This window comes from Megalobrama amblycephala, linkage group LG3 (genome assembly GCF_018812025.1).
Source record: "Megalobrama amblycephala isolate DHTTF-2021 linkage group LG3, ASM1881202v1, whole genome shotgun sequence".
NCBI classification, from domain to species: Eukaryota; Metazoa; Chordata; class Actinopteri; order Cypriniformes; family Xenocyprididae; genus Megalobrama; species Megalobrama amblycephala.
Window position 1 is genome coordinate 41262078 of NC_063046.1, and position 288358 is coordinate 41550435.

General features: G+C 37.7%; 17 protein-coding genes, 1 long non-coding RNA gene and 1 pseudogene across 28 annotated transcripts in view; 12 read left to right on the forward strand and 7 right to left on the reverse strand.

Moving 5' to 3' along the window:
* Positions 1–23114: 23114 nt before the first annotated feature.
* LOC125264165 lies at positions 23115–24538 on the forward strand. Its single transcript, XR_007184006.1, has 3 exons — positions 23115–23243; positions 23338–23443; positions 24427–24538. It is a non-coding gene; the product is annotated as an uncharacterized LOC125264165 (long non-coding RNA).
* A 292-nt stretch (positions 24539–24830) lies between these two features.
* Positions 24831–29461, forward strand: btr04 (bloodthirsty-related gene family, member 4). Of its 3 annotated transcripts, XM_048183381.1 has the most exons (5): positions 24831–25606; positions 25697–25930; positions 26016–26154; positions 27308–27334; positions 27458–29461. In XM_048183381.1, exons 3-5 carry the CDS (start codon positions 26070–26072, stop codon positions 27736–27738), a joined length of 393 nt encoding a protein of 130 aa, XP_048039338.1. In that variant the 5' UTR covers positions 24831–25606; positions 25697–25930; positions 26016–26069; the 3' UTR covers positions 27739–29461. The 3 variants fall into 3 exon arrangements, with proteins under 3 accessions (XP_048039338.1, XP_048039339.1, XP_048039337.1); XM_048183382.1 differs by having other exon boundaries at positions 25697–26154; XM_048183380.1 differs by lacking the exons at positions 27308–27334; positions 27458–29461 and having other exon boundaries at positions 25697–26233.
* Positions 29462–30165: 704 nt separating this feature from the next.
* htatip2 (HIV-1 Tat interactive protein 2) lies at positions 30166–34329 on the forward strand. The gene is made up of 6 exons (XM_048185430.1): positions 30166–30384; positions 31178–31361; positions 32095–32202; positions 33387–33524; positions 33639–33700; positions 33862–34329. Exons 1-6 carry the CDS (start codon positions 30269–30271, stop codon positions 34079–34081), a joined length of 828 nt encoding a protein of 275 aa, XP_048041387.1. The 5' UTR covers positions 30166–30268; the 3' UTR covers positions 34082–34329.
* A 1647-nt stretch (positions 34330–35976) lies between these two features.
* prmt3 (protein arginine methyltransferase 3) lies at positions 35977–105732 on the forward strand. 2 transcript variants are annotated; one of them, XM_048185432.1, is made up of 16 exons: positions 35977–36090; positions 36352–36472; positions 37479–37561; positions 37644–37693; positions 37787–37892; positions 39941–40097; positions 43487–43631; positions 45539–45604; positions 46123–46244; positions 55241–55340; positions 72326–72404; positions 80113–80300; positions 83842–83928; positions 93667–93717; positions 95566–95653; positions 105369–105732. In XM_048185432.1, the coding sequence occupies exons 1-16, from the start codon at positions 36075–36077 to the stop codon at positions 105476–105478; spliced, it is 1569 nt and encodes a 522-aa protein (XP_048041389.1). In that variant the 5' UTR covers positions 35977–36074; the 3' UTR covers positions 105479–105732. The 2 variants fall into 2 exon arrangements, with proteins under 2 accessions (XP_048041389.1, XP_048041388.1); XM_048185431.1 differs by having other exon boundaries at positions 36048–36102.
* A 4311-nt stretch (positions 105733–110043) lies between these two features.
* On the forward strand, positions 110044–125403 carry slc6a5 (solute carrier family 6 member 5). Of its 2 annotated transcripts, XM_048185434.1 has the most exons (16): positions 110044–110507; positions 111325–111777; positions 113133–113286; positions 113785–113916; positions 114065–114238; positions 115039–115186; positions 115279–115411; positions 116963–117097; positions 117296–117399; positions 118127–118251; positions 118415–118527; positions 119927–120058; positions 120338–120437; positions 120706–120806; positions 120970–121137; positions 123207–125403. In XM_048185434.1, exons 1-16 carry the CDS (start codon positions 110505–110507, stop codon positions 123363–123365), a joined length of 2334 nt encoding a protein of 777 aa, XP_048041391.1. In that variant the 5' UTR covers positions 110044–110504; the 3' UTR covers positions 123366–125403. The 2 variants fall into 2 exon arrangements, with proteins under 2 accessions (XP_048041391.1, XP_048041392.1); XM_048185435.1 differs by lacking the exons at positions 110044–110507; positions 111325–111777 and adding an exon at positions 111846–112995 and having other exon boundaries at positions 123207–125402.
* Positions 125404–130874: 5471 nt separating this feature from the next.
* nitr12 (novel immune-type receptor 12) lies at positions 130875–146462 on the reverse strand. 2 transcript variants are annotated; one of them, XM_048185437.1, is made up of 6 exons: positions 145620–146462; positions 145162–145515; positions 144703–145080; positions 131613–131741; positions 131234–131277; positions 130875–131140 (listed from the first exon to the last, which is right to left on the reverse strand). In XM_048185437.1, the coding sequence occupies exons 1-6, from the start codon at positions 145687–145689 to the stop codon at positions 131069–131071; spliced, it is 1047 nt and encodes a 348-aa protein (XP_048041394.1). In that variant the 5' UTR covers positions 145690–146462; the 3' UTR covers positions 130875–131068. The 2 variants fall into 2 exon arrangements, with proteins under 2 accessions (XP_048041394.1, XP_048041393.1); XM_048185436.1 differs by lacking the exons at positions 130875–131140; positions 131234–131277; positions 131613–131741 and adding exons at positions 143791–144032; positions 144118–144161; positions 144512–144640 and having other exon boundaries at positions 145620–146459.
* Positions 134914–137609, reverse strand: LOC125265309 (T-cell surface glycoprotein CD8 beta chain-like). The gene is made up of 6 exons (XM_048185443.1): positions 137361–137609; positions 136840–137193; positions 136686–136733; positions 136384–136533; positions 136218–136252; positions 134914–135631 (listed from the first exon to the last, which is right to left on the reverse strand). Exons 1-6 carry the CDS (start codon positions 137401–137403, stop codon positions 135524–135526), a joined length of 738 nt encoding a protein of 245 aa, XP_048041400.1. The 5' UTR covers positions 137404–137609; the 3' UTR covers positions 134914–135523.
* Positions 146463–147882: 1420 nt separating the features above from the next.
* On the reverse strand, positions 147883–150518 carry LOC125265308. 2 transcript variants are annotated; one of them, XM_048185441.1, is made up of 6 exons: positions 150452–150518; positions 149900–150256; positions 149704–149775; positions 149460–149612; positions 149209–149240; positions 147883–148465 (listed from the first exon to the last, which is right to left on the reverse strand). In XM_048185441.1, exons 1-6 carry the CDS (start codon positions 150492–150494, stop codon positions 148358–148360), a joined length of 765 nt encoding a protein of 254 aa, XP_048041398.1. In that variant the 5' UTR covers positions 150495–150518; the 3' UTR covers positions 147883–148357. The 2 variants fall into 2 exon arrangements, with proteins under 2 accessions (XP_048041398.1, XP_048041397.1); XM_048185440.1 differs by having other exon boundaries at positions 147883–149240.
* LOC125265307 lies at positions 150271–155052 on the reverse strand. 2 transcript variants are annotated; one of them, XM_048185439.1, is made up of 7 exons: positions 154971–155052; positions 152893–152958; positions 152396–152746; positions 152200–152247; positions 151861–152016; positions 151691–151731; positions 150271–151146 (listed from the first exon to the last, which is right to left on the reverse strand). In XM_048185439.1, exons 2-7 carry the CDS (start codon positions 152933–152935, stop codon positions 151039–151041), a joined length of 747 nt encoding a protein of 248 aa, XP_048041396.1. In that variant the 5' UTR covers positions 152936–152958; positions 154971–155052; the 3' UTR covers positions 150271–151038. The 2 variants fall into 2 exon arrangements, with proteins under 2 accessions (XP_048041396.1, XP_048041395.1); XM_048185438.1 differs by having other exon boundaries at positions 152200–152292.
* An 8776-nt stretch (positions 155053–163828) lies between these two features.
* Positions 163829–166343, forward strand: nitr9 (novel immune-type receptor 9). The gene is made up of 4 exons (XM_048183383.1): positions 163829–163951; positions 164045–164389; positions 164625–164969; positions 165053–166343. The coding sequence occupies exons 1-4, from the start codon at positions 163915–163917 to the stop codon at positions 165253–165255; spliced, it is 930 nt and encodes a 309-aa protein (XP_048039340.1). The 5' UTR covers positions 163829–163914; the 3' UTR covers positions 165256–166343.
* A 128-nt stretch (positions 166344–166471) lies between these two features.
* Positions 166472–172011, reverse strand: LOC125265310. 3 transcript variants are annotated; one of them, XM_048185446.1, is made up of 10 exons: positions 171757–172008; positions 171505–171657; positions 171069–171194; positions 170869–170924; positions 168994–170646; positions 168566–168913; positions 168146–168469; positions 167959–168057; positions 167830–167862; positions 166472–166730 (listed from the first exon to the last, which is right to left on the reverse strand). In XM_048185446.1, the coding sequence occupies exons 5-9, from the start codon at positions 169049–169051 to the stop codon at positions 167858–167860; spliced, it is 834 nt and encodes a 277-aa protein (XP_048041403.1). In that variant the 5' UTR covers positions 169052–170646; positions 170869–170924; positions 171069–171194; positions 171505–171657; positions 171757–172008; the 3' UTR covers positions 166472–166730; positions 167830–167857. The 3 variants fall into 3 exon arrangements, with proteins under 3 accessions (XP_048041403.1, XP_048041401.1, XP_048041402.1); XM_048185444.1 differs by lacking the exon at positions 166472–166730 and having other exon boundaries at positions 167852–167884; positions 171757–172011; XM_048185445.1 differs by lacking the exon at positions 166472–166730 and having other exon boundaries at positions 167852–167884; positions 170869–170958; positions 171757–172011.
* Positions 172012–177806: 5795 nt separating this feature from the next.
* On the reverse strand, positions 177807–180030 carry LOC125265311. Of its 2 annotated transcripts, none has more exons than XM_048185448.1 (6): positions 179939–180030; positions 179401–179751; positions 178914–179270; positions 178589–178705; positions 178457–178490; positions 177807–178264 (listed from the first exon to the last, which is right to left on the reverse strand). In XM_048185448.1, the coding sequence occupies exons 1-6, from the start codon at positions 179967–179969 to the stop codon at positions 178243–178245; spliced, it is 912 nt and encodes a 303-aa protein (XP_048041405.1). In that variant the 5' UTR covers positions 179970–180030; the 3' UTR covers positions 177807–178242. The 2 variants fall into 2 exon arrangements, with proteins under 2 accessions (XP_048041405.1, XP_048041404.1); XM_048185447.1 differs by having other exon boundaries at positions 177811–178264; positions 178457–178503.
* Positions 180031–225397: 45367 nt separating this feature from the next.
* Positions 225398–229626, forward strand: LOC125265314. Its single transcript, XM_048185449.1, has 6 exons — positions 225398–225447; positions 225941–226297; positions 226445–226486; positions 226630–226767; positions 226956–227008; positions 228944–229626. The coding sequence occupies exons 1-6, from the start codon at positions 225405–225407 to the stop codon at positions 229058–229060; spliced, it is 750 nt and encodes a 249-aa protein (XP_048041406.1). The 5' UTR covers positions 225398–225404; the 3' UTR covers positions 229061–229626.
* Positions 229627–230983: 1357 nt separating this feature from the next.
* Positions 230984–233328, reverse strand: LOC125265312 (annotated as a pseudogene).
* A 3993-nt stretch (positions 233329–237321) lies between these two features.
* Positions 237322–240528, forward strand: LOC125265315. Its single transcript, XM_048185450.1, has 7 exons — positions 237322–237426; positions 237746–237824; positions 237969–238316; positions 238412–238765; positions 238996–239103; positions 239202–239236; positions 239388–240528. Exons 2-7 carry the CDS (start codon positions 237785–237787, stop codon positions 239505–239507), a joined length of 1005 nt encoding a protein of 334 aa, XP_048041407.1. The 5' UTR covers positions 237322–237426; positions 237746–237784; the 3' UTR covers positions 239508–240528.
* Positions 240529–244511: 3983 nt separating this feature from the next.
* On the forward strand, positions 244512–253976 carry LOC125265317. Its single transcript, XM_048185452.1, has 8 exons — positions 244512–244606; positions 245186–245280; positions 245366–245707; positions 245800–246159; positions 246243–246341; positions 246449–246483; positions 246597–246680; positions 252684–253976. The coding sequence occupies exons 2-8, from the start codon at positions 245238–245240 to the stop codon at positions 252735–252737; spliced, it is 1017 nt and encodes a 338-aa protein (XP_048041409.1). The 5' UTR covers positions 244512–244606; positions 245186–245237; the 3' UTR covers positions 252738–253976.
* A 68-nt stretch (positions 253977–254044) lies between these two features.
* Positions 254045–257987, forward strand: LOC125265319. The gene is made up of 6 exons (XM_048185454.1): positions 254045–255892; positions 256002–256346; positions 256456–256794; positions 256924–257028; positions 257171–257178; positions 257340–257987. The coding sequence occupies exons 1-6, from the start codon at positions 255853–255855 to the stop codon at positions 257475–257477; spliced, it is 975 nt and encodes a 324-aa protein (XP_048041411.1). The 5' UTR covers positions 254045–255852; the 3' UTR covers positions 257478–257987.
* A 19671-nt stretch (positions 257988–277658) lies between these two features.
* LOC125265318 lies at positions 277659–280941 on the forward strand. The gene is made up of 6 exons (XM_048185453.1): positions 277659–278229; positions 278339–278683; positions 278789–279127; positions 279278–279382; positions 279497–279519; positions 279698–280941. The coding sequence occupies exons 1-6, from the start codon at positions 278190–278192 to the stop codon at positions 279818–279820; spliced, it is 975 nt and encodes a 324-aa protein (XP_048041410.1). The 5' UTR covers positions 277659–278189; the 3' UTR covers positions 279821–280941.
* A 4185-nt stretch (positions 280942–285126) lies between these two features.
* Positions 285127–288358, forward strand: part of LOC125264052 — a 3470-nt gene continuing 238 nt past the window's right edge. Inside the window, exons 1-5 of the mRNA XM_048183297.1 lie at positions 285127–285324; positions 285500–285593; positions 287060–287446; positions 287542–287871; positions 288016–288123. Coding sequence (XP_048039254.1) covers positions 285127–285324; positions 285500–285593; positions 287060–287446; positions 287542–287871; positions 288016–288123 — 1117 coding nt within the window. The remainder of the gene's footprint in view (positions 285325–285499; positions 285594–287059; positions 287447–287541; positions 287872–288015; positions 288124–288358) is intronic.

Below are 288358 nucleotides of genomic sequence, written 5' to 3' on the forward strand. Positions count from 1 at the left end.
CTTTCTCAGGCTTTAGTTCTGCACAAGTGTGCTGAAGTGGATTTGAAGTTGGTAATCTAAGTTTTATTCAGCACAGACACTGCAAACGTTCTTCATGCCTCTTCTTCTAATTGAAAATTCCAAAATACTGAGAGCAGGACAGTTGCAGACATCTTATATCTATTGAGTGCATTTACATGCAACAATGTGCTGATAACTTTTGATTCTTTAAAAATCTAACTTAAAGCGATAGTTCACCCAAAAACTGAAAATTCTGTCATCATTTACTCTCAAGTTGTTCCAAACCTGTATGAATTTCTTTGTTCTGCTGAACACAAAGAAGATTTTTCTGAAGAATGTTGGTAACCAAACAGTTGCTGCAACAGGGCCCAGCAACTGTTGGGGTCCATCAACTGTTTGGTTACCCTTATTCTTCAAAATATCTTCTTTTGTGTTCAGAAGAAAGAAATTCATAGGGTGACAACTATTGATGATAGCTGCCAAAAGTCAGAGCCAGTCTGTAGATTTTGGACAGTCCAGCATGATGCTACACTCTTAAAAATAAAGGTTATATTGGCATCAATGGTTTCATGAAGAACCTTCAACACCTATGAAACCTTTCCACTGCACAAAAGGTTCTTTATAGTGGAAAAAGATTCTTCAGATTTTTTAAAATGTGCTTTACACTAAAAAAAAAAAGGGTTCTTTTAAGAAATGTTCACTAAAAGGTTATTTAAGGAACCAAAAATGGTTCTTCAGTGGCATCACTGCAAAAAAACCCTTTTGGAACCTTTATTTTTAAAGGCCCACTGAAGTGCCAAATAATCTATCCAAATAAATACTATACTTACATGATCCGACGCATGCACGCAGCATGCATGACGAACATCTTGTAAAGATCCATTTGAGGGTTATATTAGCTGTGTGAACTTTGTAAATGCACTGTATTATAGTTGAGAGCTCAGGGGGGCAGGGAGCGCGCGATTTAAAGGGGCCGCAGCCTGAATCGGTGCATAGTTAATGATGCCCCAAAATAGGCAGTTAAAAAAAATAATAAAAAAAAATCGATGGGGTATTTTGAGCTGAAACTTCACACACACATTCAGGGGACACCTTAGACTGATCTTGTAAAAAAAACATTCGATGGCACCTTTAAGTAGAGCAGTTGTTGGTAATAATAAAAATACTTAAAGGGATAGTTTACCCAAAAATGAGAATTTTGTCATTAATTACTCACCCTCATGTCGTTCCAAGTCCATAAGACTTTCGTTCTTCTATGGAGGGACAGAAAGCTCTCAAATTTCATCAAAAATATCTTCATTTGTGTTCCGAAGATGAACAAAAGTATTACGGGTGTGGAACGACACGAGGGTGAGTAATTAATGACAGAATTTTCATTTTTGGGTGAACTAACCCTTTAAGTGAGTGTGCAGTTATACTCTGTCTTCACTAAGTTAAGCATTTAACAGAGCACTTTTTTACTTCTTCGTTTCATGTTTGGTGTGAAAATTTCTTAATATTGTAGCCATATCTTTTCACGTGATAGAATACAGATAACTTAGAACTGTAACTAGGAGTTGAGGATGGAAATTTAAAGAATGCATCTTCCACGCTACATTTCTCCTTTGTGTATTTTCTTTGTGTATGGTCATCTCTTAAACATTTTGTTCTCAAACTGCCAAAGGTCTTCCTACTGTACATAATGATTTTAACAACACAGCTGATCTCAGAACATCCTTTTGAGCATACATTGTTTTGCCTTTAAAGAAATAACTGATCACAGTTTGTGTGCGTATCCGTCTGTGACTGCATCACTTCACTCTTAGCCCGGATTTTATATTTACTTAAAAAATATAATTACAATATACTTAAAATATTTAAGTTTGGTTGCATTACTTATAAAATATAAGTATATTCTACTAATTTGTGGGTGTATTTGAATGTGTTAATAAATGTAAGTTAAATGCACTTAAATTATGAAGTTTTTCTCCTGGCCACGCCTCCTTCACACTGGTTTGCGGCAGGTAATGACGCCATTTTGTCGTGGTGTGTATGAATTCAAGGAGCTGTTGATTAGCAGTTGGAACATTTGTTTTGGCTGTTCTACAGACATTTTTTCCTAACATTTACCTTATAGTTTTTCACCAAAGGAGAAAATCACAATTTTTAAGTTACCATCATCGAGGGTCAGTGTTTGTTTTAGTTGAGCTCTTGACCCTTGACTTTTTAATATTAGATTTTGTTTGGGCAGTTTTAACTGTATTAAAACCAACCAGACAAGCAAAGTTAAAAGATGATCAGGTGATGTTGGTTATGTTTTCACATAATCATTATTTCATCTGAATCACTAAACTCATTTAGAGCCCAATCTCTGAGTTAGATTTACATTATTGATTACAGCAGCACTGTGATTCTACAGCGGAGGATCAACTTCTACAATACAATTTTTTTTTTTTTTAAAGTTGTCCTTATCACAAAAATATATATATATATATATTTTAGGCACACACAGACATCAAGAATCAGCCTGTGAATCTCAACGACGGTGACAAGCAACATATTCTGATAAACAGATCAACTCTGAACATTAGAAAACAAGCTACTAAAAAGTCACAGAAAAACAGCAAAATTTTAATAGTGAGAATAAAGAAAATTACTAAGACAATTCAGCTCATAATTTATTCATGCAGCAATGCATGATGGGAGGCATGGATGAATTTTGATTGGTGGCAAGTTAACTTGCTTAGTACATTGAACTTAAATATACTAGTTGTAATAACTACAAAGTAATTAATATTACAAAACATTTTAAGTTAAATGAACTCGAATTATTAAGTTCACATTACTTAATCATTACTTAATTTTTTTAGGGCAACCAGTTTCCTCAAATTTTTTAAGTAAATTCAACTTATCCGGGCTAACAGTGTTTACTTTCATAAGTCAGATAGGCTCAATCCTCAAAGCACAGAAGAACAAGGGGTCTCTGGGACATCTTTGGCTCTATCATGCAGGTTGGGGGATTGGATTAGGGAGAGAGTGGCTGGGAGGCGGGCCGTCAGGGGTAAGTCTATTCAGCAGCGTCTGAGGACCGCTATTGTGGACTTGAGAGTGAGTGTCAATAAGGGGGCAATCAAGCATGGGGGCAAGGGTTATTTTAGAGGAGCCATCCCTATTTTGCTCTACCTGTGACAGGCCCTCATGTGCCTTCCTGAACCCTTGTGGAGTTGCTGAGGACAAAGAGAGAGAATAACAATCCTGCAATGTGCCGCTTTTCTCAAAGGATGTCCGGGGAGAATGTGACCTCCCTCACATTTATACAATACATATATATGCTCATTACTAAACAGAGCCTAAAAAATAAGCTGATCATGTGTAGCACGACACTTTCCTGACTGACCCCTGTTTAAAGTTTCATCATTTACTATAATTTTGAACACAAAAAAACTACACTCTTAAAAAAAACAAACAATTCATTTGGGTTCTATATAGAACCCTGGGGTTCTTGATGTTTTAAAGAACTCTTTATGTCAAAAAGGTTCTGAAATGTCTTAAATGATTGCATAATTCTTTCATGTTTAACGGGTTATTTACTTTTTTTTCTAGTGATAAAGTATGTTCATAAGATGTTTAATAGTTAAAAACTAAATACATAAAATTATCCCATGTATCTAGGGGTGCATCCAGGGTCATAACTTTTTATTGTGACTTTTTATTGGCCTGATGAGTGAAATAGGCTGATATATTTAAAGGGATAGTTCACCCAAAAATGAAAATTTGATGTTTATCTGCTTACCCCAAGCGCATCCAAGATGTAGGTGACTTTGTTTCTTCAGTAGAACACAAATGATGTTCAAAAAGACAGACAAATCCAAATTAAACCCTGCGGCTCGTGACGACACATTGATGTCCTAAGACACAAAACGATTGGTTTGTGCGAGAAAACGAACAGTATTTATATCATTTTTTACCTCTAAAACACCACTATGTCCAACTGCGTTAGACAAATAATTATTTGAAATAGAAATAATTATTGATTACCATATTTGGACAAAATTTCCATAGTGTTTGCATCACTAGTGTTTTCCTCTTGTGTTTTATGCTCATCAAGTATACAGTAAATACAGTAAAACAGTAATAGTATTTCAAATTTAAAAGAACTGTTTTCAGTTTATTACATTTTAAAATGTAATTTATTCCTGTGATAAAGCTGAATTTTCAGCATCATTACTCCATTCTTCAGTGTCACATGATCCTTCAGAAATCATTCTAATATGCTGATTTGCTGCTCAAGAAATTATGTTGTACTGCTTAATATTTTTTTTTTTTTTAGTGTTCATTTTAAAAATTATTTTTTCTGTTACAGTTTTCACATTTATTGCTTATGAATTTTGGGTACTGTAATGTCTGAATGATATTGATTGATTTTATAATAATTTTTTTATATGAATATGAGCTCTCCAACAGAACTACCCATCTATTTCTTGAGTATTATTCAGTCAACATGAAATTCTGCTTTGATAATATTACGATTATCCAGTGTTGACATGACAGTGACAGAAAGTTTAATACACCTGTGCATATGACTTGATTCCTCTCAGTTGTGTTACATCTGGTGTTGAGATTGAACCAGTTTAACTGCGTCAAAGCAAGCGAATCATTACACACCACCAGCTACACACACACATTTCTCTTTGCCCCATTACTCACAAGCCAGCGTGACCAATCCTGCTTTGTCACCAGTGGTCAGGTCATTCAGTGCTGGGCTGTATTTCTCTCTCCCTCTCTTTCTCTTTTTTTCCAAACACTCACTCGCTCAGCTGTCGCATGAGAGGAACGTAAAGGAGGGAAAGACATAGCTTCTCTCCCTTTGAGTCGGGTCACCGAAAAGAGTCACCGAGACAAGAGCGAAAGAAAGAAATGTGCGATTTAAAAGAGATTTAGAATTTAAAAGAAACTGTTGAAAAGTGTGTGTGTGTGTGTGTGTGTGTGTGCGAGAAGGGAGGGGTCTGAATTCATGTATCATTTATTTATCGTCCCAAGAAGCAGATAGTTATAATCTTATCAAATATTTATAATCTCAAATTCATGGTTTGCGATCTAAAGTTCTCACAGTTCACAGTTCTGGTTCATTGAACAAAACTTTACTCATTTATATGCATTTATGTGCCTTTTTTACCAAACATTGATATAGATTTTTTGTTTGTTTGTTTGTTTATGCCAAAAGAATAAAGTAGACTGTACGTGAAAAAGTGCCAAAAGTTCATAAGTCATATTGATTCAGACATTATTTATTTTGAATAAAACCAGTCATTTTTTGTTATCTGACCATCTTCATAGTGTATCATCATTAATTATGTATAATTTAATTATGTACATGTAGGTATATATACTTTATTGAACTGAATTAATGTTTTTATTTATTCCTTGCTTAACTGAGGCTGTAAATTGTTTTGTCAGGTAACCTAAAAATGTTTTATGTGGTAAAAGCTACATGAACTAGTTTTATTCCGGTCAAAAACTAGCAGAATTCAATCTGAATCCATTGTGTTTAACCAACAAAATCATTTTCAATGTCCAGATTAAGTAGAAAACTTGCAAACAACTCTCAGTATGTTCCCTTTACAGTGTGAGTAGTTCTTCTCTCCATATGTCGTGTTCCCTGTTCTTGGGATGAATGGACATCTTGCCACCAAGCTGGTTCTTAATTCTCCATGTCAAATACAATGGCAGCAATTATATGCTAATCAGCGCTGGCCTGCCGTAGCCCTCTCGCTGCAATGTGCCTCTCTGTGTGTCTGAGCTGGTACCCGTGAGCGTGTTTAGTCACGGCCTATTACAGCACCATTACGACGGTCACGCTTTAAATCAGGCTTTCTCCACGCAGACACCAGCGCTTTCAGCCTCTGTGTTAAAAATCATATTAATGATAATGATATGTAGTAATGATAGGTAATAGTCATTATTAGGATGATAGTGAATGTAATTGTATGTAATGAATATGATTTTTACAAAAGTGGTTCTTGGCCTTCACATCCTGGATTTGTATTTTTATGTATCAGTACATACACACAAATTGGATAGCTCAGTAAAAAAAGTCACATTTAGTTTCATGCCATGTGTTTTTAAGTTTGAATGGGTACAGTTTCTTAGAAGTAGAAAATTAATACAACTTTTATGTTTAAGAAAGACTATTTTCACTTTTAAATTCTATATTTTTTCACAAACCTTCCTCTATTATTTTCCTGACTTTTAAGCTAAATGTTAAATAAAAATTAGTTAAAGGGAAAGTTCACCCAAAAATGAAAATTCTGTTATCATTTACTCACCCTCAAGTTGTTCAAAACCTGTATGAATTTCTTCCTTCTGCTGAACACAAAAGAAGATATTTGGAATAATGTCAGTAACCAAGCTTTTTTCTCTCTCTCTCGATACTATGGAAGTCAATGGGGTCCATCAACTGTTTAGTTACCCATATTCTTCAAAATATCTTCTTTTGTGTTCAGCAGAAGGAAGAAATTCATTGTCACAGTTTTGCATGTCTTTAGTTTCACTTTAGTAGACACTTTACAATAAGGTCTTATTGTAATGCATTAACTAACATGAACTAACAATTAGTAAATATGATTTACAGCATTTATTAACCTTTGTTAATGTTAGTCAATATATATGTTCATATTGATGTTAGTTCAGTGCATTAACTAATGTTAACAGATACAAAATTTGATCTTAAAACATATTAGTAAATGTTGAGATTGACAAAGATTAATAAATGCTGCTGAAGTATCGTTCATTCTTAGTTCCTGTTAACTAATGTAGTTAATGTTAACAAATGAAACCTCATTGTAAAGTGTTAGCCTATTAACATACTAGCAATTTCTTTAATTTAGAAGAAATCTAATATATTATTTTAAAAGAATTCATTTTATTTCTTAGCATGATTTCAAAAAGTGGATGTTGATATGTGAAATAATATTTCAATAGTGTATATTTCTTGTGGATATATCTGTAGACCAGCAAATGAGTGAATATTATAATGCCTTTAAGAGGTCATATTATTTGGTTTGAAAAACAAAAAAATTCAGCAGTGATTTGCATCCAGGATAATGTAACTCCTTTTAGGGTTTTACTGAAAACTGTATGTTTCATCAGTATTTCTAATTCTGATGGTAATTAGGGGAGCAAATTGCTGTTCTCACAAAATGCAGGAAAAGCAAAAGTTTGTGGATTAGCATATGTGCTGCGTGCTGGCATCTCCGTTACTCTCTTCAGTCATCGAAACAGCGCAGCCCCGCTTTTAGTCCGGCACACACCCACAAACGCTTCAGTCGCACAAAGCAGAGGCCGCTCTGAATGGCCACTTTGACAAATGAATTGTTTTAAAATGAAGCTCCCTGTCTGTCTGTTGACTGCACCTACGCCCCGATCTCCCCAGCACCCCCTGCAAAAAAAAAAAACTTTAACACACCCTCAGTGGCCGCACCTCCCACCCCCTAAAAGCAAAGGCCCCTTTTGTTAACCTAATGTGCATTTACCAGTTGCTTTAGCTGGAGACATCTGCTGTGTGCAACCAGTCAATATTGTGAGGCCAGTTCAAAGCAGCCAGTTCATTATTCCTGTCAGCTTAACAGGCAAAAGGTGGCAGACTGCGGGAGTGCTGGAGCACAATGCCAGGCACAATGAAGGGCTCATTACGGCATGATTTATCAGGACAAGATGCCCGTTTTCACCTCGGGTCGGCACCGGTCTTTAGGTCTGGCCCCTTTCTGCGTCGCCACCCCTCACAGTGAGATCTTCAGAGAGAGATGATATTGTAAAAGGTCACACTGAAGTGGAAAGCACAGTGGCTATGCTGAAGTGTGTCCTTCGAGGGTGGCAGCTCAGTTGGAGGCAATGTCAATCTTCAAATGTTTTATATTGTGCCTGTGTTTTTTATGACATCTTTGTACAAGACTGGTTCTGCTTTATAAGCATTAGCTGTACATGTTTATCTTTTTTATAAGTAGCAAACAAAAACTTTGTGGCATGTAGTCAGAAATATATATGTATATATACATATATACATATACATACTTTAACTTTTGCCTTTTGTTTGTGATCATTTCTGTCATGACAACTCTCAGAGTGTTTGGCATTGTAATGGATATGACAATGTTGATATGTTTGTTCTTGGTGGAATAGATCTGTGATTATGCTGCTGTGAGCAATAAGACATGTTGCTGCTGTATAGCATACATGAATTACCCATAGCAGATCTATACAGGTGGAGCTGGGGAAGGTGGAGGGTTTCTGAAAGCACTGCAACTGCTACAGCAAATGCTCACCAAGTATTTGAAGGTTGAGCAGTAAGTTCATTGGTTACTGATATGCAGGAACCAATCAGCTGTGCCCTATATGATGTGACTGCAAACAGAAAGGGCAACAACGGAAATAATAGAAATAGGCAAACGGCAGAATAGATGGATACAATTTTTGACAAAATAATCACACTACTATGGCCTCCTCCGCCATGTTGCCGTCAAATAAAAAAATTACCATGCCAATTGCCAACTTGCTGCTGTAAACAGAAGCAATGCTCGCCCCGCCTCAGAGTTCCTCTGATTGGTCCACTGTTTTGGAACTGACATTGATGAGCTGCACTGCATGTAAAAGAAAATTGAAATTACTTTAACGTGACACTGCAAAATTATTTTAACGTGACACTGCGTTTTAAAAATGCGGCCCTCATGTTTGAGGCACTGCAAAAGACGTGAGACACGAGGGTAACAGTCATACACGTCCATCTAGCATGTGTTTACACAGAAAAACTATGGAAAAGTATTGCATTCACAGCAAAATCTCAAGAGTTAAATCAACTCTGCTCAGAGTACTAATTTGTTTTAAAACACAAAATTAGCGTTGTAACAATGTGTTGACATGCATGAGAAAGTTACATTTATTTCATATTTTAAATGATTTAAATGAAATATATTTCATATTTTTTCTTGCTCAAGTTAAGCATAAAAGGCATTGCTAAATATTTTGTTCAGTGCAGATGTATTTTTGCACATTAACACATTATTGCAGGAACCATTTAAGTTTAAGTTGCCTTTTGTTTAGACAGACAGCAGCTACTATAATACATTTGAGCAGGACTTTATTCCACAGAAAGTGGGACAGGTAATGGCTTTCTCTCTAGCCATCAGTATGGCTGAAATAACATGCTAACATTTATTGTTGTAATTAAGACTCCATCAAATTAAATTGTTGAGTATTTGACCTTTAAGCCTTAATATTGTAAAATTTAAGACATTTTAAGACTAAAAAACTGCAAGAAAACAGATAATGCTTCAGCAAACATGTTTAAGAAAGTTTAATAAACATTGAAAAATGTTTCACTGACTATATATAATTAAACATATTTCACATTTTAAATATTTAAATTACTTCAACTACGCAACAACTCGTTTTTTACCAACAATGTAAAATTTAACTTAACTTTAATTTAACTTTAATCCAGTGTGCCATAGCGTATAGCTGTATATCTACATAGTACATACAGCTCAGTACAAGTACACTGGATGGATCAAGGTTAAAACATGACCTAATATATACATAACTTTCCCTCGTATGACAATGACATGACTGGAGTAAAGCAAATAAACTACAAAACCCGAATCTATCCTCTTAATAGCACTGCTGGCTAACATGGTGTCAAACTGAAAATAACTCCTCAGCAATCAGATACAACAAAAGACACAAAAAGACTGAAATTCCCTGGAATCTGGGCTGCTGTCATTGACAAGATCATAAATAAAATAGTCGATCATGAGGTTTATTTATATATTTAATTATTATTTTGAAAATATGTTAATATCTGTTTGTGAAATAGCTTAAAATCAGTTTGTATACCACTTTATATTATATTAATATATCACTAGATTAAAACAAGTCTTTGTCCCATTGACTTATTTTAATTTCATACACTGGGCTGAACCATAGAAATTGGTATTTAAAGACATGATCCACCTCTGCCCTCTATGAAAGCCAAGTATAGGTCTCATAATGTTCAGAGGAGATGATGTGAGGTGATCAGTATGGCTCATTCATGCATATGCAATGAGATCATTGCACACTGCACGCATAGAGAGCCTAATTGCTATTTAATATATGGAGGAGACTAAATAGGGAAGAAGAGAGAAGATTCAGTCTCGACTCATGTGGCGTTTTGTTAAGACTCCACGGCCACACCTCTCTCTGAATCCATTTGCCTAAATCACAGCGTCTCCAGAGGCCCGCTGGATAATGTACCAGCCAAGCCTGGTAAACTGTTTTGTTAACAATGCATTATGAAGGCAAGAAAGGGAAGACTAAAAGAAAGAGAGAGGCAAAAAAGAGGTGGACACTTCTGAATGCCAAACAGTTGGGTGGGTGTGATGGGCCTCTCTATTCGGAAGAGCAAGAGGTGACACCCCCGTCTCATCGCTCTACACACACACACACACACATATATGCACGGCCCATTTGCGCCAGGCTCTGCTTAGTCACACCACCTGCTCTACCCATTTTTCGAATACACACTCATATACAACCACGATGGCAGCGACAGACGGTGTCCCGCTCTCCCCAACCGCCCCCACCCCAGCTCTGTGTCCCGTTTTTACCCATCACTTTCCATCCTGCTCCTCCCCGAGCGCAGGGTTCAATAGAAGATGACAGCGAAGATTGAATGGCCGTCACAGAAAAAGCAAAAACACATAATGAAACGATCAATAACACAGAGATCTGAGGACTGCGTGTGTATGTGTGTGTGTCTGTGAGTCTGTGTGAGTCCGTATGGTTCATCCGTCATGGTTAGTGTTTCCTTGTCATGACAGGTTATAATAAACACCCTTTATTAGCTCAACATCATCACCCCTGTTTCAAAGGAAGATTAAATGTATCCCAATCCAATCTGACACAGAATCATATTAATTTTATGAGAGCCAGCAAAGCCTGAGGGCTCTGATGACAGTGTATATAAATTTATAAATATATATATATATATATATGGACACTGTCATCACCAAAAGTGATGTCTGGTCTAGGAAAATTGACATCTCCACTTTTTTCAAATATTATAAAAAATGGGTTAAAGATTTTGTAAGATTTTTTGTAAGATTTTCTTTGTGATAATGCAGTGAAACATGCCAAATTGTGCAGACATAATTTTTGGCCAGGCTGTCTTACAAAGAAATTATGAACACATGCAAAAACGAGAGAACAAATTTTGTTGCGTCCATTACGCTTTTTTTGTAAGTTGAATACGGAAGGCGTTCGGGTGGAAGCTAGATATTTTACTTTATAACTTTTTAAATATGGATATTTTTCTTACACAAATGCATCGCTTTGCTTCAGAAGGCCTTTATTAACCCCCCTGGAGCCGTGTAGAGTACGTTTAGGATGGATGGATGTACTTTCTTGAGTTTCATACTCGTTGGTCCCGTTCACTGCCATTATAAAACTCAGATGCGTCAGGATATTTATTATTATAACTCAGATTGTGTTCATCAGAAAGAAGAAAGTCATACACCTAGGATGGCTTGAGGGTGAGTAAAGCTTGGGGTAATTTCATTTTAAGTACATTAAAATCTTAAAGTTGAAGGATGCTTGTAATGCCTTCTCTGTATACACAACATGTTTTCTTTTTTTGTCAAAATTCTGTGCGTTCTCTTGTCAGATCAGTACAACATCCGATTCAACAGCCACCATTTAGCGCCTCACCATGTTCCACACTTGCGGTCTCCCAGGACAGCTATCCCCAAAAGGATTTAGCAAATCCAGCCACTATGAAGACAGTAAGTCCCTCTCTGATTAGCCATTAGCCCCTGCACCAGTGGGGCTTTAGTGCCCCAGCAGTGCAGCTTCTGCCCCACACCCCTCTCATGCCTGTCGTTGTCTTTCGTCCTTTCTCTTGACTAATTGGCACAGAGGGGTATCTGACAGGGTTGTAGCCTGTGGGAATAGACATTGACATCTGATCTGATGCTCACTTAAAATCAAAATCAGACTAAACTGCACTGTCGGGCCTTTTGAGCTCCCTGAGGATCGAGGTTTTGACAGCAGCGGCTCAAGATTTGGGACACTGATGTCAACAATGCAGACAGCACATGAAAGATGAAAGCATGAGGACTGACAGTTTTTCTTGGTTTCACTTTTATTATTTGGCAACATATCAGTGTCCAGATGATGTACAGTAATTGAAGGGGGAAACCTTGATCTGACTGTCAGCTCTAGATGTGAATGCCATCATATCTTGCATAAAAGCTTCAATGTGTTTTCTTACCCTCCACTTGCATGAAAGAAATCCTCCCAGTATTGCCTGAAATGCATTTTTCTGAAATTGTTTTTCCTGTGATGGCGAAGCTGAATTTTCAGTAGCCATTTCTCCAGTCTTCAGTGGCACATTAGTAATCATTCTAATAGGCTGATTTCTGAATTTTATCAATGTTGGAAACAGTTGTGCTGCTTAATATTTTTGCGGAAACCGTGATACTTTTTGCTTTCTTCATCCTTTGATTAATATGAAGTCTGAAAGAATAGCATTTATTTGAAATACAAATCTTTTTTTTCCCTTTTTTTAACATTAGAAAAGTCTTTACTGTTACTTTTGATCAGTTTAATGCATCTTTGCTGAATAAACACCCCAAACTCCCTAAACTTTTGAATGGTAGTGTAGCTTAACAGTATAGCTTCATTGGGTTATGTAGGTATAGTTTTGTATGTGTGTGTGTTTGAGAAATAGACCTTTGCATTTACTATCTCGCAAAGTAAGACCCTTGCATACTATCTTTATCTTCTCAGTATTAGATTGCTGAAAATTCTGTCATCATTTATACACCCTCGTGTCGTTCCAAACCTGTATGACTTTTTCTTCTGTGGAACACAAAAGGAAATATTTTGGAAAATGTCTCAGTATTTTTTGTCCATACATTGAAAGTAATGGGGTCAAGAGTAATTAAAGAACACAACCACGTAGAACATCAGGCCTTAAAGGGATATTTCACCCAAAAATGAAAATTTGATGTTTATCTGCTTACCCCCAGGGCATCCAAGATGTAGGTGACTTTGTTTCTTCAGTAGAACACAAATGATGATTTTTAACTACAACCACTGAGGTCTGTCAGTTGTATAATGCATGTCAGTGGGAACCCTGTGGCTCGTGACGACACATTGATGTCCTAAGACACGAAACGATTGGTTTGTGCGAGAATCAGTTTTATCATTTTTTACCTCTAAAACACCACTATGTCCAACTGCCCTCCACATCTGGTTAGTGAGGTCTGAATGCGCTCTGATAACGTAAGTGATCTCTCGCACTCATTGAAGCAAAGCACGAGAGATCACTTCCGTCATCAGAACGTGTTTTTTGACATCGCTAACCGGATGCTGAATGCAGTTGGACATAGTGGTGTTTTAGAGGTAAAAAAATATTTAAATACTGTTTGTTTTCTTGCACAAACTGATCGTTTTGTGTCTTAGGACATCAATGTGTCGTCACGAGCCGCAGGGTTTAATTTGGATTTGTCTGTCTTGTTTTTTGATTATTATATATGGAGTTCCTATTGACACGCATAATACGGCTGACAGACGGCAACGGCTGGAGTTAAAAATCATCATTTGTGTTCTACTGAAGAAACAAAGTCACCTACATCTTGGATGCCCTGGGGGTAAGCAGATAAACATCAAATGTTTGGGTGAACTATCCCTTTAAGAGTCTCAGTCTCTAAGGCTAACCCCAGCTAACAAAAATTAGTTTTAAGAATGCTTTGCTAATGTTCCTAATTAAGTTATATGAACATTATTTTTGAATGTTTTCTGAACGTTTAAAACGTCCATTATATAAATAAATAACGTATAAATAATGTCTTTGTGCTAACATTTTGAGAACACCAGATAACTTTGAACGAACATTCTATTAACATTTCTGGAAGAATGTTTGTTCATAACTTTGAGAGAACCTTGTGAGAACTTTATTCAAAGTTCTGAAAATGTTCCCTGTTAGCAAGGGGGGACCCAAGAACCAAGTCATACACAAATTATTGATATCACAATTTGTTTCTTCCAAATTACAGGAGGCTTATACAGTAAATACTGTGGCTAAAAGCGTATGCCAAATAAAATCATAGGCTATATAGGCTTTATAGGCTTTGTATAGGCTTTTTTGTCTATATAAGTCAAAAAAGACTTAATGGCCTATTTTTTTCCCCAGCATCTTGCTCTTTTTATCTGATTCGTATCCATCTGAATAAGATTTGTAGGAAGGTTTCCATCCCATCATCTCTATCATCCTTTCTGAAAAGAAACGAAGAACAGAAACCATAGTGAGGCTTATATCACAGTCGGTCAACTCCTAAGCAAACAGCTCGGGCCTAATGACTTGCCCATCTTCTCCACCTCTCCAATTAGGTTCAATCATGGGGGTGAAAGAATGTAGTAGCACACAGTCATTCTAATGCCTGTTAATCTCTAACACACACACGGCCCTCGCACTCACTAACACGGGCTGGAGATAATCATCGAACCACCCAGGCAGCGAGAGTGTGAGTGTAGAGGAATGAAACGTTCCCAATCCCCACAAACCTTCTGCGCTAGGTTCCTCATCAACCAATCAATGGAGAATATGCAAATGCTGATTTGGTAGGAGGGGTACTGTTGGGTTTATAGGGATTAGTGCTTGTTCAGCTCAGCTCCCTGCCGAGCAAGCACACTAATACAGGTGTTGGTAAATTGTTGTTAGCCTCCAGCTAATTTGGTTTCTTTCACTGTGGCATTGTGTCAGCAGTCTGGCCATTTGTAGTTGTGTTTGCTCATTGGCAGGGAGATATCTCAGTTCTGTGGTGGGTCTGATATGATCCTCGGCTTGGTTCAGAGTCCACACTCTGGGCTACTTTGGATCATCTTAATAAGGCTTTTAAAACCAGAGTCTTGCTGCGAGGCCACTGCAAGTCCTGTAAGATGCAGATTCAGATAAAATCTTCCTGAATTCCTTCTAATAAGGTTTGTTTAGTATAAATTTTGAACATACTCAGAAGACATTATGATAAACAATAATGCTTGCATTTTGTATTAAGGAAAACTGAGATGCCATTCACACTCAGATCAGTCATGACTGATGTGGGAAAGAGTGTAGAGGTTAGCGACTTAGCATGTTTCCAGACGAAAGGTTGAGTTGCACACAAAGCTTTACCTCAGAGAACATCGGCAGTTCAAAGAAGTCATTAGGATAGTCCAGACGTGCAACAAAAGGGAGATTTGAAGTCTGCAAACAGGACTGATGGAGAAAACCTAAACCAAACAGATATCCGCTAAGAAGCTCTCGCTTATTATAGTATTTCATAGAAAACAAAAGGCAGTGCTTACTTTTTTCTCTTGGGAAAATCTGGGATTCACCCAAACCATGATGAGAATAAAACATTGTTCAGTTGATTCTACACTTCTCTGAACAGCCTATCTATCTATCTATCTATCTATCTATCTATCTATCTATCTATCTATCTATCTATCTATCTATCTATCTATCTATCTATCTATCTATCTATCTATCTATCTATCTATCTATCTATCTATCTATCTATCTATCTATCTATCTATCTATCTATCTATAAGTTCAGATCTCTGAACAGTTAGTTTCTGGTTCATATCAAATTGGAATTTATTTATATGATTTAAGCAAATTGCATGTGTTTTGGGACGTGTGTGCAAAAGAGTAATTAAAATTGTCTACAATTTGCACAATGCACATGGCTTGTTGATCAAAACTGATGAGTTGATTCTCAGTGAAATGGTCAAACTCTTCACAACTTCTAATGATTCTTTCATCATGTGAGCCTCCACATGAAAATGATTCATTCAGTTGTAAAAATGAACAAAGCAACTGTAAATTTTCAGTTTACACGTGACACATTTATGCAAAACTAAATGTACTGTATAAATACAAATGTTCATTTTCTTTTTGTTTACTACATGTTTTGTCTTTTCCAAGTACATTCTTACCTGCTGTTGAAATCTGTATCTAAAAAGCTCAGTGTGACACACTAGACCATTCAGCTACACAATACTGACATTTTTTATAGTATAAATTATACCGTTTTTGTATAATAACGTGTATATAACAAATATTTCCATGGTGAAAAAAACATTTTTGGGTGAGTTACTACTATGCAGACATGCAATATAGTTACTATGCATACATGCAATATAGTTTTAATGTTCCAGCAAACAGTTGTGACAGTTGCACTTACAGTTTAGAGAATTGCCAAAGCTACTGAGATAACTGTAAGCTTTATAGTTCACTAAAAAGCCTCTATTTTCTGGAGTTTCAAAGAACCTTGGCAAGCTTCACTTTACGGTAACAGAACTGAAGATCTGATGAAACATAAACAAATTTTCTCTAAAGAACCATAGAAGCTCAAACCTAAGATACTGAAAAAACCTAAAATACCGCAAATAACCGTGAAAGAACCTTTATTCTTTTTTTTTTTTTAATTCTTGTTTTTAAAGGGTTAGTTCACCCAAAAATGAAAATTCTGTCATTAATTACTCACCCTCATGTTGTTCTACACCCGTAAGTCCTTCGTTCATCTTCCGAACACAAATTAAGATATTTTTGATTAAATCTGATGGCTCAGTGAGGCCTGCATAGACTGCAATGGCAGATCCATAAAGGTACTAAAACATATTTAAATCAGTTCATTTGAGTACATTGGTTCTACCTTAATATTATAAAGTGATGAGAATTTTTTTTTTTTTTTGTGCACCAAAAAAAAAAAAAAAACTAAATAACATCTTTTTATCAATATCTAGTGATGGCCGATTTCATAACACTGCCTCTTGAAGCTTCGGAGCTTTACGAATCAAATCAGTGGATCGGAGTGCCAAAGTCACATGATTTCAGCAGTTTGGTGGTTTGATACGCGATCAGAATCACTGATACGACTCACTCAAAAGATTCATAATGCTCTGAAGCAGTGTTTTGAAATTGGACATCAATAGATATTGTTAAAAAGTCATTTTGGGGTTTTTTTGACGCACAACAAATATTCTTGTCGCTTTAAAATATTGGACTGATGGTCCTCACATGGACTGATTTAAATATGTTTTTAGTACCTTTATGGATCTTGAGAGAGGAAGTATCATTGCTGTCTATGCAGGCCTCACTGAGCCATCGGATTTTATCAAAAATATCTTAATTTGTGTTCCGAAGATGAACGGAGGTCTTACGGGTTTGGAACGACATGAGGGTGAGTAATAAATGACAGAATTTTCATTTTTGGGTGAACTAACCCTTTAAGAAATAGCTTGTTTTGGACATTAACTGGCGTATTATACACCCCATCCTGATTAGTACTCACTGAGATCTCAGGTCTCTCGATTCCTATTTGATCCATTTGTATGTTATGCATATATTACTTTCTCTCTAAATTTTGTAGAAGTCATGTGTCAGTCACTTTCAATTAACTGTGTAAACTTTCTTTTAGACAAACATTTTTCAGTACCTCCCCCACTGGAGTGTAAATTCATTGATGAAGCCACCCCTACAAGAAAATATGGCCAGCCCTGTTCTGTAATACACTTCACCTCTCTCCTCCCATTGTGAGCTAACGTATCTGTGCTTTACACAGCAGGCCGGACAGATGTGCTAATGCATTTCCAAGTATTAGCTGATCCTGCTGTGTCCTGGCAGGGGCCTCATCTACGATCCCATCACCCTCTGTGTTGGGCTGCTCTAATCTGTTTGTTCATTTAATTACGGCATTGTTTTGGATGAGCTGGCAGGAAGCCCGTCAAAGCAGGTCTGAGACCAGCTTAGCTGATGGCATTTGGGCCACAAAGCCGAGTTGAGCTGCATTGATACTAAGCCTGGATCGGCCACTCTGCCAGCATAGAGACTCATGGGGCATTTACACGACACCTTTTTCAACTTAAAAACAGAAAACTTATGAGTCATTGGCCATTCATTTACATGACAACGCCGTTTTGGGGGCCTGAAAAAGCAAATTTTTGAAAATGGGTTTCAAAGTGCATGTTTTTGAAAACGATACTACTATCGTCTCCATGTGAACAATAAAAATGCAAATTTGTTAATCGGTGACATCATGCGCATGCGTATTACATGTTCAGTCTATAGGTGCATAGTTTCTTTACAAAGTGACATCGCCAACAATTGGCCTGGCATGAATAATATATGAATATGAATAATATTTGTAGTCATTTACACGGATCCGTGTGAATGGGGATCATTTTGACAACATTGTCGTCTGTAAGTAAAACTTTTCAAAAACACAAAAGAAAAACTTTTCATTTTTTAGTACATTGTTGTTATGTAAACGTACCCTAAGACCTACATGGATTAATAGACTAATGGTTAGTTATGCAATTAACTTGACAAAAACGGTACTAAAAGAGCCACATACTAACTTTGATTTTTTTTCCCCCAAACCTACATGATGTCCACATGAATAATAGATGATAAAATTAAGAATAAGGATAAATACATGGTAAAGAAATTGCTTCATTTTACTAACTGGATCAAATGCTCATTTAACATTTTCTTCTCCTTCTGATTAAATTTAATTTTTCATGTGATATAATAAATTAATGTAACGTGGACTGAAATATGATACATTTGGCATCAATTAAACATGTTGCAAAATAAATAATGCAAAACATTCTTATAACCTATTCTATTTTGCAGATCTTTACAATAAGGTCTCTTTTGTTAACTCAAAGTAAGATATTTTTGATAAAATCTGATGGCTCAGCGAGGCCTCCATTGACAGCAAGATAATTAACACATTCAGATGCCCAGAAAACTACTAAAGACATATTTAAAACAGTTCATGTGACTACAGTGGTTCAACCTTAATGTTATGAAGCACCGAGAATACTTTTTGTGCCCCAAAGAAACTAAATAACGACTTTATTCAACAATATCTAGTGATGGCTGATTTCAAAACACTGCTTTATGAAGCTTTGAAGCTTTACGAATCTTTTGTTTTGAATCAGTGGTTCAGAGTGCCAAAGTCACGTGATTTTAGTAAACGAGGCTTCTTTATGTTATAAGTGTTTCGAAATTTCAATGGTTCACCACTGGGGGGCGTGACTTTGGCAGTTTGATACACACTCCGGACCACTGATTCAAAACAAAAGATTCATTAAGCTTCGAAGCTTCATGAAGCGGTGTTTTGAAATCGCCCATCACTAGATAACATTAAGGTTGAACCACTGTAGTCACATGGACTGTTTTAAATATGTCTTAACTTTCTGGGCATTAAAAGGGTTAATTATCTTGCTGGCAATGCAAGCCTCACTGAGCCACTGGATTTCATCAAAAATATCTTAATTTGTGTTCTGAAGATGAACAAAGGTCTTATGGGTGTGGAACGACATGAGGGTGAGTAATTAATGACAGAATTTTCATTTTTGGGTTGCAGTAACTTACATGAACCAACAATGAGCAATATATTTTCATAGGATTTATTGACCATCATTCTGATTTTGACAAATATATTATGATCCCTTGCCGGTTTTGGTCTGATAGGGTCAGGGCGTTAGGCCAGTTGTTGTTAAGATTATCTGACATGCAAATGAAAAATATAACAAGGCAAACAGTCAAGTCTAATGATGTCACTCCTGTTCAGCTCTGGGATTGTGAAGCTTGTGATGCCTGCACCTCTGGGACTACTGAAGAATTAGGCCCGCATTATTGGACAGTCGTTTTTTTGACAGTAACTGACAGTTGCATTTGACTATAAAGGGTATTGAGGTCTAATTAAGCTAATCCTCACCCGGGGATCAGCTGGGATCGGCCTGCAATCCGTAGTCCCTCTGTGGCAGGTCTCCAGTTCTGTTCTTGAAACCTCCCCGTCCCCGCGCAACCACTTGCCACTTGATTCGTCCTGACGTCCCCAGCCGCCGCCTCCTCTTTGGCCCCTTGCAAGCTGCAGATCCTGCAAAGGTGATACAATGAGGAGCAGATTGTGCTGTCAGGCTCCATTAATGGCCATCATTAGCATCACACTCAAGAGTCAGTGGCTCTGCTGGCTAAGCCCTCTGTGTCAGTGGGCATGTTTCAATTGGCCAGGATATGGGACATATTGCACTGCAGTGGGGCATTAGGCCTCCTGTTTCTGTGTATTCTGGATTAGACATCTATTTTTTTATATTATTTTTTTTTATAATACTTTATTTGTGAAAAGGCTACATTATGAGATTTAATGTACAGTGGTATCCATAAGTCTGAGACAAATATTATGGATTTAAAATCGAATTTAAACAAATAAACAAGATGTTAGGGTTTTGAAACATTTTATGTATTTATTTATTGTGCATTTTTTGCATTTAGTGACTTTAGCCATTTGGGACCTACTGCTGATGCATATTCAAACTTTCTGTTGTGATTTAAATAAATTCTAATTTATTTAGAAAGAAAAATCATTTGTTAACAACAAAGCAAAAACCTATAGAAAAAAAACCTATAGCAATTTTTTCAGGTGTTTTTTTTTTTTTTGGAACCCGTGGTATAATACATATTCAAATTTTCTGTTGAGATTTAAATAAATTGCAATTTAAATTACGATAAAATAAATATTTATAAGATAAGAAAATATTTTGACAAAAAACAAAGCAATAAAAAATACATACTTTTCCTTTTTATTTATTTTTATTTATTTAAGACAGTTTTTATTTTATTTTATTTTATTTTATTTTATTTTAAATATGACATGTTTGGCACTGCTGGTTTTCTTTAACATTTTTGAATGGACCCCGCAATGTGTCACCTTTAAAGTGTCAGTCAAAAGATGTTAGAAAGTTTCAATAAAACATGATAGCATAAGCTTAACATTTACATTTAAAATTCTTTATTGCGAAGTGTAGTGAAAGATCTGGTTTTGCTGAGTTATAATCAGAAGTAAAATGTATGACTTTAAGAATTCAAGTCCACATATCAAGCTGTTTTGACATTTAAACGTGTGGCTTTAAAAAGTGTTTTTAATGACACTGTGAATGACAACCCTCCCCTGATCCTCAGCATGGCCTCAATCGCATTTCCTACATACGTTCATCTGATCGAAGTCAGGCCACAATGACTCAACATGTGTGTATGACAGCGGCCTACACAAAGCCATCTCTCCTCCGCAGGCTGCCACAAACCCCCACTAAGAGTGGACAATAGGAAGCCATTTTGATTCCACTCAGTGGTAATTAACAGACTATACTCCGCTGGCATCTCCGGAACTCACCGCGGTCGCCCTGTTACCTTCAAGACAGCAAGATCGAAGTCTTTTGTCTTAAGCTGCGAGGGGGATGTGGATTCATTCATGACGCATTTTGTCATTCTTCCCTCTCCGCGACGAGATTGGTTTAAGCTCAATAATAGGAAAAGAGCAGCTTTTCAGAGAGAGGCTTTAAGTTAAAAAATCAGCAGGGCAAATTCATTCATTGCATGAGGAGATCCAGATGCACTGTGGGTTGCTTTCTGAATAACACTTCCTTACTTGTACTTTACAGTCATTTAGTTCTACAAGAATAGTTGCTGAACAAACTCACTCTTAGAAGAAAAGGTTCTGTCAGGTGCTTCATATATTCATTTTTTATTTTCATTAAATTTTATGAATTAAGCATAGGCCTACTTTATCTCTAGAAAAAAAAAAAAAAAACATTAACCCATCATTTAAGACATTTCTCCTTATACAGACACTTTTTAGTGTAAAGGGTTCTTTAAAACTGAGTCAAGAACCCTAGGACTCTATATAAAACCCCACTGAACCGTTTCTCTAAGAGTGATATGGCTGCATATATTTATATATGGTTTATTAGACATGATGAACTCATGCAAAAAAAAAAAAAAAACATGATTCTATCTTTAGAGCTATTTTGTGTTTTTCTTAAAGATTTAAACAAGGAATAATGAAAGCTGATATCCATAGCCAGCAAGACCCTTCTAGAAATCTCCACTGCATTTGTTCAGGAACATCTGAAAGCGCAGGATTGTCAGCTGACATATGGGTCTATTCATACTAGCGGCCAACAAACGTTTGAACAAGAGGTGGAATTTAAACAGTTGGAGTCTTGTGCACAGACAATAAAATCTGCTTTAAAGGATTGGCACATATGGTGTGGCCTTGTTGGCTATACAGGAAAATAGTTTAATTCACAATTTTAATATGTTTAACGACACAGTATGATGCAGTTTTGAAATGCATGTACTGTATTAGTGTCTTAAGGACTTGAATCACATGTTTCTCTTTAGTAATACTGCAAAATGTGTTTATGTTTGAATTGTACTTTCTGGTAGGAAAGCCCTTCCACAGCTTTACAGACATGAAACACAAATAAAACATTAAAAAGAAGGAGATAACCAGTTTTGGGCCGTTTGCATGCTTCCTTCCTTCCTTCCTTCCTTCCATCCATCCATCCATCCAACCATCAAAACCACAGTATTGGAAGAGAAGCGCCAATAGATCTCAGAAACAGTGATCTTAACTTATACTGACACCTACTGGTGAGGACAGATCATCACACAGAATTGTGTTTGTCACAGATGGCATTGTAGAAATAGTTGAGTAGAATTTGTCTGGTTTATGTGATCTCAACATGTCAGCCAGCATTCCTTGGAAAATACAACTTTTTCTTTAATCATTGATATGACATTTTAAACATTTTTTATTTGAATTTTTACGTTATATTTTACTTTTTTTCCCAAAAGTATAAATTAGCAATGAATGTATTAATTATTTTGTTAAAATATATTTCTTTATGAGCAAAATGTTTTTAATAAAAAATACTCTCAAAGTATAAAAATGAAACATAATTGGATGATGATAAACTTTAAAATAAAAAAATAGATAAAGTTGCAATAATGAGAAATAAAATTGCAATTGTGAGATATGAAATGTAAATATAAAATAAGTGATTTGAAAAATGTAAAATAAATTTGCCATAGACTTTCTTGACAGATATATATATATACCTCTTGGATTCCTTGATTTTATTTTTTATTTACTAAATATGTAATCAGCATAATACCTACATACACTGTGTGTCATTCTTTCCTTTAATTGAACTCTTTACATTCTTTTTTAACTCTTACACAAATTTTGATTTGTTCCATCTCCAGAAAAGAATATAGGAGGAGTTATGGTATCCCTGACAGTTTTCAAAGTGAAACTAAAAACTGGAAGCCTTGGAGCCAGATTATTTGGGACATCAAAAGTTCTGTGAGCACAGTTGATACGCACTCACAGGTAGGTGATTAAAAATGGATGGTGTTTAATTAAACAGGACAAAAGTTACACTTGGTCTGACAGGTGCTCAGTTTGTCATTTTTTTATGCCACAGAGACATATAAGACATGCTGCTCTTGAGATTATGAGAACTCTGAACAAGAAAGAAGTGATCCAGAAACAAGTCAGATCTGTTAGTCTGTGAACTCCACAACTGAACTGTAAGCAGCATTACACTGTTTTGACTGAAGAGCTTGAATAAACCAAATATGTTACATTATTTCACATTTAATGTTAAAGGGATAGTTCACCCAAAAATGAAAATTTGATGTTTATCTGCTTACCCCCAGCGCATCCAAGATGTAGGTGACTTTGTTTCTTCAGTAGAACACAAATGATGATTTTTAACTCCAACCGCTGCCGTCTGTCAGTCGTATAATGCAAGTCAGCGGGAACTTGGACTATAAGAGTAAATAAAACACGACAGACAAATTCAAATGAAACCCTGTGGCTCGTGACGACACATTGATGGCTCTGACAGCGGCAGTGATGTCTCGCTCTCATAGAAGTATATGCGCGAGACATCACTGCCGTTGTCAGAGCGCGATCAGACCTCACGAATCGAGTGATGAATGCAGTTGGACATAGTGGTGTATTAGAGGTAAAAAATGATATAAATACTGTTCGGTTTCTCGCACAAACCGATCATTTCATGTCTTAAGACATCAATGTGTCGTCACGAGCCGCAGGGTTTCATTTGGATTTGTCTGTCGTGTTTTATTTACTCTTATAGTCCATGTTCCCGCTGACTTGCATTATACGACTGACAGACGGCAGCGGTTGGAGTTAAAAATCATCATTTGTGTTCTACTGAAGAAACAAAGTCACCTACATCTTGGATGCTCTGGGGGTAAGCAGATAAACATCAAATTTTCATTTTTGGGTGAACTATCCCTTTAATGTCTTCAAATATGTATTAGTTTATTTGTTAGAGTGCCTCACCTTCACTCACTTTCCCATACCATTTTACAACTTGTCTGTTTCATGCAGTGTGCATTAGCCTTATAAAAATGAACTGATTAAGAACAATTAACAAATTGGCTACTAAAACGATGCAGAAATCTTAAGGGTCAGAAGCATGGATGGATGCTTCAGCTCTTGGCCCATGTTTCATGTGATATGACATAAGTGATGTGACTTTTAGGAAGAGAAGAGGATATGGCAGGATATTACCAACATCGCTAAACCCAGGAGAGCTCAGGAGACGAAGTCTGGAGGCACCTCCATGTCAGTAAACCAAAGAAGGAATTATTGAATTAACAAATGCATTCAGCTGGTAATAACACAGTTTATTTCCCTCTGCTGCAGAACTCAGTTAAGCAATCAACACTTTTACAATATTTTTTAAAACTACAGTACATACACAATGTCTTGAAGCTCAGGCGTGAGATGCCAAAAAAGCAGAGTCAAAATTGCCATTTAACCCATGATTGTACAGAACAATCAAAAAGCTCATTTGTGAACTGCCAATAAGAACACTAAAGTCTTGCATAATCATTGCAGTGCGCAATATTAATGTTCCATGGGAAAACATAAACTATTGTAAAGTCATTATTAGAGTGCTTAGAGTAACATAGAACAACAATTTCTTGACTTGTTAATATTCCTTATTCCCCCTTTTTAACTGTAGTTAAATAGGATTTAACTATATAATTCTCTTTTCAGCTCTGACATCCTCAAGTGGTGCTTTAGATGAACTTCCAAGTTCTGTTGATCTGGATGTGTTTACTGATCCAGTCTCCACTGAGATATGCCTGAAAGAATGTCTGGACAAAAGTCAGCACTGCAGCTGTTCACTGTGTAAAAAGAGATACAGTAAAAGATCTGACCTTCAAATGAACACGTGCCAGTTTGTGTCAAATGTTGGCCTGAGAAAATCTGAAGTTCTCTGTGACATCTGTGATGATGGAAAGATGAAAGCCCTGAAGTCCTGTCTGGTGTGTCAGACTCACCTGGAGCCTCACCAGAGAGTCCTGAACTTGAAGAAACACAAACTGATGTGACCCTGTGGACAATATAAAGGACTATATATGCCAGAAACATGAGAGACCTATGGAGTTATTATGTAAAGATGATCAGACATATATATGTGTGTTTTGCACTGATGGAGACCACAAAACTCACAACACTGTTCCTCTAGAGGAGGAGGGTAAAGAGAAGAAGGCACGAGTTACTAACAACATTGAACATACTTTGATAACATGGTTTCTGACAAGATATTTTATCAGGAGATGAAAAATCTATGTTGATTGAATCAAATGTGTCTGTGTGTTAAGAGAATAAAGAAGATTCAAGACATCAAACACTCAGCAGAACTCAGAAAAGTAAGTTGAAAATGTTCATTATTTGAGGGATGATGTGTTGATTTACCTTATAATTAACGCAGATTGGTTAAATGAAACCTCATTTTTTAGAAAAGCACAGAGCAAGAGAAAGCAACCAGTGTTAAGCTCTTCAACGTTCTGATGCGCTCCATTGAGAGATGTCAGGCTGAGCTGCTGAAGATGATGGAGGAGAAGCAGAAAGCAGCAGAGAAACAGGATGAAGAGCTCATTCAAGAGCTACAGCAGGAAATCTCTGAGCTCAAGTTGAGAAACACTGAGCTGGATCATCTCTTAGACACTGAGGATCACCTCCACCTCCTACAGGTCAGTGTCTCTCTGTCTGCTCACATCACAACACAGGACAACACTCACACTCATGCTAAGGGATTTCTCCTCTCTCCTACTGTAGATTTAGCCCTTCCTGTGCAGCCCTCCACACACCAGGAACTGGCCTGAGATCAGTATGAGCACTGATGTGAGAGTGGAGACTCTGAGGAGAGCTCTGACTGAACTGCAGGAAACTCTAGATGAGAAAATCAGTCAAACTGGTATATCAATATTACAGTCAATATTACAATATTACAGTACACAGATTTTATTTTGTCAGTAACTGCCTTCATCGAGGAAACATTTATTAGCTTCATCGCAAGAATAATATAAATAATCATAAAATATTTTTCACTCTTTACTCTGATTACCAATTGTTTCTGTGTAAACTACAAATTTGTGAAAACAGTGATGTTATGCGCATGCGTATTAAGTGTTCAGTCTACAGGCAAAATTATTTTCATCATCAGTTATTTTCAATTAGTTGTTGCATGCCTAATTACCCTACAGCAATACAGTATATACAGTATGACTGTAATAATATATCTTAAAGTCTCCCTGTAGTTAATAATGTTATCCCTTAAAACTCATCTTTGATCACCAAAATGACATTTAAAAAAAAAAAATATGGTGAAAAAAAATCCTCATGCCTTAAAATAGCTTGAATGTAAATCTACATCTTTGCTTCATTTAGTATACGCGTCTCTATGAATATGCTCATTAGCCCGCCTCCACTCAATCTTATGAGCTCAGAGATCCACTCGGTCAACTTACTGAGGTAAACACTGCACAATAGTATCGCTTTTTACAACATCGGACACATAATGGGGATTAGTATGATTAGCCTTTTGCTTGACTACATTATGAAACAGCTGATAATGTGTTGCTAATGTTACATGACTCCCTTGTTTCAGAGCAGTTATAGTAAATGATATGTTAAAGCCCGCCCGCACGTTGACGTGATTGGTTACAAGGTAGTTTGTGACGTCAGAAACACCAGCGATTTCAAACCACATTTTTGATACTGTCTTTAGATCACTAGAGTTTTAAAGACAAAATACTTAGCAATTATGTTGACTAATGAATTTGCACATGGTTTGTCTTAAAACATATTAAAAACACCACAGAAAAATACTGAATAATTCACCTATTAAAATATAACTATAGCTAAATACTAATGGTATAGGAGAGATCTTTTTTAAGAGAAAAAAAAAAGACTTTGGCACACAGTCATGACGGTCTGTCTCGTTTATGTTTTGTTGTTTTTTGTCACATGACAACAAAATGGCTTCCTGAATGTTTCTTCCCTCCACCCTAACTTAGTAGACATGATGTTTTTATTTATTAATTTTGTGTGTGTGTGTTTGTTCACAGTGTTGAGAAGGATGCATCAGAATGAAGGTGATCTGTTCTCTCACATTCACAGATATAGTTAAATATGATAGCTATACATATAAACACATGTAAATCTTTGAATGTGAAGATTCATTGTGATTCATATTCTCTGATCTCTCTCTCTCTCAGTGGATGTGACTCTGGATCTTGATACAGCTAATCCATATCTCATCCTGTCTGATGATGGGAAAGAAGTGAGTCATGGAGACATTAAGCAAGATCTCCCAGATAACCCAGAGAGAATGGATTACATTGCCTGTGTCCTGGGAAAAGAGGGATTCTCCTCAGGGAGGTTTTATTTTGAGGTGCAGGTGAAGGAAAACACTGACTGGACTTTAGGAGTGGCCAGCGACGATCACAGTGAGTCCTCAGAATGGATACTGGACTGTGGCTCTGAGGAAAAGGAATGAATATTGGGCTTGTGCTGGACCTTCTGTCTCTCTGTCTCTGAGAGTGAAACCACAGAAGGTGGGGGTGTTTGTGGATTATGAAGAGGGTCTGGTCTCCTTCTATGATGTGGAGTCCAGATCTCATATCTACTCTTTCACTGGTCAGTCTTTCACCAATAAACTCTATCAATATTTTTGTCTATATAGTAAAGGTGATAAAGGTCAAAACTCTCCCCCAATAATCATCTCACCTATTATTTACAATTAATAAATGTACGCTCCAAATTTGCAGATTTTTACATTTTATGAGGGAACTGTCAGTACTTGCCCTGGCAAAACTCACTGCCATGATGTTGATCTCCCAGGCCACAATAGCTATATTTCCATCACCTTGTTTTTATGCGCATTTTGAAGTATTGCATCAGAAACGAGTGATGGAAACACCAGATTTCGAGGAAAAAAAAAAGTTGTTATGCTCGCTCGAGGTGGTTTTTGACTTGTGCGAAAAAGTATTAATGTGAATAATGGGAGATGGAAATGCATTTGCTGAATAAATTCTGACGTAGCGAACATTAAACCCACTTGACTAATTGTCTCTCTCCACTGATGGCGTTTTGTTTACTGTTGTTTGCTAGGTTATCAATACTACCATCATCCACTTGAACAACTTGTTGGAAACGCACCTAATTCGCATTTGTTTGTTTTTTCTTCTTTTGTGAACTTTAAAAAGATTCACTTCACGTTGGAATGGAAACCCAGATTATAAGGAAACTGTACACAAGGCATCTTTATTTAAGGCTGCTCTGTGCCTGCTTAAAATACTGTGTAAATGCAGCATAAAAACCAAACTAAATTCTGACCCACCTCAGCCTTTAGTATAAGCAGTTAAAATTGTTGTGTAAATGCATTTATGCCACCTCTGAGCAGCATTAAACAGTCTCTGTAAAGACACCTAATTCCACTTCAGAAGCGCTTCTGTGCAACCTTTGCAGTGTAAATCTGGCAGTAGACAAGTTAAGGTTGCTCTGTGCCTGCTGACAATTCAGTGTAAAGATGCAATGCCACATAAAAGCCAGACTTAATTATGCCCGCTCTCACCCACCTCAGCCCCTAGAATTAAAGCATAAAGTTGTAATTACTGTATAAATGCATTTATGCCACCTCTGAGCAGCATTAAATGGTGTGTGTAAACTGTAAAGACACCAAAATGCCACTTCAGCACTACTGTCTAAATTTGGTATATGATATTCTTGTGCCTAGAAATGGCAAGGTTATGTACCACATGATTATGTACTTTTCTGATGTTGTCAGTGTGGCCAGGTCAGATCAGTTTGTTTTTTATAGTTCTTTTTTACAATACCTTTTTGTTTTAAAGCAGTTTTTTAGAAAACAATGATGTTGATGTTTATAATATCTTAATATCTTCATGCATTATAGTCACATTCAGCAGACTAGAGCTGGGCGACAATATAGTTTACATGGTCAGTATTGTTGTGGTTACTACCAGCAAAGACTGTAAATACTGTAAATATTTTATAGCTATACTGTAAATAGCTTTATTGACTGGGAGGTTTTGAAGCGGTGGATGCTCTTTTCTGTTATTTTCTTTTGTTTGTAGACAACAATGAATGTTCCATTGTTTCTTTCCTTTTAAATTATTGTATTTACATATTTAAATAACATTTTGTTTGTTTGTTGTTTTGGGCCTGTGCTCATACGTGAACACCAACACTGTTTACCAAAATAAGAGCATTAAAATAAATTATTTATTCATGCAATCATTTGGGTAACTGGATCAGTGACAATTACACAGTGCCATCCACTAATACTGGCACCCTTGATAAATATGAGCAAACTGGAAATTCTTTCTTGTTTATCATTTTGGTGTTTTGTTCAAAATATGATATGTGGTTAAGGAATTTATTGATTCATTATCTTAAATATAATGAATTTTTCTTAGTTAATTTATATAAAATAATTCAATTTCTAAACAGCTGGCACTATTATGTAAATTCATAAATAGAGATTATAAAAATTATTCATTTATTTTATTTATTTACATTTGTAATGTCCAAATGTGACTAGTTAAAACAGCAACAAAGGCTTTTTTTTTTTTTTACTTTTTGTACTAGATGAAAGTGCCTTTTTTTCCCCTTCCAAGTGGATTTTTTTCTTCCAATTTTTTTATTATAAAAAGTCTCTTTTTTGCTGAATTTCAAAATTCACACATGACCACTATGATAACAAACACATTTGACAACTATGATATCAAACTATTGAACTATAATATATATATCATATATATCACATAAATAGGGACACTAATATATGGAATTATGCACAGAGAAAGAATGTAGAATGAGCTCAGAAAAAAAAAAAAAAAAAAAAAAAGCCAGACTCAAACCTGCACTACGCACAAACGTGCTCGTGCATATCCGTTTCAAAATGCTGTGTGTGTGTTTTGCGCAAGCGCAGTGTGAAACGAGGACATAACAAGGAAGAAGCTTCAGTGTGTACCAACAACCAAAGTCCTCTGTTTATCGAGCCTGGCATGAATACATTTCAGTGTAACTGGGGTAAAACCTTAAGCTTCTTCACTGTTTTTGTTGTGGCCCTCGCCGCTGTTTTTCAGTATCTGGAGAATTCAGAGACTGTCGAGATCCCAAGGTGAAGTAACGTTAATTCATTACAGAGTACAACTGTCATTTCTACAATACAATATAGGATACTGTATCATGATCAGTGTTGGGTTACTATGCAATACTGGTTGCTTTGATGTAATATTGTTGCTTTGTCTTTTTTTGTACTGATTGCATTGTATCCAGTATTTTCCTGCAGTACGTAATCTTTCTGATTCTCGCTCATTTACCCGACACAACCACGCCTCAAAAGCATGCCATTTCCCCTCCTCTTTATTGTGTCATTAACATGGTCAAATACAGAATAATAATAATAATAATAATAATAATAATAATAATTAAGAGCATGTGCAAAAAAAAGAATGTGCAATAAAATAATGAAAAAATAGAAATGAACAATAATGGGAAAACATTGCATGCATGAAAAAGTCTCTCAAATGTCTGGTTTAGAGGTTGAAAGTAATTATCTTATATATATATATATATATATATATATATATATATATATATATATATATATATATATATTCAGAGTTAATGTTTCTCAGACTTATTATTCAGGTAAATTATTTACCACGCCCCTGCTGAAACTGCTGTACAAATATCACCAGTAAGACAAAAACATCCTGAGACTTGAATGCGGCTCAAGGGGATATTCAGGATTTTGAGCCACTGTTTGTGTTTTGCTTTGAGGAACAAGTTGATTCACAAAGCAGTTATAACTAATAGCACACCTGTTCATTCTAGCACACCTGTGCAAATTCTGCAGTGTCACTGTGATGTTGTGAGATTCAAATGGTTATGCAATCATTTCATTACAGAATGGATCTAAACGCAATGGAAGAGAATTACCGGCAGAAGAACAGAACATGCTTCATTCTCGGTGCTTCTGGCGAGACTGGAAAGGCGCTCCTGAAAGAGATAGTGGAGCACAACATCTTTTCCAAGATCACTCTCATTGGACGAAGGCAGTTGACCTTTGAGGATAAAGCCTATGAAAATTTGGTAATGTGCCAAGTTCTGTTTATGTACAGTAGTCCAAAAAGAATATCATTGCATTGCGTAACAAAAGATCTGAGACCAGAGTTGTTGTTTGCAGATGCCATTTGGTGTGATAATTTGTTGTTTAATGCAATTAAATTTTGCACATACACTGCCCTCCAAAAGTTTGGAAACGCCCTAGAAAAGTGGGGTTTTGGACAATATGGGCATGAATCATTTTTAATTTGTGATAATTTTGCACTGATAAGGGACAACACAAACTACGAAAACATATTTTATTACATAAACAGTTTATACATAGAAAAAACTTAAATTTTAAATTCCTCAAAATATCCACCATTAGCATCTATCTGACCTAAACTGGGTTCTAATTGGTTCATTGTATTCTAAACTTAATTGGTAATCAATTGTTGAAGCTATTAAGGTGTGCTGACCCAAAAATCTTTTACAAACCTGGGCCAAGTTTAAACCAGTAACCAGGCATCACAGCTGACTTTGACATGTATATACTGCCATTATTATGTAATCAAAATGAAAATTATTATTGCTGGTCTTCAATGATAATGTCAAGTTACTTTAATGTATTTGCACCAAAAAATGATAAGGATTTATGCTGATATCATCAAAACCACACTTTGACAGGGGTGTTTCCAAACTTTTGGAGGGCAGTGTATTTTTAAATGTTATCAGGGATTCAGTACTTAGCGTTCATTGGCCTTCAACCTCTTCTCTTCAGGTGCAAAAGGTGGTTGATTTTGAGAAGCTGGAGGAGTACGCTGAGGCTTTCCAGGGCCATGATGTGGGATACTGCTGTCTAGGAACAACCAAAGCCAAAGCAGGAGCTGTATGTTTCAGATGTCATCTGTTTGGACTGTGTAAATGGACTCTTCTCCTGAACTTTAGTTGCTAATGCATGAAATTAGGGTCTGTTTCAACTAAAAAAAATATTAAACATAAGCAACCTTTTGTATAATAACAAAGATCATTATTGGGAATAAATGCTGAAAAATTGGCAATGTAAGTAAAGATGAAAAACACAACTCAAAGGATTAGTTCACTTTCAAATTAAAATTTCCTGATAATTTACTCACCCCCATGTCATCCAAGATGTTCATGTCTTTCTTCAGTTGAAAAGATTTTTGATGAAAACATTCCAGGATTTTTCTCCATATAGTGGACTTCAATGGAGCCCAAACGGTTGAAGGTCAAAATTACAGTTACATTGCAGCTTCAAAACGTTCTACACGATCCCAGACGAGAAATAAGGGTCTTATCTAGAGAAACCATCACTCATTTTTTTCTAAAAAACAATTACAATTGTATACGTTTTAACCATAAATGCTCATCTTGAACTAGCTCTCTTCTTCTCTATTTGAATTCCAGCAGTGTAGACTCTGCTAAGTGTATTACTGCCCTCCACAGGTCAAAGTTTGAACTAAATTGTCATATACAATATGCTAGTGCAAGTATATAACAATTAGTTCAAACTTTGACCTGTGGAGGGCAGTAATACACTTAGCAGTGTCTACACTGCTGGAATTCTAATAGAGAAGAAGAAGAAGAAGAGAGCTAGTTCAAGATCAGCATTTATGGTTAAAATGTATAAAATTGTAATTGTTTTTTAGAAAAAAATGAGTGATGGTTTCTCTAGATAAGACCCTTATTTCTCGTCTGGGATCGTGTAGAACGTTTTGAAGCTGCAATGAAACTGTAATTTTGACCTTCAACCGTTTGGGCTCCATTGAAGTCCACTATATGGAGAAAAATCCTGGAATGTTTTCATCAAAAACCTTAATTTCTTTTCGACTGAAGAGAGAAGGACACAGACATCTTGGATGACATGGGGGTGAGTAAATTATCAGGAAATTTTAATTTGAAAGTGAACTAATACTTTAAAAAGAAAATAATTTTTTATTTTTGAGAACTCCAATGATGCTAAGATGCATCCATGCAAGTCCATTTCCTCTGGTAAATGTTGGTAATTGCATGATAAATAACGTAACTTGTTCCATTTTGAATGGGCTACAGGAAGGGTTTGTTCGGGTGGATCATGACTACGTACTCAAGTCTGCAGAACTTGCCAAAGCAGGAGGTTGTTCCCATTTTCACCTAGAGTCCTCTAAAGGTGCAGATAAAACAAGCAGCTTTCTCTACCTGAAAACTAAGGTATTATGAAAACCAATGCAACATATGGTCAGCCTAGCTTTGTTTACTTTTTTATGGCTAAAGAAGGACAGTTTTGTATTTAATGTGCTTGCAGTAACACTGGTTTATTTACAGGGTCAGGTTGAAGCAGAAATTGAAGACCTTGGCTTTGAGCGTTTCTCCATCTACCGGCCAGCGTGAGTCCTTCTACTTTTTTTGTTTCTGAATTACAGATCCAAGGAATAAAATCTGTTGTTATTTCTGAGGTCATACATATTTGTGTTGTGCATGTCTGCTTGTTCAGATATTTTGAAACCATCACTTGTTCTGTAGCTCATAGTTGGTTGTTTATTTGTAGGGTGCTCCTGGTGGACAGACAGGAGAGCAGGCCAGCTGAGTGGATGGCCCGGAAATTTCTTGGTGCATTCTCCTCGGTATTCCCTACCGCAATGTCCATCCCCATCACATCCGTCGCTAGAGCTATTTTTGTCAACACACTTAAAGATGGAGAGCAGAAAGTGGAAATTCTTGAAAACAAGGCCATATATGAACTTGGTAGAATTGGAGACAAAAAATAACACTTTCATTTTCACATTTTTTTAAACCAAGTGCAATTCTGGCATGGTGTGATTCATCAGCAAGATAAGCCAAAATATTGTTTTAATGCAGTTTACTTGGATTGAATTATCATATTATGTATTTTTACTTGTTTGTTCTAAATAAGGGTTATATGTGCTGTTTCTATGCTTCGCTTTGGATTTTGGTGCTTTTGTTTGGTATTTAATTGTTTATTGATCTGGAAAAAATAAATTATATTCATACTCGACCACAATTATTATATAGCAATATTATTCGTTGTGTTATGTCTGAAAAATGGGTTAAAACATTCACCTATTGTTGGTCGTGATCAGTGTTGGGTGTAATCAATGCATTACTAAGTAATTAAAGGTGCTAAAGAGGATGTTTTGTTTTATACATTTTTGCAGTATTACTTGAAACTGTCTTTACTAACTGATAAGACTATTTATTAGGTGCACTGAAATGAATAATATTAACTGAATGTGAATAATATTAATATACATCATCTGTGCACGAGAGGTGCGTTCACGCGGCCTCGTAATTCCTGTAGTTACGAGATTCTAGCTTGTAAAAAGCATTCACGTCCTCATAGAGCTCGTAATTACAGCTTGTAAGCGTGGCCGCGCTGTACCACCTGACCGCTGTAGATTCATTTAGGGGTTGATAGTGCTGCAATGGAAACGCATAATTCCCAGTTCAAGGACCAAAAGGACGTGAACAGCTCCGAATATAACGTCACGTGTTGTCATTTCAAGATTCCGGTAAATACAAGGTGACGTGAATGCAGCAAAAGTAGCCAATCGTTTAAGCGATCATCGCGTAAACGATTGGCCCTCTGGCTTGTCAATCACTGCCGTGACATTCCTTGTGAGAGACGCTCCAGTAACTTTCCACACTCCACAGGCGCTGCATGCAATGTTTTTGTCAGGAGACAGGAATAACAACTGCAGATTATGAGTTACCTGCGGTGAGTCCGACATAATGAATCCACTAACATGACACAGCGAATGCCGGTGGTAAACACTCGTGTTCCAATACTCGTGCACGAGTTTTGGGAGGCGTTCCCTTGAAATGAGCTGTGAAGAAAGGGGGTTGTTCTTACGCATGCGCTCATTTCAAAAACTCAGTAACAGTCTTTGGTTTCTCAGTCGACGAAAAGATCATCTTTAGCACCTTTAATTACTGTAATTTTAATTACTTTTCCTTTGAAAAGTAAAGTAAGCGATTACTCTTATTTTTCTGTAATTTAATTACAGTTATTTCTGATGCAATTGCACTAAATACTTTATATAGAGAACAATTCTATATAAAATATTGGATTTAACATCAAAATTTAACATAGTCAAAATTTAACTTAAAATGTATATTTTTAATGTAACCTCCCTGTAAATACTTTGGTCAGTTCATTTATGAATAATTTATATAGTTTTATATTATTTATTTGAATGCATTAAAAGAGCAGTTTCATGTCTATCCTTATACTGTTCAACTGGTCGAGGTTGATATGGAATTTACAAAGTAATAAGTAGTGCAATACTTTTAAAGAGAGTAATTAGTACAGCAATCACTTGATGTTTTTCCTTCCTGTCTAATTTATCCATGAAAATGCAATTCAAATTAAAGGTTTCTGAAGAAATTACACACAAAAGGTGAAGAAATAAACACAAAAGTTTGTGCACAATTCAAGCAAAAACATGAAATATATTTTTTATAAGCCTTACAATATTCATTCGAATTCAAAGTCCAAAGTTTTGACTGGTAAGTAGTATGTGTTATTCTAAACACAAAGAACGATACGTTTGGGCTAGTCAAAGGTGCTGGGTTGTAGAGGAGCCTAAATAAATCACTACTTTTTGAAGTTTTGTTATCAAGAGGCGTGCTGCATGTCATTATTGAGAAAACAGCGACCTCACATGGCGACAAAAGGAAAGTACACCTGAATAAGAATGACCCGGATGAGAAAAACTCGAACTCCAGAGAGACGACTACAACATGGCAGCGTACACAGGTACACGTGAATGTATGAAATGTGATGTATATATTTGCTTTAACTCATGATGCGATTTAAACTGCGTTAATTTAACGATTTGGAGAGTGTATTTAATCTTAGAGGAAATGTATTAAAGTACGGCATTTCCAAATGGTGTAATTATAAATATCCGCTACCGCTTATTATTTCAGTAGTTCTGAGCGGTTGTTTAGAAGATGTTGTATGAATGTGTTAATGATGTGTTAAAGGTTATGTAGCTAATTGTTTCTTGCCATGTAGGTGATGATGAGTGTGAGGTGTGTGATGATGTCCCCGAGCTGTCTGACAGTGATGATGAACAATGGCAGTCAATGGAGGAGGGATCTGAACTCATGACAGTCCTGTGTGTGCTGTGTGACAGGTGACATTCAATACAAACCTGATGGATCATGATGGATCTTCCTAAAATAAATCTGAAAGATTACTTACTAGAGACAGATTTGGACTGTGATCTGCTCATGTTTGTTTTGTTCAAACTTTTTATTGTTTGAAATCTCCAAATATGACAGCTATATTTTTCTATAAGTATATTATGAACCCATTTATACTGTGAGAACATTATTAGGTGTTATATAGGATATACAGCATGTTGTTTCCAAATTAAAATAATTGGCTTTTATATAGTAATAAATTGTATATATATTTTATATTTATATATACTTTTCTTATTATCTTTTTTTTTATAATAGTAATATTAGATGTATAAACTTCAAGAGAAACATTTTTATTTCAATTCAAATTTGTTTCGAAAGTAACAATGGTGATGTACTTCTGAACAGCACAAGAATGGATATATAAGACATATTATTTTATTACTATTTATATACTATTATAGTTTTGTATTAATATTTTGAATTATCCTTTTTATATTTTTCATTTTAAGTTTTGTTTAATTTTTATTAATTTTGTTTAGTTTTTTTGTATTATTTCTATTTAGGTTTAATTTATTTTAGTTTCAGTTATAGTTTTTACTTCCAGTTTTAAAACTTTACTTCCAAATTTTAGTGTTAGTAAAACACACAGTTTTTCAAGTTATTACTTCCAGTTAGGAACTTAAACTTTATTTCTGTTTATTTCTAAAGCAACATTTCTAGTTTAGTTTTTAAATGTTTTATTTTATTTAAACTTTATTTCAAGTAGAAAAAAAAAAAAATGTTTGAATAGATTTAGTTTTATTTTACAATAATAACCCTGATCTGAACACTATGAATATTTATTTATTTATTTATTTAGATTTGCATTGGGGGGGGGGGTCCTTTTAAGAGCTGTAATTATCTTTTTGTACAATTCAAGTCATATGCAACATATTTACTACCATTAGGATTAGTTTTTTTTGTACTCGAGTAACTGTGTCTCACTTTCAACAGGACTCTCACCTCTGTGTCTGAGACATTACAACACTGTAAAGCAGATCATAGTGTGGATATTCCAGAACTTGTCCAAAAACACAGTAAGTTTTCCAAACCAAAGACTGCTCAGTGTGCTGAGGGATGTCTGATGTATCTAAATATAATGTTTTAATTCCTTTTTAGAGCTTGATGATTATAGCTACATAAAGATGATAAACTACATTAGGACTTCAGTAAGTATCCCTTTCATTCATATGGTTCAAGTGGATATTGGTGATAAGATGACTTGAAGCTTGACTTGAAATGTTTGTTGTGTTGTTTTGTAGAAATGTTCTGCAGAGAATTTGTTACTGGCTTCAAATGGCCCACTGCCTTGGAACAGTGATGAATACATGAAACCAGCTATACCAGATGATCCATTACTGCAGATAGGTATGTGAATTATTGTTTTTTGTCTTATTTATAAAGACAAATTCCCATCTCTGTATGTTAACACACACACACAATTTGATCAAATTCAGTGACGCGATCTGAGTGTTGGAGTAATGTGATTTCTCATTTATAGAGCACGTTAGCATTCATGCTGCTGCATTCTGAACTCTTTGTGTTTTATAGAGCTCTTTGGTAACCCAACAAAAGCGTTATTGCAATAGTCAAGTCTAGATGTAACAAATGCATGAAATGCAGTTTCTCACTGTCAGAAGGGGAGAGGATATTACATACTTTTGAGATGTTTCTAAGGTGATACTATGTTTTTTTGTTTTTTTTCAAACTGAGGTCACTGTCAAACATGATTCCTAAGTTCTTGACCTGATTACTGGCTTTTATTGAAAGAGAGTCAAGATAATGGAGCAATAGATGTTCTCTGTGCATCATTACCGATAACAAGTACCTCTGTCTTTGTTTAGCTGTAGAAAGTTCTGTCACATCCACAACTTCATGCACTCTATTCAATCCAACAGGGTAGAAATCAAATTGTGGGCATCTGGTGCAATTGAAAGATAAAGTTATGTGTCATCTGCATACTAGTAAACAAGGATTAATTACACCAGCTAATGGAAGCATGCATAGCTTAAATAATAGAGGACCCAAAATTGAGCCTTGAGGAACACCCCAAGATATAACGTAACGCCTGGAGGTGTAGGTACATGCTTTACACAGTGTAACATAGTATTCTCTGCTACTTAAGTAGGATCTGAACCAGTCTAAGACAGGACCTGATTACTCAGGAGGACCTGCTTACCTAGTTCTGTAGTCAGTCAAGTAGAGTCTCATGATCATCAGTGTTAAAAGCAGTACTCAAATCTAGAAGGACAAGGATTGCCAATACCTGAGTCCCAAATAACTTGCAGATTGTTTAAAGGTGCCCTAGAAAAATTGAATTTACCTTGGCATAGTTGAATAACAAGAGTTCAGTACATGGAAATGACATACAGTGAGTCTCAAACACCATTGTTTCTCCTTCTTGTGTAAACCTCATTTGTTTAAAAGACCTCAGAAGAACAGGAGAATCTCAACATAACACTGACTGTTACGTAACAGTCGGGATCATTAATACGTATGACCCCAATATTTGCATATGCCTTGAACATGGGCTGGCATTACACAAGGGCAGGCATTATTAACGTCTGGATGTGCACAGCTGAATCATCAGACTAGGTAAGCAAGCAAGGACAATAGCGAAAAATGGCAGATGGAGCGATAATAACTGACATGATCCATGATATCATGATATTTTTAGTGATATTTGTAAATTGTCTTTATAAATGTTTCGTTAGCATGTTGCTAATGTACTGTTAAATGTGGTTAAAGTTACCATCGTTTATTACTGTATTCACGGAGACAAGAGCCGTCGCTATTTTCATTTTTTAATCACTTGCAGTCTGTATAATTCATAAACACAACTTCATTCTTTATAAATCTCTCCAACAGTGTGTAATGTTAGCCGTTAGCCACGGAGCACCATCAAACTCATTCAGAATCAAATGTAAACATCCAAATAAATACTATACTCACATGATCCGACGCATGCATGCAGTATGCATGACGAACATCTTGTAAAGATCCATTTGAGGGTTATATTAGCTGCCTGAACTTTGTAGATTCACTGTATTATAGTCGAGAGCTCGGGGAGCAGGGAGTGTGCGATTTAAAGGGGCCGCAGCCTGAATCGGTGCATAGTTAATGATGCCCCAAAATAGGCAGTTAAAAAAATTAATTAAAAAAAATCTATGGGGTATTTTGAGCTGAAACTTCACAGACACATTCAGGGGACACCTTAGACTTATATTACATCTTGTTCTAGGGCACCTTTAAAATGTTAAACAAGGCTGATTCCTTTGTAACATTATAAATGTCTTATAAATCTTACTGACCGCACAATTTTGAATGGTAGTATATGGCTACACATGGTGTAAGTAAGTGGTAAATTTTCTTACATGTTTTAAACACATTTGTGCTATTGGCTTATATTTTGTCAGATGTTGAAGAATTGAGTGAGGCCGCAGCTGTGACGTTGAGCCCTTCAGCTGGTGATCAGATGCCTGCTCTGCTTCAGAGAGCCAGACAGGCTGAAGACAGAGCTCAGAGAGCTGAGGAAGCCTTGGCCCGGGCCATGGAGGATCTGCACAAACTCAAGTCAGTATGATATCAACCGCACATATGCACTGGGTCACTGTGGTTCAGTTTTTAAGTACAGGGTAAGCAAATAAGAGCTTCAAAGTTGTTGAATAGTATTGACAGGTGCATCTCAATAAATTAGAATGTTGTGGAAAAGTTCATTTATTTCAGTAATTCAACTCAAATTGTGGAACTCGTGTATTAAATAAATTCAGTGCACACAGACTGAAGTACTTTAAGTCTTTGGTTCTTTTAATTGTGATGATTTTGGCTCACATTTAACAAAAACCCACCAATTCACTATCTCAATAAATTAGAATACTTCATAAGATCAATAAAAAAAGGATATTTTAAACAGAAATGTCAGGCTTCTGAAAAGTATGTTCATTTCTATGCACTCAATACTTGGTTGGGCCTCCTTTTGCCTGAATTACTGCATCAATGTGGCATGGCATGGAGGCGATCAGCCTGAGACACTGCTCATGAGTAATGGAAGTCCAGGTTGCTTTGATAGCGGCCTTCAGCTCTTCTGCATTGTTGGGTCTGGTGTCTCTCATCTTTCTCTTGACAATATCCCATAGATTCTCTATGGGGTTCAGGTCAGGTGAGTTTGCTGGCCAATCAAGCACAGTAACACCATGGTCATTGAACCAGCTTTTGGTACCTTTGGCAGTGTGGGCAGGTGCCAAATCCTGCTGGAAAAATCAGCATCTCCATAAAGCTTGTCAGCTGAAGGAAGCATGAAGTGCTCTAAAATTTCCTGGTATACGGCTGCGTTGACTGTGGACTTCAGAAAACACAGTGGACCAACACCAGCAGATGACATGGCAGCCCAAATCATCACTGACTGTGGAAACACTGGACTTCAAGCAACATGGTTTCTGTGCCTCTCCACTCTTCCTCCAGACTCTGGGACCTTGATTTCCAAATGAAATGCAAAATTTACTTTCATCTGAAAAGAGCACTTTGGACCACTGAGCAACAGTCCAGTTCTTTTTCTCCTTTAGTCCAGGTAAGACGCTTCTGACGTTGTCTTTGGCTCAGAAGTGGCTTGGTACGTGGAATGTGACAGTTGTAGCCCATTTCCTGAAGACGTCTGTGTGCTGTGGCTCTTGATGCACTGATTCCAGCCTCAGTCCACTCCTTTTGAAGTTCTTCTAAGTTCTTAAATCATCTTCGCCTGACAATCTTCTCGAGCCTGCGGTCATTCCTTTCACGTGTACACCTTTTCCTACCAAACTTTTTCCTTCCAGTCAAATTTTTTTGAATATGCTTTGGCACAGCATGCTGCGAACAGCCAGCTCTTTCAGCAATGACCCTCTGTGGCTTACCCTCATTGTAGAGGGTCTTGATGATCGTCTTCTGGGCAACTGTCAAGTCAGCAGACTTCCCCATGACTGCTGTTGGGATTACTGACCTAAACCCATTATTTATACCCTGAGAATGGTAATTTAACTTGAAATTAAATAATTATTCTAATAATTTGAGATACTGATATTTTTATTTTGATGAGCAGCAAGCTGTCATCATCAAAATGTAAACAAAAGTCTGGAAATATTTTACTTTGTCTAATAAATCTAGAATATGTTTAAGTTTTACTTTTTGAATGAAATTACAGAAAAATTTTTTTTTTCATGATATTCTAATTTATTGAGATGCACATGTATGTAGTTCTAGTCACTTTTTTTTAATTATCTTTAGTTCTTTAATTTTATTCTATTTTATTATTTGATTCTGTTCTATTCTGTATTGTTTTGTTCTATTCCTTAAAGGGTTAGTTCACCCAAAAATGAAAATTCTGTCATTAATTACTCACCCTTATGCCGTTCCACACCCGTAAGACCTTCGTTCATCTTCAGAACACAAATTAAGATATTAAAATCTGATAGCTCAGTGAGGCCTCCATTGCCAGCAAGACAATTAACACTTTCAGTGCCCAGAAAGCTACTAAAGACAGTTCATGTGACTACAGTTGTTCAACCTTAATGTTATGAAGCGACGAGAATACTTTTTGTGTGCCAAAAAAAAATGAAATAACGACTTTATTCAGCGATATCTAGTGATGGGTGATTTCACAACCCTGCTTCATGAAGCCTTCCGAATCTTTTGTTTTGAATCAGTGGTTCAGAGTGTGTATCAAACTGTTAAAGTCACGCCCCCCAGTGGTGAACCATTGAAATTTCGAAACACTTACGACATAACACAGCCTTGTTTACTGAAATCACGTGACTTTGGCACACCGAACCACTTCGAAAAAGATTCGTAAAGCTTTGAAGCTTCATGAAGAAGTGTTTTGAAATCGCCCATCACTAGATATTGTTGAATAAAGTCATTATTTTGTTTTTTTTTCCCTAAATATTTTGGGGAAAAAGTCACAGTGACAGCCAATGGGGTCCAGTGTTGTTTAGACCATTTATTTTTTATACATATTTTCTTTTGTGTTCTGCATTTGAAAGAAAGTTTTTAGGTTGGGAATGATGTGAAGGTGGGTAAATGAAAGCAGACTTTCATTTTTTGTGAAATATTCACCTTATTCTTAATGTAAGAGTTAGCACAGCCATTGTAACTTCATGGTGTCGAGGCTTCCGGTCTCATCCGCTTCCATTTTGAGCTGCACAAAAATATCCGTTATGCTACTTGATATTGCAAACTGTTATTTATCATATTTTATTATCATAATCATAAACTCACTGGTTTGTAGCTCAAATTATTTGACCATTTACTGCATTTTGTTATTCTTCAGGTTATTTACTATAGCGGCTTATGAATCATAAAGCTGTAGTCGTATCTGATTAAACCTTATTAACATCAAGTCAAAAGTTTTACAAAGATGCTTGAAAATCAGTTCAAATTAAAAAGGCTGATGAAAAAAACATAATCCAGTTTTGTACTCGTCATAACGCAAGATCACTGGCATTTAATTAACAGTAAATTTATTGTAACACATTTTTTTTCCCTCTTCAGTTTATACCTTCTTTCATGTTGGGACCAGATTATTATTCTTAAACTGAGCTGAACAAGCAGTTGAGAAAATGGCACACTCTGCAAACATTATTTAACTAAAAAAGTGAAGTTATGTTCAGTCGTGTGTCATGACTGATTTTTAAGAATGGCTCACTTGAGTTGTGCGACTCCTACAGATGTGTAATGTATAAGTGGGTCCAGCAGGGTGCAGCATAGAGTTCAGTTTCAAAGACACTCACTGAAGTGGATAGAGGTGCAAAAAAAGAGGCGGGGCAATAGAAGTTAGAGATGGGGTAAAATTCCACTGCAGTGGTTAAGATTTTGAGTGAGAACTCACATGCACATGCACGTGTGCTGGTGCACTGACCAGGCCTTCCTCTGTCTTAATATATATATATGTGTGTGTGTGTGTGTGTGTGTGTGTGTTGTTTGTATTGCCCCAGATTGTTGGCACAAGGTCTAGTGCTGAACGCAGACACAAGTCGTGGCCCTTCATGCTCGGGGGCCATTGCTGAGTTGAGAGAAGATGAAGACGAGGCCTACTTTAGCTCTTATGGGCATTACAGCATCCATGAGGAGATGCTGAAGGTAGGTCTGTCCCCATCTAACATTAATCTGTGGCCGTATTTGCTACTGGCATGGGTAGAAGGTCATAGGCAACTCATATTTTGTGCAAACTCCTTGCAAACAGATGCAGTAGTTTGCCCTATGCAGCAGATTTTTGTTATTCACCATTATTTATTTTTCCACATTGCAGTTTTCCAGATTTATGATTAAGATTTCATTGTTTGAGTGCTTTAACTGCAGTAAGGGAGGTTCAAGTGAGGAGCGTTTGGATCATCAGCTCTCATACCGCAGTACGTCCTGGAGAGGGCCAGTGATTGGTGCCTCCTCCAACTTGCATTTAGTGGCGATTTGCGTCAGAGTTGAAACTCTGCAGAGGAGAGGTTTAGCTGTATGGTGCAACGCAAGCGCTGACGCCTTTTACTGTCCACCGTAAAATGATGCCATTTACCGTCATGAGTCAGATGGCGCGATCTTTCTTTAACCCTTTTAACTAACGCACGACTGTAGGGAAAGTTAAGTGAACTTTTCCATTAAATTTTCAGTTATAGTTTTCTGCATTAGAAAGGGGAACTAAAATAGGTTTAATGCCTAAATAGTACAGCTTATTCATTTGTTTTCCCTTCAGAATATAATACTTAATGCTTAATGTTTTTGTGGAAACTGTGATACATTTTTTTTCAGGATTCTTCGATGAATACAAAGTTAAAAAAACACTATTTATTTGAAATGTATATCTTTTGTAACATTATAAATCATTTGATCAATTTAAGCCATGTTTGCTGAATAAAAGTGTTAATTTCTTCTTCTCATCTTTTTTTTATTTTATTTATTTATTTTTTTAAATCTTACTTACCCCTAACTTTTGAATGATTATGTATCATGGTTTCCACAACAATATAAAAATTGATTTTTGAAGGGTCACTGACACTGAAGACTTGAGTAATGATGCTGAAAATCCAGCGTTGCAATCTAAGGAAAAAAAAAAAAAAAAATATATATATATATATATATATATATATATATATATATATATATATATATATATATATATATATATATATATATTATATTATAAAAATAATTATTTTAAATTGTTATAATGTTTCACTATATTACTGTTTTGACTATTTTTGATTAAATTAATGCAGTCTTGGTGAGCATAAGAGACTTCCTCCAAAAAACACTAGAAAATCTTAATTATTCCAATCTTTTGGCCAGTAGTGTAAATGAAAAATGTCCAGAATAAATCTTAAAATTCAAATTTTTATAGAGTTATTTTTTTTTTTTTAATGTTCCACATTTTTAAACATCTATTAACATTTCTTTAGTTTTTTTTTTTGTTTGTTTTTTTTAACCAGTAAGACCTGAATGTTTAACCATTCCAAAAAGAGGCCCTCATTTATTTATTTATTGTTTTTAACCACGTTTAAACCGATATGAATATAACTGCTCTCGTCTGGATTGTAAATAGCTTTCGGCATCATGTATGTTCTGGGTGGTACTTGGTCTGACTGGCAGGTTAATTAGCCATTTCTGTCTGAAATTCTGCTGGCAAAGCAAGAAGTGTCAGGGTCAATTTCATTTAATTTTTCATCTCCACTCACAACAACTGCGACCTTCTCCCCTCCAAAAAAATATTACCAGTCACACATCCTTGGAATTGCTTTCTAATTCAATCTTGACTCTGTTAAAAATGAGATTTTTATTTCATGCTGCTTAACAATTGTTAATTTGATTTCTAGCGTGCTTTTTGATTGTCAGCTTTAACTGTGGGTAAGGCGTTAAAATTAAATTTTTGCTCTGAATAATTGGATCATGTTCAACGATTTCTCTCTCGCTGGGATGGGTGCGCTCTGTCTTCTTAATAGAAAGTATAATAGTGACACTGTGTCATTACTTAAGAGTTTGGATGTCTCGTTTTTCGACAGGACAAGGTGCGCACTGAGAGCTATCGAGACTTCATGTACCGCAACATGGACGTTTTCAAGGACAAGGTGAGCATGGGGCTCTTGAAGCCCAGCCACTCTGGCATTTTTAAGTGTTGTAGAAAAAGATACGATGGAGTAACGATTGCGTTGACAGGGCTGATTTAAAAACCCCTCACATTATTTCAAGCTGCAGTATTTTTTTTTAAAGGGGGGTTCTTATGTGTCAACTGCAGTGGGCTGATAACAGGGTAATGGTGGTTCAACGCGCACACACAATATACACCACAGCTCATATACAAATCATTAATTCTGCGCTGACATTGGCTAGATCAGCTTTTGCTGGCCGCAGTTGAACATGGATACTGAAGTACGTGCTGAGCTGGAAAGAAAAGGGTGTGGGGGTAGACGACAAGGCGCTTATCTCGGCCATCGTGCTCCAGCCAGTGGACTTTGGCAAATAAGGGTTAGACCCTGTCAGCATGATAAATGCCTCGAGTGCCATTATTACACATCTGCACACTCAAGATGGCACAGACAAGCTGGCATAGCGCGGAAAGGTCACACGCTGCTCCTTTAACCCGCAGGTGGTGCTTGACGTGGGATGTGGTACGGGAATCCTTTCCATGTTTGCCGCCAAAGCGGGAGCCAGGAAGGTCATTGCTGTCGACCAATCAGAGATTATTTACCAAGCCATGGACATTGTCAGGTAAGTCAACATTCAACTGAAGTAATGAACAGGTGTACGAGAAAGGCCCCATTGGGTTAAAGTATTAGTTCACTTTGAAATGAAAATTAGCCCAAGCTTTACTCACCCTCAAGCCATCCTAGGTGTATATGACTTTCTTCTTCATAATCGCTGAAATATTAATAAATATCCTGATGCATCCGAGCTTTATAATGGCAGTGATAGGCGTCAGTGAGTATGAGCTGAAGAAAGTGCTTCCATCCACATCCATCCATCATAAATATGTGCGTAGAACGTACGCAGAAAGTGTAAAATTCTTACAGTTCACAAAGCTTAAGTTACGTCCTACGCCTTCCCTATTCAACTTACGGAAAACGTGTAACTGACGTGACGCCAATATGGAAGGTGGTCTGGCGGAAGCTACATATTTTAACTGGTTTAAAGGGGACCTATTATGCCCCATTTTACAAGATGTAAAATAAGTCTCTGATGTCCCCCGAGTGTGTATGTGAAGTTTTAGCTCAAAATATCCCACAGATAATTTTTTATAGCATGTTAAAATTGCCACTTTTTGTGGTTGAGCAAAAATTCTCAGTTTCAGTGTGTGCTCTTTAAATGCAAATGAGCTGCTGCTCTCTGTCTAAGAGGGCGGAGCTTCGAGAGCTGATTCTTCCGTGACAGGAGTCAGTCAGGAAACACTATAATGTCAGAAACAACTGCGAATATATGCTGCATGGAGATAGAACAGGTATAGTTTAGTTTAATTACAGTTAGAACTTATATTGTCTTCTTGTTTTTATCTACTATATTAGTGCAAGCCTGTTGTACCGTCCGAATGATGGCCAAAACTTTACAGATGAATTTTATGACATTTATTGTACTTCACACAAAATAAGAAGTGTCTGTAGAAAATCACTGTAAGAGCTTAATAAAACACAGTACACATGTGCATTAAAATATTATCCATAAATTCTCTCTCCCTTGCATTATCATCAACATACATCGCGAATTACACAGAAACACTAGTTACAACTAACAGTAAACAAATATATAAGTCCTTATGCATTTTCGGGTGGTGCTTAATAAACTGGTACATTTTATATCAATAAATCAGCTCCGATGAACTGTAATAAAGCGCTCTCACCTTTATTACTGCCGTATCCAGTATCACTCTGGAGGCTGTAAGCTGGATCACAAACAGTTTGTACTTACATATTCTTGAGTAGCACATTTTTAGCACAACCTCTGTTTTGTATTGTCTCTTTGTATTGACATTCATTCCCAAAGCAGTCCGGAGTGAAATGATTCGCGCAGACATAAACGATTTTCTTGGAAAACAAAATTAATCCAACCTCGTCTTCAGCAGCTCAGATTTCAGGAGTAAATGGAGAGAGCTCTGTGGATTAAGCCATCTAGCTACAGAACACCTAAAACGCTTATGAGACATTCTTGTCAGTGCAGCAGTAGCGGACTGTGAACTCGCTCAGAGCGATTCTATGTTAAAACGGCAGTGTCTGTCATTTGAAAAAATAGTTACACCATATTTGGTATTTCCTGAACATCTCCTCTATCAATGTAAAGTTTTTTTAAATGGATTCCAAAGTGTTTTCCACTTTATTTTGATGCTGTCCCCAACACTGTTGGGAAAAGTTACTTTTAACTCTCTCCCTGCCAGCATTTTTTTTTTTTTTTAAAGTTGCCAGCCACCAACAGCATTTTTGATCATTTTCATAAAATTTTTTATTTTTTATGAATATATATATTTTTTTAATAAAATATTTTTATGAATTAGCCACCAACAGCATTTTTGATCATTTTCATAAAAAAATTGTTTTATATCTGAACATACAATATATTTAAAGAAGGAACAAATGTGCTTTTAAAGGTGCCCTAGAATCAGAATTTGAATTTACCTCGGCATAGTTGAATAACAAGAGTTCAGTACATGGAAAAGACATACATTGAGTTTCAAACCCCATTGTTTCCTCCTTCTTATGTAAATCTCATTTGTTTAAAAGACTTCCGGAAAACACTCTGATCTCAACATAACACCGACTGTTATGTAACAGTCGGGATCATTAATATGTATGACCCCAATATTTGCATAATGCCAGCCCATTCGAGACATTAGACAAGGAAAGGCAGTATTAACGGCTGGATCTGTGCACAGACAAGGTAAGCAAGCAAGAACAGCGAAAAATGGCAGATGGAGCAATAATAACTGACATGATCCATGATATCATGATATTTTTAGTGATATTTGTAAATTGTCTTTCTAAATGTTTCATTAGCATGTTGCTAATATACTGTTAAATGTGGTTAAAGTTACCATCGTTTCTTACTGTATTCACGGAGACGAGAGTCGTTGCTATTTTCATTTTTAAACACTTGCAGTCTGTATAATGCATAAACACAACTTCATTCTTTATAAATCTCTCCAACAGTGTGTAATGTTAGCTTTAGCCACAGAGCATAGCCTCAAACTCACACAGAATCAAACATAACCATCTAAATAAATACTTTACTCACATAATTTGAAGCATGCATACAGCATGCATGATGAACATCTTGTAAAGATCCATTTGAGGGTTATATTAGCTGTGTGAACTTTGTTTATGCAATGTATATATAGTCGAGAGCTCGTGGGGCAGAGGGAGCGCATCTCTTAAAGGGGCCGTGCTGAAAAAATCAGTGCATAGTTAATGATGCCCCAAAATAGGCAGCTAAAAAAAATTAATTAAAAAAAATCTATGGGGTATTTTGAGCTGAAACTTCACAGACACATTTAGGGGACACCTTAGACTTATATTACATCTTGTAAAAAAACAATCTAGGGCACCTTTAAACAAACAAACAAACTTCACACGTTCTTTTAATCAACTTGAATGTGGGTAAGTTTAAAAAAAACAAAAAAAAACATTTTGAACAAAAAGGCTACAACATCCATAAGTTATACTTTTATCACATGTTTCTGCTCCTTTTTTCCTGTGTTTTGATCCGGAGATTCTCTACTCTTTCAGAAGATGTGTAATAGCCCCCCTACTGTATAACAAATGAAAATTCTGAAAAACTGAAAATTCCGTCAGTGGTGGGGAAAGAGTTAAAAGTAATACATTGCAATATTGTATTACTCCCTAGTAAGTAATTGCTTTATTTGATGACAGAATTTTCATTTTTGGGTGAACATTCATTCATTCTTTCAAACATCTGATTCATTCAGGAATTAAGTAAATGCTCTCTTTATGAATGATTGGTTCACCCGATTGACTCGCTCAAAATGTGTATTTATTCCACTCAGAGAAGCACAATCGTAATATCTTCATGATATAAATATGAGACAAAAACTCATACAGGGGCATTTTTTGCCCTGATATCTTGAATTTTCGGGGCATAAAACTGCATAGCGGCTCCATCACGCAGTGAGTTGTTGCCTTGCTTCATGTTCGTCACCAATCAACTGTATGAAATGTAAGATGAACTATAGGTCTGGGGCAAGGCGGGTGTATTAAATGCGTTAATAATTTTAATTTTAACAAGTTAACTAATTAAGTTAACGTGTTAAATCCACAGCCCCCAAAAAAATATACACACACACACACACACACATACATACACACACATACATGAAAGCTCTGATTTAGCACTTTTGCTGGAAAACTTTGGCATCTTATGTAATTATTGATTGTTTTTTCAGTCTTCAAATCATTCTTAATGATGTTTTCAGGACTACCACAAGTCAATATTACACTTGATCTATGTCTAGATAACATTATATTGGTGACAAATCAGCAGAATTTGCAATAACAATGTGTAATACATCACAGATAACTAAACAAATGTCATAAAAATGGTTGTACAAGACCAATTAATCCAAAATGTTCAGTGACAACACAGCATTGGCCTAAAAGAGGAAGTGACAGACCTGTTCGCTGGCTCAAGAAATACACCAACACTGAGACTGGGCCAGCTGGCTTTATTACCCTGCAATTTCGTCCCCAAGCTAGTCCTCTTTTTATTTGTCTCAGTGGTTAACGTCAATGTATTTGCAGACTGCAGTCACGTTCCTAAAGGCCTGTCATTTACCTCTACCCAGTCGACTTCCAATCTCCCCTACTTCCATCCCAGCTCCGTGTCTCACACGCACGCTAAACATACAAATAGACTCCAGCCTGGCCTTTCTGCTTCCTTTTACGACCTATCTGCCCATTAAAATTACCTCATGTATCACCTCCGAGGGCACTTCTATTTCATCCTGAAGCAGGAGTATAGTTTTATTTGTTGGAGTTGAAATGTGTTCACCCCATGTGGTGTCTCTGGGAGATTTTTTTGATTATGGTTATTGTTATTATGTAAGTCTGAGGAGTCGAAGCAGGCAGAAGGATGAAAGGAAAATGAAGTTTAATTTTACAGCTCGCTGGGCCGCTGTTGGGCTGAGGCCTCCTACATGATGCCTGAGTGTGAGTGGGTTTTTACAGAGGTGATGTTTCTGGCGACCATTATGCTTTATGCGGCTTTATAGAGATGAGAATAAAGAATCTCAATTTATTTTTTAATTGAATGCTAAATACAGTATATAAAAGCAAGCAGTATTAAAGGAATTAAATAAACACTTTGACAGAAGTGCATGTACAATGGAGTTTTCGCCATAGTCTTTATTATTTACTTTTACTTTGAATAATTAAGCAGAAACTTTAAAGGGTTAGTTCACCCAAAAATGAAAATTCTGTCATTTATTACTTACCCTCATGTCGTTCCACACCCGTAAGAGCTTCGTTAATCTTCGGAACACAAATTAAGATATTTTAGTTGAAATCCGATAGCGCCGTGAGGCCTCCATAGCCAGCAATGACATTTCCTCTCTCAAGATCCATAAAGGTACTAAAAGCATATTTAAATCAGTTCATGTGGGTACAGTGGCTCAATATTAATATTATAAAGCAGCGAGAATATTTTTGGTGTGCCAAAAAAACAAAATAAAAATAATTATTTAGTGATGGCCGATTTCAAAACACTGCTTCAGGAAGATTCGGAGCATAAATGAATCAGTGTATATTAATATTAAACCACTGTACTCACATGAACTGATTTAAATATGTTTTAAGTACCTTTATGGATCTTGAGAGAGGAAATGTCATTGCTCCCTATGGAGGCCTCACTGAGTCATTGGATAACTAACTAAATAAACTAAAATATCTTAACTAAAATATCTTAATTTGTGTTCTGAAGATTAACGAAGGTCTTACTGGTGTGGAACGGCATGAGGGTAAGTAATAAATGACAGAATTTTCATTTTTGGTTGAACGAACACTTTAAAATGACTAAAAATGAGGGAAGTTGCAATTTATCCTGAAAGAGGAAAAGAATATTAGCAACACCTCAATACAGAGATTTTGAGATTTGTACAGAAGAGTAATTGCAGAAAAGTGTTTACTTTATTATTTATAGAAGCATGTTTTAATTATATTATAGTTTACTATTTTTTTTATTTCATTATGTGCTTTTGTCATTTTATTATTAATATTTTTTCAATATTGCTGTTTAGGTTAAATACTTTTTTCAGTTATAGTTTTAGTTTATTTATTTTCAGTTAATAATTTTAGTCCTGCTTAAAATTTTATGAACTTATTTCAGTTTATTGCCTAGGCAGCAAGTTTTTCAAGTAAAATTTATGTTTTGTTTTGTTTTATTTCAGCTCTATTTTAATTAACAGAAATGTTTTTAATAGTTTTGGGGCTGTTTACTTCACACCGCTTTCAACTTTTGAAACCACTTATGACACCGCTTTTCAACTTTTCTTTTTTTGGCCATTCATTTACACTACAGTGTTTTGAGGGCCTGAAAAGCAAAATGGGATTCGAAGTGCAAGTTTTTGAAATGTTTTGAAACAATACCGTTGTCATCTCTGTGTAAACTACAAAAACGTGAATTAGTGAAAATGGTGATGACATGCACATGAGTATTAAGCCCAGAACACACCAAAGCTGATGCTGACGAACTAGTGGCGACAAAAGCAGACTGTGGGGTTGGCCCACGTCGGCAGCGTCTGGGTCCAAAGTTGCCCTGTCACACCAAACCGATGCTTGACACCAAACGACCAAGTAGCAGGACCGTAGCATGTCGAATCAAGTGAAAAAAAGCCTACAACGACCAACTTCAGCCAACGGTGCGGAACACACTGAGAAAACTTAGTCGGCCGATGAACATAAACTGCCCGATGGCCGACCGTCGGCTTGGTGTGTTCCAGGCTTTATGTGTTCAGGCACAGAGTGTTTCTTTACAAAGTGACATCACCAACTACTGGCGTGGAGTGAATAATACATCGTTTTTAGACATTTTTCGCAGATCCGTGTGAGTGACGTTCATTTTGTTAATGTTGTCTTCTGTACACGAAAAACGTAGAGAAAAAACTTTTCCAATTTTAGTACAGTTGTACCTTTAGTTAATGATAATAACCATGCTTTGTAGGGGAGAGCGGGGCACAACCTAACACTTTTTGACTTTCTCAGTTTGTGTAAATCTACTTGGGGTTCAGGGAATTTCTTTTGTTCCACATTAATTTCACACATGTCTGGTACAAATATGTTGCTTTGTTTCATTAATACAGTGTATACTTTTTTCTTTATTTACCCTGAAAGAAGGGATGTGAAATGTGACAACATGACCATTTGACAGCTAAAAATGTTATGGGATTAAATTAAAAAATATACATGACAAACTAAAATATTTTGTCAATAAAAGACAATTTTTTTTTCATATAAAATAATAGCTTTTTTTTAGAAATTCAAATTTAAATAATTTTGTAGTTTGACAATGAACACTGCAAAACACCATGGTTTCTCAACAGAAATTCATAAAAGTTAATTATGCCAGTTATATTGTAACTGTATAGAATAGCATATTGTTCTAATAGCGGGCACATTGTAATGCAGTGTTACAACGAACCCTGTCTGCGCAACTGGACTTTAAATCTGGTTAGTGTCTTCTGATAGTTAGTGAAGTATTAAAGAACTACCCAAACTGCTAAACAAGAGAGTGGAGATTAAAATAATATCAGATTTGTCTAATTTTAAATAAAAACAAAAAATATAGATGAAAAATTTGCTTAAGTTTGAAAATTACTTTTGCTATTGTTAAATAAATATTCAGTGATATCTTCCAAAGATATTCAAATTTTTTCGCAATTTTTTCTCTATATATTGTCGATATGGCATCTAGTAAATACGCTAAGTTTCTTCATGCTAGCGTGTGTGGAAGTATTTAAACCACGTGTGTTACAACTAACCCCGTGTTAGTTTGTGCCCCGTGCTCCCCTACACTTTAAAGAAATGTTTTTTAGCATTTGCAAATAAAACAACGAAAATTTTTTACACAAATACCATTTCAATATTTCTACTAAAAAACTTCTGGTTTAATTCAATTGCTTGTTTCTTTGTAATTGTCACATTTGCTAGAAATTTTAGTAAAAATTGAGTGAAAATTACTACAATGTAAATTCTACATCTTATACTTAATGATAAAGTCTTTTATGACAAACAATATATACTAAGTATGAAGAATAATGGACAAAATGTTGATTGTCTAAAACTATTACATTTCTCGATAGATGTATGATAATGTACTAGTCTGTGATCTAAAAGTCGTTCTAAATGAAGACTCTTCTACAATCAAAATTTTTCACAAAATTTTGTGTTGAACTTGTATTATGTGTAATGTTGCCCTGGCTTTTTGTTCCATAAGTGTATTATTAATGTTTTAGGAGCATTTACTGCAGAAATCCATATAATCCCCACATGATCTCTACAATTAGATAGTTATTCCCTAGATTACACCATTTAACACCAGTCATGGTGCAGATTTGGTGGATAATCCAGTCTGTCATTATCACTTTACATCTTAAATCCAATCATTAGTCCCAGAGGATCAATATTCTTTGATCATATTCCCTAAATCAAGTACCATCCCGTGGAGGGAAGTATTAAAGTGTCCCAAATCCTCCCTTCCTCATCCTCCTCCTTCCCCCCCTATAGCTGACATTGTCCTCTAAATTAACCCAGTAATGAGATTAGCGTTTCCTTGCTCTAGACAGTCCGACAAAGGAGGGGTGGATAGAGGGAGCGCTACAATGGGATTCTGGAAGAGTGTGATAGCGCGAAGGTGCAGAGATAAGGATCGGTTGGGCAGAAATGCGCTCTGCAGTCTTGAGTAATGACTCTGTCCCTAGTAACATTAGCTGTCATGATAATGGAGTATTTAGAGAGATTGATGCCCAGGGTTACCGGTCAAAAAGGGAGCGATCATTTAAATGTGGGGGGTGGAGGAGGGGGGGTGTTCACGCACGTTTACATGCATATACACAAACACTCAGGTGAACAGTAGTTCGCTGACCCTTAGTGCAAAAGGTCATGGAAGGAGGTGCTGTCAAATTGGGACCGTTAGTAGTGTTGTCCCAGTGAGTCCGCTGTGGTGTGTGTAATTTGCATTAATTAGCAGCCGTTTTTAAAGGGATAGTTCACACAAAAATTAAAATTCTGCCATCATTTGCTCTCTCTCAAGTTGTTCCAAACCTGTATGAATTTTTTTCTTCTGCTGAACAACACAAAATAAGATATTTTGAAGAATGTTGGTAACCAAACGGTTGATCCAAACCATTTTTTGTCCCCTTTTTTTTCCATACTATGGAAGGAAATAGGGCCCATCTGCTGTTTGGTTTCCGACATTCTTCAAAATATCTTTTTTTGTGTTCAGCAGAAGAAAGAAACTCATACAGGTTTGGAACATCTTGAGTGTGAAAAAAATGATGACAGAATTTTCATTTTTGGGTGAACTATCCCTTTAAGGAGACTGACTCCTGGCCAAATTAGTGTAATTAACATTTGTTGTCTCAGAAGAAGTGTTCAAAACTAGTCACATACATTTTATAATTGAAGTTTAATTTTGGTTTCATTTATTTTAGTTAATCGAAATACCAAAATCTACTATATCTGTTTAAAAGTTTGTCCATTTTTGCTGTTTTCTAGATCAAATAAACTTGAAGATACCATCACACTGATCAAGGGCAGAATAGAGGAAATTGACCTTCCTGTGGAAAAAGTGGACATAATCATTTCAGAATGGATGGTGAGTCGATGTTTTTGTGCATTTTAATATATAAATATTACTTTGCTTTCTAAAGAGAGGAAAAATTCATTAAGCATATTTTTTTTTTTTGCAATGAAATGCACTGCTTATTGAAGCAAAATGGCTAACTTTGCCTAAAAAGCTCTGCATTTGCAGCAGTTATAGTTGGTTTTGACCCAGAATTAGACAAAGTAAGTGGATGTGTCAGCGTCTTTTTTTTTTCTGCCTAGTCATTTCCCTTTTCAAAACCTGCTCAGGTGTTGGAAAATGAAAAGGCTGAGATGATGTATTGTTGATTGATACATGATATATTGCAGGCGTAATCCATAATGGCATAACTTCCATGCTCATTTTAGAAGTCAAACGTCACTCCTCATTTATTTAGACATGACTGACGATGAATGTGAAAAGTAATGGTTTAAGAGACACATGATAATGATGGTTTTTATTCATCTAGGCTATTGTAGATGGGCAAGTAGAATTTTGTTGAATGCGTTTGGAATTTGTTTCTATTTTTATATTAAAGGTGCCCTAGAATTAAAAATTGAATTTATCTTGGCATAGTTAAATAACAAGAGTTCAGTACATGGAAATGACATACAGTGAGTCTCAAACACCATTGTTTCCTCCTTCTTATATAAATCTCATTTGTTTAAAAGACCTCAGAAGAACAGGTGAATCTCAACATAACACCAAATGTTACGTAACAGTCGGGATCATTAATATGTACGCCTTTATATGCAACATTTGCATATGCCAGCTCATGTTCAAGGCATTAGACAAGGGCTGAATCATCAGACTAGGTAAGCAAGCAAGAACAATAGCGATAAATGGCAGATGGAGCGATAATAACTGACATGATCCATGATATCATGATATTTTTAGTGATATTTGTAAATTGCCTTTCTAAATGATTCGTTAGCATGTTGCTAATGTACTGGTAAATGTGGTTAAAGTTACCATCGTTTATTACTATATTCACGGAGACAAGACTGTCGTTATTTTCGTTTTTTAAACACTTGCAGTCTATATAATTCATAAACACAACTTCATTCTTTATAAATATCTCCAACAGTGTGTAATGTTAGCTTTAGCCACGGAGCACCATCAAACTCATTCAGAATCAAATGTAAACATCCAAATAAATACATACTCATGCGATTAGACATGCTGCATGACGAACACTTTGTCCATTTTGAGAGTTATATTAGCTTTGTGAACTTTGTTTATGCTGTTTAAGGCAAGCGCGAGCTCGGGGGCGGGGAGCACGAGATTTAAAGGGGCCGCAGCCTGCATCGGCACATATTTAATGATGCCCCAAAATAGGCAATTAAAAAAATGAATACAAAAAAAAAATCTATGGGGTATTTTGAGCTGAAACTTCACAGACACATTCAGGGGACACCTTAGACTAATATTACATCTTTTAAAAAGACGTTCTATGGCACCTTTAATATTTCTCCACTTATCTGAACAACCTCATCAGCACTATTGAAAATTCAAAAGCTATTCTGAAAAATGCTATCAATGTGACAATGTGATCACACACACACGCTTGTATATGTGGTTTACGCGGGACTCTCCATAGACGTAATGGTTTTTATACTGTACAAACTGTATATTCTATCCCCCTACACTACCCCTACACCTAATCCTACCCATCACAGAAAACTGTCTGCATTTTTTTCCATTTCAAAAAAACACCATTTAGTATGCCTCTATTCAGGTGTGCATAATTTAATTTTTTTCTTTTACAGGCAAAATGAGCCAAAAAACAGATTTAGCTCAGATTTAGGGCTTATTAAATGCCCGTGAGAAGGATGCAATACTAATGCAATACTAGAAATTGCAAAGTTAAAGCATGACCAATGGACAGCAAAATGCTCATCAAATTACCGCCACTTCATAAGAATCACAACATGAAGTGTTGTAAAATGCATGAAAATGCATGCATTTTTTATGGGCTTTATAGACAGACAGATTGAGAGTGACTCTTGAAGAACCAGCACCACATCCTCTTGTACCACTGTTTGTAGAATACATCTTACAGAATCTGGCGGTAAGTTTTGAGAGTTCATTTTTAGTCCATCTCTGCACTAAAAGACCTAGTTCATTTTTCAGACTAAAAATGAACTCCCAAAACTTTTTTGCTGTCCAATGGTCATGCTTTAAAGGTGCTAAAGAGGATGTTTTGTTTTATACATTTTTGCAATATTACTTGAAACTGTCTTTACTAACTGATAAAAGACTATTTATTAGGTGCACTGAAAGGAATAATATTAATATACATCATCTGTGCATGAGGTAAGGCCTTAAAAACATCAGCCAATCGTTTACGCGATCATCGCGTAAACGATTGGCCCTCTGGCTTGTCAATCACTGCCATTACGTTCCTTGTGAGAGACGTGCGCGGATTGGCCCTCTGGCTTGTCAATTACTGTCATGACGTTTCTTGTGCGAGACGTACGCGGCTGTGCGCTCCACTAACTTTCCACACTCTACAGGCGCTGCATGCAATGTTTTTGTCAGGAGACAGGAGTAACAACTGCAGATTATGAGTTACATGCGGTGAGTCCGACATAATGAATCCACTAACACGACACAGCGAATGCCGGTGGTAAACACTCGTGTTCCAATACTCGTGCACGAGTTTTGGGAGGCTTTCCCTCGAAATGAGCTGTGAAGGAGGGGGGTTGTTCTTATGCATGCGCTCATTTCAAAAACTCACTAACAGTCTTTGGTTTCTCAGTCGACGAAAAGATCCTCTTTAGCACCTTTAACTTTGCAATTTCTAGTATTGCATTAGTATTGCATCCTTCTCATGAGCATTTAATAATTTTTTTACTTTTCAGAGTTAAATCTCTTTTTTGACTTATTTTGCCTGTAAAAGAAAACCTGCCTAATAATTATACACACCTGAATATAAGGCGTTTTTCATTTCCAGCCTTCATGAACAATTAGATATCACTTATAAGTGATTAAATACAAAATTAATAGTATTTATTAAGATTGATGTGGTTTGGAATTGGTAAAATGTGTCTGTAAAAAAATAAAGATATTTATTTAAAATTGGTATTTTTTATCATATTCCTATTACTGGTGTTTGAAAATTTAGGATGCTTCATGCTGTGATTGACACACTTTAAAATCATGTTAAAATGCCTGTAACACATGGTGTCTTGTGGATAATTGTGTTGATTTCTATCCTAGCTATACAGAAAAATTGGTGTTATGGATTTGGCAGTGAGGAAGGCTATAAAAGCTTGCACTGCACTGCACTCCTTGTTTAAGTTCTCTTAATTTGTAGTCTAATAGGAAAGGGGAAAAGTAGGTCATAACACTCGAGCCACCTAGCCACAGGCTCAAAAAAGGACATAAGAGAATCATTCTCTAAATTTGGAAACTTCCAGGACTTCCCATGCGAATTCGACCTGTATGCGATTTTCTGCTGCCTCTGAATTTTTTATCGCTTGCAGGTTAATTGTGAAATAATAAATGTTTTTTATTTTGTCCCCTGTTGTTTGCACATTGAGGCTATAATTCAACAAGCTCAGTGCCTGAGGCAGGGGCGAGCTTGTGTATGATTTTCCTGTATGTACCTGTGTTTGTATGTCTATGTGTATGTGTGTGTGTGTGTGCAATGCTTCTGACAAAGTAACCTGAGATTTGGGTCACTGGAGCACATTATTTTATGATTACAATTCTGGCTTGCTAAATGGTGTAAAAATCTTGCCCTTCATCATCTGTGCAATGTCGTCCATTTTATTCTGAAAACCTCTGAAGTGTTTGTGCATTGCCACCATTTCCTTGTGAAAGCAGGGGAGCGTACAGCCGTTTTCTGAAAATCATTTTTCAAAGGGTTATGGAACAATAGTTTTACAATTACCTTATTACACAGAGTGGTAGGAGACACATGTCCACAGAAAAATGCAGTCACCCTGGTCCACCACCTCCGATATCTACCTTTGATGTGCTTGTCAAAAGGATTAGATGCTGAATCAGGTCAGATGTTTGTGAGCAAAGGGTTGTTGGACATTGATCCATAAAAGCTTCCATACCAGACCATTAGAGTAAGGTGTAATATAAGATTTAATTTGCACTCACTGAAATAAAATTGGTGTAAAATTTACTTACAAACAATTGTTTTACTGCAAGTAAATTGCAAGTAAATTTAACAATTTTTGAAATAAAAAAAGACTGAAGTAGATTTTTTCTCCATTTTTTTTTTTTTCAGTGTAGTCATCAAGCTAACAGAAAGTACACAATGGAAGATTATGGAAGTAAAAAATAAAAAATTCATTGAGTGAGTACAGAAAACTGTTCTTGCCTTGTCTTATTGACTGCGTTAAACCTACACTGTAAAAAATAAATCGAAGTTTTTCAAAAATAAATCTTTTTTTATTAATGTATTAGTGTACTTTTTACAAGAAAATACTATTCAACTTCACAATTTCATGTTTAATTCTACATGTTACTGGCTGTTTTGAATTTTAATACTAATTTTTGTGTGAAAATTGTGTTGTTACCATTTTTTTGTGTACAATACATACAGCATTTTTATAATAATTTATATTTTTAATCATGTTTCAAATTTTGTAATGATTTTTTAGGGGTGTGACGATACACTTAGCTCATGAGACGAGACGATGCACAATATGTTGTTCATGAGAACAAGACTAGACAATATTTTAACACTATTTTTAAGAAATCTTCAATGATGAAATATGACTAGAAAACATTTGACAGTCACAAAATGCAAAACAATGCAGTTGCATTTTGAAATGTTTTAAAGGTGCCCAATCAAAAATTGAATTTACCTTGGCATAGTTGAATAACAAGAGTTCAGGTGAAATGACATATAGTGAGTCTCAAACATCATTGTTTCCTCCTTCTTATGTAAATCTCATTTGTTTAAAAGACCTCCGAAAAACAGGCGAATCTCAACATAACACCTACTGTTACGTAACAGTTGGGATCATTAATATGTACGCCCCCAATATTTGCATATGCCAGCCCATGTTCAAGGCATTAGACAAGGGCAGGATGTCTGGATGTGCACAGCTGAATCATCAGACTAGGTAAGCAAGCAAGGACAATAGCGAAAAATGGCAGATGGAGCAATAATAACTGACATGATCCATGATATCATGATATTTTTAGTGATATTTATAAATTGTCTTTATGTTAGCATGTTGCTAATGTACTGTTAAATGTAGTTAAAGTTACAATCGTTTCTTACTGTATTCATGGAGACAAGAGAGTCATCGCTATTTTCATTTTTAAACACTTGTAGTCTGTATAATGCATAAACACAACTTCATTCTTTATAAATCTCTCCAACAGTGTGTAATGTTAGCTTTAGCCCCGGAGCACTATCAAACTCATTCAGAATCAAATGTAAACATCCAAATAAATACTATACTCACATGATCCGAAGCATGCAAGCAGCATGCATGACGAACATCTTGTAAAGATCCATTTGAGGGTTATATTAGCTGTGTGAACTTTGTAAATGCACTGTATTATAGTCGAGAGCTCAGGGGGCAGGGAGCGTGCGATTTAAAGGGCCGCAGCCTGAATCGGTGCATAGTTAATGATGCCCCAAAATAGGCAGTTAAAAAAAATAATTAAAAAAAATCTATGGGGTATTTTGAGCTGAAACTTCACAGACACAGTCAGGGGACACCTTAGACTTATATTACATCTTGTAAAAACTGGTTCTAGGGCACCTTTAACTAATCATCTTGTAATGAATGTTCACTTCAGTTCTACTTTCTGAGTATGAATTATCATATGCGGTAAAAGACAGAACAAAATAATGCAAACACTGTAAAAGGTTTTGCCACAAACTCAACTCCGTCACAAGACAGCTTTTCACCTCGACAAGAAATAGAGATCTCGTGACATGCTTATTTTACGTGATCTTAATCAGCATTTTGTGTTGAAATCCACGTCTGGCTCCTAGAGAACGTTTTCCATTTTTGTCTGTTTTTTTTATGTTTATGGAAGCTAGTTATGAACTTTTATCTTATTTTCACTAGGTCAGCAAGATTGTTTTTAAACTTTTATTCTAAATTAAAAATAGTGTCAATTACCACCACCACCACAACAAAAAAAAAAACAACCTTTTGTGACTTCTTCAGTTAAAGTTTGCTGTTTATGAACATGGTGTCTCTTGGAAACTGGCATTGGTGCACCTGTAGTCCAAAATGTCTCATTCTCTTCATTTGCTCTCTTTGTGAGTGCTAGAGAAAGTTTCTCCCAGGTGGTTGACTGTCCTACTTTTCGGCTGTCTTGAGTTTGTGTGTGTACGTGTAAGTGCAAGAAAGAGGGAGAGAACGAATCGATAAATCAGAGGGGGTAATTTTCAGTAGGACGAGATGTCGTCTGGCAGGGAGAGACGGGTCTGAGCTGCCGTAATGTCATTTCATAACTCACACAATTGATCTGTACTTTAACACCCAGCAAAACAAACAGACTGGATTAGATTAAGGGGCAAAAAGAAAGAGAGGGATGGTTTTTGCCACTGGCTCGGTGGATGAGAGGAGAAGTGAATTAGAAGAAGGCTAAATAAAGGTTGTCACAGGACGATCCATCACATCAGATGCTATGGCTTTTCAGTTCTCAGTTACACCTTAGAAGCGTGAGAATGCCGGACAGGCTAGTGAGGGAAGTTTTAAGATCGTTTACAGCTCCAAAATGCTGAAATTAGATGATGTTTTTTGATGTCAATAACCACATCAAAGTATGTTTTGGTCATTTGGTTGTCTGGAGGTTTGGTTAATCTCTCTCGTATCTGATTATTGGCATTTAGATATCAGAAACAGAAATAATCTTACAAAATGTTTGCTTTTTGATTACCATATTTCAACCCAAAAGGAAAATGGTCACTATTTACAGATCTTAAATAGTTTCAAACCTATATGACTAACTGACTTTCTTCTGTGAAACATATAAGAAGATATTTTGAGATAAGTGTCAGTGTTTTTGTCTATACATTGGAAGTCAATTGGCTTCATTGTAGTTTGGTTCCCAAAGTTCTTCACAATATCTTACAGGTTTGGAACAACATGATGAACTGGACCATAAAACATCATAAAATAAGTCTCAATGGCATATTGAATTTTAAGTCATTATTCACTGAAATTATTGCTTAATAGCCATGGCCACCATTCAGTTTCATTGTACACAAAAGAGCAACTTTGCAATAAAAATGTCTTTGGTGTTCACACAGAAGAAAGTAAGTCATACCGGAAAGACATGAGTTTTTTTCCTGTCCATTTTTATCTAAACTATCACTTAAAGGAAAATTCAAGTTATCAAGTTGTTCCAAACCTGTATGACTTCCATAGTATTTTTTTTTTCCTACTATGGAAGTCAACTGTCTGGTTACCAACATTCTTTAAAGTATCTTCTTTTGTGCTTAACAGAACAAAGAAACTCATACAGGTTGAGGGTGAGAAAGTGATGACAACATTTTTCATTTTTGGGTGAACTATCCCTTTAAAGACCATTGCTGTGTCCGAAATTGCATACTATATTGTAGATACATTGATGGATGTCAGTAAGACATTGTTAATACCCCTGACAGTTCTTAAAAGGTTTCACCAGTCGTAGTTTGCAGTGCACATTGGGAATATGATGAGAATTTACTGCAGCACAGACAGTAGTCAATGTTCTACAAATTATCTTCTTTTATACTGGCAGATAATGATATGTATCCATCAGTGATTGGGACAAAGGTCTTGTGTAAATGCCATCACTAGCATTAGCCTAGTGGTTAAAGATCAGGGCTGGAGAACAAAAGGTTGCAGGTTTGAACCTCTCAAGGGGCAGATCTTGAGCTGTCATCACTGCGCCCTTGAGAAAGGCACTTAACCCCAGGTTGCTCCAGGAGGATTGTCCCTATAATAAATTCATAGTGGTTTTCTGTAGAGCTGTTGTGTGAAATTCATGGAAATTAATTATTCAAGCCATGGTCAAAAATGAAAATTCTGTCATCCTTTAATCACCCTCATGTCATTTCTTTCTTCTTTTTTTTCTTCTGTGGAACATAAAAGAAGATATTTCTGTTTTTTGTCCATACATTGAAAGTCAGTGGGGTCAAGTGTTGTTTGAATCCCAACGTTCATTCACCTTCTTTTGTTTTTCACAGAAGAAAGAATTTACAGGTTTGTTATGTCATGAAGACAAGTAAATGTATTTTCATTAACTAAAGTCACTCAACTAAGATACATTAGATTTCACATGTGGATGTTAGTTGTACAAACGTAAAGGGATAGTTCACCCAAAAATGAAATTTATGTCCTTAATAATTACTCACCTTCATGTCGTTCCACAACCGTAAGACCATCGTTTATCTTCAGAACACTTATTAAGATATTTTTTTATGAAATCCGAGCTTTTTTTTTTTTAATCTTCCATAGAAAGAAACAAAATTACAACATTCAAGGTCCAGAAAAATAGTAAAGACATCATTAAAATAGTCAAAGTGACTACAGTGGTTTAACCTTAAAGGTCCCGTTCTTCGTGATCCCATGTTTCAAACTTTAGTTAGTGTGTAATGTTGTTGTTAGAGTATAAATAAAATCTGTAAAATTTTAAAGCTCAAAGTTCAATGCCAAGCGAGATATTTTATTTAACAGAAGTCGCCTACATCGAACGGCCAGTTTGGACTACATCCCTCTACTTCCTTCTTTAATGACGTCACTAAAACAGTTTTTTGACTAACCTCCGCCCACAGGAATACACAAGAGTTGCGTTTGTAGAGTGTGTTTGTCGCCATGTCGTCGAAGCGCTGTTATTTTCATCCCGCAGTCCAATCACCGGGTCTGATTCCGGCTCAAATTGATAGGGTAAAATTAAAGACATGTTTACATTAACACTGAGCGCGTGCATCTCCACGTTATGGTAAGAGGCGTGACTTTTCCGGGCACGGTGCGCTCAGAGCTGTCGAATCACAACACAGGAACCGCTGGCACAATCAGAACTCGTTACGTATTTCTGAAGGAGGGACTTCATAGAACAAGAAAGTCATCAGCCCGTTTTTATGACAGTGGAAACAGCGGTATACAGATAAGTAAATTATGTGAAAAATACTGTGTTTTTTTACACGCGAAACATGAACACATGTTATTTTGCACACTATAAACACAATCAAAGTTTCAAAAAACCACGTAAAACGGGACCTTTAATGTTATGAAGCAACAAGAATACTTTTTGTGCGCAAATATCTATTCAACAATTTCTTCTCTATCCTGACAGTCTCCTACGCAGTTGACGCAGTGCAGCGCTTCCATATTTACGTCCGAACGGTGGCTCATTATTGGCCAACGTTCATGTAAGCAGCAAGACGCTTGCATGTGATGCTGACGCAGGAGCTGGCCAATACAGATTCGCCGTTCTGACGTAGAATACGGAAGCTCTGCAATTTGTCTTCAACGTAACTGCGTAGGATAATGACAGGGTAGAAAGGAAATTGTGGAATAAAGTCGTTATTTTTGTTTTGTTTTTGTGCACAAAAAGTATTCTCGTCACTTCATAACATTAAGGTAAGTCTCACTGACTATTTTAACAATGTCTTTACTACTTTTCTGGACCTTGAATGTTGTAATTTTGCTGCTTTCTATGGGAGATTAAAAAAAACCCTTCAGATTTCTTCAAAATATTTCAATTTATGTTTTGAAGATGAATGAAAGTCTTACGGATTTGGAACGACATGAGGGTGAGAACTTAATGACAGAAATTAAATTTTTGGGTGAACTAACCTTTTAAACTTGATCAACAGCTGTTCAAACCATCCCAACATCCAAAATGATTTAGTGTGTATGTCGCTGTTTATTTGGGACAGTGCTCGAAATTAACATACAGTGCATGTAGCTGTTTAAACTTTCAGCGTAGCAGTTTAAACTTTAAACTTAAGGTTGATTTGAAGTATGTTTTGATATTCAGCACATTTGGGAAACTATGAACTGCTGTGTGTGGTGATGGTCAAGTTGAATTAATGGCAGATCCCATCTTGGGCCTCATTATCTCTTGATAGCAGTCTTACCTGTCGCAGAAGAGGACAGCTGCAATCGCTCACTCCGTCCACAGCTTACAGCTGCCCACCACACACACACACACACACACACACACACACACACACATATAACAAACAAACCCAACGTACATACAGGTACGCATACTCTAAAATACCCAAATACTCTAAAATGGTATGCATCAAGAATCAATGTGTTGAGCTAAATTGTAAGACAACTCACTTTTTGAGCAAAATATAATAGGTTTTAGATTCTTAATTTCCTGACATTCTCAGATTTTGACGGCATCATGATTTCCCTTTTCTTATATGTTAGACTTTGATACACCCAACTTGTGTTTCCCACAGCGCTTACCTGGATCTGTCACAGATCAACAATGAAGCTTTCAAACATCTATTGTCCTGCTAAAATGAATCATGGAAACGTGGGGCTTGCCTCATTTGAATATGCTTGTACAATATGGTGCATTTACTACTCGTCTGTATTCATATGCAAATCTGATTCTTTCACACTCAAACCACATTGAGCAAACAGTTTTGCCCCTAGTGTTTAGATTTATTGCACAATCTGTGCTTTATTAACAGTAGTGTTTAGTGTAGTGTTATGGTCATTTATCTTAATGTCTTTTAATGGTTGCCCGCACACAACGCATCTTTTTGTTTGCCTTTAATTTTTTCTTTGGTAGGAGAGGTAGAAACTTTTTAATTAAGCAAAGGCTGTTGGTTTTATTAATCTTGTGTTATCTGTACTCTTCAAACAGTAACACTGAGCTAATTTGACATTTCATAAAGCATCAACATGATAAAACTCACACTTTAGTGCTGATTAGAGATACACCAATATTGAAATTCAGCTATTATTACTATTATTAAGAAGTGATGTTAAACAGATTTTTTTTTTTTTTTGGTTGACCGTGCAGTTTTGCTATCCTTTGCTATCAGTTTTCAGTGGTCTGTGTGTGCAACATTCCAACATTCTTTGATCCCGTTTCCACTTCTTTAACCTATAATTTCCTGTAATGTCTCTAGTCTGTCCATAATATTTAAAGTGGTCATGAACTACAATTTTTTTTATTATTATTATTTGATAATGTTTCCTGAGGCGCACTTATAATGTTGGTATGATTTTTACATCAAAAATTGTTTGTTTTGTTTACTGTTAGTTGTATTGAGTGTTTTTGTGTAATTTGCTGTGTATGTTGATGATAATGCAAGGGATAGAGAGAGTTTATGGATAAGACTTTGTTTTATTTAGCTCTTACAGTGATTTTCTGGAATGAAAACAGATTCTTTATCTTTTGTGTGATGTATAACAAACTTCATAAAACACATCAGTAAAGTTTTGGCCATCATTCAGGCGGGGTCCGCCACAAAAGACTTTTACTAATAGTGGATAAAAGCAAGATGACAACATAATTTATAACCGTAATTAAACTAAACTATACCTGTTCTATCTCTATGCAGCATATATTCTCTGGCTCTGTAGGCATCATTGTCCGACTCTGTTTCAAACCGAACACCACTACCAACAGTTTCGGACATTTTCAGTGCATGAGATTGTCCTGTTTTGCTGTTGCATGAGCTCCTGGAGCCCCACCCTCTTCTTGAAAGGGGGCCGGGAGCAGCAGCTCATTTGCATTTAAGGGACACACACTAAAACAATTTTAACATGCTATAAAAAATTATCTGTGGGGTATTTTGGGCTAAAACTTCACATACACACTCTGGGGACATCAGAGACTTATTTTACATCCTTTTACATAATAGGTGCCCTTTAAGGCATTAGTAATAGTTTACACTGTATATTGCATTGTGAAGTAATAAGGTTAGCACTCAGACATTGATTTCATTATACTGTGTAGTTTGAACCATTTCTGTATTTGATGTTTCTGGCTTTGGATTTGTTGAATTGAATGAGCAAGACATAGATTACACAGCCCCTGGGAGTTGGATTGATATCATAGTACTGTAATTGAGAGGATTGTTCATTGAATGCTCATGACGTTGGCACAGTGGCTGAATACTGCTGATGCCAGGTGTTTATAGAGCAGAGATAGCCACTGTGGACCAGACTAACACTATTCTCTGATGTTCACAAGAAATAAATTACAGCAGCAAGCTCTAAAACAGACTCTTGACATAATTGACTCATGTTTCTACCTTTTTTTTTCTTTTTTCAGCAGCGAAGCATTTAAAGGATTTAGGCAGAAGTCTTCTAACATTTAATTTATTGTTATACGAACTGTAATTATATGAATTCATTGCTCCATCTAGAAAAAATCTAAATGGTAAAAAGTAGCGTTCATCTGTGTATGTGTGTGTGTTTATGGGGTAATTCGTTTAATGTGCATGAATGCTGCTGTCCAATTTTCATTAGCATTTCATTAGTTGCATTCATGTAATTCTGCCCCAGCTCCACATGGCTTAATGAATCGATCTGCATTTTGGCCACATTCAGCCATTAATGTTGCAGTGACTCTCTAGTTGGGATTTTACCTAGTTATGCACAGATGCTGTGCCTGTGAATATACACATTTCGCTTGGTGGATTAGAAGTTGTGAGATGTCAGCTTGTGTATTTAAGGAAGCAGGCTATAAGTTTTAGGCTATATTTCAGGAAACAATAAGGGAAAACAGTGGATCCACGCGACATTTGATTGCATGGATGAGTTCTTTCGCTTCTAATAAATGTTTAAATGCTCGGTGGGAGAAAGAAAAATAACTTGGTTTTAGGATTAAAACAAACATTGATGGCTTGATACTAGCTAAAAGTAGAAATTCTACTAACTTCACTACATTTTTCAGTAGTATAATAGTATCTCAACTGTTTTCAAAACTGTGTAGCTTTCCAGTAACAAGCTACATGTATTTAACGGGTAGCTACAATGCTGTTTTTAACGTAACATTGTGCCTGGTTTTCAGATGGATCATGTAAAGATTATTAGTGGTATTTTAAGCTACATATTACTGTGTATTACTATATTTTTGATTCTGATAAATTAAGATTTGTTCTAGTTGTATTTAGTATATTAATTATCAGTTCAGTTTTGATACAGTCACCCTAATCATTTATTGCAAAACTCGCTATTTTGTGCCAAAAAAAACCCCAACTCTGATTAATTATATTTTGAAATTTAAATATATACAAGTATTTACTCCACAAGCCATTACTCCAGTCTCCAGTTTCAGAAATAATTTTAATATGTTGATTTGGTGCTCAAGAAACTTTTTTTTTGTTATTATCAATGTTGAAAACAATGTCGTGCTGCTTAATATTTTTGTGGAAACCGTGATACTGTTTTTAAGGATTTGTTTTATTAATGAAAAGTTTAAAAGAATATTGTTGATCCCAAAATTTTGACTGATGTGTACAGCAATCCTCCCCTTCTCTCTCTCTCTCTCTCTCTCTCTCTCTCTCTCTCTCTCTCTCGCCTCTCTCTTTCTCTCACTGCAGTGGAGGCAGCCGCCTGTGAAATTGGGTTCTAAATTACACCATGAAGAAGCTTAGCCATCACTCTAATGCTAAGTCTGTTTAAAAACGACCCAGAGAGATCCAGTATGATTCGCTGTCACATGGCTTTTAAGGGTGCTGGTCCAGTTGACCTCAGCCTATGGAGTACAGAAGTGCTCATTTGACCTTTTATTGAAAAGTCTGTTGTTGTAAATACAGGGTTTCTGCGGGTCAAATCAGAGCAGAAAGTCTTAAATTCATAACATCATGGCATTGCAAGAAATTCATTTCTTCCTCAGTATTTTTGTATTTTGTTTTAAATCAAGATACATTTACTGGAGATGCAAATAAAATGTCTTGAAAAATAGAACAAAATTAGGTTTATGCTTAAAACAAGAACAAATATCTGTCAATAAGTTATGAAAACTTCCCTTTTAATTAAGCTAATTTTTCTGAGCCCATTCTTGTTTTAAACATAAACTCCATATTCTAGTGGTTGGGAGCAGGGTGATTCAAGCTTTTTTGTTAAAAAAATAAGTAATGCATATCTGGTGGAAGTTGTATTTTCATACTCTGAAGTGTTGCTATTACTATAACTCATTGTGTTTCTCCCTAGACATTTACATTTAGAGAATATAATGACGTATCGTGTAAAATTTCTTTACCTGGTCTTAAGAAGGTCTTTAAGTCTTAAATTAACATCCATCCATACATCCATCCATCCATCCATCCATCCATCCATCTTAAAAGTACTGGGTTAAAAACAACCCAAGTTGGGTTGAAAATGAACAAACCCAGCAGCTGGGTTAAATGTTTGCCCAACGTGATGGGCAGTTTTATTTAACCCAACTACTGTTTAAAAATTGCTATATGGCTGGCTTAAAATTAACCCAAAATAGGTTGGAAATTAAAAAACAGACACAAAATTAATAGAAGCAACAATAATAATCAAAAAAATCCACATTTATTAATAATCAATTTAATAAATGTTTATTGTTTTATTATTAATTAAACATATTATTAGCATTAATATATTAATATTTGGGTTCATAGCAATCAATACAGTAATTTTTAAACAATAGTTGAGTTAAATAAAAATCCAAACAGTCGGGAAAACATTTAACCCAACTGCTGGGTTAAAACAACCCATTTGCTGAGTTTGTCCATTTTCAACCCAACTTGAGTTGTTTTTAACCCAGCATTTTTTCCATCCATCCATCCATCCATCCATCCATCCATCCATCCATCCATCCATCCATCCATCCATCGTTGTATCACATTATGCAAGACAGGCGCATGTACACTTTAGGGATAAACATCTCTTGTTGCTCTTACTCACTTTTTACTCGTTCACTTATAATTCCATGTAACATTTACACCAACTAGACACCAGAAGACCATGCTGAAGACTGTTACCCCTCATCCTAGGCACATCCATCACGCATGTCTTCTGTAATTGATTATGCCTCTTTTTTAGATTACTCCAAACAAGCATGAAGCAGCCTTGTTTCAATCTTGACTGTCTGTGCCGCTGTCCAGAATGGGTCCAGCGAGATGTGGTCGAAGCTGCAGTTGAGCGATAATAGAATAATTCAGGAGGTGACGTGCCAACTACTCATGCAAAACCAGTGTCAGTGAGGGGTCAGTGCAATAAAACGGGATGCTGGGTGGCCATGCATATGTTTAAAGATGGTGCTGTGTTAAGGTCTCATAAAATAAGGTCTTACGTTTGATATCGGTTTGAGTGTGATTGCTGATGCATGTGTGAGAGCCAGTGGGGAATGATGAATGCCAAATGTTACTCTTGAAACTAGTTTGTTTACATTTTCTGAAGAAAATGTGAGTTGTGTTTGTTCATGCAGAAGTCGTGATTGCCAGATGATCGCTAAGGGATTCTGAGGAGATGTTCTGTTGCTCAGGTGTTTCGGGTGGTTGCTAGGGTGTTATAGGTATTTGCTTGCTGTCCCAAGTCAAAAGAGCTTGTCTCTAACTAATTGAATATTTAATTTTAGCAAAAATATTGCAAAAACTATTTGCAAGTAAAACAGCATTTTTATCCAATAACATATGGGATAGAAATGCTGCTTTATTGAACACTTGGTTGTGCACCATTCAAAATTGAATTAAGAATGCATTTTTTTTATTATTTGAATTAAATGTGAATTGATGTCACAAACATGATTCAGAATTGCAATTTGAATTTAAGGAAGTATAATAAAAATTAACTGAAATTCAGAGAAATTCATGTAACCCCCCAAAAAGTGTTATTGTTAACTAGAAAAGTAAGGTTATTCATGACAAACTTTGAATGATTGCCTGACAAAGCAGAGCTTTAAAGGTGCCCTAGAATTAAAAATTGAATTTTCCTCGGCATAGTTAAATAACAAGAGTTCAGTACATGGAAATGACATACAATGAGTGTCAAACTCCATTGTTTCCTCCTTCTTATATAAATCTCATTTGTTTAAAAGACCTCCGAAAAACAGGCGAATCTCAACATAACATTGACTATTTGCCAGCCCATGTTCAAAGGCATTACGCAAGGGCAGCCAGTATTAACATCTGGATGTGCACAGCTGAATCGTCACTAGGTAAGCAAGCAAAGACAATAGCGAAAAATGGCAGATGGAGCAATAATAACTGACATGATCCATGATATCATGATATTTTTAGTGATATTTGTAAATTGTCTTTCTAAATGTTTCGTTAGCATGTTGCTAATGTACTGTTAAATGTGGTTAAAGTTACCATTGTTTCTTATTGTATTCACGGAGACAAGAGCCGTCGCTATTTTCACTTTTAAGCACTTGCAGTCTGGATAAGTCATAAACACAACATTCTTTATAAATCTCTCCAACAGTGTAGCATTAGCCGTTAGCCACGGAACATTTCCTCAAACTCATAGAGAATCAAATGTAAACATCCAAATAAACACTGTACTTACGCGATTAGACATTGCTGCATGACGAACACTTTGTAAAGATCCATTTTGAGGGTTATATTAGCTGTGTAAACTTTATGCTGTTCAAAGCAAGCGCGAGCTCCGTGGGCGGGGAGCGTGAGCATTTAAAGGGCCAGCAGCCCTGAATCGGTGCATAGTTAATGATGCCCCAAAATAGGCAGTTAAAAAATAAATTAAAAAAAATCTATGGGGTATTTTGAGCTGAAACTTCCACATTCAGGGGACACCTTAGACTTATATTACATCTTGTAAAAATGGCACCTTTAAAAGTCTTGATGTTTGAAGATGTTATAGGCCTTACAGAAAAAAAAAAAAAAAACAATTACCGCATGCACGCGCACACACATTTGTTTTAAATACATACATTTTATTTGAATATACAGTACATGTATGGTTTTTTAAAGTCTGATTGCTTAGAGAGATAATAGCACAGCTCTGAATGATTTGAGGTACAGTATCATTCAGGCTTTTAGCATAAAATTCTAAAATCTTTCCAAATTAAACCATCCCCTCGCCTTTTTTGTCATTTTCTAGGGGTACTTCCTGCTGTTTGAGTCAATGCTGGACTCTGTGCTCTACGCCAGGGATCGGTACCTTGCAGAAGATGGTTTGGGTGAGTCAAATGCGCATGTTTTAGCTTTTTTACTTTCTCATTCTGATATTAGGGGTATCTGGGAGGTCATTGGCCAGACCTACAAATTGTGTTCTTTACTTGTGGGACACTGTGAGCCCATCCCTCATAGTGGGGTTTTATTTTCAAGGTCTATCAAACAGACTTCATTTATTTTAATAGGAGGATTCCATACAGACTGAATCAGGGCTGTCTAAAACGATGAAAGATGAGTCTTGTTTGTTGTGTTTGTGTTTGTGTTTGTTTCCCCTGCAGGGACATTACAAAGAGGTGTTATCATGAAAATGGTATGGTGTAGAACATTACTTTGCCTCCCCCTTTATCGTGACCACGACCAATAAAAACATGAAGGTTTACGTTGGGAATTTGGTGGTTTTAAAGTGGCTTATACTGGCTTCAAAAGTTTTTTCTTTTTAATTTTTTCCTATGTACTTTTGAATTTATGTTTTTACAATGATCCTGTCTGTAATGTAGGAGGGAATGCCCCCCCCCATCTCCCCCCCCCCCCTTTTAAATTCATTTAATGTTTATTACAACAAAACTATATGTAAGTTGGGCAGGTGTCATGTGCGAACACATCAGATTTTGAAGCAAACACACGGAAAGCCGCATCTCAGACAGCTTGTGAATACTGAATTGAGTTCTCTTTCAAGTCTTCTTGCACTTAAAAGGACAAATTCACACACAAATTGTCAACATGCTGGTCTTGGCGAGTATCCTAGTAAACATAGTTGGATATGTCTTAAATGAACGTAAACAGTTGAGAAAGACACACGTGTGTATCAGTATATTTGATCCATCTTAAAGTGACAGCAGCCTATTGTTCCTGCTGCTGTCTGTGTTTTTAATGTTAATCAAAGTGCAAAAGACTTGTATAACTTTAATAAGGACTAATCTTCATTTAATTTATACAGTGAAGATTATATGCAGTGTTATTTTACATTTGATTACTTGATAACACTTTAGTATAGGGAACACACATAAACTATTAACTATGACGTTTCCCTTAATAAACTCCTAATTTACTGCTTAATAATTAGTAAGTTAGTTGTTAAGTTTAGGTACTGCGTAGGATTAAGAATGTAGAATAAGGTCATGCAGAATAAGGCATTAATATGTGCTTAATAAGTACTAATAAATAGCCAATATTCTAGTATGCATGCTAATAAGCAACTAGTTAAAAGACCCTAAAATAAAGTGTTACCTATTACTTTATTCAATTTCTGTACCTAAATACCACAATTATGATAAATAGTCATTTTTAGCAACATATTTTTGTGTCAGGAAAAAACAAAACCTTTTTTAGGTTTTTTTTTGTAACTCTATGACATCTATAAATTTTGATTTCATGTTTTCTGGGAAATATATTTATTTATGATTTCCAACTCATGTTAACTTTGAAATGATCAAACTTGCACTTTGAAAATATCCTCATCTAGATAACATTACCTTGGCAACTTGGAACAATTTGTGAATTTATATAAATATAAAGGATAAAATAATAATTAAAAGCTGTATTATGCTATGCAGCAGGAAACACTGCATTTAACACCGTATAATTCAAGGCAGTTTAGGATACTTTTATATTTGTTTTAGTCATGCCACCTCAACCTTTCTTTATACTGCAGTTTTGTAGAATCACCTTTCACACTTGCGTAGTTTACAGCATAATGCTCTGTATGTTTTCCAGGTGTTCTCTCTTATCTCACACCCTGCATGCTGCGCTGCCTTTTACTACATATTGATTTGCGTCAATAAAACATAAATTAAAGCAACTGATGAATAGCTAAGCAGTCCTTGGGCACTCACCTTCTAGATAACAGAAAACAAACATATTTTTCTTTCATTGTTCGGGAAACTAAATTCAGACAAGGTTCGTGGACAGTGTGGAAGTGGATGTTAAACATGCTGCACATGTCTTGTGGCTCTGCGTCATTTTCTTGTCCACTGTGGAGGTTTAAGTGAACAGATGCTGAGGAGATTCGGTGGTACGCAGTGCACACGCTGACTGGATGAATTATAACTTCAAGGATCCTGATACAGGAAATGTTACACTCTCCTGATCTTTACAGCATCGTGGGATTGAGGATGGGTAGGGATGGGAATTGTTAGGAATTTAATGATTCTAGTTATGATTCCGATTCCACTTAATGACTCCAGTCACTTTTTTATTCTATTAACTCTTTTAGTACTTTTCAGGGACCTCCAAATAATTGTTCCTAACTAATATATACAGTATGTATGTATATTATATGTGTGTATGTGTAGATAGATAGATGTCTCTTCTCTTCTCTGATGATGTGTTTACTGGCAATGAGGGTGGGGCAACCTGTCACTCACATGACATCACAGCAATAGGAAACCATATTGCTGTGGAAACTATCCAATCAATTCCCAGCGGTCAGAATCAAGTCCTGCCCTAAATTTTTTCCCTTGTTCGAGAAGCCACTTAAATTTATGGAAACCGTGATACATTTTTTTCCCCAGGATTCTTTGATGAATAAAAACACTAACGGAATTTACAAATAGAATTCTTTTGTAATAGTATAAATGTCTTTACTGTTGTATTTGATCAATTTAATGCATCCTTGCTTAATAAAAGTATTAATAAAAAAAAAAAAAACACTTTTAAATGGTTATATATATATATATATATATATACACACTGCAAAAAGTGTGGTTTTTGATGATATCAGCATAATTCCTTATCATTGTTTGGTGCAAATATAAAGTAACTTGACATTATCATTGAAGACCAGCAATAATAATTTTCATTTAGATTACATAATAATGACAATATATACATGTCAAAGTCAGACATGCCTCTTTGCCAGCTGTGATGCCTGGTCACTGGTTTAAACTTGGCCCAGGTTTGTAAAAGATTTTTGTGTCAGCACACCTTAATAGCTTCAACAATTGATTGCCAATTAAGTTTAGAATACAATGAATCAATTAGAACCCAGTTTAGGTCAGATAGCTGCTAATGGTGGATATTTTGATGAATCGAAAAGTTTTTTCTATGTATAAACTTTTTTTGTAATAAATTTAATGTAATAAAATATCTTTTCGTAGTTTGTTGTCCCTTATCATTGCAAAATTATTATATATATATATATACATACATACATGTGTATATATAATTTGTTGTAATGACAACGTATTCTGTAAACAAGTTAGTTGGGTAGTTATATATTTTTCATTAGTAATTCTATTATGTTTAATAATATTTTTTTATCATTTTTTATTCTAGCTTGACAGTAGTTTAAAGATCCTTCCTGTCAGGCTGTACTTTAAAAAAAAGTTAGTTGCACTACAAGAAATTTCTTGGTGAGCGCACTTTAGTTTCCTGTGATGGCACAATAGGCTTTATTTACGTCATAGCAATGGACCAAGATTTTATAGGGGGGGGGGCATTGTTGTATGCAGGTTGAGTCGACATCAGCAGTCTTCTTTTTTTTTCAGGAAGAGAAATGTTGAAAATTTTTAAATGCAAATATCTGGTAGGAAAACCAAAAATGTGAGAGGCACAGGCGAAATAGCTCTGAATCGTCTAGCGAGGCAGCACGTTTCTATTTTTCAGCTCAGTCGGAAAGCCCGCAGCCATGTATACCTGGTGTGAAGCAGATTGATATAATGGCCCATCATGTGGCAGCTCTGCACTGTGTCAGATCAACATTACTTACCCCTGCCACTATAACCTCGTTTCTCCCTCTCTCTCCTTTCATCTCTCCTTTATACCTCATATTATTAACCTTTCTCTTCATCCTGAAACCTGGTCTGTGCTTTCGCTCTCTCATCTCTGGATGCTTTTTTCCCCCACCCCCTGTTCTTACTACCCTCTTCTTCACGGCTGCCCTCAAGAGGAACTGGAGGGGGGTGCTTGACAAACGGGCCATGAGCACCGAGTCGAGAAGGACGCAGATGTCAAAGCTATGAATCTTGGGACACTGCCTCCCCCTCGCCCCCCTTCTCTCTCTTTCTCTAGCCTACACTCCCTGTTCAGGTGCGGGACGGTCCCATGTACCACCCAATCAGCGCTCACATGCGTCTCCCAAGACAATCACTCATAGCTCCACTAATCAGAGAAAATGAGGTGACAAATCCACTCCAGGTGTGTGTGTGTGTGTGTGTGTGTGTGTGTGTGTGTGTGTGTGTGTGTGTGTTGTTTTTCACCCTACGTGACACTCACAGGGTCACAACGAAGGCTTTAAGGTATAGGCTAGAGGGTATAACTTGCCAGTCACGATTCTGTCACACGGGAGACAGGATTTTGATGGCACACACTTTTTTGTGGCGCACGAGAGTGAATGTGCACCCTTAACCCTTGATTAAAGGTCAGACAAAGTTGGTGAGATATAGTCCATCATGGATTTTTCTCTCGAAGCTCGTCTAGGACAGAGTTAATGGTACTGTCTGCTCTGAAATAGCTGTTTTTGATTTTGTAGGTCTCACAGCTGCACCCAATATATCTAATTATAAGAAACATTCATATATATATATATATATATATATATATATATATATATATATATATATATATATATATATATATATATATAGGCCGTGGAAATTAACACGTTAATTCATTTTTACAATTTAATATTTAAAACAATTAACGCAGCATCCATTTTTTCCTGGCATTCTTCAGCTAGCGTTACATTATATAATGACACTGTCAGTTATTCAGCATACCATTCAAGTGCAATAAGACGCAAAAAAAATAAAGAACTCAAATCTGTACTGGCTGTCAGTGAGGCAGCTCTCTGTTAACAAACACCCGAAATGCGTTCACAGAATGCTGCAGAGTCTCAAATGAGTTAAAAAGTGTTAAATGAACGTAATGCGTTGTGAGTAAATCGGATGTGTGTCAGATCCACGTCATGTTTGACAGGTCTTTTTTAAAGTGTCATTAATGTTAATCAAAGAAGATCCCATTAAACAAATATACAAAAATGTCTTTATTTTGTTTCTACATTAGGATTCAATGTGAATGTATTACAATATAAAAATGTATTAAAAACTTTAATGCTAGATGCGGTTAATCTCAATTAATTGTGGAAAAATGTGATTAATCGCAATTAATTACAGAATTGATTGACCGCACAGACACACACACTCATATAATATATATATAGAAAATATATACACTCACACACACGCACACACACACGCACCAAAAAATATTCAGATGTTTTTCAGATTTATTTTTTACTAGTGGGTACAGGACACTATAGTTCATTTATGTGAGTGCGGATAGCAAAATAAAGTAAATTGTGACATATTATACCCAAAAATTCTTCATACAGTGGACTACCAGTAAAACTGATAAAAATTTGGGACCAAAAATTATTCAGACACTTTGACCTGACCATGTTTTGCTTAAGTGTTATCTGACATAATTAAGATTATTTTTTTCTGACAGTTTAACTCTGAGATCTTGTCATATTTTATTACCATTTTTTTAAACTATAGTGTATAAACTGTATTAATGAATGAAATATTCAAGGTGTCTGAATAAATTTTGTTTTGACTGTATATATACATATTTTTTTAATTTTATTTTTTAGCTTTAACTAGTAATGTACAAGATTCATATTTTCAGTTATTTAATTATATTATGTAATTCATTCAAAATAAAATAGATGCACTAATGAAATATTCACTACTTTTTTTTCATATGCATCAATTCATTTTTTTTTTGTAACAATCTCTGTAAATTATGTTGTAAATTTTGCTGAGATTTTCTTCATGATTTATGGATACATTTTATATTTTGTGCCGATTTTAGAGCACATATTGTTTAAATTCGTAGTTTGTCTTTTAGCAACAAGGCACATGCTTCAGTATGAGGTTTTTTTGTGTTCTGAATGACTTAAAAGTCTGGTAGTATGTGATCCTCAGTTGTCTACTTTATGATGCCCATATATTCCTGTAACTGTTTACAAGGTCGACAAGTGTAGGATGCTTAGTGTTTTAAAATATATTCACATTTTTTAAAGTTGTGTAGTGTATTCCAGCCGTAACGCACACATGCTGAATAAGGCTTGCTTGTAATTGAAAATGTATTTATTGTTACAATTGCCCTGATTTCTCTTTACACATATAACTAATATTACATAAATGTAAGACTGAGAGAAGGGGAAACAAATGATTTACACATTCAGGATCTCCTTATGGTAGTGTAGATATTAGTGATGTCTGGTTCTCCAGGAGCTTGAAATAAACGCACTGCAGCTTTGAGTTTGTCTCTCATGGCCAAATGTAATGGACATTAAGAACTGATAGATGCAGAGTTTTTATGATTATGACTATCAGTTGAATTTAGATTTTTTGCCAGAAGCATGTGCATGGTGACCATTAACATCATCACACAGAGACATTTACCAGTGCTGGAAATGACTGAAACATTACTGAAGCACTGTGGTTTACCATTTCATGATAGATGTGCTCATTATTGCACATTTATGTAAAGGATGAGGTCTAATACGCCCACACAATGTCCAGCCGTTCCTTACGCTTTAGTTATCAGTTATATAAAACCATGATTTTTTTTGTTTTTAGTTAGTTATACTGTTTCAGCTTTAAATTTGAATTATCTTGGCTTTTTTAATCTGCACATGTCAAACACATTTACAGAATGTAGGCTCAGTTTACTTGTTTGTAAAGTCTATTGATAGGTGCATTAATCTATTTTGTCTTGTCATAATTGTGGCACATTCAAACTGCTGTTTCCAAGTAGTTTTGAAAGAGTTTTCTTCTTTTGCCTTTTTTTCTTTGATTCATGTCAGTGAATTTGTTCAAACGTTCAGTGCTGGTATATTTAATGCCAACAAGTTAATATGCAGTCAAAGTTTACAAATGTAGGACATTTAATTGGAGTCATTTCGAGTTTAATGGACTCGAACCAGCATCCCTGGGAGCAATATGGCCCAGATATGTCTATATCATGTGAGCTAACCGCTGCACCAGAGATCTGAAAAGCTACACATAAATCCTTTAATGGATGTGACATGACTTAATGGATGAAGTTCTGGACTGGTAAGCCAAAGGTTGTGGGTTCAAACCCCAGAAGGTGCGATTCAGGAGCTCAATCTAAGTGTATGTTTACACGACAACAATGTACTAAAAACAGAAATGTTTTTAATTTGCTTTTTTTTTTTTTTTTTTTTGCGTACAGACGACAGTGCTGTCAAAATGATCCCCGTTCACAAAGATCTGTGAAAACGATCAAAACGCTGTATTACACCAGTAGTTGGCGATGTCACTTTGTAAAGAAACACTATGTGCCCATAGACTGAACACATAATACACATGCGCATGACGTTGCTCTTTTCAGAAATGTGTGTTTCTGTAGTTTACACTGAGATGATAACGGTATCATTTTCAAAAACTTGCACTTTGAATCCCGTTTTCAGCAGTCTACATTTTCAGGCCAAATTAACAGCCAAAACGCATAAAAAGTTTCCCGTTTTAAGTTGAAAATGGTGTCATGTAAATGGCTCCTAAGTCGACTGTAGTAAAATATGTACCATGAGTCACTTTGGCTAAGAAAGTGTCTGCTAAATGAATAATGTTCTTGTCATGTAAAGTATTGACTCATGAGGGCTTCGTTTGACTTTGTACATATATCATATGTAAGCCCTGCAGTTGATGTCTTTTACTCACTTTCATTTATCATCTTTCTTTTCAGTCTATCCAGACCGTTGCAATATCTGCCTGGCGGCGGTGGGGGACACTCAGAAACACAGTGACCGCATTGCATTCTGGGATGATGTGTATGGCTTCAAGATGATGTGTATGAAGAAGGCTGTGATACCAGAGGCGGTAGTGGAGGTGTTGAAGCCCGAGACGGTAATTTCAGAGCCTGCAGTGATTAAGGTAAGAGGAGTGACTTTGTTAGGGTCTTTCTAGAAAAGTCTGAAGGGAAATATCAGCGAAATGATTAGTTAATTCTGAATGTCCCCTTGGGGGTCAATGATGTGTGTCATCTATTGAGATTTAAAGTATGTCTTCAGGAAGAACATATTCTCTTTTGTGCTTGTGATGTTCCTCAAGTCTCATTGGATAAAAGCGTCTACCAAATGAACACATGTAAATGTAAATATTTAGTTTAGATAATATCGCAGCACAGATGGGTTGGGCTCCATACACTACTTTTCAAATATTTGGGGTCAGTTATAAAAAAAAAATAAAATAAAAAAAAAATTAAAGAAATGTATGCCTTTATTCAGCAAAGTAGCACGTGTTTTCAGTATTGATAATAAAAGGAAATGTTTCTTGAGCACCAAATCAGCTGATTTCTAAAGGATCACGTGACACTGAAGACTGGAGTAATGATGCTGAAAAGTCAGCTTTGCCATCACAGGAATAAATTACATTATAAAATATATTTAAATAGAAAACATATTGCTGTTTTATTATTAATATTACTGTATTTACTGTACTTACTGTATTTTCATCAAATAAATGCAGCCTTGGTGAGCGCAAGAGACTAATTAAAATTCATTTAAAAAATTATTAAACATTATAAAGTCTTACCAACCCCAAAAAGGGTTAGTTCACCCAAAAAATGAAAATTACCCTACAATTTACTAAACCTCACGCCTTTCTAGGTGTATATGACTTTCTTCTTTCAGACGAATACAATCAGAGTTATATTAAATAATTTCCTGGCTCTTCCAAGCTTTATAATGGCAGTAAATAGAGGATGAGATTTTGAAACCCAAAAAAGTGCATCCATCAATGATAAAAGATATCCACACGACTCTGAGGGGGATAATAAAGGCCTTCTGAAGTGAAGCGATGCGTTTGTGTAAGAAAAATATCCATATTCAAAACTTTAATAACTTAAATAACTAGCTTCCGGCAGACTGCCGTACGCACGTCGACTTACACCAAAAGAGTAACCCCTTATGCGATGTAGAAGTAGCATAGACTTTGACACCTCTTGCTTTTCAAACAAATAAGGCTGGGCAACAACCTCAAGCTTCTCTTCTCTTATATCGAAATCCTCTGGTTTTTCTTTTTAAAAATTAAAATTTTAGACATCTAATTCGTGACCAGTGTTTTGTTTTGCTCTATCATCCACGTTTCTGCGTTTGTCAATACATCATGCGTTAGGACAGAGTTCACTCTTATGACATAAATCGATGTGTACGACTGTCTGTCAGAAGCTAGTTATTTTAGTTTTTAAAGTTTCAAATATGGATATTTTTCTTACACAGACACATCGCTTTGCTTCAGATGGCCTTTATTAACCCCCCGGAGCCGTGTGGTTATCTTTTATGATTGATGGATGCACTTTTTTTGTGCTTCAAAATCTCATCCTCTATTTACTTTCATTATAAAGCTTGGAAGAGCCAGGACATTATTTAATATAATTCTGATTGTATTCGTCTGAAAGAAGAAAGTCATATACACCTAGAATGGCTTGAGAGTGAGTAAATCATAGGGTAATTTTTAAAACTCTTTAAAGTGATAGTTTACCCAAAAATGAAACTGGTCATCCTAAACCATTATTATTTTTCATAGAACACCAACAGCAATTTTTTGGAAATGGCCAAGCTGTTTTTTACATACAACAAAAGTGGATGCTGATTTATATACTGTCACTTTTATTTTTGGGTGAACTATCCCTACACGTCCCCTCTTTTTAACTATATAATGGTGTCTGTCTTATTGGATTTGTTGCAAATCATTAGATCACCTGAATCCCTAATTAATTGAGTCTGGGCCGGACAGAAAGCCAATTTCCTGTGTTGCGGCCTTGTTTTGAGAGAGAGGGAGGAGGGGAAGAGCGTAGGTAGGATCAGGCAGAAGATGAAGAGAAGGGAGTGACAGATTGTGAGCAGAGAGCGAGAGACGTTTGAGAGGAAGTAAAGCCTGTGACAGAATGGCTGATTGATTATTCTAATCATTGCTTAAAGTCCTCCATAGTAAACTTCACTTCACTACTTATCACTGCCTGCCATGGCCTTGTACAAACACACATATGCTTAACATTGTTCGTCCTGTGATATTTCAAAAAATAGTTAAGTGGAAGATGCCACCAATGAATCCGAGGAAAAAATGAACACTAATGAAGCTGTATGTTTGTGTTTTTTGTTTTTTTTAAGGTAGTTCCACGAGAGCTACTGTAACAGTAGATAGATTTTTAACAGAAAACAGAGTAGATTAATTTGCGTCTTCTCAGAAAAACTTCATCCAAATTTTAACCGTATGTTCAACCATTGGGTCTGAATTCCATTATATTCCCTGACCTTGATCATAAAATGGTTCAAACATAAGCAATAATGAAAATTCAATGCACAAATCCATCATTTCCTCTCTGTGCAGAAACTTTGTACATCTTACTTCCATTATCTCATTGACCCGCTCCAATAATGCTATTTAACGGTGGTCAGAGTTCCATTAAATTAACACATTCTAGCGTGGAATCCTCTTACCACATTTAATGACACGTCTTCCACTTAAACTAGCCACATTTACCGCTTTATGATATTTAAAGGGCTTTTATTGCATTTTTGTCATGTAGATGTTTAATTCCATTTAATAATCTTAAAGTATTAAAATAATTTAATATACTAATATTTTAATTTTCACATTATATTTAATAATTCTAATTGATATTCTAAAATTAGTAATCGTTATATAATTCCTCTTGCATTCCACCCTAATTACAAGCTTTTTATTTACAGCAAGTATAATATAATGTATAATTTATTTTTTGTATTGCTTTCTCTTAAATGTTTTATTCCATCAAGTACTTAAAAACTTGTGCATGTGCTCCAATATGTGACCTGGACCACAAAACCAGTCATAAGTTGCACAGGTATTTTTGTAGCAATAGCCAACAATACATTGTATGGGTCAAAATGATCGATTTTTCTTTTATGCCAAAAATCATTAGGATATTAAGTAAAGATCATGTTCCATGAAGATATTATGAAAATTTCCTACCGTAAATATATCAAAAATTTATTTCTGTGACTGTATATGCATTGTTAAGGACTTCATTTGGACAACTTTAAAGGCGATTTTCTCAGTATTTTGATTTTTTTTGCACCCTCGGATTCCATATTTTCAAATAGTTGTATCTCGGCCAAATATTGTCCTATCCTAATTTATTCACCTTTCAGATGATGTTTAAATCTCAGTTTCAAACAGTTGACCCTTATGACTGGTTTTGTGGTCCAGGGTCACATATATTATGTGTCCTTATGTTGCCAACTTGAGATTGAGTCTTTCATATTATTTTTCAAAAAAAAAAAAAAAATTTAAAACTAATGTGTTTAAAATTGTCTTGAATGGCTATTGATATCCACTGTTGGCTGTCCAAGAACCTGCTCCCAACTTTTTTAGTCCGCTCTGTTATTTTATAGAAAGTTTAAAGAAGTTTTGTCTGTTTGTCCCTCTCTAGACTATTGACTGTGGCACTGTGACTGTGTCTGAGCTGGAGTTCACTGTAGGCTTCACTCTGAAGATAACGGCCAGCACATTGTGTACAGTGAGTAGATCCAACACACACACACACACAAACACACATTTACCAACAAACTCGCACACAAACCGTGATTATTGACTGTTACAAACACTTCAATCTTCAGAGCTAATCAAGGTTGTCAGGTGTGAAGATTAATTAGTGGTGGGGAGATGGCTGGGATGGGTCAGGTAGCTCAGACATCAGTCTGGTTTGATGTACAGATGGGTTTCCTTACAGGTGAAGGTAACGACAGCCAGTGAATTTTCAAAGCCAGTTTATTTCATGGCCTAAATTCAACTGCATGTCTCCATGTGTGAGGTCAAATAGAGTGAGAGGGTATTAAAGGAGTATTTCACCTACACTCATGACATTCTAGTACTGTAAAATAAAAAGGTAATTCACCTGTTTTTTAAAAAAAAAAGGGCAGAACAGAGGAGCTTCTGCTTGCAAAAAGCAGAACCCATCCAAGTTAGTGCGCATACATTAGGAGTAGTAAGTAGTGAACACAAACACACACTGCAAACCATGGACACACACCTGGAGCAGTGGGCAGCCATTTTTGCTGTGGCACCCAGGGAGCGATTGGGGGTTAGGTGCCTTGCTCAAGGGCACCTCAGTCATTTCCTGCCGGTATTGAGAACTGAACCTGCAACCTTCGGGTTACCAGTCTGACTCTCTAACCATTAGGCCACGACTGCCCCCAATAGTCAGCGAGCCGGGACTCAAACTCGGGTTGCCCGAAAATGTGGGTGCGCTGCCCACGAAGCTATCGGCGCCAACAAAAGTTTGCATTAAATTGATCAAAAGTAACAGGTGAGACTTATAGGGCCCTATTTTAACAATCTAAGCACATAGTCTAAAGCGCACGGCGCAAGTGCACTTAGGGCGTCCAAATCCAAATGAACTATTCCTTTCAAGATAACATGTTTCTTTTGTCAAGCTATATTGTTTGCTCGGTCACCATTCGTGTCATGGTGTATTCTTTGGTGGGGGAAAGTGTAAGTGTGTGTGTGTGTGTGTGTGTGTGTGTGTGTGTGTGTGTGTGTGTGTGTGTGTATATGTGCGAGTGGCTTTGTCAGTGAAAAAGTGAGAGTTGGTGAGAGACGGAACAAAAAAAGCAACTGAAATTTCAAGTGTAATTTTTCTTTTGTCTCCGTTTTGTCCCAGCTTTATTGTTCCTGCTTCTTTGTTATAGCTTTTATGGATTAATCAATACTATATTATTATCTCCCTTCCCCTCTCAGAGTTACTCTGAATTTAATGGAGTTTGTAAACATCATCTCATTTTTTTGCTGCTTTCCAGTAATGGAAAAGCACATCCTGATTTCCTCCTTGTTAAAAAAAATTCTATTTTTAGATAGAAGGCAGGTATAACCAGTTTGCAAATTTTATATATCCTTGAGTTTATTGAAAAAACAAATCAGCACCCTGTTTTGCACTGCTTTGTCATGTAATTATGGAGGCACCCCAAAAACGGAGGGAAAATGCTGTCGTCCTCATGATTGAGTGCATGGACTTATTCTCCTGCCGACAGTCCATTCATCACATCAGGCTGCCTAACCTTGCATTAAATGAACAGCGCTACCCTGCGCTCTCGTTCTCGGCCGGCGGAAGACAAATAACGCTCGTTCTTACAGTTGCACTGGTCCTCGACTCACGTTGTCCACAGGGATGACAGTCTCTCCTCTCTCTCTCTCTCTCTCTCTCTCTCTCTCGCTCTCTCGCTCTCTCTCTCTCTCTCAGTATCTCTCTTACTTTCTCTTTCACCTCCCTCCAGAAAAAAATTTGTCACTTCTAAATGTGTCAGATTCACTTTGATACATTCAATATGTATCTTTGAGCACACATTTGAAAATTTGGCCCAAGTATGGAGAGTGGGGTAAGCTGTGCCACTTTAGTTTTCTTCTTGGAATTAAAAAATAAGATGGAGGTAAAACTAACTTACTGAAATTATATTTCAGATTCAGGATGTATTTCAGAATATTTCTTACAGTGGTTCTTAACCAGGGCCTCAACAAACTTTCAAGGGGGTCAAGATGATTCAAAATGATTTAAAATAGGACAAAACAAGCTAAAACAATTATAAATCATTTCATTATTTTTATGACGAATATACATCTTTCTAGTTATGGCAAGCAGCTATACAGGTGCTGGTCTTATAATTAGAATATCATCAAAACGTTGATTTATTTCACTAATTCCATTCAAAAAGTGAAACTTGTGTATTATATTCATTCATTACACACAGACTGATATATTTCAAATGTTTATTTCTTTTAATTTTGACGATGATTATAACTGACAACTAAGGAAAATCCCAAATTCAGTATCTCAGAAGATTAGAATATTACTTAAGACCAATACAAAGAAAGGATTTTTAGAAATCTTGGCCAACTGAAAAGTATGAACATGAAAAGTATGAGCATGTACAGCACTCAATACTTAGTTGGGGCTCCTTTTGCCTGAATTACTGCAGCAATGTGGCGTGGCATGGAGTCGATCAGTCTGTGGCACTGCTCAGGTGTAATGAGAGCCCAGGTTGCTCTGATAGTGGCCTTCAGCTCTTCTGCATTGTTGGGTCTGGCATATCGCATATTCCTCTTCACAATACCCCATAGATTTTCTATGGGGTTAAGGTCAGGTGAGTTTGCTGGCCAATTAAGAACAGGGATACCATGGTCCTTAAACCAGGTACTGGTAGCTTTGGCACTGTGTGCAGGAGCCAAGTCCTGTTGGAAAATGAAATCTGCATCTCCATAAAGTTGGTCAGCAGCAGGAAGCATGAAGTACTCTAAAACTTCCTGGTATATGGCTGCGTTGACCTTGGACCTCAGAAAACACAGTGGACCAACACCAGCAGATGACATGGCACCCCAAACCATCACTGACTGTGGAAACTTTAAACTGGACCTCAAGCAACGTGGATTGTGTGCCTCTCCTCTCTTCCTCCAGACTCTGGGACCCTGATTTCCAAAGGAAATGCAAAATTTACTTTCATCAGAGAACATAACTTTGGACAACTCAACAGCAGTCCAGTCCTTTTTGTCTTTAGCCCAGGCGAGATGCTTCTGACGCTGTCTGTTGTTCAAGAGTGGCTTGACACAAGGAATGCGACAGCTGAAACCCATGTCTTGCATACGTCTGTGCGTAGTGGTTCTTGAAGCACTGACTCCAGCTGCAGTCCACTCTTTGTGAATCTCCCCCACATTTTTGAATGGGTTTTGTTTCACAATCCTCTCCAGGGTGCGGTTATCCCTATTGCTTGTACACATCTTTTCCTTCCCTTCGCCTCTCTATTAATGTGCTTGGACACAGAGCTCTGTGAACAGCCAGCCTCTTTTGCAATGACCTTTTGTGTCTTGCCCTCCTTGTGCAAGGTGTCAATGGTCATCTTTTGGACAACTGTCAAGTCAGCAGTCTTCCCCATGATTGTGTAACCTACAGAACTAGACTGAGAGACAATTTAAAGGCCTTTGCAGGTGTTTTGAGTTAATTAGCTGATTAGAGTGTGGCACCAGATGTCTTCAATAATGAACCTTTTCACAATATTCTAATTTTCTGACATACTGAATTTGGGATTTTCCTTAGTTGCCAGTTATAATCATCAAAATTAAAAGAAATAAACATTTGAAATATATCAGTCTGTGTGTAATGAATGAATATAATATACAAGTTTCACTTTTTGAATGGAATTAGTGAAATAAATCAACTTTTTGATGATATTCTAATTATATGACCAGCACCTGTATATGAAAGGATCTTTCTAAATATATGGTCATGTGACAAAACGTATGCTTGGTTTGCTAGAATAATGCAGCAAACACTGAGGACCAACAGCTTGTATTTGAGGTATAAAATGTTCCTTGCAGATCTTATGCACTGCACTTGAAGCACATCTCAAGATGGTTGTGCATAATGTTTGTGTCGGTGGTGATTTGCCTGAAGGACACTTCATGTAACATCAAGCTGTGACAAGAAAAATACTGGTAATGATGGTATGTGGGGGACAGAATAAGTAGGGATAATGCTTGTTTTCTCCATATTTGTAAAATGTCAATGGAGTCAATGCAATTTGTATAGCAGCTAGTTATGAGAACTAGTAGTTGGCAAGTTTTTCTTGTAATTGGAAGTTATGATAGGATTTTACAATTAAAAAAAATTCTATTTAAAATATATGCCTTTCTTTTGAACTTTCTATCTGAATATAAATTAAATGTATCACAGTTTCCACAAAAAATATTAAGCAGCAAAACTGTTTTCGAAATTGATAATGAAATGTTTCTTGAGAAGCAAATAAATCAGCATATTAGATTCGGAAAGATCACGTGACACTGAAGACTGGAGTAATGATGCAGAAGATTCAGCTTTACCATCACAGGAATAAATTGTTTTAAAATATAGTATTAGTATATAAAACAGATATTTTAAATTGCAATAATATTACAGATTATTTGTGTTTTTACTGTATTTTTGATCAAATAAATGCAACCTTGGTGAACATAAGAGACATTTTTCACATTTTGAAGGATAGTGTAAAGGCCCGTTTATACCAAGGATGATAACTATAATGATAAAGATATAGCTTAAAAAATCATTCTAAATATAAAAGAACAGTCCACACCATAACTTTAACGATAACGACACAGAAAAACAATGTTGTTGGAATCACTTTCAGAATTTTTTTTTCCAGCTGATGAACAATAAAAACACTGACAGCCATTCGGAATCCATTCTGCTTTAAAGAGCTCGCACATTTAAAGCGGCAGACGACATGAACTGCAGCTCAACGATATCGTCCGCTGGTATTGACACTAATATAGTTACCTTTTATAGTTATCATTCTTGGTGTGAATGGGCCTTAAGTGGTTACGCATTAAAATGACACTTATTAACAACAACACTGTATTACTTACCCATTGCAAATGTTATGATTTATTGTTTATCATGCATTATGTTCTTGTTAAATAGTACAGTGGCTTTATGAAATGTGCCTGTTTTGCAATTCTGACGGCTTAAGAGACTGACATTTCCAATAAGTGAACACTAAGGGTGATGTTGACAGCGAGACAGCTCTAGATATGGCCAAATCCCTAGACCAGGGAGCTGAAACTCCTTGGGTTTCAGTATAGATGATTGGAAAGCAGTGTGGCACTTCACAAATGTTCACTACAAACAAGTTTATATATACAAACACTTTGACTTTGTTAGTTCTTCACCTCAGTAGTTGTAATTTATCAAATGCTTTTATACAAAGTGATCTGCCTAATTGAATCCTGAATCCAGTCGAGCTTATTTTTCACTTTCTTATAAGAAAAATGCCCCCAAACAATCAATTGTTACTGTACATATTTCATAGTTTATCAGCAGGGAATGAAATCTGAATACAAACAATTTTGCAATTCTTTCTCTATTTTGTTGCCGTTGCTCTGGTGGGCACATTATGTCTTTTCATTGGCACGATAAAACATCCAAGCTAAGTTGTTTTAACATAACAGTATGTACAGGGTGGTTTAAAATATCATTGAGATGTTTTTTGAGATTTTGTAAAGAGAAAGAAAGATGCTGATACTTTAGGAAAACAACTTCTCAATGGCTGTAGAATGAAATTTAACCATGTCATTGCCATACCAAGTGGCATTTGTGATGCATCATGTACGTATTGTTATAAATTTCCATGTACATGATAAATACACTTGTTAACATGCTCATATATTAATCTGTGTTTCGCTCTGTAAGGGAGACTAATAATTACACTAATGTGAGGCTATCTTAACAGCGCTAGTTCGGGCACACGGCGTCAAACTATAGCCGTGATGTCAGTAGTGTATATACCCACTCTGTTCTTGACGTCACATTCAATTTCATAATTGTTTAAGCAACACTGTAGATTTTACCAGGCTGGAGGAAGGTATCGCATGTGCCCAAACGCCCATATGGCTAATCCAGCCCTGGACTTTATAGTACATTTTATTGTCTATTTCAAGTAAAATTGTATTATATATTTTTAAATCTGAAAATGTTTTCATAGTAATTCATAATGTTAAATGCTCAAATAAGCAGTCATGTTTTCCATTGTTCATTAATGCTGTTAATAACTGTTTAATGGGAGGCTCAATTTTTGCCACTTGCTTCTTACAAATTACCTGAATTAGTGAATTTATGAAGTCTATTTTATAATTACAGCTTGGTGTTATTTTTGTATTAATATTTGAGGGTTCTAGAACTAAAACTAAAAGTGCTGCAATAATGCCTTTATAGAAGAGAAGAGAAAATTATATATATTTTTTTCTGTTTTAACTAATGATAGCACTTTTTACAGCATTCCTGCCTCAGTCTGTACTCAAGTTCACTTTATGTAGGTGACTGTGAGTGTTCCTGCAGTAGCCTAATGTCCTTCCCCTCTAATTAAATCCTGTATATTCGCTTCCAGTGCGGCGGAACACCAAACTCCGAGGGAAAAGCAGAATAACGGGAACGGGAACGGGAATTTCGATGGCATTGGTGCATGTTGTGCACAGAATAAGGGGAGATGCCGGGTGGAGAAAGGGGGGGGGGGGGGGGCAGAGCTCGAGGTGGTCGAGTGTGACGCCTCGCACGCGTGAATAAACCCCATCAAAAGCGCATTAGCTCTCCCTCCTCCGCAGCTCGCCGCATAATTGTATCTGGCTGCACCACGCTCTGCTCCGACATGATAGCGCTGGAAAGGGCTTGATGATGAATTGCTCCCCGTTGGTGTTAGCGATGATGATAATTATTAATTTTCCCCGGACCTGTTCTCCAGGTAGACTCGCTGAGCTGCGCCGTGCGCCGCCTCCTGGGCCGGGAAACAGCTCGCGCACATCACTTATCTCCGACATTGCCCGGGTGTGAAGGCTGAACACTTTGATGAGAATAAAAAGCCTCCGTTTCCACCATTTGTCCCCCTTTTCCCCACGCACCTCAAGCTTTTGTATCTGCTCTTTCACTCCGCCCCGGTGCGTTTAGAGGTGTGTTTTATTTTGCTTTATTTCTGGCAGGGAGTTATTTGGCTCTGACCCCCGTGTTTTCAGTGCGCGTCCTCTTTTGTCGGGTCCCGGTTTCTGTTGACATTTCTGGGCAATTTACGCTGACAAAAAGAACAAACCCGTTTGAAGGAAAGCGGCTTGGAGATGCTGCACTTTTTTGTTTTAAATAATTGACTCTCAGATTCATGGAAAATAAGATGGCAATCACTAGTTGTATTAATTTGGGGAAATGGTTGATTTTTTTTTTTTATGTTAAAACAATACCAAAAATATGTTACATAAACTGAACAATAAATAGAAAATATAAATATAATTTAAAAGGACTAACAACAGTATATCAGTCATCTCAATGGCAAAAAGTGTCCCAATCAACCTGAATTCACCCTATATATATATATATATATATATATATATATATATATATATATATATATATATATATATATATATATATATATATATATATATATATATATATATATATATATATATATATATATATATATATATATATATATATATAATTTGTTTTCTGGAGAACGTTTTAGCACTGTTTAAATCAGATAATAGTGTTTTGCCTATTGAAAAATAAGCCAATATGGAGGAATAATACTGAACACAAGTCCTTTGTAGATGTGCTACTAAACCCTTGATTATGTTGCTGTGGCTTTGTCCTCTTAAAGCTGTTTGAACAGAAGAAAGAGGAGGATTAATAGTTGGGAGGGAGAGGGACACACAGGCATTAAGCCAGAGCTGTATTTCTCCCCACAAGGTCTCTGGGATACTTCAGGCAGAATGGTTCACATTATCACTGCAGTGTCCCCTGGGAGTTCACAGGGTGACTGCGCTCTGTTCTGTGTGTGTGTGTGTGTGTGTGTGTGTGTGTGTGTGTGTGTGTGTGTGTGTGTGTGTGTGTGTGTGTGTGTGTGTGTGTGTGTATGTGTGTGTGTGCGTCCATCTGTGAGAAGGTGTGTGCCGTGACACAACTCTGCCTTTCGTTCAGGGAAATCCTCAAACTTCATGAATAACATTTCGAGTGGATTTCCGTGTTTTGCTAATTGTATTTAAAAACAGTTGCACCCTGGGAAATATTATACTTGGAAACAATCTGAGTCATCAAAAGTGAAAGTTATGACGCTTGTCCCCAATCAATCATATTTATGAGCTGTTGTCATCAGCGACAACAAAGTTCATCTCTGGCGTGGCAAATGACTCGCAAATCCACTCTTCCTAACAAATTCAATAAGCAGTTAGCTTGATTTGGTAATTATTGCTCCATATAATGTCTGATAACGTTCATTACAATCCATAATTACACTGACCTGACTTTTTTTTTCTATCACACCTTCAAGTGACATCTCTTGCTCTCAACTGTCATTTCCTATAAAAAGTGATTTGCTTGGATTTGAGATCTTAAAAAGATCTTAAATCAGAGCAGAAAGTCTTAAATGCAAAGTCATGGCATTAAATGTTGCATGCATTGTAAAAAAATATCTTCCTCAGTATTTCTCAGTACTGTTTTCCAATTTAAATATGTAAGCATCCCTACATTTACTTGAGATGCAAATGTACACTGAAGTAAAAAAAAAAAAAAAAAGTAACAAAATTAAGCAAGTTTATTAAAACAAAAACAAATATCTGTCAATGAGATGAGAGAACTTTGAATTAAGCTGGTTTTTCTGAGCCAATTGGCAGATATTTGTTCTTGTTTTAATCATAAACCCATTTCATTTTGATCAGTTTCACAGAAAACAAGACTTCATATTTTATTTCATTTAGCATTTCAAGTAAATGTTTCTTGATTTAAGAGTATTTTTTGTAAAATGAATTAAAAAGTAATGGATATCTGATGGAAGTTGTCTTTTCAAACTCTGAAGTGTTGCAAATACAACTCATTGTGCTTCATTTACATTTACATTTAAAGAACATATTGACGTATTGTGTTCCCTTCAGTTTATCCCTTAAATTTCTTTAGTTGGTCTTAAAACGGTCTTTAAAAGGTCTTAAATTTACCTGCAAAAAAGTTATTTTGTCTTGTAAGGTATTTTTGTAATGCTGTGGGCAGACTTTTAAAATTTTATTTTATTTTGTTTTATTTTTAGCACAAGTGTGCTTTATAAACAATAATACATTTAAAAAGTGTCAAGGCTGAAAATGCTTCTAGTGTGGCTAGTTAAAGACTCAAAAAGCATCTTATTTACAATTTAGTCACCTCTACTTTGTCCTTCCCTCTCTTTTTAAACATCTTTTTGAGTGTTTCCCTTTTCCCTCTATTGTTGTCTTGCTTACCTCTCTTCATGCCCTGTTTTCTCTTTATCAGTTCTCTCTCTCTCTTTCTCTTCTCATTGATTGCGCTCTTTGTGTGAGCGAGCAGACCCTCGTGTTGTCAGCTGCGTCAGGATTAAAAGCTATTAGTTCTGCATCATTGCCACTACAAGTATGCTGCTGAGATTGATAGAGTTGCTCCACTGTCATTGGGGGGGCAGGTTGGGACAAAAAAAAAGGGTAGCTTTTATTTCCATAATATTGTGTAATTTGCACTGTGTGTGTGTATTACCACAGAATACAAACAAAAAAATATATTTTTCATTAGTAATCTTTATTAAATAAAATGTTTCCACAACAGTGCGCTTTTTTTAATCACTTGTCAACATGCCTCCTTTTACCCTCTTTTGCTAATTACTTCCTGCTGGCCCAAACAAGTGTGAGCATTTACCAGAATGTCATGTTCTAACCGCTCTCTCATATTTCATTCCAGGCCATCGTGGGCTATTTTGACATTTTCTTCGACAAGAGCTGCGGAAACAAGGTAAGCAATAGTGCTGTGCTGTTTAACAGCGAGCAATTGCGGTCACGCCTTGCCGTCTTCTAGGCCCGAGGCAATCGGAATGCAATCGCCAGCCTCTCATACCTAAATGCTGAAATAAGCATTTGCCTTCCTCCAGTGGCCAACTGGAACAGGCAATGAAATAAGCTAAACCCATCAGCCACTGGGAGAACGATCGTGCGCTGGGTTCTGATAATGGGAGTTTAATCAAGAGGGGTCTAGTGCTCTTTTGTCCTGTTGTTGACGTTTAAACAGCATCATCTGAGTTTCTGTTAATGATCTGGTGGATAACCACAACAATTATGTTTGTTTTCTGACCATTTTATTTACTGTAGGCTAACACACTGGATACCCATTTTCCCTGACATCTTTATTCCAGCTTACTTTTAGCAGTGATCACAAATCTTTTTGACACCGTCAGTCCATCTAAATAATGGCACAGTATTCAGCAGGGACATCCCAAGCATGGGGCGAGTTAGAGGAAGCAGGGGTTCCCCCCTTGGTTCGTTCCCAATTGCCAACTAATGTGCACTATAAAATGTTTTTTTCACTGAACTTTATACTCCCATCTATTGGCCTGGATGCAGCATCACACAAAAGCAAGCATTTTTTATTAACAGAAAAAAAATAAAAAATAAAAATCTAATCACAGGTAATCAGCAATATAATAGGGGGTTACTGAGATGAAGTGAGTATTATTTGGTAATGTGATCTCATTATGGCGGTTACCATGTGTGGGCGACCAACCTTATATCACCTTTTTAACTCATTTCATAATTGATAACATTTACATAGTTATTGAACCAAACTGAATCAACACTGAACATATTTCACCGTAGGGGGTTTAAAGAGGACCTATAATGCCCCTTTTACAAGATGTAATATAAGTCTCTGGTGTCCCCAGAATGTGTCTGTGAAGATTCAGCTCAAAATACCCCACAGATCATTTATTATAGCTTGTCAAATTTGCCCCATTTGGGTGTGAGCAAAAACACGCCATTTTTGAGTGTGTTCCTTTTAAATGCAAATGAGCTGCTGCTCCCGGCCGCTTTCCAGGAGAGGTCAGAGCTTCAACAGCTTGCACTTCGGTTGTTCAACAACAACAAAGCTGGAGAATCTCACGCAGCAAAAATGATGATTGTCAGTAACGGTGTTCAGCCTTACAATGTTCAAACCGAAGTCGGACACTGATGGAGAGATTCAGGAAGAAGTTACAACTTTTAGAATGACCTCACCCCCTTTGTTGTGTGTTCCCAGGGCAGGGTTTATGTAAATTGTAGGGTTAGTGATGTCACTAACCTAGGAAAAAGCTCTTGGGTAGCCTTTTACCAGCCATTTGTTGTAGTCCTTAAACAGAGAATTCTTTAAAAGAAAATATCTCCCTTTGCATGTAAGTGTCGTAACTTTGCAGATGTTGTTTATGCTCTAACAGCAACATTACACACTAACTAAAGTTAAAAAGTTATCAACCACTCCTTTAAGAGCTGCTTTACAGCAGAATTGAATTGTTTGCATCATTGAATTGTTTGCATCATTGAATCATTATATTCCTGTTATCATTTTAAAGCTGCTTTGAAATAATCTGTATTGTATAATGCACTATATAAATAAAGTTGACTTGACTTGACTTATGTATAATAAAACAGCTTTTTTCTTTGCCAGTCATATGACTGGAATCTGAATATTTCCACTTACAGAATCAGTCAAGAAAAGTGACAGATATGAAAGAAAAGTTACTGATTAAAAGCAGAATTGAGTATACAGCAAGAGCATTTTCCTTATTATGTTAACATAAACTGTTTTTTAATGCAGCTGTGTTCTGAATTTTAGGTCATGTTCTCCACTGCTCCAGACTGCACTAAGACTCACTGGAAACAGACCGTGTTCTTACTGGAAAGTCCTATCCCTGCCAAAACCGGTTTGTACCCTGTTAACAAATACTTCTTACTTGTTTTAGCTGTCTCCACACCAGTGTTTGCATGCTGTGTCTGTGTTTAAACTGTGATGAGATCAGGCAAGTACATATGCAGCCATAACCTTTAAAAAAAAAAACGCACGCACACACACACACACACACACACACACACACAAAAAGATGTGTCACAGGGGATAAATCTTATCTTTCTTTAGCCTGACAGTTGATTCTTTGACGGTAACACAGGTTATCCGTCAGTCATTGAGAGATAGATGCATGATTGAGCGGTTCTAGGGCCAGTCCACATAAACCATGTAGTTTGTTCTTGCTGTTGATAAATATATATGATGATATATATTGTGTCTTGAGAAACATTCCTACAGTGTTTTGAGATGAAACAACACATCAGGTTTGTAGACAGATTTATTTAGGTGCATTATTATTTTTGCCATTTAACACGCTTTTCTAAATATGCCTACTGAGCATTTAAAAACATAACTGGGTAAGAGATTTTGTTTTTTATCAGGAAAAATCAGGAAATTAAAATGAAATAATTAAGTATCTATTCAATAGAAATAAATATTTAATATAAACAAGCAAAATAAAAGATAAACAAACTTTGTTGAGCCAAAACATTATGACCAGTCACAGGGGAAGTGAATATAGTTGATCATCTCCTAACAAGGCCACATGTTTAGTTCTGGGTAGATTAGATGGTAAGCAAACAAACAGTTTTTGTAATCAACATGTTTCATTGTAGGAGAAAATGGCAGGAATAAAGATCTGAGCGACTTTGACAAGGGCAAAATAGTTATGGAAAGGTGACTGGGTCAGAGTATCTCTCAAATGGCAAGGCTTGTGGGTTGCTCCCGGTCAGCTGTGGTGAGAATTTACCAACAGTAATCTGAGGAGGGACAAACCACAAACTGGCGACAGGGTGTTGGGCGCCCAAGGCAAATCGATGCACAAGGACAACGAAGGCTATCCCATCTGGTCCGAGCCAACTGAAGGCACTACTGTGGCACAAGTCACACAGAATTTTAATGATGGTTATTTGGAGGAATGTGTCACAATACACAGTGCATCGCACTCTTCTGCTTATAAGACTGCATAGCTGCAGACCAACCAGAGTGCCTATGATGACCCCTGTCCACCGTCAAAAGTGCCTACAATGGGCACACGAGCATCAGAACTGGACCTTGGAGCAGTTGAAGAAATCCGATTAGTCCCATTTTCTTTTAAATCAAGTGGATGGCCGTGTACGTGTGCGTGGTTTACCTGAGGAAGTGATGGCACCAGGATGTGGGACAATGACAAGCCAGTGGAGGGAATGTGATGATCTGGGCGATGTTCTGCTGGAAAACCCTGTGTCCGGCCGTTCATGTGGACGTAAATTTGACATGTGCTACATAGCTATTACTTACATTGTTGCAGACCAGGTACATCCCTTCATGACAGTGGTGTTCCATGGTGGAAGTGGCCTCTTTCAGCAGGATAAAACACCCTGCCACACTGCACACATTGTTCAGGAATGGTTTGAGGAACATGATGAAGAGTACAAGGCATTGTCCTGGCCTCTAAGTTCCCCAGATCTCAATCCAATTGAGCATCTATGGGGTGTGCTGTACCAACAAGTTTGATCCATGGCGGCTCCATCTCGCAACCTACAGGACTTGAAGGGTCTGCTGTTAACGTCTTGGTGTCAGATACCACAGGACACATTTAGGGGTCTTATAGAGTCCATGCCTTGGTGGGTCGGTGCTGTTTTGGCAGTATGCGGAGGACCAACAACATATTAGGCAGGAGGTCATAATGTTTTGGCTCATATGTGTATATATATATATATATATATATATATATATATATATATATATATATATATATATATATATATATATATATGCTTGACATGATTCAGCAAATTTAAGCAATATATAAACAGATTGTAATAAACACAAGTAGTAATAAATTTGCTAGCAATAATTTTGTAATAAATTTGCTAGCAATAATTAAAGCTTAAACATTGGAAAATTAAATTAAAATAATTAAATCATTAAAAACTATTTATTCGAGCAAAAATAAATTAGCAAAACAAAATAACCGAAAATCATATATATATATATATATATATAGTGCCCTGTATACGTATTGGAACAGTAAAGACAAAAATTTCTCTTTTAGCTGTGTTGTCAAGACATCTACAAATATGATTAAAGGTGCCCTTGATTCAAAAATTTAATTTACCTTGGCATAGTTAAATAACAAGAGTTCAGTACATGAAAAAGACATACAGTGAGTCTCAAACTCCATTGTTTCCTCCTTCTTATATAAATCTCATTTGTTTAAAAGACCTCCGAAGAACAGGCGAATCTCAACATAATAACGACTGTTATGTAACAGTCGGGGTGTACGCCCCAAATATTTGCATATGCCAGCCCATGTTCCCAACATTATGAAAGGCATTAGACAAGGGCAGGCATTAACGTCTGGAGCAGCACAGCCGAATCATCAGACTAGGTAAGCAAGCAATAACAGCGAAAAATGGCAGATGGAGCAATAATAACTGACATGATTCATGATAACATGATATTTTTAGTGATATTTGTAAATTGTCTTTCTAAATGTTTCGTTAGCATGTTGCTAATGTACTGTTAAATGTGGTTAAAGTTACCATCATTTATTACTGTATTCACGGAGACAAGAGCCGTCGCTATTTTCATTTTTAAACACTTGCAGTCTGTATAATTCATAAACACAACTTCATTCTTTATAAAACTCTCCAACAGTGTGTAATGTTAGCCGTTAGCCACGGAGCACTATCAAACTCATTCATAACCAAATGTAAACGTTCAAATAAACACTGTACTTACGCGATTAGACATGCTGCATGACGAACACTTTGTAAAGATCCATTTTGAGGGTTATATTAGCTGTTTGAACTTTTTTTATGTTGTTTAAGGCAAGCGCGAGCTCTGTGGGCGGAGAGCACGAACAATTAAAGGGCCAGTAGCCCTGAATCGCTTCATTTATAATGATGCCCCAAAATAGGCAGTTAAAAAAATGAATAAAAAAAAATCTATGGGGTATTTTGAGCTGAAACTTCACAGACACATTCAGGGGACACCTTAGACTTATATTACATCTTTTTAAAAAAAGTTCTAGGGCACCTTTAAAAGATTAATATGAGGCAGAAGTACAGAATGTCACATTGTATTATTGGCTGTTTCAACACAAATGTTTTACCAACTAAGAAGTACAGCACTTTTAGAGTTTAATCCCTCTGCCCCATTTTCAACGGTTGTTTGTTTTTTATATATAAAAAACTAACCTAACTGTGTGTATATATATATATATATATATATATATATATATATATATATATATATATATATATATATAATGAATTGTGAATGGAAAGTGGACTGAGCACTAATCACTAAAATGGACCAAAATTAGATCTGAGACTACTTTTACAACTAGGAACAGTGTGAATGCAAAGACATTCTGGCTGTTTTTCACTTTTTTGCTTTTATAAAGTGATTTGGTCATTATAAAGAAGACTAAAATGTGAAAGCACCATAAAAGCATCATTGATCTCGGCCTGAAAGTGATTTATTTATGATTACCTTTCCTTGTCATTTTATTTTAGTATTTATGTATCTTTTTATTATTTCTTTTAAATTAGCAATTTCAGAATTGCATGCATAATCTACTCTCTATTAAGAAGTAAATAATGGGAGGAAAGCTATAAAAAATGGAAGAGGGAAGTGAATCAGAACCTAAATGTCTTAAAAGGAATATTGCCTCATGTTTAGGTGTAAAAGCAATGCAGCATCTACACCTAGATCAAGGCTCCGTATGTCCGGAGATGGCGAGACAGTGTCACGGCCGTGCTAACAGATGAAGTGTGTCTTATCATAATGGGAATCGGAGAAATGTCATCTGATGCGCAGATGAATGAAGGTGCTTTAGCCAGTTTCTCTGATACAGCTCACCATTATAAATGACTGTGGCCTAACTGTAGCTGTCCACAGGCATTACCACAAACAGTCCCTGCAGGAGCCGTTCAATGATAAGAGTGCTGTCCAGTTGAAGGCCTGCTAACGGTACTTCTGCATTGCTGATGTCAGCGTCAGATTATAATCAGAAGGCACATTGGTCTGAGTATATTTTATGCCATATTTGACCATTTTGCTGTAGCTCCAAAAATGCTTAATCTATAAGCAGTGTCCCTCACACTGCTGATTTATAGTGACTAAACTTGATTAGGTATAGTTTATCTTTTACTTGCATGCCCACTCACCTAGCGGACCATATGTGCAAACGCATTTGAATGAAAACATGGGGAAAATTAGAATAAGAGAAACATGTTTGAGTGTTTTATGTGTTTTTTTGGGCATGTACTATCGTAATACTATAGTATAATTTGAAGTACCATGTAAAAATGCTAAATGACATTATATATTAGTGCTCTCAGCGTTAACACGTGATAATTTTTTCCAGTGTAACGCGTTAAAAATATTTAACGCAATTAACGCAGCATCCATTTTTTCTGTCATCCTTTGGCTAGCGTTACATTATATGAGCATGCTCTTAATCATCCAAATGCTTTTAAACTATTCAATTTAAGTTCACTTAAATTAAAAATTAATTTTTGAAGCCTAATAAATGAAAAAAAAAATTATAATAGCTTTCAATTACACTATAATTTTGAATGGCTATAATTAATTTTTTTAATTGGTGGAAAAATTATTTTCATAGAGACATCAGTAGCTGTATTAGTATCAGTGATGCTGGCAAATTCATAAAAAGATGGCATTAAACAAGTATTTAAAATTGTTGTTCTACATTAATTTGAAGATTAACTCTGAAATGATTACCTTATATAATATATAAAAAACTTTAAGTGTTTTTAATCACGATTAATTACAGAAAAAAAGTGAAAAATTACATTTACATTATTCTTTTATCAAAGAATCATGAAATAAATATACATAAATAAAAACAAATTTTCAAGCAGTGCAAATCAGCATATCAGAATGATTTCTGAAGGATCATGTGACACTGAAGACTGGAGTAATGATGCTGATAATTTCAGCTTTGGTATCAAAGGAATAAATCACATTTTTAAATATAATCAAAAAGATGTTTTTTAAATTGTAATAATATTTCATAATAATTACAGTTTTTACTCTATTTTTGATCAAATAAATGCAGCCTTGGTAAGAATAAGATACCTCTTTTAAAAACATTTTTCAAAAATCTTACTGACCCCACAACGGTAGTGTACCAGTGTATTATTTATTATCATCTACCATATAACTACCATGATACCACAGTACTTTCTTGTTGATAGCTGCTGTACCACAAAAAAAAGGAATGTTTAGAAATAATGTTAGAAATTATATTTGACATTCTTCACACTTACCTTAATGCATAATTTGTAACTTGTGAATTTAAATTGGATTTCTTTTCTAAACAATAACAGTAATGTGTTTTGTGTAGTATATCACAGAGCTGTCATTAGCATGAAAGAAATGGAGGGAAAAATAATTGTTAAAAGAAAAATGCATCCCTGTCAGCTCATTCTCAGGTTGCCTTGGATTCTTATCCTGTTTGTGTTAGTTTAGTAATTACTTTTCAGAGGTGTGATGAGAGGGGAGGTAGAGTATTCAACGGAAATGCAAAACGCCCTCCGAAACGCCCTCAGCTGGTGCAACATCAATTAAAGCAGCCTTCATTTGTCATGATTTAGTTGGTTTTGTTGATCATTAAAAGGAAAAGATGAGAACGTTTCCTTAAAGGGCTTAATTTGTCAAGCGTAACCAACCTTTGAGCTTAAATAAAAGAGGTCACCCTGTGTTGAGTGGTCTTGGGTCATTTTGAGGGTGCATTGTACGTCACGTCTGCTCTCCAGACAAGCTGTTCTGAAGCCGATATATTGGTAATAGACTTTAAGAACAAGGCTGCTTATTGAATCAACCATGCAGTGCTTTGCGTAGTACTTCAAACTCACAGGAAGTGCAGCCCATTTGCAGTGTGAAAAGGTCCTTGAGGTGTCAAAGCAAGGTTCCTTTAGGAGGAGGTGCGATTATTTGATAGACGGTGGCACTGTGGTGAGCTGGTGATTCCGAAGGCCTGTTTTATGCATCTCCTTTACAGGGGCTCCAGATTTATGAGGTTATGCGCTGCACAGCGTGTGTGCAAGAAAAGAGAAGTTTTATAATGCAGCTTTTGTATCTAGTGTTGCAGTATTTGGGAAGACTTTTTCCTGAAAACTGTGATAATGATTGAACGTTAGATACACTGTATTTCATTATAAGTTCATGCTGTAGAAATAATCTGTCCTTAGGGATAATTCACCCAAAAATGAAAATACTGTCAATAATTACTCACCCTAATGTCGTTCCACACCCGAAAGACTTCATCGTCGAACAACACAAATAAAGATATTTTTAATGAAATCTGAGAGATTTCTGTCCCTCCATCGACAGTCCACTTTGATGCTTCAAAAAGTTAATAAAGAGGTCGTAAAACTAATCCATAAGAATTGAGCGGTTTAGTCCAAATTTCTGAAGAGACACGATCACTTTATATGATGAACAGATTGAATTTAGGCTTTTATTCACATATGAACATTCATAAACACACACGTTAGATATGGTAAACAGAAGCTCAAGCATGCTTTCTTGATGTGCCAATGAGGTTCATTCACGTGTTATGCAGCGCATTTGAGCTTCCGCAAGAACCAATGAGGTTCATTCTTGTTACGCAGCATGTTTGAGCTTCTCCAAGAACCAATGAGGTTCATTCTAGTGTGCTACACAGCATATTTGAGCTTCCACAAGAACTAATGAGGTTCATTCTTTTTACACAGCATGTTTGAGCTTCCACAAGAACCAGTGAGGTTTGTTTTGGTGTCAAGCAACACATTTGAGCTTCCGCAAGAACCAGTGAGGTTCATTCTCGTGTTACGTGGCACATTTGAGCTTCCGTGGGAACCATTAAGGTTCATTTTCGTGTTACGCGGTACGTTTCAGCTTCCACAAGAACCAAAAAGGTTTGTTCTTGTGGGTCAAGCAAGTACAGTTGAGCTTCTGTTTATATTCATTGATCAATGTTTATATGTGAATAACAACTGCTCATGCTACATGTCTGTAGCATCTGTGTTTGGATCGTGATTAAAATGCAGTGGTTGCCTCTAATTTCAAATGGCTACATGCATATATTTTTTGTTTAAGGACAGTTTTCCTGTTGTAGAGCAAATAAACAACAAAAATCTGAAACCGGTTTTAGAAAAAAAAAAAATCGGCCATAAAAAAATATTGGTCTCTGCATGACTATTTACTCCAAATCAGTTCCAAAAGTGTACGTCTTTCTTTCATTTCACAGATATATTTTTTTTAAATGTTGTCTTTTTGTTTGTTTTTTAAAGTCCAGTGTTGTTTTGGACCCCAATGACTTTAATGTCATTACATAGACAAAACAGTGCTTCAAAATTTGTTTTGCACAAAAGGAAGTCATACAGGATTGAAATGACATGAGAGTGCACAAACAATATTTTTTATTATTATTATTTTTGGGTGAATCTCGCCTCATGTTCACATTCACGCGAGAGTGACAAAATGCTTTACGGTAATTCAAAAACAATGTATATATTATGACTTTATTAGCCTGGGTGCCAGCCCGAACCCCGCCCACAACATTTTTTGGACCGGAAGTTCGGTCTGGACTCGATCCATTGTGGAGTAATTATGCTCGGCTCCCAGAAGGCCGAGCCAATCAAATTGCCAGGGCGGGCTTTAATCGATGATGGACAGGCTATCTGCGGGTACATAACCACCCACGTCATCAAAGAGCGCTTGGGTTGAATTGGTTTTCACCAACGATGACTGCAGCTGGAGAAGTAAGATGTTTAGATTCCGCTATCACGTCTGTAATAAAAGAAATCGACAGCGCATTAATTTTTAACAAATACGCCCCATAATTCAAGTGCAATGGAGCAGTATCAGACTCACATTCTGCCTAGAATATGAGTATGACGAAGTCATTCTATGACTTTATAAGACAATTTCGAAAATTACCCACCTCCGTCAAGATTTCTTGTACTGTATTTGCAAAACTGCTGCGCTGGTGAGCGTTAGTCGTTGTAGTCCAGAGCTGCGCTTGGAGTATTTACGACAGTGTGATTCACTGAAGAAACCTGTAGGGGGAGCTTCGCAAATCTTACTGAGTTCCGCTTTAAATTAATGTTTGCTTAGACTATGATGCTCGTTCTGTATTATATTCACACCAGCTTGTTGATTAGCAGTCACATTTCTTCAAGAAATGCATCAAGATGTTTTACGTTGTCTCGTTGTCCATTTCTCGTTTCAGCCTCCGTCGCCCTTGGTTGCATTGGCATGTTTAATGCAAATGGCACTGTGATGTATGACGACTGCCTTGTCTCCTTCATTTAATTAACGTGCGCCAACAGCTTCTTTTTCATACGTTGCCAATCTTTTTCTCATCTCTGTAGTCTCAAAATAAAATCTTGCAGTAACTACATCCGAAAACCGATTTACCAGGAATTGCAAGGTCAAGTAATTTCACTCTCTGTGTCTCTTGGTTCTCTCGACAGACCTCTGTGTATCAAAGCCCATTGGTAGTAACTGGGATAGTATTTGTTATGAAGCATAGACACACACTAGTTTGATCACACTTCTGCTCAAAGCCATTTTCTGCAGGGCACTGAAGTTTAATAGATCTTTCTATCATTTGTGCTCATACTGGTCAAGGGAGAACTCACTGTGTGTGCTTTTTACTTTTGGTAGGCAGTATGTGATCTGTCAAGTCTTTCACTGCACAGTTGATTTTAATTAAATTTCTAGTAAGAAGATCAATTGTTTTATAAAAAAATTATGCTTCAGCTTTTTATTTGTGCTTTTTGCTTGTGAACAAACAGTTCCTGACACATTCTTGTATGAGTGCAGTTTTGTTTGCTTACAGCCAAGAATAACTTTTTTTTTTTTTTTTTTGGGAAAAAAAAAAGAATTTTTAAGGCTCTTCTACGGGGATCATTTGACAGTAAAACGTGCAACAAAACCAGTATGACAGTTGCACCGCACTGTGACGGTCACATCTGAATTCTTCCCATCTTCTCGTGTCAAAATGCTGCAGTCAGCATATTTTTTATCTCATGTAACCTGCAGCAAAGAAAAAAAAATGGCGGGGAGTGGAGGGCTTGTTTGCCAAATGGGTAAACATTCATTTACGCCTGGCAGTGAAACGTGAAGTTAATCAAAGTGATTATCTGGTGTAATCATCGTCATTGTCTTCAGGCCTTCCCGATAAAGTGTGCCGCCTGTATTCTTACTGTAGTCGTACTGTAGCGAGCAGCAGCTTTCTCCGCCATCTGGAGCCAAACGGCATGTCATCTTCCTGATTCTCTCTCAAATTCTTTTAATCACCTCTTTCTCTTCTCAGCTAGTTGCAATTGTCTTCAATGAGAGGCAGTAGGTATTTCCACTTTTGGCATTACACAGCACTGCGTTTTGACAGAAAAGCATAATTTGTGGCTGAGCTATGGTAATAAAAAGTGAACATTTACTCTTGCATGTGAACGCATGCCAGAAAAGCTCAAATATCTTATTTCAAACTGGTGTGAAGGCATGTCACCATGAAGATTCATTCTTGTCAAATCCTGTTTTTCCCACTCTCTCTATTTTTCCCTGTGCAGGAGAAGAACTTCCAGGTCAAATCACGGTGCATAAGAACAGGAAGGACCCCAGAGCGCTGCTGATCACACTTGACATCGCTGGCCGGAAGCAAAACTACAGCCTCCAGTGAAGAGATTGTTTTACTGGGGGGGAAAACACATACCTTGGGCAATCCATTGTTTAATAACTTCACTCATTCATGGGTTCGATATATAACTTGAGTTGTCATTTTTCCCAAGTTCTTTTCTCCGTGACAAATAATAGGACCATATATTGAGTCATCAACATGGGCTTTTGATATAAAGCAATGGAAGAAAAGCATTTCCTGTTTAAGTAATGAGTGAATAAACAAACGTGAATAAACAAGTATAAGCTACTATGGAATATAAGTGGTCATTTTTTACGTCCCTTTATACGGAAGGTTCTGTGTTTACCATAAAGTTAAGCCGGGCACACAATTAACGACTAGCTAAAACATTCTAAGACTGTGCTCAACATACAAGTGATTATTTCCTGCGACTGGAGCCGATTTAAATACTTACACATGGAATTTGAACACCGACTGTAATCGCAGACTGAATGCAACTGGCTCTGACTGGACGTGTTTGAGCGCGATCAGTCATAAGTATCAATTTACATTCATAATCGGCCTTACAATCGTTAAGTGTGTGTGCGGCTTTACACCTAAGTTCCAGGAGTCCTTTTTACCTCAGTTAAAACACAATATTGATGGAAAGGCCAATTATTTCATTGACGCATTGTGCAGTGGTGTCATTTGTACGTATCTAACAACTGAAAAACCTAGCATTCATGTAGCAATAGCAGACAGGTGAAGCAAGCCAAAACTGTGGGAGATTGGCAGCCATTCAAGCAAACAGTTATACAGCATTGCCATTGATGACTGTCATATATCTCACCTCTGAATGCCACAATTGACCAATCAGAATCAAGTTTTCAGGGAGCCTTGTATTTACAGAGCCTTTTCCCTAGGGGGAGCTTAATGCTTCCTTCACATGCTATAGGAACCTTGATAACACGAATAACACAAGATGCGTCACTCCTATTCTTTTAAATGAGAGAAAGTGCAATATGGCGGAATAAGTCCCACCTTCTAGATAAGAGTCATTTGCCAATTTACCCTTAGCAGGGAGTTTGAATGACAAGTGATCTAACCAATCAGAACGCCAAATCTGCCATTTTGTCCAACACAGCAGTCAGGAGTTAGATTAACCTTGGTGGAGTTAAACTTTAAAAATTGTGTATCTTTCCGCGTTTGAAACAGCATTCCTTCTCATGTTCATTCGTGTTTATTTGATGCTATAAATGAACCAGTAGGAAGAGATGATCGGTTTACGAGCCTCTTGAGCTGAGGCGCTACAGCAATCTGTCACGACCATGTTCACAACACTTTAAAGAGCCACAAAATGGTTTTTATTGTTTGAATTTCTTAAAAAACTACACAGTTTGAAAGCTGGGACTTTGTTTAATATCATAAGTAACCTGGTTTGTCTTGTCTGTCGACGTGTTGTCAGTATCCTCTTTGCTCCACGATGTATTTTTCATAGTGATGTTACGGTCTGTGCCGAGGCTTGTCGGACAAAGCAACAGTAACTAAGGGGGGCGGGTCTTTGCAAAGGGTCAATTAGTAAAGTCATCGCGTCACTGCAGCAGAAGCTGTCAGCAGTCAGACTTGCGCTTAGGACTGCGCATGCGCATTAGCTTGAGCCAGCCTGAAAGAAAAAAAAAATATTCTTTTGTCATGATTGGAGCATTTAGAAACAAAATTTATGAGACCGTTATTGTCAGAACAGATTTCATTGGTGATTTCAAATATGACATTTAATCAAAAGCTTGGCAAACAGCTTTGGAGAATTTGATGTTTCCCCATTCAAAGAGATAGGAGCTGCACTTGCATGCCCGAGAGGATTTTCAAAGATGGCCGCCGAGTGAAATGACTTAAAGGGACTTTGATAGCACACATATCGCAGAGACGTCTATTTGATGTGCGTGTTTTCAAGTAGAAGATGTCTTATAGAGTGTTTGCTCACCTGCTATACATCTCTAAGACGTTTCCTATCAGATGTTATATAGACATTTAGAAGATGTCTTGAAGATGTTTAGAATGTAACACTGCTTTTTAAAAGATGTTTATCAGATGTTTGTACACAACAGATGTTTTCCAGATGACAAGCTCTTTAAAAGGACATCTTGGAGACGTACGTGTGTTCTCTGGGAAATGTCATACTTCCCACTTCTGAAGACATGATTATGAGCTCGTCACATTCAAGCGCTTTGTTGTCGGAAAAAAATAGGAATCATGAAGGTCATCAGGTTTATTGCCTATTTATTGGGGAATTCTTGGGGAAAGCAAAAATTATATTTAGCGTCCATTTCTTTGACAGCCATATAAACATTCACCGCGCTATCTTGTCAGCTTGCTGGTGATTCTAGAAATTTTGGTCAAATACATGCTATTCTCTATGTATAAAACATACTTCAACTGGTTATTCATATGTAAATGTAAATATGCACCATTTTAATGAAAAAGACAAGAGTTCCATGTACTCATCCATGTAGTGCGTGAATTGTATAAGGTTATTTTGTCATTTAACAACGGAGTCTGATACCTTCTGCCCTTCCGCTACTTAACTAAAGCTGCGAGAGTTGAGTGCATGAAGTGTCCAACATTCCACACTTTGCTCGGAAACTCAGGTGTCACAATTATCTCCCAGTTTCCTATTAGTAAATACGACTTGGGAGGGCGTTCATGTCCAATTTCCTAACCAGGAAACTCGAATTTACGATCATTCCGATAGCATGAGAAGGCAGCATAAGTCAGAGGTCGGAAGAAAAACAAAAGCTTGTTCTGTTTGAATGGCAGTCAATGGAGCAAATGCCTCAGTAGGTTGAATAAACCGCTTTTGTGTGGAAAAGACTGGTAATATAACAAAATGACTGCCTCTCCGCTAATCTACATGTTTGGCATGACTTGTATTCATTTTGGAGCGAGCAAGGCTGTAGGGCTCTGCAACCAAAAAATGCAGTTTTTAAGAGTAGTCACGGACAATTTTACGACAGGTCGCTATGATTTATTATTACGGCACTACCATTTCACTTCCATGGGCTGATGGCTATGTTCCAAAATCCACGCTTGTGGTCTTGCCCACTTTACGTGCGCGTGCACGCCGCAGCGAGTAGGTGTGCAAGACTGTCCCAGGTCTGACAAATAAACCCCTTCATGCTAATATGAAACACGCTTGCGTTGCATTAAAAAGAAGAAGTTCAATGCAAAAACAGAAACTGATCATCGTTGTTGGGAGTAAGTCCCAAGTTGGGACTTTAAGCACTTAGGCTACTTGATTTCGTTTAAGGCCCTTTTATATTCTATAGCCTACGCGGGCACGCGTTTGTGTTGTTTTAACAACATAGCAACCAATAAGACAAATGACTATCGGCTGATGCATAATCTTATCTCATGTAATTAATTATAGACTGAAAGAAAGTGCAGAGAACTTCTTAGTTTCAACATTATTTATTCCTTATCAGACCCATTTCGTTCGCTGTCATTTTATGGCAGAAACAAAAGCGAAACGAGTCTGGGAAAATATCAACAGCAAAAAGTTATTTAACACAAACCAATTCCCAATTTGAAACTGGACTAAACTGCCTGAGAAATTGAAATATAGTGCACTGAAAGACCACATAGGCTATTCCTGTTGGCTATTTCCAAGACGCACTTTGTTTTTCTTTACCCTGTTTTAAAGAAAACGTATAAAGGTGACACAGAAAGAGAAGCAGAAATCAATTACAATTATTCTCTGTTGACAAAGCAATTAAACCCAGAGCGAAGAGCTAATCCAGCCGTATAGAGGCTTATCACCGGCGGCCGCAGATTTATGATGGTCACTGCAGCAGCGAGCATGTATAAAGTGATATCAAGACTGAGGAACTGAGGGGCCCTTAACATTGAATACAACTAACCATCGTTATTATATTGCTTGATTAACTGGTTGTGCACTTTATATCATATATTTAATCAAAATACATTATTATACAATCTTTAACAGCTCACTACATTCCAAAAACGAATTTACTTGTATGCACATGAACTATATTAGGTCTATTTATTGTAATGTGTGTTCAAGTTATTCATGCAAGTTATTATAATATTTTTCACAATAATAATTATTTCATAAAGATTCTATTTTCAATTCAGTGCTTCTCTGTTTAAAAATATCACTCCGGGGGCTGATGCTTGAATGCCCAAATGCAGTGTGCTTACATCGAAGCTAAAAATAGAAAATTACTCCTCCTTTGTCTTGCGTAAAAGTTTAACAAATGAGTACCTCCACTCCTCTGAAAACCTCGCCGACTTTTCACACTTGAGCAATATGTGTGGCAATGACGCATAAGGATATACGTGGGGCTTCGTTTGACGTGTAAACTAAGAACCATGAAATACAACATTGCTCAAATACTATAGAAAATATGCTACAAAAGTTTTCATTTATAGTGTAAAGTTAATTGTTTGATTTTAGTATGTTCATTCATTTAAATATAGGCTATAAAATCATATTTCCATGGCCTTATCTAAATAATAATAAAAAAAATGCCAGCTTTGACGCAGATCTGTGCATTGCTTGCAGGCTAAATAACTTGACTGCGATAAGATGTAATAAGAAAATATAAGAATGGGCCTGTTATCTATTTTTAATAATATTGCATGATGAAAAGTCGTTAGATAGGCTATCTATATGTACAGGACTCGGTCAGCTATGCAGTCCTCACGATGCCTGCGTCTGCAGAATCTTCTCCGTGCGTCAGATGAACATCTTTACATAGTCCTGAGGGACAAGTTTATTAATCAGTCACGAGCCAGTCCGTCCCCAAACGTAGTCTCGCGCTGCTTGTGTGTGTCACGAGCTCACGTCTTCGCTTGTTGCCCCTTTAAAAATCAGAATTGAAGGCCAATGATTTATCAAAGCCCTATTATCAAGAAAATGTCATGCGAAGGGTACTTTGCCATGCACTGACGCAAACCTGATCTTTCCCACGGAGATATAGAAAGCTTTGCACTTTGCACAGCCAAACTCAGTCTGCCTGCCGCCTTTCCAGCTGTTTTCTGCTATTAACCCACATTTGTTGACTCTGCACAAATGGTGAGTACAGCACATTCATTACTTTAGGCTTTGTGTGTTTTTGCTGTTAACAATTTACAAATTATTTAGAGTAGTTTTGGAAACGAAAAAGTATTTGTAAATGCGATAATTAACGAAGAGTCGCTGTCCAAGGTGCTGAAACTTTATTGCAGTTTTTTTTTTTTTTTTTTTTTACACAATTTCAAAGGAAATATTACTTGCGTATCCTGTTATATTATAGCATTAACATTTAATAAAAGATTATAACCTCAGTAGTAGCCTAGTAATAGCCTATTTCATATAGAATGACAGCCGAATTTATATATTTTTTGTTTGTATAGGTGTTTATATATAACCAGAATATTTTAACATATTTTAAAAAGGGTTTTAGGACTGTGTACTCCTATGGTGCAGTGTAATTGTTGGTGTAATGTTCCATGTTTGCACCCGGGTTTGCACTGCACACTTACACCGGGACTGGTGCCTGCCGCAGGGGGGAAAAGCCTCGGCCGAGCCCGGCAGCTTGTCTATTGCCCATAAAACCAGGGGATGTGCCGGGGTTGAATGACAGGAGGTAAATGAGGCGTAAAATTAAAGAATCTTTCTGTAATGGTAAAAGCAAGAAGCAAACAGCGACCGTCCGTGAGCTGAAAATCAAAGAAGTGGAGCAGACAATCGATCTAGCAAAAAACACATTGCAGAAGTTATAATATGTTAGCGTGAATATTTTGCTGTGCTGCCTGTGGGTAGGTTTGTATAAAATGTTGGGTCATTGTAGGTGTGAAGTAGCAATTATTCTGCTTCTGTCTAATGTGTATTTAACGTTTTAACGTTGCAGGATTTTTCCGAACACGGGGAAATGTTGAGACAGCCGTCAAACAGTATTCCGCCCCAGCCGTCGGGGGGAGCGGTTGGAGCTACAACTAATAACAAACCGGAGAACGGCAACCCGGTGCCCCAACCGCCGCCTGTAAACGAACGGAAAACTTTTTGTCCCTCGGAAAATAAACCGTGCGAAATGGAAGCCAATAAAGCATACGGGACGTTTAAAAACGCCGCACCTGGACCCACGTTTGCTCCCGTTAATTCTGCCGCGCGCAAGGATTCCGCCGGTAAAATGGATGGTTCGACCGGTAAAGCCACGTCGGACTTCATGTCTAACAATCAAAGTGCTGTAAGGATCGCGGCGGAGCATAACAACACCACCGGTGACTGGACCTCCATGAGCCAGACCACCATCATACTGGGTACAGATGGCAATACATCTGTTCTGCCTGGCACAGTGACCGGGGTAAGTGGTTACAAATGAACGTCTCAATAGGGTAGAATCAGCCAATCACCCCTGAGCACAAAGCTTTCAAACGGGGAGAGTCTTGAGCAAAAGAAAGCTGTGATGTTTTTTTTGTTTTGTTTTGTTTTGTTTTGTTTTGTTTTGTTTTGTTTTGTTGCATTGTTGAGCAAAACGAACTGCTACAATCAAGTTGCTGCTTTATCCGTTCCTTCCGTTACAGTTTAAATTCTGAGATGTTTGCGAGAACTTACCTAATTGAACTCACTTGCTGGGATTTTTTTGCTTAAAATAACCTAATAATGATTTAAAAAAATTGATAATAGCTTATAGAGGTTCGTCTCATTCAACAGAAACTGTCATTTGGTGCCACCACAAGCACAGTAAGCCTTAAAAATATAGTGTTTTATTGAGGCGTTTAACACTTTGCGGTAAGTAACGACGGTTATTTGGAGCAGCTTATTGTTGCTATGGTTACCTCCTAGCCGAAATCTATTCGCTGGCGTCTATTTGATTTTAGCGACATGTATAATATTCGCTGTGATGAAGTATTTTATCGTTAGCGACACGTTGCTGAAACATATATTCGCTTGTATGCTAAAAGAATATTTACTTTAAGACCCCTGAACCTTTTGTTTTCACTTTCGTAGCCTATAATTTGCACTTTTTTACGATGCAAGATAGTAGGCTATTAGTTTGGTTTTGTATTCTAAGTGTGGAAAACTAAAGATGTGAGACACGGTTCTCTTATTAGAATAAGTGTTTTGGACAGAAGGACGTTGTTCTTTAGTCTCTCAAAAGTGGACAGCGAAACGAAATCTGCTTCCAGTCTGGAAAGATTTGAACACTGATAGTGATTATTTCTGACAGCGCAATAATTACAGCAGATTTCACAAACAGGTCGAGTAAGAGGACGTGTCAAGGATCTGAATACATGAAATGCTGTAGGATACTGCTGCACTGCCTCTGAAACAAAACCCGCAGATCAAGAGTCACAACATTTGCTTTCTGATTGGAAATTAAGCTGCTGAGCTCTGCGTGTATGAGCTTTATCGTCCCCAGAGACTGGTTTCTGATGGCTGGTTGTATAGCAGGATAATGTGTTACATAAGAATCTGCTTATGGGACAATTCCCATTGGGGTTTTTCATCAGAGCCAAGGGCGACCCATTTATTCCCAGGTCACTGAAACGGCACAAAAAGTTGTTGGGGAAGCATCTGTGTAGGCTATTTGTTTTTTAAGTGATGAAATGTTAATACATGTATAATTGTATTGACCTGATGATGATTGTCATGATTGAATAACTATTAACAGCCCACAGCCGATAATACTAAACATTTAGTGGACTGTTCTTCCAGGATGATGATGATGATGATGATGCGGGAGGAGATGAGAATAAGGCCCGGGGGAACTGGTCCAACAAACTGGATTTTATTCTGTCCATGGTGGGATATGCCGTGGGGTTGGGAAATGTGTGGAGATTCCCATATCTTGCTTTCCAGAATGGTGGAGGTGAGAAATAATTAAGAGACAACACGCGAGAACTAAAGTAAATATTTTTGTGCTTGTACAAATCGATTTTTTAAATCGAAAACTAGTCGTTTGTCCGTTAGTAACGTAAACTTTCGTTAGAAGCAATTTAATTTTTTTTTAAATATAAATTAAAAATTCGTTTTATGGTTACAGGGATTCCATTTTAGAGTACGAATTACAAGGCGAAAGATTATTTAGGTATTATTCGCACACATTAAAAGTGTAGCCTATAATTAATGTTATATTTAATTTTATTATGTTTTAGTACATTTATTGTATTTATTTAAAATGATCTAATTGCAATAAAATAAAGTACTATTATCAAAATATTATTATGTATTTACTTTAATGCCAAAACAAATTAAAACTCACATTTAAAAATGGCGGGTAGGCTACTAAACTTTGGGAATTTGTTCAAGATGCACTACTATTGAGTCCTGACTTTTGTCCAATAGCAGCTGCTCTCTCTTTCTCTAGGTGCGTTTTTGATACCTTACCTAATCATGTTAGGCCTCGCCGGTATCCCTATATTTTTGATGGAGGTGTCGTTGGGTCAGTTCGCCAGCCAAGGCCCGGTGTCAGTATGGAAAGCGATTCCAGCTCTACAAGGTAAACTGACGTAACTTTATTAACTTCAGATCCTCAGATATGACGAGCACTGTTTGTGTTATATTAGTGTTTCCAGTGAAATGGTAATCGACTTTCCGCCTGCTTTAAGTGTAATTTCTATTATCTGGTTTTCATTTTGTTATTATAGGTTGCGGGATTGCCATGTTGATAATATCTGTCTTGATAGCCATATACTATAATATTATTATGTGCTGGACATTGTACTACCTGTTCGCTTCGTTGAAGGAGTCACTGCCATGGGCCACCTGTAAAAATGAATGGAACACCATCGAGTGCAAAGACAAAGACATGCTGCTTTTGGGTAAGGATGAGCGTCTTTATCTCTCTCTCTCTCTCTCTCTCTCTCTGTGAGTCCACCCCCCACAGCCCCCCTTCTTTTTTTTCTAACTAAAATGCGCAATGCGCAACCTGTATTTCAGGAATTAAGTAGCCTACCACTTAATTTAGGTTATTCAGTTTCCCTCTTTATACCCCAAACGCAACTGTGCTTTTTCATTTCACCAAAAGTTCTTATTTGATGACTTGACAGATTTTTTGTTTTGTTTTTTTGTCTGCTACAAAAATTGTAAAATCTTGCATTTTATCATCATACAATAGCTACAAATAGATTTGGCGTTTTTATTTTTTTATTTAGGATATTTGTGTCACATTGAAATGTGTAATTGTGAAAAAATGTTTTGTGCTTTTTATGCTTAAAAATCTAATCTAATTAGAATAAAAACTGTTTTTTTATGCATTTGATTGAATTTGTTAACATTATACGCTGTAATTCGTTTTAAAACGCTTTTCTCAATGTCGTGCTTTTGGTGAATTCAGCAGAAAATCTGCTTGCTTGACAAATTTACTGTAAGAGTTGGTGCAGTGCCGCAGTGAGATGCACTGCCACCTCGTGGCTTGTTTGAGTAGCGCTACTAAACCTGCACGTGAATCAAAGACAGTATTTTAGATGTGTGTGAAATGGGTATTTGTGCGACGTTTGTTTGATTTCTTGGACTTAAATTGTTTTAGAATGTTTTTTTTAATTTAGGCAGTGAATGACGATGAAAAACAGGAACATTTTTCACGTTCATTCCAAGTTCTGTCATTGTTTCTTCTGGCCAGACACCTGTATACTAAGGGACAGAAACATCACGTCAGTCAAGAACACTACATTCTGTTTATCTGCAAATGCTGTCGGGAATTTAAGTAAACTGTTAAATGTAACAATGGACAATAAAACCTATGTCAGCCCTAGTGAGGAGTATTTCAAGTAAGTGTGCTTTTCTATCTATCCGTCAGTGTTTAAAGGTGTTTTATGTTTAATTTTGTAAATGTATGTGAATCTTTCTGCTTTCTTGATAGGTATAATGTGTTGCATATTTCCAAGGGTATTGAATACCCGGGTGATATTCGTTGGCCCTTGGCTGCTTGCCTTTTCCTGGCTTGGCTTATTGTTTATGCCTCTTTGGCTAAAGGGATCAAGTCTTCAGGGAAGGTAAGAAAATAGGCTGACTATTTTCTCTCCTTATTTCTCATTTACAGGAACTATGTTAAAAGAGGCCTCATTCTGATCCTATACAACCCACTTCCTTTGTGGGAAGGCAAATCTAGTCAGTCATCCTCTTTAAAGATGAAATACAAATCAGACTTTTTCAGGAACTACTGTTCAAAAGTTTGGGGTCGGTAAGATTTTTAAATATTTTTTTGAAAAATTTGCATGCACATTTGCTATTGCTCACCAAGGCTGTTTATTTGATGAAAAATACAGTAAAAACTGTAATATTGTAAAATTTGATAACTGAAAAATAAGTGTTTTCCGTTTTAATATATTTTAAAATGTAATTTATTCCTGTAATGGTAAATTTTCAGCATCATTACTCCAGTCTTCAGTGTCACATGATCCTTCAGAAATCATTCTAATAGGTTGATTTGCTGCTCAAGAAATGTTTCTTATTATTATCAAAGTTGAAAACAATTGTGCTGATTATCTTTGTGGAGACATGATCATTTTTTAGGGTTCTTTGATGAATAGAAAGTTAAAAAAAAATACCATTTATTTAAAATTTAAAAATCTTTTGTAACATTACAAATGTCTTTACTGTCTCTTTTGATCAATTTAATGCATCCTTGCTGAATAAAAACTATTAATTTCTTTAAAAAAAACTTCTTGCTAACCCCTGATCTTTGAATGGTACTTTACATAAAAATGCCTAATATTATTAAGGTTTCAATAGCCATTTGTGTGATTTATTGGTGAATTTGGGTGTCAAGACAAGTCAGTTTTTGTAATTAATGATATTTATTAGCAGAGTCTCTTTTTTGGGGAGTCTCCCTCTTAAAAATGAGAATAAATTAAGTAATATAACAATCACTTGGCAGAAACATTAGACAGTTCCTATTAGACAGTACTAAAACTGTGAGTAATTAAAGGTGCTCTAAGCGATGTCTCGCGTTTTTAGGCCAAAATATTTTTGTCACATCCAGCAAACATCTCCTCACTATCCGCTAGCTGCCTGTCCCCTGAACACACTGTAAAAAAACACGGTCTCTGTAGTCGCCACAAGCTCCAAAAACGGCAACAAAAACTACCTGGTGCAGCCTGGACCACGAAACATAATAAACATGCTCCAGCCAATAACCGACAAGAATGATTTTAAATGCGCGTTCATGACTGTTTCAGGAAGCACAGAGGGGAGGGGGAGGAGGAGGAGGGAGGGTCTAGCTAGCCTCTGTTTTGTTTGACAACACTTCGAACGTCAACAGGAAGTTACTCCACCCAGGATCGCTTAGATCGCCTTTAAGTAGAAATAACCCCAATTTTTAAATGTGTGTTTTTTTAAATTTGGCAAAATAAATATTAGATGAATTAGATTGGATATTAGATGAATATTAGATAAGGCTGTAAGACAAACAAAAGGTTGGCATAAACTACTAGATAAGCTACTAAATAGGTTACTAGTAATCTCTTTGATTAAATCATTGTTATTCACTTGTATATGTGTTGATGTTTGTTGGTCTTTCACAAAGCTATTTTTCTTGTTTTCAGGTGGTGTATTTCACTGCCACATTCCCTTACGTGGTGTTGGTCATCCTGCTGATCCGAGGGGTCACTCTCCCTGGGGCCGGTTCTGGGATCCTTTACTTCATAACACCCAAATGGGAAAAACTCAATGATTCCAAGGTAATAAAAAGAATGGTGTATATTTTATTATTTTTATTCACTATATTTGATGGTGAAATGTTTTCTCTTTGATGTACTTTCCTCTAGATTCAATCTCATTAGGGCCCGAGCACCAAAGTGCGAGGACCCTATTGGATTTCGTCTGTTTATTATTATTATTTTTCTTATGTTTCTTTCTGTCTTTCACTTCAACTCAAGGTGTGGAAGGATGCTGCTACCCAGATCTTCTTCTCTTTGTCTGCAGCATGGGGTGGTCTTATAACCCTGTCATCCTACAATAAGTTCCATAACAACTGTTACAGGTAACCAGCACTGTCACTGATTGCACGTTTGAGGTATATATATATTCAGCAAGGACACGTTTAATTGATCAAAGTGGAAGGTAAAGAAATGTATAATTGTTACAAAAGATTTCTACTTATATAAGTAGAAAATAAGTTTTGTAAATGTATGCTGAAACAATGGATCATAGTTTCCTCAAAAATATATAACAGCACAGCTTTTTAAACATTGATAATAATAACAGTAATAAATGTTTCTTGTGCACCAAATCAGCATATTATAATGATTTCTGAAGGATCATGTGACACTGAAGACTGGAGTAATGATGCTAAAAATGCAGCTTTGCATCACAGCAATAAATAACATTTGAAGATAATATTTAAATAGAAAACACTTATTTTAAATTGTAATAATATTTCACAATATTTCTGTTTTTACTGTATGTCTGATCAAATAAATACAGCCTTGGTGAGCATAAGAGACTTACATAAAAGTTTTGTTGAGACTAATGTAATGAATAAACAAGAGTCAGTGTAATATCTGAATTATAGAATGTAAACAAACGAGTTTCTTTAACCAACAAAAAGAGGATAATTATTATCATTTTAAAACTAATATTGCAAAACTATCTGCCCAAGGAAATGTAAACATTCAATAGATGCTTTTACTCAAAATCTGATCTATGTGTTAAGAATATTATTTGTGATTTAAAATGACATTGTGCGCTCTGTCTCTTTTGTTTTGTAGGGATACTCTCATTGTGACGTGTACTAACAGTGCCACCAGTATTTTTGCTGGTTTTGTCATTTTTTCGGTTATTGGTTTCATGGCTCATGAGCTCAAAGTCCCCATCGAGAGTGTGGCAGATGAAGGTACATGTGCATGTGTTTGTGGTTGGTAAGCTATTATGAACTATGATCAGATGTTTGGTGTTGGTGTAATTGGAAATATATAAAGCTCATCACATTGTTTCCACTATTATCAGATCTAAAAGGCTTTTGATCAGTCTGGTTTGTAAATATGCTCTTTTTGTAGGTCCAGGAATTGCGTTTGTGGTGTATCCAGAGGCTCTGACCAGGCTGCCCTTGTCACCTTTCTGGGCCATCATCTTCTTCCTCATGCTGCTTACGCTTGGTCTGGATACTATGGTAATGGCAAAAATGAATCTTGATTTACAGTTTTTTCTTCAGTTGTTATGTGATAGCTCAAGTGTGTCACACATGTCCTGAAAAGTCAAGCCAAAACATTTCGATCGCCCCCTGGTGACTGGCTGCAGTATAGGTCATAAATCCTGCCTTCTCCATGTAATCGAATGGGACACTAGCCAAACTAAAAAAAATTCAATCCAAATAATATTGGTTTCTGTCATTTTGGGTAGTTCTTATCACGCTGATGTATGTTCAAGTGTTTGTTTTTCCAATAAGTTTGGTTTTACTTAGGGTGCGTTTACACGACAATGATGTACTAAAAACGGAAAAGTTTTTCCTTTGCATTTCTCACGTACAGACGACAACATTGTCAAAATTGTCCCCGTTCACACGTATCCATGAAAACAACTAAAATGCTGTATTATTCATGCCAGGCCAGTAGTTGGCGATGTCACTTTGTAAAGAAACACCACGTGCCTATAGAATTGAACACGTAACACGCATAACGTCACCATTTTCACAAATTCGCGTTTTTGTAGTTTACATGGGGACAATAATGGTATCATTTTCAAAAACTTGTTCTTTGAAACCCCTTTTCAAAAGTCAGCGTTTTCAGGCCCCCAAAATGCTGTTGTCGTGTAAATAAATGGCCAAAATGCATCAAAAGTTCTCCATTTTTAGTGGCCGTTTATTTTGATGTTATAAAAGAGCAGTAGCCCCTCACTGCAGAACACTCGAGATCCAGGGGGTGGAGTCGGATAGGTTAAAGGATTAGTTCACTTTTAAATAAACTTTTCCTGATAATTTACTCACCCCCATGTCATCCAAGATGTCAATGTCTTTCTTTCTTCAGTTGAAAAGAAATGAAGGTTTTTGATGAAAACATTCCAGGATTATTCTCCTTATAATGGACTTTAATGGGCACCAAACGGTTGAAGGTCAAAATTAGTTTCACTGCAGCTTCAAATTGTATAAAACGATCCCAGATGAGAAATAAGGGTCTTATCTAGTGAAACCATCGCTCATTTTCCAGGGAGCGGAGACGGGTAGGTTTAGGGATATGTAAAAGGGGAGGAGTTGGATCTAGAGCCAACTCCACCCCTTGGATCTTGTGTTCTGCACTGAGGACCATCTCAAAAAAAAGGGTTTAATGTCATGATTGACAGCTGTGCTTGTAATTGAGTCTGCGGGAGTATGGATACTGCAGGCTCCACCTCACGATCACTACTGCGCAGACTCTGAATGACGTAATCGGGGCACAATGTTAACCGCCATTTCTGGGATATTTTGGCTTCATTTTTCTACAGTGGAAGGAAGACATGTCATCCATGCTTTTTTACAGTATGTGATAGCTGAATAAATGAAATAAATAACTAAATCACTTTTGGTTCCTCTCTAGTTTGCCACCATAGAAACTATAGTGACGTCTGTTTCTGATGAGTTCCCCAAGTACCTGCGCACACACAAGCCTCAGTTCACTTTGATTTGCTGTTTGTCCTTTTTTGTGCTGGGTTTCCCCATGATTACTGAGGTAGGACATTTACTATTATTCCCAACTGCAAAACCTTTACCATTATAGCACACTTTAATTAAAGTGGCTCTCTGCTAAACAATATAAAAGCAAGTAAATAAGAAAAGTAAACACACTGGAACGGAATTTCTAAAGCAGATAATTGGAATGGTCAGGAATGAATGTTAATTTGTCTTTTTTTTAATTAAAGTGATTCATTGGGTGATTTTTAGATTAGGATTCATTAGATAACTATTTGTATTTTGAATTGTGTGTATGTGTGTGTGTGTTCACCTACAGAGTGGTATGTACATGCTTCAGCTGGTGGACACATATGCAGCCTCTTACTCTCTGGTCATCATTGCCATATTTGAACTGGTTGGAATCTCATACATTTATGGTGAGTTTCATTTATCTGTAGATTTTAGGGCCTCAGTAATTTATTTTAGTGCACTGCAGGGATCTGATTTTTTTTAGGTAATGAACAAAGAAAATTACAAATATCTAAACAAACTAACAAACAATCAGGCAGGCAGGCAGCAATGAGTGTGCTCAAGCTAAAAATCTTGCTAAGTCAATTATTAGTTAGTTTAGTTATATAAATGTGTAAGATAGATAGATGCATAAATATAAGACTTTCTTTCTTTCTTTCTTTCTTGTTGGTGCAGGTCTACAACGGTTCTGTGAGGACATCGAGATGATGATTGGGTTCCAGCCAAACAGGTTTTGGAGAATCTGCTGGGCTTTTGTCACACCAACCATTCTCACAGTATGTCCACCTTATACAGATGAAACAAAACAGGGGTTTATATATACCCATTCCTGCAGATACCTGTGACACACATCCAACGCCAATGCATGCACACATTCATCAGTGCTATAACTGTTGGATAATACGGCCACTGACCCTCTCTCTCTTTCTCTTTCCCTAGTTTATTTTGGCACTTAGTCTGTACCAGTGGAAGGTGATGACATATGAGGATTACACTTATCCGACCTGGTCAATGGTCCTCGGCTGGCTTATGGTCATCTGTTCTGTTATATGGATTCCCATTATGTTTGTTATCAAGATGCACCTCGCACCTGGAACCTTAATTGAGGTAAGGGAGGGGTGTTTGGGTCTTAACATTTTATTTCAATAGTCCACTTTAGACATTATACTAACTATGGCTGCGTCCAGAAGCTTAGGCCGCTGACTTTTTGCCTCTGACTTCACAAGCAACGTTTGCACACAAAGGTATCTCTAATTTCTTGCTAGAAATGTCAAAAACCACCAACTGCAACTTTCAGACCATCTTTGATTCTTTATTTTAAAGTTACCATCAAACGGAAGCGAAAGTGTTTTCTTCCCTATTGTGATGTGTATCAGATTGAAACAGCTTAAAGATGTAAGGCAGGGCTTGATTTTGTCCTTCAGGAATTGATTGGATTATAGGAAATGAAGGAACTTTATGGACGCAGATCTGATTTCCAGTTTGAAGTCAGTTGTGGAGGATATACAGTCAAACCAAAACTTATTAAGACATTTTTTATATTTTTGATATATTTTTTACTAGTGGGTGCAGGACACTATAGTTAATTTATGTAAGTGAGGATAGCAAAATAAAGTAAACTGTAACATATTCATACAGTGGACGACCAGTAAAATTGATAAAAATTTGGGACCAAAAATTATTCAGACACTTTGACCTGACCATGTTTTGCTTAAGTGTTATCTGACATAATTAAGATAATTTTTTTTCACAGTTTAACTCTGAGATCTTGTCATATTTTATTACCATTTTTTTTAAATTATAGTGTATAAACTGTAATAATGAATGAATGTTCAAGGTTTCTGAATACATTTTGGTTTGACTGTATAGTCCGCCCCTCCGCTGAGACACACATCATGAAGAGAACAGTGAAAAAATGATGTGCACAGATAAATTATTTTTAAAAATAATGAAATTATTAGCACTGCAACATTCTGTAAAAAAAAATAAGAATTGACAATTTTGATTTCATGGCAACTTTAACTGTCACACAACTGAAAGCACAGGATTGTTGGGATATCAAAGGCAGCAAAGGACACATCTATGCTGCCTTCAAAAATCGATCAGATGAAGGTATCTCAGGAGACAGGGAGTGAAGCTAACAATGGATTCGGACGTGCCTTGATGCCTTCCTACTTTGGAATGCATCCACCAAAGGCAGCATTTTTAAACTTTCGGACACAGCTCATGAGTAACTTTGCAACTAATTGTCAACTAGCAGTCATTAGAGTATTAGTACTGCTTAATATCTGCTAACACTTTATTTTGATGATCCCCAACAGACATTCTAGTGACTTTAGCAAATTTAGTAAGTAACTTTGCAAGTACATGTCAACTTAACCCTAACCTAACAGTCTACTAGTACTCTAATGAGAGTTATTTATAGTTAATAGAATGTCTAAAGTGGACTATGAAAATAAAGTGTAACCATTTGGGTTGTTTCCTTTTTTACTTTAGAGTTATTGAAAAACAGTCAGTGTTGTAAACTCTATAAGAAACATTTATGGTAATTTATGCATAAAATTCATAAAGTTCATGAACATTTTTTATATCAACATCAAGATTTTAGGTTAATATTTTTAGTCTAGGTCCTTTAACTCAACTTTTATTTTTAAAGCACTTTCAAAACCATAAGAATGGACCAAAGTGCTGTACATAAATAGTATATAACTCTAAAATAATACAAACATAAAATAGCAACAAAACATAACACCAGTATAAATCATACAATCATTCACATTTAACAAACAGGTTCAGGTTCACTTTTAACAGGAAACAGGTTCAATTTTATCCCAAAGTTTTTCATAATTTTAACCACCTTTTGCCTTCACTATAGTTTATTATATTTAGTCCTGTGAGATCTTTGAGTCTGTGAGATCTTTGAGATCTTCTGCATGCATAATAATTATAAAATTAGAATTAAATCTCCATGGATATATATAACATGGAATTCACATAAACAATATAAACAACAAAAATTATGCATCAAAGTAATATGTTTTCGATCGTTTTAAAATATTCTGTAACTTCTTTGAGTTTTGAAAGATCAAACAAAGCCATTCAGTCAATATCTACAGGATAGGATGCAAACCAAGCACCCAGCATGCAATTCTGATGGCTTGTCTCTCTTTCCACAGCGGCTGAAGTTGGTTTGCTCTCCTCAGCCTGACTGGGGTCCATTCCTGATGAAACACCGCGGTGAACGCTACAAGAACATGATCGACCCACTGGGCACCAACTCCCTTGGCCTCAAACTTCCCCCTAAAGATTTCCAGCTATCAGCCCAATATCAATAAACCTCCTCACTTCTCTGTGAGTGCAAAATTTCCCGAGGCCTCTGAGGGTGAGACCTGCACTCACATCAAACTCTTTGCCCATTCAACCTCCCCTTTTGTCCTTAGCGTTCTCTTTCAGCCATATCCCCCCCCTCTTCTGGCACTTTTAGAGGGGTCTTTCAGGTGGAAAGCACAGACAACTCCCTATTATTATTCGCAGTCATTCTGACATTTGGAGGTCTTTCACGCACATTCTGATACACCGATCCCAGCTGAACCTTTTTCTCAGAGGCAATATAATGATGCAGTTGCAACTGTTGAGGCAATATTTGACTGATTGTGCATCATGCAGTGATTGTTTTTTATTTTTCTTTATTCTGAAGCGACTGCTGATGTTAAAAAGAAAAAAGAAAAAATGAGGAGAACAACATTTATATTTCTTGTCTATTTGCTTGTCATCTCTTAAATGTAGCAAACACAAATGAGATAAACTGCTGAGTAGTGCACAGAGAACTCAAAATCTTTTCTGGCATCGTACTATCATCGTACTATTGCTCTCCACTTGTGTCCACTTATAGCTGTACCTTGTGCCTCAGACTTCCTCTATTTATAAAATACTGCATAGTATAGTGCGTATTAATACTACATTATGGAGGGAAGTGAGCACATTTCAGTCTCTGTGAATTATAAGCTATCCTACTCTTTCTAACAATTTACTGACCTGTCGGAAATATCTCTACAGTGTTATAGAAGCCAAACTCATAGTGTAGGTTCCAGTAGTATAGATCCATTCCTTTATTCAAAGAAAATTTAGCCATGCAAAACTGTAATAGTACCTTTCAATGTTGTTTAGAGTAGTACTCAACGGCCAACTAGCAGTTATGTATGTATACTAATATTTAGAGTATGCTTTCAAGTATGTGTCGTGATCTGTTCATAGACTTTGTGAATCCTCCTATTCTTATGCAGTACACAGTTATAGTGGAGTACACAAAAGAAAAGTAGAGGAAAAACTAAGGAGTGTGGTATGTGTGGCAAGCCAATCGTCTCATGAAACGTGTATATTTTAGAAACGACATGTTTAAACACTGACATAGCTGACACGCTATTTTTAACAATTGCTCGCAGAGGATATATACATTAGAAAAAAAAGGAAACTTCTGTGATAGATGCTTGGGGACCACACTCCTTTTTTTAAACATTTTTCATCTCTGTCTGTCTGTTCGTCTTCATGAAACAGGGTCTCAGGTATTACTCCGTTCCATCAACCTTTTTAGATGTTGGATTAGCATTGAACACATTTGTGGAAGCTTTATACACTGCCCGGCCAAAAAAAAAGTCGCTGTTTGGATTTTAATAAGCAAATACATAAGAGCCTCTGACTGGATCATTATTGCTGTGATTATTATGTTTCATGTTATATGTTTGGGAACAATTCTTCTAATCCTAATTGATGGAAAAAAATTAATTGTTGGATTTACTTAAAAAAAGCAGCATCAAGTGGTTCCACACAACTATATTGAGTAATTTGTACAAATAACAGTAAACACAAATCATTTGAATTTGTTACTGTTACATAATATTCATATGTGCAGTTTACTTAATAATGTTATGTTACATTTATAAAAGTTTATTATGTGAGGTGAATACATTTATTGACTTAATGTACCTTATTAAATTAACAATTTGCTCTACAAAATGCACTAAAAAAATAACTCGCTGACAAACTCAATTTAATTGAGTGCAGGAATTCCATCCTATAAACATGCGTTTATGAGTGCACTCTTCTGCATAATGGTAACCACAAAATTCAAAAACATTACAGAAACTCCTCTAAATGTCCAACATAACTGAACATTAAACACTAACAACTAAACTAACAACATCTTTCCCTTTACTGAAAAACGCATAAAATAACACTTTAATCTCTAAGTTTACTCTGCTAATGAAGTCCCTTGCAAAGCATGCTGGAAACTACGGATCAACTGCCCAGTTAGTTATGTCAACATTAATTTGTGCATTTCACTCAGCAATGTTAAGTTGACTGAACAAACACTAAAGCTGACAATACTCATTTTTAGTAGAAACAACTCATTTAAATTAAGTTCATGTAGTTACATGAGTTTTTTAAGTAATGTGAACATGGATGGTTATTTAATAAATTAAAAGCTGCACACTCCATCATTTAGGGTTAGAAGAACTGTTGCCAAACATATAACATGCTAGAAACATAATTATCACTGCAATAATGATCCAGTCATTGACTCTTAAGAATTTGCCTATTTAAACAGCAACCTTTTTTTTTTTTTTTTTTTGCCTGGGCAGTGCATGTAATTCACATTAAACCCATTCCCTATAAGATTCGTAAAAGTGCACATTTTCAGAAAATTATGCCATATATTGACAATTTGAATACTTCATATTGTATTATTAGTGTCCCATTTCTAGCTATTGGACTGTAAATAATGGCTACAGATAGAATGCTCTTGTAGTATTGCTTTGGGCAACAGGTTTTTAGTTCTGGTTAGTTGTTGTGCTGGTCAAAGCTGACCAAACTTGAGTACAAAAAGCACTTTGATTAAACATCACGCAAAAATATGTGGTTGCTTTCCACCACCACATCATTGATAAAAAGCCTAAATGAAAAGACAAGTACTACTTTTTTGTTAGTTCTACTGTATGTATACCTATACGATTAGTAGTGTGGATATGATTTAGTTAGTACTACTACAAGTGAAGCGAACCACACTGCCCACGCAATGCAAATAATAACACTGAGAATAATAACTTTGCCTGGGAGTGATGTGTTTCAAAAGCCATGTAATATGCAGATACTACACTAATCACCTTGATTATATAGAGCATTTTAAAACAGAAAAAGAAAAAAGGTGTTCCTCAGTATGTTAGTGCCGCAAAAGAGATGCTTTTTCTGATACATGTTTAATCTTACTCTCTGTGTAGTATATGTGTGTGTGTGTGTGTGGATGTGTGGAATAATATGCAGCGCTTAATATTTAGATTTATATTTGTCCAACCATCCAGACATGGTCAAATGCAGCCTGGCAGTCAGTTTGAGGTCCTCGTAGGGCTTGGTTACATTTGTATGCAAGAACAGAAGCTCCAGGTTACGTAGCACAAACAAACAGTACACAAAGCACACGTTAATTGTATACGGCTGCTATGATCATTGTTGTAATATTTGAGGTTCTGGATGGAATTTCTGTTAGTCCTTGTGTTGCTGTACGTCTGTCCGAGAGTTATTGTTACAACCCCTTCAAGTAACACGTAATCTGTGGGAAAAAAGTAATAGGTAACGGTCTTGCATGTGCTGTTTGTGTTGCTGTGGATTATTTGTCCATGTATGCTTCCCCTTTATGCTCCTTTTCTCGAATGTGTCCCTCACTTAGCAGCTGCAGCTGAGTTTACCACCTTTTCCTACCTACAGGGCGACACTGGGCAGTAGGCAACCAAAGAAGGAGAACTTCTCAAAGGGTTCTGAAAAAAGCTTAAAAAGAACATATATTCTAAATGAAAAAGACATATATGTATACATATATATACAAATATCCTATATATAAATATGAAGAAATTAAATATATTATTCTGTGTATTTAGGAGACTGAGATACTGCCACTCATCCTTCATTATTGATGTGTGCCAATATGTTATGACATCTTCAGGTAACCTTTGGCCTTATAGATGTCCTCTGGTAATAAATATATATGTATTTCAGAATAATGATACAGAGTAGCTTCCAATCAGTCATTATGTGGTCAGTCTATATTGTAATGTATGTCGTGTCATTTGGCACTTTACTGTGGACCTATCGGAGCATAGGTAAAATTTCTTATTACTTGGGTAATGTCATATATTTCTGTGTGTTTTACATGAGGGAAATCTGCCTATGGATACAGATATGTACCTCCAACAGATCATGGCATCATTTGAGTTGAATTGTAGAGTATAAATATGAAAAATATCTAGATTTTGAATCCTGTGCCAGACAAAAAAAAAAAAATGTAAAAACGTACAAAAAGAGGAAAATAAACATATATGAAAAGGCATAATTTATTTTAAATGTCATTAATCCTTGAGGCCCTACCTCAGATTTTGTATTTATGTATAGAAATGCAATTTGAATCATAGTATCTTTGCCAATAATACAATAAAAGACCATATTTATCATAAAATGTATAACCTCTTAATCAATAAATAAATGTTAATGTTTTCAACTCCAGTTGTGTTCTTATATGACTGAGGTTTTTTGAGTAATATCGAGTTCTAACACATGTGCACACATAACTTACACACGCATGACATTGGGTGATGCAAGAAAGACGAAATATTGCAATTTTAATGCCACTAAGTGGGATTTCTATGTAGTGAAAGATAAAAAAAAAAAGTTTCTTGACTGAATGGGCAACAGCTTTAAAAGAAATCCCATACCAATAAGTGTTAACAGAAATATCTTTGATAATGCACATTGAGGAAATCTGTCAAATGTTTTTCATCCATTTTTTATAAGCACTGTGCCCTCCTACTTTTGAGTGTTTTTATCAGAAAACTCATTGATCAAAAACTAGTTAATGCATTTGAAACAGAAATATTGTCAATTGATCATAACATTGCTGATTGTTTTATACAGTCAATTATAAAGGTCAGAACTGCTTCTGCATTTTGCATTTTAATTGTCAAATAAATATATTCTTTTAATTGATTATACTGTAGGTCATTTCCTTGAAAGATATTTCACACTTAAAGGCACAATATGTAAGATTTTTTGATTAAACACCAGAACAATGTCATATATTTTGTTGACATGTGTACTAACATTATCCCAAATGTTTCCAAGAATGTTTAAATCTACAGAAATAAGCAGTTTTAACCAGGACATGGACCTTGTCCGTGTGTCGCTTATTAATGACATCATACCCGCGTTACCCTTGATTTCCGTTTTTCTTGTTTTATTTTGTATAAACCATGGAAACACCAAAGACTTTTTAATATATTATGTGTTTTATTAGACTGTAGACTGCAACTGTTTGGATATGTTCATAAACAAATATCTAATCATGTTATATAGCTCAACACAGTAAGTCTTATTGTTTAAATCTCATTTTCTTAATTTACCGCGAGTACCATGTTTTACCATGCCCAATATTTATGTAGCTTACTGCAGTGTGCAACAGTTATCTCATAGTAGCTGCTGAGTGAATGCAGAGTAGCATTATAACAACTTTCAACACACAAATGTATCTAATATGATAAACAGTGCTGCATTACCATACGCATGACCGGAAGAAGCAGATGAAATAATTTCAAATGATCATTACAAATCCAGTAATTCTCTTGGTGTCTCCCAGCTATGTATATCCATGATCTTTTTATTTAATCTCTTAGTTTTCCTCTGACTGCGAGTATGTTAATTCTGTGTTGTTCACATTCTCTGTTTTGGGCTAGAAATATATTTTAATGATAGAATATTAAACATCTATTAAAATATGATTTTAAGCATGTTGAATATTTGAAGTATCCTGATATGTTTCTCCCATTATTAGAAATTTAGTTTTTTGTTGTTGTTCAGCTGAAGCTACAAGAACTGGAGCAGAACAGTTTTGAAGTTTGAACCAGAACACTTAAAAGTGCCCATCGCCTGGTGTGCAGCATTGTAGAGTATCAGGTTGAACTCTCACTGCTGACTCTGGATATTATTAATTAATAAAAATATTAAATTTTATCTTCTACATGCAGAATCATTTTAAGCATCTCTTAGACTATATACAGTATCACACTGAATAACTGTTTTTTATGAATTGTTTATATTGTGTCAGAAAGTTAATATTAACTTTACACATTCACATGCATATGAAATGAATTATAATTTAGTCAAATTATCTGTAGAAGACTATACCTGCAAGTGCAACAAACCTTTCTTCAGATGTCAAATGTTCAAAGAGAATGATCTTGAAAGCGATATAAATTGAGTGTTGATGTGGAGACTTTGTGAACATTACATGTAACTTGACCGCTTTAGCATTTTCCTGTCATGTGGTCAAATGTGTCAATTTATTGGGTTTTTGGTTTTAGAGTAAAGAAAGCTTTATTGTGCAATGTATAGGCATATAGGTCTTTTTTTTTTTTTTTTTTTTTTTTTTTTTTTTTCAAATAATTCATATCACTAAGTTCCAAAAGGTTAAAGGTTTAGCTAAGATACATTTTAATAGGCCTATATTTTTAGTGCTAAAACAAGAGGATCAACAATAATGGAACAAATAATAAAGTTGACATCTTTTAAAGAAGTATGCACATATTACATGCATTATTTTCAGGTTGCTGTGGATTTTATCACTTTACTGGCCAAAATCTACGACGTCAGAGTCAGGCTGAACTTGAACCTCAAAAATGTAGTTTAAAAGCAATTAAAGTCCCCCTGCAGTCAATAATGTTTATCCCTTAAAACTTAAAAATCTTTGATAATCAAAACGACATATTTTAAAGTTTTTTCCCCTTAGAAAAAAACATTTCTTCTTGCCTTAAAATAACTTTAATGTAACTCTACATCCTTGCTTTATTTAATATATACGCAAATTCATGGATATGCAAATGAATCTCCGCCTCCACTCAATCACACCAGCTCGGACTTGATCCACTCGGTCAATATAAACTAAACAATGGCAAGTGAAAATATCGGTTTAATTAAGCCATATATGTTTGAACCAGAAACTGATTCAGGAGAAGAAGAGGAAGAGCGAATTATACAGGGTTGTCCACAAGTCGATGGCTGCGTCCAAAAACTGGAAAATGCTGCCTTCGGAGGACACATTTCAAGGTAGGAAGGCACGTCCAAATCCAATGTTAGTTTCACTTACTGTTTCCTGACGGATGAGCCCTTCCGAATGGAATGCAGGGAGAGTCGGAAACATTTGAGTTCTTGAACTGCATTTCAATACAAACTGCTTAATCTGTGCAAATTCGATTGTCAACAGCAGGGGGAGTAAAACAAACAATCGTTATCAAAGCAACTGCACAACCTAGAAATTCTGCTTCATCTGGTTCAGATAAGCTTATTTGGGCGTTATGGTCTTCATCAAACAGACTTTAAACTGCTTAAATATGAAATTTGTGATTTATTTATTTATTTGTTTTTTAACATTCATATGTATTTAGGTTCAGGTGATTGGCGCGAAAAAGCCTGGTAGGCTACTGAGTGTAACTGAGTGGCCATGTGGCAGATTTCTTTTATAAGGGCAACGCATTGAGGATGTTTAGTCTGGGTGTATTTTGACCCTCTTAGTCATAAACATAGTGAATTGTTGTTCTACAGAGTATATATTTCAATATTTCAGTTCTGCTTCTCTGATCATTGGTTCACTAATATAATAAAATTTATTAGTGAAAGAATAAGGCTATCAGTAAATAAAATGCCTTGTTATAAAATCTTTTTCCACCAGTGAATTCAAAACCTTTGTTTATTGAGGAATCATACAGTGTAGGCTTGTTGTGGATGACAATAGAATCACTATAAGTGGTATAAAAAGACAAAAATTTTTGTAAGACGGTGGCATTTGTTTTATTAGAACTACATTCAGATACAACTAATAAACACACAGGGCAATATTACTTTAATTTAAATGTTACATTACAGAATTATATCACAGAATTATTATTTGGTACTGTAACCTCTAGCAGTTGAGTACAATACATGTGCATATGAGCTTCTTCTTTCAGTCTCGTGTCTGTTTGAGTTTCTTCCAGGGAAATGTACCGCTGCATAGCTTTATCTCCTCTGGTGCACCCTAAAACCAACACCAAAGTACTCAATACACATAACTAAATAAATAAAACATAAAATATTGGGAGTACAGCAATGTAGTATATTTAAATTTTACCTCATTAGCAGGAGACGAAGAAAGTGTTTGTAATGGCTGGGTTTCTGCAAAGAATATTAACTTTCTTTTTAGTTCTTTTTGAGTTTAATTTAAAGACATTTAACATTTACACATTTTGATATGTTAATGTGCACATGTATATTTTGAAATATGTATTCCAAAGTAATCAAACCTCTCTCAATCACATCTCAATGATAAAATCAACATTTAATCATATTTTACTGTGGAACTTTATTTAAATTCAGCTGGATTAAAATTTATCTTTTGAACAGTTATAGTTTTTAATTTTAAGAGTAATATAATCAGTGTCAGTTATGCTCTAGTAATCAACATTATCACAAAATATGGTCTGAATATTCTTAAAATCCAAATGGCTTACCAGAAAATGTTTCTTGTCGTTTTTGTGCTCTCTTACACAGAAGGATAGCGATGATCACCAAGCACAATATATTTGTTGCTACCAAAACTGGGACCTTTAAGTCAGTCCAGGCGAACTCAGAAATTGGTTCTAAGATTAAAAAAAGTCTAAATATTCGAACTGCAATTAAGAGGATTTGATGTATCCTATATATAGTCTCCATAATAATAATAATAATAATAATGAAAGCAATTTGAAGGACTTTTTTGAAATGTCACCTGTCTTCTGTTGTCATTTGACCTCTTAACACCAAATCCTTTACACATTTCAGCTTCATTGTGCAATCAGAACCTGTCTGTAACATAATATTTATTTTTTTATTCAAGTATATATACTTTTTTTATTCAAGTTATTGTCATCTGTGACTTGCCCCCTCACTTATAAACAAGGGGTATTTTGTTTGTGGTTATGGAAAGTAGTGTGAAAGGCATGTAGTGTGAATGGTGTTTATGTGGTTTAGCTGCAGTGAGGGGTGTGAGAGATGAGCCGAGGGTCAGTCTGGTGAGCGGAAAACAGTCAAACTGTGATGCTCTTGTGTGCTGACAGGTGCACCCACTGGCACAAAGACATTTAAAGATTTTTTTTTATTTTTTTTTTTTATAAATATATACATATGACACAATGTTTTGTTTTGAAAGAATGTTCTGCTAATAAATTGCCATGAGCAATATTATAAAAATGTTCATCATGATCAGGCTATACTGCTGCTGCTCACAGAGTATTAAATTGTTGTGAAATGTGCACAAAGGTATAATTATGTTTTGAAGTATATATTTTCAGCTTTGTAATCCTGTCCGCTGAAGTTCCCCTCAGCACGTCTCATTCTACACTGAGCAGCTTCTTCCTGTCAGGGTCTGTATAGGAAATGATATCATTCACAATCCCTGCCTCTTCTGAGGCCTAGTTATATCTTCACGATACATATATAAACAGATCTAAATTAAATTTCTTTGTAGAACTTTCACATGCATTTGATTTTTCACAACATTTATTGCATCAAAAATACTACACGTTGCAAAGCCCACATACACTTTAAATTTATGGCATAAGCAATAGCGTATAAATATTAGCATCTTGATGAAAATATAGCTTGTAAACATAACAATAGGCTACAATATTTGACCATCATTGTTGGACTATCTAGTAGCAGAATACACAACATCTGTATACTCGGCATGTCTAGCTGCTCTTCTGGTTTTCTGTTTGGAGAACCGTAAAGCAGCATACAACGTTGAATGAGGCTCCTGCAAAACATCCAAAGGCACTTTTAACGACAGAGCTACTGTAAGCTTTCAAATCAATATGACTTATTAAACTTCTTAAATTAAATTCCAATGTGTTTAGAAGTAAATCAATGCATTTAGCAAAACAAATAATAATTATTATATATAAAATAGACTTAGTAGCACTGACCTACATTCACTGTTGCCATGTACATTTAATTATTTAATTCTGATGTTGGGGGAATTTGGGAAATAGTCATGGAAAGAGAAATTTAGCTAATATTGTTCCTGATTTGTAGTCCACATATATAAAATGCAAGATACTTTATATTTTATACCCAATAATTATTGCTTTTTTCTCACTTTATTTAAGAATAAATCATATTTAATTTTGCTCAGATAGAGCGATATTATTTTCTATAGATCTGGATTCTTACAAAAAGATTTAAACCACGCAGTCCTATAGAACTAAACAGAAAAACAGACGCAGGCCTGCAATCTATATGCGAAAGATCCTCAAGAAACAAACTGTATATATCATGAAGAATTTTAGACATTTAAGGAATATTGATAAACTGATATTAGAAACGTTATTATATACTTTTAAAACTATTTTAATTTTAACTCCTTTAAATAGCAGAGATGCACATATTCAAATATTTCGTACACGTGTCAAGATGATGTCAAACTCGGGACTAATTGGGAGTTCTGAGTGAAATATGCTTTGCTTTTTATTTGTGAATTTGAATTTAATTTTCACATAGTGAAATCAGCTACTATAATTTTTCATTTTAAGTATAAATTTACCTCATGGTGTTGTGTTATATGCTGATCAGCATCTGACAACACAGAAAGACATTTAATCGATTTACAGTGTTTTACATTATAATTTATGTTAAAGAATTACTTGTCAAAAATTGTTTCACAGTACAGTTATTTGCCATTCATACACAAACTATGTTAACACATTCACAAATTAAATCTGTTAAAATGAATAGATAATCTTACCTTTTTTCTGTGTTTTTCTGATCTTAACAATGACAAGGGCAAGAGGAATGGCGATGAGAATAATAATAATACCAAAAATAAAGGTCAGTTTATAAAAGATGTTTCCAGCACAGTCTTTTGTAGAAATCAAACTCTTCTTGAGATCTGTTAAAAGGAAATCACATTTTACTCTACCAAGACACAATCAGATAAAAGCATTATTGTGTATGGGATTATGAATGTTAAAGAAAGTCAGATGATAAACACCTTTATTTGTGATTTCTGTTTCATTTTTCAGTGGTGTAACGCTCCTTTCTGTGCAATAAATGAATATCAACTGAAAATCAACAGTTCTTATCCATAAAGCGTCACTGAAAAGCGGTCTGGAAATCATAAAAATGAATGTCTGTATTTTGCAAAAAAATCTGTTTTTTTTTTTTATTTTATTATTCTACTGTACATAATGTTGGCAAGCAGTTCCTCTAGTGCTTTTGATAAAGAAAGATTACCTTTAATGTCTAGGTGTGTTCCATCACCAAATGTGATCACCCAATTATGCCAACCACAGTAGTACAGACCAGAATCAGATATATCCACATTTAAAATCCTTAGGGAGGTGTTTTCTCTGTTTAGAGACATCACCAGATGGTCTGGTTGAAAGCCATTTAAATATGTTGCCTCTACTTTAAGCTCAAAAGGTAACATCATGTATACAATGCTAAGAGGTACAGCACTGTTTGTTTGCTTGAACCAGTGCATGTTGTTTCCAGTTTTTGAGGTGTGTTGACACCAAATAGTGACGTTATCTCCTGGTCGAGCTGATATATTAGTTATCTGAGATGCTGTAGCTGTAAGCAAACCTAAAACCCACAGGGGAATAACAAATAACTTTATTGATATTTATAACATTGATAACACACAAGAAAATGCTGCATTTAGAACTATCTCACACTGATGTTTACTAATTAATATTGAATTAATATTGAATTAATAATTCCTATCATGTATGACTGAAGCAATTATAGTGCAGTAATGCTTACCCATGCCACAGATCAACAGCGCTGAAATGATTAAATGATCCATCACTGTACTGAATCAAACTAACACATGAGGAAATTAAGATGAGGAAATCAATGTGCTTTATTTATATGAGGGGGTGTGGCTTATGCAAATATCCAAACTATGACAAACCTGTCAATCAACAGGCAACTCCACAGCTCATATTGCCAGTTCAAAACAAGAAGTATCATTATTGATCAGATGTATTGATTTGATGCTTTGTTTACTGATTTTGCTGCCCATAGTTTCCCCCTAGCTCTTTTGAGAATACATTTTTCCAAAGCAGATTTACAGCTAAAGCAGATAAAAAGCATCTTTCACTCTTGTGTGTCTTTGAACATGTGTTTTATTGAACATTTCTGAATTATATTCTCAACATGATACATTTTACCTGGCCCACAATTGGTTAACCTGATTTTATCCTCATTTTAATTCTGTGAAGGCCCAGGGATGAAGCTTATGACACTGAGTTGGAAACTCGCGAGTTGGAAACTAACCATTTGACCTCCAATAATTACACTTAAAAAAATAAATTGTGATATTACTCGGGTGGTAATAATAACCATAGTTCATTAACAAATAAGTTTTAGATTGTTTTATGTTTCAAGTAGTGTCAGTGTACACAGCAGTTGAGTACTCGGCTTGTCTTCCTGCTGTTTTGGGTCTCTTGTTTTTGAAATGCACCGCAGCATATTCTACTGAATCATTTTCCTGCAAAGAAGCAGAAATAGGCTTTTAAGATTCTAATCCAAGACATTATGTGACATCTTAGATTTTATTCTCAAGCCTGTTTTCCTTATTCTTAGCCCCAAAAAAATTCTACTACAAAAAATAGAAAAAGCAACTGTTCATGTCCTTAACAACCAACAGAATTAAAAATAATATTGTTCAGAAACATAAAATAATAGTTAATACCATAAAACAATCCAAAAATATATTATAAAATAAAATTTTCAGTTTAAAAAAAAAAAAATCTTTAATGCTCAAAAAATGCATTAAAATTTCCAAAAAACTGTTAATTTACTAAATGGCAGAACACATACTTTTCATTGTATCGTCAGCAAAAACCAAAGCATGTCTACTCAACAGGGAGAAGCATAACAGTGATTCATTTCAAATCAATTAATTAATTTCATCTTGTTCTTTACAAAAAGGTCAAAGTAAGTGTGATCTGGGAGAAAACACAACAGTGATGTTAAAAAGAATTGGAACAAAGACAGAGATTTGCTTGTTCTCATTTCTGATTTGATATATTTTGAAATTGTTTTATTTATCCCTCAGAATAATCAAAGTTTACCTTGTCATCATGCTGTTGTGCTTGACATTCAGTGACTACCACATAGGAGAGGAAAAACAATCAGTTACTGTTAAGATATTAAGAATTCATTTTATTTTTAAAGTATTCATTGCACATTTGTGATTAACATGTGATTGATCTATTTAACCATATGTAAATATCATACCTTGCTTCTGCCTTTTATGTTCCCTTCTAATCGCTAAAATGAGAGGAATAATACATGTAAAAACAATGATGCCACCAAATAGGAGGGTCAGCGTGAAAAAAATGTCTCCTGAACACTCCTCGGTACTAGACACGGGCGATTTCTCATCATCTGTAAAAAGTGGATATTTCAGTTATACATTTTAAGTGATGCCACAAAGAACATATTACATATATGAGAGACTGACAACACAATAAACAACATTCACATATTGAACACCTGCAGATTCAATTAAGCACAGTAAAAGAAAAGAACAAACATACCCTTTTTTGAGGTTCTTGTGCCATTTGTCTCTGATATGACATTCTTTTCTGAATGGGTAAAAATAGTTGAATAGTATGAGTCATTTACCAAAAAAAAAAAAAAAGAACATGAGAGGCTGCATATATGAACATATAATAAGATTCAACAAGATACCTTTTATGTCAAGCCTGGTTCCATCACCAAATATCATGTGGTGCTGTCCCATAGCTCCACAAAAATAGAAGCCAGAATCAGAAGTACTTGCATTCTTAATTGTTAGGGTCGTGCTTTTGATGAACTGATGCATGACCAGGTGCTCGTTTGTGAAATTGTTGAAATAATTTGCCTCTACCTTCTGAAGACTTCCATTGTATAACATGTGCACAATAGGAACTGGTACATCACCGTCTGTTTGTTTGAACCAGTACAGGTGTCCAGTACCATTGATAGCATGTGGACACCACATAGAGACACTTTGTCCTGGCTGAGCCTTTGTGCTTGCTGTTGAAAATGTAACTTGGAGAAAACCTGAAAGCCATTTAAAAAAAAAAAAAAAAAAAGTTATGTAAAATCATAGCACACCACAAAACATTTTATCACTAATAATGTGTTTGCCCATTTCAATAACTCTCCAAAGATTTCATTACATGTCTCACATCATAGAATTGTAGTTTACAGAAGATAATTATTCTTACCCGTTCCAAAGAGCAATAATGCTGCAGTTGAAATACGTAACATTTCTGCACAGTCAAACCAAAGCTAAGGAGGAAATTAAGTGGGTGATATCAAGGAGGAGGAGTGACTTTTACCACTGAAAAAATTATAAGACCTCCCAATGAAATGGCCAGTCAGGATCAGACACGTCATATGACACAAAAATTTGATTATACTACTTTGTTTTTAGATCTTAAGATGTGTGTGTGTGTGTGTGTGTGTATTTTTGTTTGTATTGCATCTATAAATAGGAGTAGTGATGTTACTATTTGGTTACTCATTTGCATGAAGTCACCTACTGTCTAGACCAGGATGCAAGCCTGCTGAACTACATGTGATGGTAAACCCAATGATGTGCATTGGGCCTAACAGCATGCAGTCTCAGCTTCAGATGTAATGCCCACAGACGGTTGGACGCATCTGATGCATATGGCACACTTAACTGGAAACACTTCAGGAGTTTTGAAGTCGTCATCTGATCAATTCAATTCTACATAATTTTCGGGAGACCTGGAAACAAAGCCGTCGTGATGCCAAACCCACTTGTGGAAAAGAAAGCCGTCATGTTTCCAACTGTGACAATGAGCGCTTATCAGGATCAGCTAAACGCTGGATTTTCAAAAGTATATGACGTTTGTGGCTCCGTTGTTGTAGTAAATTTGCACTATGTTCTTGAATGAATAATTTCACTCCCCTAAACATGATGTAGAACAAAAAGAACTGTGATTGGTTGTGTTACATGTTGGTCAAATGTCCTCTTGGGTGGTCCTTGGAAGTGAAAGCTGCGATGGAGTCCTGACCTTCAGTCTAATGGTCTGGCTATGCGAGACTAAGGCTGGGCACACACTTGAAGATTTTAAGCCTGATTTTCAGACTGATTTGCAACCCCCAATGATCTGGGCGGTGTGGTCTGATTCGTGGCTTCTTGCAACTGACTTTTTGTCCAAAAACTCCTCAATTGTGTGGTGTCATTACGATTATTTTACTGCTCCCGATTGCGTAGAAGTCCGCACACACCCAAATCGTAAATATCAAACATGTTTGATCTTTACAACTCTTAATCGGGCTGCCTCTGACGTGATACCCGCGATAGTCAATGAGAGAGAGCCAGCTTCACCAGCCAGATGTTGCGTGCTTCTTTACTCCTAATGTGTGCGCACCTACTATAAAACATGCCACGAAAGTGGAGTATTGAGGAAGACCACCCATATTCTTTATATCTCCTTTGATTTTCTTTCCGTCAAGTCACGTTTGATCTCGTGAGTCTCAATGAGATCTCGTCTCACTTTGAAAATGTCACTACATTTCCACAGGTGTGTGGTCTTGCGGTCCGGACGAATCTTCTAGTGTGCATTCAGAGGATTGTAATGCTAAAAATCGGTTTAAACTGCCCTCATGTCTGTGGTTTCCCACAGTTTTAAAATCGGTTAAGATTTATAAGTTGGCTAGTGTGTCCCAGGCCTAAGCAGCATGTGGCCTTTGCAAGTCAAATGAAAGTGTTCTTTTCAGTAAGTGTGCATTACACGTTAACTATTTTCCACCGCATTTTTATTTGCTCAAATTTTTTGTATTAAGTAATTGTATTACGATGGTGGGATAAAGTTTAAGCATAAGTAGGAAGTCTGATTAGATTGCCATCCCTTACTGTTGCCTCTAGTGGTTTTCAAAATCATAGCCAGCACCCTCTTTTTTTCTATACAAAAACACTTTGCTTGATGAAAATGAAAGTGACATGTGAAGGCCAAATATAGTAACCAATACTTTTTGTCCTCTGCATTTAACCCATCCAAGTAGGTGCACACACATTAAGAGTAGTGAGTACACACACTGAAAACAGTGGACAGACACACCCAAAGCCGTGGGCAGCCATTTTGTTGTGGTGCCCGCGGAGTGATTGGTGGTTAGGTGCCTTGCTCAAAAGGCACCTAAGTCATTTCCTGGTTACCAGTCTGATTCTCTAACCATTAGGCCACAACTGCCCTGGATGAAGGGCGGGTCTAGATTGCTCACTTGGTTGAGTTGAGATTGATGACAGAGTCTTGAATTCACAAATTCTATTGCAATATGTTTTTTTTTATAAAACATGCAGAATGCTTTGTGCCACTAAAGGACTAACATGTATCATGTACACCATTTTAGATAGAAAATGATCATAATTATGCATTATTATTGAGATGATGTTAAAGTCACCATGAAATCAAAAATGACAGTTCTTTTTTATGGAATTTAGCAGTATAGAGGGTAATTTCCCTGTAATATTCACCTATTTTCCTCTAATATGCTGCACTTTCCCGCCAGAACACGCCCCCTCAGCTGGACTGAGTGGCAAAAGAGCCTGCTGCATGACTAGATCTAATAGGGGAAACTGCGAAAACATGAGAAAAACAAACAATTATCAGTTTAAACTAAAGACTGGAGTCAATAGTGTTCCTTACAACTTACCAAAGATTCAGTGATCCATGGATATTGACATGCAGCCAGCAATCGCATTTCCTGATATTTATATGTACTTATATTTATGTGTTTATATTTATATGGTATTTTGATGCCGGGGAAATACATAAAGCAAATTTGCCTGTGAATGCTATATAAATACAATATAGGTAGGTCTAAATCCAGGTGATCACTTATATTAATGTTATATTGTCATATCGTCCAGCCCTAAAGTTTTCGTCAGTGTTTATTTAAAAATGCCCAATTATGTAGAATATAAGATGGTAAGGATGTAATTGATGAGTTGTCAATACAATATATAACAATGCAATGTATAGGGAATGATTTTTTTCACAAAATTCAACATTTTGACAAAATGATAACTGCAAATCTACATTTTGCTGCCTGGAGTCCAGTTGTTTTTGTGAATTGCAGCAATCCATTTGCTTCTCTTTTCTTTAGCTTTCAGCAGTCTGTAAAAATATACCTCAGATTCCTTGTCAAATGTATTTGTACAGTCAATCGGAAAGCTCTTTCCTGTTTTAGATGTGTTTTGTGTGTTATTCGTGGCATTCACGCTGAAACCAAAGCTGCCACTCAGTCTTTTTGCCACTCAGTGGGCGTAACTGCAGTCACTCCGGCCGATAGTGATGTCACGTGCATACCCTCTATTTATTATAAAAGATTTATCCATGCACAGCATTATTATTTTTTTTTAATTAATGCGGCCTCATAATCTTTAATTGATATAACTTCTCTTCTCTTCTCTTCTCTTCTCTGATGACGCGATGCGCACAATGTGATATCGATGCTAAAACGACATATCATGCAGCCCTAATGGCCATTTTGTTTCTCCATTTTAATCTTATGTTTAACTCGCAGCAGCTTGCGTGTCATTGGTTGCTTAGTAAAAAACCTGAGAGTTGATTATCAAACTTGATGGAGTGGGTTATAATTTTCTAACTAAGACATAAAATAAGATTTTGTAAATTAAGAAAAAAATCCTAATGTCACGGTTAGGCAGAGGTGTGGTGTAGGTAGAGAGGATGAATGCAAAAAGAATTTATTAACAGAGGATTTACCAAAACCATACTCGAACTAAATGTCAACATGATTCGAAAAAAGAGCTGAAACACCGCCATATAAATACTGAGATCAAACAAAGATGGGATTAACACAGGTGTAGCAAATGAGAGAACTGATGAGTAACCATAGTAACAAACAAGATTGAAAGGAGTAACCAAGGAGACTGAGAACACAAACGGGAACAAACCAGACAGAGTGAAAACAAAAACAAAATGAGCATAACTGCGATATTACACGCCCCTTCTAGAGGGGGAGGTCGGGTGCTCTGGAAAAGGATGAGGGACCAGCGAATGACTGGAGAATAGAGGAGATGATGGCGGAAGAAACAAAGGTGGCGATGATTGGGAGGAGCAAGAGAGGATCCAGGAGCAGGAGTAGCCAGGTGGTGACCCAGAGAGCTCGTAAGTGCATGCTGCAGGTGGGGCGACGTCTAACCAAGACAGAGCCAGAGGGATGAGAGAGCCCAGTGGAGCCATAAGGACGATGGTCTCTGGTGGAGCTGAGGGAGGAAGGAGCCAAGGCAGAGCCAACAGGTCAACAGGCCAAGATGGAGACAGGATGACAGGATCAGTGGCCGGAGGCGAAGCCATGGGATCCTCTTGACTGGCAGAGCTGGAGACCGGAAGACTGAGAAAGATCCACACAGCTTTGTTTTAGGGGAGAAGACGAGGGGCTGAAGGGAATCAGCAAATGCGGGGCCTTTTGATGCTCCAGGAGATCAACATCCCACAGAACTTCACGTTCAAGGCTGTTGAAACAGATTTTGGCTCCTTTCCCCACTGAATTGTTACCTAGCACAACCAGTGGAGGACGTCACTGCCATCATAATGCTCACTTGACCACATGGAACATAAAATATCACTTAACCATCCCTCTTTCCAGAGACTTTGGCATTGTTGTACATTATCAGTATATGATTTTCATAATTTACTTTAGATATTATATATCTGATGCCAGTTAATAACAAATAATCTTTGTTTGATGCATAATGATGTTCTTCACCTTATTAGTTTCAGATAAATAACAATTTATCTTATAAGATGACACAACCCAGCTTAATTACTTGTATTTTATGGATCTTATGCACTTATCTATAAAACTCATACACAAATCTATAAATCGCAAATGATCATGAAATTGTGTTTTCAGATCTCCGCCTTGTAAATGCTGCCTAATTAATGTCATTAACATATAAAAGATCACTAGTCAATGTCCAAATGCTTTACTTGAGAATGGTGAGGAAATAAATATATTTTTTTGATTCAGCTGAAGCTACAGGACCTGGAGCAGAACTGTTTGAAATTTTGACCAGAACACTTTAAAGTGTCCATCGCCTGGTGTGCAGCACTGAAGAGTTGTAGAGTGTCAGGTTGAACTCTCACTGCTGACTCTGGTTGAGACACATGCAATAAAATGCCCACAGCAAATGCACCTAAATTATAACTTCTACATGCAAAATAATTTTACGCATCTCAGTCATTATATACAGTACTGTATATAAGGACACAATGACTCTGAGTGTTTTTTTATGAATTGTTTATATTGTGTTAGAAAGTTAACTTTCTTAAAAAAAAGTCATATTTCACATGCATCTGATTTATGATATCTTAGTCATCTTAAATCTGTAGAGGACTATACCCTCAACAAACCTTTCTTCAAATGACAAATGTTCAAAAAAATTATCTTGCCCACTTTTGCCACATCTTCCTGTCATGTGGTTATTGGGTTGGTTTTCGAGTCGCGGAAGCTTATTGTATCTGCATATAGGTAATTTTTTTTTAAGAATTCATACTAAGTTCCAATGTTTAGCTAAGAAATGTACATTTTATTACTTATTTGGGTTACACTTTATTTTGATAGTACACTTTAGACATTCTACTAACTCTTTGCAACCATGTCAACTAACTCTCTGGAGGATTAGTAGACTGTTAGTTTAGGGTTAGGGTTAGGAGAATAAGTTGTGTTACGATCCTCAGCATCTGTGTTCCTGTGTTGGGTTGTTGTTCTGTATGTGTGTGCAAGGATTGGTTGCTGACGGAGGAACCTGATTGGTGGACCTGCTGATGAGCTGCTTTAAAAGGGCAGCGCTGTCGACCTCATTCTTGCGTTGGCCTGGTGGCTTGAAGAACTCTGGGTTCCTCCTCTCATCAACAGATCCTCTCCCCTTTTTGATCATGGTTGCTGTTTTCAGTGCATCATGCTTTCATTTGTAATGTTATTTAACCAAACTCATACTCATGTTTTAGGAGCGTAGGGGTGTCCTGCCATTTATTTTGACTTCGTTTGTGATTTGTTTATTTAGTAGGGAGGTAGGGAAGTTCCTTATAATTATAAGGCTGTGTTGAAAACATTTGAGTTTTTGAACTGCATTTTGAGGCAAACTTTTTGATTTTCAACAGCAGGGGGAGTTAGGCAAGGGTTATCAAATCAACTGCACACTCTGGATTAAGCAAGGATAATTTAAACTGCTTAAATCTGAAATGTAAGATTTTTTTTTTTTTACATGCATATATATGTAGATTCAGGGGATTGACCCAAAGCCTGGAAGTGTGAGTGCCTGAACATGAGCAAAGAGGGCAGGTTTCTTTTTATTAGGGGCCATGCATTGAAGATGTTTAGTCCCTTATGTATTTTGTCCCTCTTAGTCATAAATTCAATATATTGTTTTTCTACAGAGTATATAGCCTACTGCAATATTTCAGTTTTGCTTTCCTGATGATTAGTTTTATAATATAAGAATAAGGCTATCAGACCTTTTTATAAAATGTTTTTCCACCAATGAAATCAAAACCTTATGTTTTATATCTTGAGGAATCATTCAGTGTTTGTAAGTGGTAGGCTTGTTGTGGATGATAATAGAATTACTAAAAATCATACACACAAAAAGACAGGTTTTGATAAGTAGACAATGCCATTTGTTTTATTGGAGCTCACAACAGCATTCAGATACAAATATAACTAATAAACACACATAAGACAATATTACTTTATCATGTTATATCACAAAATTATTATTTAATACTGTAACCTCTAGCAGCTGAATACACTACATGTGTATATGAGCTTCTTTCGTGTCTGTTTGAGTTTCTTCCAGGGAAAAGCGGTGCTGCGGAGCTTATCTTGTCTGGTGCACCCTAAAACCAACACCAAAGTACTCAATACACATAGATACATAAATAAAACATAGGAGCGCAGCAATATAGTATATTTATAATTTACCTCATTATCAAGAGATGAACAAAGTTTTTGTAATAGATGGGTTTCTGCAAAAAATATTAACTTTATTTTTAGTTGCAGTATTCAGAGGTTTTTTTTTAAGATACATTTTATATGCCATGATATTTAAACATTTTGATATGTTAATGTGCAAATGTATGTTTTGCAGTAAGTACTTTAAAGTAATCAAACCTCTTTTAATCACATCTCAATGATAAAATCACAATTTCATCATATTTTGCAATAGAACATTATTTAAATTCAGGTGAATTTAATTTAATCTTTTGGACAGTTATAGTTTTTAATTTTAAGTAATATAATCAGTGTTATTTATGCTCTAGTAATCAACATTATCACAAAATATGGTCTGAATATTCTTAAAATCCAAATGGCTTACCAGAAAATGTTTCTTGATGTTTTTGTGTTCTCTTACACAGAAGGATAGCGATGATCACCAAGCACAATATATTCGTTGCTACCAAAACTGGGACCTTTAAGTCAGTCCAGGCGAACTCAGAAATTGGTTCTAAGATTAAAAAAAAGTCTAAATATTCAAACTGCAATATATAAATATATATAATTTCTCACCTCCAATTTCAAGCCTACTTCCATTCCCAAACAGTATCTCTCCACACATGGCCACAGCGCAGTAGTAAGTCCCGGCGTCAGTTAAACTGAGGTTCCTCTTGGGGAGATTGTAGACACAAGACTGTGAATGGGAATCTCTCTCAGAGCTCTTCTTGCATTGATCATTGCTGTTTCCATGCTTGTAAATGATTCCTGGATGTGTATCTCCAGTTTCATGTCTAAACCAGTAAACGCTGTGATTTCCTACACATCTCTCAGTGAGAACAGTGCAGTGAAGATTCACAGAGTCACCTGGGTTAAACTCGTGCTCATTTATTCGAGTATTCGAGTCCACCGCAGACAAAAACTGCTCAATATGATGATGTCTCGTATTTACCCCTGAAATGAGAAATCTTTGAGGATTATACATTATTATATGATATAGATTAATTTTTATATAGTTTTTCTTTGTTTACTTACCTTTATAGTTTAAAAACAGCCCATTACTAAAAGTTATAAGATCATAGTCACGGGTACCGCAGTAATAGATTCCAGTATCCGATGGCTTTAATTCTTTTATAATTAAAGCAAAATAATTATTTTTCTTTACAGCTGTCAATCTTTCATCATTTTTGAAGTCTCCATGAAATGTTGGTGTTGAAGCTCCAGCATAGAGAGTGAGAATACATGTTGGAGCTTCTCCCAGAGATTGCTTGAACCAGGAGTAGTAGTTCTCGTGCTCTTCAGATATAAAGCACTCTAAAGTTATAGTTTCACCAGCATTGAAGGTCTCCAGGACTTTCGTTTGAACTACAGCAGCAGATGTGGTGAGGCCTGAGAGGAGAAAAGCACAAGCAGGACCATCAGAGCAGATCAGAATAACACCTCTTCATAAATATAACTTTGCAGAACAAATCTCTCTTCCAGAGCAAACACACCTGTCCTAAAGAGAAGAAAAAATATCAGAAGTTTAAGCATAGTTGAGGTCCTCTGTGCATTTGACAACATCTTATGGAGCGTTTGTAAGATGTGTGGGTGTGAAACGCCTGGTTTAGAGGAGTCAAGCCTTGACTTTCTGATTTAGATGATCTCTGGGTCTGATTGGCTGTTGTCATTTTTCCATTCAGGCTGTCTGACCCAAGACGTTTAGCATGTGGTGTGGCTTATCTTTTGCTCACGATCGGAGTTTCTTGAATCTGGCTCTGATGTAATGATCGACTGGTATTCTCGTGAACTCTTATTTTCAGTAGTTTTTGTCCTTTTATTTTCTTTATTTCTTTGTTACACCAAGCTCAGATCCAAAAAACAGGGCCAGTGTTATTTGAGCAACCATATATAACCAGTCATTGTTTCAGTAACATCATACTCACAAATGTTTACTGTATATAGTTTGTAGTATAGAAATACAATGTATTTATAGGAAACGTTTGAATTTTGTCTTTGGTCTTATAGCTTGTCATGAACTATTCCTGACAATTTAACCTGTGTTGGACACACTTTCCATGTTGTTTAAGCCTAATAGATTATTTAACCCCAAAACATGTCTACTACCATAACAACCAACAATATTATCTTGTAAAACATCAACTACTACCGCCCCCTATGTGCAGTCAATAGAAAAACACAGGCCTGCATCACATCCCTTTTGTCAAACTGTTGCAGCACACCTTATTATATTATAATTATAAACAATACCTTGATTCTTGCAAACTATGGTCATGTAGTAGTTTACTGTGTGTTAAGTCATGAATTTTAGAGATTAAAAACAGCATTTGTTGATTGCAAACAAATATTTATATTTGATATTAGAAATGGGCTTTTGTAAGAATTTTGCGTTGAGAAATACAGAATGAACTTCTGTCAGCACCTTCAGATCCAGAGCATCTAGTTAAATGATCTGCTAGCATGTTAAAGTACAATAACCTCTTTGTATGTAACATTTTGAACCACTGTGAAAAAATAACGTATGCATAACGATTCAGTGTAATATTAAAGTTCTTTAATAATCACTGCTTGTGGTGGGTTTGTAATGCTGATGGACAAACTCTAAACGTGGCCAGATCACAGTTGTCTGCGCTTTGCTTTGACGCTTGGGTTTCACTGCAATAAGATGATGTATGGAAACTTTTACCCACAGAGATCTAAGCACGCTTAAGGCCGTTTGTTTGTTCTTTGTTACTTTCAGAAACAAACGGTGACCGCAACCTAAGCGCTGTGGGTTAAATTCATTGTCTTATATATATATATATATATATATATATATATATATATATATATATATATATATATATATATATATATATATATATATGTGTGTGTATATATATTTTGTGGCATAAGTCTGTTTCTGAAACCATTAGTCAACATGTGAAAGGAACTAATGTGTGGTATGCATGCAGTTGCAGGCTTTAACAGTGCTTTGCGAAAAGATTGCATTGACATTGAGCCTTCAAAACACAATACTAAAAATAAGACACTATATATTAAAGCACAATATGACAGTTAAATAATGTCCTTACATAGATGCGAAGGAATCAAGTTTCATTGCTGCACAGTGGTAAACAACTGATTATACATTAAGAGAAATATTGTTGAAAAGACTGTAAAAATAGGACCCAGTGTACTGTTAATATGAAGTATGAATTTTATGTATTGATTTTTCGCAGGTGTTTACCTGTTTTTTGAATTATGCATTGCATTGTGTTGTGTTTATGGTTAATGAGCTTGGCCAAATTTTCAAAGCTGCATTTTATTTATTTTTTTTATTTTTTTAGCTGAATCAAAAAGATTTGGGAATTTTTAATTTCTGACAAAGATCAGCATTTTAATTTTTTATTTTCATTGCTGTTTAATAATAATCAAATTCTCAAGTACATATTTTTTATTTTTATTTTATTGTCATCTGTGACTTGTCACCTCACTTATAAACAAGGGGTATTTTGTTTGTGGTTATGGAAAGTAGTGTGAAAGGCATGTAGTGTGAATGGTGTTTATGTGGTTTAGCTGCAGTGAGGGGTGTGAGAGATGAGCCGAGGGTCAGTCTGGTGAGCGGAAAACAGTCAAACTGTGATGCTCTTGTGTGCTGACAGGTGCACCCACTGGCACAAAGACATTTAAGAAAACATTTTTTTTTTTACTTGTCATTTTTAAATGTCATCTATATAGATCAGTGATCTATACACATCACACAATGTTTTGTTTTAAAAGCATGTTCTGCTAATTGTCATGAGCAATATAAAAATGTTCATCAATAAACTGCTGCTGCTCACAAAGTATTAAATTGTTGTGAAAGATATAACTATAACAATTTATGTTTTGAAGTGTATATTTTCAGCTTTGTAATCTGGTCCGCTGAAGTTCCCCTCAGCACGTCTCATTCTACACTAAGCAGCTTCTTCCTGTCAGGGTCTGTATAGGAAATGATATCGTTCACAACCCCTGCCTCTTCTGTAAGGGCCTAGTTATATCTTCATGATACATATAAAAACAGATATAATTAAAGTTCTTATTAGAATATTATTTCACAATTTTAATAGCATCAAAAATACTACACATTGCAAAGCCCACATACACTTTAAATTTATGGCATAAGCAATAACATAAATATTAGCGTCTTGATGAAAATATAGCTTGTAAACATAACGGTATGCTACAGTATTTGACCGTCATTGTTGGACTATCTAGTAGCAGAATACACAACATCTGTATACTCGGCATGTCTAGCTGCTCTTCTGGTTTTCTGTTTGGAGAACTGTAGAGCAGCATACAACGTTGAATGAGGCTCCTGCAAAAAAATCCAAAGGCACTTTTAACGACAGAGCTGTTAAGTAATAATTCAAAATTGTACCCTACAGAAGAAATCAGATAAGCAAAACAATGAAGAAACAAGGGTTTTATATAAAAACAGACTTAGCATCAGACTACATTCTCTGGTGTTAGGATTTATAATTCATTTCAGATTCCGATGTTGGGGACAGTTGGGAAATAGTCAGGGAATGTGAGATTTTTTCTCTCTAGCTGTTATTGTTGCTGGTTTGTACCCCACACATAAAGAATGCAAAATAAAATGTTTCATTTTATTTATTTTTACTTTTAAGAGTTAACCATATTTAGTTTCACTAAGACAGAGTGATACTTAAGAGTTGGATTATCTAAAAAAGATGCAGACTGAATGGTTGAAATCTTTCCGTGACAATCCAACTCTTGAGCAGAATATCAGCTGCGGGCCTACTTCTCTTTTCTGTTTTACTCTAACCATGGTTAAACAGAAATCAGAAGTAGGCGCACAGGCTGTATGCCAAAGAATCTCAAGAAACATACCATATTTCACCTGATGAATGTTAGACATAAAAGGAATATTGCGTAACACTGATATTAGTAAAGTTATTTTATAGTTTATAATTACTGTCATTATAACTTCTTTAAATAGCAGAGATTTACATATTTAAATTTTTTTGTACACCAGTCGACCTCTTTAATTTCTGTATTCTGTTCAAGAATTTTTGCCAATACAATTTTTAAGTTTACCTCATGATGTTGTGTTACATGGCGATCAGCGTCTGCAACAACAGAAAAAAAATAGATTGTTTTTTCTTTTAATTTAGAGTTGTTTTCCATTATAATTTAAGTTAAAGATACTTGCTGGTTTTTATTAACTTTTTTTACTCAAATTTACTCATTAAATTGTATCACAGAACCTTGTAAAATTATTTCACTACACAGTTGTTTGCCAAATATCCATACAGCAAATCTCTTGAAATGAATAGATGTACTGTTACCTTTCCCCTGTGTTTTTCTGCTCTGTATCTTAATGATGACTATCAAGACCAGAATGATGATGAGAATAACAATAATAACACCAAAAATAAAAGTCAGTTTATAAAAGATATTTTCAGAACAGTCTTGTGTAGAAATCGGGCTCTCTGTGAGATCTGTTAAAAGTAAGTCACATTTTACTTTAACAAAATACCATTTAGATAAAAGCATTATTGTATATGAATGTTATGCGTACTTAAAATTCACCTTTATTTGAAATTTCTGTTTCATTTTGCAGTGATGTAACACATTCACTCTCTGCACAATAAATTAAGTGATCTGGAAATAATAAGGATGAATGTGTGTACATTATTTAAAAAAAATAATGTATTTTTTATATTTTTCTCCTAGACATTCAGCAAGAAATTCCTCTATAATAGTGGTATTGATAAAGAAAGATTACCTTTAATGTCTAGGTGTGTTCCATCACCAAATGTGATCCCCCAAGAGTCCCAACCACAGTAGTACAGACCAGAATCAGATATATCCACATTTAAAATCCTTAGGGAGGTGTTTTTGGTGTTTAGAGACATCACCAGACGGTCTGATTGAAAACCACTTAAATATTTTATCTGTAGTTTCTTAAGCTGGTGGGTTATCATCACATATACAATGATAAGAGGTACAGCACTGTTTGTTTGCTTGAACCAATGTATGTACTCTGCAGGTTTTGCTGTGTGTTGACACCAAATAGTAACATTATCTCCTGGTCGAGCTGATATATTAGCTGTCTGAGATGATTTGACAACTGTAAGCAAACCTAAAAAACCCAGAGAGGAATAACAAATATTTTTATTTTATTTAATTTAACATATAAGAAATGCATATTACATACAAGAAAATACTGTCCCAAAAACACTCCTTTTAAAGTTCACACCTAATGTTTGCTAAATAATATTGAATTAATAATTCCTATCTTGCATGATTAAAACAATTATAGTGCAGTAATGCTTACCCATGCCACAGATCAACAGCGCTGAAATTATTAAATGAACCATCACTGTACTGAATTAGACTAGAACCGATGAGGAAATTAAGATGAGGAAATCGATGTGCTTTATTTATATGAGGGGGTGTGGCTTATGCAAATATTCAAACTATGACAAACCTGTCAATCAAAAAGCAACTCCACAGCTCATATATTGCCAGTTCAAAACAAGAAGTATCATTATTGATCAGATGTATTTAGATGAATTTGATGTTTTGTTTCCTGCTTTAGCTGCCCATGTAGTTTCCCCATAGCACTTTTGAGAATACATTTTTCCAAAGCAACTTTACAAATAACTAAAAAGCATCTTTGACACTTATATGTCTTTAATTGATCATTTCTAAATTATATTAGAGACATGATACATTTTACCTGGCTCACAAATTGCTAAACTTGATTTTATCCTGATTTTAATTCTCTGAAGGCCCAGGCATGAGACATGTGATACTCAGAAGGATCCCCAGCTTTCTGCCTAACCACTTGACCTCCAATATCTAAAAAATAAACTGTGATATTATTCAGGTGTTAATAGGTGTTTGAGGTTGTTTTATGTTTCAAGTAGTGTCCGTGTACAGAGCAGTTGAGTACTCGGCTTGTCTTCCTGCTGTTTTGGGTCTCTTGTTTTTGAAATGCACCGCAGCATATTCTACGGAATCATTTTCCTGCAAAGAAGCAGAAATGTCTTTCAAGATTCTAATCCAAGTCATCATGGCATCTTTTTTGATTTTATTCTCAAGCCTCTGTTTTCCTCTTTCTTTGCCCAAAATCATTTCTACAACCGTAACAGCCAACAGAATGAGAAATAATAATGTTCAATCAGAATCCTATTTTTTTCTCTAATGCTTTTAATGCACTACAAATGCTGTTGACATTTCCAAAAAAACAAACAAACAACAACAACAAAAATACTTTACTAAATGTATTCAATGTATTGTCAGCAAAGTCAAAAGCATGTCTACCCAACAGAGAGAATCATAGCAGTGATTAATATAAAATCAATTTATTAATTTCATCATCTTTACAAAAATGTCAAAGAAACCAGTGTGATCTGGGAGAACTTCAGTGTCTCACTAAGAGTACAAAAAAGTGATTTAAAAATTTAAAAAAAATCAGAACAAAGAGAGATTTGCTTGTTCTCAATTCTACTTTGAGAAATTGATTTTTTTTTAATTTATTCCTCAGAATAATCAAAGTCTGTGAGTTTACCTTGTCATCGTGCTGTTGTGTTTGACATTCAGCGACTACCACTTAGGAGAGAAAAAAAAAAAAAATCAATTACTGTTAAGATATTGAGAAAATTATTATTTTTTAAATATTCTTTCCACATTTGTGATTAAGATTTAAATGTGCGATTACATTTGTGATTGATCTGTTACCTTTTTTAATCTTCTGCCTTTTGTGTTCCTTGATAATAGCCATAATTAGAGGAATAATACATGCAAAAACAATGATGCAACCAAATAGGAGCGTCAGTGTGAAAAAGATGTCTCTAGAACACTCCTTAGTACTAGACACGGGCGATTTCTCATTATCTGTAAGAAAGAAAAAAAAAAAAAGAAAAAAGAAAAAACAAAGTGGATATTTCAATGAAACAATTTAGGATATGCCACAAAGCGCTCATTATTTGTACAGTTTATATGAGACCGTAAACAATAAACAACATTTACATATTTAACACCTGCAGATTCAATAAAGCATAGAAAGTAAAATCATACCCTTTTTTGAGGTTCTTGTGTCATTTTTCTCTGATATGACATTCTTTTCTGAATGGTTAAAAATAGTTGAAGAGTCACTGTGGCATTTACTGTCTGTGGTGTTTTTCAACATGTTCCATTTATGGCAAAGTTAGAAAAAAAGAGCATTAAGCATTATATGAAAATTACAATATAGTGAGAGCTTCAAAAATATTACCTTTTACTTCAAGCCTAGTTCCATTGCCAAATTTCATGCGATATCCCGTAGCTCCACAAAAATAGAAGCCAGAATCAGAAATACTTGCATACTTAATTGTTAGGGTCGTGCTTTTGCTGAACAAATTCATGACCAGGTGCTGTTTTGTAAAACCATTGAAATAATTTGGCTCTACCTTCTGAAGGCTTTCAGTGTATAACATGCGCACAATAGTAATTGGTACATCACCGTCAGTTTGTTTGAACCAGGACAGGTCTCCAGAAACATGGATATCATGTGCACACCACATAGTGACACTTTGTCCTGGATGAGCCTGTGTGCTTGCTGTAGAAAACGTTACTTGGAGAAACCCTGAAAAACATTCAACAAAAATAAATTAATAAATAAAACCATAACACACCACAAAACAACACTTTTACATTAAATTCTCTCTCCCCAAAAACAGATTTCATTACATGTCTCCCATCATAGAATTGTAGTTAGTAGATAATTCTTACCTGTCCCAAAGAGCAATAATGCTGCAGTTGAAATATGTAACATTTCTGCACTGAGTCAAACCAGAGCTGAAAAGGAAATTAAGTGGGCGATATCAATGCGTTTTATATATAAGAAGGAGGGAGTGGCTTTTCACACAGAAAAATATGGTAGACCTGCCAGTGAAAATGCCAGTCGGGGTCAGACACAGAGCTGTGACACAAGAAATCTCTCGTGCATAATCAAATACAAAATATGTACACATGAAGGCACCATTACACTACTCGGTTAAGTCTTTGTTTATTTAGTGCTCTGGCAATGTTTGGCTTGGCATTTCCTGAATTAATTAGATCAGCAAATGGTGAAATAAATAATATATAGGCCTATTAGTGATATTTTTTCTTTTTTCTGTTGCATCTATAAATGAGAGTAAATGTAACTATGTGGTTACTCATTTGCCCAAAGAAACCTATGTGCACCTTATAGATCAGGTTGCAAGCCTGCTGAACTACATGTGATGTTACCACCAATGATGTGCATTGGGCCTAGCAGCATGTGGGCCTACAGATGCCCTTTGCAAGTGAAATGAAAGTACTCTTTTCAATATGCATTACATATTAATTATTTGTCACTGCATTTTTAGTTGCGCTTCTTTTTGTATCAAGCCATTGTAATACAAATGTGGTTTAAAAATAAAACATCTATGGTCAGTTTCACAAACAAGGCTTAGTCCCAGACTAAAATGCATGTTTGAGCAGTCTTAAAGCAGACATTGGATGCAAAATTCACCTTTACATGGTGTTTGCATATAAATATGTCTTAGTAGTATGTGAACACAACCACCCCACAATGATAAAAAAATCCATTCACTTTTTTTTTTTTATATATAATTTGTAATTCCCATAAATCAAAAGCATTCTCTTCAAACAAGCTGATTCAGATTCCACCCTATAATGACATCATTGTAAGTAGAAGCCCCACCCACAGCCATTGACGATCTGCCCCATTAGGATAGACAGCCCTAAGTGAGAAGCACAGCGTCTGCCATGTCTGTATCCTCGCTGTAGTGCCTGGAGTTATACAATGTCTGCACAAAAGAGGCATAAGTGTTGCTTTGGGATGTACCATTTCACATAAGAGTCTCCATAGACTCCCACCACTCAGTCACTGAAGACATCGTGGTTAAATTCCTGAAGAAAATCGTTAAAGACTTATGCCCACAAATGAGGGTCTCTTCAATGCTGCTGTAAGGGAGGATAGGCTTAAGGAGGAATGTCTGGCTTGATCCTGGCAGGGGTGATTATTAGAACACAGAGTCCAGTTCCATTTTTCATCCATTCATCAATTGAAACAGGTAGGATAGAGCAAATGAGCAGGGAGTACATAACGTGTGGTTTCTAGACAAGAACAGAAATATAAACTTCAATAAAGAGTCGAATTACACAAGCAAAAGATACACTAGTGATGGCCGTCTGACACAAGCTTCGAACTCGAAGCAGCATTTTTCTTGAACTGCTGCTTCGAAGCTTGCTTTGGTGCGGAAAAACACGTGACCGATGACGTCCGAAGCAGTAATTGCTTCGGTTCTCTGAGTGAATCACGTGACTGGTTCAGACCAGTCGATACTGCTTCGCATCGCGAGAGGCTTCTTGACGCAAGACTTTGCTGCGCGCACGCTTCAGCAGCTTTTTTGGCGTGTAATATGACTATATAGACACCCAAAATTATGCACAAGATGTGGGTTTGTTGTAGTAGGAGTTTGCATAGTTGTTATTATCACTGCATTTGTTTGATCATCATCATGGAGCCAGCTAGGAAGAGAACCCGTTCTCCAATGTGGGAACATTTTCATCTGATCAGTCCTAATAATAGAATCAACCAATCAATCAAAGTTTATTTACATCATTCACACAAACCCTAGTTACACCCATACAGACATTATTTTGCCATCTACAATTTCGCCACTAGATGTCACTGAAACAAAGCTTTGAATGAATGAACCCATTTTCAAAACAATTGATGAAGTGGTTCAATACTGGTTCATTGCTTCATTTGGACATCACTAAGATACACAATATAAACAAAAGAAAAATAAACTTACATTTCTCATGAACACACACATTACAAGCATCAGACAGCTCCAAAGTCATCCAGTCTATTGTGCATCAATGCAGGCATTTATAAATCAGGACCAATTAGCACACAGCAGCAGGGACTGGTTAATTAACAGAGGGTGTGTACAATCAATAAACTGCTAATTGAAGAGAAACTAGGAATGAGCAAATGAAATCGGGCATGTTAGTAAGGCAAACCAGGGAAAGGAGTGTAAACAATGAAAAAAAAAATGCTTTAATACAGCTGGATTTGCAAAAAGGTTGAATCTGAAAGATAGGTCAATACCAATGCTTCATGTGCAAACTTCAGATCCAAAAAATTTATCACGTCATATGTTGTGAGTCCTTCCAAACTGCCTTTCTCAAAGAGTTTGTTGGCACTCTGTACAGCTAATGTTGCTAAAGCTACCACGGAAGAGAGGAGTGGGGTGAGCAGTAGCTCATTATCATTTAAAGATACATGCACCGAAACGGGTCGCTGTGAACAGAGCTGTTTTTGACAAGGTAAAAAGGGTGTTGTTTTACATGACCATTTAGGAATTTTGGTAGCACTTTATTTTACAGTACGTGTACTTTCCTGGTACATATATAGTAATTATGTTGTACATACAGGTAAAAGAGTGGTAACACAAGGTACTTACCTGACATGTATGTACATGGGAACTAATAAGAATCACTGCTGTACTTTCCAATGTACATACATGGTAACTACTTTGTACCTATAGACAAGTGTTGGGTAATAACAGGTGCTTACTTATAGTGTCCGTATATGGTAACTAACAGACACATTACTGTACTTACTAATAGTACGTACATGGTGAATATTTTGTACTTACAGACAAGTGTGGGTAATAACAGGCACTTATGTGTGGTAACTAGTAAGACACATTACTGTACTTACTAGTGGTATATACATGGTAACTATGTTGTACTTTTGGACAATTGTCAGTAATAACAGGCACTTACTAGTGGTATATACATGGTAACTATGTTGTACTCACGGACAAGTGTGGACACAAATAACAGACACTTAACTACTGTGAAACAAATGTGCTTACCAAAATGATACACTGCAGTAACTGTACAGCACTTCATAGTGTTAATACTTATCAAGTAGTCCATTTAAGCAAGGCTTTTGACACATGACAACTGAGTATACCAAGTACAGTAGTGTTACTGATCTGTATGTATGTCATCAAAATACCCCTATTAAGTGAATTATTGTCCTGTAAAGATTAGGCAAGTTGAACCGCAAAAGTATATCATCCAGTACTCAAGAAGTATCTTGTACCATGCTTATACCTCACCCTAAGTAATGTGTAATTTACGCATTAACTAACTGGTATATTCACTAGTACGTTCATAATAAGTACATGGAAATAGGACTGTAAAATAAAGTGAACCCTTGTACATAAACATTACATAGGAATTACCAGCTCTTACCAGGTGTAACTTACACATTAACTAACTGGTATATTCACTAGTACGTTCATAATAAGTACATGGAAATAGGACTGTAAAATAAAGTGAACCCTTGTACATAAATATTACATAGGAATTACCAGATCTTACCAGGTGTAACTTACACATTAACTAACTGGTATATTCACTAGTACGTTCATAATAAGTACATGGAAATAGGACTGTAAAATAAAGTGAGCCCTTGTACATAAACGTTACATAGGAATTACCGTGATCTCATGAGAATACATGTGTATCTTTACATAAAATGTGGTTTAACCACACGTACGTTTTCATACACACAAAAACATACATTACGTATTAACAGCAATAATAAATCATGTAACGTAAAGTTTGAATGTAAATGAATTCCCCTGTAATAAAATCATGGGATTAATGTTTTAAATCTGTTGTATGTATTCAATTGTCATATCAATACATGTTTTCAGTCACATTTTTTGAATACAGTTTACTCATCTACTTAATATGAAATAACATTTCTGTTCGTGACTTGTAATATTTAGTTTGTTAGCTGTGAGTGTAACGAGGCGGGACTCAGACAGAGATCCATTTGCAAGCTTTATTAAGAATGTCGTAGTCGTACAGGCAGGGTCAATCAGGATCAGACGGGAACAGCAAGGGCTAGGCAGAATCGTGGTCAAGATACAGGCAGAAGATCAGGGCTGGCAGATATCATTCACAGAACAGGATGGCAAGGCAAGGGTCAAAGGCAGGAACAGGAACAGACAGGGAAACAGGATAAACACAGGGAAACGCTTAGAATTGACACACAGGGTAATCAAGACTTCGCGGTGAGGTGATGTGTGTGACAGTCCTTTATAGTCCTGGTAATGATCTGCAGCTGGGTGTGGTGATTAGTGTAGTGATTGGTGGAGTGAGTGCAGGTGATTGGCAGAGAGGATTATGGGGAATGTAGTCCGGGAAGTGACAGGAGCAGACGGTGATCGTGACAGTGAGACACAGAAGATGTTTTCTCCTATGCAGCGACTGACAATACAACCATAAGATACATCAAAACACAACATATATTCACAAATCACACCCATTTTATTTGGTTGCTGTACTCCATATCTTTAGAATCCATATGTTTGTAAGGAACAGATCCAAATTCAGCCCTTTATCCATAAATCTTCATCTTCATTCTCAGCAGCGACGTCACAGTCAAAGCTCGCGCTCGTTGTAATTTAAATTTGAAAGTAGCGCCACCCTCGAGAAGCGTTACGACATGGTTTACGGCACTGATATCAAACGCTCATTGGCTCTCACCTGCTTCGTCACAGATTGCGACATGCCGTGTTTCAGTGAATTGACATTTGAATGAGTGCGCGCCTTCACGTAGAGAAGCCGGATTCATCATATTCTGCTCTGTAAAAAACTATTATTTACTGCCAGAGAGGACTGCGACTGCAACTCATCATCATTTGAACTACTTTTGCTACAACATTTTCGCAATAGATAAATTGTTGTGATTACGCTTGTATGTCTGTCTTTCTTTTATTTAAAACAGTACGGAGTTTTAATAAATGTTTATGGGTTATTTTAAAGGTAGGTGTAGGATTAGCAGCTCAAAATATCGTTTTGATCTTATATTTTTAATAAAATTATCATTTTCATTTACAAAAATTTATGTTTTGTGTCTTTGAAAGCTACATATGCTCTTACCAGGTGTAACTTACACATTAACTGGTATACTGGTAATTAACTGGTATAGTCACTAGTACGTTCAGAGTAAGTACATGGAAATAGGACTGTAAAATAAAGTGAACCCTTGTACATAAACATTACATAGGAATTACCAGCTCTTACCAGGTGTAACTTACACATTAACTAACTGGTATATTCATTAGTACGTTCATAATAAGTACATGGAAATAGGACTGTAAAATAAAGTGTGTAGAGATCGCATGCTAGCTGCAACATCATTATAAATAAAAAGGGAACAAAAACATTTGTATTGTTTACATTATATGCACTTGGCGCCGATTGCCAACAAAACACAACTGATGCAGCTTATACTCACCACCCGCGATCTGCAAATCCAGCTCCGAACTGGGACTTGTTTACAAAGTATCACCGAAATCCCGGTAACAAACAAACATACATGCACAACTCCGTTGCTGCCCCGGAAAAAACAAACTTCATCCACTGTTCAGATAAAATATCCGCTGATAAAATACCAATGCTGATGAAACCATCATCAAACATGCTATACCGAACTTTACTTCAGACATAATAATTCTTAAAGGTGCCATAGAATTTAAAATGTAATTTACCTTGGCATAGTTGAATAACAAGAGTTCAGTACATGGAAAAGACATACAGCGAGTCTCAAACACCATTGTTTCCTCCTTCTTATGTAAATCTCATTTGTTTAAAAGACCTCCGAAGAACAGGCGAATCTCAACATAACACCGACTGTTACGTAACAGTCGGGATCATTAATATGAACGCCCCCAACTTTTGCATATGCCAGCCCATGTTCAAGGCATTAGACAAGGGCAGACAGTATTAATGTCTGGATGTGCATCATCAGAATAGGTAAGCAAGCAAGGACAATAGCAAAAAATGGCAGATGGAGCAATAATAACTGACATGATCTTGAATACATGATATTTTTAGTGATATTTGTAAATTGTCTTTCTAAATGTTTCGTTAGCATGTTGCTAATGTACTGTGTAATGTGGTTAAAGTTACCATTGTTTCTTACTGTATTCACGGAGACAAGAGCCGTCACTATTTTCATTTTTAAACACTTGCAGTCTGTATAATTCATAAACACAACTTCATTCTTTATAAATCTCTCCAACAGTGTGTAATGTTAGCTTTAGCCCGTTAGCCACGGAGCATAGCCTCAGACTCATTCAGAATCAAATGTAAACATCCAACTAAATACTATACTCACATGATCCGAAGCATGCATGCAGCATGCATGACGAACATTTTGTAAAGATCCATTTTGAGGGTTATATTAGCTGTGTAAACTTTGTTTATGCAATGTATTATAGAGTCGCAAGCTCGGGGGCTGGGAGCACAAGCATTTAAAGGGGAAGCAGCCTGAATCGGCGCATTTATAATGATGCCCCAAAATAGGCAGTTACAAAAATGAACCCTTTCACACGTAAGTTTAAAATATTCTGGCTGACCCCCCCCAGCGTGAGTTTTTTAAGGCGACCGTTATTTAGAATGTATCACTTTATGGTTTCCATGGTGACGCATGATAGCTATCATTGTTACGTGACACACCGCAGCACTGTATGAATGATGATCTGCTTTCATTTAATTTTTCCTTTTTTATTCAAAATATTCACAAATTTGTTAACTATAGCATGAAATATCTAATATTCCGATTGCCAAATATGTGCAAGTGGATGTGTTTTGCTGTTTAAACACCTTTATAACGATCATGTTAGTTGAGCCATATGCGCTATGGGCGCCGCCCTGTTAGTTTGCGCCACACAGAGAATCGGATCTGTTGGATTTACAACGTGTGATTTCATCCACTTCTCCCAAAATACATGAAAGTACAGTACAGTCCAAAAGTTTGGAACCACTAAGATTTTTAATGTTTTTAAAAGAAATTTCGTCTGCTCACCAAGGCTACATTTATTTAATTAAAAATACAGTAAAAAACAGTAATATTGTGAAATATTATTACAATTTAAAATAACTGTTTTCTATTTGAATATATTTCACAAAGTAATTTATTCCTGTGATCAAAGCTGAATTTTCAGCATCATTACTCCAGTCTTCAGTGTCACATGATCCTTCAGAAATCATTCTAATATGCTGATCTGCTGCTCAACAAACATTTAATGTGTACAATTGTACAAAATATTTGTGTACAATATTTTTTTTCCGGATTATTTGATGAATAGAAAGTTCAAAAGAACAGTGTTTATCTGAAATCTAATCTTTTGTAATATTATAAATGTCTTTACTGGCACTTTTGATTGATTTAATGCATCCTTGCTGAATAAAAGTATTCATTTCTTTAATTTCTTTTCAAAAAAATAAAAATAAAATTCTTACTGACCCCAAACTTTTGAACGGTAGTGTATAATGCTACAGAAGCTTTGTATTTCAGATAAATGCTGTTCTTTTGAACTTTCTATTCATCAAGGAATCCTGAAAAAAAAAAAGTACACAACTGTTTTCAACATTGAAAATAATCATAAATGTTTATTGAGCAGCAAATCAGCATATTAGAATGATTTCTGAAGGATCATGTGACACTGAAGACTGGAGTAACGATGCTGAAAATTCAGCTATGCATCACAGGAATAAATTACTTTGTCAAATATATTTAAATAGTACACAGTTATTTTAAATTGTAATAATATTTCACAATATTACTGTTTTTTACTGTATTTTTAATTAAATAAATGTAGCCTTGGTGAGCAGACGAAACTTCTTTTAAAAACATTAAAAATCTTAGTGGTTCCAAACTTTTGGACTGTACTGTAAGTGAGTCGGTGAACTGGGGAAGAATAGAGTAAGCTTTAAAGTTACTTTCACAATGTGTATCTGATATGAATAAAACTTGTCGTCTAATTATAATGGAAAGGGTTGTTATTTCCGCTTCTATAGACATCACTGTGTATTTTACAAACTCTAAATATATTGTTTTGTTAGTACTCATGTGTATTTAAATGTCTGAAACCTAAAATAAACATTATTTTGTTGAAAACACTGCATATATGTAATATATGAAAAGCGCTGCGCGCGTCCGTCTCTGGTTTAGCGCCAGCCAAATCGCGCACGCACATTTGAATTTGGCAGTTGATCACGTGATGCACTGAACATTCTAATCACACCGGTGTGATCATATGCTCTTGGGACCAGCCAAGATTGTACGTGTCAAAGGGTTAATTAAAAAAAAATCTATGGGGTATTTTGAGCTGAAACTTCACAGACACATTCAGTGGACACCTTAGACTTATATTACATCTTGTGAAAAAGCATTCTAGGGCACCTTTAAATATTTTACAAGATGAGTACAAAAGAACACAACAGAAAAAACGTCTCGGTTATGTATACCTTAGTTCCCTGAATAGGGAACGAGATGCTGCGTAATCGGTATGGAAACGCCTCTGCGTGATGTCGTCGTGAAGCACGTATGAAATCTGTCCAATAGGGAGATGGTACGTCATAGGCGGGTGACGTCACTGACCAGGAACTATAAACTATAAGTACTAAAGCAAGTCACTTACGGGCATGCCGGGAGTATGGCAAGACGACGCAGCGTATCGTTCCCTACTCAGGGAACTATGGTTATATACATAACCGAGACGTTCCCTCGAAAGGGAACTTGCGCTGCGTAATTGCTATGGGAACGACAATCCCAATGTCGCCATATGAGCAAGTGACCGTTCGTGTGAAGCCGAAGCGCACAACTCACAGTAACACCTGCGCCCCTGGAGTGGAGCCGAGGTCTAATTCATAAAACCTCATGAATGTATGCGGTGAGGACCAGCCTGCCGCATCACAAACATCTTGCAGGGAAACCCCCGAAATAAAAGCCTTAGAGGCAGCCATACTCCTAGTAGAATGAGCCCTAACAGCCAATGGTGAAGGCTGTCCAACTGACTCATAAGCAAGTGAGATGGCCTTGACCACCCACTTACTCATTCTCTGCTTGGATGTGGGGAGACCCTTCCTAGGTGCCCCAAAACATACAAATAGCTGATCAGCTTTTCTCCACATGGCAGCTCTGTGGACATAGGCATCCAGTGCTCTAACTGGGAACAGCAGATTTAGCTTTTCCTGGTCCGAGGACGTAAATGGAGGAGGACAGAAGGCCTGCAGTACAATAGGTCTCACAGTATTAGTGAGGACCTTAGGTATGTATCCCGGTCTGGGATGAAGAAAAGCCTTAACCATGCCAGGCGCAAATTCGAGGCACGATGGAGATACTGACAGGGCTTGAATGTCTTCAATTCTTTTGAGAGATGTGATAGCGAGCAGAAACACTTTTTAGTGTGAGAAATTTTTCTGGCACCTCTTCGATGGGCTCGAAGGGGGCCATAGAAAGGCCTTGTAACACAATGGCCAAATCCCAAGCTGGTACTCTCATGCAGACCGCAGGTCTAAGCCTCAAAGTACTACAGAGGAAACGAGTTATAAGTGGGTGTCTCCCCAAAGATACCCCACTCAAAGGAGCGTGGTAAGCAGCTAAGGCCGCCACGTAAACCCTTAGTGTGGAGGGGGATAGCTATCAATGTTGGTAGACAGACAACAGTAAATAAGACCACACACATAGCGCTTGCTGAAGACACAGAAGCTGAATGTGAGTGTTTTCAGGCAGGCTTTATAGTTCCTGGTCAGTGACGTCAGCCGCCTATGACGTACCGTCTCCCTATTGGACAGATTTCATACGTGCTTCACGACGTCATCACGCAGAGGCGTTCCCATAGCGATTACGCAGCGTCTCGTTCCCTATTCAGGGAACTTTTGCCATCAGAACAGACATGAAGCTTCTTGTAGTAAGCAGTAGTTTAAAAGAAGGAATTTAAACTTTTGCAGGACATAATTTTATTGAATACAGTAAGTACAATAAGAAACCTTTCACACTATCATATTATATAGTCACATTTAATCCCATGAAGCTGTCAGACATCACACCAGTGAGAAATCATATAGAAATTCAAATTTCTCAAGTGATTATGTTTTAGGCTATTCCAAAAGATATAAGGAATTTTGGCAAATGTCTGTTTGAGTTAAAGTCAGTTCACTCAAAGAAACTATAGGCCCTACTACACAGATGTTTATGGCAGATGGCGCACTTGTGGTCTTGTGATACACGTGTGAGTGTGCCTGTGAAGCCACAAGGCTATAGGAATAGTGCATGTCAGTGTGGACATTATCAGAGCCGTTTAAGTCAATTCTTCATTAAAATTTTAATGTAGCTTCTGAAAAGTAGCCTTAATTAATGTAGATTAATGAATATCAGACCCACCTGACAATACTGCTGAGAGATGCTTGTCATTCACACATGTACACACTGTCAGTTCGCAGTTTTGATGATGGCACACTTTTGTGTTTGCCATGTTTATTTCTTTTCATCATCACACTTTCTTAGAACTTAAGAAGGTCAAGTTACCACATGACCAGCAGAAAACCACAACTAGCACACACTGCCTTTATGTCTTTACATTTTTATAAATAATTTTCACTAAACAGTTCATTTATAAACTTTTTTTTTAATTGAATCTGTAAATGGTCTTTACATATATGGCTACTTATGTTACTCATGAGCAATTATTTGTCTCAGACGTGAAAAATATAATATGAAATCATCTTTGAAGGAAAAGATCAGTGGGAAAAAAATCTGGCACAGCACTTTTTGACACACTCAACACATCCGCTCACATCATTCATTGCTTCTCTGGTGATGTTCATTTTGTCATTGCTCGCCTGTTTCTTAGTGGTTTTGAACAAATCCATCCAGATATGATAACCTTTGGAGTTTTGCTTCTCTTTCTCATCGGTGAGTCTTTAAATAAAATGTATTTACATAATTGAAGCTATTACAACAATTTTTTTAATATAACAATTTTTCCTTGTTTTAATGTTGTTTTAGGCCTTACTGCAACACATCTGAATAACCCACCTGTGTTTACTAAACCGGGAGAAACAGTTAATTTACCTTGCTTTTACCAGAGCCAAATAGCCATGCACTTCTCATGGTACAAGCATGAACCTGGACAGAATCCCAGGCTCATCTCCACCATTTACAAGTATGATCAAAATGCCCGGTTTTACCATAATTTCAAGAATGATTCGCGCTTCTCTGTACTGAATGAAAAGGGTGTGCATCAATTGGTGATAAGAAACACACAGATCTCAGATTCTGCAACATACTACTGTGGAAGTGCTTATTCCAACGTAATGGAATTCGTCGAAGGCACAGAGTTGATAGTTGAAGGTAATTCTAATTCTGATTACCTATAATGTTTTTAATATAAGGAGTATTTATAATAGTTGAGTTATTGAAGCTATTAACTGAATGCCAACAAGTGCAATGTTTGAATGCAATGTATACATGAGTATCTTACATAAAACTTGCTCAATAATCAAAATCAGGAAATAAAGAATAACATTTAGATATCTTGATTGATTAATATGCATTCTTCATGAATATATAACCTATTTTCATACAGGGTTGAAAAGCTACACTGTTGTAAAACAACATGCTTTCATTCCATCACATTCTGGAGATTCAGTGAATCTTACGTGCACCGTTTTAAATCAGACCTGTGTAGGAAACCACAGTGTGTACTGGCTCATACATGAATCACAGGAATCTCATCCAAGAATAATTGGCGCACATGGAACGAGTACTGATCAGTGTGATCGGATCTCTGAATCTGGTTTTACAGTACGTAGATGCGTCTACAGCTTCTCTAAGAAGGACCTCAATCTGTCTGATGCTGGGACTTACTACTGTGCTGTTGCTGCGTGTGGGGAGATAATGCTTGGGAACGGAACCAAACTGGACATTATAGGTATGTTTTTCAATAATTAATTGAGGGGAAAAGTAGCACTTTTACAGTGTTAAAACTATACCTACATTTTTTTTCTATTTCAGGTGCAGATTCCACACAGATGACTTTTGTTCTTCTTTCCATTGTTAGAACAGTCCTTCTTATAATCACTATTGCCACAGTTACTGTTTGGTACTGCATGAAATCAAAAAGAATGTCAAAAGAGGGCTGTTCTTCACCTGCCATCCGAGACAGACGATCCCGACCAAAGGGAAGACCAGGGGCCAGTTGTTCAAAAGTAATCTGATCGTATTTGGGTTGGATTGGATCAAATCTTGAAAATGGGTAGTTTAAAAGAAAAAAAAAAAAAGGATTCTGAAATCAGATTACATAACAATCTTGGTTTTGATCAGGATAAAATCATCAGTTTGTGTCGTTAAGATTGGGATAACTTTGGGATAACAAAATATCTGGATTATACTGATCCAATCAGAAGGGTGGCTTTCAGGAACAAAAATGTAATAAAACTTTAAAACTGGTCCAAGAATATAAAATTTTTATCATGTAATATACATACACACATTTTTATTTTGTTTAACTGTTAAAGTAATAAATTAGAAGTAGGCATTAGGCTACATATATAGCCTTCCAGTAACCTACTGTAAAGTAAAAAAGATTTTTTGGTGCCATAAAATAATACCCAAACAGCTGCAAATATCAATCATTAGAGATGAAAAAAGTTCTTTGCGAGCAAATGCAAAGTTTCTTGGGTGAACGCTACGCAGAACTTTTCCGAGAGAACACAAAAGCATTGAAATGTTTTCCCCTCCCCCATCTAATAGTCTTTCTATCACCATGTCCCTTTAGGGGCTCCATAGAGCACTAATAATCCAGATTTGGTAATCTGAAAAAGTGTGTATCTGGATCAGGGTGATCCAATCCAATTTTGCTTTGAAAAACCAGCACAAAAGTAAGATGGATAACCTGATCCTGGATAGCAAAACATGGGGTTTCCAAATCCAGATCATTCTGATCCAGATTAAACTTTTTGAACAACTGACCCCAAGACTTTTGATGAAATCAGCTTCTGATCATCCGCAAATTCATGGGATGAATAGACTTGAAACATGTATTCGTCATGTAATTTAATGCTTGGGTGCACGGTCGGCTTAATATCTGCTAACATTTTAATTTGATGGTTCCCCACTGACATTTTACTGGCTTTAAGTAGCTTTGCAAGTACATGTGAACTTATTCTACATATCTAACAGTCTACTGATATTGAACTAATACTCTAATAAGAGTTACTTGACATTGAGGTCCAGCATTACTTACTGTCAACAGAATGTCTAAAAAGGAAACCATTAAAATAAAGTGTAACCAATGTTTGTAATGTCTCCTTATTAGAAATAAACTGTCCAATGTCAAACTATGTCTGTTTTATTGGTTCATGGGAGCAAGACTACCCTTTCATTTACTTTTCTCAAGCATGTTCTCATGTCCTGCGAATTAGGTTGAAGTTCTGAATTATGCAAAAATGAGAAAAGCACACACATTCGACAGATATGAACATGTTCTTAAATCTGTTATTTATTCCATATCAGAATGAGGATTGGATAGATAGTCTTCAGGACACAAACACATATAAAAAACAAATTAAACCCAGAAACAATATAGTAACACAAATAGCAAGAGTATTTCAGAATCAGAACAGGTTGAACCTCTGGTAGTTTGTATCGCACAGGGAACATTCTCCTTATTTAGTGAACATCCAAGCAAAATCTATTAGAGGAAGTCAAAATAACCATGAGAACATATGCATTACCATCACTTGCAAATAATGAAACAGTGCTAAGAAGATGCAACTCAAACTCAAAGCAGCCCATCCCTGACTTACAGTATTTAAGCATTATTTTATAGGCCTTTATCAGTCCTGGAGGGCCACTGTCCTGCAGAGTTTAGCTCCAACCCTAATCAAACACACCTGAACAAGCTAGTCTATGGGTGCTTCTCAATATCCCTCCTCGTCTCCTCGCTCCTCCGTCCTCCATCCTATGACCCGGAAAATGATCGAGCTCAGCCATCTTGAAGGACATCTCAATTCTCTAATTGCACCACGAGGAGGTGAGGAATGAGGAGTGAGGAGGCTTCCTAAGGAGTCATGAGCGAGGACACACAGGTGCATCCTTTGCGGAAGTCTTTCTCATCGAGAAACGTGACTTACGCATAAATTCTCCTCCCCCTTTATATCTGTCAAAATAATTTAAATAAACTTTATACCTCATATATTTCAACAGGCATCTTGCTTTATTAATATTTATTATAATTTTTTTAAATAACCAAACTTTAATAACATATGGATAGATCCCTGGAGTGCAGCTGATGACGCTTTGAAGTGACGCTAAAGGGAGCGAGGATATATCATTTCACTTGATTCAATTCCTACGTCCTCGCATCTTTTCCTTGCGTCCTTCCCTCGCATCCTGAAGGGGTGGAGCTAAGACGCGAGGAAAGGAAGCAAGGAAAGGAAATGAAGATGCACAAATAAGAATTGAGAAGCACCCAGTGTCTTCAGGATTACTAGAAAGCTACAGGAAGTTGAGTTTTTACCAGGGTTGGAGCTAAACTCTGCAGGACAGTGGCCCTCCATGACCGAAGTTGCCCATCACTGTTGTAACTCATTTTTAATATGATTAGACAATATTTAATGGATATGACTAACTGAAAAAGATCAGCAATATGTACAGTAGCTTACCCAAAACAGCTATTTAGGATAATTGTGATATTATGTATATCGATAGTGAATATATTTAAGCAACAAACAGGCAATAGATGTTACTGATTAAGTTCTTAAAAAATTAATTGGCTCAACTAGACTTACTTGGGTAGGGGATGATGTTTTAATTCAGTCAGCCTTCAGGATAGAAGTGAAAAAACTGCATGTGATCAGACAGCATAATATAAGCAGCTTAATATAACATATAATAAATACAGGTGAAAATGCACATACCTATAAAATGCCATTTGACCAAGGCTATCACAATTATTACCGCAGAAATTATGTTTGAAGACACCAAAATGAAAGTTCCTGGATTCATAATGTTCTGATCTGTAAAAGCACATGCAAATGGTGATGCTATTAAAGTGTCAGCGTAACATTCATGAACATTCAATACAATCACTGCACTGAATATTACCTGTGCCAGTGATAGTCAGTTTAGTTCCTTGTCCAGTGATTATTTCTCCATCTACATCCATGGCACAGTAGTAAATACCAGTATCAGAGAGTGTGCGGATCTTCATTGTGAAGTTGTAGACACATGTCTGTGCATCAGCCATTATAAAATGAGAAACTATAATTCTAGACGGGGATTCTCCTGAGCTTTGCTTGAGCCAGTAGACATTGTGTTGTGCACAGTCCTCCATGAATTGAACTGTACACTGCAGAGTGATGTTATCACCAAGATGAACAGGTTTTAAATCAGGTTGCTGTAGAATTCTTCTCGTATTTGAATGTTTTTCTTAAAAATAAATCCAAAATATAACAGTTTGTTTTTGTTGGACAACAGACTGAATGAGTTTAAAGCAGTGTAATAATACAACTAAATAGTACTTACCTGTTATCATCAGAAATGTTCCAGGGCTGAAATACAGCGCAGTGAACTTAATCACTCCACAATAATAAGTCGCTGCATCCTCATGTGTCATTCGGAAAATGTTTAGATGATAAGTTCCATTTCCGACTGTCACACTGAGGCGTCCATCATCAAATCCTTTTAGAAAATGAACATCGTTCATATAGTAAGACTTTGCTATAGGCTGTGGCTTCTTTCCTAATAGCTGCTTGTACCACACAATGAGGTTAAAATCTTTTTTGAGGAAATAGCATTCCATTGTTACACTGTCTCCAATTTGGGCTTGTTGCACCAGTTTTGGCTGGTTAATAACATGGGCTGTAAAGCAACCTGAAATAAAAGAAAATGTCATAAAATGAAAGTCCATGCATTAACAATATATATTTCAGAAGAAGTTTATGTTTACCTACCACAAAAAGCAAGGATGATTACACTGACAGCATGCATATTTTCTCTGCATTGGCTCATTTTGAAGAATAAGAGACACAGACCACCAAAAAGAAAATGTTGTTTGAGCTGGTTGGTAGATGTTGTCAGATGGCTGAGTTGCCTTTCATTGGTTAACCAAGAGCCCCCCTATTTTCCCCCAAAGGTACACCTCTGATTCCTATTAAGGCATGGTTAATGTTATCAGTTGATAATGTATATACATACTAGATGAGAGAAGACACATTTCTTCTCAGTGTGCATTAGATAATGACATTAGCTGTGCTTTTTTTGTTCAAATGTTCAAATGTAAGTGTCTGTTGTGATAATGCATGCTAAACTAATTTAGATCAACCTTATACTGTATAGTGGGGTTAGGGTTAGGTTAGGCATATGCTAAGAATGTAAATTCAATAACCCATGACATTTTAGGTTTTAGAAAACATGTTGACACCATACTTTCAATTGTTAAGATGTGTCAAATTTGTTTATTAAAATGTTTATTAAGGAAATTAGAAGTTAACATTTACTTAATATTATGCTCATGTAATTCATGAGGATAATTTTGCAATTCAGGCAAACTGTATTTGTATTTTTGTGATAACATACATAAAGTGAATGGAGTATGATTACCATTCAAACAGGAGAGAACAAGAGGTTATATAAAGGCCAGAAATTCGTAGCTGAAATAAAAGTGACAAAATAACTGAATAATGATACTTTGCATTACATGCAGTCTTAATTTTTACATTCAGTTTTAAAGTTGTTGTGGCCTGTTTTTGTTCTTTATTGATATGCTACAACAAATAACCTTGAGAAAACTTTTTTTTTTAAATAGGCCACTCTGTTTTCCATCCTGTCTCTGAAACCACATAGTGTGTCTGTCTTAGTAGTTGGTTCTTGTGGGCAAGTACAAGGGTCTCTACAGCTCATTAAAGATATATGCTTTTTTTTGCCTCTGACCCCATTACAAGACACAAAAGGCGGCAAACATGGAAAAAACAGCAACAGAAATACTGGTTATCTTTTCATCATCCTCATTATTATTATGTTCTGAACCCTTCAGCTTTGACATATTGTAATAATTCCTGTATATAAGGAAATGTTATGCTTTGTTTAAAAGAACATATTAAATATTGATCAATGCCTAAGCTGTACTAAAACAGAAACTATGAAGTACAAATGCCGTTTTAATAATAATGTTACAAAATATATTGAAAGCATGAAAATACATATTGCAGGGGTTAAGAATTGTCGATCCTGGCTTAGTAGCTCCAACATCTGATTTTTTTTCACCCTTATTAAGGGGCTGACAACCTACATAGTACGACATAAGGTTATGTCATGATTATTTTCACTTCTTCATGATAAAATCTGTTTTTAACCATTTTTTAAAATTTTTTATCTGACTTTAAAGTTTTTTAACAACTATACTACTGCATTTATCACTTGAAAACCAAATGAGAAAGGCAAGAAATGGCTCAGCTGTCTTCAGTGATGTTTGACACTTGACATTTAAGGCTGGAGTAGATTGGATTCCTTCGTGTCTTTCTTCGTTCAATTGCTGAGTTCTCTCTATTTGTGTTGTCTTCAGAAAATTGCAGAGTTGTGTAGTTCAGGTTTTGACTAACTGGATTCTGTGAGGGGGGGAAAGGGAAAAGCATTTTAGCACAGCAACTTCATCTGCTGTGTTCCTGTAGCTCAAACAGTTCCAGGCATTAGCAGCACTAAGGTCATGGGTTCAATTCCCAGGGAATGCTTGCAACTGATAATATGTATACACTGAATGCAGTGTTTTAGATAAAGTGTTTTTCCAAAATGTTAATGTAAATGCTATAGTCATAAAACTTCTGACTTACAAGAGAAGAACTGGCATCAGAGGCTGGTGTGTCTGGTGGAGATGGGTCAGAAACCCCTGAAACATATTGAAACTTGCTTATATAGTTGTGCTGGGAAAGTAAAACAAGGAAAATAATGGGAATGAAACAAGAAATACTGACCACAACTGAGCCCTTTCAAAAAGACAACGTCTAACTGTCATTACAATGTTGAAATATACCTGCTTGCAATTCACTTGTTCTTCTCAGTCTTTGGCATAGAAGTATGTTGATTATTCCACTCAAGAGCAAAATGAGAGTATTGAAGACAAACACCACATGGTAAGACCAGTTTTGACCTTGATTTTCTAATGGGGGAAACATTTTGGTTGGCAAATAGTGAAAAAATGAGTACAAGAAACAAATAATGACCTAAAACAATGAATCTTAAAACAGTGTTGAATAATATAATTACTGCCAAAGCAAATTCTGATAATATGCAATTTTCTGAAAAATCACTTTTGAATGTGTGTTGCATTGTGTATTTTTGGGATGTATTATAATCCTGTCTAGTACGGTACATGTACACGAGGCTCTTTTCTTTTGCTTAATATGTTTAACACAAAACAGCTTTAAAAACATTTCTATTTTAGTAGTAATTACTTCAGTAGTTCTTACCTTTTAAAAGAAGTCTTAATCCACATTTGGTTTCGTTAATCCGTTGACATTGATAATATAAGAATTCTGTTGAATGTCCAATACTAAGATTGAAGTTAGTATTATGTTCTTGTATAGTATAAAAGCTTGAGTCACATTTTATATTCGTTTCACCTACAGAGAAAAAAAAAAAAAAACATAGGTGGGCCTGTCTAAATAAATACACATGCAATACTGACAATGTAATATAAATTCAAAAAGAAATTAACTTACACATGTTGCGTATGAAGAGTGTGAACTAGACAGCTTCTCACTAGAGCACATGATCCGAGCTCTGAGGCTTTGTGCTGTGCCTTATATAGACCACCTTATCACCTCTCATCTGAAGAGGAGCTGTCATTAGTGTGTGAAAGGCAGTTTGGTTTTAACACTGCGGTGAGGATACAAACTCCCACGCCTAATAAATCCATAGCTTAGAATGTCACTGGTGCAGTCCTCTCAAATTGTATAGTACAGAGTAAAATACCACACAAACAAATGTCCTAAATCATAATTCATTAATATTCCATGTATTCAAAGGAAATATGTAGCGTATAATAAAAACCACAGTAAAAGCCGGTCTCAGCAGCGCCGCTTCAAGTCAAACACACCTTTTGCTCTCGCGGGACTATGATCTCGTACACTGATCGGTCTCAGCAGCGCCGCTTCAAGTCATACACACCTTTTGCTCTTGTGGGAATTTGATCTCGTACACTGATCGGTCTCAGCAGCGCCGCTTCAAGTCATACACACCTTTTGCTCTCGTCGGACTTTGATCTCGTACACTGATTGGTCTCAGCAGCGATGCTTCAAGCGAACACACCTTTTGCTCTAGTGGGACTTTGATCTCGTACACTGATCGGTCTCAGCAGCGCCGCTTCAAATCAAACACACCTTTTGCTCTCGCGGGACTTTGATCTCGTACATTGATCGGCCTCAGCAGCGCCGCTTCAAGTCAAACACACCTTTTGCTCTCGCGGGAATTTGATCTCGTACACTGATCGGTCTCAGCAGCGCCGCTTCAAATCATACACACCTTTTGCTCTTGTGGGAATTTGATCTCGTACACTGATCGGTCTCAGCAGCGCCGCTTCAAGTCAAACACACCTTTTGCTCTCGCGGGACTTTGATCTCGTACACTGATCGGTCTCAGTAGCGCCGCTTCAAGTCATACACACCTTTTGCTCTTGTGGGACTTTGATCTCATACACTGATCGGTCTCAGCAGCGTCGCTTCAAGTCAAACACACCTTTTGCTCTCGCGGGACTTTGATCTCGTACACTGATCGGTCTCAGCAGCGCCGCTTCAAGTCAAACACACCTTTTGCTCTCGTCGGACTTTGATCTCGTACACTGATCGGTCTCAGCAGCGCCGCTTCAAGTCATACACACCTTTTGCTCTCGCGGGACTTTGATCTTGTACACTGATCGGCCTCAGCAGCGCCGCTTCAAGTCAAACACACCTTTTGCTCTCGTCGGACTTTGATCTCGTACACTGATCGGTCTCAGCAGCGATGCTCCAAACGAACACACCTTTTGCTCTAGTGGGACTTTGATCTCGTACACTGATCGGTCTCAGCAGCGCCGCTTCAAATCAAACACACCTTTTGCTCTCGCGGGACTTTGATCTCGTACATTGATCGGCCTCAGCAGCGCCGCTTCAAGTCAAACACACCTTTTGCTCTCGCGGGAATTTGATCTCGTACACTGATCGGTCTCAGCAGCGCCGCTTCAAGTCATACACACCTTTTGCTCTTGTGGGAATTTGATCTCGTACACTGATCGGTCTCAGCAGCGCCGCTTCAAGTCAAACACACCTTTTGCTCTCGCGGGACTTTGATCTCGTACACTGATCGGTCTCAGCAGCGCCGCTTCAAGTCATACACACCTTTTGCTCTCGCGGGACTTTGATCTTGTACACTGATCGGTCTCAGCAGCGCCGCTTCAAGTCATACACACCTTTTGCTCTCGCGGGACTTTGATCTCGTACACTGATCGGCCTCAGCAGCGCCGCTTCAAGTCATACACACCTTTTGCTCTCGTGGGACTTTGATCTCGTACACTGATCGGCCTCAGCAGCGCCGCTTCAAGTCATACACACCTTTTGCTCTTGTGGGAATTTGATCTCGTACACTGATCGGTCTCAGCAGCGCCGCTTCAAGTCATACACACCTTTTGCTCTTGTGGGAATTTGATCTCGTACACTGATCGGTCTCAGCAGCGCCGCTTCAAGTCAAACACACCTTTTGCTCTCGCGGGACTTTGATCTCGTACACTGATCGGCCTCAGCAGCGCCGCTTCAAGTCATACACACCTTTTGCTCTTGTGGGAATTTGATCTCGTACACTGATCGGTCTCAGCAGCGCCGCTTCAAGTCATACACACCTTTTGCTCTTGTGGGACTTTGATCTCATACACTGATCGGTCTCAGCAGCGCCGCTTCAAGTCAAACACACCTTTTGCTCTCGTGGGACTATGATCTCGTACACCATGCAACGTCAACTGGCGGCCCGCGGGCCAAATCCGGCCCGCCAGAGATTTCCATCCGGCCCCCAGAATAATACTGAATTCAGGAATAGCCTTGTAAGAGGAAAAAAGTTTAGGGCTGGTCCGAATACCATTTTTTGAGTTTCGAAGCTTCGGTAGTAATGAACATCGACTCTTCGGAGAGAGGGGCTGAACATATTTTTCTCTCTAATAAAGGCAGGAATCTGTGTCTGTATGTCCGTTTGCATTTTTATTATTTCGAGAACCGTTCATCCAATCGACTTCACAAGGCAGTGCAGTGTCGCATTTGGTGCAATATAGATGGACATGCGAGACGCGACACATTCAGAATTAATAAACATTTAGTAAACTACAGTCAGAACAGCGCGAGCGGGAAGCGGCACACCTCACGCGGGCAGGGCTTATGCTCCGAGAACGGACACTGCACTAGTGATATAAAACGCACACACACAGGTCTGTTAAATTAAGCAATACTTTTAAGGTAGTCTAATATTTTTCTGACTAACAAATTGGCACAGTAAGGGTAGATTTAAATAAAGAAAAACGAAATTTAAATAAAGAAAAAACGAAATTTTAATAAAGAAAAAACGAAATTTATATAAACAAAAACGAAATTTAAATAAAGAAAAAACGAAATTTAAATAAAGAAAAATGAAATTTAAATAAAGAAAAACGAAATTAAGTTAAATTAAAAACGAGGGCTGGTCAAGTCAAACACACCTTTTGCTCTCGCGGGACTTTGATCTCGCTTCAAGTCATACACACCTTTTGCTCTCGCGGGACTATGATCTCGTACACTGATCGGTCTCAGCAGCGCCGCTTCAAGTCATACACACCTTTTGCTCTTGTGGGACTTTGATCTCGTACACTGATCGGCCTCAGCAGCGCCGCTTCAAGTCAAACACACCTTTTGCTCTCGCGGGACTTTGATCTCGTACACTGATCGGTCTCAGCAGCGCCGCTTCAAGTCAAACACACCTTTTGCTCTCGCGGGAATTTGATCTCGTACACTGATCGGCCTCAGCAGCGCCGCTTCAAGTCATACACACCTTTTGCTCTCGCGGGACTATGATCTCGTACACTGATCGGCCTCAGCAGCGCCGCTTCAAGTCATACACACCTTTTGCTCTCGCGGGACTATGATCTCGTACACTGATCGGTCTCAGCAGCGCCGCTTCAAGTCAAACACACCTTTTGCTCTCGCGGGACTTTGATCTCGTACACTGATCGGCCTCAGCAGCGCCGCTTCAAGTCAAACACACCTTTTGCTCTCGCGGGAATTTTATCTCGTACACTGATCGGCCTCAGCAGCGCCGCTTCAAGTCATACACACCTTTTGCTCTCGTGGGACTATGATCTCGTACACTGATCGGTCTCAGCAGCGCCGCTTCAAGTCAAACACACCTTTTGCTCTCGCGGGAATTTGATCTCGTACACTGATCGGCCTCAGCAGCGCCGCTTCAAGTCATACACACCTTTTGCTCTCGCAGGACTATGATCTCGTGCACTGATCGGCCTCAACAGCGCCGCTTCACGTCATACACACCTTTTGCTCTCGCGGGACTATGATCTCGTACACTTATCGGTCTCAGCAGCGCCGCTTCAAGTCAAACACACCTTTTGCTCTCGCGGGACTTTGATCTCGTACACTGATCGGCCTCAGCAGCGCCGCTTCAAGTCATACACACCTTTTGCTCTCGCGGGACTATGATCTCGTACACTGATCGGTCTCAGCAGCGCCGCTTCAAGTCAAACACACCTTTTGCTCTCGCGGGACTTTGATCTCATACGCTGATCGGCCTCAGCAGCGCCGCTTCAAGTCAAACACACCTTTTGCTCTCGCGGGACTTTGATCTCGTACACTGATCGGCCTCAGCAGCGCCGCTTCAAGTCAAACACACCTTTTGCTCTCGCGGGAATTTGATCTCGTACACTGATCGGCCTCAGCAGCACTGCTTCAAGTCATACACACCTTTTGCTCTCGCGGGACTATGATCTCGTACACTGATCGGTCTCAGCAGCGCCGCTTCAAGTCATACACACCTTTTGCTCTCGCGGGACTATGATCTCGTACACTGATCGGCCTCAGCAGCGCCGCTTCAAGTCAAACACACCTTTTGCTCTCGCGGGAATTTGATCTCGTACACTGATCGGCCTCAGCAGCGCCGCTTCAAGTCATACACACCTTTTGCTCTCGCGGGACTATGATCTCGTACACTGATCGGTCTCAGCAGCGCCGCTTCAAGTCATACACACCTTTTGCTCTCGCGGGACTATGATCTCGTACACTGATCGGTCTCAGCAGCGCCGCTTCAAGTCATACACACCTTTTGCTCTCGTGGGACTTTGATCTCGTACACTGATCGGCCTCAGCAGCGCCGCTTCAAGTCAAACACACCTTTTGCTCTCGTGGGACTTTGATCTCGTACACTGATCAGCCTCAGCAGCGCCGCTTCAAGTCATACACACCTTTTGCTCTCGCGGGACCTTGATCTCGTACACTTATCGGCCTCAGCAGCGCCGCTTCAAGTCATACACACCTTTTGCTCTTGTGGGACTTTGATCTCGTACACTGATCGGTCTGAGCAGCGCTGCTTCAAGTCAAACACACTTTTTGCTCTCGTGGGACTTTGATATTGCATACCGATACAGCGCCTTTCTGAACCGTTCTGCCCACTCAGGACCGCTCACTTATTACAGAATGCTCTTTTTGAAATGTGGTTCGTGAATATATGAAATAAGCAGTAGGTCTAAGTTTATGGAGTTCAAATTGCTTTAATTAAGTTGTGAACCTTATACATAGCCTAAATGCACACTAAACATCAAAGTTAAGAATGAAGGAGAAGAAATTGAAATGTGTGTGGAGTGTGGAGAAACTGAGTTAGCAATGATTAAATTTGTGATATACTAACAGCGAAGTTTAAAAAGACGTTTGAAATACCTTTGCAGCACTTTACTGTTGACAAACATCCTGACGCCTTCCACACTGATGTGAACACGTTTAGGTGAATATGTAAATACGTGCTGTGCAGTTTCCTCACAATAGCAAAATAAACATGCAACATTATTAACAGCGATGAGAAAACAGCAGCTATGAAATCATATGATCATAATGATGTGGATATGTTTGCACAAGTTCTGTAATTCGCACTATCCAGTCAAGTCATGTCATGTTTATTTATAGTGTACTACTTTATAAAATATTGCTTTAAAACCACAAATATTATAAATGTTATTTATAAGCCTACTGTAATTGAGTCATTTATTCAAGGGGGGCATTTACAGGTCCATGCCCAGGGCAACATCATGTATGCCTGCTTAAAATTCAGAAAAAAGGTCAATATGTGAACTTTAATAAGACCCTTATTCCTCCTCTGTTATCATTTAAAGCCCTTTGAAGCTGCACTGAATCTGTAATTTTGACCTTCAACCGTCTGGAATCCATTGAAGTCCACTATAAGGAGAATAATCCTGGAATGTTTTCATCAAAAATCTTAATTTCTTTTCAACTGACGAAAGAAAGATATGAACATCTTGGGTGACATGGTTGTGAGTAAATTATCAGGAAACTTTTATTTGAAAGTGGAGTAATCCTTTAAGGAGTTATCAACCATGGTTAATATTACATCAACATTGTTGTTATTGTTAATTTATTTTTAGTTTTTTTTTTTTTTTAGATAATATTTTTGTGGTACAGAATAAATACATTATGAATATGTGCTGTTGTTATTGTTATGGTAGGCCTATCTGAGGTGTTGGCTTTCACTACACAGGCTAAACAGTGCTTCTGTAACAAAATAATATCATTCAAATAATAAAATACAATAACAAGCGTGATTTTACAATCACAAGCAAAAGTGATTTTATTTGTAAAAGGTGTAAGGAAACAAACAACATAAGGATACATTATTATTTTTTTTTTATTTCAAAATGAGGTTAATTAAGGGAGGAAGCAGACTCAATGATTGTATGTTCAGACAACAGCTATTTTATAAATGAACTACTGGATCTTATTTGATGTTATATAGTTAAATCATCATACTTTATGCATTTGCACATTTGGATTACTCAAGTACAGAGAACAGGAAAGGTCTTGCAGAAGTCCTTTGTTAGGACCTGATCTTTGAGTAGATATCATTATGCTGGGAAATGTTGTGTTGTGTAGCACCTCTAGAGGGCCGTGATCTACTGCTGAAACTCACAGATGTGTAAGTCAATGCATCTGCATTTCCAACCTGAAAGCAAGATTTTTGCAAAACATTTGTTGGCATCTGTTCATACGCTGATACATATTTTTTAAGTAAAGTGAACTTTATATGATTTAAACACCAAAATGAACATTGAAAATGTTAGTAACTGGACAAGAAACAAATCTATCAAATCTAAAAATGAGATCATTGTAAATAAATAAAATGGCGAAGATTTACCTGAGTACCTTCAGATGTCTCATAATCACAAGATCTGTTGAAACAGGCTAAAAAGTATGAATGTTAGCTTTATAGTTTTGCAAATAAAACAATATGATTTAAAAATAGTTTGAAAACATTTAAATATGATACCTGAAGATTTGCCTTGGTCCTTACATCGCACGGCCACAAGTAAGATCATTACTACCATAGAAATTATGTTTGATGAGACTAGTATAAGAAACAATGGAGTTGCTGTCGACTCACTGTCTGCAAGAAAATTTTATTATAGTTTGAGTTATATTTTGCTGTTGAGTGAATTTTTTGAGTAAAAACATTTATAATTTTACAAAATTCATAAAAATATTTTCTGGCATGATGAATCATTATAATATATAATGATTAAGAAACACATTTGAAATATTATAATTAATAATAAACAAACTGTAAGTTACTTAATAGGGTTTTAACACTTTACCAGGTATGAATGCCAGATAAGTTCCTTTTCCAAACACTATCTTGTCACATGCGAATGCAGCACAGTAGTAAGTACCAGCATCAGAACGGCTGAGGTTTGTCTTTGTGAGTGTGTAAATGCAGGTCTGTGTAGTAGAATCACTCTCACAGCTCTCTTCATGCTGTTTCTTCATATCTCCATCAGCGTAAATGATGGCAGGACGAGATTCATCTGCAGCCTCTCTGAACCAGTATGCATGGTGTCCTCCCGCACATTTCTCATCTACCGTTTGAATGCTACACGTGAGGGTAATTTTGTCTCCAGTGTGAAATTTATCTGAAATGGGCTCCTGAAGAACTGTTGTTGTGTTGTGTTTTTCTTTAAAGCAAAACCAAAAGTATTTTATTGCATTGTATTTTTATAACTTTTATTTCTTTTTTTAAATAATTATCACTTTTAGATATTATGTAAATCTGTTTCAGGTATTATAATAAAAGGCAAAACATACCGTGAAGCATCAAAAATGTTCCAGGTCCAAAATACAGTTCTCCCAAAGATATCACACCACAAAAGTATGTTGCTACATCTTCCTTTTTAGTCAAAGAAATGTGTAAATGATAAATTCCTCTTTCTATTGTTACGTTAAAACGACCATCGGTATATCCATCAACAAAGTCAACCTTCGTCAGGTAAATGTAACTTTTTAAAATGGCTTGAAGTTTTTTTCCCATCTCCTGCTTGTACCACACCATATTGTTAAAATCTGTACTGGGTAAGTAGCACTCAATAGTGACATTATCACCCAGTTTAGAGGTTTGCAAACGTTTTGGCTGCTTAATGTTTTGTGCTCCAATGCAACCTGAATACAAAAAGCAGTATTATGCAAGATGTGTTATGCAATCATTTTATGTAAAGAAATTCATTTTAGAATCTCAGTTGCTTTGTATAAATGAATAAAGAATCATAAATGTTCAAATGAATAAAATTGTCATAATCCGATGATTATTATATTTAGTCATTTAAATTAATCCATCAATCATACTTACAAACAAAGGTGAGGAATAAAACTGTGCTCATGTTGCTAAGATTTGCAAGCAAAGAATAAAAGATGGCAAGGTGCACAATCTGAGTAACTGGAAACTGATGCTGGACGTGATTGGTTATTCTCAAATATTCTCGTATGACAAAGTCAGATTTCATTGGCTGTCCCATCTATAGATTTGGGGTGTAAGGTGCTACTCTCACAAGTAAAGGAAATGGTTCTTCTTATAATGAAACAAAGAAACAGGTTTTTATTGATATTTAAAAAAAAAAAATCATTATTACTTCAAATACTGAAAAAAAGTTTTCATTATTTAATTTTAATTCCACAGCTATGTTCAGACATTTTCCCTGTGACTTTCCTGTTACTATTTTACAATTGTAAATACCAAAAAAAAAAAATTCAAAATAAATAATTTAAGTGACCTTGGGGAAAAACTAAATAACTGAAATGTGTTCCTTATTCTATGTTTAAAACCACAGCAGCTCTGTGTGAGGGGGTGTTACTTGACCTGTGCAGACGGTTACTAGGCTGTGTAGGCTGAGCAGAGCTTAATCAGGGTTGTTTTGAAATCGAAATCTCTTTTTATTTTAATTACATTTACACAATACAAGAGCTGGAGTGTTGTATTGTTCCAAATGTCCTTGTCCATGGTGCTGAATCATGTCAACTATGTTTATGGCTTCAGTAAATAATGCTTTAATAGTTACCATTTATTGATGAGCACGACATTATTGTTCAGTAACAGAAAGTAAGACCAACACAGAAGCCAAAATGTAATGTTGGAGATTATAATCACAAAGATATTCTAAAAGGGACAAACATAGTGGAACAGTATGAACTACATCTCTGGCCTTAAAAAAAAGTCCATATGAAAGGTACATGTTTTTTTTTTTTTTTTTTTTTTTTTTTTATGGAATATTGTGTTTATTATAAATAATTTATTTGTGCTCTTTATATTTTTATAAAGATATTAAACTATAAAAAAAATAGCCAACTGAACTGAGCCAATTGTTGTTTTTCTTAATAATATTTTTAGTACAATCCCATAATTTATTTATTTTCCTATTTATTTATTTATTTATTATTTTGCCATATATGTATTTAACATGATGTGTTCATTTCATCCCATATTCAACAACTAACTCTTCTTTCATCACGAGAGTCACTCTAAACGGCATGTGCTCGCTTTTTGAGTTTTAGTTCCAAATGTTATTGCATTACTGCTTTATTTTAATTTGTTGTTAGTAAGTATTTATACTTTACATACTTTATTATTTATATTTTATTTATAGTATTAATCAAAATTGAATAAAACAATGAATAAAAGAAATAATGCATCTAAGTTGTGCATTTAAATGGATAAAGTTAGATATATTTTAGGGTTAATTATGGATTTGCATGTTACTGTATATTATGTTATACACAGGTAGTTAATCTTGTTTATGTGATGAATGTATTCACAATGTTTTAATGCCTCTATGTAATATGTTTGAACTGTAAAACAGACATTTGTTGACATTCAATGTATGGTTAAGGCCACCTTGGAGTCATGAGGACAATTGTCATACTTCTGAAAGTAACAGTTTTTTTATACTGTCACTTACTGCTGGTATGGAAACTTTAACCACAGGAATGTGAGCTCTGCTGGGGGCTTTGACTGCTCTTTTCTATTTTCATTCTTACAGGTTGGCTGCAAACTGACAATAGGTGGGCTCAAAGTACAAAACCACAAGTGCATGTTGCATCAGCTACAGCCTCTGCAAACAACAAACACCAGCACGGCTTCTTTTCTTCATGAAGGTCTTTTTGTTCCTCTAAATGTAAGGTAGGTTTATTGTTATGAATGAAATTCATAGATCAAATTCTGCCTTTTGCTCTTACTTGATAGCTTTGGGCTCTGTATTCAGGGTAGACTTTTGTCTTGTTGGTTTAACTTTTAACTATTATTGCCTGTGTTTATTAAAAGTGCTTTCCATCTGCCAAAAATACAAAAACGAAATTTCACTTATTTTCCCCCAGACAGATTTTTAAAATCATACAATTTATCTGTAATGTTTATGTCAACTTCTGTGTGCAAACACATAGATTAGTTCTCACATAATTCTAGGCTGTTTTTGAAGCTTAATTCTGCTATTTCCATTACAGTTACAGTCTGTTGAGAAGAAGGAGGGGCATTTGAAAGAGATGTGTCTCGTGAGAATACTGCTTGGTAGACTGTGTGGTTTTGTTGCTGTGAAAGGGCGTCAATCTTGTGGTTGGAAAACATCTAAACATTGATACACCAACATTCAAATACAAACATGTCATTGTGTAACTTTAAGCATAACTTTTTTGTTTTGAATCTTATTTTTGTGCATAAATTATATGTAATAATAATAATAAATGTACACTGTAAAAAAAAAAAAAAAAAAGTGCTGTAAAATGAAAATAAATAAAACACTGGCAGCTGTGGTTGCTAGAAGTGTTGTATGGTTATTCTGGCGCAGCTTCAAAGGTGCATTGAATGAAACTAATATTTTTATGGTGTTATGCTGTGAAGCTTGGAATTTGGATTTTTCCCATCTAGTTCTTGGAAATAACATCTGGAACGCCGATCAAAGTTGGACATTCGACCTGTAAACTCGGGGTTTACACTGATTATGGCAGGCGAAATTAGCATAAAACTGGTTTGAAATATATTTTAGAGAGTTACAATTGTATTTCTAAAATCTATTTCATAATTATAATTTGACTAGTCAGATATCTGCAGTATTAATTGCACTAGTAAGAATTTCAATATCTCTAATTCAGTTTCGACTAGTCAAAATTATATTTTAAGATATCTGAATTGTACCTGCTCCTAGTTGAATCTGCTGTTGTGTGATGTGCGACTGAATTTACTCAGCTCCTCCCCAACACCAGAGCCCCTCCCCTGCTTTTGTTGATAATAGCTGTGTTCAAAATCGCCTCCTATACCCTCATTTACTATTCCTTACCTTACTCCACTGATACAGTCCACTTGAAGTTGTGAATGAAAATTTGTGAATTTGGAAACAGTTTGCGTCAACAGATGATGATCATGTATCAATGATAGTCAGAGATATTGTCAAAAGCATAAAATATTGGTAATATTAAGAGGATTTGGCATTTCCAATTAACGTAGGCCTGTTACATTCTTCTGGTCTATTATTATTACTATTAGGTTAGTCTACTTTTATTTTTACATTAATATTATAATAAATTTGCCCCGCAATAATTTCATAGCGCATCACCGCATAGGCCTAACTGAAATTCTGTGAGGATGATAAAAGATTAGGCTATTAGCCCATCTTTGAAAATGTTTAGGTCTATTAGCTATACAATTAATTATAGGCCTATAATTAAAATTATTACAGTTTTTCTTGATTGTTTACACACATTTTCTGAAAGCATGCCTCATACTCTCAGAACTCTGTACACAAATCAAAAAACACACACACAATGGGCAAAACCCCTCAATTCTCCTGCAAAATGAAACTTTACATTCAAAACAATGTTCTTTCTTCTCAAAATGGTATTTTGTTTTCAAATGACACACACAAACCTTCATATGAATAGACATTTATAAGAACCAGTTGAACACTGATGTGCTCTATATAAAACACTATGATGAATGGAAAACACTTCTCCATTCATCATAATGACTTTGGTCTTTATTTGGTTCAGTGTTACACTTACTACAGACAGTACATACATAAGTGTGTTGTAAAATATTTGTAGTATATATATATATATATATATATATATATATATATATACATATATACATATACATATATATATATATATATATATATATATATATATATATATATATATATATATATATATATATATACATATATATATATATATATATATATATATATATATATATATATACATATATATATATATATATATATATATATATATATATATATATATATATATATATATATATATATATATATATATATATATATATATATATATATATATATATATATATGTATGTATATATATATATGTATATGTATGTATATATAGTCAGAACACACAAATACACGGTAACAATATATTTTATTTTTCCAACAAAAACAATGTACAGTGCACATCCCAACCAATGCAAAGTTGCACATACAGTACAAAACAACAGAAGAATTTACTGTATACAGTTACAGTAAAAAAAAAACTATGCTGCTCTGCCTCTGTTTCCATTGTTGGCATCCATTGCTCCAAAACAGAAGAGCTCACCTGTTGCCCTTTTATGCTAAAGCTCTGTTTGCTAATTGTAAAAATGTGTGACAGGTGTTTGCCCATGTGATGAGTCAGTGTGCATATTTGAATGGCAGTGTGTTCCTTGTGAAAACAAGAGATTTTTCTGCCCGAAAATTGTGCCAAATGCAGAGAATTGTGTGTAGTGTTTTGAAAAAAGTGTGTTTTAGAACTGCAATATGAGTGTAAAGCAGGAATTGTGCTTGTAGTTTAGCAGAATTGGTTCAGGGGGTTGGTGCATGAGTTACATGTTGAGGTCATTGTGTCTCAAGTACCAATATTTGTGTGTAAACAATTGAGAAAAACTGTAACAGTCTATAATATTTCCTAACATGACTGCAGTCGTCAATGAAAATTAAGAGCTTTAAGCTACTTTAAGCACCAACTTAAAAAAAAAAGAAAAAAGCTGTTTAACACGAAATACTATTATTCTCATTTGTTTCACTGTATGTACGGGCCACAAGAGAAATAATCAAATAAATTAAGACAGGCTATATATCGCACCATTATCAGCATATTATGTTGAAATTCGTCTCTGAGAATATGCTCCATTAATGCAGCGTTAGCAGCTCCGTCACTTTTTACTTTAAATTTGAATAGCCTACTGACCGAGCATAACTCTTGCGCAAAGTTTGCACATTGCTTCTTGTGTGATATCCATTGGCTCCCCTTCATGGTTTAAAACGGAAATATTTACAATATTGTGACGTAGGCTATCCCTTCGGGGGGCCTCGGACTTTCGGCTCACTGGGGGGCCCCGCGGATTTGCGCTACACCACTGCATCTATAGGCCTGTGCAGCGCTGTGATTTTAATTTAATAATGTTGCAAAACGGAACAACTGGAGTGTAATGTTGAATAAAGACAGAGAACCACAAAGTGCTTGTCTGATTTAATTTATTATAGGCTACATTTTGAAAAGACGAGTGAAAAACAATGGAATTATAGGCTACATCAAAAAAACATGAAATAAAGTACAAATAAACGCATGACAGAAGTAAATGCTTCAGAATCAAGGCAGACCCAATCAAAAAAGGTGAAGGCTGATTTTAAAAAGATTTATAAAAGTTTAACTGGTATTAAAGGGATTCACTCAAAAATGAAAATTCTATCATCATTTACTCAGCCTCAAGTTCCAAACCTGTATGAATTTCTTTGTTCTGCTGAACACAAAGGAAGATATTTGGAAGAATGTCAGTAACCAAACAGATGTCACCCCCCATTGACTTCCATAGTAGGGAATATATGGTAGTAAATAGGGGGCGAGATCTGTTTGGTTACTGACATTCTTCCAAATATCTTCCTTTGTTTTCAGCAGAACAAAGAAATTTATGCAGGTTTGGAACTACTTGAGGGTGAATAAATTATGACAAAATTTTCATTTTTGGGTGAGCTATCCCTTTAACATGTACTAATGACATTGATTGTTACATTACATTGTTGTATGGCAGGGCCGCAGGGGTTGTGCCCTCTGTGTAGATGCAGGTTTACTTTCCAAATTTATGTTATTTTTTACATATTACCTACTGCAGCAAGCCACCAGGGGGCGATCATTAAGGTAATAGCCCACAAGGTGGGAGTATTGTATTATAGCAAGAGTTCCGTGATATTAGTGATATTCTATTGTTTTCAGTGATGAGTACCAGTCCATTGAATAGTTCCTTTAAAATTATAGCAAATGTTGCACCACACATGAAGTGTATACAAATGCTTAATGACTTTATAATCAGTTTATTGATCATATAGTAGCTCTTTGTGATGTTCAGAGCTGACCTTTTGTTTATTGCCACCATTTTTGAGATTCATATGCTGATTTTTGATATCTGTGTCTAAATGATACTGTAGTTTTTTTTATTTTTTATTTATTTATTTATTTTTTATCTTTCATAATAACTGATTGTTTTTGGAACTCTTGCTGGAGTTTCACAGTGGTAGTAATAGTAAAATATTTTTGATAAGACATGAGATCAATGAATCAAGAGACTACATGATGATTATTCATTCATTCATTCATGTATTTCATTCATGTATTTATTAAGCACTGATAAACACAACAGCAGCTGAACCATAGTGCTGTACAAATAAAATAAAACAATGAGAGAGAAAAAACAATACTAATAAAATCAGCAAATTTAACATACAAGGTTTAAAAAAAAAAAAAAAAGATTCCAATTTAGATGCTTTCACAGATAAAGGGAGACTATTCCATAGCCTAGGCCCAACTATTGCAAATTCACAATCACCTCTTGCCTTTAACCGTGATCTAGGCTGAGACAAAGAGCAGTTCCCTTTCGTGGGAACTATCGACGCTGCATGGTAACGCATTGGGAACCTTCTGCGTGATGTCGTCACTGAAGCACTCATGTGTCTAGCCAATCGCGAAGCGAGACGTCAGAGACGGGTGACGTCACGGACCAGGAAACTATAAAGCACACTCGGATGCAGAGCACGCCAGCTTCTGTGTCTTCAGCAAGCGCTCTATGTTATCTTGTGTGTCTTATTTGGTGTTGTTTGTCCTGCTTATTTTGGAAAACATTATCTCTTCGTCTGAGGACAAGAGTGTTACTGTGCACCACACATATATATATGTTTATATAGTGAATAAGACACGAGTGAAATGGCAGAAGGCAGACAATTTAAAAAGTGTGTTCACCCATGCACACGGTATATTCCAGATGGGGACACTCACGAGATGTGTGTTGTCTGCCTGGGGGTTGAGCATGCACAGGCAGCTCTCGAGGGGGCTGTCTGTGTTCATTGCGAGAAGCTCACCCTCAGAGTTTTAAGATCACGCCGGGCACTCTTTCACGATAAAGAGGGTGCTCCGGTCGGCGTTCCCCGCGGATCGGGTCCCGCTGTTGCTGAGGCGCAGCGGCGGCTTCATTCGTGGGGTTCGCAAATGGAGCTGGCAGAGGGGGTTGAGACGGGCCCAGCCTTATCTCGCCCTTTACCTGCCAGCCCCAGTGCCTCTTCTCAGGCGGCGGAAGCACGCGTAGCGGTTTCTTCCCCCCAGAGAGAGGCACCCGCGCTTCATCTCTCTTCCTCTGAGGAGGTTGATGTGATGAGCGTGGGGGAAGAGGAACCGCCATCCTCTTCCCCAGCACATGAGGAGCTCCTGGAGGTAGTGACCAGGGCTGTGGCCAAATTAAAAATTGACTGGCCAGCAGAGCGGGCAGATACTAGACCAAAGAGTAAGCTGGATGAGCGCTTTCTGCCCGCTCGGTCACTACCTCAGCGTCTGGGTTTGCCCTTCTTTCCGGACCTCCACACCGAGGTCTCGAGGTCTTGGAAGAAGCCGGCATCATATCGCGTCTTCAGCCCCCAGACCTCAATGTATAGTAACATCGTGGGGCTGAAGCAGCAAGGCTATGCGGCGATGCCTCGGGTGGAAGAGACGCTTGCGGGCTATCTCTCCCCCGAGTCTGCATCGTCGCTGAAAACCCCGACGTTGCCCACCAAGCCATTAAAAACTACATCAGGCTTGGTGGGCAAGGCTTATGCGGCAGCAGGTCAGGCGGCGGCATGTCTACATACCATGTCGCTCCTACAGGCATATCAAGCCGACCTGCTGAGGGAAGTGGAAAATAGCGGGGAGGCCACGTATGAGTGCATCCAGGAAATCAGGATGGCAACTGACCTGGCTCTCCGTGCCACCAAAGAGATGGCAAAAGAAATCGGCCGCTATATGGCAGCATTGGTGGCTACGGAGAGGCACTTGTGGCTGAACATCTCGGACATAAGGGAGCGTGACAAAGCCTCCCTTATGGACGTGCCGCTGTCTCCTGCGGGCCTCTTCGGCGACGCCGTTACAACAGTCGTCGAGAGGTTCCAGGAGGCTAAGAAACAATCTGCGGCGTTCCAGAGGTTCATCCCCCGCAAACCAAGAATCCCTCCCCCCGAGGCTGATGAGCGGGATCAGCCTCAGCCGTCGACAAGCTCCTCAGCGCACCACAGAGCGCAACAAAAGATCAGCGTGGCCGCCCGTGCTCCCCCGCAGAGAGCTTGGGGATCGGGTCGGCCCGCTCAGCCGAAGCATTCTAGGGGCAGAATGGACCTGCGCGCCGTTATCATGGCCCGGAAGGCTTCGAAGCGGTCCTGATGTCTGTGGGTCAGGAACCGATGAGGGCGGCCCCCTCCGAAGGGAGCCGGCGAAAAATACATCTAAAAGCCGCTCCCCTTCGGCGCCCTCAGGGGATCGTTATGCCAACCCTGCCACCCAGTGTGCGTCAGGGCGCAGCGGTCTCCACCGACCCTCCGAGGAGGGCCGGCCACTTGATTCGATTGTTCTCTGCCGGTGCGCCGCTTCAGAGCGTCGAATCAGGTGCTCAAAAAACACCAGAGGCCAGTCTCGAGAGACTGGTTCCCTTAGTAAATTTTCTGGTAGAATGGAAACTTCTTCCGAATATATCAAAATGGGTGCTGCTCACTATAAAAGAGGGTTACAAGATCCAGTTCGGGTCTCGCCCGCCCAGATTCAACGGGGTTCTTCCCACAGTGGTAACCCCCGAGCAGTCTCTGATTATGGAACAAGAAGTTGCGACACTTTTGCGAAAAGGAGCTATAGAAAGGGTTCCTCCTCCCAGCAATCAGTCAGGGTTCTACAGCCGTTACTTCATTGTTCCAAAGAAGGATGGAGGTCTACGACCTATTATAGATTTACGTGTGCTAAATCGCTCAATACAAAAGCTCAAGTTCAAGATGCTGACACTCAAACAGATTATACCACAGATCAGGTCCGAGGACTGGTTTGTGGCAATAGACCTGAAAGATGCGTACTTTCATGTGTCCATCCATCCTTCTCACAGGAAGTTCCTCAGGTTTGCTTTCGGGGGCGAAGCTTACCAGTACAGGGTTCTTCCATTCGGCCTATCATTATCACCCCGCACATTCACGAAATGCGTGGACGCAGCTCTGGCTCCGCTGAGGATCCAGGGCATTCGCATACTGAATTATATCTACGATTGGTTGATTCTAGCTCAGTCAGAGCAACTAGCAGTTCAGCATCGAGATGCTGTTCTGTCCCATATGAAGAGGCTTGGGCTGAGGCTCAATGCCAAAAAGAGTGTGCTAGTTCCAGCTCAATCCACCAACTATCTGGGTGTAGTGTGGGACTCCACCACGATGCGGGCACATTTGTCTCCCGCTCGGGTGAGTGCCATTCTTATGGCTATGAAAGGGGTGAAGTTAGGCCAGTCACTCACTGTAAAACAGTTCAAGAAACTGCTGGGTCTGATGGCAGCTGCGTCCAACGTGATACCTTTTGGCCTTCTGCACATGAGGCCCCTACAGTGGTGGCTCAGGACCAGGGGGTTCTCCCCGAGGGGAAATCCCTTTCGCATGATCAAAGTCTCAAAACGATGTCTTCGTTCTCTGACCATGTGGAAAGACCCCCGGTTCCTGTCCCAGGGACCCGTGTTGGGGGCCCCTACTCGTTGAGTAATGCTTACGACGGACGCCTCCCTCACGGGCTGGGGAGCGATCATAAGTAGTCGCTCAGCTCAGGGTCTTTGGGAAGACCATCAGCTCTCTTGGCACATAAATCGGCTAGAGATGATGGCAGTGTTCCTAGCTCTGAAACACTTTCTCCCAGACCTGAGAGGTTACCATGTGTTGGTTCGTACGGACAACACTGCAGTGGTTGCATATATAAATCATCAGGGGGGTCTGCGGTCTCGCCGACTATATTACTTGGCCCGTCAGATCCTCCTGTGGTCCCAAGGGAAGCTGCTCTCGCTGAGGGCAGCTTACATCCCGGGACATCAAAATGTGGGAGCAGATGCCCTGTCGAGGCAGGGGCCAAGGCCCGGGGAGTGGAGACTCCACCCAGAAATGGTGAGTCTCCTATGGAAAAATTTCGGTCGAGCGGAAGTCGACCTGTTTGCCTCGGGAGAGTCAACCCAGTGTCCGCTCTGGTACTCCCTAACACATCCAGCACCTCTGGGTCTGGATGCTATGGTACAGACGTGGCCGAGGCTGCGCCTGTACGCATTTCCCCCGATCGCCCTGCTCCCGGGAGTTCTGGAAAAAGTACGCCGAGAAGGGGCCAATCTAATACTGGTAGCCCCATTCTGGCCAACCAGGATATGGTTCTCAGACCTAGTGTCGTTACTCAACGGCTCCCCAATGGAGCTTCCTCTCAGACAGGACCTCCTGTCTCAAGCGGGCGGCATGATTATACATCCCCGCCCAGAACGACTGAAACTATGGGCTTGGCCTCTGAGGGGGCCAGACTCATAGATGCTAGTCTCCCAACCGAGGTTGTGGAGACCATTCTTAATTCCAGAGCTCCCGCCACGAGGAAGTTGTATGCCTACAAATGGAATTTGTTTTCTACCTGGTGTAGACACAATAATACTTACCCTGTCCTTTCTTCTATTAGCTTTGTGCTAAAATTCCTCCAGAAAAAATTCTCGGAGGGCCTATCTCACTCAACCTTAAAGGTTTATGTTGCAGCAATTTCAGCATATCATGCTCCTCTTGAGGGGAATATCTCGGTAGGTCGAGACCCCCTCGTCACACGCTTCCTCCGTGGCACACTGAGGTTGAGGCCTCCAGTGCGCACAAGGGTGTCAACCTGGGACTTGGCTGTGGTCTTACAAGGGTTAGCTGAGGCTCCCTTTGAACCACTAGAGGATGTTCCTGAGAGGTTCCTCACTCTGAAAACGATTCTTTTATTGGCTATCACTTCTCTGAAGCGGATAGGAGATTTACAAGCACTTTCTGTTGCTCCCTCTTTCCTTGAATTTGCTCCAGGAATGGTGAAAGCATTCCTGTATCCTAAACCGGGGTATGTCCCAAAGGTCCCTACCAATGTCCCAGGCCCCATTGTGCTTCAGTCTTTCTATCCTCCTCCATTTGAATCTGCGGATCAGGAAAAATTGAATCTGTTATGCCCAGTAAGGGCTTTGGATACTTATGTCCACAGAGCTGCCCTGTGGCGTAAGTCAGATCAGTTGTTTGTCTGTTATGGGTCCCCTAAAAAAGGGGGCCCAGCATCAAAACAGAGAATGAGCAAGTGGGTGGTCGAGGCCATCTCACTTGCATACGAAGCGGCCGGACAGCCCTCTCCCTTGAATGTTCGCGCCCATTCAACCAGGGGTATGGCGGCATCAGAAGCTCTGATGTCAGGAGTCTCCATGAGTGACATATGTGATGCAGCTGGATGGTCATGCCAGCACACATTTATTAAATATTATAACCTTGATGTTGGCTCCACTCCGGGGTCTTCTGTCCTGTCAAGATAACCTTGGCAAGTGCTTGAGCTACGGTTCAGTTGGGATTGCGTTCCCAATGCGTTACCACGCAGCGTCGATAGTTCCCACGAAAGGGAACGTCTCAGGTTACAGATGTAACCCTGGTTCCCTGAGTAGGGAACGAGACGCTGCGTGGTAACGCATTGGGAACCTTCTGCGTGATGTCGTCACTGAAGCACTCATGTATCTAGCCAATCGCGAAGCGAGACGTCAGAGACGGGTGACGTCACGGACCAGGAAACTATAAAGCACACTCGGATGCAGAGCACGCCAGCTTCTAAGTAAGTCTGAAGCAAGCACTTGCAAGTGTGCAGGGGTACGGCAAAAGACGCAGCGTCTCGTTCCCTACTCAGGGAACCAGGGTTACATCTGTAACCTGAGACGTTTTTTGTAGATCTCAGACATCTTGTCAAAACCATAATGTAATTTATCAAAAAGCACAGCCAATTCCCTAAACTATAAACACTATTCCCCTGTTTTGACACATGATTCAGATTTGATGAACTGTCACTGCAAAACTCTAGGCACAAATCCCTTAATTTCTCATTGACCATGTGGTCATTTAGAAAGCACTAGCATTCAATACTGTTCACTCAAGTCAGCACAGCTTGAGCTCAGTTAGCACACAAATACCCAGTTGGAAACAAATTTATCACACACTAATCAGAACCTACAATAGATACATAAAAGAGCCTGAGTCAGTTAATTCAATTTTGGAACAACGGATCCGGAGAGACGTGATAAAGAGGTTGAGGACACTAGAGAGGAGAAAAAAAGAGGATGAGGAGGAAGACAAGAAGGATGAGGAAATGTAAGGGCAAGGAGACAAGCAGCCTCAGATGAAATTCGTGTCACTCTAGTTGACCATGTCCTTGTCCATGGTATGACTATGAGAGAGGCTGCATGGGCAAAGAGTTGCAGTTGATGTGTGCCAGGGTGAATCAAACATGCAAGAGGATTTTACCCCTGCTGCCACAGAAAGGGGGGGGGGGGGGGGGGGGTTGTCGAGATTCTCTAGTCTGTCCCAGACCAAAAAAAGCTACTAAAAGATAGAACAAAGACCACAGCAAAAAATAAAACCAAATAGTTTGAATTAAAGAAAATAATAGGACAATTCAGCTGCATAATTTATTACAGTTTTTCTTGATTGCTTCAACATATTTCTTGAAACTGTGCCTTACATTCTCAAAACAGTAAACACAAATCCATAGCGTGTCACCCAATTCCCCAAACATCCTATTTTCAGGTCAAAATGAAGCTCTACACTCAAAACTATTCACTCTTGCTGAAAAAACAAACTTTACCCTCAGACATCACACACAAGCCCTCAAAAACACACACACTACAACATAGTCTTACACACTGGTGAGATAAATTCAAAACAATACTACAAAAACCAAAACCAAAAACCAGTAATAAGTTGTGTTGCTTGTGGTTCTCCCCCTCACTGAACTTTTCACATGATGAACACGTGTATTCATTTGCACATTTTTTTTATTCCTTAATGTACTGTGCAGTACAATACATCAAGCAACAACAAAAAATATTCTGCCCCAGCATCACATCTTTGGTCTGGGACAGGCCAGAGAATCTCGTCAACATCACAGGCTCTACTGGCCCTATCCAGACAGCGGGGGTAAAATCCTCTTGCATGCCTGATCCACCCCTGACACGCATCAACTGAAATGTCTAGTCAGGCTTCTTCCATTCCACTGTCTCTGTGTCTTACAAAAATAAAAGTACTGATAACTGTAACTGTAACATCCTGTATGCAAAATGGAAGCAGACAGAAAGTCTATCTGTATGTAAGGCAATTTGCATGATGCATGTGTTGTAACAGAGAACAGCACTCAAAAGTTACAGTAGAGTACACTGAGGTACGTGTACCTGTTTTCCTCCCTGAAGGTTCTTATGATCGAGGTGACGGTGAAGCAACTCAAGTTTGGCTGAACTCATTGCCCAGCCTCCCTCATAGTCATACCATGGACAAGGACATGGTCAACTAGTGGCACAAATTTCATCGGAGACTCCTTGTCTCCTTGCACCTCATCCTCATCCTCATCCTCGTCCTCCTCCTCTTCCTCCTCCTTCACCTCTTCCTCCACTCCTTACTGCTCTTGCTCATCCTCTTCCTCCTCTTCCTCCTCTCTGGTGTCCTTGACCTTTTCAATCACGTCTCTCTAGATCCATTGTTCCAAAACTGAATGAACTGACTCAGGCTGTTTTATCTCTCTATGGAGGTTCTGATTGGTATGTGATAAATTTGGACTCTTAGTGTTTCGTTAGATTTAAAAATAAAAAACACGTGGGTAACCTGCGTGGCGTGTCCGTTTTTTTTTCGGCTCCCATGTGTGCACACTAACGCGCGTTGAGCCACGCAGAAAACGCGTCAAGCTATGCCAGCAACGGGAGTGTTCTCTGGCTACTTGAGTGAACAATATTGAATGCTAGTGCTTTCTAAATGACGTTTTTCTTTAAAATTTAGTTTTTTCATTTAAATTTCGTTTTTTCTTTATTTAAATTTCGTTTTTCTTTATTTAAATGTAGGCAATGAGAAATGAAGGCTTAATTTAACAGATTTGTGTCTAGAGTTTTGCAGTGACAGTTCAACAAATCTGATTCATGTGTCAAAACAGGGGAATAGTGTTTATAGTTTAGGGAAATGGGTGTGCTTTTTGATAAATGGCATTATGGTTTTGAAATTTTAGTTCAAAAGCCTGGTTATAGTGTTTAAGCAATCGAGAAAAACTGTAATTCTGTGATGCATGCTGGGAGTTTTGTACTATTGTTCCCACCATGCATTGCGCCATGACACTTTTGATTGTTCAATTGTTGAGATTCATGTGCTGATTCTTGATGTCTTTGTATGTCATCTTAGAATAGTTTGTGTGTTTTTTAATATAGCTGATTTCTGCAATATAACATGATCTCAAGTTACAGTAACAGGGTTTATAAGGTAAATGTATTATACTGCAAAAAGTGCTTTTCTTGTTGTGTTTTTGTCTTGTTTCTAGTCTAAATATCTAAAAAATTCTTAAATCCAAATGATCTTACTAGATAAGTAAAATGACAAGATATTTTTTCTTATTTTTGGGGGTAAAAAAATGAAGCATGAAGCATGTCACCATTGTTGAGATTTATATTTCTATGTAAGAGGGTCTATGGTTAGAAAGATACTTGAGAAGCCCTGCAGCGGTCAACCTGAAGCTTTCCCCTGCACAATGCCCCAGTACAGTTGTCATAAACTGTACTGGATAAAGGGTTAAAGTTCCCCTGTAGTCAATTATTTTATCCCTTAAAACTCATCTTTGATCACCAAAATGACATATTTAAAAAAAAATTCAAGTAAAAAACATCTTAAAAAAAACAATTCTAGTAAAAAACATCTTAATGCCTTAAAATGGCTTGAATGTAACTCTACAACCTTGCCTCATTTAATATACACGGATCATTGAATATGCAAATTAGCCCTGCCTCCACTTACTCACGCCAGCTCGGAGAGTCTACTGTTGCTGCAGTGACGACGAGGCAATTTGATGTTTGTGTTGTGGCTACATGACATAAATGCACATCCTTGAATAAGCACAGATTTCCAGCGTATTTACTTGAAGTTATCAGTTAGGTTAATATCTATGGTTTGATCCATTCCAGAGGCGGCCAAAATCAGAATTTATAATGGGCTGAATAGCTCTCACAGATCTTGGTGTGCGATTCCACACTAACTGACATATGCACATGAATCACGGTAACACGCACATGCTCAGAGCAATATTGTTTTATAGTATTCAAGTATTTCTAAGGACAAAAACATGAACTTTATTGGCTTTACTTCAAGTCGGCTGTCACTTTACTTTGGCGCGAGCCCCATATGCGCTCGTACACTTGGCACAGCTCTTGCAACGGTTCTGTCACTAATTAATATGGATTAATATGATTAGCCTTTTGCTTGATTACGTTATCAAACAGCTAATAATGTGTTGTTAATGTTACACAAACCATGTTCCCGTTCACGAGTCAGACAGCTGCCTTCTAGCAATCAGTATCCTTACAAACACTTTGAACAACTCAGAACGACAGTGGAGAAAGGCTTATAGTTCATCATAACATCGTAATAGACTCGCTATATTGCTAAATCTACACAATTTTTCATATCAACAGAAAATATACTGGGATAACCTGTCTTCTCTCGAGACTTTCCTGCTTCAGACCGGTCATAGTTAATGATATGCTAAAGCCTGCCAGCACATTATGATTGGTTACAAGGTAGTCTGTGACGTCACAAACACCACCGATTTCAAACCGCGGGTTTTTGGTTTATGCAGTTTCAAACATAAAATACTCAGCAGTGGTGCTGACTTATGAATTTGCACATGGTTTGTCTTAAAGCATATTAAAAACACCACATAGACATACAAACACCATTAAAAACCTGATTTTCACCACAGGGGGTCTTTAAAATAACCCCACAAATTAAGGGGTGTAACCCTGGGGCAAAAATAATCCCTACATTACATCACATACCATGCAGTTAGTAAGTTTCACATCACAAATGATATAATACTTTAATTAGTTCTTACAAGTTACATGGAAGCACTCTGTTTTTATTTTTTTTTTTACTATTTTTAATGTTTTTGAAAGAAGTCTCATTTGCTCATCAAGATCGCATTTATTCCATCAAAAATACAGAAAAACAGTAATATTGTGAAATATTATTACAATTTAAAATAATAGATTTCTATTTTAATATACTTTAAAATATTATTTATTTATTTGATGCAAAGCTGAATTTTAATCAGCCATTAGTCTTCAGTGTCACATGATCCTTCAAAAATCATTCTAATATGCTAATTTATTATCAGTGTTGGAAACAGTTGTGCTGCTTAAAGGTCCCGTTCTTCGTGATCCCATGTTTCAAACTTTAGTTAGTGTGTAATGTTGTTGTTAGAGTATAAATAAAATCTGTAAAATTTTAAAGCTCAAAGTTCAATGCCAAGCGAGATATTTTATTTAACAGAAGTCGCCTACATCGAACGGCCAGTTTGGACTACATCCCTCTACTTCCTTCTTTAATGACGTCACTAAAACAGTTTTTTGACTAACCTCCGCCCACAGGAATACACAAGAGTTGCGTTTGTAGAGTGTGTTTGTCGCCATGTCGTCGAAATGCTGTTATTTTCATCCCGCAGTCCAATCACCGGGTCTGATTCCGGGTCAAACTGATAGGGTAAAATTAAAGACATGTTTACAATAACACTGAGCGCATGCATCTCCACGTTATGGTAAGAGGCGTGACTTTTCCGGGCAAGATGTGCTCTCTCTATGGCTCTGCGTGCGCTCAGAGCTGTCGAATCACAACACAGGAACCGCTGGCACAATCAGAACTTGTTATGTATTTCTGAAGGAGGGACTTCATAGAACAAGGAAGTCATCAGCCCGTTTTTATGACAGTGGAAACAGCGGTATACAGATAAGTAAATTATGTGAAAAATACTGTGTTTTTTTTACACGCGAAACATGAACACATGTTGTATTGCACACTATAAACACAATCAAAGCTTCAAAAAACCCACGAAAAATGGGACCTTTAATATTTTTTGGAACCGGTTATACTTTTTTTTAGGATTCATTGATGAATAAAAGGTTAAAAATAATTTATTAAAAACAAATATTTTCTAACAATATAAGCTTTTACTATCACTTGTAATCAATTTAACACATCCTTGCTGAATAAAATTATTAATTTTGCTTTCAAAAAAGAAAGAAAAAAAAAATGACTGACCCCAAACTTTTGAACAGTAGTGTGTATTGTTTCAAAATGTTTCTATTTTGGAAAGATATATTGTTACAAAATATTTCTAACCACAGAAAGATTTCAGTACACACCATATTTTAAATGTATGTCTGTAAACTGTGCGGTCTAAACCACTCCAAGGCTCGCTGGCATGGGAAGCGGGCCCACTAACAAGAACACCAAAGACCGCAGTTTCTAACACAAGTTTACCTGCACAGTTCTCTCTAGCTGGTCTCAGTTACAAGTACACCAACTAACTCTACAGTTTGATTAGTTTGTCAGACAAAATGCCACATTGAGCATTATGATTGGTCAGATCGCCTGTCATTCCAACTCCCAGCAAAGGGTCTGTCAAACAAAACAAAACCGACCGTCATTGAAATCTCATAAAGGAGCAAAACCGACCGTCATTTAAATCTCATAAAGGAATGAAACCGACCATCTATGAAATCTTGTAAAGAAACGAAACTGACCGTCGTTGAAATCTCATAACAAAAAAAAAAAAAAAACTGTCATTGAAATCCTCTAACCAAATAAAACTGACACTGAAAACCAACCGTCATTAAAATGTTGTATCAAAACAAAATTGACCATCATTGAAATGTCATAATGGAACAAAACTGACTGTCTTTGAAATCTCATAACAGAACAAAACCGACCATCACTGAAATCTCGTAAAGGAACAAAACCGACAGTCTTTGAAATCTCATAAAAGAACAAAGAAACAAAATCGACCCTCATCAAATCTCATAACCAAACAAAACCAACCATCATTGAAATCTCATAACAAAACTAAACCATCAACCATTGAGATTTCATCAAGTAACAAAATTGACTGTCATTGAGATCTAGTAAAGAAACAAAACCAACCATCATTGAAATTTTGCAATTAAACAAAGCCAACTGTCTTTGAAAAAAGGAACAAAACCGACAATCATTGATTGATAATCTCGTGACAAAACAAAACCAACCATCATTTAAATCTCATAAAGGAACAAAACCACCCATCATTAATCTCATAATAAAACAATACCAAATGTCTTTGAAATCTCGTAAAAGACCGTCATTGAGACCGTCACTGAGACTGTCATTGAGACCTCGTAACCAAACAAAACCGACCATTATAAAAATCTAGTTAGGTAACAAAATTGACTGTCATTGAAATCTTGTAATGGAAATAAATGGCCATTATTGAAACCTCATAGCCCAGCAAAACCGACAGTCGTTGAAATCTCATAACCGAATAAAACCGACCGTCATTGAAATCTCGTAATAGCATAAAAACAACTATCATTAAAATCTCATAAAAGAACAAAACATACCTTATTGAGATCTCGTAACTGAACAAAACTGAGTGACAATGAAAACGTACTCAGTTACGAACGTAACCTCGGTTCCCTGAGATACGGAACGAGTACTGAGTGTGGGGAAAAACTCATTTTTTCCTCGATACTGAAGCCTTATTCAACAACGCAGTCTAACTGCACGGCCATTGGTTCAAACTGGAAAACTTTTTGAACCAATGACAGCGCGGCGGAGCTGCGCGAGTCTATGGCGTTGCAGCACGCCAAAGCCCGCCAAAATGGGCTGGGCATCTGGCTATATAAGTGAGCATTTTGCCATAGGATTTCAGGTCAATCAACTGAAGCGACGACACTGAGTCGTGCAGCCCGTGGCACGGTAACTAATGCAGTACTTGTTTCGTATCTCAGGGAACTGAGGTTACGTTCGCAACCGAGTACGTTCCCTTTCGATTCTTCACTCATACTGCGTGTGGGGAACGAATTCAACCACGCCTACCATGGGAGGGAATGACTGAACCTATCTTGGGCACCAAGGGGGACTAGAGGATAAGTAAGAAGGCTGAAGCTGTCAAGCCCTTTATGTTACACTTGCTAAAGAGGGTGCTAGCTCCCTAAGTATGGTATGATGACAGAGCTCAACAGAGGCCGTCGTATCATACTGAGAGGACCCGAGCATGTAAGGTCGGTACGTCCAGGTTATAAAATCTGACAAAAGTGGATGATGAGGACCAGCCAGCCACCTCACAGATGTCTTTGATAGAGACACCACTAGACCAGGCCCATGAGGAGGTCATGCCTCTAGTGGAGTTGGCTCTTACTCCTATGGGGCAGTCTAGGTCCATAGACGAGTAGCATAGAGCAATAGCGTCGACTATCCAATGCGAGAGTCGTTGCTTTGTGACCGGAAGCCCCTTGATGCGGCCGCCAAAGCAGGCGAAGAGCTGGTCAGACTGCCGAAATGACTGTGACCGCTCAATGTAGGTCCTCAATGCCCTAACTGGGCAGAGTAAATCCAACTCTCGCTCATCCGTCGAGGGAGGTAGCACTGAGAGGGAAATGACCTGTGCTCTGAACGGGGTCGAGAGCATTTTGGGGATGTAGCCATGCCTGGGCTTTAGAATGACCTTTGAGTTGTTAGGCCCAAACTCAAAGCATGCAGGGCTCAAGGAGAGGGCCTGCAGATCGCCTACACACTTTACCGATGCTAGAGCAAGTAGCAGAGTGGTTTTAAGCGACAGAGGCCGAAGGTCAGCTGACCGCAGCGGCTCAAAGGGGGCCTCTTTGAGCGCTCTGAGGACCCACTGACTGGCCAGCGATAGGAGCGTGGAATGCTGCTATGGCTACTACGTACACTTTGAGCATGGAAGGGGTGAGGCCCTTGTCCAGATGCTCCTGGACAAATGACAATATCGGAGATACGTCACACTCAACAGGGTCTTCATTTCGAGCTGCACACCAGTCGATGAAGACTGACCATTTCTGGGCGTAGATGCGTCTCATAGACGGAGCTCTCGCCTGAGAAATGGTATTTAGCACATCCCCTGGGAGGTTGAAAGGCTCCTATCGAGGGACCACAGGTGGAGAGCCCAGTTCTCTGGCTGGGGATGCCAGATTGTCCTGTTTGCCTGAGAGAGGAGGTCCCGTCTCAGGGGAATCGGCCATGGGGCTTTCGTTGAAAGCCTGAACAGCTTCAAGGACCAAGTTTGGTTTCTCCAGAGTGGGGCAACCAGGAGGACTCTGTGATTGTCTTCCCTGATTCGTCTGATGACCTGAGAGATCAGAGCGATCGGGGGAAAAGCATAAAGAAGGAGGCTGGGCCAGCGCATGTCCTTCAAAAAGAAGATTGAGCAGCGAGAGTTGTCTTCTGAGGCGAAGAGGTCGACCTCTGCCCTCCCGAAGATCTCCCAGATTCTGAGAATCATCTGGGGATGGAGCATCCACTTGTCTGAGGGGACATTGCTCAGAGATAGCATGTCTGCTCCCAGATTCAGTTTGCCCGGTATGTGTGATGCTCTCAGCGATCGCAGCCTGGGCAGTGCCCATTCCAAGAGCTGCTTTGCCAGTGCACAGAGGCGACTGGATGAAAGCCTGCCCTGGTGATTTATGTAGGACACCACTGTCATGCTGTCCGACCGGATTAAAACATGGCGTCCTGTCAGGACCGTCTGAAAAGAGTGAAGGGCTCGACTCACTGCTAGTGTCTCTAGACAGTTGATGTGTAGATGGCTTTCGTTGCTCAACCACGAGCCGAAGGCCGGTCTGCCCTTGCAACCCCAGTTGGACGCATCTGTCGAGACCTTCTGGAAACCGCCCCCAAGGAAACCCTACGGCTGAACCACAGAGGGTCTTTCCAGGGTCTCAGGGCTGCTATACAGGCCTGATTTACCCTGACAAAAAAGCGGCCGTGCCGCTAAGCGTGAGGTGGGACCCGAAGGTTTAGCCAGTATTGCAGAGGCCGCATCCATAGGAGGCCGAGCTGCAAAACCGGGGAGGCAGAAGCCATCAGCCCTAGCATCCTCTGGATAAATTTCAGAGGGAGACGGGTTTTGATCCTTACAGAGGGCAATGAGCTGCTGAATGGCCAGTCTCTGGCGAGACTGCGGCCCTCATATGGGCTGAGTTGAAAACTGCACCCAGGAACGATATACACTGGCTGGGGAGCAGTGAACTCTTGGCAAAATTGACCCTGAGTCCTAGGCACTCCATGTGGCTGAGGAGCATGTGATGTTCTAGCTTGGTCTGAGACTTGGCCAATATGAGCCAGTCGTTGAGGTAATTCAAGACACGGATTCCCATCTGTCTCAGAGGGGAAAGCGCCGTATCCATGCACTTCATAAAAGTGCGGGGAGCTAGGGACAGCCCAAAGGGAAGGACTGTATATTGGTAAGCCAATCCCTTGAATGCGAATCTCAAGAATCACATGTGATGGGGGGCTATCTGGATGTGAAAGTATGCGTCTTTCAGGTCCAGAGAGAAGAATCAGTCCTCGGAGCAAATCTGCGTGAGGATCTGTTTCAACGTTAACATCCTGAACTTCCGTCTCATGAGGGAGTGTTTTTATTCTGTTCGCCATAATAACGGCGTTTGACGTGGGTGCAACAACAGTGGGCCCAGGGTGCAAAACAAACATTTTGTCCCCAACACCTGGAAATGAATGGGGTGGTGGGGGAACTAAACGAGGCAGCTTTGGGGGTGGTCCGGCCACAGTGGGACTTTGCCCCCTCCTCTTTCTTCCTGTTAGATCAGGAAGACGTTGTAGGCGTGGGGTTATCCTTGGCTGGGGGCCCTGACGTCTCGGGAAAGATGGGCGCTTAGAGGAGTGAGATCGCTGACGTCGCTCCTTAGGCGGTGCTGCCTGGGAGGTAGAGGGGGCAGGCTTGCTCTGCTGCTGAGTCGGCGCAGTCCTGGGGTGACTTGAGGCTGTGGCTGAGCTGGAGCGATTGGGCAGGAAGTGTCGCATAGCCTGGGACAACTTCTGTGCAGCGATGAAGCGCTCAGAGAATCCCTCTATGGCTGGCCTGAAGAGACCGGTGGGAGAGACAGGGGTGTCTAGGAAGGCCACTTTGTCGATCTCCTTGATCTCCGTCAAGTTGAGCCCGAGATGGTGCTCCAACACTACCAGGCTGGCCATCGACCGACCGATGGCCTGGGCTGTGGCTTTCATGGCACGCAGGGCTAAATACGTGGCGCTGCAGAGGTCGTGAAAGGCAGGTGCATCAGTTCCAGACTCGTCCAGTGAACAGAGAAGTTTTGCTTGGAACACCTGGAGAATGGCCATGGTGTGTAGCGCAGAGGCAGCTTGGCCTGCAGAAGAATAAGCTCGGCCAGCCAGGGCAGAGGTAGTTCTGCAGGGCTTAGAAGGAAGGTCCCGTTTGTTCTTCCATCCCATGGCCGTGAGAAGGCAGAGAGATGAGCAGCCACGGCCTCATCCAGGGGTGGCATTTGCTCGTATCCCTTCTGGTGAGCGCCATTCACGGTGGTTAGAGCTGTGGTAGTGCGTAGGCAGGCCGAGTAGGGGGCGCGCCATGACTTAGTCAGCTCGTCGTGCACCTCAGGAAAAAATGGTGCAGAGCACTGGCGAGGGGCCTGGCAATCTCCCAGCAGGAACCATTCGTCCAGTCTGCTGCATGTTGGCTCTTCAGGGGGAGCCCACTCGAGGTCGAGTTCCTCAACAGCATTAGAGAGGACGCAGAACAACTCGGCTTCCATACCTGCCCTGGCGTCAATGGGATCCAGAGGAGATGGATTGGGAGATGGCCCCTCAGAGGCCAGGCCCACAGTTTCCACAACTTCAGGCGGGGGTGAATTATCATGCCGCCAGCTTGAGACAGAAGATCCTGTCTGATGGCGATCTCCATGGGGGAGTCGTCTAGAAGAGACACTAGGTCTGCAAATCAAACTCGGGTCGGCCAGAACGGGGCTATCAGTATGAGATTGACCCTGTCCCAGTGAACCCTCTCCAAAACTCCTGGGAGCAGAGCGATCGGGGGAAATGTGTACAGACATAGCCTTGGCCACGTCTGCACCATGGCATCCAACCCCAGAGGGGCTGGATGAGTCAGCGAGAACCACAGTGGGCAAAGAGATGTTTCTTTCGAAGCAAATAGGTCAACTTCTGCACGACCGAAGTTTTTCCAAATGAGCTCCACCACCTTGGGGTGGAGTCTCCATTCCCCGGGCCTCGGCCCCTGCCTCGACAGGATGTCTGCCCCCACATTTTGATGCTGACCCCCCCTGGTGGTTGATATAGGAGACCACCGACATGTTGTCCATGCGGACCAACACGTGATGGCCCCTAAGGTCTGGGTGGAAGTATTTGAGAGCTCGAAATACCGCCATCATTTCCAGCAGATTTATGTGCCAGGAAAGTAGATGGTCCTCCCAAAGACCCTGAGCTGAGCGACCACTCATGATCGCCCCCCAACCTGTGAGGGAAGCATCCGTCGTTAGCATTATGTGACGACAAGGAGCCCCAACACAGGTCCTTGGGACAGGAACCAAGGCTTCTTCCTCATGACTAGGCACAAAGGCATCACCGCGTGACCTTGATCAAAGGATTTCCCCTCAGAGAAAACCCCTTGGTCTTGAGCCACCACTGTAAAGGTCTCATATGCAGCAGGCCAAAAGGTATCACATTTGACGTAGCTGCCATCAGACCCAACAGTCTATGAAACTGCAGTGAGTGACTGGCCTAATTTCACTCCATTCATGGCTGAGGGAATGGAATTCACCCAAGCAGGAGACAGACGTGCCTGCATCGTGGTGGAATCCCAGACTACCCCTAGATAATTGGTAGTTTGAGCTGGAAGAAGCACACTCTTCTTAGCATTGAGTCTCAGCCCTAACCTTCTCATGTGAGACAGAACAACATCTTGATATTGGACTGCCATGTGCTCAGATTGAGGTAAAATCAACCAATCGTTGATATAATTCAACACGTGAATGCCCTAGAGTCTCAGAGGAGCCAGAGCTGCATCCACGCATTTTGTTAAGGTGTGGGTGAAAGAGTTAGGCAGAAAGGAAGAGCCCTGTATTGATAAGCTTCGCCCCCGAAAGCAAATCTGAGGAACCTCCTGTGCTGAGGATGGAAGGATACATGAAAGTATCCTCGATCCTTCTTTGGAACAATGAAGTAGCCGTAAAACCCTGACAGCTTGCTGGGAGGAGAAACCCTTACTGTAGCTCCTTTTTGCAAGAGCGTCAGAACTTCCTGTTCCAATACCAGAGACTGCTAGGGGTCCACCACTGTAGGGAGGACCCCGTTGAACTGGGGTGGGCGAGACCCGAATTCTGTAACCCTTTTCTATTGTGAGCAGTACCCATTGAGAAATATTTGGAAGAATTTTCCATTCTTCCAGAAATTCTACTAAGGGAACCAGTTTCTCGAGACTGGCCTCTGGTGTTTTTTGAGCATTTGACTCGGCGCCCTGAAGCGGCAAACTGGCAGGGAACAACCGAATCAAATGTCGACCGGCTCTCCTTAGAGGGTCAGTAGAGAACGCTGTGCCCTGAAGCACACAAGGTGGCAGGGTTGGCAGAACGGCCCCCTGAGGGCACAGAGGGGCGGATACCATGTAGTGTGATAAAGGACCCTCTTCGGAGGGGGCAACCCTCGAAGGTCCCACGCCACTGGTGTCAGGACCTCTTCGAAGCCTTCTTGGTGATAATAACAGTCCGCAGATCTGTGTAACCCCACAAAGACTTCGGCTGTGTCGCCTGTCCCTGTCCCCAAGCTTTCTGCGGGGGAGCACGGGTGGTGGCATTTTTTTTTTTTTTTGGATGAACGGTCAGACCAGTGCCCTGAAACAGCAAACCGGCAGGGAACATCTGAACTGACCGCTCTACGACTCTCCTCTTCTTGGAAGATCACTGGAAACTGCTGCGCCCTGAAGCACACGAGGTGGCAGGGTTGACAGACCGGCATCCTTTTTTTTTTTTTTTTTAATTCCTCAGAATTTAATGTATTCAATATTTCATTTAATCCTCAAATTAAATGCAGCCAGAAACAAACAGTCAAGAATGGCTGAATGACAGGCTGAATATATTAGAATACAAAAAGAGTTCTAGCTCGTAATAGTTTGCAAGGGATTATAGGGAAAAGAGAGAAAGGGAAACTCCCGTCTGCTCAGTTCCCTCCAAATATATATAAATACATATATGTATATATAAATTACGGGCACATAATCTATGCGCAGCCTCGGCAAATGCGAGATCCGAGCCATATATTCTTTATTGCAGACCTAATCCGTGCACGCGCTGCCTCGGCAAACACGAGATCCGAGCCTTGCATTAGACTTTTAAAACTCCCTCTAGTGCATGCTTCTCTTTACACTTCGGGACATTTTTATGAATTAACACTGTCATCCCCATGTGAGCTGACGTGCATGTTCCATATAAACACAAAATAATCATGGCTTTCAAACACAACTGATTTGTTTTTGATGTTAGAATAATAAACGTGTGATTTTGAAAAACACGATATGTGTGAGGTGGCGAGTCCTCAGATCGATATCACAATATCCACCTCCTCAGAGCTGGACATGTGAAGTACCAATGCCTCAACCCGGGGGGAAGAAACCGCAGAGCGTGCTTCCACCTGGGAAATGGCACTGAACCTGGCAGGTAAGGGCAGAGAAAGGGCGGCACCTGTCTCTAACCCCTCTGCCAGATTCATCTGCGAACATCATGATCTGAGCCGCCACTCTGCCTCGTCAGAAGCGGGACCAGACCACAAGGAACGCGAGCCCCTCCTCAAAGAGCGCCCGGCAGTAGCGGAGAGGTTTTATATTAAACTTATCACAATGCTCACGAACAACCCCCTCGAGGGCTGCCTGGGCATGCTCCGCTCCCATACAAACAACACAGAGCTCATGTGTATCCCCACCCGTGAAGTAATGAGCGTAGGGAGAAGCACACGGTCTGAACTGCTGTTTGCTCGCCATTATAGTGTCTTTTATATACAAATATATATGTGGTGTAACACTGATACTCTTGTCCTCAAACAAAAGAGATTGTTTCTGTATATGTAATTGACAGACAACACCAAATAAGACACACGATAACACAGAGCGCTTGATGAAGACACAGAAGCTGGCATTCTTTGTTCTCAGGAGTGCTTTATAGTTTCCTGGTCCGTGACGTCACCCGCTCCAACGTCCCATCATCCTATTGGTTCAATTTCACAAGTGCTTCATGATGCATTCCCCTTCAAGAGGCGTTCCCAAAGTGTTCGACGCAGCGTCGATGTTCCCATGAAAGGGAACTGACCGTCATTGAGATCTTGTACATGTGTGCGTCTCAATCAGCTCCCTAGTTCACTAGTCAGGGCACTGATCAGGGAATCAGCCACATTATATACTGATTCATGATCTAGGGAACTAGGGAGCTGATTGAGACGCAGGGCATGTAACATAGCCTATATGCATGTGTGCATTATCACCTCGGTGATGACATTCACTGTCAGTAATTCACCTTAACAACGATCCCTTACGGCATGAATGCACTTTAGTTATGTTCGTTATTAAGTCTAATGTGTCAGGGGAATGTTCTTAAAACACTAATCAAAGTAATATCATACCTTCTGTTCTCTTCTTTTAAAGAATGTCAAAAGATGTGCTTGAACTGTTCTCTTGATTGTTTTTAACAAGCGTGAAAAAGAACAAAAGTTTGCTTGAATCAGAGCTCTGGCGTGACTGTGCACAGGGTGTTACAATACTGAGTTCTGATTGGTCAATCACTGTTATTTATAGTATGTTAATTATCATACAGATAATTTTAAAATATTGTTTACATAATAAGATTTACAAAATATACATAACACTATTAATCTAAAGGGGATGGTAAGGGCTTTACAGAGGGGATGCTTTATGTAATTGTTTTCAACAAGGGGGATACCATCCCCCCGCATTCCCTCTCAAATCGAGCCCTGAGTATGATGCTTTACAACAGTCAATTAAAATGAATATCAGTTGAAACTAACCTGCAAAAGCATCATATTTTTGGCAGCGATTAAAAAGATCTTCTGCTTGTACAGCCGCTGAATGATTCTGTACACTTAAACAGACAAAAGAGTTTAACATTTTTTGCAACAACAGTACATGAAAACACTGAAAGTATCATGGCATTACCATAAACATAGCTTAGTGTTGTTTGGTGCGGCATGCACTTTACATATGCAAAACTGTAACGTTGTAATGGGCACATGGTGGAACAGAATTTTATTTTATTTTATTTTATTTTATTTTATTTTATTTTATTTTATTTTATTTTATTTTATTTTATTTATTTGTTTGTTTGTTTATTTATTTATTTCATAAAGATGTCACCCAATCTGGTTAAGAAACTGTTAAGTTTATATTTCTGATTTGTTATATATGATTTTATATCTAAAATTGTCATCATCTGGCAACAAATTGCTGAGGACTGTAAAAGTAAATGCAATGTTAATTCCACTGCTTAATTCTAAACATTTCTTTCCATCAATGAACCAGAATCGAAGCTATTAAATTGCCTATGATACCCATCCCTAGAAATTATAATTATTATTATTATTTTTTTTTTATTATATTAATTCAACTGTAAAATCATAGACTGTTTGGTTGTTATACTCTTCATTTTGCTTGGATGGAGCACCTGTTTGTTTGTTTTTTCTATCAGCATATTTGCAATGATGCATGATTTCTTTAAATATTTGTTACACAAATTCACAAAGGCTGTGACCTTCGGATTGGCCAGTGCCTTACAGCTTTTGTATTGGTCTCTCATATATTTGAAAAATATTTGAGAGTTGTGATAGCATTATCACTGAGCACACACAAAGGCATTACTTGTGTACATCATCTGTATAGAAATGAAGGCTGCATTCACTGTGTTCTTTGTTTTGAGTCTCTTTAGGCTGAACTTCAGTCTCAGAAGACACTTTATTGTGACTGAAAAAATGACCTGGAAAGATGCACAGATGTACTGCAGAAAGTACCATGATGACCTGTCCACTGTCAACAAAGAAGAGGCACAACTGCTCTCTGGTAATACAGATTTCACTTATCGATTGAACTGGATTGGACTATACATAAGCCCTAACAACCCAGGAGAATGGATTTGGTCTGGAGGTGAGGTGGAAGCAATTGACAACTGGGATAGCGGACAACCGGATGATTTTGCAGAGTGTGGTGGGCTAAAACAATCCACTTCTAAACTGCATGATATTCCGTGCTCTCAGATGCACTCATTTTACTGTATGGAGGTTGTTGGCCCAATTTTGGTGCACCAGAATAAGACGTGGGATGAAGCCCTGGACTACTGCAGAAAAAAATACACAGATCTGGCTAGTGTAAGTTCTGAGTCAGTTATGGCAGAGGTGATAAATAACATCATAACATCTCAGACAGCTTATGTGTGGACTGGCCTACGCTTTATGGCTGGTCATTGGTTCTGGCTCAGTGGTGATGATCTTCAATATAAAGCCTGGACTGCAGAGGGGGAGCTCTAGTGTCCTGCCCGAAATCTGCGCTGTGGAGCTCTAGATAGAGATGAGAAGGTTTGGAAACCCATAGACTGTGAGGAAAGACATAATTTTCTCTGCTTTAGGAAGCCATAAAAGCACTTAAAATGTGTATTCTGATACGTAAACTTTCACATGCAGCTCGTTATATATGAACTCAATCTTCTGTTTCATTCTGTTAAAAACACATCACTGATTTGAAAACATTTTCTAATCAATCTTTAGTGTTTCGCTTTACAACTTATGTTCATACATATACTGTTAACAGTTTTAAATCTTACAAATTATCATTAGAGTCAACATATATATTGCCATTTTTAACAATTGGTAAACTCAAATCTTTTCTGGTTGATGAGACATACATGGTTTAGTTTGTATGTACAATGGTTGATTTATGAATTTAATGTTTTATTTAGTGTAAAATAGGTTTTGTATAGATATATCTCAAGATAATGGCATAATCATTGTTTTATAAACATGAGTTTAATAGTGAAGGTTCCTTTTGTTAGCATTTTAGCAATGGTTTAATTAGATTTTTACTGCAGCAAATGTCCTGTTTTAATGTATTTGTAACATTTGTAAGAAATTATGATACTCCTGATGCTGCCCTGGTTTTATCACTTGAAATTGGTGTGAGATTTTATTTGAGATTCTCGTTCAAACATATCAAGAAGAATTATTTGAATAGGTGTACTAACACAAGATCATTTATGTTCACCTAAACTCAAATATTTGTCTACTTTGAGAATAGCTGTGATTTTGTTCAGATGAAATAAAGCTTAACTTTCAACAATAGGGTTTTTTTTTTTAAATAAAGACTACACATTACTCATCTCAATTGCTTTCTATGTTGTTATGTTTCAGAAATCATTCCACTCTACAAATATTGCAAAATACACAAGTGTGCAGACATTGTTCAGTATCATAAACATCTCTCTGCTCAAAATATTTAAACTATATAGAAAAATGAGACATCAGAATAAAAACATTAGTATTAGTAGCTCTTAGATGCACAAAAAAACCTTAGTGCACTAATTATATAATAATAATAATAATAATAATAATAATATTCTCTTGTTATTAATTCATGTTTCACCAAATAATGAAAATGCTTTCATCATTAATGGACCATAGAAAACGGACCATTGAAGAATATATTTTGAACAATGTTTAAACTTTTTTTGTCCACACAATGAAAGTGTGGATAAAAAAAAAATAAAACAAAGACATTTTTCAAAATATGTTCTTGTGTTCCACAAAAGGAAAGTCATACAGCCTTAGAATGGCATGAAGGTGAGATAAAATGTTCAATTTTTTGGATGAACTGTCATATAGATATAGTTTTTATTTAATTTTACAGTGATTATATTGTATATCATATTTCATTATACAGAAGATCATCCTGTGAATGCGTACTAACTCAATTACTTGCCCACATTTTGAAGTAGGCCTATGTCAACGTCTTTGTTGTTCATTTATGAGTCTGATTTTTTATTTGATTTTTGGTTGGACTATATGGATTTGGACTAGAAGAGGAAACACTGTAGAAGTCAGTTCTAAACTGTACAATGCTCTGTGCTTTTGGATTCTACCATTTTACCATATGCAGGTCTTTGAGCCCATTCTGGTGCATCAGATTAAGATGCGGGATGAAGCCATGGACTACTGCAGACGAAAAACACTGATGTGATGAGTCTAACCTCCATGATCATTGTAACAGAGGTGATAAATAACAACATAACATTCCAGACAGTTTATGTGTGGACTGGCCTGCGTTTTATGGCTGGTCATTGGTTCTGGGTCAGTGGTGATGATCTTCAATATAAATCCTAGTCTGTGGAGGGGGAGCTCCAGTGTCCTCCCAGAAATCTGCGCTGTGGAGCTCTAGATAGAGATGAGAATGTTTGGAAACCCATAGACTGTGAGAAACTCAACATAAAGTGCCAAAAAAACAAACATATATTGCATCTGAACTGCTGTATGCAATATTTTATGACATTATGGATCATTATGGTTACATTTCCAGCTCGATCTTCCCTTTCATTCCGCAAAAACAAAATAAATGTACATGAATGTACTAATCAATCTCGGACAAATACATTGCTTATCATATTACTTAAAGTCATTTGCTATTGCGATTGTTTTGGTATTTGTTATGCATATATGATGTCTTTATATGCATGGTTGATACGCTTTTTACACATTTGCCATAATTATGTAATTGTTTCAAAACACAGAGCAAATATATTACATTTAATTTAATGTTTTATTTAGTTTGTTTTTCTTTGCATGCAGTATCATGTTTTTTTTTTTTGTTGTTGTTTTTTGTTGTTTTTTTTGGGGGGGGGATATCTATAGTTATCTTAATTACTATAGATAAGTAGGTTTCTGTTGACATGGGTGAGTGCTGAATGACACTTGTTTACTGATGATTATATATAAAGACTGAATTTGTTAGTTTTATCTGAAAAGTAGTATTCAAAAAAGTGCTGAAAAAAAGACTGAACTGTTGTGAAAAAGGAACAAGACAAAACTGACAAATGCTTTGACTAACGCTGTCAGTCACGGGAAAACCCCTTAACTGTTAAAAGGACAAGATAATACATCAGACATTTAAACATTTTTTTTTATTATGAACATAGGACTGACCTGAAGGAAAATGCTAAATCTGAATGCAGGTAATAAACTCGATCTCTTTCTCACAATACTCTTCTACATAATACAGTTAGCTTCAATGAACTATATCAACTGAGAACAAATAGTTTATGTTGCTAAGAGTGGTTGCTAAGGGTGCTGTGTAGTGATACACAGAACCGGTGAGTTATCATGAATAAAACACAGCTACACTCAAAAAAAATTACTCTTTGAACGAACATAACAAAATCATGGAAAGGATTTCCACATGATTAAGTTGCTTTATTTCAGCATTATGCAATTCTGTTATTCCAATTTAATGTACTTACGTTGGGTCAACTTAATTTATTACGGTTGAGTCAACTTATTTACTATGGTTGGGCACAGCTTAATTTAATAGTGTCAGCCCAACTAATTTGCAATGTTTTGGAAAATAAATAAAAAGCAATAAATAAATAAATAAATAATAAATTGTTTTCATATACATTGATTTTTACATTTAATTATTCTTGTTTAATTTTGTGATTTATATAACTTTAGTGATGTTTTGTGTTAGAAATCTAGATGTGATACTGGATTCATCCTAATTTGCCTTAACCAAAAAACACTGTAAAACCTAAATTGATCATAAGTCCATTGGTGGCAATGGTTTTACAATCAACATAGGCTTACAATGCTTTTGGGAAATGCAACCCAGAGCACTACCACAGTGATTACTTTCTTATTAAAGTAATTTGAAAGTTTGTTAGCAGGTCCTCAACCCAAGCACAAGTCCAACAATTCACCACAATGGTAACCCTAAAACTATTAATTAACAGAAACTTTTAATACCAACATAATAGAACAGTAAACATTAAAAAGTCTTTCCATTTTCTCATCTTCCTAAAAACTGCTTAAAATAACACTTTATTTCAACATTTACACTCCTAGTTCAGCCCCTTTGCAAAGCATGATGGGAAGTGAAAATCCTGTTTGATTGAGTCCTGCTTGGATTTACTTGATTGAAACATGTTATTCCAATATGAAAACATCAAGTTAAGTCAAAGAGTAATCAATTTAACATGAATCAATCACATTTAAACCAGAAACCTGATACAATGGTGTTGAATCAAACTAAATTGTTTAAATAAACTGAACAGCATCAAAAAATCTTTTTTTTTTTTTTTGTAGTGTACTGACCAATCAGAATCAAGGACAGGAACTAATCATTATATATATATATATATATATATATATATATATATATATATATATATATAGAACCAATATAGCCTATATATAACCACTTGGTTTATAAATATTGTATGACATTTTTAATGTTCAGTTTCAAAGAAAGAAAGAAAGAAAGAAAGAAAGAAAGAAAGAAATCTGCCTAGTAATTACACATTAAATTATTAAAAAGTAATTTTACAAATTCATTTTTTTAAAAACTTAGTAAAAAGTGATTTTACAAACACAAATTTACAAAAAATTACTTTTAAGTGTACATTTTGTAATGTACGCCAGAGCTGCTTCAGTGCCTACTTTGGATTTGCAGTTTACAGGTTTTGCATTTGCATATTGTAATTTGCATTTGTGTGTGTGTGTATTTTGTAGTGTATAGTGAATTATATATATATATATATATATATATATATATATATAAAATGTCAACAATTCTGTGTTTTTCTATCAATATGGGGTGCTGTGTGTACATTAATGAGGAAAAAAAATACTTAAATTATTTTAGCAAATGGCTGCAATATAACAAAGAGTGAAAAATTTAAGGGGGTCTGAATACTTTCTGTACCCATTGTATATAGTAAGCCTATATGCTTACTGCTACAATTGTTTATTTAAACATTATTAAATAATCCAAAATAATGCAAAAAATAGCATGATGTAACCTGAATATTTGAAGATCCACTTGAATAAATTATAGATTTTAGTATGTTCTGACATGGATAAAGAAAAGCAATGCATTTGTAAAACTACATCTTTGTAATTATGTCTAAATCATAAATAAATTCATGATCTATGTTATGCATAAATTGTTTATTGTGTCCATAGCTCTAGAACCTGTATAGTCACCTGACAAATGTTAGTTTTCCTCAGTGATGTTTGAGATTTGACATTTAAGGCTGGAATAGACCGTTTCCTTTCTGCTCTTTTCTCTCTGCTCATTCTCTGAGCTCTCTGTTTCCATGTTGTCTTCGGGGAACTGTAGCATTGTGTAGTTAAGGTCCATACTCTCTCGATCCTGTGAGATGGGAAAAAACCAATATGTGTTTTCTCTATAAACGCATGAAGGTTAGAGCTGAGTAATTATTTAAACAAATTATGACAATATTATGACATACATGATTACTACTGGCATCAGACGCTGGTGAGTTTGGTTGAGGAGAGACAGACAGAGAATGAAACCTTCTCTGATGTGCTGCAAAAATCAAGAAGGGGATAAAATAAAATAATGGTAAAGAAAAACAAGACTGAATTTCTAACACTGATTGAATGAATAGCCACTGCTGAGCCACTCTCTCTCTTTCTTCATTATAATCAAACACTTCATTAAAGTGTAACACTGCTTTTTAAGATTACAATATTGCTTTTATGCAGCATTTCAGGTAACAAACTTAAAATGTACTTCACCAGCACACAGTTCACATTTTCTTCTCCTCAGCCGTTCACATAGAATTATGTTCACTACTCCACTGAAGATCAAAATCAGAATATTGCAGACAAACACCACTTGGAAGAGTGTTGTACATTCTGAAGTGCCCAAAATAAATAAATAAAAAATGATGTTGTTTTTGGAATGCATGAGAATAAATGTATACATTTTATCTAATTATCAGTCAGATATTTTGCAAATAACACTAATTCTAATAAAAATACAGAACACTGGAATTTGCTAATTTTTATGTTTCTGTTCGGATGGATTGTTGTATCCTATCATCAAGTTACTTGTGTGATTATTGTAAATTATGGATTTTAATGCTTTATATTTAAATAATAATAAAAATACCAATAGTCATGGTCCCACTTTATATTAAGTGGCCTTAGCTACTATGTACTTAAAAAAAATAAGTACAATGTACTTATGCTGCTAGTGAAGTGGGATATGGGTAAGGTTAGAGAAAGCTTTGGTGGTATGGGTAGGTTTAATGGCAGAGGTAAGGTTTAAGAGATGGGTCAGCAGTGTAATTATAAATGTAATTACAGAAATTAATTACAGATGTAATTACATGCAGGTGTTTTTTAAAATATGAGTACAATGTAAAAACATGTATGTACACAATAAGTGCATTGTATCAAATTATTAATTTAAATGTAAGTACATAGTAGTTAAGGCCACTTAATATAATGTGGGACCATAGTCATTTACATTACACAAGCAATGCAGTGTATGGAGATTAATTGCAACTGTAAAATTAAAGTTATTATGTATAGTACAGAAACTTGAAGATATTTTAGAAATGTTACCTGCCATTTTGTCACCTAGAACAGGGAGACATATGATAGTATGTTTAAATGTCAATACACGTTTTTTTAACATTTACATTATTTAGTAAATATCCACTGACCTTGGGTAAGTAGTTTGATAGAAAACTGACTTACATATCTTTTAACTTGAGTGTCAGGCGGCGAGAACTCGTCACACAGTCAGTGTTCTGAAGGGAGAGGCTTTGAGCTGAGCTTTATATAGGACGCCATTTACAGTACAGTGCAGACAGTGGAGCTCAAGGAGAGCAAAGTGCACAGGTGTGGGTTTGCTCTAAATGCTGGTTGAGAAGCATTTTAATGACAACATTTAATCATAATACATGTCAAAAATTATTAATGGAATTCTAAAAATTAATTTCTTATATAAATGTGGAAATGACCCATTTTATTCTAATGAAATCTAAGCATCAGTATTTGAAATAATTACATGTTAATTTGTGAATTTAGGGCAAATGCCCTTCTTCTTAATGTAAATCAACATAACTTCAATTCGAAATTGATAAGTTTGTAAATTTAGAGGTCCATGTAAACTTTGTCTTTAGAGATTAAACATCTACCCCCAGTTTCACAGACAAGGTAGTCCCAGACTAAAATGCATGCTTAAGCTGTTTTAACTGAAAGAAACTTCTAAATATATTTTAAAATATGTCAGCGCCATTGTTTTGTCTCAAGATGCACACCAGTAATGTTTTTTTTTTTTTTTTTTTTTTTTTTTTTTTTTTTTTTTTTTTAAGGCATGTTTATAAAAGCTACTTAAATGCACTAATTGAACTAAGGCTTAATTCTGACTTAATCTAAGCATTATCTGTGAAACTGGCTTTATTGTTTTAATGTTTATGTTTAATATTTTATATAGTTCTGTGTCCAGATTTTTAATCATTGCCACCAAAATAATGCAATTATCTACTATTATGTACAGTAAAATCTTTGATAAAAGATTTGAAAATGATATTTAATTAATATCAGGCTATCTTAAAAAATACACAGATTTAGGCACCAGCATGACAAGTCCAACTTCTTTCTTTCTTTCTTTCTTTCTTTCTTTCTTTCTTAAATACATTATAATAATAGCTGCAATATTTTTAAAATATTTTTCAAAGTTTGTATGTAAAGCAGTGAAAGAAATATGTGGGGGTTGCATGTCCTTGTCCTTGGTGCTGAAGGCATAAATCAATAGTAGTTAATTTAAGTACTCTAGGGTTAAATTAAGGTTAATAAATTATTAAATTAATGGTTGGAAAAAATAACATGTGCTAGCTTCAATGAGCTTTATTAGATTCATCCATCCATCCATTTTACCTGCCATCATGAATACATCCCCTGGGACATATGTGCATTTTGAAATTTATTTGGTATTATGGAAATATCTTTTATAGCCTACTACAAGAACAATGTGAATGGTTTCTCAGGAAATGTCTGACCACATGAATGTTAGCTCTGACAGAGTCTTACTGAGGTTTGTTTTTTCACTCTTGCAGGCTGCGCTTTGTGGCCTGAGATCAGTACAAAAGAGGAACTGCATGTAGCGTCACATCTTTATGCAAACAACAAGAAGCATCAAAAAACAAAATGGTGGGTCGTATTCTCTTATGCCACATGCTCTGGTGTTCAAACTTACAACAGAGGAAATGGGAAAAATAGAATGGATGTAGAATTGCAACAAATTCACGGAATTTAAAACAAAATCCAAGTTATATGTTCTGAAAGTTGTTAAAACGTTTTTAATCATAACTGGTGAAGTAGGCTGTAACATAGAAGGCGGTTTTGGTAATGGAAAAAGTTTTGGTAACAGTTGAGTTTGTGTGGTTTTGACACAGAGAGATAAAACGAGGTCACTGTTGTGGGTCGGAAAGACTCAAACTCTGATGACCATCTTCATTCAAATGATGCAAACCACATTGATTTCATCTATACATTTTAAGTATAGCTTAATTAAGGCTTAATGCAAGTCTGAATGCATTTACAGTACCTGCATATACACATATATGTGTTATAGAAATCATTCCATAATTATCTCAAAGTATTGGCAATGGTATTTTAGCCAAACCAGTTAATACAGCTATTATTTAAGTGAACGACTTGTGTGTGTTGGTCCGCTGAAGTTGACCTCAGCAGGCCTCACTCTGCACTGAATCGCTGCTTCTTCTCAATTTATTATTCTTTGTCTCCATCTCTTGGGAATGGCCTTCTTAATCATGTACAGAGAAAGCTTGTTTTATTTTAACTTGGGCTTATTGTTGGTGGTGTTGTTGACCAAGGTGACCAAGCATGATAGATTTAGGGCCAGATTTACTAACAGTTTATGTCAGTGCAAACCCTCTATTGGTGTTAATAAACTACTGTGAGGAATAAAGACTTACTAAAGACACAGAGTGAGAAATTAGTCTTAACCCCACCTCCCTCATGTGTGCAAGAACAACATTTCGATGTTGAGCCACCATCTGCTCTGAATGAGCTACAATCAACCAATCGTCGATGTAGTTGAGAATGCGAATGCCCCGCATACGCAGGGGTGTCAGAGCCACATCTACACATTTCACGAAAGTGCGAGGTGACAAAGCTAGGCCGAAAGGAAGAACTCGATATTGGTACGTGTTGCCCCCAAAAGCGAACCTCAGAAACTTCCTGTGTTGTGGGAAGATGGAGACGTGGAAGTTTGCGTCCTTTAGATCTATCATGACAAACCAGTCCTCGGATCTGATCTGTGACAAGGTCTGTCTGATAGTGAGCATTTCGATTTAGTTGGCGTAGATTGAAAACTGGACGCAACCCCCCATCCTTTTTTGGGACAATGAAGTACCAGCTGTAAAACCCTGACTCCCTGCTGGGAGAAGGAACCCTTTCTATAGCCTCCTTTCGTAGAAGAGACTCTACTTCTTGTGCCATAATCAGAGCCTGCTCGGGGGCCACCACTGTGGGCAGGACCCCGCTGAATCGGGGCGAATGAGACCTGAATTGAATGGCATAACCCTTTTCTATATGTGCAGGACCCACTGAGATATATTCAGTAGACATTTCCATTCTGCCAGAAAATCTACTCAAGATCGGCCTCTGGTATACTTTGAGCAGTCAGCACAATGCCCTGAAGCGGTGCACCGGCAGGGAACAACTGGTTTGACCGCAGTGAAACTCTCCTCAGAGAGCACAAGCCCCCCTCGGGTAACTCGCGGGGACCCTTTGCGCCCCTGCATTGTGGGTTGGCAGAGCTCCCCCCTGAGGGCACCGAAAGAAGATGGGCACCGTATAGTGAGGTGGAAACCATCTGCCCTTAGAAGCCTGACACCACAGACATCTTTGTCAAAGCCTACTTAGAGATAATAACAGTCCTCAGATTTGTTTTACCCTTTGAAGGCTTCAGCTGCGAATGTCACCCCGATCACCCTAGGGGGAGTACGGGTAGCGATACTCAAATTGGATTTAGAAAGGACACGGAGCACTCAACGCGTGCCCTTACCATAAACATGGATTTTAGAACAAATCATCTTATAATTTACAGTGAAAAGTCGAAAACTGTGTGCATCTTCTTTATATTAGTATTTACCTAAGCTTGTGGAAAAGCTACTTGTGATGAATTGATTCATCATGTGACTTTCTCTTCTCTCTGTGTTATATGGATGTGGTACAATACAGGTTTAAATAGGAATAGCCTTGCTAATTCAGACAAAACAAAGAGCTGTAGGATTTATTCTAACTTTTGAAAATTACTGATTTAAATTGTAAAATGTACAGGTGCTTCTGCAAATATGTTGCAACAAATATTTTAAAAGCAACAGGATTTTTTTTTTTTTTTTTTCAGTGCATATAAAAAAGGAAAAACTATACTCCCCACTGATTTTTTGATGTTGACACTATGTGACAAAAAGTATCAGTAGAGGGCAGTAGCCGATTGTACTTTCCGGTCACCCTGATTTTGCCAAGCAAGATCTTTGTTGATCCTGGAAAAACATTCCAATCAACCAATCAGATTTGAGGGACAAGTTCACCGTTTATGTCAAGTTTAGGCTTACAACCAGGGTTAGGTGCTTCTACATCAATGTTATTCACCTATCTTTCCCCTCTGATTTTAGAGATAAGTTATGGGTAGGATTAGGTTTAGGGGTAGGAATAGGGTTAAAGGGATAGTTCACCCAAAAATGAAAATTTGATGTTTATCTGCTTACCCCCAGTGCATCCAAGATGTAGGTGACATTTTTTCTTCAGTCGATCACAAATGATGATTTTTAACTGCAACCGTTGCCCTCTGTCATTCAAATAATGGCAGTTGATGGGAACTTCATCTATAAGAGTGAATAAACCTTGGTTAGACAAATCCAAATGAAACCCTGCCGCTCGTGACGACACATTAATGTCCTAAGACACGAAACGATCGGTTTGTGAGAGAAACCGAACAGTATTTATATCATTTTTTACCTCTAATACACCACTATGTCCAACTCCGTTCATGACTCCTTTAGTGATGTCTTATCGCGCTCTGTCAACGGCAGTGATGTCTGACACTCATTGAAGTATATGCGCGAGACATCACTGCCGTGACAGAGCGCGATCAGACATCACTAAAGGAGTCATGAACGGAGTTGGACATAGTGGTGTATTAGAGGTAAAAAATGATATAAATACTGTTCGGTTTCTCTCACAAACCGATCGTTTCATGTCTTAGGACATTAATGTGTCGTCACGAGCGGCAAGGTTTCATTTGGATTTGTCTAAGCAAGGTTTATTCACTCTTATACATGAAGTTCCCATCAACCGCCATTATTTGAATGACAGAGGGCAGCGGTTGCAGTTAAAAATCATCATTTGTGATCGACTGAAGAAAAAATGTCACCTACATCTTGGATGCACTGGGGGTAAGCAGATAAACATCAAATTTTCATTTTTGGGTGAACTATCCCTTTAAGACTAAATTTTCAAACAAAATATGTTGATCCAGGAACACATGTCTTACTTGGCAAATCACGGTGACCTGTATGGTCCCTAAATTCTTTTATTTATTTTATTTTTTTGCCAAAGCCATAACACTTTTTGAATTAAACTATGATACCAAACTCAGTGTTAAAAGTCATATGTAAATGAAAGACATATTCATACTCACAGACTGTTAGCCTATAGACGAAAATGATGGAGAACTGAGTTTTATTATACTCTTGGTCTGCAACATTTTACAGAATTCACAAAGCTTTTGCAGTTTTCTAATTCTGTAGATTACTGCAGTAAACACAGTAATGTTTGTGATCTCAGACTTTGAAGTGAGTATGTTTCAGATACATTACTGATAGGTTTGTTCTCAACCACACAAGCGTGACTGTGCAACGATGTGTCTCCGGTCAGAGAGCGAGCTATAAAGCGCATCATTTCCTGTAGAAACTGAGACAGGAAGAAGCTACTCAGTGCAAAGTGAGAACTTCTAAGGTGATGTTCTGCTAATAGAGCTGTGATAGAGAGCGGCCTCTGTTCTTGTGGTGTAGAAGAGGTCAACGTGTGAAAGTCTGCATTCTGTAACAAAATATATAATTTCATATAACATATGATCATTTATTTAGTTTCGACACATGTCTGTTCATGTGCAGAAACAAAAAACTTTTTACACTGCTGAGTGACATTGCTTTTAAAGTTTAAATCTTCAGTTTCCTCTACACAGCTTGGATGAAAAATTAAAATCTACAGCGTAAACACTACAAGATAAAATTTGACTTCCTAAATCACACTTTTTTCCTTATTTCAAAGTATAGAGACTATTTCAGGATTTAGGATTTCAGGATTCATAATGATGTCAATTTATCTCTGGTTGTTGTCTTTATTTACTCTATGAGATACATAGTGCAGATATATTTATCAGTGCAGGGTGTTATTTGTTTAAAAACTAAACACAGGATACATTACTAAAGAGTAAGAATAATTTCTGTTTCCAACATACATTAAAATATTGTATGATTTGTTTACATTTAATAAAAATACATTAATGTCATTAAATGTAGTCAGCAGTACAGCGGGTAGGGAGTTGTGTTTCTTTAATTAAACAGAAATGTTTGTCTGTTGAAAAGGATGTTTTTGTGGTTTTGATACAGAGAGGGGCTTCAAAACAAGCAAGAGGTCAGTCCTGTGGTTGGAAAATGACACAAACCACAATGTGCGCAAGCAATGCATGTACAAAGGTACATGCCGAAGTGCAAACAAACTTCTCATGATCTAATTTTTCTTCATTTATATCTGTAGATTTTTTATTAAATGTAATATAATTTTTTTCCATTTTATTTTAATAATAATTGAAAAATATATATTTGATTACACAATCTAAAATAACTGTTTTTAATAAATTCTTTTTCCTTTGGAAAGCAACTTTCAACAGCAACTCTGCTCTAACATACATTTTTAAATTAAGTTTTTAGAAGTGTTTTTTATATCAATCATATATTTAAAGCATATGAATGTCAATGCTGGTCCGCTGAAGTTCACTTCAACTCTTCTCACTCTGTACTGAGCAGCTTCTCTCTGTCACTCCTCCACAGGAAGTGATGCTGCTAACAATCTCTGTCTTCTGGTTGGAGCCTCGGTCACTGTCACATCCTATGCATTGTGGTTTGGTCTAACGCTGATGTTAAAATAAACCCAAATCAGATAACATGTCTCGGGATGATCAGATAATCTGATAAACTGAGCTGCTCAGTTGTTTTATGTGCAGGTGTTCATTTGCTGTTTGTTACTGTTGAGTGTTGGTATTACAAACTATTAACTCCTTAAACATGCGTGTGGCATTGAGTCACATAAGTATGGCACACAAGGTAAAAGTGTCAGTTTGACATCATGACCACACACTTTCTGAAAATAAATAAAGTAAAGGGCAAATTCCCCCTGTGGTACATAACACTACTTAGATGAATCAAAAACTGTATGCACTGGAGGTTTTCATGTGCTTTGCAGCAAACAAAGTGCAAACTAACCAAACCTGCTCGCTGAAGATGAAAATTCATGTATTTCGATTCCACTTTAGACATTCTATTAACTATAAGAAACTTGCAACTACATGTATTTGACATGTAATGCAACTACATGTCAAATCACTCATTAATTTGCATTTACATGTCAAGTAACTCTCAGAGTATTAGTAGACTGTTAGGTTAGGGTTAGTAGAATAAATTATAGTTACAAAGTTATAGTCAGTAGAATGTCTGTCAAAATAAAGTGTCAGCAGATATTAAGCAGACAGTCTACTAATACTCTAATGACTGCTAGTTGAATGTTAGTTGCAAAGTTATTTATAGTTAGTAGAATGTGTGTTATGGGACCATCGAAATAAAGTCTTACAGATATTAAGCAGACAGTCTACTAATACTCTAATCTAATGACTGATAGTTGACATGTAGTTGCAAAGTTACTTATAGTAGAATGGACTATCAAAATAAAGTGTAATGTTTGTATATGAGTATTTAACATTGTGGTGTCTGAAGTCAATCATTCAGAAAAACACATGAATAATTCTCATGATTACCATCATGAGGCTCATCGTTGGTGAGAAAGTTGTGTAACTAAAAATATGAATGTACAAACAGTTTTAATAAAAATATCAATGAAGCATATTTGTATACTGCTATGGTGAAAACAATTAAAACAAAATCATAATCATTTTGTCCTAATCACCACAGTCTGAGAAAACCTGTGATTGAGGACAACTAAACCTGGACAACTGTTCTTCCCAGCAAAGTCATCCATCTTTCGTCTCAGACTTGCTCGTCTTTAGTTGGGTCACACAGTCAAGGCCTGCAGAAAAATGAACAATCAATGAGCAGTTTACTTCTTGGCCTTGTCTTCTCATGCAGTTTTGCATAATAAAAAACAGACCTTATTTTATGTCTTTCCAGCAGCTGGTTTAGGCCTTAGTTCATCTAACATTGAGATTAACTACAAGTTGTATGTAATCATATAACATCCATCAAAGTATATATACACACATCTCTTATTTGGCCACTTTGATTAAAAATATAGTATATAATGTGAAAAGTTACCAAAATAACGTGTCTCTGTCCATGGTGCTGAAATCCTGTCTATGAAGAGGTGTGTTGCAACAGAACACCTCCACCTGTTAAACTTTTGTATGGGATCCTGATATTTTGCATTAGATTAGATTAATTAATTATGTCCTGATTTGTGAATGATGTGAAATTAATTTTAAATATAAATAGCATTTGTGATCATGTGAAATTGTTGAACTACATACTAGGCCTTTTATTTAACACAACCAGCCTAAAACAGGAGGTCAAACATCACTGAGTTTCAGTTTAGTCAGTCACTATCACACTTTAATCATAAGGGGTTCAATGGAAACTTTCAGCCGCTGAGGTGCGAGCACTTTCTTTCCATTCTCGATCTTACTAGGTGATTGCAAGTTTTTTTTGTGGCCTTGGCTCATAGTCCAAAACCACACGTGTATATGGTATCATGCTACTGCTTCTACCAACATCAGACAACAGAAGAAAAAAATATTGTTTCATACTATACTCCAACTATTAACAGAGCAGCATTTTACTAATTCTTTTATAATTACATATTTTGTATGATTTTTATATTAATTGAGAGGCTACTGGAATTTGTTATAATATATATATATATATATATATATATATATATATATATATATATATATATATATATATATATATATATATATATATATATATATATTACATTTATTTAATTTATTTTTATTAATTTATATTTATTTGTCACACTTTAAAACATAAAAATCTTGATAATTTTAAAATAAATTGTGACCAATTGCAGGATATTGTCACATGTTGAGTTAAGTAGTTCGTGTTTAGAGTTTGTTTTCATTAGTCACATGTTCTCCTTTGTTCTCAGTTTCCCAACACTTATTTGTTACTATGGTTTCTGATTTGATTAGTGTTTGAGTTCAGGTGTGTCTTGTTAATTTGCTCCTCAGTTCTTTCTATTTAAGCCCTGTGTTTGTTCAGTTCAGTGGTCAGTTCTCTGTTGTGTATACCTGGTTCTTCTGTTTGTTTTCTCAGTCAAATGTCTTGTTTCTAGTTCTTTTTAATAAACCTTATACTGCTGCACTTAGATCTTACCTCATCATTTGCTGCGTGTGACAGATTTAAGATATACATTTTCTCTTACGCATTCATAACCTAAAATACTGATATTAGTAAAACATACTTAAAATACCAGGGGATCCCTTTAAATTCTAAAATTAGTGCAAGTCAAGGAATTCAGAACCAGTACTTTATATATATATATATATATATATATATATATATATATATATTTTTTTTTTTTTATAAAAGTGGGTGGAATTGTACATGCCACACAAATATAGCAAAAAATACAATGAAAAAGAATTTGTAAGAGGGATATTTTTGTGAATTAATGAATAAATGTGTCTCAAAATGGTTTGCATGTAATTAAGTCATACATCTCAGTACACACACACACACATTAAATAAACAACACCTTGTATTTCTGCTCATTAAAATAGCTTAGTGTACTGTACGCATGCAGGACACACTGAAGCAAAACAACCAATCATAATTTTAGTTTAGACCCAACCATATGGGTCAGTTATTGCTAAGGTATTGGTAAATAATGAAGTGTAACAACTATTGCTAAGGTGAAACTAGAGTAAAGTTTATTCAGCATGCATCGGTCCGCTGAAGTTCACCTCACCAAGGCTCGTTCTTTTCTGAACTGCTACTTCCTGTCACTCCCTACAGGAAATGATTCTTTGTTTCCAACCCGTCTGCCATTTTATCTGATGAGAGGCTGCTTATGTTCAAACACAGTCATGTGGTCTGTGGTGTGGCTGGTCTACAATCGCTGTGCTTACATATCTCTTAAAATAAAAAAAAGGTTGATTATCTACATCCAACTTGTTTAATAATGCTCTAAAAGCATGATGTTTCCACAGACTTATTGTTCAAAATTGTGTTATTTAGCTAGTAGCCCACTTATATATTTTACTTATATGTATTTCATTCCTCATTACAAGTTTCTCAATTTAAATTGAATAAACATTTTATAAAACATAAAAAAAGTCATTTTGCTGTTTTTTATAACTCTTCAAGCTGGCCAGATCTGACGGCCTCCAACATTTCAAACATGCATTTCAAACAATAATTAATAATGATACTATGACAGAAATGTCTCCACCTAATGGCTGAGATTTATTTTAATTGTTTTGAGAATGATGTAAGACTTGCACAAGAGGCATTGAAATCTGCCATTGAGCTTATATATATCTGGATGTAGACACTGACACCATACATCATTACTTCAGACCTTTAGCCTTCAGTTCATTATGATGGTGTCAAATGTGAGATTTTAACTGGCGTATTTTATTTTTTTATTTATTTATTTTTTTACATGTACATAAAATTAAGGTACAGTAAGGTCTATGGATCTACTCAGATCAGATCTACTTAGTGCTGTGATGTGTCGTTTTTTTTTTTTTTCTTTTGCAAAAAGAAAAATCTAGAGATTCTAAAAAACTAGAGAATTCAAGAATTCAAGAAGTGAGTTTATTATCATTGTTATTATTTCATAACATTGCAACATGTGTTTTAGACAAGACCTCTTCCAAAATGTTGTTATATACTGTGTAAATTAGAGTCTGCTTTAATACAGATGGGAGCTTGTACTGTGTAAAAGCCACTCCCCCTTCAAATAAATAAAGCTGTATTCAATTCTTCTCAGTTGAGTCGATTTGACTGGAACGTAAACATGAAATTGTCTGCGACACATCCTCTGATGCTCTTTTTAATAGGTAAATATTCATCTATGTTTGCTATAGAATTGGGACAATGAAACAATGAATGTTTGCCATGAATTTAATAAATAATATATAACAATGTGTACTTACTATATACTATACTGGTTCATGCGTAATAGCACAAAAACGTATACTGTATGTTCCATAAAATATGTATGACTGAATTTCTATTTTATGGAACTCAAAAGAATATATTTTGAGGCATGCCTCAGTGTATTTTGTTTTGTTTTGTTTTGTTTTGTTTTGTTTTATTTTTTAAGGCCTCCAACAACACAAAAGTCTTCATAATATCTTTTTTTTTTTTTTTTTTTGAGCTCTGCATAAGAAAGTCACATCATATCATTGAAAGTTCTTTAACATTTTTAATTACTTTGTAATTTCAGACATGACACAACACGTTTTAGACTAAATGCAAAACACAGCTTACATTTGAATCTGAATCATTGTCTTCTACTTTTTTTCTTATGACATTATTGATTGTTTTCAGGTATCATCTTTGTAAAACGAACATCTTTAACTTTGGTGAAAACAGTGAACAGTGGAACTACTGTCTCTTTTCTGTGTCCAAACATCTTGACAGAGCCCAGTTACATAGCCTGGTTCAAGCAGATAAATGGATCTCTACCAGTTTGTGTTGTTACTCAATATGTGAGCAAAATTCAAGCGGACTCCATATATTTGAATGGCTTTAAGAAGGAACATATAGAGATGTCAGTGAACAAAACATTTTCCTCCCTGAAGATTGACAATGTGGACGTCTCTGACTCTGGATTTTATTACTGTGGAAGTTTTTTGACAAACTACATGAAGTTTCACAACAAAACACAGTTAGTGGTAGTAAATGGTAATATTTTAGTCTTCATTTCATCTGTTGGTATCATTTATTTATTCCAAAATTATTCATATTCAGTATTGTTGCTATTCAGTTACTATTCATAATTTTATATATATATATATATATATATATATATTTTTTTTTTTATCTTCAAAGAGACTAATCAGTTGAAAGAGGATATCACAAATGCAGATTGTGGTATGTATCATACAGTTTAAAACTAAATTTGGCACTCATTCATTTTAACCAGGTTATTTATTTCTAGCTTAATCATCTTGTTTGTCTTTCTCCTTCTCTCCTTTTTTTTTTTTTTGTTTTAATTATTTGAATGGTTTTAACAGGGGCGACTGAAGAAACATCAAGATCCTGCCACATCTATTATACACTGATACTGATCTTGAGTGGCTTGGTTTTGCTTCCCACTGTTTTTGCGATTGTAGTCTTAATCAGGTTGAAGAAAAGTAATAAGCAGAGACAAGGCAAGTAAACAACACAGTAGCAGCACATACCTATAACAAATATACTAGCAAAAACTTTTAACTATTAGATTAATTGATAATATGTTTCTGTATTTCTGGTATCAATGATGATATTATTAAATCAGCAAGAGTGATAAGTGCTGTCCTGAGATAGTAAAAAATAATGAGGACTATCTTGTTTTTCATAGATGCTCAGCGCCATGGTCACAATAAAGAGATGAACAAACATTTGCAGCAAAAGGTATTACAAATCAAATTATTTCTACTACAGTGGGACCTGGTTGTAACACAGGGTTTTAAAATGAGCTATAATGATGAAATCCCTATAGGTCAAAGTAGACTTTAAGATCCTATGTACAAATATAATCAAAATCATTCCACACACACTGACACACACCAAAAAAAAAAAAAAAAAAAAAAAAAAAAAAGCTTTCAGGTTATATAAATGTTAAATGTTAAGCCTATATAAATATAAAAGATGGCTGAGCAGACAGGTGTCACAGTCACCAGATCAGTCACCAGCACCAGCACTATATTTCCCAGCATCCCTCCCAACATCAACTCAACTCCTCATCTGCCTAACCATTTTATACTGGACTCACTGGTCCCACCCAGCCTCCCTCTCCCACATCCTCTCCTAGATGTTTCGGTCAGGTCATCATCCCAGCCTTCTTCCCAGACAGCAGCCACGTCTGCTGTTGTGCCCGAGCTGTCCCCCATCAGTCCGGCTGTATCACCGTTATCTACTCTCAGTGACGTGGTTACATCGCGGGCCTACAGTGAGCCTCTTCCTTCTGGGCATGAGGATCCCGTAGCTCCGCCTCTGGCTTCTGTCCTTGTCTCTCCACCTAGACCCATCACCCTGACTCCTCCACCTGCGCTCCTCCCTCCCTCAATGTCTGCTGGGACCTTCGAGCTCTCGGCTTTGCGGAGCTTCCTCGGACCATCGGCTTCACCCGGGATGGACTTTGCATCACCTACGCCACGGACTTGCGGGCTGTCCATTGCTCACAGGCCCTCCACCCCTACTGCTCTGGCTAGCTCCACCCTCCCTCAGGCTTCGCCTTCACCCTCGGTCACTCCAGCTACACCTCAGCCCTCCGGATCCTTGCATCCATCTTGGGGGGTCGTCGCTGCAGCTCCGGGAGGAATCGGAGCGATGATGTCTGCCGTTGACCCAGACGACCGCATGGATCCAGTCCATCAGCCCTCCATCTGCGCCATGGTTTCCTCCTCCTGTCAGCGATGTTGCTTCCGTTCATCCCGAAGGTGGCACAGAAGCTGTCACCACCATGGCTCCTCCTTCCAGCACCGCCAACGTGGTCCACCATCCTGGCTGGGGATTGGGCCACCACCTGGCTCATCTTCCAGCTCAACCGTCCTCCTCCTGAGCCACCTCCAGCATCTTCTTCTCTCCGTCCACCTCCAGGATCCCCTCTGACCCTCCCCTTTGGATCCATGTACTGTCACAGTCACCAGATCAGTCACCAGCACCGGCACTACATTTCCCAGCATCCCTCCCGTTCCTCACCTGCACACGATCTCCAGTCACCAGCACCTGCAAGTCATCACCTCTCATTAGCACTCCATAGATAAGCAGTCACCATCCTCACCACAGTGTCTGGTCTCATATGTCTATTGTGTTGTGTTGAGTTGATGCCTGTTCCTGTATCTCCCGTTGGATTGCCAAGTAAACACTCATTTGAATGTATCTTCTTTGTGTGTTTCCTCCACAAGCAACGCATTGCAACAGGGACGGTTGTAACACTTTTTATATTCACTTTTTCTATACAGACAAACATTGTAGAAAATGTGTATAATCCGACATTTGACACAGCTATGAAAGTGACTAACTTGCACAATTTGTTTGTTTAAATTATTAGCACATATTTCAATCATATTTTTCAGACTGTTTAATTGTTTTAGTTTTTTTCTTTTCTTTTCTTTCTTTCTTTTTTTTTTTTTAAATAAATTGCTTAAAATCAAATTGGATGAAGTTGAGAGAGTAGATTGAATGGGAGTTGGTATAAAAATAATTTTGAGTAAATTTGTTTAATGCATGCACAAAAGTTAAATGATATCCATGTTTTATGGTTAAAAGTGTTACAAACCTCCCTAGTTTCCCCAATCTGATTGTGTACATTCATAGCATATTTGCATTTTTTTATGTTGCCAGGAACAAGATGAAGACCTGAACTATGCAGCTCTAAGTTTAGACAAAAAGAAGAGTAGAAGACCAGTAAGAGGCATGAGGGAGGTGGAACCAAATGTTATTTATGCTGCCACCCGCTGATCCACAGATTATCAGTGTCACAAAACACAAGTGAAACTCAGCCTGTGTTAATTTCACTTACTGTGTGTGTAGCTAGTTGTGCTGTTGACTGCTGTTGTTATTTAATGCTATTTTATGTACAGTACTTTGGTCCACAAATAGTTTTGTAAGTGCTTTATAAATAAAATTTGAGTTGAGAGCCGTCGCTATGCCACACCACCCTACCACACACACCGCTGCCCCTGCCCCTGCACCAAACACACGCACACACACACGCACACACGCACACCAGGGCCCTAGTGTCTTTTTGATCTTTGTGTAAATCATTTATTATTTTGTCTTTTAGATTGTCAACATCTGTTATGTGAAAAATGTATTCAGGACAATACTAAATAAAAAATAACATGCAATTTTTATATATTCTGTAAGGGGTATGTAAACTTATGAGCAGAACTGTCCCTAATATAGTGTGATCACTCAGTAACTGAATGGTGGGTCAAATTGTGTTTGCATAAATAAGTACCCCTTCCTTTTTTATTTATCAGGTCATCTTTTGTGTTAAATATACTGAAGATATATAAATACTTTAGTCATTCAGCTCATCATTTGTATTAAAATAAATTAATGACTCGGCAACTTTTCATATCACATTCAATCCTTTAATCTTCAAAAGACAATTTCATTTTCATTTTACATTTAAAACATTTTTGTAAAAATTCACAAGAATATTCTTAAAACAATATGACAGCAACAGATATCTTTAAATTAAAAAGAACAGTCATCAACATTATTGCTAACAAAACTACTAATACGATTTTGAATAATGATAACGATAACGATGATAATAATAATAATAATAATATGTGAATAATATGTGAGATCTGAATAAACAGTCTCTTCTTTTGAGCCTATTGACAATTTGGAAAAACTTAAAGCTACATATTTGTCATCTGTGTTTTCAATCTACAAAGGGGGGGGGACATAAATAAATTTTGTTTTCTAGAGCTGAGGGAGACTGTAGCTCTGAGTAGAAGAGCCATTCTGATCTCTCCATACATTGATCACTCTTGTTATTATGGGTCCAAATGATTCCTGGTTGAGAATATCCTGATGAATGTCTGAACCAGTAGACGCTGTATTCTCCTGCACAGATCTTACTGAGTCAGTATAGAGTCCCAAACCTCTTAAACTACTGGGATGAAGGAAATAGGAAAATTGTTTCATCCCAGTGAGTTGATTCCTTTGAATCCATTCACCATCCACTCTCTTTAAAGGCAGGATACAGCTATAAGGAATCAAAGTGCATGACACAATACTTTATGTCATTAAGCTATAGGGGGAAACACCACCACAATAATAATAAAATAAAAATAAAAGCTGATCTCCTCTGTTTTGTCAAATAGCAAGAAAGAAAGCTGCTGTCTTTTATTCTAGTCAGTCATTACAGGAAAGCAATCACAACTAAACTTCAAAAGTTCAGTGGCTCATCCAATAAGGAGAGACTTCCGTGAATAGGCTTTAAAGTTCACTGGTTCATTAAAAGATTAATTCAAAAACACTGACTCTTTGACAATCGAAACACAACAAACTCCCAAGCATCTTTTCTATCATTATACACAATATCGGTTGGCTGTTTGCCTGCAATTAGAAAACCTAGGCCAGCAGGCCTACTAGCCCATATTCTTATTATGTTCATCACTTTTACAAGCACTACTGACCAAATGACACTTTAATTTAACAGAGTTACCCTGTTGAAAAAAACAGCATATGCTGGTTAGATATGTTCTGAAGCATGGAAGCAGGCTTGAGCTGGTGTAAGCTGGTCAAGTGCTGGTCCTAAGCTGGTCCTGAGCTGGAGCTAGTTGCTTAGGACCAGTTTAGAACCAGCACTTGACCAGCCAAGGACCAGCATAGATAAAGGCATGTTTACCTTTCTGTCCATTTTCGAGTTTTATCATTGACTTCTTTATTCGCATAATCCACTGTGTCATCGCATTATCGTGTTCATAGTTCATAATGCTGTATCAGTGCTATTTTCATAAATAATACATGTGCTTTTTAAAAGATTCGATTGGCTGTGTTTGGCTAACTCTGCTGGTTCATGTTTGGAGCACTTGTCAAAAAATACATTAAACAACCGCTCTTGTCCAGATATGGAACGTGATTGCATCTGCAACAAGCAATATTGAATTTAGGCTACCCGTGTTTGCGCAAGCATGGCATTTTAGAATTCTTTGCAGTCTTGCATACTTGTGTATCAGCAGGTGCAGGAATTGTCGGGAAATCATTCGGAGAGCGTTCCCACATGTAGAGAATCAATGACGCAACTGTTTCTCCCAAAAATGATGGACTAAAAAATGTTAGGGTGCACCAGCAGCCAGTGGTGGAGAAAAAAATGGAGAGTTTTGGACAGTATTTTTTTAATTGGTGTTATTCCTGTTGATATTTACATGTAAAAATACATTAACAGTGAACATAAATCAAAATTATATTTTAAAAAAATCAGATAATGTCCAGACTGGTAAAACTAACAATAAAAACTATGTAACAACAACAATAACTTCTTAGCATTATAGTAATTATCTTAATTAGTGCGTTGTGATATGTGAATAAACAGTTTCTTTTTGGTTGGTTTTCACTGCAGATCTTTTTGAGGTGGCAGGCTTTTTTGAAAAACTCAGGGCTACATAATTTAGGTCCTCTGTTTCCTCAACCTGCACAAGAAAAACACAAACATGATCAACCTACATCACTGAAAACCATACATTTTATATAATTAAACATTTAATATAATTTATGCTATAATTGTACTCAACAGAAACAACACAAACACACATGTTGCTTTGGACAATAAATAAATAAATAAAAATACATTAAAAATCTGCACTTCAAGTTACCATTTTGATTAAAGTTTTACTCCATATTTATCAGTATACACAGTAACAGTACCATTCAAAAGTCATAGATTTCTTTTAAAGAAATTAATATGCATACTGTTATTCAGCAAGGACAATAAACTGTTCAAAAGGACAGTAAAGACTTTAACATTGTTATGAAAAAAATAAATTAAAAGAAATATTTTTTTTTTTTTTTTTTTTTACTTGAACGATTTCTGAAGTATCGTATGACACTGAAGACTGGAATAGTGATGCAAAAAAAAAATAACTTTGCATCACAGGAATAAATTACATTTTAAAAATGAAGTCAAATTTCATGTGTCACCACTGTGGCAACTTGAACAGGCACAGAGGCCAAGTTTAATGTGTTATAAAACATCTGATCATTCTCTTTAACTTAGAGGGCAAATAAAAAATCATTACCTGATTGCTTTGATTTCTGGTTTGTTTTGAAGCTTCTTTGGATAAAAATAAAAAATACTTTGTTATTACACTGATCAGAATTAAAAAAATAACAATTTAGTGATGAATATTTGTACTTTATTATTTAATTTTGCTATGAGATTATTTTAATTTAATTACCTTTTTTGAGCTTCTTTTGAATCAGTCTCACCAGAATTATGTTCACAATCATGGATATTATGCTTATTGTGAACAGGGTTAAAACTACTGGATTCCAAAAGGTTGAAGATGCTGAAATGGTAACACAGATTTAGGAATTCAAGTACCAACATAAAGAAATTTTAATAATTATTGGCTGGAAAAGAGTGTGGTATTATATGTTACATATATCGAAATCAAATATTGCTGTACCTTCAATAGTCAACTTAGTTCCATTTCCAAAGTGTATCTTCCCACATGTGGCCACAGCACAGTAATAAATCCCAGCATCAGATGGTTTGAGTTCAGTCTGAGGTAGACACAGCTCTGGATAGAAGAGCCATTCTCTGATCTCTCCATACATTGATCACTCCTGTTATCATGGGTGTAAATGATTCCTGGATGAGAATATCCTGATGAATGTCTGAACCAGTAGACGCTGTATTCTCCGGCACAGATCTCACTGATGACCGAACACTGCAGAGTCACTGAATCTCCTGGATGAAGTCTGTGAAACACAGGCTGCTGGAGAACACTGGTGCTTCTCATTCTGTCCCTTTCTGAAAGAAATTCAACATTCTGTAAATACATTAAAACAATACACTTTTATGTGCAACCAGATTGTGAATTGTGGAACACACATATTGTCATGAACTCACCTTTAGGCAGCAGAATCGTTCCTTCTCCAAATGTAATAACGTTCAAGAAACTCACAGCACAATAGTAGTTTGCAAAATCATATTCCTCCAAGTAAATGATGCTCAAATTAAAATATCCACTTCCAATTCTGATAAAGTATCGATTTGTCTTGTCAAAGCCATTTTGATACGTAACGCTTCCTGAATCATGTTGTGAATATGCTATAAGAATTGGTTTCTTGCCGATAGAATGTTTATACCATGAAATAGAATTGATAAAGTCATCTGAGTGAGAGCAGGGTATAATCACACTGCTTCCAAGTTCAGCAACTAGCAAAGGAATTTGGTTAATAAAATGACAAACAGAAATTCGAAACAAATGCTCAATTAAAATACAATTTTAAACATACTTGCAAATGTGAGGAGAAAGAAAGTAAACAAAACCCTGAACTTCATTTTGTAGCACCTGTACTTAATCTAAAAGAGAAATAAACACATGTCAACAGAAGTCTGGAACATGCAAATGAGCAAATGTGCAAATATATTTAAACAGAAAAAATGAACTACTTTTAAATAAGTAACAATTGAAACACTGACTCTTTACTAAAATAGCTCAGTAATGTTGGTAATAAAAATACAATACAGTATTTTGTCAAAAGAATAAATAATAATTATAATAATTTTGCAGTGATTAACTTAATAAAGCTCTTGAAAGTTTAAAGGAATTACTTACAACCTTACAAGAAAGATAACCCACTAACAGTGATTTCAGTTCACAGAATAAAAAGAGAGTTTATAATTCCAATATTTTTAGAGAACTCCTTATATGGTGGACAGTGTCCATTTGATGGTACATCTTTAGACTGCTTCCTCTTTTATACACAGCCATGTTCAAAGATCAAAGACTGACACTTTGATGTTTGACTGGTTGTTTTACAAAAAGGGGCAGAACCAAATTCCATGCACTTGAGATCTGTACAGCAATGACATTGATAAATGTCACAAGAAACACCGTTCTGAATAATGTTACAGAATCTGCCACTGCCAATTAAACCCATTTAAAGTGTTCTACTGTTTCTAAATGTCCAATAATCTCAAAATAGGCAAGTATCGGCTAAGTAAAAGGCCTAGCTGATAAACTGGTCTATCACTATATGCACAAGCTATGGAGTTATGATGCAGTCTATGCTGATCTGCATGTACAAAGATACAGGCAAACACCTCTCTAATTCGAACTTGTTGGTCCAGTACATCCCACAAATGCTATGGGACTCTTTGCTCAATGGCACTCAGTTTTGCAGTTATAATGTTTTGAGCCAATCCCAGCTCCAAATCTAAATGGTTGACAAGCATCCAAATTCACATGCTTTCAGGTGTATGTGAATTAAATAAAGAACAAACTTCTCAACCATTTATGTAGTACGATATTAAACATATCTCTAAATTAAATTCCCTTTTGTCAGTCTATTACTGGGCCAGTTGTATTATGCATATCTGAAGGCTGTTATGTATAAGAGCACTATGTTTTCTCAAGGCCTGCCTCAAGTTCTGTGTGTAAAGTGGGCCTGCCTAAGGACTCTCAAGGTAGGCTGAACAGGTTGCCAAGATGGGCAAGACCGTCCTCTAAAGCTGAGTGTCACAATCACCCTGCTGACTCTGTTCTATCATTCACACGCTAGCGCTTCCCAGAGCTTTAAGAGCCACACCTGTCACTCGTCATTAGCATGTGTAGACCAAATATAAATAGTAAAACTAAGATAAATCCTTGACAGGCTTAGAATGCTAAGATTTTCTGTTTTGCTGTTTGATTCTCCAAAACGATACAAGTTAAGATTTAGTATAATCCTGAACTGTAACTGTGTAATATGTTCAATGCCTCGTTTCAAAGACTGTGAAAGACTTTTCCTGTGAATACTTACCAGAGTTATGTTTGCATTGTTCCAAAGATTTTGAAAAGTGAATCACCACCTGAGTTTTATCCTTTTCCGCCCTTTCTGGTGAAAGCCTTCCTGCTTCAATCCTGTACTGTTTCACATATGTTTTTTCTCCATTCCAGTCATCTGGCTTTTCCTGTGTTGATTTCAAATAAACTCCTGCGACTGGATTCATATGAACTACCTCTTCCTTGTATCATTACACTGAGCCTGATAAGAATGAATTCAATATTTGTTTACGCTAATTATTAATCTTTACGTGTGGAGTTACATCTATTATGACCACGATTCAAAGAACCCTTTCAGTTTCACACAGGTCACTGTTGTGGGTTCACTGAAATGATTATGCTCTCCGTTACTGCAAGTCTTAAAACTAAGAATTAAGTTGTGTCAAAACTACCCATGGAAGGGTTATTTTTGACTGTGATCATGGAGGCAAGTAAAAAAAAAAATTTCCACAAACGGATGCACTTATGCAATTGTATATAGGTATCTACTGGGTGAATGTGATTTCACCAAGTACAGTATGTTCCTGGATCAACATCTTTGTTGATCCTGGAACAACATTTCAATCAACCAATCAGATTTGAGAGACAAGTTTACAGTTTATGTCAAGTTTAGGCTTACAACCAGGGTTAGGTGCTTCTACATCAGTGTTATGCACCTATCATTTCCCTCTGATTTTAGGGATAACTTATGGGTAGGGTTAGGTTTAGGAGTAGGGATATGGTTAGGACAAAATTTTTGGTACAGGAATGTTGTTCTAGGATCAACGGTATGTCAATCCAAGGACATGTCTTACTTTGCAAAATCATGGTGACTATATATATTGGGTGTGTATACTAACACTTAAGTGGATTGGGTAAATATGCATTGTATATAATATACTTTGGATTTTTTTTTTCTTTTATACTGCATGTAAAAACATGATTAAAATCTTAAATACAGTTTCTCTCTGCTGATGTTCACCGCAGCAGTTCTCTGTACTGAACAGCTTCTTCCTGTCAGTCACTCAGGAAATGATGCTGTACACTGTGGCCTCTTGACTGAAGCTCTGTTTTGTATCACATCTTCTCCTTATATGGACAAATGATGTGATTTGTAGTAGTACTTGCCTAAAACCCACAGTCTTTATCTGTCTTCATGCTTTTATCAATTTTGATGTCATGTCTGGGGTGCATTTGCTTGTGGACGTTTGTGGTAAAAGTGGCTGAAACAACCTCTTGATTTCAGATCAAAAGTTCAATTTGTTAGCAAAAGACCTCTGATGTGGTACAATGGCTGTATCTTTAAACCCTTATGTTTTGTACATTTTTTCTTCTTGTGGGTTTCCAATGCTCTGTGTAAATCTAAATAATAGCAATTTTTAAAATTGACCTTTATGAAATTGACTTGATCTGTCTGTTGTATCACAAAATTGACATGCATTTGCCAGAAATCAGTTTTCAGTTTTCAATATAGTAACATTCTCTTTTGTTTAAATATTCCTACTAAAAACTTCCCTACTATTCTAAATAGTGTGCAGAAACCAAATCCTGTCAGCAGTGTACCTTTTTAACTTGCTGAGGTGAACATCACAGAACAACATACATTGTGTGTTTAAAAACATTATACACCAATAAGCAGTCTTTCCAACCACATGACTGGCCACTCTGTTTTTGCTCTCCTCCCACACTTTGATGGCACCCAACCATTACACCCAAGACCCATTTTCATTCAAGAGAGACCACGTCTTTCCATCACATAAGTGTTTTATTTTTATTTTCAAACAGCACTACACAGGAAGTTGATACTCAAAGGCTTAAAGTGACCTTTAGTATTATTCTGTATTAATTGTTTATAAGCGATGATAAATGTAGGACTGTCAATCAATCGCATGTCAGTATTTGTCACAAAGAGCATCCAAATGAAGTTAATTAAAAAACATTAAATTAATGTTGCATACAATGAAATGATTGAATAGATGTAACAATAGATGTTCATTTGTTATGTTTACCATTTCAAAATTTATTTAGCATTAAAATTAGAGCAAACTGCATTTTGTATGTGTTTTCGTTTTGCCAATTCTATAAAATAAAACCATCAGCTCAACTACTTTTTATTTATGTATATATGTATTTTTGAGTGTATGTGTGCATGCGTGTGTGTGTGTGTGTGTGTGTGTGTGTGTGGAATCATGTAAAGATGCTGCTTTTTAGGGGAGTGCATATAAAGGCAAACCTCTCTGTGTTTCTCTCTTTCAGTCTCACTATATCAACGAGGGACATAAAACCTGTCTGGCGATTTACATGGCACAAACCTGTAATCAATAATAAACTGTAAGTAAGATTTGTTTGTTTGTTTATTTGATTGTTAATTTATTCATTTTTATATGTTCACTTTTGAGAACCATCTTTCTAAACGAAATATTTTGCGTGAATTGAGTATGTCAAGGTAGTTAACTACAATAATGGACCTGCTAAAGATGATGCTCTGAAGTTTAGTAACAATTTCCTATATATATATATATATATATATATATATATATATATATATATATATATATATATATATATATATCATTTAATAGCATTTCTGGTGTTATTATTATTATTATTATTATAAACATACATTTGAAAATGTTCTTTCTCATTCTAGAGATTTTCATTTCAGCCCACTTGAAGACAATTCTTCAAAATGCTTCATTTTTTCATCCTAATGCTTAATATACCTCAGTGTAAGTAACTTTGTATTTTTGTTAAACTTACACTAAATTCATACTTGTTTTCAGTGTGTTTAATGAATATTCTTAGAAGCAAATCCACAGCAAACAATACTAAGTATCTTTTCACCCGTTCCTTCTCATACTGAATTGCTTCAGGTACCTCAAAAAATTCAGACATCACAGTTCAGAATCATCTAAGGATTGTTCAAGCTGGAGACAGTGTTAACTTCACATGTATTTTATCAGGCGAAATAAGATCCAGCATGGCTTGGGTCAGACAAAGAGTTGGAGAGAAACCCCTTCTGATCGCTTCAATATATCAAGCTTTAGATGTCAAATTTGAAAATGAATTTGACAAACGTAAACGATTTTTTGTAACAAAAGATGATAGAAGTTTCAACCTGAGCATCACAAACGCAGAAGAATCAGACACTGCAACATACTATTGTGTTACATATGCATTTAGTTTCATATTTGGAAAAGGAACTGATCTCATTGTTAAAGGTAAGATGAAAAATCACAAACTTTGTTACATGTTGTACATTGTGTGTAATTAAATAAAAAAAAATTGCACTTCATTTTTTTTATTTTCTTTTCAGGTGGAGAACTGAGCATCGACTCTGATCATCAGAGACCTGCGTTAGATCCAGATCATCCAGAAGAGTCTGCAGTGGCCCTGCAGTGTGCCGTCGTCACTCAGAGCTGTGCAGGAGAACACAACGTCTACTGGTTCAGACACGAATCTGGAGAATCTCCTCCAGGAATCATTTACACTCAGGAGCGCAGGAACGGTCAATGTGAGAGGAGCTCTGATGGGAACTCTACCACACACAAATGTATCTACAACCTGCCCAAGAACAACCTCGGTCACTATGATGCTGGGATTTACTACTGCGCTGTGGCCTCATGTGGAGAAATACTGTTTGGAGATGGAAGAGAAGTTAATTTGCCAGGTGCGCATGCATTTTAGTTTAACTGAAAATTTAATTAGACAGCTGATATATATATATATATATATATATATATATATATATATATATATATATATATATATATATATATCAGCTGTCTAATTAAATTTTCAGTATATATATGTATATATATATATATATATATATATATATATATATATAATTTCTCTGTTAATAAATACTATTGGTCTGTTTGTATTTCATTACTACAGACAAATGCTTTCAGACACATTGGACTACAGCCGCTTTGATTATAATAATTTTGTCTGTGATCGTGATTATAATTATGGCCACGCGGTTGTACAAGCACCGGAAAAAAGGTATGCATTATTTCATGTTATCATGCCAGTGTTAAGTTTTAATGAGTTTAAATGTCAGTGCAGTTGTAAAATGCACAAATTCTCATTGTTTCTTCAAGATGAGATGTATAACACTCAGCACGGTCAGTTGATGGTAAGCAATCCCTTTTTTTCCTTGGTATTATGGAAAACAAATATCTTGACAATGAATTTAATCACTGCTAACCAATCTACAGATTACGCTAAACTGTATGTTTTAGGCAATATATTTGACTGAATGATTCATATTTAATGTTCCATGTCAGGCTGATGATGCAGACGCTTTGAATTATGCAGCTTTGAGCTTTCAACAAAAGCCCTCCACCTCTAGAAGACCCAGAGAAAGAAACTCACAAGATAACTCAATATATGCACATGTAAGATAACAATGAGTAAAACTGACTTGCACAGTATTCAGAGGTTTCTATTCAGAAGCTGTAAAAGTTGTCATTTTCCAGTGTCAGATACCAAGACATTTTAGGTTCAGTATATGAATTATGAGTTTAATTGAATTTTACTCAAGTAAGTTAGCCTCAATCATTGTCCTGAACATTTATGAATTTATCGTTTGATCATGAATCAAATAATGTACTTGATAAATCACAAAAGAAATGACTGTGTGAGACCTGTTGACTTTCTGTTGTGTTAAATTGTGTTAAATCCCTGTCCGTGGTACTGAAATAACATTATTGTGTAATATTGCTTTTGTAAAGTAGGTAGCATGATTTCATTAATTACTATCCAGAAATGTATGACATGATTGTTCACAAAGATATGACAAAGCCCATTTGTAATTCATGTATCTTCTAGAGCATGTACATTTTCCTTGTGCAATATAATTATTAATTCAGTTACAGATTGTACTAACAGATCATCTTAACCTTTGTCATGTCCATGTAGATCATGAGTCAAAATAATTTATTTTTTATGAAAGGAAGTATAGCAATTGTGTGTTTTATAATTGTCTTTTACCATTAAGAAAAAATTGTAATATTGTTATACTGTGTCTTTTTACCTACAAACAAACAAAGATGAGGTCAGAGGTTATTGTCTATGCGCAGGTAATGATTATGCAGTTAAATCTTGTAGTAAATATTGTGAAAATATTGTGAATATTGATTGTTCTAAATTTTTCATATTAGAACTATTAAAAAATATGATAATGTTGCTGTATTTTAGTACTAGACTAAGGCTATTTGTCCCATTTGCCCGACTTAATAATATGCCATTTTCAATAACATTTTTATATGTAGCAGCAAATCTCAGATGGTACGTGATATACTTCAAACAAGCATTAATTTGAGTCTTTGAAAATGAAATATGTATATGCAATTATACAGGAAGACATAAATATGGTATGATTGACAGAACATGCACATGAGCTCTCTCTGGTGGAGAAATGAAGCAAAACTACCCCAAGGCCATTAAAATAGGCCATAAGTGCAATTATCGCAGGATGACCTGGTCGATGAACTCTAGCCCTTAATGTATTTTTCTCTTAAAAATTTTCACTTCTCTCTTCCACATTGATGCATACACAGTGGTATGTTTAGTCCAACTTAACTCCAAAGCACAAGAACACAGAAAGCAAAACACATCTTAATGTAATGAAATGATGAAATAAACATACTTTTAAACTTTGAGAGGTAAAATGCATTAAAACAACAACAACAAATACAATATTACAAGTGCTTCACTCTAACAAATTGCTTTAGGATGATATAAAATATCAGACTGCTTTGGATCAGAGAAATTCATTTCTATTACTATAGAAATTTATATAGTATTTCACAATTGTGTAAACTACTAATAATTTAACTGCTTACAAAATGTGGATGAATTACTGAATAACATAAGCAGAGGTTTCTATAAATGAATGAATAAATTGATATGGTTTATTTATCAGGCAGCTCATGTGACCTGTATATTTTTAGTACTTTTCCAACCGCAGGACTGGCTACCCCGCTCTTACCTTACCGCCCACACTCATTCACAGCCCACAAACACCTTCCGAGCAGCTTTTTTTCCATTACATGCATTTTTTTTTTTTTTTTTTTTTTCTGAGCCTAATTATAGAGAAAGTTCAACAATTGCCAAAATGGCACTTTTTTTTATAGTGTTTACATTTTATTGCATTTATTTAGTTTATTTTGCTTCAGTACATATACAAATTTGAGTTATAATTAATAATATTAATAATTAACTAAAAGGCAGATTAAAAATTCCAAATAATGAATAATGTTGCATTTATTGTCTCCAAATGTTCCATTTTATCTGATTATTTGCTTCCTAATTAAAGGTACACTATGTAAGATTTGGCCCTCTGGCGGTTAAAAATGTGGGCAAAGTGAGTCGCAATGAGCAAATTATCAAAAATTAGTTATTGTTATTTTCACATTCTCTATTAAAAACCCTTCAAATGATTGTACAATTTGCTGGAATCCAACCAAAAATGTCTATAGGCTACACTTATTTGAAGCCGAGAGTCAGTAAAGTCAATTTTGAGAAAAATCGCGCCGGCGTGTTTTGCAGGTTTTTTTTCACATTGCAGCAAAACAGACTTAAAATACTCTGTCATTTTTTGTCATAGAGACATAAGTAATATATCAATTGAAACTATAGAATATCTTCTTTTATTTGTATACACTCAGAGTAAAAACAAAATGTTGTGCTTTTTGTAAAATAAAGAAAACTAACATGATGCGTGATTTCTCCTCTCCCTCTGAACGAAGTCCAATCTGATAGTTCTCAGAAAATGAACTGTAACTTAGTGAATACTAATCACAGAAAAATTACACTTATGTCTAAAAAAAACGTTAAAATGTCAGGTTTTAAATCATGTAAGTCAAAACAGAAAACAAACCTTCTGTGTTTATGTAATCTGTATGAAAAGAGAGCCATGTCAGAAGTCCGTGATTCAGCTCATTATCCGCTAATGCGGCCACGCCCACGGAGCCAGCGCTATTCAGACGCAAATTCAGAGGCAATACATGCATTCATCGTCTCAATCGTGTATTTATTGTCTTGAAAAGTGTTTATCTGGATGTAAAAGTCATGGTTAGTGAGCTCTAGTAGACATGCAGTTAGTTCCTGTTTTCTTTTCTTCTATAGATGAATTTTAGATGAGTTTTTGTTTCTTTAGCGCCCTCCGGCTGCAGTATGAATTGGAAACTCCATTCATGGAATAGCCTCTTCTTCTTTTAGATGAATTTGTGGACTAAAAATGCACAGAGAGCGCCCTCCGACTTCAAGTATGAATTGAAAACACCAGCGCTCATAGTAATGACAATGAATATTAAAGGTGCCCTTGATTCAAAAATTTAATTTACCTTGGCATAGTTAAATAACAAGAGTTCAGTACATGGAAAAGACATACAGTGAGTCTCAAACCCCATTGTTTCCTCCTTCTTGTATAAATCTCATTTGTTTAAACGACCTCCGAAGAACAGGCGAATCTCAACATAACACCGACTGTTACGTAACAGTTGGGGTGTACACCCCAATATTTGCATAATGCCAGCCCATGATGTTCCCAACATTATAAAAGGCATTAGAAAAGGGCAGCCAGTTAACGTCTGGAGCTGCACACAGCCGAATCATCAGACTAGGTAAGCAAGAACAACAGCGAAAAATGGCAGATGGAGCCATAATAACTGACATAATCCATGATAGCATGATATTTTTACTGATATTTGTAAATTGTCTTTCTAAAAGTTTCGTTAGCATGTTGTTAATGTACTGTTAAATGAGGTTAAAGTTACCATAGTTTCTTACTGTATTCACGGAGACAAGAGCCGTCGCTATTTTCATTTTTTAAACACTTGCAGTCTGTATAATGCATAAACACAACTTCATTCTTTATAAATCTTTCCAACAGTGTAGCAATCATAGACATCATATGATGTCTATGGTAGCAATAGCCGTTAGCCACGGAGGACAGCCTCAAATTCACTCAGAATAAAACTTTAACATCCAAATAAATACTTTACTCACATAATTCGAAGCATGCATGCAGCATGCATGACGAACATCTTGTAAAGATCCATTTGAGGGTTATATTAGCTGTGTGAACTTTGTAAATGCGCTGTAATATAGTCGACAGCTGGTGTGGCAAGGAGCACGCGATTTAAGGGGGCGGCGCCGAGTGTAAATCAGTGCATTGTTAAGTTTTCTGAAGGTTCCAAAACAAAATCACCTAGCAACCACACCTTAAATCCCTGGTAATAGCTCCAAGTTTGGCACAAACCAAGTCAAAACCCATATCTATAAGAAGAAATATATTTTCAACTTTTTAATTTCATTGGTTCAGACTCATGCTATCGAGAATTCGCTTTGAATATTTACAAAGTTGGAATGCTGCGTTTTAAAAAGATACCAATCTTGTGCTGAGAGTCCTCTAGAAGTGAGCAGAGAAAAGGCACAAAGGAACGGTACTCTCAGAAAACGTACAAATAAAGATACTTTTAAATGTTTAATTGCTATTTGAAGCATTGGGATCGCTAGACAAGGGCTTAATGAATTCATTTTTGTGTCATTTTGACAGCATGGGTCACATATGGATAGCAAACTTTCTCTATTTACAGATATGATGAGACACTCATGAGCGAGTATAAACATATAATAGGCTAGACTTACCATAGTGTATCAGGGAAAGACAAAAACACATTTTGATGACGTATTGATTTATTTTTTACATTTTGTTCATTTTGAACGAAAAAAAGTTGCATAGTGTACTTTTAAGTAGCCACATGGCCTAAATATTTTAGATTAAATATAATCCAGATATTATTAAATATAAAAATGATATGTTGCTGCTAATCATAGATAGGCACAGACAAAACATTTCAGGGGTTAAAAGGTCAAAGAATTGCACTGGTACTGGTCTTAGCCGAGTTCTGGTCATGAATTTCTGTTATTGCACAATAGTGGTGCAGGATCCTTTAGCTGTGGCCAGAGTGTGAAAGCAGGAAGTTAAAAAAAAAAAAAACATACTTCAGATCAAGCAGATCACAGCTAACTGCTGTAAAAAAGTTTCCACATGAAACCTTGCAGAAATACAGTATTTGTCAGTGTTTGACATACAGCCTCTACTGCTGAAAAGCAACAAACAAACATCTCTTTCCAATATCATGGGGTGACAATGCTACACATATAACATACTGTAACTACTTTTATGTGTTAATGTGTTCAATTGTGTCAATAAACATTCATTAGAAGATGTTGCATTCATATTACATATGAAATGTGTCAATCTACTGGAACACTTTAGATGTGCTGTCGCCATGACCATGAACACACCACTAACTTAAGGTGAATCATCCAATAGAATCATGTAAATGTGTTTTTTTCTTTAGTACAGGGAGGTGCGGTATGGTATATAAAGGTGAGTCTCTCTCTGTCTTTCTCTTTGGGACTGTGTTGAGGAGGAAGATAAAACCTGTCATAGGCACTACATGAAATCTAACCTTGAGCTTTAATGAAGTCTGTAAGTTGAGATTAAAATAGAACCTTTTTTTGTTTAATTCTAAATTTATTCTCACCTTTTATTGTCAATAGCGTGTTCCTGCTTGTCAAGCACTTTGAACTACATTGATTTGGAAAAGTGCTATTTAATTTGATTGACTGACTGATTTTGGATTGATTTATTTTCAGTTTTTTGAATCAGCTTTTCAAAAAAAAAAAGATTTTTACCACATATCTATATGCATAAACAACATGTGGTCTTGCATTGAAATGTATATTTAAAAAAGGTCTCAGTATTACAGTGTAATTATACATTTAAGTATTGAGTAATAGTAATTAACTACATGTACTTAATATAGGTTTAGGGTTAGGATGAGGGTTTGGTTTAGGATTAATTGCATGTAATTAGGATTAATTGTCAGGTAACTTAACAATTTATAACATCTAAGTTACAGTAGGCGGTTTTATTCAAGACAAAAAAATTATGTTTTTCTCAGTTCATCCATTTGAGGTATAATTTTCCAATTTAAAATGCACAATTCCATTGTTTTCTTGATCATTTATTTTTAATATGTATTTTTTTATTATTGTTATTTTCCAGATGGTTCACTGTAGAGGTTCTAAATCAGCCTGTTTGGAACTATCTTCCAAAAATGATTCTTAATTTTTTTACCTTATTGCTTTACCTTTCAAAATGTAAGTATAATGCATAATGAATCAAATCTACCAGACAATATTAACCATCTACTCAGTCACGATATTTCATATTGAATTTTTCTAGGCAGGTCAGATAATGCAGATGTCGTAACTCAGAATCATCTGAAGATTGTTCAAGCTGGAGACAGTGTTAACTTCACCTGTGTTTTTCCAAGAGAGTCAAGAACCAGTGTTGTTTGGATCAAACAAAGAGTTGGAGAGAAACCTCTTCCAATTGTTTCAACATATCAAGCTTTACCTGTCGTCTTTGGAAATGGCTTTGAAAAACACTTTGTTGTAGCAAAAGACGAGAGCAGTTTTAATCTGAGTATCACAATTACAGAAGAATCAGACACTGCAACATACTATTGTGTTATATATGTTTATAATTTCCTACTTGGGGAGAGCACTGATCTCATTGTTAAAGGTAAGGAGAATATTCACTTAAATGTTCCTGTGCTACATATAGTGGTCATGTCTGGTCAAATAAGCATTATATTGTTGTTGTTTTCTTTTCAGGTGGAGAACTGAGCATCGACTCTGATCATCAGAGACCTGCGTCAGATCCAGAGCATCCAGAAGAGTCTGCAGTGGTCCTGCAGTGTGCCGTCGTCACTCAGAGCTGTGCAGGAGAACACAACGTCTACTGGTTCAGACACGAATCTGGAGAATCTCCTCCAGGAATCATTTACACTCAGGAGCGCAGGAACGGTCAATGTGAGAGGAGCTCTGATGGGAACTCTACCACACACAAATGTATCTACAACCTGCCCAAGAACAACCTCGGTCACTATGATGCTGGGATTTACTACTGCGCTGTGGCCTCATGTGGAGAAATACTGTTTGGAGATGGAAGAAAAGTTGATTCACCAGGGCCAGGTATCCACTGAATTTGCTTGTATGGGCTCATGGTGCTGTTGCATCAATATCTTTTAAAAAAGTCTTTTTTTTCATATCTGCAGATACACCATGGAGTACAATTGCTCTGGTAATTTCAAACTGTCTATCTGTGATTGTTATCATAATTCTGGGTGCGCAGTTGTACAAGCACCAGAGAAAAGGTAGGAATTACTGAATAACTCTTCTCTAATATGTAAGTCTGAAGAGTCAAATCAACATCCTTCATTGACTGTGCAGTTATGTGTTGCAATTCTTATTGTATTTCAAGATGGGACTCAGAACATTCAGACTGGTCACTTAATGGTAAGCAGTTTAATATTTTATGTTCTTTTATACAATATGTTGCATATGTAATTCAGTATAAATGTCTTCATAGGCAATTTATTTGACTGAATGAATCAAAATTGCTGTTCTAGGTTGAAGACAGAGATGCTTTGAATTATGCTGCGTTGAGCTTTCAACAAAAGCCCTCTACTTCTAGAAGACCAAAAGAAAAACAGGTGAGATAATTCAATATATGCACATGTGAGGAATCAATATATTTTACTAAAATAAATACTTTATTGTTCACAAAAACTACTCTTAATGTGACTCTTTATGTGCTTTAATTGATAAAACCAATAGACATTTAAGCTCTAAGCTCTAAATTACACTCAAGCTTTAAACATTATTATATGCCTAAGTTTTATCTAAAATTATCTGTCAAATTAAATTAACTGTTTGAGTAGTGTGAAACCTGTTCTTTGGATTTCTTCATCAACTTGTTTTACAACACATGCTAACATGCAGCATAATGTTTGGTGGTGCGTCGATTTTAGATCGAATGATTTGTTGAAAAAGTCTAAAGTTGAGAAATAGTAAAGAGGCTGAAATCCCTGTCCGTGGTACTTAAATATCAAATGAAAATCGTGTCCATTTTTTGCATTATTTTGTAGTCATGCAGATTCCCGCTTAAAGTAACTACATTAGAAAGTAATAGGTAATGTGAGATGTTAATCATATCTGGGAATTGGATAGCATTGGTCTACATAACATACCTGAAAAACGTGACGCTGCCCAACATTATTGATAAATGGCTCACGATGTCCCTCTAGTGGACACAAGTGGAAAACCCTTCACCATAAGAATAGACTGAGTCCTGCAGCGCAATAGACTGTAGATATTAAAAAAAATCACACGTTTGATTGAGTTTAATGTTAAAATTCTGTACTTACTATTCTAGGTTTTAGAGAGTGTTTTTTTTTTCTTTTTTCTTTCTGGACAAAAATATTTCCTATCTGACCACAGCTAGTTTACTGTCATTTCCATTAAACAATTATTTTATATGCTTATTATTTTCCTTATTAAAATATTTTTATATTTTAAGCTTAATTAAGCATGTTTATTTGTCCACAGTGTATGCGCAGCTGCACAAACAAACATAATTTAATTTAATACATTTTTAAAAGTATTTAAATTAATTTATAATAATAATAATAATAATATAGCATGTGTAAATGTACTATAATAGTATACATGTTTATTGTTCATAGTGTCAGGATAAGCTGTTTCTATTTATATGATATGTTTTTGTCACCCTGCACTTAGCATTGATAGGTCCCCCCCCCCCCCCCCCCCCCCTCTTCCAGTGTAAGGTGAAGTGAATAACCATCTGTGAATGATGCGCGTGTGGTTTCGATTTCGAGTAAGGTGTAAAAACACCCCAGTGGGTCAATCGTGTGGTTGGAAAATTCTCAAACCACGCTGTGCACAATCATGCAAATGTTTGCATACAAAAGCACAGAGGTGCACAAATACATCTGTGCACACAAATTAAACCTCTCTGTTTATTAGGTTATATAATAAACTGGTAAATCCTTTCAAGTAAATTACTAGTTCCAGTGAGCACTCTACATATACATACTTGAAAAAATATCAATTCATTCGATTTTTATTAATCTAAAACAATTGAAAAAGTATATATATATATATATATATATATATATATATATATATATATATATATATATATTTTTTTTTTTTTTTTTTTTTTTTTTCAATGCTGACAGTCATATCTAAATTTTAAAGTTTCTCCGCTGAAGTTCACCACAGCAGTTCTCAGTCTGTACTGAGCAGCTTCTTCCTGTCAGTCACTCTACAGGAAATGATGTACTTTGTCTCTTCTCTTCTGACTGGAGCTCTGGTTGGCATCACATGTTCTGCATGGACAAATGCTGACTTTGAGGAGGAGTCTGTGCATTGTGATATTAATGGATAAAGCCAAAAAACCTTCTGTCTCAGAGCATTTCAGGGGCATGACTATGTATGGGCCCTCACCATCCCAACCTTTAACTTATACTTGAAAATAATGTTTTTATAACATTGTAATTTTGTGCTGTCTCAACCAAGTTGAAGCATCTTTTCACAAAGTATGAAAATTTGACATATTGTTTGATATTAGAAATTTTTTATTGTTTGATATTAGAAATTTTGACATTTTGATATTTATCACAGCTTTCAAACACCAAATAATATTGAAAAAAATACCATTTAACTTTTACGCTCTGTTCTGAAATTATTTTGAAGTCAAGAAATTGCTTTGTGTGAAGAAGAGGCCAAAATTTACATGATTACTCACAGAAAATCTTTACAGTTTTTGCCATTTCCGTGTTTGAAATGCTGAAGTAAATTACTGCTTACTTCAGACAAACATGGGAGACCAAATATTATTTTGCATTTCTGTTTGCTCCAACAGAAAAATATAAATACAGTACTGCATTTTCAAAAGGGAAAAAGAATAGAAAAATGGATTGCAGCAGACAGAAGAGAGAAAGATGTACATGTTGTATTTGAAATCTAATGTTTTGTAAAACCATGGATATATACATACATACAGTGGGTACGGAAAGTATTCAGACCCCCTTAAATTTTTCACTCTTTGTTATATTGCAGCCATTTGCTAAAATCATTTAAGTTCATTTTGTTTCCTCATTAATGTACACACACCACCCCATATTGACAGAAAAACACAGAATTGTTGACATTTTTGAAGATTTATTAAAAAAGAAAAACTGAAATATCACATGGTCCTAAGTATTCAGACCCTTTGCTGTGACACTCATATATTTAACTCAGGTGCTGTCCATTTCTTCTGATCATCCTTGAGATGGTTCTACACCTTCATTTGAGTCCAGCTGTGTTTGATTATACTGATTGGACTTGATTAGGAAAGCCACACACCTGTCTATATAAGACCTTACAGCTCACAGTGCATGTCAGAGCAAATGAGAATCATGAGGTCAAAGGAACTGCCTGAAGAGCTCAGAGACAGAATTGTGGCAAGGCACAGATCTGGCCAAGGTTACAAAAACATTTCTGCTGCACTTAAGGTTCCTAAGAGCACAGTGGCCTCTATAATCCTTAAATGGAAGGCGTTTGGGACGACCAGAACCCTTCCTAGAGCTGGCCGTTCGGCCAAACTGAGCTATCGGGGGAGAAGAGCCTTGGTGAGAGAGGTAAAGAAGAACCCAAAGATCACTGTGGCTGAGCTCCAGAGATGCAGTCGGGAGATGGGAGAAAGTTGCAGAAAGTCAACCAACACTGCAGCCCTCCACCAGTCGGGGCTTTATGGCAGAGTGGCCCGACGGAAGCCTCTCCTCAGTGCAAGACACATGAAAGCCTGCATGGAGTTTGCCAAGATGGTGAGAAATAAGATTCTCTGGTCTGATGAGACCAAGATAGAACTTTTTGGCCTTAATTCTAAGCGGTATGTGTGGAGAAAACCAGGCACTGCTCATCACCTGTCCAATACAGTCCCAACAGTGAAGCATGGTGGTGGCAGCATCATGCTGTGGGGGTGTTTTTCAGCTGCAGGGACAGGACGACTGGTTGCAGGGATATCCTGGATGAAAACCTTCTCCAGAGTGCTCAGGACCTCAGACTGGACCGAAGGTTTACCTTCCAACAAGACAATGACCCTAAGCCCACAGCTAAAATAACGAAGGAGTGGCTTCACAACAACTCTGTGACTGTTCTTGAATGGCCCAGCCAGAGCCCTGACTTAAACCCAATTGAGCATCTCTGGAGAGACCTAAAAATGGCTGTCCACCAACGTTTACCATCCAACCTGACAGAACTGGAGAGGATCTGCAAGGAGGAATGGCAGAGGATCCCCAAATCCAGGTATGAAAAACTTGTTGCATCTTTCCCAAAAAGACTCATGGCTGTATTAGATCAAAAGGGTGCTTCTACTAAATACTGAGCAAAGGGTCTGAATACTTAGGACCATGTGGTATTTCAGTTTTTCTTTTTTAATAAATCTGCAAAAATGTCAACAATTCTGTGTTTTTCTGTCAATATGGAGTGCTGTGTGTACATTAATGAGGGAAAAAAATGAACTTAAATGATTTTAGCAAATGGCTGCAATATAACAAAGAGTGACAAATTTAAGGAGGTCTGAATACTTTCCCTACCCACTGTACATACATACAAACATATATACATAAACCCTGCAGGACAGTGGCCCTCCAGAACCGAGTTTGTAGACCCCTGGTTTACATCACCACAATCTTTGAAAAGGACCCTTTATTATAACGAAATATATAATGCAAATGAAAACACCTGTTCAAATGTTTATTTTAAGCATTAAGATTTGTTTATCTTTATTCATTTCCATATAGTGTACATGTATGTTCACACATGTGGCAACCAGTGATGTATAAAGTACTCGAAAACCATACTTGAGTAAAAGTATAGATATCTTACCAGAAAATGACTTTGGTTGAAGTTAAAGTCACTGTTTAGAATGCTACTTGAGTAAAAGTTTTAAAGTATGTGATATTTTTTTGTACTTGAGTATGAAAAGTATTTTTTTAATATTAAACGTACTTAAGTATTGAGAGTAAAAGTACAAGCAAAAGTAAAATACAAAAGGAACAACACAATTATTAAAAATTGTTCTATACACAGTTTGAGCAGCAAGATTGTGTTCAGTTTTAACTCTTTCTTATATTTTGTTTCTTTGAATTAAAAAAAAAGGCTAAATATTTATTGTAATTTTTAAATATAAAAAATACTATTATATTAATTATACATAGATCATTCATGTTAATTCGTAGTGCATTATAACTAACGTAAGAGACGACTTTAAAATGTTAAAATGTTTTATTAACCTTATTTAATGTTACAAATGGACTCTTATTGTAAAGTGTTACCATTTCATATAAATCCAAACAGTCATGCTTAAAAATTACCATATTTGCACACAAAGGCATAGCATAGCCTAGGTCTATTATATGTATACTTTCACACATTATTTGCCTCTATTTTAGAAAACTTGATGATTATCTAATCAAAATATGTGTTACAGTGCCAATAAAAAAGAACTGAAATCGAATACATTTCTGATTTATGTTTCTGTCGCTGTATGATGAGGAAGAATACAGTTTAAATATGCAACTTCACTGGATAATGAATGCATAACAGTGAACAAATGGACATAAACTAGTGCAAATGAATAGTAACAATCGTAACATTAAACAGTTGGTGTTTTTGTCACATCGTTTTAACCGCTTTAGGTACTACTAATGTTAGCATCCTCTCAGCCTCGACGGCAAACATACTACTGTTCTCTACTAATGCAGCATCTAGTCAACAAACGAATTACTTTATAACGATATGAAAACATGTACTGTAACGTACACTATATAACATACCGTTTTGTTTTAAATCTGTTTTTGAAATGTCCCGCTCTGTGCAGAGCGCAGCCTCACGTCACGTGTCAAAACAAACTCTACAAGGCATCAGTGATAGTTTTTATGTCACCTCTAGAGGCCGCTCGCGCACTGTAATTAATGACAGCACACTCTTCTCAGCCGCTCCAGCGACGGACGCTAACCGGAAAATGAAATCAACCGCGGTTGTGCGAGCACTTGTTTGCAGTCTGTGTTCTTCCAACTTTATTTTGTAGTAAGTAATGAAAATGCTTTGGGAAAATATATCGGAGTAAAAGTATACATTTTATTTAGGAAATGTAGTGGAGTAAACGGAAAAGTTGACAGAAATATAAAAACACAAGTAAAGTACAGATTCTCCCAAAAAGTACTTAAGTACTGTAACAAAGTATTATTACTTTGTTACATTACTCCACTGGTGGCAACAGGGTTATGTAGGTCTATTAGGAGTGATGAAAATCATTGCACCTTCTCAATATGAACAAAACAACCACACAGTAGGTGACTGTTGTCATTGAGAAGCAGGACATTAGAGTAAACGCTGTGTGGTTTAGATGAAAGGCCTACATGTGTGTGTGTGTGTGTGTGTGTGTGTGTGTGTGTGTGTGTGTGTGTGTGTTTTTCTTTTTCTTTCTGTTTTACAAACTTCAGAGGCACTTGGGTATTAATCTTTTGATAAGACTGACTTTAAGCTTTGTTAATATAATCAGATTTGGGTTAAATTCAAATTTTTTGTATGTTCATAATCAAAATATTTGAATCAATGTATCATTATAACTGGTTCTGTTTCAGGCTGATGACATCACTGCTACAGTTGATTATACAACCTACCACAAACGTCTTTAACCTTTAGAAGGCTTGAGTAATAAAACTGACAGGACAAGTGAGACACAAGTTTGACTTTCACTTCCTCTATCATGTATTTTTAGCAGTTGGTTGAAAGAATAAAATGAACTTATATGAGTCAATTTCTACTAAGCTTACTTTTTTTTTTTTTTTTTAATTTAATTAAATGCCAAAATTTACAATTTACAATAATATGTACAATGATTGGACATTAACTGTGGAAATCAACATCAAACTGCTGTTGATAGAGCTTAAGTTGTAAAATCTTTACGACTGTACTAAAAAGCCAGTGTGGAAGATGTGTAATATTCCCATCTTCTATTGATCATAATCATGAATATAAAGATAGAAATATACATGATTGAAATATTGTGTTTTATATGTTATTATGTTTTATGCTTAGAAATACAATTTACCTGCTTTTTTGTTTCATACTGTATATGTGATTTTTTTAATAATAAAAAATAATAATTCAATACTAGAGTGTAGTTTGTCTTAACAGAGGTTAAATGTCAGGATGTCAGATAGGGAATGACAAAGCATACAAAATGAAATAAGTAAATGCTTTAATCATAGCATATTAAACCTCTAAGTTAAATCAAATGAACTCAAATGAAAGTTCAGTGCAGAGCGCTAAATTTTTTTTAAAGAATATCTCTTAGGTAAACTGCAATTTTGTTAAATGTACATGCAATGACAGGAAACGAGACCTTGATATTCACATATTGTGTACCTATTGCTGTTGTCATTGTATGGGTCCTCTCATACATCATTGCTTAAATAATTGTGCTATTTTCTAATACAGGAAAAATGAAATGATTTGAAATGATTTCTAAAGATAATTAATACACTTTAATACAAACAAGAAACAGACCCATACTAGCAAGTCCATACAAACAAGAGCCCCCCACTAGTCTAGTGGAGTCACTAAAACACTAACCAGAGGCCTGTAGAGAACTTTTTCTAGATTTTCAAACTGGATACTTTGTATTATTGTTCCAACAAGACATGATGTGAATAGTTTGGAGTCTGGAAAAAAAAAAAAAAATCTGTCATTGGTCAAGTGGTGATCAATATCCTCAGACTTGTTCTTTTGTTTTGAAAGTTACTCTTCATTTCCTGGGCTTTTTTTTTGTCTTCCTTAAATATTAATCCATCTTAACATGGGTTAAACCCTATTCCATCTGAACTTGAATCCACAAAAAATAACACTTGAACAAATAATTAAAATATAACAGATTCACAACAGACTAAAAGTTAATATGATATATTTAATGGATATATATATTTAAGAGTTTAAGATTACATTTTTTTTTTTCTGTTTTTTTTTTTCTCTGCCAATGGAAAACAAATTGCAGTGGATGACCATTTGAATGTTGTTTCTGTGGTTTTGATTCAAAGTGTGCTGTAAAAAAAAAGTCAGAGGTCAGTGTTGTGGGTAGGAAACTGCTTTAGCCACACGTGAAGTGCACGTGTCACGCTAACATGTGCATGCAAACAGATCTCACTTTTACACCCCAGCACCTCTCACTCTATAATAAGCAGTTTCTTCCTGCCTCTCATGCAACAGGAAATGATGCAGCTCATCATCTCTGACAGCCAGAGTCACATCCTCTCCTTATATGGACAGAGTCTGAGTCTGCGGTTCAAGGTTTGATAGTGGTGAAAACAAGGCCTAAAATGCTTTATGGATGAAATCCAAATAGTGAATCTGTTAGTGGGCAAGAAATACATATACACAATATAGCTGAAGTGCTTTTATCTCTTTGATCTAGTGTCTGGATTGTGTGTAATCTTTTTTTGGCGTACATTAACATTAACTTTGCAACATTACTTAAATTTAAGCAATATCTGAACATGAGATTTATTTAAGGCTCTTTAAATGAAGCAGTTGAGATATTGTGAGGTGGAAGTATATATTTTTTTTAAATATCATATTAGAAGCTTGTGAAACATTAAATCTGTGTTTCATAGCTATCCTGGTTCACTGTATAAAGAAAGATTTGTCAAATGATGTTCAGTTTTGCATGTATTTTACTAAAGTGCTGCTCTTTGAACCAATATTCATTTGTGAGCCATTTGTTACAACAAAAATTCACTCCTGTGCAGAAACTTTGTGTCTGCCTGTGTTTTCTGCATCAATATAAATATGAAAATGTTTATGTTCATGTTGTGTTGCAGTGCAAAAATAGTCATAGTCATTGTGTCTCTGTCCTTGGTGCTGAAATTACAAATCTGTCCCATTTTGAATTTAAGGCCTAAACAAATGCACACAGCACTGGTTGTCATGGTTAAGATTTAAGTCTCTTAAATGTATGGGGAAAAAGATCCGCTAAATTAAGCATATATATATATATATATCTGTGAAGAGTCTCATTTCCTGTTTTTGTTAATTACATATGTACATACAAATGACAATCACTGTTATGTATACTTTTAGTTATGCAGCAGGCAGGTTTTTTTTTTGTTGTTTGTTTGTTTTTTTTTGCAGCAAGACGTGTGAGAACAGAAAGAGGTGTGAAAATAGAAATAGAGGACAGGTGTCAGTCTCAAGCAGAAACATACATGTTTACCAGCACTCAGATCTGACCTATCTGCCAACTTCAGAATGTAACTAACAACAGCAATCATCCCTTAACTTCCAAAAGCAACTCTTGTAACAAACAAAAGAAAGAAGAAGAAAAAAAAAATTATATATATATATTCTATATATATATATATATATATATATTTACACACACATATGTATGTATCTATATATAGTATATATCAATAAAAGGTATTTAATTTGTGAAAATAGCTAAATAAATATCTATTAATATTTTATAGTCTTCCTTATTATTTCCATGTTTTAAATTTAATTATCAATTTTTTGAAAAAATAAAAAAGTATAACTCCACCATCCAGTTGATTGGCTGCTGTCCCAGAAGTGGTTTCCGCTCAATTCAAAACCCTTCTCAAGTGACCAATCAGCTTTTACAGCCGTGAATAAATAAGACTGAAGTGCATATTGTGTCTCATTTGTTTGAAGCGGAGATTGAAGGACACATGATTTTATGAGTCTACTGATCTACTTCTATTACTTACTGGGGATAATTTTGGAATTTGACTGATCATGAGATATTACTTCATTCTTTTGCTTTCCTCAACAATATGTAAATATACCTAAATGTTTATGCTTTTTAAACATTAAACAATCCACCTATTTAATATTATGTAACACATTAAACTCTAAAGTTATCTAATGTGTGCTTCATTTTGCAGTCTGCTTTACTGATGTGGACGTTGTTCAGGATGATATAAAAATAGTTCAAGCTGGAGAGGATGTGAATCTTACTTGCAACTTTTCAGAGCTTCTGGACTCAACAGTGTGGTTTAAACAGACGGCTGAAAGAAAATCTTTCCAAATTGTGTCTTTATATTTAAATCAACAACCCAGTTGGAATAAGGACTTTGAGAAAATGAATCGCTTTAATGTTATAGGAGGAGATGGTCATTTTAATCTGACCATTTTAAATACAAACCCTTCAGACTCAGCAACATATTACTGTGTAGTAACATCATATTACAGCATTGGAATGGGTGCAGGAACTAGATTACTTGTCAGAGGTATGTTTCCTTGCTTGTTTTTTTTTTTTTTTTGCTTTGTGGGGATTTTGTTGGATGACATTTGACCTTGCTTTTTTATCAAGTGTCCTTTTTATGTCCCTTTGTCAAGATGCAGCCGTAGCACAAATAACTCTTCAGCAGTCTTTGATAGACACGCTTCATCCAGGGGATTCTGTGAATTTGCAGTGCAGCATCTTCACTGAGAGTTGTGCAGGAGAACACAGCGTCTACTGGTTCAGACAAAGCTCAGGAGACTCTCAAGGAGTCCTTTACACCAAAGGAGAGAGAAATGGTCAGTGTAATAAGAGCAGCGAGTCTCAAACGCAGAGCTGCGTCTACAATCTCCTCAAGAGCAACATCAGTCACTCTGACACTGGGATTTACTACTGCGCTGTGGCCGCATGTGGAGAGATACTGTTTGGAAAAGGAACTCAACTAAATTATAGAGGTAAGGTTTTTGGAGAAATATTTAATTTTGCCACTCAGCAGGAACATTTAAATCATATACTGGGGGAAATAATACCAGTGCACTGATCTATTATGAGTAATATGAATTATGAATTTTTGGCCATTTCAGAGAGTGATGTGAATACAAATCTGCTTGTTCTTGGGATTTCAAACATCATATTTTTGACTTTAACTGTTTTTCTGGCCATTAAAGTATGCCAGAATCTGTGTAAAGGTAAGGTTTCTTTTTAGCACACACTGATAACACATATACAGGTTTTATATAAACACATAAATGCAACAATTGCAACAAGATAATATTTGATTGCCTTTGTAATATTTTTTTTCTTATTCACCCACAATCCACAAACTTCAAGAGAGTCAAGTAAGTTTCTAGTTTTATGTTTGAGATTCAAATTATATAATTATTCATTAGAAGCATAAAGTTATCCTCATTTTAAGTGACATTCTCTTAAAAAGGTTTTCTAAGTGACATTCTCTTAGAAAACATTTTTGATGTTTGTTTCTTTTTCTGCATTATTGTAGGCTGAAGACATTCTGAGTTATGCAGCTCACAATCCTTTAACTGAAAATGGACTCAAAGTAAAGATTTCTCAAGAACAAACTCTTGTGATATACAGCATGTATAGTGAAAGAATGCCTCTAATAGCAAAACAGAAGTAACAGTTTCCTACTCAAGCCTAAATGCTGCATGAGTTTATGAGGTAAAACATGCTTTACTGTATATTTTCAGTACTGCTTTGTAACAGTGTAGAGTATTCATACCAGATTTGTAAAAATTAATGTCACATTGCAATTCTTTTTCATATATTTTATAATGTCATTACCTTTTTCATCATGCTATTTGAGTTTTACATATAGTTAGTTGCATGTACATATGGCCATTTGTATAGAACAGAAACCAGACCACACATTTTTGTTCAATTGTTTACTTAAATTGTATTGTGTTAAGATGATCATTTCTCAAAGCACTAGCCACAAATTCCTTGTTTGTTTGACATGATTTTTAATGTACAAAGTAATTTTGCATAAATGGTGTTATATGTAAAATGATGCATGTTCTGTGATCTACATATATTCCTATTTCCCCTCAAAATGTAACAATATAATATAGGAGTGGCTTCACATTTATGTTGTGCAAGTAAATAATCAAAACAAAGTCTGCTTTATCCATTACTGTTTCTATCTTGCCTTTTTTTAATACTTAATGCACGTTCAGTGTCAGTGACAATGTAACAGTTATCCACAGACTCTTCATTTAGTAAATATGCAATATCATTTAAAAATATTTGTACTAACACATTTAACAAAAACACAAACTGACTAGTTATATGTTCTCTGTTGATTGCATAACATATTTGGTACATTTTTGACATTTTTTCCTAGAGTACTAGCAATTTTTTTTTTCCAAAAACATTACCGTAGACAACAAAGGTTAAGGTTATCATATAGATATCATAACAGTGTGTGTGTGTTTGTGTGTGTTCTTGTATACGTGGTTTATGAGGACAAAATGTGTATAATGACATGGGTATTACACTGGTATTACAATGTAAACATGAAATATGAGAATATTTCATGTGTCTTCATATTTAAAATAGCTTTAAAAACATACTAAATAATGTTTTTTTTTTTTTTTAAATGTAAAAATACAGAATGTTTTCTGTGATGGGTAGGTTCAGGAGTTGGGGTACTGTATGGGGGATAGAATATACAATTTGTACAGTATAAAAGCCATTATGCCTATGTAATGTCCCCACCTTGATAGCAAAACAAACCTGCATGTGTGTGTGTGTGTGTGTGTGTGTGTGTGTGTGTGTGTGTGTGTGTGTGTGTGTACATGAATAAATTAGTCTCTTTTAAAAACTCAGAGCTAACAAAAAATCAGGGTCCATATTTATCAAGCCTCTGAGAATTACTCACAAGAAAACTGCTAAGAATTGATTTAAGAGTAAAAGAATTCTTGACTCAAAGCTGCACTTAAAAGTTAGTTCCCATTCAGTCGGTCACTTCGACGTACGTCGGATGACCGACGAATAGGAATCTCGCTAGAGAGGCCAATCTACTTCGAGTGTAACTAAACGAGCCAATGCACATTGGCATGCAATCATATGCATCAGCTGCTCGCCTCGCAGCGCGGGTATATAATGAGCAGCAGGTGCGTTGCATCTTCAGCTTTTCGCTTCGGAGCCGAACTACACATGGTAGTATCTACGAGCGAGTGTGAAAGGAACGAGCCAGCTCTCTCTACTGCTCTCTCGTCTGGTGCAGGTGGAACAGCACAGCAGCGGGGCCCATTCTCTCCTTTTGTTTATTTTCTTTTTTTGCCCACTGAGCAAAGAAAGCTGTGTGTCAGCTGTGAAAGCCGTTCTTACGGCTGGTACGGTGCGCTTTAAAGAGCGCTGAAAAGCTGTTTTCACGGCTGGTAAGAGCGGCATCTCCAAAGAGAGTGCACACGACAGGCTGCACATTCCCTGTCTGTGCTGCAGCGGCTTTCCCCTGCGTGCTTCGGCACTTGAAAGAGCAGTTCCTGAAAGAGCTTACACGAGTAGTTCGCGTCTTTTTAAAGATGTCGTTCTACTTGTGTGTTTCTGGATGCGGTCGTTACCTGGCGCCTCGGGATGGTCACCAGCGCTGTATCACGTGCTTGGGCTTAAGGCACGCTGAGGCGGCGTTTGTGGACGAGTCATGCACCCATTGTGGGATGATGACCGTCGCGGAGTTGCGGTCGAGACTCCACTTCCTGCAAAGGGGTGGAGTCCCGGTCCCGGCGCCTCGTTCCAATCCTCCTCAGAGGGTTGCTTCGGGCGCTGGGACTGGTGACTTGAGGATCATGGTGAGCGCGCTTCCTTCGGGGAACCAACCCCCTAGGAACCCTCATCCCTCGTGCACTCCGCAGCCAGTAGAGCTGCCGGGGGAACGCGGTGGACCACCCCAGAGGTGTGTACCATCCGTATCCTTCGGAGCTCCCCATGACGACCAGATGTCGATCGCTGCATCGGAGGGTGAGCCTGATACTTTCGGGGATGACGATTCGGCGCAGCTGCCTCCTTCGGGAGTGACATCTGTGCCCGATTCAGACCCGGAAATGATGGCTATGCTTTCCCGGGCCGCCAACAGGGTCGGGCTCGTGTGGAATCCTCCACCGTGTCCCGAGCCCTCGCGGTTGGACGATTGGTTTCTCGGGGTGGCAAGGGCTGGTTCTCAGTCCCCCACCCCAGTGCCTTTCTTCCCGGAGGTGCATGAAGAACTCACTGGCACATGGACGGCACCTTTTACTGCCCGAAACCGTGTCGGTGGGTCCTCCTCCCTCACCACCCTTGATGGCGGAGCGGCGAAGGGTTATGCGCGCATACCCCCTGTGGAACGGGCCGTTGCTATGCAACTGTGCCCTAACTCCACCTGGCGGGGGGAGCCGTCTCTCCCTTCCCGGGCCTGTAAGCACTCGTCGGATCTTACCGGCAAGGCTTATCAGGCCTGTGGGGAAGCCGCTTCTGCCTTACACGCTATGGCGTTGTTGCAGGTCCATCAGGCCAAGGCACTGAAGGACCTACACGAGGGTGGTCATGATCCGCAAGTTCTACAAGAACTTCGTACCGCGACGGACCTCGCGCTTCGTGCGACGAAGGTTACGGCGCGGTCAGTGGGTCGTGCGATGTCCACCATGGTGGTCCAGGAACGCCATCTCTGGCTGTGTCTCGCGGACATGAGGGAAACCGACAAGGTCAGGTTTCTTAATTCCCCCGTGTCCCAGACCGGCCTCTTCGGCGACGCGGTCGCGAACTTTGCCCAACAGTTCTCGGCTGTACAAAAGCAGTCTGAGGCCATTAGTCACATCCTGCCGAGGCGGTCAGCTGCTGCACCCCCACCGCCGGCGGCACCTCAGTCTGCCCGTCGCCGAGGGCGCCCCCCTGCGGCCGCCCCCGCTCCCACGCCGCAGCAGCAGCCTCCATCCAAGCGGCGTCGTGGAGCCGGTCGCGGGCGGGGTGCCCAGCCCGTCCCGCCACCCCTAAAAAGAAGGGTGGCAAGGCCAAGTCCAAGCGGCCCTAGGACGGGCGACCCGGAGATGGATGGGACTGCTCTTCAGGAGGTGGTGACCGCACCGCTCCTTCCCCCGGAGGAGGGCCGGGTGGAGAATCTTTTGTTTCCCCTTTTTGTTCCGCCGCTGGCCCAACGACCAGCGGTACCCAAATTTTCAATAAAAGAGCAGTTTCCTCTATCTCCGGGTCCGAAGAGGGCTCGGAGGGCAGTGGGAGGGCAAGAACCTCACCACTCTCATCCACCTCTTCTGTCGCCAGCGGACAGCAGCGAGCAGCAGGCAGACAAAACCTCGACTGCTCCCTCTGTCCACCTGTGGAAGCAGGTAAGTGTTGCACAGCACACTGTGACCCCGCTTCGGGCCGCCTCATACAGAGAGCCCCCCGGGCCGCGTCCCTGCGTTCCACCTCGCTGCCCCGCGGCGGGTACGCCGGTGGTCCCCTTGGTGCCGCTTGCTCGGTCTCTGGGAGCCTGGCTAGCGCTCCCCAGTCCGTCTCGCTGGCTCCTTCGGACCAGACTTTTTTTTAAATGTAAAAATACAGAATGTTTTCTGTGATGGGTAGGTTCAGGAGTTGGGGTACTGTATGGGGGATAGAATATACAATTTGTACAGTATAAAAGCCATTATGCCTATGTAATGTCCCCACCTTGATAGCAAAACAAACCTGCATGTGTGTGTGTGTGTGTGTGTGTGTGTGTGTGTGTGTGTGTGTGTGTGTGTGTGTACATGAATAAATTAGTCTCTTTTAAAAACTCAGAGCTAACAAAAAATCAGGGTCCATATTTATCAAGCCTCTGAGAATTACTCACAAGAAAACTGCTAAGAATTGATTTAAGAGTAAAAGAATTCTTGACTCAAAGCTGCACTTAAAAGTTAGTTCCCATTCAGTCGGTCACTTCGACGTACGTCGGATGACCGACGAATAGGAATCTCGCTAGAGAGGCCAATCTACTTCGAGTGTAACTAAACGAGCCAATGCACATTGGCATGCAATCATATGCATCAGCTGCTCGCCTCGCAGCGCGGGTATATAATGAGCAGCAGGTGCGTTGCATCTTCAGCTTTTCGCTTCGGAGCCGAACTACACATGGTAGTATCTACGAGCGAGTGTGAAAGGAACGAGCCAGCTCTCTCTACTGCTCTCTCGTCTGGTGCAGGTGGAACAGCACAGCAGCGGGGCCCATTCTCTCCTTTTGTTTATTTTCTTTTTTTGCCCACTGAGCAAAGAAAGCTGTGTGTCAGCTGTGAAAGCCGTTCTTACGGCTGGTACGGTGCGCTTTAAAGAGCGCTGAAAAGCTGTTTTCACAGCTGGTAAGAGCGGCATCTCCAAAGAGAGTGCACACGACAGGCTGCACATTCCCTGTCTGTGCTGCAGCGGCTTTCCCCTGCGTGCTTCGGCACTTGAAAGAGCAGTTCCTGAAAGAGCTTACACGAGTAGTTCGCGTCTTTTTAAAGATGTCGTTCTACTTGTGTGTTTCTGGATGCGGTCGTTACCTGGCGCCTCGGGATGGTCACCAGCGCTGTATCACGTGCTTGGGCTTAAGGCACGCTGAGGCGGCGTTTGTGGACGAGTCATGCACCCATTGTGGGATGATGACCGTCGCGGAGTTGCGGTCGAGACTCCACTTCCTGCAAAGGGGTGGAGTCCCGGTCCCGGCGCCTCGTTCCAATCCTCCTCAGAGGGTTGCTTCGGGCGCTGGGACTGGTGACTTGAGGATCATGGTGAGCGCGCTTCCTTCGGGGAACCAACCCCCTAGGAACCCTCATCCCTCGTGCACTCCGCAGCCAGTAGAGCTGCCGGGGGAACGCGGTGGACCACCCCAGAGGTGTGTACCATCCGTATCCTTCGGAGCTCCCCATGACGACCAGATGTCGATCGCTGCATCGGAGGGTGAGCCTGATACTTTCGGGGATGACGATTCGGCGCAGCTGCCTCCTTCGGGAGTGACATCTGTGCCCGATTCAGACCCGGAAATGATGGCTATGCTTTCCCGGGCCGCCAACAGGGTCGGGCTCGTGTGGAATCCTCCACCGTGTCCCGAGCCCTCGCGGTTGGACGATTGGTTTCTCGGGGTGGCAAGGGCTGGTTCTCAGTCCCCCACCCCAGTGCCTTTCTTCCCGGAGGTGCATGAAGAACTCACTGGCACATGGACGGCACCTTTTACTGCCCGAAACCGTGTCGGTGGGTCCTCCTCCCTCACCACCCTTGATGGCGGAGCGGCGAAGGGTTATGCGCGCATACCCCCTGTGGAACGGGCCGTTGCTATGCAACTGTGCCCTAACTCCACCTGGCGGGGGGAGCCGTCTCTCCCTTCCCGGGCCTGTAAGCACTCGTCGGATCTTACCGGCAAGGCTTATCAGGCCTGTGGGGAAGCCGCTTCTGCCTTACACGCTATGGCGTTGTTGCAGGTCCATCAGGCCAAGGCACTGAAGGACCTACACGAGGGTGGTCATGATCCGCAAGTTCTACAAGAACTTCGTACCGCGACGGACCTCGCGCTTCGTGCGACGAAGGTTACGGCGCGGTCAGTGGGTCGTGCGATGTCCACCATGGTGGTCCAGGAACGCCATCTCTGGCTGTGTCTCGCGGACATGAGGGAAACCGACAAGGTCAGGTTTCTTAATTCCCCCGTGTCCCAGACCGGCCTCTTCGGCGACGCGGTCGAGAACTTTGCCCAACAGTTCTCGGCTGTACAAAAGCAGTCTGAGGCCATTAGTCACATCCTGCCGAGGCGGTCAGCTGCTGCACCCCCACCGCCGGCGGCACCTCAGTCTGCCCGTCGCCGAGGGCGCCCCCCTGCGGCCGCCCCCGCTCCCACGCCGCAGCAGCAGCCTCCATCCAAGCGGCGTCGTGGAGCCGGTCGCGGGCGGGGTGCCCAGCCCGTCCCGCCACCCCCTAAAAAGAAGGGTGGCAAGGCCAAGTCCAAGCGGCCCTAGGACGGGCGACCCGGAGATGGATGGGACTGCTCTTCAGGAGGTGGTGACCGCACCGCTCCTTCCCCCGGAGGAGGGCCGGGTGGAGAATCTTTTGTTTCCCCTTTTTGTTCCGCCGCTGGCCCAACGACCAGCGGTACCCAAATTTTCAATAAAAGAGCAGTTTCCTCTATCTCCGGGTCCGAAGAGGGCTCGGAGGGCAGTGGGAGGGCAAGAACCTCACCACTCTCATCCACCTCTTCTGTCGCCAGCGGACAGCAGCGAGCAGCAGGCAGACAAAACCTCGACTGCTCCCTCTGTCCACCTGTGGAAGCAGGTAAGTGTTGCACAGCACACTGTGACCCCGCTTCGGGCCGCCTCATACAGAGAGCCCCCGGGCCGCGTCCCTGCGTTCCACCTCGCTGCCCCGCGGCGGGTACGCCGGTGGTCCCCTTGGTGCCGCTTGCTCGGTCTCTGGGAGCCTGGCTAGCGCTCCCCAGTCCGTCTCGCTGGCTCCTTCGGACCATCAGGCTCGGCTATGCGATTCAGTTCGCCCGGCGCCCCCCCAAGTTCAGGGGCATCCTCTTCACTACAGTGAAAGCTGCCGATGCCCCTGTCCTGCGTGCGGAGATCGCAGTCCTACTGGCGAAGGACGCGATCGAGCCGGTCCCTCCAGCCGATATGAGGTCAGGGTTCTACAGTCCCTACTTCATTGTACCCAAGAAAAGCGGCGGGTTACGACCGATCTTGGACCTGCGTCTTTTGAATCGGAGCCTCCACAAGCTACCGTTCAAAATGCTCACGCAGAAACGCATTTTCGAATGCATCCGTCCCCGAGATTGGTTTGCAGCGATCGACCTGAAGGACGCGTACTTCCATGTTTCGATTCTTCCGCGACACAGGCCATTCCTGAGGTTCGCGTTCGAAGGTCGAGCATACCAGTACAGGGTCCTACCCTTCGGGCTCGCCCTGTCTCCCCGCGTCTTCACGAAAGTCGTGGAGGGAGCCCTTGTTCCCATGAGAGAACAGGGTGTTCGCATCCTCAACTATCTAGACGACTGGCTTATCCTGGCACAGTCTCGGGATCAGTTGTGCGAACACAGGGACTTGGTGCTCAGTCACCTCAGCCAGTTGGGGCTTCAGGTCAACTGGGAAAAGAGCAAACTCGCCCCAGTGCAGAGGATCTCTTTTCTCGGTATGGAGTTGGATTCGGTCGAACAGATAGCACGCCTCACAGAGGAACGTGCTCGGTCGGTGTTGAACTGCCTGAATACTTTCAACGGCAGGACAGCGGTCCCACTGAAATTTTTTCAGAGGCTCCTGGGGCATATGGCGGCCGCAGCGGCTGTAACACCGCTCGGTCTGCTTCATATGAGACCGCTTCAGCACTGGCTTCACGGCCGAGTCCCGAGATGGGCGTGGCTACACGGCACGTTCCGGGTGCCAATCACTCAGGAGTGCCGCCAAGCCTTCAGCCCGTGGTCGGACCCTTTGTTTCTTCGGGCAGGAGTGCCCCTAGAACAAGTGTCCCGGCATGCTGTGGTATTCACAGATGCTTCGGCCACCGGCTGGGGTGCCACGTACAACGGGCATGCAGTGTCAGGGGTTTGGACGGGACCCCATCTGCATTGGCACATCAATTGCCTCGAGTTGCTGGCAGTACGCCTTGCTCTGAGCCGCCTCAAAGGGCCGTTACGGGGCAAGCATGTACTGGTCCGTACGGACAACACTGCGACCGTTGCGTACATCAACCGTCAAGGTGGTCTACGCTCCCGTCGCATGTCGCAACTCGCCCGCCATCTCCTCCTCTGGAGTCAGAAGCATCTGAGGTCGCTTCGCGCCATTCATGTTCCCGGTGTGCTCAACCGTGTGGCCGACGAGCTGTCACGAGCTGCGCTGCCAGGAGAGTGGCGACTCCACCCCCAGGTGGTTCAGCTGATCTGGAAAGAGTTCGGAGAGGCTCAGGTAGACCTGTATGCCTCTCTAGAGACCTCCCACTGCCAGTTGTTTTACTCTCTGACCGAGGGAACACTCGGGACAGACGCACTGGCACACAGCTGGCCCCGGGGCCTGCGCAAATATGCGTTTCCCCCAGTGAGCCTACTTGCACAGACACTGTGCAAAGTCAGGGAGGACGAGGAGCAGGTCTTGCTAGTTGCGCCCTACTGGCCCAACCGGACCTGGTTCCCAGAACTCTCTCTCCTCGCGACAGCCCCTCCCTGGCCCATCCCTCTGAGGAAGGACCTTCTTTCTCAGAGACGGGGCACTCTCTGGCACCCGCGTCCAGACCTCTGGAAACTCCATGTCTGGCCCCTGGACGGGACGCGGAGGTTCTAGGTGACTTACCCCCTGAGGTACTTAACACCATCACTTCGGCACGTGCACCGTCTACAAGACGTGCTTACGCCTCGAAGTGGAACCTGTTCGTCGAGTGGTGCTCTTCTCGCCGAGAAGACCCCCGAAGATGCTCGATCGGAGTCGTGCTTTCCTTCTTGCAGCAAGGGTTGGAGCGTAGGCTGTCCCCCTCCACCCTCAAAGTCCAGACTGCTGCTATCTCCGCTTACCACGACCACATAGATGGCAAATCTGTTGGTCAGCACGACCTGGTCATCAGGTTCCTTAGGGGGGCGAGACGGTTAAATCCTCCTCGACCTCCCTCCATACCCTCTTGGGACCTCGCTCTGGTGCTAAGAGCACTCCAGATTGCTCCCTTTGAGCCTTTGCAATCAGCAGACTTAAAGATTCTGTCTATGAAGACTTTGCTGCTGGTTGCATTGGCCTCCATCAAGAGGGTAGGGGACCTGCAGTCATTTTCGGTCGACGAATCGTGCCTGGAGTTCGGGCCGGGCGACAGCCACCTGGTACTGAGACCCCGGCCTGGCTACGTGCCCAAGGTTCCCACTACTCCCTTCAGGGACCAGGTGGTGAGCCTGCAAGCGCTGCCCTCGGAGGAGGCAGACCCAGCCCTGGCTTTGCTCTGTCCAGTCCGCGCTTTGCGACGGTACATAGACAGAACTCGAAGCTTCAGGACCTCAGACCAGCTCTTTGTCTGTTACGGAGGCCAGCAGAAGGGAAAGGCTGTCTCCAAGCAGAGGATGGCCCACTGGATAGTGGATGCCATCGCCCTGGCTTATCAAGCTCAGGGCGTGCCCTGCCCGCTCAGGTTGCATGCTCACTCCACGAGAGGTGTAGCATCCTCCTGGGCGCTGGCTCGTGGCGCCTCGCTGACAGACATTTGTAGAGCTGCGGGCTGGGCGACACCTAACACGTTCGCTAGGTACTATAGCCTTCGTGTGGAGCCGGTCTCCTCCCGTGTTCTCGCCTCAGGTCAGAGGCACGGAGAGGCCCCGGCTTAGTGTCCGCTTGCTGCGCGACATGCGCTTCTTTTCTCCAGAGAGTCCCTACAAGGCAGACCCTGTCGAGTCCTCCGACATCCCTTCGGCAGCCGACGTGGCGGAGCGTCGGTCGCCAGGCCTTACTCCGTTGAATCCTTGAGAACCGGATTTAGGCTGGGTTCCATATGTGTGACCCTACGGGGATCCCATATGCGGCTTTTCACGGTTGCTCCTAATCGAAGCCCGTGTCTTTCCCTCTGGGAGAACCCACCAAGTTGGAGTCACCCCAGTTCTTCCATATGTTGTACAACCTACAAGGTTAGTCCATATGTACTTATCCATATAACTCCTTCGGGGAAGGATATGGCTTCCGCAGCGTTCCTTATCTGACGTAAGGTTACGCTCCCAGTGGTATCTATAGTCTCACTGAGTGGGTTTTGGGAACAACAGTGATCGACCCTCTCTGTGTGAGCCCGGTCCCACCGTCCTTAGGCAAGGGGGTTCAGGTGGCTCACAACAGAGCACTGGAAGAGGGCACCTCCTGTGGCGCTTTGGTAGGGATTCCTATTCGTCGGTCATCCGACGTACGTCGAAGTGACCGACTGAATGGGAACGTCTCGGTTACAAAGGTAACCCTCGTTCCCTGAAGGAGGGAACGGAGACGTACGTCCCGTCGCCACAGGCGCTGTCCTGCTGATGCTGCCACCTGCTGGGTTCGGCTCCTCAGCGAAAACCTGAAGATGCAACGCACCTGCTGCTCATTATATACCCGCGCTGCGAGGCGAGCAGCTGATGCATATGATTGCATGCCAATGTGCATTGGCTCGTTTAGTTACACTCGAAGTAGATTGGCCTCTCTAGCGAGATTCCTATTCGTCGGTCATCCGACGTACGTCTCCGTTCCCTCCTTCAGGGAACGAGGGTTACCTTTGTAACCGAGACGTTATCAAGCATCTCAGTTGTAATTTAAGTGAAGTGTAGGACTTAAGTAAATCTTAAGTGTCCGTCTTAGTGATGATTCACAACACTTTGCTGTGCCACAAATGGGATTTTGGATGACGACATAGGCATGGACCAGTAACTGAATAGATTTCCTTATTTAAAAAATATTCTCAGATAAATTCACATTGAGTAGGTGCAGGAGTTTACATTCATAACTGGGAGAGTGATTCTTAGCTTTAAGAAATTTGATAACTTGCTTTTATGCTTGCTTTTATAAGTTTGAATGTAGGAGTAAATTTCATGAATTCTCAGCACTTAAGACTAAAATGGCATTTTGGGAATCTTGATAAATACAGGCCCAGGACACTGAAGAAAACTGATGTAACCCTCCTTCCCTGAAGGAGGGAACAGAGAGGTTATGTAAGTACTGACGTATTGGGGTCTCAATTGGGAGCCCCAATCACCTCTGAGTAATAAGAAAATGGGCCAATGAAAATTGGCCAGTGAGATCTGCATGCCAAGTTACTCCTACCCCAACATATGCATATATAAGCCAGCCGGAAACTCACTCATTCAGGTTTATGCCGAGGCGTTGAAACGAGCCATTCAGCAGTAGTTCAGGGTTGTGGCAGGAGGGATATAACATCTCCATTCCCTTCTTCAGGGAATGAGGGTTACATCAGTAACTGAGTTCCCATACAGTCAGTCATGTTTGTTGTTACGTTGATAGCCTAAATGATGTTTTATTAACAAAGTTCAGGAGGAGCATATTCAGATAATTAACCAAATAAACACGAGAGGAGTGCATTCAGTTAATCAACTTAGGCCCAATCCCAATTCTACCCCTTACCCCTTCCCCTTTCCCCTTCCCCTTTGTTTCGCGTGTTCACGTGAAGGGGTAGGGGTGTCCCAATTCTCATTTGGTTGGAGGGGAAGGGGTAGGGGAAAGGGCCAGGTAGCCCTTCAAACGAAGATTTTTCGGGACCACACTTCAGACAAAGGGGTATGATAAATTTCCAACATGGCCGACCGAGCGAGCAGAGAGACCCATAAATGTAAATATTTTCTTACGGTAAACAGTATTTTAGTAATAAATAATCACTTGTTTTATGTTGCCTTTAATCTTGTGTTCATGTATACGGTTATGTTCTCCGAAAAAAGATTTGTTAAAATCGCTATGAAAAAAGTTCGCTAATGTTTTTTACTTTATGATAGTTCCACAACATATTTTTTTATATTTTATTGAAACCCGCGTTGATTTGACAACATAAATTCAAATCCGGTGGCAGCTAGCTTGTCTTTTTGCCGCCTGATTAATGTATTGTTTTGTTGTGGTTACGTCCATAAATACGTGTACGTTACATGATATAAACAAAAAGTGCATTCAGTTTGCGTTCTTATTCATCAGTATTGTATGTAGGGACTCCTGAGGAAACATGCAGGCTCATACGTTTTCGTGCAGAAAACGAGCAGCGTTTCTTGAAATCGAAATACACAGCAAAACAACTTTGGGAGTGAGTCATCTGTTAAACGTTTATGTTGCTTGTGCCTGATTACTGTGAGATATGTGCACTAATAGTAAAAATAGCTGTCGCCCAAGCAACAGAGATCACTACAGCTATCGATGGCATCTTAGAAGTGTGTGATAAACACTTAGTGAGCTAGTGACGACTTATGATGACGTGTAACGGTCTAGTAGTGGTGTCCCAATTCTTAGGGGAATATTTTCAGCCCTACCCCTTGACACTCTGTTTCAAGGGGCAAGGGGAAGGGGGAAAGGGAAGGGGAAGGGGTATAAAATAGAATTGGGATTGGGCCTTAATTAGATATATATACAGCAGACTTACCTCTGTTCATTGACAGTTTATCAACATCCCTTCTCCACCCCATCTCCTCACTTCTAAATATAACTATTCTTATCACAACCAAGGGGAGTACTCGGGCCAAATTTCCAAACTCAGAGCCCTCCCCCCGGACAGCACGCCAAATACACATAACATTTACTCTATCTAATTATTTGTAAGTGTTCCCTATGTCCCGCATCCTACCCATAGGGAAACACACATATGGACTGACTCGAGGGGCAGTGCTTCATAAGGAAAGGTCTCTGCAGAACCGGAGCAGAACAGAATTTGCCCAGGGAAAGACTCAGGTTTACTCAGGGAAACTGTATCGTGGAAGAATACACATATAGAATTACCAAAAGGGAATCACAGCATATAGGTATCTAGCATGTTCTAAGTGGCTTCTGGCAGTAAAAGGTTCCTTCAACGACTCTGTGACCTCCTCATGCACCTTCAGGAAAAAAGGAACAGAGATACCAATCATCCAAGGTGAAGGTTTGAAAACTGGAGGGTGGAGGGATCGCCCACCACTGCTCCACCACTGCTCCATGGTCCAGGCCCGCCAATGCTCCACAGCCTGCCACTGCACCATGACCCATGTCTGTCACTGCACCATGATCCAGGCCCACCACTGCCCCAAGGTCTAAGTCTGGCCATGCTCCATGGACCAGGTACGCCCATGCTTCAAGGTCCATGTCTACCCATGTTCCATGGACCAGGTCCACCCATGCTCCATGACCCTGGTCCACCCTTGCTCCAAGGTCCAAGTCCGCCCATGCTCCACGTTCTAGGTCCGCTCATGCTCCATGAACCTGGTCCGTCTCTGCTCCATGACCCTGGCCCTCTATCCCTCCCTCCCCCAAGACCACCTCCACTCCACCACCAACCTGGCCTTTCTAGTCATGTATAGTTTTTGCTTTGTTGGGCGTCAGGAGCTGCCCATAGAGGGGGGGGATCTGTAATGTATAGTTCTGTTTCATGTTCATGGTTCATGTGTGTGTTTTTTTTTTTTTTTTTTTGTAGTTTTATTCATGTTGCTTGTTTGTGTCATGCTTTCCTTGCTCCTCATGTGCTCCCTTAGTCAATGTGTCATGTGCTGATTGGTTGTTTATGGTCATGTGGTTTCTCAGTTCTGTATTTAAAGGGAAACCTTGGTGTTAAGACTTGTATGCCTTAATATAATGTACATGATGTCTCTTACTGAAATATGTAGTAGAAAACCCATGAAAGACTTACATTATTTAAAAAATCCATGACACATTTGGACAATGGGCAGCGCCATTTTGTTTGCATTCTATGTTGGGGACCTCAAATGAGTGCACTCACTGCTCTACTGACACTGTCATATTGCTATTTTTAACGCAACACAACTCGGAATTTAATAGACGATGCCACATTGTTACTGCTTACTGCAAATCGAAAAGGCTGATCGGGTTTTAAAAGGAACCTCGCGGATATTAAGACCTGTATGCATTACTAGATTACCGTTGCACCAAAACATACAGATAAAAAGCCTCAGTTATCAGGGCTAAAGTGAAGAGAACAAAGACGCAGTTAAGAAGTTTTATTCGTCCACATTCTGCACAACTTCCCATTCTTTTCTCCTCCTCTTATCACTAGTAAAGCAGTAAAGACTTACATCACTTCTCTTGTGGCTCATCGACTGAAACTTACAACCAAAAGCTGCACAATGTGGTATCATATATTATATTCCGAGTTGTGTTGCGTTAAAAATAGCAATATGACAGTGTCAGTAGAGCAGTGAGTACAATCATTTGACATCACCGACATAGAATGCAAACAAAATGGTGCCGCCCATTGTCCAAATATGTCATGGATTTTTTAATTAATGTAAATCTTTCATGGGTTTTCTACTACATATTTCAGTAAGAGACATCATTTATGTTATATTAAGCCATACAAGTCTTAACAACAGTGGTTCCCTTTAAGCCTCTTCTTCCCTTTCGAAAGGGAACTCAACGCTGCGTAAACACGATAGGGGAACGCCTCCACATGAACCGGTGTCTGAAACACTTATCCAATCTTGGCAATATTATATTGACAGGCGACAGCCCATTACATCATAACAATGCAACCCACACATATATAAGGGGCGCCCAAATAACATATCCTCTAATCGTCATCAAGGTCTGTCATGTGTGAAGCACTATCTGGCAAAATGAAATGCACAGAGAGGATTATTAAGTGTGTGGATCCGTGTCCTTGCTATCTGACACTAGATCACACACACGAGCTGTGCTTTCTCTGTCTGGGGAAGAGCACGCATGGTAATTTCTCGAGGGAGCTGCCTATGCAAACTGGGAGCGCATTCCTTTAAGAACGCTCCGTTCTCATCTGGGTCTCTTCTCGAGGGAAGAGAGTTCAGCATCTGGGCCTGGTGGTTCGGTCCCGCTCGAGCTGAGGCAGGGCGGAGACTCAGATCACGGGGCTCGCAGATGGAGCTCGCCGGACAGTTTGAGAGGGGCATGACCGCTCACGCTGTTCGGCGACTCGCGAGAGTGAGCTGCTGGGAGAGGATGCATTGTCTTCTGCATCCTCAGGTCCAGCGGCGAGTGCACTTCCAGCTGAGCAAGAGATGGCTGAGGAGGATAGAGAGAGTGACTTTACTGAATCATCTCAGCCACCCTGTCCTGCGTACGCTGAGCTGTTAGAGATTATGGAACGTGCTGCCGACAGACTACAGTTGCCATGGCAGCGCATTAGGAGAGAGACCGCACGCATTCACAAAGAATGATTTCTCGGTTTCTCTCTGGCCATAATCCTACAGCTCAAGTGAGCTTTCCATTCCTTCCTGACCTGCATATGAAGAGTTTGGTTCCAAAACGCAATAACTCCATTTTGATTAATTTGAGTAAAAAGGTGTTTTCTTTACCAAGAAAGTGGCAAGATGAAAACTACTATTTTCTGTTTCAAACTTTCACATAGCATCTTTTGGTTATAAAAACATAAAAAATTCAAATCTACATTTTGATTTTAAAAAGTTTATTATAAAAACGTATAATTTTTTCCCCAAAAGGCAATAAATCCATGACACTTTTTTTTTTCAAAATGCAATTAATACATCAATATAAAAGTTATTTTTCAAATTGAAAATACACAACAAAGTAAGTTGATTCACATATATGACAGAGTCTAAACTTTGCCAATATTTATGTTATATACAGGCATTTTACTAAAAATACATTCAGCCGTTGCTCCCAAAATGAATTCAATGGGTCATCTTGTTAAAGGTGCTACAGAAGATGTTTTGTTTTATACGTTTTTGCAATATTACTTGAAACTGTCTTTACTAGCTGATAAAAGACTATTTATTAGGTGCACTGAAAGGAATAATAATAATAATAATAATAATATACATCATCTGTGCACGAGGTAGAGCCTTAAAAACATCATCCGATCATCGCATAAACGATTGGCCCTCTGGCTTGTCAATCACTGCCTTTACGTTCCTTGTGAGAGACGTGCGCGGATTGGCCCTCTGGCTTATCAATCACTGCCATGACGTTCCTTGTGAGAGACGTGCGCGGCTGCGCGCTCCAGTAACTTTCCACACTTCACAGGCGCCGCATGCAATATTTTTGTCAGGAGACAGGAGTAACAACCACAGATTATGAGTTACCTGCGGTGAGTCAGAAATAATGAATCCACTAACACGACACAGTATTGGTAAACACTCGTGTTCCAATACTCGTGCACGAGTTTTGGGAGGCGTTCCCTCGAAATGAGCTGTGAAGGAGGGGGGTTGTTCTTACGCATACGCTCATTTCAAAAACTCACTAACAGTATTTGGTTTCTCAGTTGACGAAAAGATCCTCTTTAGCACCTTTAATGTTATAAATTATTTGTCATTACCGATTAAAGAGTATCTGGCGCCACCGCATGGTTAAATAAACACATTTGCCGAGTACATTGGTATTAAAAATGGCTTTTTAAAAAAAGCCTTCAATGTTTACAGTGTGTGGAATGGTGTGCTGTGATTGGTTGAGCGGATATATCGTGTTCTGCAGAAAAAGGAGACTCTGCGTTTGTCGCGTTTTGGAAATAAAGGGAGAAAACACGACAGAATAACACGACGGATTTCGCATTTTGCGCAAAATTAATAAATGACTTTTCAATACCAACCAGATACAATTCTGATTTTGGCGTTTATTGCGTTTTGGAGCCAAACTCTTCATATTAAGGTTGAGGCAGTATGGGAGAACCCAATTAATAAAAAAAAATAAAAAAAAAATAAAAAAAACTTTTTTTATAGGCTTAATAAGGGTGAAAGACCTTCATGGTCACAGGTCGAACTGTTTTAGGTCTGGTTACTATTTAAATACTAAAGTATTTCTTTTTAGACCACTGTTCCCTGTGTAGGGTTTGTGGAAGGAATATGGGTATGTGTTGCTAATTATAATAACAACAATAAATGTTATTATTCAGCACTTTTCTTGCAAAAAGTAATTAAGGGAGTGGACATTGACACTGAAAGCTCAGACTCTGCCATCTAAGCCCCTTAAAGTGACATCTCGCTTAGATGACAGGGCATACGCAGCAGCGGCATGCGTGTCTTGAATGCCATTGGTCTAAGTCCCTCAGCAGTTCAGCCTGGTGCGTCTGCCACATAGCCCTCGTGTGCATGCCGCTTAGGTCTGAGTCCTCAACCAGACAGGTTGGGCCTTGCCCGTCCCGACCTGAGGGTCGCGGATGGGACCAGAAGGCTCCGTTCTTCAACCCAGTAATGAGTATTATGATTCTGTTGGTCTGCCTTTGGCTTTGATAGTGAGAAGATCCTTTCAGGCTTTTAAAGGTGGAGGACACCACGTTTCTATGGTGGAGGTCACCACCCTGTGTTACCAGGTCTTGTATGCATTTAAAATACTAATGTATTTCTTTAGACCACTGTTCCCTGTGTAGGATGTGCTTGGGCATTCAGCTAAATTAGGAAGGAAGTTTTATTTTATTTCATCTATTGTAAAAGTATAATAATAAGGGCCCTGAAGTTCCCTGTAGGTTGGCTAGTACATTTTTTAGACTGAAAGAAGTACCATTTGGGTCTTATTGAGTGTGCTGGTTTTCGCTTATTGTATGTTCTCTGGTGAGACCACACTCCTTTGTTTTTCTCTTTATTAGCGAGTAAGCTGGCCTCTTCCCACTTGAGAGTGGTTTTGAGGCTGCTGCTCTGTTGCAGGCTGGCCCTCTTCAGACTACCTTGATAGCCACCTAAGGGTAGAGTAGTATGTTTGTACTCATTTTGCTTTAAGGGTAAAAAGTGCTTTTACTGAGTACACCGCTCGTTGTCAATGTGGTAGGTCCCAGGCGTTGTTTGAATAGTAAACTATCTCTGCTACTAGACTCACTATAGGGTAGAGGCCCTAACAGGCCTCCTCTCACAGTGAGTTCCCACCATGTTGGGCCCCTAGCAGCCAGCACATGCGCTGTCATGTAGCTGCCCTTAGCAGGCCTCCCTGTTAGCAGCCACAGTAAATGGGTTTTCTGGTAGCTATTTCTTATGTTGTCAGATAGTAAGCCTTAGCAGGCTTCTCTGTAGTCAGCCCCATTAGTGTGGATGTTGTAGCAACAAGACACGCTCCGGGTAGCTGGCCTTAACAGGCCTCCCTGTGAGCGAGTCCCTAGCACTTTGGTATGTGAAAGCTCAACTAGCAAAAAATAAATAAAAGGCATCTCTGTGAGTGAGCTCCCTTTTGTGCGGGTATTTTTTATAACATTTTAGCCACTTAGAAGTGGACTTGCTTCAGATTGCAGGCCTTAGCAGGCCTCTTTGAGGTTGAGTCCCTAGCAGTGTGGGCTTCTGGCATCCGGCTGTTGCTTGTTTTCAGCTTGTTGGCCTTAGCAGACCGCTCTGGAAGACAGCAGGCCTCCCTGTGGGTGAGCCCAAGGTGTAGGCTTTGGACAGCTAGCTAGCTATTTGCTATCAGGCTGCTGGCCTTAGCAGCTTGTTTCGGGCGGCAGGCCTTAACAGGCCTCTCTGAGAGCCAGCCACTAATAAGTAGGTGTATGGCAGCTAGCAATGGCCACAGTCAGCCAGTGAACGTTTGCCATTGAGATGCGTGGCCTTAGTAGGCCCCTTTTGAGGCGAATTTCCCACAGTACGGTTACTTCTCTGCCAGTCTAGACTCAATACCAGGTGGTTGGCCACAGTAGGCCTCCCTGATGTTTGAAGGCTTCCCTCAAAGCCTCCCAGTTAGATCAGCTCTTAGGCTGTGAGCATTCCTCTCACAAGGGTTCCTTTTTAAAGGGCACGGCCTCCTTAGCGCATATGTGCTTTGTAGATCCTAGGATTGAGCAGAGTAACTCCCCTCACTTTCAATGGTCGATAGCACTTCGCTGAGTCCTGCTCTCCAGGATGCCCATCTCTAAGATCCGGTCTCAGTTGGTCTACTGCCCTTTCTGCAGTCCCTCTTTCTGGATGTCTCTTTGTGAGACTTCTGTGTCTAGAGACTTTGTTTCTGAGGAAACAGACAGGTTGTTGGCAGACTAGGTTATTAGTTCATCTAGAAGCCAGGTCAGCCTCCCTATTGGCATTCGGGTTGATTGTGTTCCCCTGATAAGTGACTGGCTGGGGTTCCTTCTGGCCCCCTAGCCATGCTCCCTTAAAGGGACCCCTTTTCTTTGAAGTGGTTGGTTCCAGGCCTTTGTGCGGCCTTGGCAGGCCTTCATGTGTAAGATATGGAGGCCGCTTTGAGGCTTTGACCGCTGTTAGCACTGTCACTGACAGCACATTTGTGACCCATAGGGTGAGTGGGTCTGGCATTTCATTTGAATTTGCCGGATTCTGACAGTTGTCACTGCCATGCGTGGCATGCACTCCCCTTAGCATGGTGGCATGGGTATATAGTTCCCCTAGCGAGTTTACACAGCATTGAGTTCCCTTTCGAAGGGAAACATCTGAGGTTCCACATGTAAACATGGTTCCCTGAGAACAGGGAATGAGACGCTGCATCTCTTAGCCATGCCTCGGGGCCCGTCTGCTTACAGTCCCTTCAGACGATAAGCAGATGACATGTTATTTGGGCGCCCCTTATATACGTGCGGGTCCCATTATTATGATGTCATGGGCTGTCGCCGGTCAATATAATATTGCCGAGATTGGATAAGTGTTTAAGACACCGGTTCATGTGGAGGCATTCCCCTAGCGTTTTTATGCAGTGTTTCGTTCCCTGTTCTCAGGGAACCATGGTTACATGCGTAACCTGAGACGTTTTCCATGTGGTGAGTGTCATTGTCAAGTCTGCTCATGTTCAAATCAAGTGGTTGCTTTGTTTGTTTGCTCACTTTGGATTATGAATAAACTGCACATGGGTTCATCAAGCTCGCCTTCTGTGGACTGATTGTTACATCTGTAGAAGAATTGTTCATTCTTAGTTCATGTTAACTAATGTTATTTAATGAAACCTTATTGTGAAGTGTTACCATTATTCCATCTTTCACATTTTTTTTTTTTTTTTTGGTATTGATGTATAATAGTCAGGTTTAGGGTTTATTATCTTGGCCTACACATAAATCCATTGTGCACCATTCTAACATTAACTAATATGAAACTTGGAAGAGAAGAATGGAAAAGGAACTGAAAATTCATTAACACAGAACATCGGGCTCTGTTTTTATGAATTTTTCTTAGAGTGTGCAAATATGAACCAGGTGTGTATGTATTCATCAATCCAATATAGTTAAATGAACAAACCATGCCCTGCCATCTGCCAACCCCTTGATTGAAAACATTAATTTAATTAAACAAAATTTGTACATTTTCAATTCAATTAATTTAATTTAAAATATCTTGGATGCTCATCATCTGTACTAAAAACATGAACTTTTATAGGCCCTTTAATGGCTTGTCTTCTGGTTACATGCTTCTTAGAAACATCTTATTTCCAGCTTTTTTTCTGTGTCAAAACACATCATGCATTTTTTTGTAACAAAACAACATATCAACCACATTGTGAGACCAACTTTAATAGCTAAAAACTGGGTAACTAAGCAGTAGTATATATAATACCTTCCTTAATAAATGAGAGGGGTTTTTTTTGGAGCAATGGAAAGATGGTTGGGTTAGACATATTTTTAGCCATTATGATGTGGCCAGGGGTGTGAAAGCAAAAAAGTTAAGGTGAAAGTGCACACGTGCGTCGGTTGACTGAAGCAAAGACCAATGGACACAAGGTAAAGACACAGTCTAGTGATCTACCCTTCTTTAGCATGTGTGATAGTGTGCTCATTTGTTGGCTTTTTTCAGATGAATTCAAAGCCTGAGGATAATTTTGGAATTTGACTGATCATGAGATATTACTTCATTCTTTTGCTTTCCTCAACAATATGTAAATATACCTAAATGTTTATTCTTTTTAAACATTAAACAATCCACCAATTTAATACTATGTAACACATTAAACTCTAAAGTTATCTAATGTGTGCTTCATTTTGCAGTCTGCTTTACTGATGTGGACGTTGTTCAAGATGATTTAAAAATAGTTCAAGCTGGAGAGGATGTGAATCTTACTTGCAACTTTTCAGAGCTTCTGGACTCAACAGTGTGGTTTAAACAGACGGCTGAAAGAAAATCTTTCCAAATTGTGTCTTTATATTTAAATCAACAACCCAGCTGGAATAAGGACTTTGAGAAAATGAATCGCTTTAATGTTATAGGAGGAGATGGTCATTTTAATCTGACCATTTTAAATACAAACCCTTCAGACTCAGCAACATATTACTGTGTAGTCACATCATATTACAGCATTGGAATGGGTGCAGGAACTAGATTACTTGTCAGAGGTATGTTTCCTTGCTTGTTTTTTTTTTTGCTTTGTGGGGATTTTGTTGGATGATGCTTGGCCTTGCTTTTTCTAGCAATTGTCCTTTTTATGTCCCTTTGTCAAGATGCAGCCGTAGCACAAATAACTCTTCAGCAGTCTTTGATAGACACACTTTATCCAGGGGATTCTGTGAATTTGCAGTGCAGCATCTTCACTGAGAGTTGTGCAGGAGAACACAGCGTCTACTGGTTCAGACAAAGCTCGGGAGACTCTCAAGGAGTCCTTTACACCAAAGGAGAGAGAAATGGTCAGTGTAATAAGAGCAGCGAGCCTCAAACACAGAGCTGCGTCTACAATCTCCTCAAGAGCAACATCAGTCACTCTGACACTGGGATTTACTACTGCGCTGTGGCTGCATGTGGAGAGATACTGTTTGGAAAAGGAACTCAACTAAATTTTAGAGGTAAGGTACAAATGTGTGTGGCTTGAAATGTTGAAATGTTTGGCTTGATCTCTCCTCTCTGGAAAAGCATTTGTTTCCTATACTAGAGTACATGATACCAAACCTATATAAAAAATGTTTACTAAGAAAATAAAATTAATTTTGTTTCAGTGAGTGGTGATGAGAATCTAACTCTTGCTCTTGGAATTTTAAACTTCATATTTTTGGCTCTTGTTGTTTTTCTGGGAATAAAACTATGCAGGGGTCAAAATAAAGGTAAGACTTTCTGGAAAAGATTATATAATTTTCCATTACCATAATAAATTAAAGTTTTAAATAACACATAAATGCCATTTATAATGACAAGACTTGCTTCTTAATTTCCCAAAGTGTCCACGCCTCAAGAGAGTCAAGTAAGTACACAATTAGCTTCCATTTGAGATCTTTTTCAAATCTTTATCAATGTATCTGTTTTATCAATTTAATATTAAATAATATACTTTTTTCAGGGTTCTTAAAATTTTTGTGTATATCATGCCACATCATGTGTAATTTTCCTCATAATTGGAGTCTTTTCTCTCTTGATTTTAGAATGAAGACACCATGAATTATGCAGCCATTAGTTTTGCTCAGAAACCTCTGAACTCTAGAAGAACCAAATCAAAGATCATTCAGGATCAATCTCTGTACGCTCAGGTCAGATCACAGCAGTAACATCCAGAGCATTTACCTTCTACAGAAATATTTTCATTATGATCTTATAACAATTTGAGGTAATTACATTTAATTTGGTTGAATAATTTTGTTCATTTTACTCTGTTTATTGAGTTTATTTGTTTCCTTCATGTTTTTATGTTTTGTTGTCTTTTTTATGAATTATCTTCAACTGTGCAGCATTTTGGTCATTCTTGATGCTGTTATTAATGTGCTTTAAAATGAAATAAAATTACTTGATCTTGAATCTATAATGCCTTTAAGGATCATGTCCTTTATTTCAAGAAATTGTTATTTAAGTTTTAAAATGAATGGTCTGAAAGTGTAACCTCAAATAACAGTATAGCTAACAATGTCATCACAATACGGACTGCATGCTGATAGCTGTCGGTGGCCATATTTTAATGTATTTATATTTTAAAGTGTTACTTTGGCTTTGTACTGTGTATTGATAACTATGAATTTGTTAGGCATATTAAGGATAAGGATAATTGTAAAAGAAAATTATTGAAGTAGAAAAGTATATTTTTGTAAATTAATGCATGTAGGTTGTTAGACTCTGTGTTCTTTTTGGGCAACTTTGTAACTTTGTGTTATGAAATGTTCCATTTTACAGTTTCCTTATGAATCACTTGTGTGTATGCTTAATTTACATCTGCTAAATTAATAGCCTGTTTATGTGCATGTGCATTTGTTCAAATGTGTTTTGTTTGGGGTTTTTTTTTTTTTTTTTTTTTTTTTTTTTTGGTGCATGTGTAAGTTATACTTCCTCTGCAAAGTATTAGTTAGCATTTAGTTAGTCTTTAACAAGAATTATTTTAAAGACAACTTGCTGAATGCTGAATTCAACACATGGTCCATACTGCCACCTAGTGGTTGTAGATCATTGGTATGAGATCTGGGATCTCCTTTTTTATGCCCTTTTTAGGCGAGAGTAGACAGCTGCAGTGAGGGGAGGAGTGGAAAAAGTGCAGCCAAGACGGACAGTTCTCTCCTCTGATAGTGGATCAGACACCTACGAGATCAAAGCCGGATATTTTAGGATACACACTCATGTGCTGTGTAATAAACTAGATGTAATTTAGGTTCTGTTGCTTTTATATCAAAATAAATGTGATGAACAAGACACCCAAAGTCATTGTTACTTATTTAATTCTGTCCAAAAGACGTGTTTTCCCTCAATTTTTGGTTATATAGCCTTTATACTCTGTCAAAATTGAGGGGTCAAGGGTCCAAATAAACTTCCATTGCCCACTTGATAAAGTTGAATGCACTTCTTGAATGAAACAATGTTTTAAACAAGGACATTTTTTAATTTTGCACACCACCGTGAGCGAGACTCATACAACCAGCAACGCAACTCTGAATCGGCTGAATCTGACGTATAGCGCTTCTCTTTACAGAGATCAATGCATTGACCAGTGCTGACGCCTGTCATGTGAAAGGATGCTACGACAAAGATATCACTTTCATTCATGCGCACAGACATAGTAATTGTAAATGCAATCGGCAAAAGTCAAAAGCTGGCTATAAATGAACTACACCACAGTCACATGACTTCAATGTCACTATCACTAAGCTTCAGACAACACTTTCAGTCTTTGTTTAAAAACATTTTTCTCTAAAAGTTTGAATTACAATAGTTTGCAAGAATGGAGGTTTGCAGACAGGAGGTTCATAGGTCATGAGGATAGGCTTTGCGACTGGAGCGAACTCTGGAGTGCATTCATGGACTGAAGTGGATTCTGTAGCAAAATCATGGGCTATAGTGGGCTCTGGAGCAGACTCTTGTGCTGGAGCAGGTTCATGGGTTGGAGCAGAACCCAGAAACAGTATGTGCTCTTCACACACAATAGCCATCACTGTAACAGGGAGTACAGTTGACAGCGGGGCCACCTAAGAAACCCCTAGGCTTGACGACATTACCGCTGAGATGCCAGCTGCTTGCACTGACGTCAGCAGTGTGTCCTCCAGTCTTGAAGCCAGTCTCAAATGCCTGGGGAATGCCTATAAATCTTAGTGTGCAACATTCATGATGACTGGAAAAGCGGATGTAGCGTCCATGAAGGCTGAAGACTTAAACATGGGCATCCATGATGGCTGGAGACTCTGGTGTGGCAGCCATCTTGGCTGATGACTCTGGTGTGGCGGTCATGCTGTGCACAGGCTCAGTTGTGGGAACTACAGGGCAGGAAGTTAGAGAAAACACAGGACTAGCGGTCATCAGAACTGGGCATGCTGGTGACTGGGGCCAAGCTTCCCCAGGTGAAAAAAAACAACATTTCTATAATGTACTTAAAGTGCTCTATTTTCGTGCACTAATTAATGGTGCTTGCCAAAGGCAAAAATCCCATAGACTTAACATTGGGATGAACTTTGACAAGTCATAACTCCTAACGTAAAATTCGTAGAAACATGTGGGTCACCACGTTTGAAGAGGCTGACAGGCTCTGTCAGACCATATCTCAAAATGGGGTGTAAGTTGTACCCCTGGGGCGCAAGAGCTGCCCAAATATGCCCCATAGACATACTATGGTGAAGCCATGCCCATGAACCAGGAAGTACTGTGTTTTTTCTACTACAGTATGGGAAATTACATAGGGATTTTGTATTGAACATAACTCTAGATCACAATGTCATAGAGACAAGGGGGTGGGCTCATTTTACTCAGGCAACCAATCAGTCTCTCAGGATCATTATGAAGCTATCAAGCCATGCCCTAGCAACCATATAGAGTACCTTAGCAACAACTTCCATAGAGTTCCATTGAAAAAGATTGAAGGAACATCTTAGAAGTGTCATAGAAACACGAGGGTGGGCTCATTTGACTCGGGGCAGCAAATGGCCAATCATGAATCACCTTCAAGACTTCATAGCCACGCCTTAGCAACCATTTAGAGAACCCTAGCAACCCAAAGCAAAGAGGGATATCTTCAAATCTGAATATCATAGAGGCATGGGGGTTGGTTTATATCATTCATACTGGCAAGCAGCCTTTGGAGTATCATCATTGGCAGCTGCCAAGCCACTCCCTAGCAACCAAACACAGTACCCTAGCAACCATTTAGCAAGACCTATATCTCTGCATCAGAACATCATACAGACATGGGGTTGGCTTATATTGGCAAGCAGCCTTTGGAGTATCATCATTGGCAGCTGCCAAGCCACTCCCTAGCAACCAAACAGAGTACCCTAGCAACCGTTTTGTAAGGCCTATATCTCTGCATCAGAACATCGTACAGACATTGGGGTTGGTTTATATTGGCAAGAAGCCTTTGGAGTATCAACATTGGTAGCTGCCAAGCCACTCCCTAGCAACCAAACAGAGTACCCTAGCAACCGTTTTGCAAGATCTATATCTCTGCATCAGAACATTGTAAAGACATGGGGGTTGGCTTTTTTGACTCATGCTAGCAAACTGGACTTGCAACATGCTACACATGCTAGCAGTGAATAGCTACATGCTAATAGTGATTAGCTAAGTGTTAAATCAGGTTTGAAACATGTGATGAACTTTATAAAAACTCCATAGTAACTATCTATGACAACTACCAACCACCTAGTAACACCAAAGCAACCACCCAGGTTACCATAGCAACCACCTAGCAACTGGCCAGAACACCCTAGCAACCGCCTAGCAACACCATAGTGACCACCCCAGGTACCTTAGCAACTGCCTAGCAACCGCCTAGCAACCACCCAGAACACCCTAGCAACCACCTAGCAACACCTTAGCAACCACCCCGAATACCTTAGCAACTGCCTAGCAAGTGCCTAGCAATCGCCCAGTTTACCATAGCAAGCGCCTAGCAACCACCCAGAACACCATAGCAACCACCTAGCAACACCTTAGCAACCACCCCAAGTACCTTAGCAACTGCCTAGCAACCACCCAGGTTACCATAGCAACCGAGTGCTGAGTTTTGCCACTGCAAGCACCATTCACATTTTCTTCAGGAAATGTACATTCTAGTTTTGTACTTAATATACTAAAAATTCTTCTTTAGTACTTCTTAAGATAATCTTAAGAACATCTAAGTGTACTCAACTGTGCTTAGGGTGACCAGACGTCCCGAAAAATTCGGGACAGTCCCGAAATCTAAACTGTTGTCCCGAATCCCGAATCTGGCCCTAATTGTCCCGAAAATTATACTAAAGCAAAATCTTGAGTAGTTATTGTCTGATAAACATTAAAAACTGTCTGCGGAGGTTGAGTCGTCCTGCAACCAGCCCCCGCTGGCTGCTCATAGGCTGCAGCATCTTTTTTCTAAGTTCTAAAAAAAAATACCATAGGCGGCTAGGCGTGAATTTAGATATGCATTGATAAGCTAATTTTCATTCATTCATTCCGTTGGTATGGCTGGTGTACCGGAACCCCAACACGCTGCTAAAAAGCAAAAACGCCTCTGCAGGTACCGGGAGGAGAGGGTGGGGAAGTATCCATGGATTGCCACAGCCTTAAGCGATGAAAGTAAAGCATTCTGCAAAGTGTGTAGGAAAGAGTTTGGTGTTTCTCACGGAGGGGAGGCAGATGGTTGCATGCTAGCAGCAAACTACACTGTACCAACACTGCGATAGTACAGACCAACACGTTGGTCTCGTCCTTCTTTAAGAAGCAGGGTGATTCCATTGATAATAAAATAGCTGCTGCTGAGCTGACCTCCGTGTTCCACTGTGTGGCCCACCAACAATCATACAGATCGCTTGACTGTGCGATGAAGTTAACACCAAAACTGTACTCTGATTCGGCTATAGCTAAACTTGTCACCTGCGGTCGCACAAAAGCTGAAGCACTGGTCACAAACGTCCTGGCACCCCTCGCATCTGACTTCTCCCAGAGCCTCGAGTCAAAAGACATATTCTTTTCCATTGCAACAGATGCCTCTAATAAAGGCAATGTGAAAACATTCCCGATCTCTGTGAGATTCTGGACTCCTGAGCAGGGCATCCAGAACAGAGTTCTTGATTTCTTTGAACAGGCAGCTGAGAATGCAGATGCTGTCACTGACACCTTACTGAATAAATTAAAGGAACACAAATTCAGCATCCATAACATCTCGGCATACTCGGCTGACAATGCGGCAGTGAATTATGGCAGAAAACACTCCATTTAACAAAATCTAAAAAAAATCAACAGCAAGATCCTGCCCGCAAACTGCCCAGCTCACATTATACACAATGCTGTTAAACGTGCCAGCAATGCACTGCAAACAGATGTGGAGACTATTGTGATAAAATCATTCAACCATTTCAGCTGTACTGCCAAGAGAGTTTCCACCCTCAAAGAAATTTTTGAATTTGCTGACATGGAGTACCATACACTGTTGCGCCACATCCCGACACGATGGTTGAGCCTGCTCCCTGCAATTGACAGACTTATCAACACCTGGCCAGCTGTGCGGAGCTACTTCTTTTTGCTGGGAGAGGAGGAGTACCCCCGTGTCCTCTGGGATGTGCTCCGGGGTAACGAGCATGGAGAGGAAAATGAATGCAGCGAGTTGGAGGTCACTCTCTTCTTCTTGCAAAATACTTTAAAGATGTTCACTGGTGCTGTGCTGAGTCTTGAGAGTGACAGTCTCACCTCAGTTGAAGTGTATGCGCTGATGAACGGCCTCCGAACCAAACTGCAGCAGCGCAAAAAAAGATGCTTTTTTCGGAGCAAAAGTTGCTGCCCTTCAGATGGAGGATGAGCTTGACCTGGATGAGCTCTACAACGAGAGCTGTGTTCTGAAAGAGATATTGCCTCATCTGGAGATACACAGTCACCCTGTAGGTGAGCTTTGGGCCCAAGCACTCAGGAGCAGGTCTGCGTTCCCACAGTATGCCAAGCTACTGTCTTTCATTTTGAGCATCCCCGTGAGCAATGCATACTCAGAACGGGTGTTTTCAATTATGAAAGGTGCCTGGACCGATGTGAGAAACAGGTGCTCATTTAACCTGGTCCGCAGCGAAATCAAAGTAAAAATGAATTTGGTGATGAATTGCGCAGAGTTCCATAAATACATCCTGGGAAAGACAGGAGTGCTGTGAAAACCTCCGCGAAATATGCTGACGTCGGGCCTCCACAACCTAGGTAGGCTATGTGTGAATTAAGAAAAAATATAAGACAGCTGCAGCTCATACAGAACCCTGCTGACAGGATTTTGAGCAGAACCAGAAAATATGAACATATCACACCAGTCATCAGGTCCTTATACTGGCTTCCAGTTGCATTTAGAATTGATTTTAAAGTATTATTACTTGTTTATAAATCACTCAAGGGCTTAGGAATTCATCTGCGGGCACCATCTTCAGGTCAGATGCAGGAATTCATCCAGTGCACAACTATGACAGTGTTTGGTATTCTCTAGCTGTTGAGTGTACATCGGTTGTACACTCTTTATTGTGGCGCATTATGGTATTGAATGCGCGCTCTTGATAACAACCACTATGGTTTTGGGCACCACTACAAATGGCTGTCCCCTCAAATAGTACCCTATTTAAGGGTAGGCTATAGGGTGTGATGTTGCTTACAGCCCTAGTTTCCTATAGTGTGTGTCAGTTTGTTCCCTTAGCTACTGATTATGTTCAGCTGTTGTTAATTTAGTTTCCTGATTTTCTCTCCTTGTTTATTTAAAGAGTTTCGTTCTGTGTTAACATGGTATGTTAGTGATTGGGACACTTCTTGCCATTGAGATGAATTGGAAAAAGTGTCCCATCAACTTGAATTCACCCCATATATATATATATATATATATATATATATATATATATATATATATATATATATATATATATATATTTCCTGCTTTTTTTTTCTTTTTTCTTTTTCCCTGTGTCAAATACTAAGCAGTAGTACATCCAACTACCCTTCTAAATAAATAAGAGAGTTTTTTTGGAGCAATGGAAAGACTGTTAGGTTAGATATTTTTTTTTAGCCATTTTGATGTGGCCGGGGTGTGAAAGCAGAAAAGTAAAGGTAAAAGTGCACATGTTCCTCAGTTGACTGAAGCAGAGACCGATGGGCACATGGTAAAGACATAGTCTAGTGATCTACCCTTATTCTCTAGCGCTTGTGATAGCGTGCTCATTCGTTTGCTTTTTCAGGGGATTTTAAAGCCTGAGGATAATTTTGAAAGACAATCTGATCATGAGATATTACTTCATTCTTTTGCTTTCCTCAACAATATGTAAATATACCTACATTTCTTTTTAAACATTAAACAAGTCACCTATTTAATAACACTTTCAACTCTAAAGGTTACTATTGTGTGCTTTATTTTGCAGCTTGCTCCTCTGATGAGTCCTCTAATGTGGACGTTGTTCAGGAAGATGTAAAAGCAGTTCGAGCTGGAGAGGATGTGAATCTTACTTGCTCCTTTTCAAAGCTTCTGCAATCAACAAAAGCATGGTTTAAACAGACGGCTGATGGAAAATCTTTACAAATTGTTTCTTTACAATTAAATCAACAACCCAATTGGAATAAGGACTTTGAGAAAATGAATCGTTTTAATGTTATCAAAGGAGATGGTCATTTTGATCTGACCATTTTAAAGACAAAGTCTTCAGACTCAGCAACATATTACTGTGTAGTCACATCATATAACATGATTGGAATGGGTGCAGGAACTAGATTGATTTTTAAAGGTAAGCTTTACTGCTTGTTATTTTTGCTTTGTTTGATTTTTGGCATCTGATTCTTTGCCCTTACTATTTCTGTCCCTTTTATGTTCCCTTTCAAGATGGACACTCAACTCTTCAGCAGTCTTTGATAGACACGCTTCATCCAGGAGATTCTGTGAATTTGCAGTGCAGCATCTTCACTGAGAGTTGTGCAGGAGAACACAGCGTCTACTGGTTCAGACAAAGCTCGGGAGACTTTCAAGGAGTCCTTTACACCAAAGGAGAGAGAAATGGTCAGTGTAATAAGAGCAGTGAGTCTCAAACGCAGAGCTGCGTCTACAATCTCCTCAAGAGCAACATCAGTCACTCTGACACTGGGATTTACTACTGCGCTGTGGCCGCATGTGGAGAGATACTGTTTGGAAAAGGAACTCAACTAAATGTTAGAGGTAAGGTACAAATGTGTGTGGCTTGAAATGTTGAAATGTTTGGTTTGATCTTTCTTCTGTGGAAAAGCATTTGATTCATATATTAAATTATACCAAACCCATTTTAAAAAAGGTTTTCTAACAAAATAAATTATTTTGTTTCAGAGAGTGGTGATGTGACTCCAATTCTTTTTGCTCTTGGAATTTTAAACATCATATTTTTGGCTCTTGTTGTTTTTCTGCTAATAAAACTATGCAGGGCTCAGAACAAAGGTAAGACTTTCGGAATAAGATTCAATTATTATGGTAATGGAAAAATTGTGTGAAACTTAAAGAACTTTTCTTTATTTTCCAAAGTGTCCACACCTCGAGAGAGTCAAGTAAGTATACATTTTTTTTCCATATATATATATATATATATATATATATATATATATATATATATATATATATATATATATATATATATGGAAAAAAAATGTATACTTAAACACATAAATTTATATAT

Excerpts from the sequence above, each read along its gene's own strand:
- LOC125265319 (XM_048185454.1), top strand. The coding sequence starts at position 255,853 with ATGAGATATTACTTCATTCTTTTGCTTTCCTCAACAATAT. Across the intron at positions 255,893-256,001 it reads TTTGCTTTCCTCAACAATAT|TCTGCTTTACTGATGTGGAC; the intron begins GTAAATATACCT and ends TTCATTTTGCAG. Across the intron at positions 256,347-256,455 it reads AACTAGATTACTTGTCAGAG|ATGCAGCCGTAGCACAAATA; the intron begins GTATGTTTCCTT and ends CCCTTTGTCAAG.
- LOC125265315 (XM_048185450.1), top strand. The coding sequence starts at position 237,785 with ATGCTTCATTTTTTCATCCTAATGCTTAATATACCTCAGT. Across the intron at positions 238,317-238,411 it reads AACTGATCTCATTGTTAAAG|GTGGAGAACTGAGCATCGAC; the intron begins GTAAGATGAAAA and ends TTTTCTTTTCAG. Across the intron at positions 238,766-238,995 it reads AAGAGAAGTTAATTTGCCAG|ACAAATGCTTTCAGACACAT; the intron begins GTGCGCATGCAT and ends TCATTACTACAG.
- LOC125265317 (XM_048185452.1), top strand. The coding sequence starts at position 245,238 with ATGATTCTTAATTTTTTTACCTTATTGCTTTACCTTTCAAAAT. Across the intron at positions 245,281-245,365 it reads ATTGCTTTACCTTTCAAAAT|GCAGGTCAGATAATGCAGAT; the intron begins GTAAGTATAATG and ends GAATTTTTCTAG. Across the intron at positions 246,484-246,596 it reads TTCAGACTGGTCACTTAATG|GTTGAAGACAGAGATGCTTT; the intron begins GTAAGCAGTTTA and ends TTGCTGTTCTAG.
- LOC125265310 (XM_048185444.1), bottom strand. The coding sequence starts at position 169,051 with ATGAGCCAATGCAGAGAAAATATGCATGCTGTCAGTGTAATCATCCTT. Across the intron at positions 168,058-168,145 it reads ACTGACTATCACTGGCACAG|ATCAGAACATTATGAATCCA; the intron begins GTAATATTCAGT and ends GTGCTTTTACAG. Across the intron at positions 167,885-167,958 it reads GGTCAAATGGCATTTTATAG|TTTTTTCACTTCTATCCTGA; the intron begins GTATGTGCATTT and ends GATCACATGCAG.
- btr04 (XM_048183380.1), top strand. The coding sequence starts at position 25,541 with ATGTGTCTGTGTGTTAAGAGAATAAAGAAGATTCAAGACATCAAACAC. Across the intron at positions 25,607-25,696 it reads ACTCAGCAGAACTCAGAAAA|AAAAGCACAGAGCAAGAGAA; the intron begins GTAAGTTGAAAA and ends CTCATTTTTTAG.
- nitr9 (XM_048183383.1), top strand. The coding sequence starts at position 163,915 with ATGATAACCTTTGGAGTTTTGCTTCTCTTTCTCATCG. Across the intron at positions 164,390-164,624 it reads CACAGAGTTGATAGTTGAAG|GGTTGAAAAGCTACACTGTT; the intron begins GTAATTCTAATT and ends ATTTTCATACAG. Across the intron at positions 164,970-165,052 it reads AACCAAACTGGACATTATAG|GTGCAGATTCCACACAGATG; the intron begins GTATGTTTTTCA and ends TTTCTATTTCAG.
- LOC125265308 (XM_048185440.1), bottom strand. The coding sequence starts at position 150,494 with ATGGTTCATTTAATAATTTCAGCGCTGTTGATCTGTGGCATGG. Across the intron at positions 150,257-150,451 it reads GCTGTTGATCTGTGGCATGG|GTTTGCTTACAGTTGTCAAA; the intron begins GTAAGCATTACT and ends TGGGTTTTTTAG. Across the intron at positions 149,613-149,703 it reads AACAGAAATTTCAAATAAAG|ATCTCACAGAGAGCCCGATT; the intron begins GTGAATTTTAAG and ends TACTTTTAACAG.
- htatip2 (XM_048185430.1), top strand. The coding sequence starts at position 30,269 with ATGAATACATTTCAGTGTAACTGGGGTAAAACCTTAAGCTTCTTCACT. Across the intron at positions 30,385-31,177 it reads GAGACTGTCGAGATCCCAAG|AATGGATCTAAACGCAATGG; the intron begins GTGAAGTAACGT and ends ATTTCATTACAG. Across the intron at positions 33,701-33,861 it reads TTCTCCATCTACCGGCCAGC|GGTGCTCCTGGTGGACAGAC; the intron begins GTGAGTCCTTCT and ends GTTTATTTGTAG.
- LOC125265307 (XM_048185438.1), bottom strand. The coding sequence starts at position 152,935 with ATGTTACATATTTCAACTGCAGCATTATTGCTCTTTGGGACAG. Across the intron at positions 152,747-152,892 it reads ATTATTGCTCTTTGGGACAG|GGTTTCTCCAAGTAACGTTT; the intron begins GTAAGAATTATC and ends AATGTTTTTCAG. Across the intron at positions 152,293-152,395 it reads AACTAGGCTTGAAGTAAAAG|ACAGTAAATGCCACAGTGAC; the intron begins GTAATATTTTTG and ends AAAACACCACAG.
- LOC125265318 (XM_048185453.1), top strand. The coding sequence starts at position 278,190 with ATGAGATATTACTTCATTCTTTTGCTTTCCTCAACAATAT. Across the intron at positions 278,230-278,338 it reads TTTGCTTTCCTCAACAATAT|TCTGCTTTACTGATGTGGAC; the intron begins GTAAATATACCT and ends TTCATTTTGCAG. Across the intron at positions 278,684-278,788 it reads AACTAGATTACTTGTCAGAG|ATGCAGCCGTAGCACAAATA; the intron begins GTATGTTTCCTT and ends CCCTTTGTCAAG.
- nitr12 (XM_048185436.1), bottom strand. The coding sequence starts at position 145,689 with ATGTTGTCAAATGCACAGAGGACCTCAACTATGCTTAAACTTCTGATA. Across the intron at positions 145,516-145,619 it reads TTTTCTTCTCTTTAGGACAG|GCCTCACCACATCTGCTGCT; the intron begins GTGTGTTTGCTC and ends TTCTCCTCTCAG. Across the intron at positions 145,081-145,161 it reads GCTGTTTTTAAACTATAAAG|GGGTAAATACGAGACATCAT; the intron begins GTAAGTAAACAA and ends TTCTCATTTCAG.
- LOC125265309 (XM_048185443.1), bottom strand. The coding sequence starts at position 137,403 with ATGTTACGTATTTCAACTGCAGCATTATTGCTCTTTGGAACGG. Across the intron at positions 137,194-137,360 it reads ATTATTGCTCTTTGGAACGG|GTTTTCTCCAAGTTACATTT; the intron begins GTAAGAATAATT and ends AATGGCTTTCAG. Across the intron at positions 136,534-136,685 it reads CACAAGAACCTCAAAAAAGG|ATGATGAGAAATCGCCCGTG; the intron begins GTATGTTTGTTC and ends CACTTTTTACAG.
- prmt3 (XM_048185431.1), top strand. The coding sequence starts at position 36,075 with ATGGCAGCGTACACAGGTACACGTGAAT. Across the intron at positions 37,893-39,940 it reads TGATCCATTACTGCAGATAG|ATGTTGAAGAATTGAGTGAG; the intron begins GTATGTGAATTA and ends ATATTTTGTCAG. Across the intron at positions 55,341-72,325 it reads TAATCATTTCAGAATGGATG|GGGTACTTCCTGCTGTTTGA; the intron begins GTGAGTCGATGT and ends GTCATTTTCTAG.
- LOC125265314 (XM_048185449.1), top strand. The coding sequence starts at position 225,405 with ATGAAATTGTCTGCGACACATCCTCTGATGCTCTTTTTAATAG. Across the intron at positions 226,487-226,629 it reads TATCACAAATGCAGATTGTG|GGGCGACTGAAGAAACATCA; the intron begins GTATGTATCATA and ends TGGTTTTAACAG. Across the intron at positions 227,009-228,943 it reads ACAAACATTTGCAGCAAAAG|GAACAAGATGAAGACCTGAA; the intron begins GTATTACAAATC and ends TTATGTTGCCAG.
- slc6a5 (XM_048185434.1), top strand. Across the intron at positions 113,917-114,064 it reads AGCGATTCCAGCTCTACAAG|GTTGCGGGATTGCCATGTTG; the intron begins GTAAACTGACGT and ends TTGTTATTATAG. Across the intron at positions 117,098-117,295 it reads AAAAACTCAATGATTCCAAG|GTGTGGAAGGATGCTGCTAC; the intron begins GTAATAAAAAGA and ends CTTCAACTCAAG.
- LOC125265311 (XM_048185447.1), bottom strand. The coding sequence starts at position 179,969 with ATGAGCACAGTTTTATTCCTCACCTTTGTTT. Across the intron at positions 179,752-179,938 it reads TTTATTCCTCACCTTTGTTT|GTTGCATTGGAGCACAAAAC; the intron begins GTAAGTATGATT and ends TTTTGTATTCAG. Across the intron at positions 179,271-179,400 it reads AACATTTTTGATGCTTCACG|AAAAACACAACACAACAACA; the intron begins GTATGTTTTGCC and ends TTTGCTTTAAAG.